This window comes from Prunus persica, chromosome G6 (genome assembly GCF_000346465.2).
Source record: "Prunus persica cultivar Lovell chromosome G6, Prunus_persica_NCBIv2, whole genome shotgun sequence".
NCBI lineage: Eukaryota > Viridiplantae > Streptophyta > Magnoliopsida > Rosales > Rosaceae > Prunus > Prunus persica.
In genome coordinates this window covers 3,588,759-3,860,945 of record NC_034014.1, presented here as the reverse complement: position 1 = coordinate 3,860,945, position 272,187 = coordinate 3,588,759, and the positions used below count along the sequence as shown (strand labels likewise).

Below are 272,187 nucleotides of genomic sequence, written 5' to 3'. Positions count from 1 at the left end.
TTTCAAATTGACAATTCACATTTTACAGAAGTTGAACGACGCTTATTGACGAGAGCTCTGCCACAAGTTGGTATCTAAAAGTTGGTCTCCCTAGGCATGACCCTTTTTCATTTTATAATTTATTACATTTATATATATGACCCAATCAGGACCAAGATTTCAACTTTTATTTCAACTTACATTAGCTCCATTTCTCTCTCTGTCTCTCTCTCTCTATCTGTTTCTTCTTTTTCAGGTTTTGCTTTTATCCATCACCCATTAACACCTCTCTACAATGGCTCTTTTCTGTTCCCAATCTATTGGTTCATGTTTAACTATTCTTTGCCTGGTTTTGGTCCAATGCCGCTCAGCTTTGATACTGAGCATGAAGAAGCACCACCACAGCTACCACCACCACAGAACAGCTCCAATGTTCCAAACCAACCAAAGCAATTGTGCTTTGTTTGCAGGCACTTGGGTCCAAGATGACGATTACCCAATGTACCAATCTTCTGAGTGTCCATTAATCATAGACCCTGAGTTCAACTGTCAAATGTACGGCCGCCCAGACACTGGCTACCTCAAGTACAGATGGAGACCCCTCAATTGTGAGCTCCCAAGGTAAGCAATTACTTCAAAATGTTGTCTTTTGAAATGGGTTTGTGTTTTTTATGTGGTGGTGACTTTTGGTGTAGCTTGTTGTTCTTGGTAGGTTCAATGGGCTTGAGTTTTTGGACAAAATGAGAGGGAAAACAGTGATGTTTGTAGGTGACTCGCTTGGGAGGAATCAATGGGAGTCTTTGGTTTGCTTGATTTACTCTGCAGCTCCTCAAACCCAGACACAAATGGTCAAGGGAGATCCACTCTCAACATTTAGCTTCTTGGTAAGTCTCTGATTTGTTTCCCCCAAAACGTACTTAACTAGGAATTTCTTTGCTTCATTCTGGGTTTTGGTATTTTGGTTTCTTGAAGCAATTGGATTCAATGCCAATGCCCAAATACACACATCAATATGGTTCTGTTCTAAATTTTCAGTAAGCAAAACAGAACAAGAACCACCATAGTTGTGAAAATTAATGGTTATTATTTCTGTGAGAACATATATGGTGTGAGGGTTTACAATTGTTCATACTAATTCCTTTTGTGTGTGGGTTTTGAATTTTATCAAACACTGTTCTGGTCATAGGAACTAAAAAAATTAGAAAATCCAGTTCATAAATGAAGAAGCTTTTCTGTTTTTTGCCCACTTTTTAACAATGCTTTGAAATTCGAGTAGTACAAAAGAATCAAGTAGGGAAACTGTTTTGAGGGACCCTTTGGACCAATTGGTGCTTACAGCAGGACACCACCATCACGTTCTTTGTCCACAAAAAGTCATGAGCTAGGAAATGAGAGCATCATATCAATCCAAACACGGCCTTATTGAGTTTTGCTACTACACTGCAGGACTACGGTGTGACAATACAATTCTATCGAGCTCCATATCTGGTCGACATAGATATGATGCAAGGAAAGAGAGTTCTAAGGCTTGAGGACATTTCCGAGAACAGCAAGGCGTGGCGGAACGCCGATGTGCTGTCATTTAACACCGGTCACTGGTGGAGCCACAATGGAGGTCTCCAGGGGTGAGCAAATCTTGTATTTTGTTTATCTTACGGTACTGTGTGCAATTCTAACGTTAGGGTCAAATTGATTGTTTGCATACTGGTAAAATCATCCGTTATTACTTTTGTCACAAGAATATTGACAGTGCCTTTAGAAGTATTTTTGGTAATGTAGGTTGGGAATAGTGAAAAATGTTTTTCGGATTATAGAAGCACTTTGGGAGGAGTAAAAGTGCTTTTGAACTTCAATTAAAGAATTAATTGCTTCTTACATATTAATCCACGGCTAAAGATGCATCTCTGAGACCAAAAAGTAACCAAAAGTTGTGTGACGTTTCCTTGTTATCTAAAATGATTTTGAAATTGACAAAAGTACTTGCAAATGTATATGACATGATGATAATGATAATGGGATTGAAATCTTTTTTTTTTCTTGGACTTTGGAAACATGTAGGTGGGATTACATGGAATCAGGAGGAAAATATTACCGAGATATGGATCGTTTGGCTGCTTTGGAGAAAGGGATGAGAACATGGGCTAATTGGGTCGACTCAAACATCGACACCACAAGGACCCGAGTTTTCTTCCTTTCCATATCTCCCACACACTACAAGTGGGTCTCTCTCTCTCTCTCTCTCTCTCCAATAATTGATTTGTGAATTTCGATTTCCAGGCTTAATGGCTAATGCGTGTGCTGGGTGCTGCCAGCACCAAGCACCAAAAATTTGCTCCATTTTTAGATGTCTTTTTTGGTTTGCGAGTTGGCAAAGTTGACTCGATCCCTACCCTGAATTTAGGTTGGTCCACGGCCAATTACAATCAATGGTAAAACCTTTTCAAAGGAACAAGTAAGCCCATTTGCTTAGAAAACAATGTATAAATGTTGGAACCAGTAAACAGTGCAGTGTTCGGAGGATTAGGTCAGAGCTTGCACTTGGTTTGTCGGTGGCACTAAACAGGAAACAGTAAACACATGCAATCTTTGAAGAAGACAAAAACTGCTCATCTACATCTCACCAGAGAAAGTGGACCACTTTTCTCAAATCTGGCCCTCCCCTATGTGACTGAACAAGCTATAGCCCATAGCCATTTTAATCATTAGTGCTACAGTTGACATTAGCCCAAGTCACTCTTGTCAAAGGGTAGAGATCAACTAGTATTGGATACCAATTTATAGTACTTACATTTTAATCGATATTTGATATCGATAACCTTAGTGTATCGGGTACTAATTTACAGTACCTAGTTTTTAGTCGATACCCGGTACATTAACGATAAGCGTAGTGCATCAGGTACTACTATAGATTTGTTTTCATATTGTATCAGGAATTGTAAATTGGTTCCTACGATATATTAGAGATTGTAGATTGATATCCAGTATCAACCTATCACTTTGCATAGTTAAATCTCATTAGGCTACATGATATTAGAGTACCAATTTATACCTAGATCCTGAATTTGTGTACATGGTAACTTATACAAGATGCTAAATTGACAGCCCAAATGAATGGAATGGGGGAGCAACTCCTGCAACCACCAAGAACTGCTATGGGGAAACAGCACCAATGACAATAAGTGGAGTAACATATCCAGGGACAACATATCCAGACCAAATGAGAGTGGTGGACAATGTGATCAGGGGCATGAGCAACCCTGCATCTTTGCTAGACATCACAATGCTTTCAGAGCTTAGAAAAGATGGGCACCCTTCAATCTACAGTGGGGATTTGAGCCCTCAGGAGAGAGCCAATCCTGAACGCTCAGCAGATTGTAGCCACTGGTGCCTTCCTGGACTGCCAGACACTTGGAACCAGCTCTTTTACACAGCTTTGCTCTATTAACAAGTTTATATAGGTTTTTTTTTATATTGTGATACGTTTGATGAGAGGGTGCAAAATTGCAGCTCTTTGCCTTAGCTAGTAATCTGTAAAGGTGTTAGTAAGGACAAATAAGGTTCTTGTTTCCTCATTAGTTTTCCAGTTGTGGAAGACTCATTAATTTTTTAGATAATGAAGAGTCTTTAATTGTTCTACACACAGCTTTTCTCTCTAATTTTATGTAAACTCGAACAAGTTATAGGCTTATCTTTGTTTAAAGAAAAAAAAGTTAGCAACAACTTATGGGCTTATAGCTAGCTTTCATCTTGTGATACATTCATGCAATCTGTAAATGCAAATGCGTTGTTAGTTTTTGTGAGGGAAATAAATAAATTTTTTATTTCCTCATTATTTGAGGTTTGCTACCCAACCTTTGTGGTTGGGGGACCCTACCAGCTTTGAGGGCAAGGGTCGTGCTTTGTGCGACTTCACCACTAAGATCAAGGTTTAGGTGAACAGCTCAAGATCACTGCGTCTCACTCGAGAAGGTTTCAATGAAACAACCGATCACTTTAATGTCTTGTTTAGTTACAAGCTCACGTTACTAGGCTCGGCTCATTTCCTTATCATTTAATCATGTAAGATTCCGTTCTTAAAAAAAACATCATGGTAAGAATACTTTTGGTTTTTTTTTTTTTTAAATCAAAAGAAAATTACATTCATAATTCAACAACACGGAGCAACTAGTCACATGAGTCCATACAATCATGAGAGGTACGTCAACAATGTCAAGAAAACAATATTAATAATTTTATTTTTGCTAGTGAACCCTCCTCAATTATCATTGCAATTATTTAAGCTATAAATGAGTTTTCGACCATTTAAAATTTGTCTAAATTAACAAAAGCCATTCAATTACAAGATCCTTCAAGGAAACACTTAATTTTGATGTATTGCAATAACAAAGGGTCATTAGCGTACTTATATATATTTCAAGCACTTACTAACAACAAAGTGGCTGTAGTTTAGTGGTAAGAATTCCACGTTGTGGCCGTGGAGACCTGGGCTCGAATCCCAGCAGCCACACTTTGAACTCTTTTTAGCGACATGTTTTGTTAATTTATGTACGGGGCTGTCGAATTCTAAGGCCTACAGTTTAGGAAGCCGAGACCCTCATCCTTGGGCCAATTCGATCAATCTTCCAAATCAAGCAGCCGCACTTTGTACTCTTTTTGCGACATATTTTGTTAGGGCTGCTTGGGAATACTTTTGAATGACCAAAAGCGATTATACGCAAAAGTATTTCCTACATAAGCCGTCTCGTACGAACCCTTAATTTTTGGATGGGGCTTTCAAATTTTAAGTAAGGCCTACAGTTCAGTAGGCAAAGCCCCTCAGCCCATGGCGAATTGGGTCAATCTTCCTTTGCCCTGTTAGTCTAATTGGGCTATGGTAGTGTCTCTTCAATTGCCAGCCTGAGCCATTGGAGAATCTTTGAAAAGCTATGATCCTTAATACTTGTGTTTATCCAAACAAATTCTTGGCCAGAAATTCACCAGTTTTCTGGATCAACCCTCCAAGTCCTTGGCCAAAAATAAACCCTCTTCAATCTCCTAGAAAAATTATTATAGATGACAAATTTATTGGATGGAACAAGAGAGACACCATATATTAGGCTCATTGTCTCATTTATTCATAGTGAAAAAGGATCATTGAAGACAGAGAAAGAAACTTACAGAGAGATTCTAAACTTAAAAACATCTCCATTATATAGATAGCACACTTCAAAATGTTGTATTGGAAAAGTACAACAGTTTGATGATAAACACAATATCTTTAAAACCAACAGGTGGTCTTCCTTCAACTTTACATAGTGCCCTATTACTTTTTATACACTAAGGCATCGCAAAGTCTCTTAATTCTGTGATTACTACCCTTAGTCTTGCAGAAGTTATTAGATATCCTCCTGCAGCGCATTGTTATTATTAGCTGAGAATCGCGACCCCGGGAGTGCTCACTTTCATCTGAGGTACATTGTCGATGATCTCCGGAGGCACAATGCTGCTAGTCACAGGTGCAGCCTGCTTGTCATAAGCTTGTTGATGCACTTCAAATATAGCCCTACCAGATGGGTCAAGATTTTTGGACCATTCAGCATCCCATGCCACAGCTGTGGCTGTGCTGCAGGCCACACTTGGTCCTCCAGGTACTGTGTTCCGGGCTGAGTTCTGCAATACCAGATAATAAGTGCAGCAAGTTAGGTCTCTATGAACGAGAGTTTGTTGTGCTGTTAAAGGCAAAAAAACATACACGAAAAAAAAGTCATGATGTACTGCTTATGAATCATGAAATTTTGTAGCAGACTACCTGTGGGAAGAACCTCTCGAAAATCATTCGGTAGTAGTAGGCTTCTTTTGTATTGGGAGTGTTGTGCGGGAAGATGCGTGCAGCATTCAGCATCATCTTATCAGTCACCTGAAAGTGTTAAGTTGAGCTTCAATCATCAGCCTTTATGAAAATGAAAAATACCAACAAAAATTGTAAAAAAGGGTTGGATAGATGTGTACATGGAGAGCAGCATGGGATTTCAGGCCATCAATCCAACTATAGCCGACGCCATCACTGAACTGTTCTTTCTGCCTGTACAGAATGTGCTGCAAGGCATTAAACAGGATTTGTTAGCTTTAGAATCGACGTGATACGGATGTTAGGGGCAGTAACTTATCATCAATACTTATTACCAAAGAAAGACACAAGAGCATATACCTTTGGCAGATAAGGATGCTCCTCATCATCAAAGGCCTTCCGGAGGACCCATTTCTCAATTCTTCCTTGGTCCTTTTTGATCTATAATCAATTAAAAATATAGCGAAAAGCCAAGTGATCAGTATTGAACTCTAAAATTTAACTTCTGCTTTAAATCGAAAGCAATCCCAATATCTTAAGAGTCTTATTTCTTACCAGTTTAAACTCAGGATCAATAGCCATTGCAACGTTGATGAAGTCTTTGTCCAGGAAAGGGACACGAGCTTCTAATCCCCAAGCAGATGTTGATTTGTTTGCCCTGAGGCAATCATACTGGTGCAGTGCCTTAATCTACATCAAACAAAAGAACAACTCCTTATTATGCCTTTCCTTCCAACCCCTATATCTATCTTCAATGTAAATAAGCAACTAATCCATTACCTTTCTGCAAGTTTCGCGGTGAAACTCTTCCTTGTTGGGTGCCTTGTGGAAGTACAAGTATCCACCAAAAATCTCATCGGATCCCTCACCAGAAATCACCATCTTAACCCCCAAAGACTTAATCTTACGGGACATAAGAAACATAGGGGTGCTAGCTCGAATAGTCGTAACATCATAAGTTTCAATGTGGTAAATAACATCCTCTATTGCATCAATACCGTCCTGTTACATGCCAAATGCAAATGGTTTACTATTTGGGCTACTAAAAAAGATAGCAGCAAACTCTTTAGCTTAAACAGGTTTATGTATCGATACCTGAACAGTAAAATGAAACTCGTGGTGAACGGTTCCCAAATAGTCTGCAACTTCTTTTGCAGCCTTCAAATCAGGCGAACCCTGCTCAGCATATGAGGACACCAGGTTAGGAATCTATAAGCTCCCATGAGCCATATGTTAAATCTTTGTCGAAAGATTTAAAAACTCACCTCTAGTCCAACACAGAACGAATGGAGCTGTGCTCCCCATTGCTTGGCGGCCTTCGTGCCTGCCAAGTGGCGAGCCGTGATAGAGGCGACCAAAGATGAATCTAGGCCTCCAGAGAGAAGAACTCCAAAGGGCACATCAGTCATTAGCCTTTTGATCACAGCCTGCAGGTATCACACTCAACACATAAGCTACAACTACAAATAAACTCTGATATGTATGTGAAATAAGAGTAATCCATCTGAGTTTGAAAATGATGAAATTTTTACAGTTTCAAAGGCACTTCTGAGAGCAAGCGGATCATATGGCGCAGATGGAATGGCCTCTGAGAACCAAGTAGGATTGTACCATCTCTTGAGTGCACCTTCTTTGCTCGAGTACAGATGACCGGGCGGGAAGCTCTCAAAGTGCTCACAATCATCATTCAATCCTTTCAGTTCTGATGCTATCCAAACTGAGCCTGAAATTAAACCAAATATGCTAACTTAGCATCACATACATATTCAAGTAAAAAACTAAAGCACTAATTGCAGACAAAACAGGGGTTGCTAGAGAAATGTTACCATCAAGACTCCACCCGATGTAGAGGGAAGTGATCCCAATCGCATCGCGAGCAACGATGAAGCTGTTGTCGCGGGTATCCAGTAGCACAAAAGAAAACATTCCATCCAGCATATCCACAAAATTCTCCCCATACTCTTCATACTACTCACAAGAGATTAAAGACAGACAGTTAAGTGCAGGCAAAGTCCATGATCCATCAAATAACATATTCAACATCTCATACTTTGATTGATCAAATTGACTTATAACTCATCCAAAATATTTAATCATCATGCTTAATTCTTATACATACAAAATTTTCTTCTTCTTTTTTTGTTTTCAACCAAGTTGGTAAGTGACATACCAGATGAGCAATGACATCACAATCACTGCCAGTTCTGAACTTGTGATTCGGCAGACGCTTCCTCAACTCTTCATGGTTGTAAATCTCTCCATTCACCTGATGATGTTTAGCAAAACCCTTTCATCAGCAATTGAATTTTTCATTTTCCCACAAAATTAAATTTCTAGTTTACAAAACCAAAACAAAAACAAAAAATTCAAAATTCAGAATTCTGTGAATAATAATAATTGTTAGGCCCTGTCACACGGCTTACCGTGACAACAATTGACTTGTCTTCATTGTACAGAGGTTGATCCCCAGAAGCAGGGTCAATGATGGCCAGCCTCTGATGAGCCAAGAAACAATCTCCATGCTGGTAAAGACCACTCCAATCAGGGCCACGATGCTTCAATCTGAAAACAAACCACCCCCAAAAAAAAAAAAACTATGTTATTTCAATTTTCAGCTCTGTTTTTGTTTTGCTTTCCAAAAATGGCCTCTTATCATGGTACCACTACCACACAAAACGGACCCCAACACCCCATTCATGAAAGGTAACATCATTTATGGGACCACAACGTCACAAGGGTCAGAATCATTAAACAAACACTAGTTTCTTTGCAAACCAAACCACAGTTACCATAATTCATTCATGATCAAAAGCTCAAATTCTTATGATATTTCTTATAAAAATGTTCAAGAACAAGTAAGGACTTATAGCTCAAGTCATTAAAAACAGAGTTTGAGTCTCATTTTCTAATATCGCTTGTATCAGAAAAAAGATACGTACAACAACAAAAAATAAAAATTCTAGAGGTATGCATGTGCTACTTAACTAGAACCAACTAATAATTATGAATTATAATACTCAAAAAATAATTATATAAAATATTGAATTAAATTAGGAGATTAGGAAATTTGCCTGCGAGAAAGCTCAAGGACTCGGACCCTCTTGGCCTGAGAGTCATCAGAGCAACCAAGAACAGCAAGAATTCCACACATTATATATGTTAAATTCGGAAAAAACCCAGAAACCAGAAAAGGGAGCAATAAACAAAACCAAAGAAGAAGGAAAAGTAAATGAGTTCGGTTTTTTGTTTTTTGTTTTTTGTTTTTTGAAACCGAGGGAACCCAGAAATTAGGAGGAGAATGAATGAAGACAGAAGAGAAAGGCTTTGGTGTTTCTGGTGGCGTTGCAGTGGAAGTAGGAGGCAGAAACACGTACGGTTTTTTTTTTTTTTTTTTTTTTGCTAGGACAAAACACGTAAACACAAACGTTGTTTGAAGGAGTAAATACCTCCGCATCCCGGGCCACGTATTTATAGGAAGCTCTCAGTCCGTGGGGCCCACCCAGCACCTAAGCGGCGACGTTTCTATTCATTTCACGCTTCTATAATCTATTAATTTTTCTTTTCTCCTTCTATTTTATCTAGTGTTTACCGTCCTCCATTGGCTCATCCTAGAACTCCCGGACCCACCGGCGCTGTCCGCTCCGTGAGTGCCACGTGGTGCCATGTGGTTCCCTGTTGGTTGTCCCTTCTTATTTATTTTTTGTTTTTCTCTTTTTAATCTCCAATTTTCGCGCTGAGGTTTATCCACTTCCTATTTCTTCCAAGTCTTTGTGGCCGCACCGCACACAGTCAGCTTTTTACCACAAGTCCACATCAATGTACCACCTTTTTCAACCGTCCACGTGTCCATTAGTAGGATGCCTGGCCCCCTAACTGACGTGGCTATGATTGGTGATATTTGGCATAATTTTTATTTTTAAGTTACACACCTTAGATAAATGTTAAGACTCGAATACAGGATCTTATTTGAGAATCACTACACTAATAGGTCATTTATTTTTTTTTTCTTTTCTATAAATTGGTGAGTTTTGGTAGAAATATATAATTGCTCTGACTTATGAGGACCCACCTCAAAAGGAGAGGGAAAAAAAAGTGTAGAATAAGAAAATCCGATAGCTTATCCTTTTGGCCATGCCTCCCATGTCGCCATGTCAAGTACATCATGGTTCATGACCAAAGAAAATAGATAATATGTTGCAACTATTTGTTAAAAATTCCATTATAAAGTTAACTTCATTAAAAAAAAAAAAATTATTTATTCATCATATCCATTTTTAAAAAAAAATATTATAGGCCAACAGCGTTGGCCTCATGCACTTTGTTTTTTGTTATTTTCCATCATATATATAATTTTTAAAGACTTTTTTTGTATATCAATATCTTTTTTCGATAAGGTTTATCAATCGGTTGGCCTATTTGCAAAGAAAAAAAAAAGCAAAGATTGCATTTGTCCCTCTCACTATTTTTGTAATAAATTGATATTCGGTTATGTTTTTTCTAGTCATTCTTGTTGTCTATCTTAATACTCTTTTGTTCTATTAGTATGAGTAGAATAATACGAAATTTATGTACGTGCATAGTATGTGTCATACAATCACGAGCTATTGATAGGCCTAAAGTGGCCTTGATTCTTCTCCATCATCTAAACTCCTTTAGCGTCTATAGACTATGTACGATCATAAAACTCTATTCTTACCACTGTAAACAATTGTCTATATGGTACAAATAAGAGTGACTAATCGATGTGTCATTAGTTTGGGACCAAAACTTTTTGACATAACATAAACCAACAATTTCGTACCAAAAATTGGCCGACCAAAAAGTTGAGCTTAACCTAATTAAGCTAAGCAGGAAAATTTCTTCCTTGTTATAAATCAGGAGGAAATTGTAGAGAGAATTGGGATAGAGAGAAAGTATAGAAATTGATTTCTCTTCTCATCTCTGTGTATATTACAAGTAGGGGGAAGCCTTATTTATAGGCAAGCACCTTCTAATGGAGGTGGGCTCCACCTTATATATTTACAACACTCCCCCTTGGAGACCACAAATGATATGGAATATGCCTCGTTAAAAACCTTGCCAGTAAAAACCCAGTGGGATAAAAACTGGTCAAAAAGAAAAAGAGTACATAATCATGTGTAACATAAAATTCTATGTATATTAACACGCGTGCGACACTGCCTCGTTAAAACCTTGCCAGAAAAAATCCAGTGGGATAAAAACTTGGACGAAGGAAAAAGAGTACAGTGTTTGAAGATCTTTATTGATAGCACGCTCCCCCTGATGCTTGGCAAAATATCTTTAAGTCATACTGTTGATCACCTTTCTGAATATCGTAGTTGACACTGCTTCTATGAGTCAATCTTGAGCGACACTGCCTCGTTAAAACCTTACCAGGAAAAACCCAGTGGGATAAAAACCTGGATGAAGGAAAAAGAGTACAGTGTGTGAAGGTCTTTATTAATACCACGCTCCCCCTGATGAATATCTCCCCCTGAAAACTTCATGACTAACTTTTTCCAGTAAGCGACCATAGAGATTTCCAGAGTCCGCATATCTAATAACACTTGGGCTATTTGTAAGTTCACTCAAAAATATGCCCGTATATGGTGTTATGCTTAGATAGCCTCAAATATGCCTCACATCATCCCAAAATGATAGTGATGGAGTTGAGCTCTATCTGAAAAATACGATGTCCGGTCCAATATACTCCCGGAAAATCCTTAAAACGTCCAACGGATAATCCTCATAAAAATACTTTAATACTTTCTTAGTATAAGTAAGAATCTCGTTGGCATAATGCTCGATCTTTAAGTCGAGACAAATATTTCTTGAACTCTTCAGAAGCTTTGATGTGTTGCAAATACATTATAATCCATGTACTCACTGAGGCAATTTATGCATATTAGTATTGAGTACAGATTTTGTGCTTTAGGCATATGTCCTTTAGGGACTTGCTTCATGCAATTTCAATCCTTTCAAGGATTTTGTTTAAAAGGTTTAAACTTTATGACACATTATATAGCTTTTACCCAGCTATTTATACATCTTTAGGGAATCACTACTGGTGATATGCTTCGTGCATTTAATAACCGTTAAAGATAACATGTTGGTCTCCGTAAATGTGCAATAAGGAGGCACAATTGAATCTGTAAATATGGAGAAAACCCAACATTCCTTGTTTCTGCCAGAAACATTGTGTCATACAAAGTAGGTATATTCCCTTTTATTCTGAACACCCAAGTATAACTTTCAGTATTAACATCTTTTGGGGTTCGTACTGTGGGTTTGTTATTTCACGTTCATTCTCATCTATAATGGAATTGCCTCATTCTATTTTGGCCAATGATATTGTCGATATTTAATAATTGAACGTGGTTCCAATCAACACAGCCCATTGATGATTTGAGTAGCTACTCCAAAACCAAAAATTGTCATTCATCAATTCATGATCCCATCATTCTCATTTGCATGCGCATGCATCAATTATAAGTATTTCTTTGCTTTTGGGTACCCAAGCCACTTCAAGGGGCTTTTAGTATGTGAGAATGTGGATTATAACCTCCAATGGAGTGTTATTTTACATAGGGCGTGGAAAATCTCCATTTAGGGAGTTGGAACATTTAGAACCCATATATCTGTCATGCTGCAGACATGCCACTGATTAGTACATACATGTCAATTAATTTATGGGACTTTAACCCATATAATTTGCTATGCATTAGGTGTGCACAATATCAATATTGACATGTTAAAGGATTGTCCTTTCGGGACTTTAATCCACATCATTTGCTACGCAACAGGCGTGCATCATATTGATCACTGCTATACCCATATTCTGTTCTTATGGGACTTTAATCTGTGCAGTGTATTATCAATGTATCCAACTTGCAATCTGTAAAATTTGCATTAATAATTCATGGATACATACAAGCCATTCTTTTGGAACGGACTTATCTCCCCATTTGGTTACCTTTCAAGATAAAATATCAAATAAGTATATAAGCATAAAACAACACAAGTATTGCTTACATCCTTAGGTGGGAGAAACTTTTCTCAAGTATCATTCAAGCTCGTATCGGCCCAGTAAATATAATGTAGCGCTTGATGATCTAGTTATATCCTGCAATAGCAAAAATCACAACTCTTTTGCCTCTGTCAAAACAAATAACCCTCAGAGTTAGGATCACTTCATGGACTCTTTCTTCAGATGTTCATTCTAAAGAAATAAAGTCTCTTATGAACAGAGAGTTACAAAAAGAGAAAAAATGCAAAAAAAAAATGTGATATTGATTGCAAGGTAAGGTAAGCAATCAGGGAAGGAAGCTGGTCGGAGCAGACAACAAGCTCAGCAATCAAGGAAGGAAGCTGGTGGGAGCAAACAACAAGCTCTCTTTTCTCCTAGTCTAGAAGAACTTCCGGAGATTAGAGCATAAGGTCGCCTTCACAGTTCCCTGATGTGGCGGAAACGTGATCAGGGATAGTCTCGCTTCCTGAATAAATGATCAGAGATAGTCTTGCTTCTCGGGCATATTGAGTGCTCACTGATAAGAAAAATAAGTAGATATCGCATCACTAGGTATGGAGAAAACTGGATGTCTTCTGCAAAGAAAATTTCGTTAGTAACACATTTATACACAAATAAGAGGAATAGGTATAACCGGTGAATTTCAAATTAACCATAGGAAAATTGCGAGATTCTCGGGGTACTTTTGAAAAAGTAGCTCCGTGAAATCCGCAAAGCAAGATCGGCTTTGGCGAAAATAATACTTGAAAACGCCGAAAGTGCTGACAAACATTAATGGAGGCCGCGTGAAATTTTGGAATCTGGAAAAGAAAAAGAGAATATGGGGATCTGAGATAATATTGGGATCCTGGAAACTGTAGCCATATTTCCTCCTATAGATATTGCCTTTGCAAACTTGATTGGAGCAACTGCGTTTCAACTCTACTTCCTTCATTTTCTGAAACTTTAGTTTTTCTAAGACTTTCTTATAAACCTTCTTAAAATGGCTTCCTCTTCTTCCTGCCCAAATTATTTCAATTTAAATGATGCTCCCACAACTACCAATGATGCCAAAGTTTGGCGTCCATCCTTTGTATCCCAAAATCGTCATTTCACAGTTAATGATTCTGTGATGATGAATGATGCTACTGCTGTCATAGTAGCTAGGCATTTCATTATTCCAATGGATGAAATGTTGTTGACAGGGAGATCTGAGGAAGAGGCTATTGATGACTCAATGGCTTTTAGCATTCAGAGTGCTGCTTCTGTTTCTAACATGGCTGATCGTTTGCGTGCCAGAGCAAACGAGGTTGAGAGGCTAACAACTGAAAATTCGTCTCTTCAAAGAATGCTTCATGAGTCTCAACAGGAGGTTGAGAAACTTAAAGGAGAGAATAATTCCTTGTTGAAACTGGTGAGTTCGTACTCCGTTGATACACTGAGAAGGCTAGACATGCTGTAGGTCTCCAATGAAAGAATTTTGGGAGACCACGAGAGGCTCATGGCTAAGCTTAAGAGGCGCCGTCCTCTTCCTTCAGAGGCTTCCAGAACATAATGTAATTTTATATATTTTTACAGGGCCTGCACCTTCATTGCAGATGAAAAAAAAATCTATCTGTTGTATGTTCCTGTTATAATAATTGCGCACATTCTTAAACTTGCACCTGTGGTTTTTACGTCTTTTCAAAATGACGGTTTGGAACCCTGTCCCTTATAGGTTCAAATAACCACATCGACTCTCCCAAATTTCATATTTCAACGTATGGAACTTTTGGCATGGGCTAAACACAAACTCAGAATTTATTCGCCCTTTTTCAAATGGACATGAAATATGAATTGAGTAAAAGCTATGATAATATCGCAATATAGTAGTGAAGAGCATTAACTACTATATACCCACAACCTCAAATTCGGGATTTCTTATATATTTGAATCCATGTGCTTCCGGCCCAAATATATCAAAATATGTGGGGAGCCTCAATTCATCATTTGAGGTTTATATTGATATTATCCATTTCACGGTGTATTCTTAACAACCGGAATTCACAAAATATATTTCTGGACTTCAAGCCCTTACATAATTGTCCATATCTTGAGGAGCTTCTGACATCTCATTTAATTGCTCATCCATGAGTTTAAGGAACTGCAGGTTCCCTTTTTGTATATAGTGACGGTTCACCCAAAATGGTTGATATTTATGTATACGTCACTATTCATATATCCGGTACTATTCATCAAGTCATGAATACGTATCTATTCATGTGTACATAACATTTGCCAGTACAGTTATTATCCATGTGTACGGCACTATGAACCAATACGGTACTGTTACATCATTAAGGAACCCTAGGTCCTTATTTACATGTCAGGGATTAAGGACCCTCAAGTCCAATCACATGTTTACAAATATAGTACCGGAGAGACTGCCAGCTCTCATATTAACATCATCATCAAGGATCTTCAAGTCCTGATGTAATTGTATGATGAGGATCAAGGAACTTCTGGTCCTGATCTGCATACTTTAAAAACTCATCATACAGCACAATTAATCCATAAAATAAATTGCTGGTAAATAAATTACTGGTATGGACGATAAACCCGCACCATACTTTAAATAAATGTAAATGTGCAGTAAAATAAATTCATAAATTAAATTGCTTGCTGTATGGACGTTAATCCCGCACCATACCTTAAATAAAATTAAATGTGCGGTAAAGTAAATTCATAAAGTATGAGGGTTAATTCCACATCATACTTTAAGTAAAAGTAAATTTGCGATAAAGTAAACGTGCTTGTATGAGCATTAATTCTGCTCCATACATTTAAATAAAAGTAAAGGCGTGAACGATAAACCCGCACCACCCTTTTAAATAGATACTGTTGTATGGGTAATAAACCTACACCATATAGTAAATAATGTGCAGTAAAGTAATTTCATAAAGTATGAGGGTTAATTCCACATCATACTTTAAGTAAAAGTAAATTTGCGATAAAGTAAAGGCAATTATCGGTGGGTTCTTATCAACACCACGATCAAATAGTATAATATTATTATACTGATATATTAGTGGAATATCACGCATGTTCCAGGCGAATCCATGCCCCTTCTTTTTCCACTGCTACCACTGTACCTGGCAATATTCCTTTGCTTTCCACTAGGCTGATCAACTTGCTGTGTATCCCACTTTTCAGGTACAGTGGTAGCTGAGGTAGCTGAGGACTTCATTCTTAGCTCCGGCCGAGTCCTCCACCATCACCTCCACCATCACCTGCTCATCTTCGCTTCCACCATCACCTGCTCATCTTCGCTATCATAACATCGTCAATGGTGGCGCAGGCGTAGCTGCTGCCGGGTACTCGAAACTGGGGTCTTCTTGCAGCTCCATTTGCAGCTTCAGAGATGTCGTTCATGGCAACACCAGAGTCGTTCACAGAGCCGACAACTCGCCTGAGAGTAGCTCGCTGGGTGCTGCGTCTTTATGTTACGTTCCGGTGGAGCAGGTTGAGCCTGGACTCGCCGAGGATCTGGCGGGCCCCAGCGGTGACGATGCAGAGGTCGGATCCTTGGGTGACGGCGTAGTCGACGTCGGCGATGATCTTGGTGAGGGGGAGGAAGGCTGCGGCGTGCTGGAGGTAGATCATCTCACCGCGGAGCTTCTCTGGTTTGGCGTCGACGAGGACGAGCTCGTCGGCGAGGTCCTGGGTAAGGATGGTCTGAGCGATGGCCATGCCCACGTTGCCAGCGCCGATGACGGAGATCTTGGTGTGGCGCTAGGTGGAGGAAGGTGAGGCGGCGTGCTGGAGGTCGAGCTCGTTGGAAATCCATGGTCCACTGGCAGTTCCTGATCAAGAACACGCCAGCGTTGAGCCCCGTCCAACTGTGCGTCTCCATGACCAGGTGGGCCCAGTCGTGGACGACGAGGTTGTGGTTCTTGTACCGGTCCAACAAGAGCTTGAACTCCATGTCGGTGGGATGAGGTGGCCCATGCCCGGACTCGGAAGAATTGCGATGTGAGGTGGCCGTGGTTGTGTTTGCGCCATGTTTGGCAGAGTGCTTTTTCTTTTTCCTTTTTTTTTATTTTTTTTTCGGTAGAATTCCCCTCAAAACTGGTTGTTGGACACATGGTTTTGTCTCCCTTTGTTTGTTGTCAAAGATCTTGGGGTTGGGGTCACCTTGCTTGACTCTGGTGGTGGTTCAGTAACACAGGGTGTGGTTGCTTGCTGGATTGGGTGTTTAATTTAAATTTGTTGACTCTGATTGGCGCAGAGAGAGAGAGAGAGAGAGAGAGAGATGGAATGAGAGATCTGGGTTTCATCAGAGAATTCAGCTGGTATTGTTTGAGCGAATTCGTGCTGATAACGTGTTATAAATCAAGAGGAAATTGTAGAGAGAATTGGGATAGAGAGACAGTATAGAAACTGATTTCTCTTCTCATCTCTGTGTATATTACAAGTAGAGGGGAGCCTTATTTATAGGCAAGCACCTTCTAATGGAGGTGGGCTCCACCTTATATATTTACAACATTCCTTTCTTTTTTTATTTATTTTATAAATAAACATGTGTACCATGTGAGGAGAGTAGAGTGACAAGATTGGATATATTTATATCGGTGGCAAAATTGTATGCATGTGTTAGTTCTCTTTAATTCCACGATAAAGAAAGATATCATGAGCAAGCGTGGTTCCTAGCAATTCATCATGGACACCATGGGTATGTTTTTTCTTCTTCTTTCTTTTCTCAATCAACAACATGGGCACCATGATCGGGATTGGAAACTGAGGCCCACGTGTAAAAGTTTGGTAAATAACCAATTTTATACGTAATACAAACCAATAATTCGGAGCTAATTAACTACTAATGACAAAAAAATTCAGGGAAATCTAGAGATAATTGGGCTAGTCAACAAAAACACATCAATCTATACTGATTGACGTTAATTGTTATGATAGTCTTTCTAATTTTTTTATTTAAGTAGTTTATTTTATTTGTATTTTATGTTTATAATCTATATATATAAAGCAAAATGCAAAGAATGGTAAAACATTCAAAATATCAGAAAATGTCATTGGTTAATACAAATATTAAGAATTAAAATTATTAATTAAATGAGAATAATATAGTAAATTTACATTTTTTCATATTAAAAAAATAAAATTAAAAGAAAAATCAGATAATAGATCATATTTTTAAAGAACGCAACTACCCGTTATCTTTTTTAATTCTAAAATAAATTTAAATTTTTTTTTAAAAAAAGCCTCTCGCATGCCTAGAAGCGCGTGCGAAAAAGCTAGTGTTTATAATCGTAGTTTTCTTTCTTTCTCATTTTAATGTATTTATAGGGATATAATGGAGAATACCTCTAATGTGGATCTTTGTGTGTATTCGGAGTAGAAGAAGGTTTGGATTAGGAGTACTAGATGTAGGTTTTGTTAAGGCTATGTATTTACTACTGTTTGGAGAGGATTGTACTATTCAATTACGTACTATCATGTCTTACTTGAATATTTATATTTAATTAATTGATATTTAATGGTGTAAAAACTGTGTGGATTTCCAACTTAGCAACTAATATATTCTTTAATGGTGTTTAACATAACCAACTACTAGTGAATTAGTCGATGATTTTGGTGTTAAAAGAATAAGAAACTAATCAATGCCACCTAACACAATGGTACCTATATTTAAATTCAAGCTTTGGCAAGCATCCCACCAAACCAAAAATTAATTGCTTAAGTCCTTATGCCACCTCAATATCTACGACCAACATGGTTTTGGTAACTGTTTAGTTGCTAAGGCCTTTATTCACCAATTTTGGTTAGTTAGGGGGCTAAGCTAAATACTTAGAAAAAAACTAGTGAATATAGTTCAATATTGTAGTAGTGTGATTTGATTCCCCCACTATTTTTTTAAGTGCTGCAAATATAATAAATAAATGCAATAGAAAGAAATATCCATATTGATTGTGGGGTGATTCGACAAACACTGAAATGCAACATGATAAATCTCTAAGAATTAAGGATCGTTCTCTTTGCTAGCAAGGTCTAAGTTTGAATCTTGTTGCCGATAATCCCTCTTGATAGGTAATCAAAGGGCTAAAACCCCCTAAACTTTTATTCATAAACATAAAATAAAATAAAAAAGAAGACATAATATAATAGTTAGTGGAACGTGGGTACAAAAAAAAAAAAAAAGTCCTTGGCATAATGGAGACAAGGATATAGGATATATTGTATTTCCACTTCGTTAATTTTAATAAATCACATCAAATCAATTAATACATACTTTTTGAGAAGCGAATGGAGATACTTATGGTAGCACAATATACTTTGCATATAGAGAATAATTTGTCATGATCAGATGTGCCCCAATGCATCTGCCTTTTGGAAAATTTATTTGATTGGGATTAAGTTTTACATCCCCATTATACTTATATGCTTAGTTAAATAAAATTTTCCAATGTACCATTGAGGTTTTCTATTAAAAAAAAGAAGTTTCATATATCATGTTTTTCACTCAATTTTATTTTTCCAATTTGGACAAATGCATCATACCCAAAGAAAAATAAACATAACATATCAAAGTTGATATGTGGTTTTCCTTTTATTTATTTATATCTATATATAAAGAAAAAGGCAGAGTTTATATATAAAGCAAAATGCAAAGAATGGTAAAACATTCAAAATACCAAAAAATGCCCTTGGTTAATACAAACATTAAGAATTGAAATTATTAATTAAATAAGGATAATATAGTAAATTCATACTTTTTCATATTAATTTTTTTTAATTTAAAGAAATATCATATAATAGATCCTAATTTTATGGAACAAAACTACCTATTATTATTTTTAATTCTAAATTAAATTAAATTTATTTTTTAAAAAAAACCTCTGCGGAAGTGCATGTAGAGAGGCTAGTATATATTATAGAAAAGAAAATTCTTTCATTTCTTTGGACCATCGGTAAAAATCTTGGCTTTTTTTGTGGAAAAGGAAAAATAACGGAGGATTAGGTATGCGATCGACATGTCATGCTTGCATGGATATATAAGACAGATAACCTATTGCACATTTGTAATGTCCCTTTCTTTGGAAAGTTCAATTTTCCAATTTCTTGGAGGGGTTATTTATTTAAATTTTTTTTTTTGGTGGGTATACAATTTCTTAGAGGCTTCATTGATCCGCATATAAGGGTACATGCATCCCTTGAAATTCCTTTATTCTTCAAAATTTTATATATATATATATATATATATATTACGTACCTGGGTTCTTATAAGAGGGTTTATCGATCCAATTTTAAATATATATAATAACAAAAAAATATTTGGTTGATGACAATATTATATCAACACTTTTTCCTGAAGAATTTGAAGTTAAGATTAAATAAGAACACATTATAGCACTATTTTTTTATTATTTTTTTAAGGTTACTGCACAACAAAATTGAACATGAAAAAGCTATTTGTGTATTTATAGGTAAGTAACTAGCCGTTTTAAAATGGAACTAGCCATTTGTGTTTTTGAAAAGTGAAATAAATTACCTCTGTCTTATTGTCCATGTGTCAATAAGGGAGAGGTTGTAGAGTTATTATGGTGGGCCAGCTTATTAAAATGAATTTCATTTCAAAGTTCATTTTATTGATCTATGAAATGAACTATTGATCCCTGAAATGAAATATCGATCTCTGAAATGAATTGAACTTTACCGATGCAAGTCAAAAATTCAATTTATTGATATAAAATTGAAATGACCCTCACTAATGTTGATGCACTAGTATATAAATGAATGATAATGAAATTTTTAATTAATAATTTTAGCCAGCCTATTCATTAAAAAATTTATAGTTACAGCATTGGTTATATTCTCTTGATTTCAACTTGGAACGAATTTGAAGTGTCCAATTTCTTTGATAAATAAAAATAAAAATTGTTGTTTTTGGTAAAAACAACGTTGTACTTTATGAGAAGCAAAAAAAAAATGTTAAATATGCCAAAATTTCGACTTCTAAAGGGCACTTGAGCTTTCTCTCCGGCTTTTGGATAATGGATAAGCCATGCTTTTCTATGCTGGCTCATTTTAACACCAGACAAATTCTGGTGTGCCTCTTTCACCATCTCCTTCAATTAATGGTGGCCTTTAAAGGGTACTAAAGAATGATACATTTTTCTGCATCCACAAACGGCTTCGGTTTTTTATTTCTCCAAATCATCTCTCACTGGCTTTGGGTAACATACTAACATGGGTAGGTCCTTGATGCTTAAATATTATAATAAATTTTCTTTTTAATTCTACGTTTTTGGGGTTGAAAATTACTTTAATTGTTCCATGCCTTTCATCTATTCATCGACCAATAATTCACAGAAGGTTGGGATAAGATTGACAAGTGGTGGTGGTGGTTGCACATGGGGATAAATAATTAATTCATAATGCTTTTTTTGGTGAATTAAAAAGTATATTTCTGCAGCATGATCTGTTGCCACATTTTAAAAATATTTGTGAACAATTTGGTGCTAAAAAATTAGTTGCATGAGCTTCGTTGATATCGTGTTGGTGATGTTGTTGTTGTTTGTTGTTATTATTATTGGTGTTAATAATATTAATTAACATCATCATCATCAGTCGTCATTAGCATAAACTTACACTTATTTATATTTATTAGGCGTAAACCAATAAAGTTTGATGATCACGATGACACTACAAGTAGCACACTAAATATAAGAGTGGTTATAGAATACTACAGTACGGTAGGTATATTCGTTTTTATTATTATTCTTTTGTTTTTTGTTTTCACTTTCTAGCGGGTTTTGCTGTTGTACCCTTTTTCTATATTTCTCCCTCACCTAATTCTGTTGTCATACTTTACAGTTAAACCCTTTTCCTATATAAACTTGTTTTTAATGTGAATTTTCAAAGAAGTCTTGATATGCTCGGATCTTGATATAGGGTAGCCGACAGTGATGCCAATTATATACTGGCATTACACAGCATATGGATTTAATATCTACCTCACGGGAATCCCATAATGACAAGATGTAAAGATCATTCATCGGTAGACATATATGTATGTGCATAATTAAACAGAGATAAAAGAGAAAAAAGGCCAAAAAGGAAATAGATAATTGCAGGCATAGATGATCACAATCATCCGCTGGATACAGTAATAGGCCTTATCCTGTTCTCAGCGGTAGACAAAAAGGAAAAGGACATATGGCGCACTTGTAAATTCGAAGAACCAAACTGATAATACTGTCGATGTTTATCCTTTTGTTTTCTTCTTCTTTTTGAAGAAATTATTGTTTCTATCTTGTACGCAACATGATATGTTGATGTAGTGTACTGAATTTGCTTAAATTATAGTAAATACATTGTTAGTATGTAAAATTATGAATTCGAGATTCACTATACATGTTATAATGTAAGCGGATATATACGATACACAATTAAATCAAACGGGTCACTTGATGTATGGATAAACTTGTGTGTGTGTTAGCTAGAGCATGAAGATAGAGTAAGCTGTTATAATTTGTATATTCATGGGCAACAACCAGTGGGGTTTGTAGGGTTGGTTCTTCCAACTTTGTTTGCGGGAGACATGCCAGGATAGGAAAAATGGGGCATGTGATTATCAGGAAGTGCAAAGAAAATCCAAAGAGAAATTTGTATGATTTTCATTTTATTACTACTCGACCAGAATGTTACACAGAATAATAATACACTTTTATGTGCCTAAGCAATGGACAATGACGTACGGGTTGTCTTAGTTGCAGCTAAGCTTTAACCATGGTCCAATCCGATATGACCAGCTTGGTTGGCTTGTCGGGTTATCTTTGTTGATCTTTTTCTATCATCAATGAAGTTGAAGTTAAAATTTGAAAACTCTTCTAATCGTTAGGAACAGAAGTATCATCAAATCAATGACTAGTCGGTAAACTTGGTTGACTTGGCTTTCCATTTCAAATTGCCAATTGATGTAGAACAAATTGAGAAAGTAATTGAAGATGAGTTGGAGCGACGTGTGTAAAAGCAAATAAGGTAAATTGTAGATTTGGGGTCCAAGCTCAGAATTGGGTCCATGACTCGTTGATTCGAAGAGAACGGTGTCATGAGTAAAATTCATTGCTTTGCTATGATGTATGGACTTTTTCAAGCATCCAAGATCGTTTACTTGCCCGAAATTCAGTTTTAAAGTTTTTGGGAACTTTGTTATTTTCCTATTTTAATTCTTTTGTTATTCCTAGTGTTTCTAGGAGTATCTAAGCATACTTTACCTGTGGCTAGGGTTATGTTTTGTTATTCCAGTTTATCAAATAAACCTTGAAGTTTCCTCATATCTTCCTGGTGGATTCCAGAGTTACATGTTTTAGACTAAGATTTAGCCAATCAATTGTCAATCAGAGTAGGTCATCATTCAGAGCAAGGATTTACCTTCTCAATTGATGAGCGGCGATGAGAGGTATTCAAACCTCATCGACGATAGTCGTGGGTAAATATCAAATATTGAAGGGGAACGTGCTGGTGGATTTGCCTGAAGCCAACCTCATCAATCCTATGTTGCAGATGTTCTATGCTTTATGGGAAGTGATTGCATTGAATGGTTTCTCAAATGGGTTGCAGATCTAGAGGAAATATTTGATACAATAGCAATTTCAGAAGAGCAAATTGTGAAAATTGTTGTGTCCCATTTAAGAGGCGATGTCACTTCTTGATGGGATCAAATGCTAAAATCTATGAAGAAACAAGGTAAAAATCCTATCGCTTCTTTGCGTAGGATGAAAAGACTTCTTGTGAAAAAATTCTTTCTTTTTGAATATGATATATATTTGTCAAGGAATAGTTACAAAATTGATTAACCAAAATTATGGCGAGCGAAGAAAAGATGGAGGAAGAGGTCAAAGAAGAAGAAATTATTGTAATGGAGGTTGAATTAATTGATGATCTAGTAACCCACAAGACGGAGGGAAAAATTGAAGGTAGGAATAAATCTGAATTTGAGGATGAAACACATTTATTCAAGGAGTTTGATTATCAATTGACATATTCTAATTTTGTTTATGAAATTAATTGTATGATAATTCCATCCAAGTATGAGTAAGTTTGGACTCAAAGAATTGAAAAGTTTATTCACACATCAAATTCTATGTATTTCAATTCAACGAGAACTCGAGGTCGAGTTCTTTACAAGTGAAGGGGTCTGATGTAGGACAAATCATGGGTTTGTTCAAAGGAAATTTGAAAATTGAGAAAATTGGGCTTCAAATATGGAAAATTATGTTTGAGCATCAATTATAGCGCTAGGAAAAGAAGGAAGGCGTATCATTGAGATTTTCGAATTGCTTGATTTCTTTAGAAGATCTATAATATATTTATATTTTTAGAATAAGTTATCAATCAAAATATTATTTTCATGATATAATTTTAATTAGGATTTAAATTATTTTCTTATTAGTTAAGTTTTAGGAATATACTGAAACCTAGAGTTTTCTATTTAACCCAATTCATGGCATTATATTAATAAAATTTAGAGATTTTCTCTATTTTCTTGTGGATTCTAGTCACTGATAGATTTCAAATTATATTTTCGAGTTTAGACATTTTTTAATTCGTAAACCCATGCTTTCGTGTTGCATCACCAATTGCCAAAATCTTTGCTCAAAATAATGTTAGAAAATTTTAAATGTGCGTTTGCTAAAGCTTGATTAGATAGTAATAATTTGCTTATGTTCTTTGGTCGTCTAATTAGCTATATAGTCTTCATGATTGACTTTTTCATCCATTCAAAACTCTTCATGCTAAGTAATATTCTTAATAGATATATCTACCGGATTATTATTAACTTAATAACCAATTAGCGTTTAAACGTTCATGTATTAATTTAATCTAATTTTTTATAATGAAGTCAGAAATGTACAATAATATGACTAATTAATGGTATGCGATGATCCGTGTACAAGATATGTGGCGTGAGGAACCCGTTTATGTGGTTGACAATTTGGCAATAGTAATATCACTGATGTTATTGGGGAGGGGACCCATTGATGAATTATTATAAAACTTTAGAAGTGAAAACGATTGATAATGTAACCAACCACCGCTGCATCATCACCACCATGAATTATTTAGTTTTGTTTGATAGGCAAGCTCGAATCAAATCCTAATGCCAACAAAGATTACTTATTCTAATTCATTATTTAGCTTGCTACTATTGACTATTGACTATTGACCCCTGCAATTATATTTCATCTACAACAATTTGCCATGACGTGGGGCAACACGATTGAGTGAGTGTGTAAGTAATGATTGAGCAGTGTGACACGGCAGTTGGAGACTATATATGCCCAATAATGTTTCAATCTAACTTAAGTATACTCTCGTTATGTGATATTATTAATCAACTCACGTCAGATGACACGTTTATTTATTATAAATTATATAACAGTGTTGCGATTACAAAAAGATAAATTTTTATAACCTCCGTTTAGGGCAGAATTATGAAACTTTCTTATGAAGTAGCTAAGAAGTCTAAATACGTTAATTTGTTAGAAGAAGGGGCGTTAGATGAATCTTTGTTTCAAACTTGTCCACAACGCTACAAATATATTAGAAGGGTACATAGAGCAACATGTAAATTGGGGAGTCAAGGCCATCATGAAAGATGAAAAAAAAGATTTAAAGTCATTTGTTTGTAACATATTTGTCATATTTTTTAAGCTTTGAAACTACCGTTAAGAGATTCTTTAATTATATTAGGAATCGAATCCCAAGAGATAATAAAGCCAAATTGAACGATTCAACAGGTTAATCAAAATCTTATCCTTCGTCTTGAGTGTAAATTGTTATTGCCAAGTGAAAAAGGGCTTTTCCCTTGTTTGTGTTTGGCTTCTACTTTACAAGGATGCAAGAAACGACTTAATTAATTAAATAACAAATAAGTTGATTAAGATTTTATTAATTTACTAATAAGGGTTAGCGTCAGGCACGATTGAGTTTGGCGTTTAGCTTGGATGGAAAAGCACAGCGGACAGTGGGCTAATGTGGAAACAATGACTTGTTAGACATTAAACAAAGGAAAGAAAAATAATATAAGATAAGATCAGCAAAGCATGACCAAATTAGCATCTTTTTAAGCATACTATTACTAACTTCTGCAACCGGAAAATAAGTGACGACAATCATGATAATTTAAATTATTATTGTTGTTGTTGTTGATGGATAAATTATCTTCCTTAAAAAAATATAAATTAAAATTTGCTTTGGTTATCATTCACATTTGGGCTATTTTAATTTTTCACAAATTGGCCGAATGCCAACTTGCGAAATGTTTTTGTCATGTGTCAGTGTTGAGCGATGAAAATATTGTATGTGTCTAAAAAAATTATCATCAAACTTAGACACATGCAATCTTTTCACTGGATTGTTCTCTTACTCAATACTATCATGCGGCAGAAATGCTCTCGTATAAAATGTGTAAGAGCAAGTGGGTAGAAAAGACATTGTACTATTACTATCGGCTCAAGCCCAAGCCACACAAGTAATGGGCCTATGAATTTGAAAGGTCAACTATACTGAGAACCTAAATAGACCACAACAGCCCAGGCATAATGAAAAGTACAATCCAATCCATAGAGATAGCCCAGTCCAAACCTTAATGTTTGACTATTTTCTGGTGGGTGTGGGCAAAAACCCAAAACGTGTGAGATGAGATGGGTTTGCGAATCAAGCAGAGAAGAGGAGAAGTGGGATAGTCAAACTCAAACAAACCTGGTTTGGGCAATTGCCATCTCAAAACCTCTGTGTGTCTCCCCTTCCCTCCGTCGCTTGGCAGTGGCACGGTTCATTGGCTCCAGTCCAATCCAACCAGCTGCTGCGCTGAACTCAGCCTTTACTTCTTTGCCACTGGTAAGTTATTATTTAGCCTCTCTTTCTGTTTGGTTGCCGGGAAAGGTTCGGGAAAAAGGGCAGCAGAGTTGACAAATTTGTAAATTAACCGATCTGTTTAGTTTGCTCGCTTGCTTGTTAATACGAATAAAGTCCGAAAAAATGGTGAAAAAGAAAACTGAAACTTACACTGTATCTACCCAAATAAATCTTGTGATCCTTATAAATCTTAGGGTGCGTTTGGTATTCTTTCACCGGAAAACTGTTTAATTTTCATTTCAATTCTGAGCTCATCGTCGTCTCCATTTTCATTCTCTTCCGTGTTCTTTAAAACCCAATTACCATGGTGTGGGGGTCAATGATTGGCGCTCACATGGGACCACTGTTGACTGGCTGCTTGTCCCTTTAGAAACAGATTACAGTTCTAATCTCGTGAATATAAGCTGGGGGAGGATGACCTTTCTGTATTTGGTTTAATGGCAAGTGGGAAAAGCGGGGCTTTTTTTTTTCAATGCTGGGTATAGCTGTTTGTGGAAATGCCGCAATAGAGTGCTTGGAGTTCGATTGGCCCTGTATTCCATTGGTCTTCCTTGTAAATATTAGTCATGATCTGTATTTGGTATTGAATTGCTGAATAGCTGTATGATGTTTGAGTGTTTTTTTTTCTTTTTTTCTTTTAAACCAAATAGGTTGTAAGAACGGTTTTCAGATTATTATTTTTTGGTGTAAATTCGGAATACAACCCAAATTTTTGGAATGGATCGTAACTTTTGAATCACAAACCAATCAAGCCCTTACTTCTCTTAGATTGTCCGGTTGGTTTGTTCAATATTCAATTGTGTTAGATTTTTCGGTCAAAATATAGATGCATATGTAAATCTCTGTAAGATCTCCGCGAAGCTCAGTCCTACAATCATCTCTTGCTACTGAATTTTTTATTGCTGGAATCTATATTTTGTTTTTTGTTTTTGTGTTTCATTTATATATGGTTTTGTTAAGTTATATTTGTTTGGATGCATCTTAACCTCCAACTTATGCTTACTGTTTGTAGATTCTCGAGCCATGAATTGGGTTCAACGAAAGATTTATCTTTACAATGTCACTTTTGGGCTCTATATGTTGGATTGGTGGGAGCGTTATCTCTTCAGTATCCTATGTTATGCCTTTTTTTCTTCAATATGCTTGACATGTGTCCTTTTTAAGTTTAGAGCGTAAGCTTATATCCATGATCATGTAGAGATGGAGTTTATAATTTCATTTTGCAAGTGGTTGCATGACACTTACATTTATTCAATTAGAAAAAAGAAGCATTTTGCTTGATCTTATTATAAACCTTTCTTGCTTTTATGATTTGAAAAGGTGCCTCTTATTTTGCAATATCTCCGATCACCATATGCTAAAACCTGAAGTTTTTCTTGAGCTTGTTTACTGGTTCCTACCATATTGCCATATATAAGTTTCATTAAAATTTGTATTTTTGGTTATCATGTTTCTGGTGCAGTCTTATGACTTAATGAATAGGAGGGGAAATGCATGTTAAGGAAATGTTATATTTAGGATATAAGATTTTACCTACAGCTCTCACCATTCTCGATCAAATTTAATATGAAGTTCTCTCCCTTCCTCTATGCTGTTACATTGCGCTTGTGAATTCCTAAATCTTGACAGATACTTTGGTCGTTGTATTGATGTGGTTCATTTTTTACAATGGCTCACGATATGTAACGGAGTTTTGCAAGAGGTAACATTCTAACCTTTTTCTCTTGTTGGATATCATAAGTTGTAGCATCTTATCGTTATGTTATATTGGAATTTCGTAATATGTTCTTTGCTATGATGTGTTTGGATGTAATGGTAGGCCAAGGCCAGTAGATAATGTGGAATTCGGCTGCCAAATAAATCAGTTTACAACTCTTGGTTTAGCCTCCGTTCCGTCGGGAAAATAGATGAGTTGTAGCATTAATGTTCTTAAGACTAGTTCAGATGTTGACTACCTATTTTGGCATAACTGAACTGCCTTCTTCAGTGCACCCACTGTACCCTCTTTCATAATGAGTGGTTTCTTGCATGCTTGAATAGTTTGCTATAGCTGTGTTTCATAATGCGAGGTTTCATGTTACAAAAATGAAAGCACTATAAACACAACATACAAACATTTTGAAGGGTTTACATAACCTGTCATCAAATAATTTGGATGCATCCTTGTGGTCTTCACTTACTGTTCTTGAATTGGGGCAATTTAAACTAGACAAACAGTGAGGTTTTCTCTAGCCTTTTTCAGACCTCTTCCCGTTTGTTTTCTTTGGGGCATTTAGAAACATACACAGAACTTTGGAAGGTGAAATTGCTTATGGAACTCCAAAAAGACTTGCCAATTTTGCAGAGGCTCCTTTTGAGTTATTAGAGATACCCAAGTATTTGTCCGGAGTGTCAACTATATCTATGTCCTAGATTATACTCTAAACCTTTGGGATGGATTTTGGACTTTTTTTTATCAGTCAAAGATTTTGGACATAAAAATGGAAAAAACAAAAAACAAAAAATATAACAAATCTTTTGGTGCGATATGTCTTTGTATTGGTATGTTCTTCCCACTGAAGCAATTTAAAATTTACTTTTATGCAATTTAATGTTCTTTCAGCCAGTCTACCAGGTGTTTATGGATTGTCTACAGTTGGACTTCAAGATTAAAATGTAGTTTTAACTTTTCCTTCAAATATAATTTCAGGCATCTATGGTGACGCGTAGAGCTAGCACCAACCCAGAAGGTTCAAATGTAATGATTGAATGAAGATTTGACTTTAGCTGCAGCATTACACGCAGTATTTATATTTGACTTGTGAAAATTGTTGATTTTGTGACAGCAATTGTGTATGTACTGCCCTTTTTGTACACCATCTTCTCATGTTATAGGCTTATGTTTCTCTTAATATATCTGATAGCTTTGGCTTTTTCCCCCCCTCCTTGGTCTCCATATTGTTCTGGTCGATATGTTTAGCGAAAAAATAAAGGAGAAAAGATGAAAACAAAAGTATGTTATAGAGAAACTTATGGGATGCCATTTGGCCCTGGGATTTTAATGGATTTCTCTACCACTCTAACATTTAAAATAAAAACTAAAAAACTTGATGTGTATGTTATTCGGTAAAAATCTTAAAAGACGGTGAAAATTTCAGTTATTATAAAATATTTTAATATTGATTATTTACAAAATTTCATATAATTATTTAATAATATGTGAAAAATATATATAATAAATATGAATGATATATATATATATATATATATATATACAGAGAGCTTCCATTGAGGGATCCCTCAAATAAGCTTATTTGAGGGACACCCCTTGTAGGCCCCACTCCGAATTGTATTTCACTAATTCAAATCGTCTATTTTGTAGATAGTCATTCAAATATCATCTCTACAAAAAATCACTTGAATCCGATATCATGTGACCACTCAATTGAGTTATCGAAATTTTAGTACTTTCTTAAAGTATCGTGTTCAAGCTTATTTGAGGGATCCCTCAATGGAAGCTCTCTGATATATATATATATATATATATATATATATATAGTCATGATCTCTTGGACTATAGGGATTCAAGAGATTTATGGTCACTCACCGTTAGATGTAAATTCAACGGTTCACTCAATCTTGCATTCATTGTAAGAAATTTTTTTGAACCATTGGATTAGTATCCAACGATTGGTGACCACAATCTCTTGGATTTCTGTATGTATGTATGTATGTATGTATATATGTATAGTATGAAATACATAACTGTATAATAACTCATGCACACGTTTCTAACATTTGCTCACTCGAGTTAGGACCTCGAGTGCATGGATAAATATTTTTAATCACTTGAGCTACATACCATTTGTGTTTAATTTTAAAAATGTCTATTTTACTGGATCTTTTAGGAAGTGCAATGTGCATTAAAAGAGGAAAGTATTTTTGAAAAAATACATCCGTGTAATACAGACCTTGGGCTTGGGCTGCCTTGATATGAGCACGAGGCCAATTTCGTAAACCCACACAAGGTTTAGAAAGAAAACTAGGGTTAGGTGTGGTAATAGAGAGAAAAGACTCTGGACCGTAGATCCACAAATGATATAATAACAACCGTCCGATTTTCCCCTCTCGTCCTCTATATATTTAGGCATGAAATCGCCGCTTAGAGCCATTGCTCTCAACCCTTTCTTCCCCTTCTCCGTCCTCAAATCTGGTCTCTGGTTTTTGATTGAAGTTGAAAGTCGTAAAAAGCTTTCTTCAACTTTTAGGGAAGGCTTCTTTATCTGGTCATTGCGGATCAATTCAATTCCCAAATGACTCGTTCCCTTGAAGCAAAATCGATCGTGTTGCTTTTTTTCTTTAATTTCTCCCTCAAATTTTTGCTACTTTGGGCAGATGGAGAAAGAGCAGCTATATTTCTTGAATCATGATTTTCAGTTTTTTTTTTTTTTTTTTTGAAGGCTTTATAAATCGTATTCAACATGCACTTAATTTGATTTTGTGTGTGTTTTTCTCAAGAGAAGCCGAGAAAGATGTTCTCCTCGCTATCTAATGCTGCATTTCTGTGTGGTATTTGGACGTCGGAGAACTAAATTTCTTCCCCTTTTTATCGAACAATTTACTTCCTCTTTTATTTTTTCGTATGTAACAAAAACTGGACTTGAAATAGTCGATGAACTTGTATAAGCTCTGGAACTGTAAAGACCATGAAAACCCAGAATCCTATGAGCAAACCCAATAAATATTTATATAAATTGGAAATAAAGAACAGAAAAAGGCTACGAAGATGCTGGTAATTTTGGGATGAAAAGAGAAGGCTAGAGAGAATGGAGGAAATGACAAAGGACCTTGTTGGTTTGTTTTAGTTTGTTGATTGGGGCTTTGGGTCGCCCATGTACCCAAAAGATGAAATGCTCTGGTTTTGGGCCGCACATGTGCACCTTGGAGCTGATAAGATTTACGAGACAAACCCTAGGTAGGAACTGCCCAAATTATAATTTGGATTTAGAAAGAGTAACCACATTTCCAATCCACTCCTTTGAATATAATCCAAGTAAGTTGTGACACGTATTCTTCTAATTACTCTCCTTTGAATCACTAAATTAGGGTTAATAACCTAAATGGTCTCTTAACTATTGCTCAAATATCATTTTGGTTCACAAACTAAAATTTTCAATTCAAACGTTTTTAAACTTTTTATTTGGTACCAAAATGGCCCCATCGTTAAAAACTATTAATATTACCGTTAAATTGAGGGGGTAAAATTATTCATATAAATTAAAATATTGCCTAAGTAATTAAAAATTAGAAACCTATTATACAACTTAGAAAATCGAAAATTTTGAATCTCATAGGCCACTCACCAGCCACTAAAAAATTAATATAAATATAAGATAAATATAAAAATAAATTAAGAAAAAGAAAAACAACCCACCCCACTCAAATCTAGTCTTCCTCGACCATCCCCAATATGCAACCCCTCTCATTTTCTTACCCAGCAACAGATCCTTAATGACTTGATGGCCTCACAAAGAGGCTGAATTTCAAAGATTTTGGTTCATTAGATCCCAACAAAAACCCTTCTCTTCCTCTGGACTTTCGTCGAGCAACTAGTGGGAACTCAAAGTTGCATCACCAACAAACAAGGACCTTCAAGCCCATTTCCATGGCTGCCATGGGGCCCGCCACTGCCTCCAGCCCCCTCTAATTCCTACGACGCCGTATGCCCTTATCCAAGCAATTTCCTCTAGTCGTTGGATCCAAGCAAAATCGGTCTCTCTGTTTCGGTGTTCCTGACTCGGCTCGCAGCTTCAATTGCTCCTTCTACGGCAAGCGTGAGGTTCACGACCAAGTGGTTGGCTATGATGGCTGTGAGCACGTCTTTCACCTCACCTACCCCGGAATGCGCGGCCGCCAAGCTGTGAATTTGGAGGAATAGGTATGTGAGGAGTGTATAGGCAGTGGTCGTTTTACAGGAAGATACTCACCTAAAAATACGGTTTTGTCCCTCAATTTCACGGAATAATACACAGACTTTGACGGATGGACCATCTTGGTACAAAATAAAAAGTTTAAGGACGTTTGAATTGAAAATTTTAGTTGGTGGACCAAAATGATATTTGAGCAATAGTTAGGGGACCATTTAGGTTATTAACCCACTAAATTAATACATGTTGTTGAAATGACATTTGTATCCAAAAGCCGAAAACTACAAGTTGACCTTTTTGTCTTTCATACCCAACACCTACTATTCACATTCTTCACTCTAAGATATTTTTGATCGTATGCAATAATTCTAGTAGTTCATGTCATTGATTAGTGAGAACCTAAGGCCACTTCCACCGGTTCACACCAACAAAGGCTTGCCTAGCCAAGAATTTATTTTTGCTAAAATTAGCGTGATATCAACAATGACCAATTTAAATATCCAAAAAAATTCCAAAAAATTCAGAAATATTTTTTTATTTTTGCTATTCAAGTTGCAAGGACAGGCAAGGGCTGTTACTATTTAAGTTGGATTTTAACCCATTGCCATGGTAAATGGCAATTACAATTCACTTTAAATTTATTTTATTTTGTATACTTAAAACGATTGATATGAATAAGTTCGGTTGACACATGTCAATATTTATTATAAAATTCACATCTCATATTTCGGAGAAAATTTTTAGTTTTCACGTGTCCATGTTATTATAAAATTCATATATCATATTTCGAATAAGATTTTCAATTGCTACAATTGCGCCACGTGTCATGTCTGTCTTCTAAGTACCTCTATAAAACCACAGCCTCAACTTATAGCAATCATCCATATCCTCTCGATCATTTCATTTCTCAGATTTTACGAAACATATTATACTTTCAATGTCTTACACGAAGAGGTTGTTGGAGAGAGCCGAGCAAGAAAATGAAGAAAGAATGCCCAAATGTAATGAAGAAGAAAGGGAGTGACAAGGAGATGATGATCAAGTTGTCATGGCAGTGAGTATGTTTGATCAATCAAGCCAACACCACCGTGGTTCACAACTCGATCGTGGCCTGAATGTGGACAGATGTAGGCACTCTCGGGGGTAAGAATCTCTTGAAAGATTACTTTATCCCAAATTCGTTGTACTCTAGTTTTGATTTTCGAGACTGATATAGAATGCAGCCCCATTTGTTCAACAAAATCATGCATGATGTTGGCACGTGGTAGTTTTATTAATTTAAATTAGTGAGGTGTTATTTGCCACATCATTTGGGACTAAAATTTAGTGTCTCTAGCATTACCCCGCTTTCGCTTATATATATAGAAAGTAATATTACTAGGGACACCAAATTTTAGTTCCAAATGAGGTGGTGTCTGCCACATCATCAAGTTTTAATTATAATTGACACATGTACTTAGCATTAATTGAATTATTTTAACATAGAAATTAAAAAGCAATTTGTACCCTATGGAATTTGTAAAATGATTTCATACCCAAAAGAGACCGACTTTATGTTGTAATTGAGCTATGTTAGTCGAATTTTAAGATTTATCTAATAGCGTAGATGATCTATATTTTGTATTGTAAGCAATTGGTTATGTTTATAGATGTGCTATGATCTATGAAGCTACAACCAATGATCTTTGTTCAATCTCAACCATCTAAACTCTCATGAATGAGCAGATCTTTTACACGATACAAATATCAAAATAGTTGAGATTGAACAGTTGCAACCATGCATACTGTGAATTCTCAGTGATATGCGGCTGGGTTGTGGAGCGCAGTGGTGTCCTAGTGTTGAGGGCAGTGCGGTTGTGTGGTGGGGGGCACGCCAAAGAGATGTTCGGTGGTGGTAAAACATGGGGGTTATGCGGCGATGACTGTTAACTTAAAAATTATTTTTAAATTTTTATGTTAAAATAAATGAATTATTGTGAAGTGTCCCTAACATTATTGGCGAAAGCAATATAAAAGAATAGGATTCGAAAATAAAACTTTAAATGTATGAGTAATTACTTTTAATCACATAAATTATAAGCCGATTATAACTTTTCAAACAACTATATTGACGAAATTTCAAGTTAGGTTCTCACTAATCAATGACATGACCCACTAGAATGTGAATAGTAGGTGTTGGGCATGAAAGAGAAAAGTGTCAACTTGTAGTTTCTGGCTTTTGGATACAAATGTCATGTCAACAAACATGTATTAATTTAGTGATTCAAAGGAGTGTATTAGAAGAATACGTGTCACAACTTAGCTAGATTATGCAAGGATGGAATGGTTCAACGTATGCGCTGGCAGCAAGAAAAAAAAAAAACCATATGGAAGACGGCATAGATATGAAAAGGCCATCTGGTTTTCACAAAATTTCAGTTCAATTTGTGTATTTTCACCTTCATCGAATTTGCTTCTTGTCCTTGTTTGAAATTGTCACGTCCGCCGCACATGAGACTACCTTGCAAATCTAAGATCCCTTGCTCTTTGCGTTGCCCCGCTCAAAATTCTGCCATTAAAAGCAGCGAAATTACCACATTACTCTCCTACGTGCTGTACATGAGCACAAAAAATAAATTCGACTAGTGCCCTCGAATACTACAAAGAATAAATTTGATGCAATTAGAAATACATGGAAACAAAAGTAAAAAAGTGAAATTATGCAAACAAAAACTGTGTTAAAACAGTAAGGGAGCTGTTATTAGCACTCTATGCTCGTAAACAATACAGTGATTAAATTGCCCTTCAAGATAGGTAATATAGACCTTTTCAGGTATGGCAGTATCAGCTTGATAACTTCATTTTCAAATCCAAAAAATAAAAAGGAGAAGCATAGAAGAGATGAAAAAATCATGCAAGTTTAGATGTTGACGAACTCAGCGCCCAATTTCCAATTTTCCAATCTTCCAATTTTCCAATTTCCCAACGGTCGTCTCAGTCAGAGTCAGTCTCTTCTCTTCTCTAACGTGGGAAATCAATGGACAACGACATACAGCTTCCATCCATCCGATTCCTACGTGTGTTGCGCAGTACGACGATGCGTTTGTCGTTGTCGTGTTCACAACGGTAAGTTCCTGGAAATTCTCAGAAATCCCCAATCAGGGCCTCGTGGGGTCCACTTGGGCGGCATCAAACGACGAAACAACAGCATTTAGATTTAGCTTAGTTACTAAGGGACCAGTCAAACCAAACACTTATTTCGGACAACACTCTATTGAAAATTAAATAACGTGTTTGACCCCAATATTCCCCCATTTTTCTGATTTTCCCACACACGCCCTTATCCGATTTACAACGGAGCACCCCCTTTGGACGCTTTTACCCTCAATGTCGGGGGAGTAAACTTACATAATGGATTATGCAACCAACTCAGAGTCAAAGCACTAGGGGCATATATGACATTCTAGAAGGAGTGCCTTAAATCACTGGTCAAAACCATGTTTAAAATAGCCCACGAGGGGCCCACAAACACGGAAAAGGCGTAGACCCCACTCGAAGCCACCTATATATATTCAAAAAACCTTCTCTCTGTTTTCCTTCATCCAAAAAATCGAGAAGAAAAGGAAGCACAAACGGCACAAAATTGAACACTTCAGGTCTTTGCTTTTCGAAAACTCAGAAAAATTAAACGGAAAAGGAAACACGGCATGTCGTGCTCCGTCGCTGTTTCGAACTCGCCGGTGTTTTCGCCGCCGTCGTCTCTGTTCTGCAACAAATCGTCTATGATCACTCCGTCCCCAGAAACCCTAACCCTAGCGACGTCGTCGTCGTCGTCGGACGCGATGGTTTCATGTTCATCTCCGTCGTCGCCGTTTCGGCTTCGGATCCCGAAGCCTCTGAGCGGGCTTTCAGGTTCGGGTCCGGGTTCTCCGGTGACGCAGTTGAAGAGGAAGAGGCCGGCGAGGCTTTATATTCCGGTGGTGTCATCGAGCTTTGTGGATGCTCCGGCGATGGAGTCTCCGGGGGCGAGGAGAGAGGTTGTTGAGGCAGACAGAGAAGGGCACTATTATGTGTCCTGTAAGAGAGGAAGAAGAGAGGCTTTGGAGGATCGGTACTCTGCTACTCTTAATCTTCAAGGTGATCCCAAACAGGTAATGATAAAGTTGCTATCTTTTGTAATTTTATAAAAATTGGGGTTAACTTGTTTTAGTCATTGAGGTGTGTTGGGAGCTGAATTTGGGGAAATTTGAAAGCTTTGATTGGAATTTTTCAAAATCAAGTTGGGTTTTTTATAATGAAAACTATAACAAATTTTCTGTAGCTTCTATTTTTTTAAAAATAGTTCTATGTTTTAAAACCCTTGTGTGGAAAAGTTTTATAGTATATTGAATTCTACTGAAAGTAATTGATTATACTATGGATGCAAAAATAAATAATAATAATAATAAAATTCCTTCTTTTCCTAGAATGTGCATGGATGAAATCTATGTTAGGCCTCCTCTGTTGATTGTAGTTAGTTGAATGAGTGCTTGGAGAATTGGAATTTGATTTGCTAAAGCTTCATGTTTGCAGGCAATTTTTGGTATATTTGATGGGCATGGAGGTGCAAAAGCTGCTGAGTTTGCAGCAGAGAACTTGGCAAAGAATATTTTAAATGAAGCTGTGAGGAGGGATGATGATGAAATCGAGGAAGCGGTCAAGCATGGTTACCTAAATACAGACTCTGATTTTCTTAAAGAGGATTTGCGTGGTGGATCATGCTGTGTGACTGCTGTGATCAGGAATGGTAACCTTGTTGTGTCTAATGCCGGCGATTGCCGTGCTGTCTTGAGCACAGGAGGTGCTGCTGAGGCTCTCACATGTGATCATCGGCCATCAAGGGAAGACGAGAAAGTCAGAATTGAGAACTTGGTAAGTGCTAAGATTTTGCCCTCTAATTTCTTATAAGTTATGGTTATTTCAGATGAAGCGTCATTTGAATTGAGACTGATGGTTGTTGTGAATTTCTTTTTGTAGGGTGGCTTTGTTGATTTAAGCCATGGTGTTTGGAGAATTAATGGATCTCTAGCTGTATCTAGAGGAATTGGAGATAGGCACCTTAAACAATTTGTAACACCAGAACCAGAGACCACAGTGGTTAGAATCAAACCTGAACACGAGTTCTTAATCATGGCTTCAGACGGATTATGGGATAAGGTATAAATATTCCCATGTCAAAATTTTGTTTCTGAATCTATAAATTTTTCCTATCCTTTGGATCAAATTAGTGCCGCCAAATCACTAAATTAGATTTCTTTTCTTTGGTTTCAGGTTAGCAACCAGGAAGCAGTGGATGTTGTTCGTCCTTCATGGTTGGCCATTGATGGGCAACCTCTGTTGGCTTGTAAAAAGCTGGTAGAACTATCTGCATCACGAGGCTCTTGCGATGATATTAGCGTGATGGTAGTCCCCTTGGGGCTCTACGTATGATTTTCCAATTATTATCGTGACCCGGAAGGCTCAACCTAACACACAAGCTGAGGGGATTGTAGGATTTGCCCGTTGGTGACAGTATTGTTGACAAGGATTTCTGATGATGGGAGGTGTGGTGCATCAGATATCACTTGGGAGCCAGCCAGATCTATGCTTAGATTATTAGGGTATTAAGTTATTAACCATTCTTGCTGCAAATTTTTCGACACCCATAGAAGAGAGATTCAGCCTAGTCATTGATTTATATAATTCTTGCAGCCCTATTCTTTGATTCTTTGTATAACTTAACTTAGTTTGTTGATTAATTTATTTTTTATAATAATTTTTTGTTCTCTAGAATTAGTTGGCTGATATAATATAAGCAATACATAGAATGTTACAAACCCCCTCCCGTCTTGTACCTATCTGACCTCTTCTGTTGGAAGAAGTCTTGGTCTTTTGCTACAACGGTTGAACATTGTACGAAAGACTTGATCTTTGTGTTGGGATTTCAGGTTTGTGATGATGTCGTAAGAAGATAAAATATTACCAAGACAATGACATGGACACATTAGAAATTAGTAATTGAGGAATTTAGTCGGAGAATTAAAGCTAAATTCTATTTATATGAGTTTAGAGAGATTTTCATTTTTAATGTTAGAAGACTCAAGTATGTTGATGAGATTCATAGGTTGTATTTAGATAGAAGCTCATTTGGTTCGAATTTCGCCTTCAAGAATTATCCCAACTATGTTCCTTGTTGTGAGTTGGATGGAATTATAAAATCATATTTAGGACCCATGTATGGCCGATTCTATATGAGAGATTTGATAAACAATAATACTAGAGAAACTAATTTATTATTCAAACTTTTAGTAATTAGTTAATGTGACAATTTCTTATTTATTGTGAATAAATAAGATTCAAAGTGCGACAAATAAAAAACAAATGAAACATTGACACATCAGTTAACATTGATCCTTTAGCTAATTTAGGTCATAATTTGAATCCTTCCCACCCGTGGGAGCGAGGACTTCCTTTAGGTTGCTCGGCTCCATTTTATTTTGATTTAGTTGGGGCTGCGTGCCCGTAGCTTCCGTTTGTAGTTTTTCCGTTTCTCCATAATATTTTTTTTTTTAAGGAAAAAAAAAAGTTTACATATCTAGTATTAAACTTTGAAAAAACTCTTGGCGTGTGTATTATTTATCGTTCTGACATTTGTGTTTTACAAAGTGACTGAACTAGGTGGAAGGGTTTTCACCAAATTTTTTATATAAAGCAGGACAAATAAAAAAGAAACCAGGTGGAAGAGGTATATCCTGGCCCACCCAGCCCACAAGAAATAAAAGTATCCCAAGTATATTCCAAGGACGCATAACTCACAGTCCAAAATCCATGTCCCTTATATAGGCCTTCAGCCCACCTTATTTTGAAAACTGGATTCGTCCATGGTTTATTCACTTTTTTTTTTTTTTTTTTTTGGGGGGGGGGGGGTTAAATCTATGTCCCCTAACTCATGGCTTATCTATCTAGTTAGGGCCAATTTGGCATTGCTGTGCTGTGAAAATAATCGCTGTACGAGAAATTAGTTGTGAGAGAAAGCAGTTTGGCGTTTGGTAAACTTTTTTGTTAAAAGTGTTGTTGGTACTGATTCCCGCATAATCAAAAAATGATTCCCGAATAATCATTAAACTCAGCGCCTCTTTGAAATTGATTCCTGCATAATCAAAAAATGAAAGCACATCATTAGCTGATTTTCCTTATAACTTTCTCTCACAATCATTTTTAACAATAAGTGATTTTCTCATAGTTACCAAACAGGTTGAGCTTCTCAAACTTTTTTAAAAAATCACTTATCACCCCATATAAGCAATGCCAAACTGGAACTTAATATTTAAGAGATCCTTTTTTTTTTCCAATTAAAGAGGGTAAAATGTAAATAATCTTATTTTAAGGTTAAACAAGGGGAATAATATTTTATAATAACATAGATGATAATATATTGTGATGTGCATATATACCTGCCGACTACTTTGCCCCCACACAATATACATATATATATATATGGTTGTCGTTTGATGTATGTATATATTTTCACTTAATTATATATCTTAATCAGAGAAAACAATGAGATAATGAGGAATCACAAACCAACATGATCCGTTGTCAATAAGAACCCCTTTCCCTTAAAATGACCAGAAAAGAGCACATGAACCCGACCAAATTGCCTTTGAGTCTACCCACATCGCATGTTCTTAATCATTAATGCTGTTGCCTGCCTCTCCTGGAATGCCCAACTTTGCTTCGTTGGACTTTTCAGTTATGATGTGCTTCCAATTACCATGTTGTTTTGTCTATTCTACCAGACATATCCCGAATATCCAATTAATCAGATCTTCCTAATTACATGCATTGTATGTGGCTCTAATGTAGCCAGGTCATAGTGGTTACTTCTGATTGGTGGTTCGATGTAAATTGAATTGAAATTGAGTTCGAGCCAATCTTTTTGAGTATCGTCCTTTCAAGACGAGACTTGTAGGTTAGACTGCCGGACATTAGTCCAATTCAAGTTGAGCAACTAAGTAAGGTTAATTCATATCTATAGAATCATGATGGGCTCATTCCTTGTAAACAACTACTCATATCCTTACCAGCATATCACAATCTAACACGTGCACATAAATAACTCTTTAAAATAATAAAAATATAAATTTCTTCACACATGTCAAATCGTAAATTGTATTATGGAATGAGGGGATGAACCAAAACATTTTCTATATCTTGAAAGTAAAAGGAAAAGAATGCATGAACACCAAGAACTCACATAATTAATAAAATTTCATGTACTGATGGTTGTTGTGAAGACTGTGATTCTGTTAACAAATGGTGTGCTGCATTTTGGCAATGCGTGCGTGTAATGCATGAACCTCAAAAGAAATTATCAAATGACGACGAGTTGTGAGTTGTGAGGTTCGCATGTCAGCCGCAGAAGTTGCTACTTCTTGAGTTCATGCATGTTGGATTGTCGGCCCTCCGATCAACGCCTGCTTTTTTGTCTTCGTCTTCAACGACATTCGTCCGAGCCACCGGAACAAACTTAAACCTCGTATGCATCAACCACCCAAAATTATTAAAAATTGCAAACCCACATTTTTTAATCATAATTGTATGATTATCATAGGCTATAAACAATAGGTACCAAACTTCAAGCTGCTAGATTAGGGTACATATTACAAATGGTAAATTATGAGGAAAACTTGTGCGAGGTTATCAAGTATGAAATCATAAATTTTCTTACGGATAAGTTCTTCTTTCGTTTAAGGAACTGTTGAAATGAAGTATACTATTTATTATCTTTTGAAATTGGTTGGTATATTTTCATTGAATATGGTGAATTTCCTAAAAAGAACACTAAATAATTGTTTTTCTAGTTATTTGGATTGGGATGAAGACCACTCTAGTCTAAAGATGGCTTCGCCTTTTAGATATCGTTGAATTCAAGTAAAAGATTAAACCTGTCCAAAGTCAATGAAAGAAACTTTTTATTTTTATACGCATATCGTCTTTTAATTGAGATATTTTGTCTTTCAATTGTCATCCGGCCACATCTCCACACAAAATTTTCTTGTGAAGTAAATTTGGCAAATTTTGTTTCTTGGTTTTACACATTGGTATATATCATCAAAAGGACAATGATATTGACACAAGCATGTTTATCTTTCTCCATAAGGTATGTACCGAATTGAAGTTTATCTACATCTTACCTTCTCCTTTTTGGTTTTTGGCTTTTGCCTAATGGAGGTTCTGTGGACAACCTCAACGCCCTCTCTTTTTTTCCCATCTCTTTCTTCTCCCTTGCGTAAAAGCTTGTCCCAACCAATCCCATTCAAACATGTCACACCCTTTATTCTGTCATGCAGATACCAACCTTTTTAACTTTGAACAAAAACTTGGTGCACTGCACGTGGCAGCAAACCCACAACCCTCAGATGTAAAAGAATCAACTTAACCTCTAAGCTTTGATATATATGCCACGTGTGAGTCTTGACACATAAACAATTGATCACGAAACTTCTTCTCCGTACGGAGATTTCTATTTTTGTTTCATTGCTGGGTTTTTGAAGCTTCCTTCCTCATATGATATTTCTGTTAAATTTTAATTTCATTTGTTGGGCCCCCACCTTATGGTGTTCTCTTCATGACAGCCAGTTAGGAGTTTGGAGTTACGAGTTAGGAGAGTGTCCCCCAGATCTTTCCAATTTGACATGCTTTGCTTTGCACACTCAATTCCTTCCGCATTAATATTATTATTTTTCCCATGGAGCCTAGTGACGACGCGTCATCACTGGACTTCTCACTTGCTAAAGCCACCCACAAGCATCGTGCTGCAGAATGACATGTATCCAAGGCATCTTGGAGTCGACCACCTTCTCTCCTGCCGACGTGCACCTACAGTTTCCCTCCACGTCATCAGGCGTGGACCCCACCACCACCAACTCAAAAACGAAGTCTGTCTGTCTCCTCCATGACCCCATCATGTGGTGTTGCACTCCTCCCCGCCTCAAATATATTTGGCAGCCAATTTTCCACCTCTCTCTTTCTCTCTTTTTTTATCGTTATCCGGTGCTGTACGTCCGCATTAACATCCATGCAACCTCATCCAATTTTAGTGTTTAAATATTACGAATGAGAAGCAACGGCAAGACCATGGGAATATAATTAAGTCAACGAATCTGAGGGTCCGGATCTTGTTGCCCACCTAACTACCATGCTTCCACCACCCCCACAATCAATTTTTTATTTTTTATTTTTATTTTGTGTTCTTGAAAATATTAAAATAAAAAAAACAAAAAATAAGTTGGCAGCAAGGCGTCTGGCAGCTATTTAGCCACTACAACCACATGTCGAAATTAAATATATGGACAAGTGTAAATTATAAAAATGTCAAAACCGACGGTCCGGATCAAAAACGGTGAGCGGATAAGGGTCTTCCCTCGACTCCACCCCACTATCCAATCTCCACGCAAAACGCAATCCAAGAGGCAAGAGGGAAGAGGCAAGGGGCAAGAGGCATAGAGGTGCAGTGACGTCATCACACCTTTTAGCTGATTATCCATTTGGAAATTCCAGGTCAACACTCACAAATTAATAAAATTCGAAAAGCTACGAACTTTCATGGTTCGCGGCACGCATGTGTATATATATATAGCCAATGGCCCATTTGGGTCGACCAAAAACAAAACACACAAAATTTCCGAGATGGGAAAAGTGAACTTTCATGGCTGCTCTCAATCTCTATCTCAATCCCACACGGTTTCTTGGGTAAGAGGGAAGTGTATAGGGAAGGGGTCCTTTGGCACTGTGAGCATCGGGGTCAGCAAATCGGACGGTCAAGTCTTCGCCGTCAAGTCGGTGGATCGCGCCGCGTGTCTTCCCGGTCAGCTGGAGTCACTGGAGAACGAAATTCGGATTCTCCGGTCGCTCTCCTCGCCGCACGTCGTCAAGTACCTCGGAGACGACGTGTCGTGCGAGACAACCAGTTCCACGGCGTCGTTTCGGAATCTCCACATGGAGTACTTGCCAGGTGGCACCGTCGCTGCCGACGTGGACGAAACGACGTTGCGTTCTCGCACCTGGTGTGTCGTTTCTGCGCTGAGGTACGTCCACTCGAGAGGCATTGTTCACTGCGACGTCAAAGGGAAGAATGTCCTGGTGGGCCCCGCTCCGGACCAAGCCAAGCTGGCCGATTTCGGTTCGGCGATGGTGCTTTCCGACCACACGTGTACGGGCCCGATCGTTCCACGCGGAAGCCCGCTGTGGATGGCACCGGAGGTAATTAACCGAGAATATCAGGGGCCGGAGTCCGACGTCTGGTCTCTGGGCTGCACGGTGATCGAGATGGTAACCGGAAAGCCTGCGTGGGAGGATCGCGGGGTGGACACGCTGGCTCGAATCGGGTTGTCGGGCGGGTTGCCCCGTTTCCCGAACCAGTTGTCGGAAACGGGTCGCGATTTTCTCGAGAAGTGTCTTATGAGAGACCCGAAGGAGCGATGGAGCTGCGATCAGTTGCTGCAGCATCCATTCTTGGCTTCCGTGTCGCCCAATGCGGTCGCCGACTCGTCCCCTCGCTGCGTGCTCGACTGGGTTAACTCCGAGTTCGGAGATGATCACGAGGAGGACTGCGAGGCTTCTGCGAGGGAGCGGATTGGTAAATTGGCGACGAATACAGGGGCAAATTGGGAATCGGATGGATGGACTGCGGTGAGGGGCGCGGACTGTTGCAAAGTAGAAGTAGAAGCAGATGGCGCGAGTTCGTGTGAGGAAGGGACAAGTTGGGAATATTCAGATGTAAGAGCGGTAGATTTGGAATGTAAAAAATTCGGTGGCTGTGATTCAGTGGAGCGGGCACGTAATTATTACTGTGACGGTGGGAGGTGCGCGGCGGTTGGCTCCAGCGGTTGGTGTGGGTGGAAAAGGGTATGTTTGGCGGTGGAGAGAGTAGGGATAAGAAGGTCTTGTGGCAGCTTGTGTAATTTGTGTAGAAGCATGTTATTTCTATTTTTATATTCTTTGGTAATATTCATGAATAAATTATTAATTATTTTTATTTGTTATATTGTTTATGTTTCATTATCTTGGCATGGAGAATGCACGTGACTATACAATTGTTGCATTTTTCATGTTGGGTTTGGTTCGTAAGTTTTATTCTCCTTTTGGACCAAAATTTGGATCTACTAAGAATCCCAATTATAGAACATAGTAAAAAATCTAAACAGTTGGCAAGGGACATAATTGAGCATTCAAAATGTCTTCGGACATAAGAAAAGCTTTTAAAAACGGTATATAACGCTTTTAACGCTTCTATAACCACTTTCAAATAAAAATATACTGAATAATTTTAAGTAGATGATATTTAATTTGTGTTAGTAGTGTAAGTGGAAGGTTCAAACACGATGGACTTTTGTTTAGCTGATAGATGAGGGAAGGCATGCGCAACTGGGATCAGTTGAGTTTGCAAGTTGTTGCAAATTGGAGCAAATTGGGTTTTTCATAATCAAATGTGATACGGACAAGAGATTTGATTATACAATTTGCTAAAATATCCTAAATAGAAAAAACAAGTGGGAAAAAATTGTAAGTTCATGTGTGTGTGTGTGTCTCTGCCTTGCTTTCAATGTCATGCGTTGCAATTTGCAAACAAACGACTTGATTTTTAATTCGATCATAACTATAATTGATTGTTGACATATATATTTGATATCTGAGTGGACCTTGTACGATATGAGATAGTGGGCTCTGTTGATAGTTATGTTGGCCATCAAGCTTCACTCAAGTAATACTAAACTAAGTGGACTATAATTCAAGTTGTCTTGCAAGATTTAATATCTCACCAACAAACCCTAATCACCCAAAAATAGTTCTTGGAATTTTTTTTTAAAAATTTTATTGTTTGGGCTGAACAATGATTTACTATGTGAAGACATATGGAACGAACGATGAATGTTCGTTGTGAATGTAAGGATAAATGCTCTAACACCAAATGCTCGGAGTTATAAACTTGTAATTCATACATACTAGAATGAGTAATACATGCTCCTATGCTTTGTTTGAGGCTACGGGCTTAGTTGGGGAGTAAATCAAGAGGCAAACATAAATATATGAAGTGAGTTCAAGTAGTAAGGGAAAATATAAAAAATGTTAAGGCTAAAATGAGTCATATTTCGAACCAAAAAAAAAACAAACAAACGAAAGATCAACTGAACGATCAGCCCAATGAGCTCTTCAAAGGCTCACTCGAAACTAATAAGCCCATGCAAAAGTAGCTGGCATTTGAAAGAGGCCCAATGTCCAGCTCAATAAAGAAAGAAGTAGAAAAGCCTAGTTAGAAAGCTTGTATTTCTTATTGAAATTTTGGTTTTTTGGTCTAAGTTAGGTGCTATTACCACTTAACTATGGCCATGTCGGCCTAATTTTAAAATGAATAATGTTACTCTTATCATATTTGTATATCACATTTTTTTACTATTTTATGTGACAGTTGAGGTGGGCATCTACATCAATTAAAATTATATAATATTTTCTTTTCTTTTATGATTTATTACAATATTTGTTTTTCTAATTGTCTTAATTAAAATACACTTTATTAATTTAATTGACGTGACATATAATATGGACATGTCAGTGTCACATTATGTGGTATAGAAATGCAGAATAAAAATGTAGTAAGTGTAGCATTACTCTTTTACAATATATCTTTTGATAAAATTACTTTAAAAAAAAAAAAAACACTTACCATGTACGTTTCAACCTAACTTCTACTTTATCCCACAATCATATATAAAAATGCTTAGTGTTCCGATTTTATTGAATCCAGTCACAACCTATGTTGGACGAATAATGACAAAATATATGTGAATTAACTCTTAGTTTAATGATATATTTTTTTTTTCAACATTGAAAGAAATACTAAGTTGAAAACTCTCATTTTAATTAAAAAAATAATAATAATGACGAAACATATATGTGATTCTGTTGTCACGTATTCATCCATATATTTGCACTTGAGGAACAAATCAACGTGACACGTTTGCAGCAAGCCCCCTAAAAATTTACCATTTGTATCCCCCATTTTCACCATTTTTAAAAATCAAAGTGAATAAAATTGAAAATAGTTTCCACTTTAATAATAAAACTTGAAAACTTACTCGCAAAGCAATCTGATATTGTAAATTGACAAGTGCATTTCACTTACCCATCGCATTCTCAACGTACAACCCACGCAGCAGTCCATTCACAAATTTTGCGCGAGAAAAACTGCAAACAAACTCGTCGAATAGACCACGCTCCTCCTCCTCTTCTGCATTTACATTCCCATACTACTTAGATCTGCAGACTCTTTCTCTTCTCTCTCTCTCTGCAATCCAAAATCAGAAGGTTTTGCTGTGCCACATTCTTCTCCGCCTATCGGGTCCCTCCTATAGAAGCCCCGACCCAGGCACCATGGCCGCTGCGAGTGCCCCCATGACCATGAAAGAGACACTAACGGTAATGCCACCCTCATCTTGATCCTAATTTCATCTAAATATTTCTGGGTTTTCGTCATTTGATCCAATGCGTCACTGGATCCACCCAGATCCTGTAAAGACTACGTTTTCACTCTGTTTCCCAGTGACCCATTTGCTAATTACGTATGATCATGCATTTATTTGTGTATTTGTGTTTGTTTTTTTGTTGGGTTTTTAGCAATGTGTTTGATGATTGAGTGTGATAATGGTGATGTTGATTTGAATGTGTGTGGTTTGCAGTTGCCTAGTATTGGGATCAATCCCCAATTCATTACGTTTACGCATGTGACTATGGAATCGGACAAGTATATTTGTGTTAGGGAAACATCGCCGCAAAATAGCGTCGTTATCATCGACATGAACATGCCCATGCAGCCATTGCGTCGGCCCATTACGGCTGATTCGGCTTTGATGAACCCCAATTCCAGAATTCTTGCTCTAAAAGGTAACATTTCAATTATTGAAATTACGGAAAATATGCAATTCCAATCTGCAGTACTGAAATTCCAGCTTGAGTTATCACTGTGAATATATATGGGAATTGTGCCATTGCTGTTGATAGATTGGATGCAGCTCCATTTTTTAACAGAAATGATTGGTCATTGGCATGTGTGAAACATTGTTGAAATTTTGTAATCTGGAGTATAGACTGCCATAGTTATTGTTTTTTTTTGTCTTGTTATTTGTTGTTGTGTTTATTGCCTCACTGATTGATGGCTGAATTCAATGTGCAGCTCAAGTTCAAGGAACTACTCAGGACCATTTACAAATATTTAACATTGAAATGAAAGCAAAGATGAAATCACATCAGATGCCCGAGCAGGTGACATCTTGCCCTATTTTAGGGCGTTCCCAATGTTGCATGTCAGATGTTATGAACGTTTACAATATGGTATTATAGGTTTGTTTTTGGTAATTGGTTGTAATCCTACTCTCTTTTCTTCTTTCTAGATTGTCTTTTGGAAGTGGATCACTCCAAAGATGCTGGGCCTGGTAACACAGACCTCAGTATATCATTGGTTAATTGAAGGTAAGGCGTCTTTACATATTCGTGAATCTGATTTCATTTATTTTATTTTCTTCTCATTATCTCATTTCCCCATCTGAGGTTTTCAGTTTTATTCTTATATTGTGCACATGTTTGAAATGTATCTTACTTCTAGGTGATTCCGAGCCTACGAAGGTCTTTGAGCGGACAGCTAATTTGGCAAATAATCAAATAATCAACTACCGTTGTGATCCTTCTGAAAAGTGGTTGGTCTTAATAGGAATTGCTCCTGGTTCACCTGAGGTGAGTGGTTAACTTGGTGTTTGCTGTTTTTTCCTTTGTACTGTTTCTGTTTCTGTAATCCTGTTCATGGATTTCCCAAAATTTGGCAGTGCGTGAGTGACACCCCTATAATTGTACATATCTCTATGAATATAATTTTTGTTTGTATGATGGTTAATATGATTGGATATGACACGTGAACATTATTGCTTTTTTTTTTTTTTTTCATTCTTAATTTGTCATGAAGTTGCTAAAAGATTTAGAAGAGTGGCCAAAATGTTGTGCTGCTTTCAATTAATGGGAGCTGGGCTTGGTTAAGCATTTTATCCTTTTTCGTTCACCAGAAGGTTGCATTGTGCTTCTGCACAGTGTACTTGGAGTATTCCTTCTCTTTTGGTGGCTTAAATATTCTTATTTCCACCCTGTACTCATGAAAAATCCGTGTTGTGTATGTGTGTTTATTTTGTTCAAGGAATATGTCTATTAAAAATCACATTTATTATTTATTTACCTTTAGGTCATGGAAAAATTGTTTCTATCTTGAAAGGACTGAAATCCATGATGGTTTTTCAGATTTGATGACATCTTTAACAATTAACATAGTGATTTTTCTAAAATGACTGTAGAGGCCACAACTGGTCAAGGGAAACATGCAGCTTTTCTCTGTGGAACAGAAACGTAGTCAGGCTCTTGAAGCACATTCTGCATCGTTTGCCACATTTAAAGTGCGGTTTTATATTCCTTACTCAATTTCTCTTGAATCTAAAGGATATACAATTTACTGCTGTACTATTTTAAATCCTCATTAATTTTTATGCCATATGCAGGTTCCAGGGAATGAGAATCCTTCAATTCTTATTTGTTTTGCCTCAAAGTCCTTTAATGCTGGACAAGTTACATCAAAGCTGCATGTAATTGAGCTTGGTGCTCAGCCAGGTCTGCTGTTTTAAATCTTATTTAGTCTTATGCATCTGTTACATGCCTTCTTCTGCTTCAGGATTAATTTCAGGAACTGATTTACTGTGAATTGTCATCAGGAAAACCATCATATACAAAGAAGCAAGCAGATCTATTCTTTCCTCCAGACTTTGCTGATGACTTTCCTGTGTCAATGCAGGTCTTACTATAGTCTCTCATTGCTTTGACTTATCCCATATATTTTCTCTATCAATCAAAGTACATTACTTTTTTTTTTTTCTCAATAAATTTCAGATATCAGAAAAGTATGGGTTGATATACGTTATCACAAAGCTTGGGCTTCTATTTGTATATGACCTAGAGACAGCAACTGCCGTTTATAGAAATCGAATCAGTCCAGATCCTATATTTTTGACAGCTGAAGCTTCATCCATTGGGGGTTTTTATGCAATCAATAGGCGAGGCCAGGTCTTACTTGCCACCATCAATGAACAAACAATTGTACCTTTTGTTAGTGGCCAGGTATGCTTTTGAGCCATTTTGTAGTTTTGGCAACTGGAGAAAAGAAAATGTTATATTTTAAATTTTTGTTTGGTGATTTTGCAGTTAAACAATTTGGGGCTTGCAGTTAGTCTTGCGAAAAGAGGAAACCTTCCTGGTGCTGAAGACCTGGTAATGATTTCAGTTTATTTGTTTTCATTTATTAGAAACTTTCTGAGAATTGGCACGTTAATCTTAGTTGTTGGCAATCCTTCTTTACATGATATCAGGGAAGGAAAAAAGAAGGGGGGGTGGGGGGCAGAGATTGGTGACTGTTTTAATGGAGCTCTATCCATTCAATTGCAGTCTTCCTAAATAGAATGGAATTCAACCTCCAAGAGTATTATAAATAGACTATCACATATAAATATTTAATGCGACGATAGTATTGTGACGCATTACCTACAGTATATATGATTATCTATTTTCTTCTGTGCAACGAGTGTTAAATGTCTCCTTGACAGCCCCCTCATGTATGAGGTGAGTGCAAAGGTTAATATGGTTGTTTTTCTTTTGTTTTTGTTTTTTTGTGTACTTGTGTGTGTCTTTTCCCGTTATGCAGTGGAGATCAGTATGTAGCGATATGTAGAAACTGGATCCCTTTATTCCCTCTGGAAACAATCTTTTCCTGGGAAGTTCAGCGGTGGATTTTATAATTCAAGTCTTTCTAGGTGTTCACAACATATGAGAATATGAGTACAGAATGTTTTGCTGTTTGCACTTTGGTCATATCTTGAAACTGCATTTTATGGTTGTCATACTCAGGTTGTCCAGCGGTTCCAAGAATTGTTTTCTCAGACAAAATATAAGGAGGCTGCAGAGCTTGCCGCAGAATCTCCAATGGGAATACTCCGTACTCCTGATACTGTCGCTAAATTTCAGGTATAGTTGCATTCATATGTTGGTTCATATACATATATATTCCTCATAGTTCTTGTGCTTCCCTTTAAATTACCTTTGGGAACATTTCATTTCTTTTATAGGACCGTGTAATCTTTGTAGCACGAACAAATTTACTCACATTGTTCATTTGTTGCAGAGTGTTCCTGTGCAAGCTGGGCAAACCCCACCATTGTTGCAGTACTTTGGAACTTTGTTAACTAGAGGAAAACTCAATGCTTATGAATCATTGGAATTATCACGTTTGGTTGTAAATCAGAACAAAAAGAATCTTCTGGAGAATTGGCTGGCGGAGGACAAGCTAGAATGTAGTGAAGAGCTTGGAGATCTTGTGAAGGTATGATATGACCCTAGCAAACCAAAAATAAAAATATATAAGAGAATCATGTTAGACAGATCATTTAAACTTTTATTCAACAATTGTGATTTTGGGTATTCTTCTGCTTTATTATTTTTTTATTCATTGTGATATTATGACACATATTTCCAATGCAGACAGTGGACAACGACCTTGCTTTGAAAATATACATCAAAGCCCGGGCAACTCCTAAAGTTGTTGCAGCATTTGCTGAGAGAAGGGAATTTGACAAGATTTTGATATACTCAAAGCAGGTTACATAAATTTGTTTTTCTTTGTACTAAAATCTTTTTGAAATACATTTGTTCAAATCTATCATTTTGAACAGCAATCATTAGCTTCTGAAAACTAATATTGTGTCAGTTTTGTTATTATGATTTTCAATAACATGGCCAATGACTCATACTGGATAATTTTTGTTATAGTGAATTTGTCATTTAAAATTGTCGCAGGTTGGGTATACACCCGATTACTTGTTCCTTCTGCAAACAATTTTGCGGTCAGATCCCCAGGTACATGCATTAATCTGGAATACATTTTCGAGGCATTTTTCTGTTTGCAATTGCTTTGTAACTATGAACTTTGCTTGTCTTACAAGTTGAGCTAAATTGCCTGATTTGGAAACAACTACAATTATCTTGATGGCAGGGGGCTGTTAATTTTGCTCTAATGATGGCTCAAATGGAAGGAGGCTGCCCTGTTGACTACAATACCATTACTGATCTATTCCTTCAGGTTTGAGTTAAATATCTATGTTGTATCAACAATTTTTTTGTGGTCAAAATATGTTCCTTGTTTTGTTGTTCTGAAGTATGCTAAATGATTTTTGGGATTTGAAATTTTACCTTTAAGCAATTTTTGCTCCTTGTTTTACGCTTTCGAGTCTCCTTACGTAGATGTTTCGTATTCCCTTTGTAGCTTTAAACTGATGAATATGAATTTTGGGACTTCTTATCTTTGTGTGTTTTCTCTTATCAGAGGAACTTGATCCGTGAGGCAACTGCCTTTTTGTTGGATGTGCTGAAGCCGAATCTACCTGAGCATGGATACCTTCAGTCAAAGGTTCGTATGTTTTCCCTCAAACACTGATTTCTTGTTATTCTTTCTTTAAAAAAAAATTACATATATAGTGTGTATTTCTTTCTTCACATATCTGCTCCATAATATATTTTGTCTAGGTTTTGGAAATCAATCTCGTGACTTTTCCAAATGTTGCGGATGCTATATTGGCCAATGGTATGTTCAGTCATTATGATCGTCCACGCATTGGTCAACTCTGTGAAAAAGCTGGTTTGTATCTGCGTGCCTTACAGGTATGATTCTTCTTGAATTCTGATGACAAAATTCCTTTTAAAGATGATAATTGGTTTCCTGGACTAATATTATGTCTAATCTGCAGCATTACACTGAGTTGCCTGATATCAAACGTGTCATCGTGAACACACATGCAATTGACCCTCAGGTTGGCACTTATGCCTTTATAACTTGAACCTATGTGAAGTAGTATATCTCTAACTAGAAGGTGTACTTCAGGCTCTCGTTGAGTTCTTTGGAACTCTTTCCGAAGAATGGGCTCTTGAGTGCATGAAAGATCTTCTACTGGTCAATCTTAGGGGAAATCTTCAGATTATTGTGCAGGTAAACTACTTTATTTGTTCATTTTATATTGTTTATAAAGTTGAGGCTTACCTGATTATTCTTTTGCAGACCGCCAAAGAGTATTCCGAACAACTGGGTGTAGATAAATGCATAAAATTATTCGAGCAGTTCAAGTCCTATGAGGGGTTGTACTTTTTCTTAGGCTCATACTTGAGCTCCAGGTATCAGTTTCTTTTCAATGGAAGAGAAGTTAAAAGATGAGATTCATTTGCTCATGAGTGCTGTTGGGCACTTGTTTTTCTTTTTTTTCCCTTTCATTTATTCATCATTTGTGTACAGTGAGGATCCTGATATCCATTTCAAGTACATTGAAGCAGCTGCAAAAACTGGACAGATTAAGGAGGTGGAGCGTGTGACACGGGAATCTAATTTTTATGACCCTGAGAAGGCTAAGAACTTTCTTATGGAAGCAAAGCTTCCAGACGCACGTCCTTTGATTAATGTCTGTGATCGTTTTGGGTTTGTTCCAGATCTCACCCATTACCTATATACAAACAATATGCTTCGTTACATTGAAGGTTATGTCCAAAAGGTATATATATTTTGAGGCTCTATATCAGTTTTGTACTTTCGAGTTGCAGGTTTTCTCCCATTTTTTTGTGATAAATTTTGTACGCTTTGTCAATGTTATTGTTCAAATAGACCATTGATCTTTATAGATCTTATTTTGGTTGATAGGTCAATCCAGGAAATGCTCCTTTAGTTGTAGGGCAGCTATTGGATGATGAATGCCCTGAAGATTTCATCAAAGGTCTTATTCTTTCAGTTCGTTCTCTTCTACCAGTTGAGCCCCTTGTTGATGAATGCGAAAAGAGGTGCATTATCTCTTCATGACCCTGTATGCCCTTCATCTTTCACATTAGTTTCTTATCATTCTGCTGATTTCTATTTTCAGGAATCGTCTTCGCTTGCTCACTCAATTCTTGGAGCATCTCGTGAGTGAGGGAAGCCAAGATGTACATGTTCACAATGCTCTGGGTAAAATCATCATAGATAGCGGCAACAACCCGGAGCATTTTCTCACAACGAACCCATACTATGATTCACGCGTTGTGGGTAAATATTGCGAAAAACGGGATCCCACACTTGCTGTTGTTGCATATCGTAGAGGGCAATGTGATGATGAACTTATTAATGTCACAAATAAAAATTCCTTGTTCAAACTCCAGGCCAGGTTTGTGTGTTTCTGTTTGCTAGTAAGATGTTACTGGGTCGTGATTCAGTATGCAGCTCTCTTATGCTATTTACTTGATATATGTATATCAGATATGTTGTGGAGAGAATGGATGATGACCTCTGGGCTAAGGTCCTTGATCCTGATAATGAATATAGAAGGCAGCTAATCGATCAAGTTGTATCTACTGCCTTGCCAGAAAGCAAGAGCCCTGAGCAAGTTTCAGCAACTGTCAAAGCATTTATGACTGCAGACCTTCCACATGAGTTGATTGAGCTTCTTGAAAAGATAGTGCTCCAAAATTCTGCTTTTAGTGGGAACTTCAATCTGCAGAATCTGTTGATTCTGACTGCCATCAAGGCTGATCCATCCAGAGTCATGGATTATATTAACAGATTAGACAACTTTGATGGACCTGCAGTTGGATTAATGGCCGTAGAAGCTCAATTGTTTGAGGAAGCATTCGCAATCTTCAAGAAATTCAATGCGAATGTTGACGCTGTGAATGTCCTGTTGGATAACATTCAGAGCATTGACCGAGCTGTAGAGTTTGCATTCCGAGTTGAAGAAGATGCTGTTTGGAGCCAGGTGGCCAAGGCCCAACTCCGAGAAGGACTAGTGAGTGATGCAATTGAGTCATTCATCCGTGCAGATGATGCCACTCAGTTTTTGGATGTCATACGTGCTGCTGAGGATGCAAATGTATATCATGACTTGGTAAGGTACCTTCTGATGGTTAGGCAGAAGACCAAGGAGCCCAAGGTCGACAGTGAACTTATTTATGCATATGCTAAGATTGATCGGCTTGGTGAAATTGAAGAGTTCATTCTTATGCCAAATGTTGCCAATCTCCAAAATGTTGGGGATCGCTTGTTTGATGAAGCCCTATATGAAGCGGCCAAAATCATATTTGCATTCATTTCTAACTGGGCTAAGCTGGCATGCACTCTTGTGAAGCTAAATCAGTTTCAAGGTGCTGTTGATGCTGCTCGAAAAGCTAACAGCTCAAAGACGTGGAAGTTTGTTTGCTTCGCATGCGTTGATGCTGAGGAGTACCGACTAGCTCAGATTTGTGGACTCAACATCATCATCCAGGTAGCATTCTTGTATACTGTACTGTTTATGTTACTTCCCCGTTATATCTTTTTTTGTTTATCAAGATGTTTGGCAAAACAGGAGGTGGGTATTCTTTCGATAAGTTGTTGTTAGATGCTTCTAAGTGCTGCAGATTGGTGCTCTAGTCTGTGTTATAGGACACAATTAATTGGTCAAATTATACTTTTGATGATTCCTTAATCCTGCATGTTTTATGATAGGTGGATGATTTGGAAGAGGTCAGTGAATATTACCAGAACAGGGGATGCTTTAATGAGCTCATTAGTCTCATGGAGAGTGGACTGGGATTGGAACGTGCACATATGGGCATTTTTACAGAGTTAGGAGTTCTATATGCAAGATACCGTCCTGAGAAGCTTATGGAGCACATTAAACTGTTTTCTACCCGTCTCAATATTCCCAAGCTAATACGAGCTTGTGATGAACAACAGCACTGGAAAGAATTAACGTATTTATATATCCAATATGATGAGTTCGACAATGCTGCAACCACCATAATGAATCACTCCCCGGAAGCATGGGACCACATGCAATTCAAGGATGTGATAGTCAAAGTTGCGAGTGTTGAACTCTACTACAGGGCTGTGCACTTCTACTTACAAGAACATCCTGATCTTATCAATGATGTTCTTAATGTGATTGCACTTCGTGTTGACCACACCCGAGTGGTGGATATAATGAGAAAGGTTCGGTTCTCTATTACAAAGTCATTAATTTTGGTCTCTGCTGTCACATTTTTCTTCTGGCAGGGTTTGGAAAGAGTTCTGTATTCTACATTTTCAATCGTTTTGGTTTCAGGCTGGTCACATCCGTCTTGTAAAGCCGTACATGGTTGCAGTTCAGAGCAGCAATGTAACTGCTGTAAATGAAGCTCTAAACGAAATATACATAGAGGAGGAAGACTATGACAGACTCCGTGAATCAATAGATTTGCACGACAGCTTTGATCAGATAGGTCTTGCTCAAAAGGTGAGTGAGATTGAATCTTCTCATCCATTGAATGTCTTTGATTGAAACTTGTACTTATTATTTTTTGTTGATGCAAATGAGCAGCTTGAGAAACACGAGCTTCTTGAGATGAGACGTGTTGCTGCATACATTTATAAGAAAGCTGGAAGATGGAAGCAATCCATTGCATTGTCAAAGAAAGACAATCACTACAAAGATTGCATGGAGACATGCTCACAGTCTGGTGATCATGAGCTCTCTGAGGAACTGCTTATCTATTTCATTGAGCAGGTCTGTTTTTTATATGCATTAGTTAAACAAAGCTCATGCTTACCAAATAAATCACGGAGTAATGTACACACTCATTTATTCTTTTCCACATCCCAGCCCATGAGGTTAAGGAGGGAGTTCACTCCATGCTTCTATCTCTTTTTCTTTGTAAAGCATTTTACTAGATGCAGTTTTGTAATCTTCTGTAATGTATATGCAGGGAAAGAAAGAGTGCTTTGCGTCATGCCTCTTTGTTTGTTATGATTTAATCCGGCCAGATGTTGCTCTTGAGCTTGCATGGATGAACAATATAATTGATTTTGCCCTCCCATACCTCCTGCAGGTAATGTTCTTATTTCTTTTTCCCTATTTCTTTTTCCCTTTATCCATTGGTTACCTTTTAATTGCTCCTCACTTACTCGGCCCTTCTCTCTCTCTCTCTCTCTCTCTCTCTCTCTCTCTCTCTCTCTCTCTCTCTCTCTCAGTTTATTCGAGAGTACACAGGTAAGGTGGATGAACTTGTTAAGGACAAAATTGAAGCTCAAAACGAGGTGAAAGCCAAAGAGAAAGAGGAGAAGGAATTGGTCGCTCAGCAGGTATTGCTATTTGCTTTATTTTGTGTCATGGAGAGCCTTTCTTATACATTTCTCCAAGAATGTTTTAATTTTTTTCAAGACTGTTGGTTTTAATTTTTTCCTATGTATCTTAATCAGCAGTTCTTACATTATCGGTTACTTTCCAGTTTGCCTTTGATGGTCGGGAAACAAACACATGCACACACAAATAAAACAAGATAAAATAAGTGTGTTTAGATAGTTTCTTTCCTTTATGCTCGTGGAGTGAACCTACCCACCATAAGCATAAGAGTGTTGTCTTAATTTAAAGCTCACGTTAAACTTGAATTTTTAAGGAATATTAGACTTTTGATTTTGTTATTATTAACACCTATTCATTTGTAGACTTAAACATCAGAAAATTAAAGACAAATAACTTATATTTTTGCACGATCTGCAGAATATGTATGCTCAATTGCTGCCTGCCTTGCCTGCACCACCAGGAATGGGTGGAGGCTATGCTCCGCCAATGCCACCAATGGGTGGTATGGGAATGCCTCCAATGCCACCTTTTGGAATGCCGCAAATGGGCCCGTCCTACTGATCTTTGAGGCATTTGAGGTTTTATGAGTGTTCTAACAGCTTCCACAGGGCGAAAGCTAGAATGTCATGGACTCTCCTGTTATGCTGAATCTGATTCCATTTCAAAGTTCACTTCTGTTTTTGGAAATGAAGGGTTGAGCCAAGTATTCTCCCACTTTCTTGCCACCACAACATCTTCGTATGGAGGTTTATGGTCATCTGTTTTAGAAAAATTTTAAATTCAAGGTATCAATTGTTTTTGCTTGGTTGCCAAGTCTGAGCTGAGTAGGTGTTGGTTTAGTAATCTTTGTGAGACCTAGGATGGCAACCGAGCTTGCACTTGGTCATGGCTGTAGTTGTGGCCATGCTGCTGCTACATGTATAGGTAATTTTTTGAATTTGTTCTTGTTCTTTTTTGGACGTAACTTGGTCTTGTTAGTGTCAAGAAACATTTCAGCGGTGAAGTTTTTGTACTAACATGTTGTCCTCGATACTCAAGAAATTTTTGTCCTTTTAATATTGAAGATTCTTATCCCTAGTGCAATTCAAAAGCAGTTGATTCTCTTCCTTTTTTTTTTTTTTACCTCCTTGTTAGCTGCAAGAATTCAACCCCAATTCAAAACGAAACTAAGAAATTGAAGTTAAACTAAGAAAAATAAGTGAGCATTGGCTCATCTTTGTTTAATCTATTTTACTACAAAAACAGTTGAGCTATGTTGAAAGCTTTTCTGTACCTTCAAAAACAGAAAGGGTCTTATTGTCGATCAATTTTTGTCATATGACAAGCGACAATTTAAATTACTGTAATTAAAAGGGCGTGATTACGCAACTCTTACCAACATGCTTAACCCACATTTATCAATTTTTTCTTTTCTAATAGATTGACATATCTTATTATCACATTGTTAATTCAACAACTTCAAGCAGAAATCTACATGACCAACCAACATTTAAGATGCACGGCATAGGTACCAAATAGAAACAATTTCAGAACATTAAGTTACCATTAATATAGAGACCAAACTAAAATATAAGTTAAGCTATAGGAACGAAAATGTTCCTTTTTATTTGGACCCTGGGGTGTAGGGTACGAATTCTTAATCATTGGAGCTACCAGCTTCCACAACAACAAAAGTGCATTTTCCACATACGCCAACACGACTTCTGCAATCTTCTTTTTCTAAGAATTTGAGAGTTCTAGCATCAGTCACACACTGTCAAAAAAAATCACCCGTATACAATAATTTCTTTATTTTTTCCCTTTAACTTGATTAATCAAATTCTTTCTCAACTCTTTTTCTTTTCTATAAGACTTATTCTCGACTAATTCACAATGATATAACTGCAAAAATCACCCTTTAATCTGCTAAAACCATTTAACAGCTGTTTATTCTCGATTAGTTGCTACACTTCACAGTTGTTTATTTTTACAGCACAGTAAAATTAATTTTTTTTTAAAGCACAGCAATATCAAACTAAGCCTTAATTCTAAATGAGCCAAAATTTATAAGGAAAAAAAAACAATTAAAAAAGAAAGAAGAAAAGACTCGGGTTTAGGGCTTTGGGCCTTGGCGTTCTCTCATTTTGAATCGCGCACGTCTTTTTGAGCGTAAACCTCACGCTCACGCTCACGCTAAGATCACTCACTCCTACAACCACTATAAAAACCATCTAACCCTGAAATCTTCGATACTTTTATAGACCAGAGCCCTTCGTCCCCTAATTTTCTCTTTCATTTCTCATATCCCTCTCTCTCTCTCTCTCTCTCTCTTTCTCTCTCTACTATCTACTCCACTTCTGCTCTCTCTCTAAAGATGTCGAGCGCCGATGCCGAGCACAGAGAAGACGAGGAGGCCCCACTAGCCGGCGACGACGAGGACACCGGAGCTCAGGTCGCTCCGATCGTCAGGCTCGAGGAGGTCGCCGTCACCACCGGTGAGGAAGACGAAGACGCCATCCTCGATCTGTACGTTTCTCTTGCTCCGATTCTTTTTTCATCGAATGCTAGGGTTTTTCTGTGATCTGCAAAAACCTAGGGTTTTGTTTGATTTGCGAACTCACTCTCTCTGTTTGTGTGTTTTCTGGTTTGTTCTTAGGAAAGCGAAGCTATACCGATTTGATAAAGACGGTAACCAATGGAAAGAGCGAGGTGCTGGTACTGTCAAGCTTCTTAAGCACAATAAGACTGGCAAGGTCCGCCTTGTTATGCGACAGTCCAAAACCCTAAAGATCTGCGCCAATCACCTCGGTTAGTCTCTATCATAGTCCGAAATACTAAATAAACGTACACTATTTATTTATTGTTATGATTGTTTGGGTTTAGTGTTTTGAATTTTGAACTTTTTTTGTGTGCTTTGTGCTATTGTTCCTTGCAGTTCTACCGAAGATGACAGTTCAGGAGCATGCCGGTAATGAGAAGTCATCTGTTTGGCACGCAACTGATTTTGCTGATGGGGAATTGAAGGAGGAGCTTTTCTGCATTAGATTCGCTTCAATTGAGAGTGAGTGTAATTTATTTGATCCACTTGATCTTTTCGTAATCAATTCTTGCAATGAACTTGCCGTTAGATGCTGTCATATACAGTGTACACTTGGTACTTTCTATTACATCTGTTTTATGTAAATATGCAAGTCTGTTGCTATGATTTCATGGACAAACTAGGACATTACTGTACGAGACGACCTCATGCTATTTGTACTTATAAAAACCCTAATTTAATACATTTTTAAATCCTTCTAATTACGTTTGTCCATGAAGAGTTAATAAATTTTCAATCGTACTTGAAGAATTAGATCTAATTGCATTTCATCAGCAAGAAAACTAATGGACCTCTTTTTCATTTCAACCTTTTTTCTAGATTGTAAATTGCATACAATCCTGGACTTACTAATAGAGCCCATACCAACTACCTTAAGCTGATTATCCAGTTTCTATGAAAATTTTTGCAACATGAATCGAATTTTTCTTGTTGAAGCACTAGAACTTCTGAAATGTCTCAGATTGTTGATTTATATGCATACACTTTGTTTTGTTTGGTTGGAGCATACACTTTGTCTTTGTTGATTTTTATGGCATTTGTTTGTAAAATTGGGCTCCGTTTGATAAGTAGAGTCATCTTAGATTTAAGGATCATGTGATCCATGTTCCATCTGGATTTATGGTTGAGTTTGAATATTTTGGAATAAGCTACCTGATTTTTGCATTATGCAGTTGTTGACTGCAGAGAACTGCACTATTGATGCCCATCCTACTCAACATCATTTACTGCATTACATAAATATAAAATTTAAACTTTTACTTCAACACAACCTATCATAACCCCATATTTGTATTATTATATTAATTTGAAAGAATGTTGTTGTTGTTGATGTTTAGGTTCTAGTGTGTGTTATAATTTTGAAGACACTTTCTTTCGAATGTGTGAGGTTTAACCCTTTTGCATGAATGTTGGTTTTTTTTTTCTTGTCATCTGTGAGGCAAGAGTCTTTTACTGAATTTGCATGGGTTAATCATATATTTAAAGTTCTTTTTTACCCTTATGTTTCTTCATATATTGTGTAAATTTGTCCAATTCTGTTATACTTTTTTTTTTTCCTTAAAAAAAAAATTACATATCAATTAAGAACAAAACTTATAGATTCTATTTATGTTTTGTGGATTCATTAGGCTCTAGTGTGTAATTCCTTGCCATTCCATACTTGCATCTTGAACCGGTCTAAGAATTTATACCTTTTGGCTTCCTTGTACTTATGTTGCCCTACTTGTTGAAGAGGGATGACATTTATAGCTTCTGAAGTCAGTGTTGGACCAAATTATAATAGGTTAGTTTGAGTTAATACATCTCTCATAATTGTACTTGGTCATGGTGAGTTAGGCTTTGTGGAAATTGTTGGATGAAATAATACATTCTGCAAATTGAATTGAGAGTTTATACAAGGATATTACTTGTTGATACTTCAAGGTCTTAGTTTCTCTTTGCATGTCACTGCTACCTTTCAAGATTGTTACTGTCAAGATATAGTGAAAATCATAAATTAGCTAGTCTGTTTCATGTGGAGTGTTGATTTCAATTATAACACGTGAGGTTTTATTATTTTCTTAAGAATATAATAAAACTAGAGTAATAAGGAAATGAATTCCTTTGTTGAGCATTTGTATCGATTTGAATGTGTCATTTTGCTGTATCATTATTTTCTGTTCACTAGATTTTATCATGTTATAACAAAAAAAATTCTGGTAGCTGGGATGGAGAGTTTGAGGGATGCCTACCTTCTGAATTTTCTAATTTAAATTTGTCTTTTAACCATGCTGCATTTTCGTTGGTGCTTTTGTACACAGCATTATCGATTCAGTTTCATCCTCTGCTAAATGTGTAAACGAACTTTGAAGTACATTGCTTACTTTACAATTCTTAGTCAGGGTATGAAGAATATAGTTGACAGATATGGTTTGGTTTATAGCATGGTGCTACTAGATCAACGCATCATCACAAAGAGCCACATTCAACATTTGGTTGATGTTCTATGTAGGTTATTAAAGTTTGGTTGTTTGTTTGCTGTATCAGATAACAGATTGTTCATGGAAAAGTTTCAAGAAATTGCTGAATCCTTAAGTACAGAAGAAGAAAATGAAGATGCTACAGAGGCTGCTGGGCTTCTCAAGAATTTGAGTGTTGAAGAGAGAAAGACCAAGGAGAAAGCTGAGGAAGAGGCACCTGCTGCCACTAAGAGTGGTACCGTAAAAGAAGATGCACCTGCTGAGGAGAAAGTAGAGGAGAAAGCAGAGGGGAAGGTACCAGCTGCAGCTGAGGAGGAGAAGAAAGACACATAAAGAGTGAAAGTTGGGGGTTTTTGCTGTGGGTCTGTTCTTGCGTCCAATTGGTGTCGTGTTGGTCGTCAAAATTTGGTCAGACTTTTGGGTCATGTTTGAAGGTTGAGGATTGTGTTTTGTTATGAGTTTGGTTTGTTGTCACCAGAGTTTCCCACCCTATTTGATTACTTGGGAGTAAGTTACAGGTCAGTGAAAATTACTTGTTATAAAAACAGAGGACCTTTTGTTTGGATATAATTTCTTGATTTGTTTTAGGGTCTCGAATTTCCCATGCTATTTTGGGTCACATATGTTCTGTTTTGGAAGCCAACATGGTTGTGAAGGAAATTGTTTACCTGGTATCGAATTGTGCCATGTTCAATCTAGCCTCTGTTAACTAATCACAACCTATCCTCGGGCCCATTAGGTTGCCCCTTTGCTCAAGTAAACTTCCATAACTACAGGCCTGTTTGGAAGTGAGCTTTTGCTGAAAGTGCTTTTATTATATGCATGTTGGCATTCTTTTTTTCTTTTTTTTTTTTAACAAAAAACCCAGGTCTTTTAATGGCTGAGCGCTTATCCAAATGATGCTAGAAGTGCTTATTTAAAAGCGGCTTTGGCCGCAGTGGGTGCATATCCCTTCTCACTCCTCTCTTCTCTAGGGGTGAGAACGGGTGCATGTGATTTCTCTGGTAGGATGAAATGTTGTCTAACCCTTTGCAAACTGAGAAATCGAAATAAAAGTCTCTCCTTAACGAGTGGTAGGGTGGTCCAACCCTTTGCAAACGGAAATGGAAAATCGGAAACGAAACCGGATTATCAAGATTGGTGCACGTGGGAAAGGAAAAGGTTGTGGGGCTGATAGTGAAAGATGGGTGTCCCAAGAATCCATTGAAGCACAAATGTGGGGGAGCAAATGGCTCACTTTCTTGTAAGATGGTAGATCAACTTTTTCTCGTATGTGGGTCTCCTTTCAAACCAAGTCAAGTGACCAACCAATCTCCAAAGGGGTGTACGTGCATAATTGAATCAATCAAATTGGGTTGGGGAGGGGGGATGGACAGACAGAATTAAGAGAGCTATAAATACTTGACGTAGAGAGCATACCTAACATATGCTTGTAGCTTTCTCTGTGTTTTTTTTCTCTTGTTTTTAGAATTCTAATATTTTTCCCTCTTCGATCCCATGCAATGTATGTACTGGAAAATCAATAAGAGGACGTACGGTTTGGTCCGGAATCCAATAAGGCTATGAGAAAGAAACAAGATAGGCATGCAGACTATGACTAGATAGATAATCTTACTTCTTCTTAGTCATTCATTCATTCATTCATATTTAGTCCAAAACCATAAACAACCATTTCTGCCCATAATGCAATGTGATGTTGTACGGCTGGCACCCATTTTGTTTTGGCCTTTATATTATGGGAAGAATATGATCCAAGTCGTAGGATTTGGTTGTTATGGTGGACATATCTTAGTTATAGTTCAAATTTATGATTTGCTGCTCTAAGGATAATTATGTTAATTCATTTTGTCCGCTAATGTAACCTTTGGCTGTGCTTGAAGAGTTGATCATCTTCCTAATATTGGATTTTACTTGTGATGTTGGAGAGAGAGAGAGAGAGAGAGAGATGGTTCGCATCAAATCTCTTTCAGTCTATTCTGATAAGTAACATCATGTCTTGGCATCTTATGCTATTGGTAGATAATGTACATCAATAATGAATATAACTTCCCAATTGGCTCGTTGCATCAAATACCAAGTATGAAACCATGTACTTGTGGCTTGGTTGTGTTGAGAGTATCCACCTTACCTCAAAGGATGAAAGTTTTGCAACAGTGATTTAAAAAGCTTTGGGCTTTTCCACCCCCTCTCAAATGATTTCTGTTTGGATTGTTGCTCGCATTCTAATATGGTGTCAAAACTAAGTTACTTAATATGAATTGCCCACATGTTAGGCGCAAAAATATGCCACAAATGAAGGGGTGCCTGCTGCTCTCATTCTAATAGGTTGAACAAAGAAGAAAACTCTGAATACTTTTTGCATGAGATTTTAATATGTTAGAAGGCAGTAGGTATCATTGAGGAGTGGTAAAATGCCCAATTTCGTAACCTAATTCTGCTAGCATCCAGCTTAATTTGATCAGTCAAACTTAGATACAGGAGGGTGATGGTGACACTGTGACTAACAAAATTTAAATAAGGAAAATCCTTTTAAATTTGCCTGAACTCACATCCTTTTCATGGACTAACAAAATTTAAATTAGGAAAATCGACTTTCCACCTAATCTTAATCTCTACACACAATGACACTCTGAAAGTGATGCCCATTTGCCCATTTGTCAGTCAAATCAAGTGTTTATACCTTTGACCACAATCAACCTACTTTCACATAATTGTTAATAAAACTGATATTTAAATATGTAATCCTGATTAGCTTATTTTATTGAGTTTTTCTTTGTTTTGGGTTCTGGGTTTATATTTATGTAATAGTATAATGATGTTAAGATTAAAATAGAGGGGAAGGGGATAAGTACAATATAAAGTTGGAGGATTGAAAATTACAAAAATCTGAAAGAGAGGTAAAAAGAGCATTGAATGCCTTTTGCAACCTGAGTTTGGAAGAACAACACAACACTTGCCTTCTCACTTACTACATTCTCTACTCTCTCTCGTTATATAAACTTGTTCTCAGCCTTTCTTCCCCTTCAGTCACTTGTTTTACTCTGTCCATCTCTCTCTCTCTCTCTCTCTCTCTCTCTCTCTCTCTCTCTACCATGAATCCGTCTGAAGAATTAATGGAGCAGGGAATATCTCCACGGGTATTCTTCTTTCTCACCTCATAATTAAGCACTTTGCATTATTGCATGACAGTGTTAACATTTTTCTCAATATTATTAGTTGCTTGGTTTTATGATGTCATTGCTATGTTATTATTAATATTTTTGCACTTCTTGTGTGCTTAATAGCCTTATGAATGTCATGCATTTTGCAAGGTTTCTTGGACAAAGAGGTTTTAGTGAAATGCTTCTCTTTAAATTTAGTGAGGTTTTGAACGATTTTATGCATATATGAAATGACATCTGGAGCATGCAGCTCCTATGGAACAGGGACATTTGAGAGAGAGAGAGAGAGAGAGAGAGAGCAGGGGTTCCTGTTTTTAAAATTGTTATTTCTGGTTTCTGGGTAAATTGGATCCATTTTAACAAAAATGGGCTCTGAAAGGATAACTAAAGCAGTAATCATTACCGAAGAAGTACATGTTGGTTGGTTTTGCTTCACTAACACAGGGATTTAGAGGCATCTATTTTTCATTTCAAGCATTTGCACAAAGTGTGCATCTTTTATAGTTTTGTCAACAGACTTTATATTTTCTTTGCTTCGAAAGGCGTCTCCTTTTTGTCTCTAGGAAAAGTAGATTGAATGATAGGATTTACCTTAGAATTTAAGCAGCCAGATAAATAAAGATTGAGAACAGAGCATAAAATCTCAATAAAGTAAATTTATTCTTCAATGCAGCTGCTGAACTATGGGTTCATGAACTTTTATTAGCTTTGAGTACTGACAAACCTGCTTAGATCTTTCTAAACCATTGATTTATTGAACTTGTCCACATATGTTTAAAGTTTGTTGTCTTGAATCAGAGTATGCAGAAGGTATCCTATACAACTGTGCTCACACTGGCTTATCAAAGTCTGGGAGTGGTTTATGGTGACCTCAGTACATCCCCTCTCTATGTTTACAAGACGACCTTCTCTGGAAAGTTGAGCCTTCAAGAGGATGATGAAGAGATTTTTGGCGTGCTTTCCTTTATTTTCTGGACGTTTACTCTCATTGCTCTCTGCAAATATGTTTTCATTGTGATGTTGGCTGATGACAATGGTGAAGGTACAGTTTTGTTGATTTCATTTGAGTACTATCTGATTGCTAAATAACCGGATTCATCTAATCACTCAAGCTTCCCATCACTGTCTAATGGTTGGTTTCTGCTTTGCATATATACAACACCCGTTTCAACACTGAAAAAAAGAAAAAATGTTCAGCTCAAGCTTCTTGTAATTTTTTGTTTGATCGTTATCTCATCTAGTTTTGCAATAGACCTTTGCAATAAGCTTTTAAGGTATTGACTATAGATTTGGATATGATAGAAAGACAGTTTCTCAATACCAATGTTGTGCATATGGTGCAGGAGGTACCTTTGCCTTGTACTCCCTTCTCTGCCGTCATGCAAGATTAAGCATTCTACCCAATCAAGAAATCACAGATGAGAAATTGTCTGAGTATGTGACAGAAGGAACCACAGATACATGGCAGAGTTCAGCTCTGAAATTATTCTTCAACAAGCACCCAGGATTTCGCAAAGGGCTACTGGTTTTTGTTCTATTTGGAACCTGTATGGCAATTGGTGATGGTGTACTCACTCCTGCAATATCAGGTGGCTAGTGTAATCAAATCCTCTGTGGTGATGTTTATATTCTGACCCGTACAAGTTCCATTACCTGAAATTTTCAAATTCTAGGCTAGCTCATCTTAACTTCTCAAGATATTGATGTGGTTGTGAATAAGCATCATATCCTTCAGATTACAGGTATAAATTCTGATAATTTTGTGACATGTTAGACACAGAGAAATACACATTATACATATGTGTCCATGAAAAGAATTTGGTTGAATCTGATTTTTAAATGCTACCTGTATTTAAAACATGTACGTAGCCTATTGTGACAGAGCTAAATAAGTACTATGCTGCACTAGTATGGCATATACAGTTTGGAGATTTGTTAGGCAGAACGTGTTTGAAAGAGGAAAATGACTATGTATAACATATATTTATATGATGATTTATTTCCAAACCCCAACAAGCATCTCGTGGTCTTTCGCTATCATATCGAATTTAATTAGAGTCTTTTAGTGCTCAAATTGTCTGTTAATAAGAGACCATAACATAATAGAGATTCTCCTGTATTTCTCCTTTCAGTTCTTTCAGCAGTCTCAGGGATTAAGCTTAAGTTCACAGAACTCCATGACAGTAAGTATACCAATATGTAACCTTTTAAACATTCATGCTTCACTATTCACTAAACTTCTGTTTGGTTTCTTTCTTTCTGTCTCTCAGATTATGTTGTCATAATTTCATGTGTCCTCTTAGTGGGGCTTTTCTCCCTTCAGCATCATGGAACACACAGAGTTGCTTTCATGTTTGCTCCAATTGTTACAGCATGGCTTCTGTGTATTAGTGGCATTGGAATATACAACATATTTCATTGGAATCGACGTATATTTCACGCACTTTCTCCAGTTTACATGTTGAAGTTCCTTAGAAGCACAGGCGTTGAAGGATGGGTTTCGTTAGCAGGAGTTGTTCTTTCAATCACAGGTATCTCTTTGAACTCCTGATGCAGTAATTGTGGTTTACTTGCTGCTAAACAGAGCTACTGGAAACTAGTTTCCTCCGGAATATTATCTCAGGTGTAGAGGCGATGTTTGCTAATTTGGGCCACTTCTCTTCGCTTTCAATAAAGGTAACTTTTCAGTCAGTTGTACTTACAGATTCTGATGCCTTGAATGATTGAAATGGCATCTATAAATTATTTCTATCTTATTTGAATATTAATGTTGAAACACTTGTCATCGAATCCCAGATGGCCTTCACATTACTAGTATATCCCTCTCTGGTTATTTCATACATGGGTGAGGCTGCATTCCTTTCCAAGCATCATGAAGACATTCAGAGAAGTTTCTATAAAGCCATACCAGGTAAGAAGTTATCTATTTATCATAGTACCCAAATAGTTTATATTATTCGTTGTCATCTTCCGTATTTATGCCATTGTTATATGGCCACTGCAGAAGCTGTGTTTTGGCCAGTGTTCATAATTGCCACTTTTGCATCCGTGGTCGGAAGCCAGGCAGTAATTTCAGCTACCTTCTCCATTATAAGCCAGTGCTGTGCACTGAAATGCTTTCCCCGCGTGAAGATAGTTCATACCTCAAGTAAAATATATGGGCAAATATACATTCCAGAGGTCAATTGGATGTTAATGTGCCTTTGTTTAGCTGTGACAATTGGATTGAGGGACACAAACATGATGGGTCATGCATATGGTATAAATCTGAGCATTATTTCTATGGTATACTTACTATTTTCATGAATGAACTCTGATCATGTTGTTGGATTTGGTAGGGCTGGCAGTCACCGCTGTAATGTTTGTGACAACTTGCTTAATGGCTCTGGTAATGATAATTGTCTGGAAGAAAAGGATACTAAATGCAGTAGCATTTTTAATGCTGTTTGGATCAATTGAGCTGATTTACATTGCAGCATCCATCAGCAAGATCCCAGAAGGTGGATGGATCCCGGTTGTGCTGTCTCTGATCTTTATGGGTGTGACGTACATATGGAACTATGGAACAATGATGAAACACCAATTTGATGTTGAAAACAAGGTCTCAATTAATAGAATAGTGTGCTTAGGGCCTAGCCTTGGCATGGTTCGGGTCCCTGGAATTGGACTTGTTTACACTAATTTGGTGACCGGGATACCACCAGTTTTCGGACACTTTGTAACTAATCTACCTGCATTCCATAAGGTCCTAATATTCGTCTCTGTCAAATCTGTTCAAGTACCCCACATTAGTGGAAAGGAAAGGTTGCTCATTAGTAGGGTAGGCCCGAAGGAGTGTGGCATGTTCCGGTGCATTGTGAGGTATGGTTACAAGGATCTTCAACAGGAAACCTGTAATTTTGAGAATATATTGGTGTCTAGTATACTGCAGTTTGTAGAAACAGAGGAAGAATGTCCTTTGGAACCAGTAACTGGATGCTCTAGAGAGTTTGCAGATGCTGAAGCCCGTCATGCTCCAGATCACACTTTAGTTGACTCGAATGATGAAGAAAACATGGAAACTTCTCTTTCTAAAGATGAGTCCCTGCGGATATTAGAAGCCAAAGAATCTGGTGTCACTTATATTCTTGGACATTCACATGCAAAGGCAAAGAAATCATCATCCTTTTTCAAGAAAGTTGCTATAGATATTGTTTATGCTTTTCTGAGAAAGAACTGTAGGGAGCCTGATGTTGTTTTGAACGTGCCTCATACCTCTTTGCTTGAAGTCGGTATGATTTACTATGTCTAACTTCTAGGATGAAGGCATATGGTACTATCCATCGGAAGATCAAGTACGTTTCGTGCTTTGTTCGAAACTTGCAGATATTTCAGGTTTATATGTTACACTACGTATCAGAGAAAGTAAGCCATTGTTAATGGTTGTATCTTAGAGCTAATATAAACAAAATAGTCGAACTAACTAACAAAGTTTTGCATATTCTGATTCTCCATCTTGAAGTCTTGATTCTTTTAATACTCAGTTACAGAGAAGCCATGCCAAAATGTTTTCCACTCTGGAGAAAAGAAAATCTACGTTGTTTATGATATAATGCAATTGTAGCCTCATATATCTATGTTATTTACTTCTCGTTTGAATGAAGACACACAATATGAGCCTTTTAAGAGCAGCAAAAAGCTCATTTCTGTTGACAAGAATAAGAACTGTCAAATGTACAAAACTGGTGGCACAGCTTACGGTTTAGAAATCAGTGGTCTCTATCTATGGCAAAATCTTTTCTGTACTTTCCCTGCATGGAACTGATCAACTGGCACCACCTTTTCTCCTCTCACTCTCTCTCCACGACAAAGCGTTATTGCAAGAGGACTGACACACTGGCTTAACCAATTGGTCTAACTCCCTCTCTCTTTCCCTAAAAACTCAAAAGGAGGGAACCTCTATAGTGCCGTAGAAAGGAAGCCTTAGGTCCCCTTAGACTCCCATGGAAACAATATTTGTGTGATTTTGACAGTCCATAGGAATTTAAGCACATTCCTACCACTGATTTGAACCCTAGGTAAACATGTTTTCTTATTTATCATATGACATTAGCTTTGATTGAAATGTTTTGTCACGAATTCTAACTAATGTTAATTTATTTTATTTTATTTTAATGGAAATATGTTTTCAGATATTGCAAAGATCTAAGGAAGAAAATTCCATTTTCTTTAGGAAATGACTTGGGTATTCGTCAAGAAAAAATATAAGGAAATGAATTGGGTACCAAGGTATTACCTAAATATGTACCCGTAATTACAATTAATTGTGATATTCTTGAAGATTCTACACACATATCATAATCAAATTTCACCATTTATTCTCTAATATATTATACAAGAACAGCTGAGACCCGAGAAATAACTCGATTTGGCAATGAGCGACAGAATATGAATCTTATTTAGATGTACAATTTAGATTGACAGTCCCATTACGTATTTATGTCCGATAGCCAATAAGAGAATATTACCATATATATATGTAAAACAATGATTTATTTTCACAATGCTAAAAACGAACGTTAATACCAAAAAATAATAGGACAGAAATTCAAAAAAAATATTGTAACAGGACACTGGTGTAGCTGTCCTTCTCCTATACTTAGCACTCACTCAATTACCATACATAACGCGAAAGAGTCTTGTCCTCTTCCCCAAGAAACCACACCACCTTATTTCACGTCTACAACCATCCCTATATAAATCCCTCCAACTCTCTCTCCTCCTCCCAACATTCTCTCAAAGATCCAATCTTTTCTCTGATTTTGTTGTCTAGATCCACTAGAAAAACAAAACCCCAATCTTGTTTTCTCTCCATTTCACTTACAAAGCTCTCTGTTTTATAACCATGGCCACCAGCATTGGCTCACTGGACTCATGCAAACCCAGCAACAACAATGTTGTCTGTCCTCCCCAAAACGGCACAGCTTCAGTCCATGACTCTCACCCTCCTTCCACCATTGCCTCCTCCGACGCCACTCTAGGCCGCCACCTGGCCCGCCGCCTCGTGGAGATTGGTGTTCAAGATGTGTTCTCTGTGCCCGGTGATTTTAACCTTACCCTTCTTGACCATCTCATTGCTGAGCCAGGGCTCACGAACATTGGCTGCTGCAATGAGCTCAATGCTGGGTATGCTGCCGATGGCTATGCCAGGGCTCGTGGGGTTGGGGCTTGTGTTGTCACTTTCACAGTGGGTGGGCTTAGTGTTCTCAATGCCATTGCTGGAGCTTACAGTGAGAACCTTCCTGTCATTTGTATTGTTGGAGGGCCTAACACAAATGATTATGGCACCAACAGAATTCTTCACCACACCATTGGTTTGGCCGATTTTAGTCAAGAACTCCGTTGCTTCCAGACCGTCACCTGCTTTCAAGTAAGCCCAACTCTTTATTTTACACCTTTGATTTCTTGAATATATGGAATGGAAGATTCAATCTGATGATATGGTATGTTTTGTCTTAAGGACAGTAAGTTTTCTTTTTTTTGTTTTGTTGAAATTTGGATTTGTGTTCATATAATATGTAGTGTTTGTTTGGGCAAATTGGGATTTGGGTTCTTTTGCCAATATCAAGGATGAAAATATCGGCCGATATATCCTTCTTGGCGATATATCCTGATAACCCCCGATATCGTCGATATTTACCGATATTTCCCAATACCAGATAAATAACTCAGAAATTTGTCTTCAGTTTTGAAAGTAATCATAGGTCCCAGCCACTGAATCAATGTCAAAAACCAAGCTCTAATACTTAGTAGCTTCTCCTTTATTCTCTTCTCAGTCATTTCGGCTATCTTTGACTATTCCCCTCCTCTCTCTGGTTGATCGGTTTCTTGTGTGTTTGATTTTATTTTTCACCTAATCTTCTATCTTTCATTTCCTTTATCATTAAGTCTGATTCTTGTAATATAATGTTCGGTTATATATTAATGGGTTGGGTTGGGTTATGTTTGAATAATGTTGTCTTTGTTGTGTTAAGTCTAACTGTATTTATTTTCAAGATTTTCATCACGCATTATATATATACGTACATTTCATCATATGCATATCTTATACTTTGTATATTCTGAATTTTATTAGTTCAATACATTCATTGATAATGTGCTTAATATCTATAAAAGTTTCACTTCAAAATTCCGTGTTTGTAAGCTATTATCTATGTTTTTTGTATCGCTGATACCTAAAATGACATCAATATATCCCCGAAATATCCCTAAATTGAAGGCCCGATAATATCGATATCGCCAATATTTTCATTCTTGGCCAATATATACACCCAAGTGATTGATCTGGTTTGTGTGATTTGCTATGTCAGGCTGTGGTGAATAACTTGGAAGATGCACATGAACAAATTGATACAGCCATTTCTACTGCTCTCAAAGAAAGCAAGCCAGTCTATATTAGCATTAGTTGCAACATGCCTGGCATTCCACATCCAACTTTTAGCAGAGAGCCCATCAAATTTGCTATCTCACCTAGGTAACTTCTTTGTTAATCCTTGATGGTTTCTTCTGTGAGATGGCAGGTTGACAGTCTGCCAACATAATATTTCCTCAGCAGGGCTTCTTGAGTTTGAGATGTTTGTTTATGTTAATTCGATGATTTCTTGATACAGAATGACTAACAAGATGGGGCTAGAAGTTGCTGTGGAGGCTGCAGCAGCCTTCTTAAACAAGGCGGTGAAGCCAGTGATGGTGGGCGGACCGAAACTCCGAGTGGCAAAGGCCCATGAAGCCTTTGTTGAGTTTGCAGATGCCAGTGGCTATGCAGTTTCTGTGATGCCATCAGCCAAAGGGCATTTCCCAGAAACCCACCCTCACTACATGGGGACATACTGGGGAGCTGTGGGCACTGCCTACTGTGGTGAGATTGTGGAGTCTGCTGATGCATACTTGTTTGCTGGTCCAATCTTCAATGACTACAGCTCTGTTGGGTACTCTCTCCTTCTCAAAAAGGAGAAGGCAATCATTGTGCAGCCCGATCGTGTGGTCATGGGCAATGGCCCTTCTTTTGGCTGTGTTCTAATGAAGGACTTTTTACAAGCACTTGCAAAAAGGGTCAACAAAAACACAACTGCTTATGAAAACTACCACAGAATCTTCGTCCCAGAGGGCCAGCCTGTCAAATGTCAACCTAATGAGCCTTTGAGAGTCAACATTATGTTCCAGCACATTCAGAAGCTTCTTTCAGCTGATACTGCTGTTATTGCTGAGACTGGAGATTCTTGGTTTAACTGCCAGAAACTAAAATTGCCAGAAGGATGTGGGTGAGCATGCAACAAAGAACCTATCAATTTCATTTTGAGGCTTTTTATTGTGACAATATCATTAGAGAGAAAAAGTTGGTGTTGCAGGTATGAATTCCAGATGCAATATGGTTCCATTGGTTGGTCTGTTGGTGCAACTCTTGGGTATGCACAATCGGTACCAAGCAAGCGTGTCATTGCTTGCATTGGTGATGGGAGCTTCCAGGTTAGAACGTTTCAACCATTGTTAATCAAACTTTAGATTTCATAGAAATGTTGTTGAATTGATCTAAACGCTTGTATATATATGACATTTTGGGTGACAGGTGACTGCGCAAGATGTGTCAACCATGATTCGATGTGAACAAAAGAGCATCATTTTCCTTATCAACAATGGTGGATACACCATAGAAGTTGAAATCCATGATGGGCCCTACAATGTGATCAAAAACTGGAACTACACGGGTTTGGTGGATGCAATCCACAATGGTGAAGGAAACTGCTGGACAACCAAGGTTGGTGATACAAAAATATTCTATAGAATAGGCGCATATGCTTTAGGCAGCTGCTATTCCTATTGTCATTTTACACTCTAAAAACAATATTTAATTGTTTTTAACACACTCGGGAATAGAATGCATGATGACAAATTGGAAGTGTGAATAACGTTGTCATAGCTTTATTAGACTAATACTGAATTGGAGATGTTAAATCATGATTACATTTCTGTTTATTTTTGTCTCAGGTTCGTACTGAAGAGGAGCTAACAGAAGCCATTGCAACAGCAACAGGGGAGAAGAAAGACTGCCTGTGCTTCATAGAAGTGATTGTTCACAAGGATGACACAAGCAAAGAGCTGCTTGAATGGGGGTCCAGGGTCTCTTCTGCCAATAGCCGTCTACCAAATCCTCAATAAAAACCATCCTTGGGGATGATTTAAAACAAAAATTACAATAAGAGCGAAATTATGTCTTAGTAGTTTTCTATTTCCTCTGTTTCTGTTTCTACTTGTGAAAGAACCCAATTTTTTAATTTTGACTATGTATGAGTTATTTTCTGCTTCATTCGAATCATTCCTATGCTTTGAACTCTTTAGTGGGTGTGACTTTGGTAGTGAAGTGGATGACTATTGCTAATGCTTATGGATATAGTGGTTGAATTTGAAGGTGTGGGAATGATTTTGAATACGAAAATCATTTCATGATTTCACAAGATGAAAGAGTTCGTAGGAATGTTAATCACACTCGCTTAATTTGACGACATATATTTATCGATGATCTAAAAGTTGTTTTGTACTTAAATAATTTACCTAGAACACTCGTTCATGCTTGTGTGAGTGACTCCCAAAAGTTTCTGCTCACTTACACTATGCTGCTACTACTATTTAGGTTTTGCTACATTGACTAGCTTGACTGAAGAAACCAAATAGGCAATTATGTGACATCTATCTAACCCACCAAGACTAGAGTTTGGTTTTCTAATCCACCTGGATTAAGCCAACTGTGGTCAATCCAATTAACATCCCAATCTGCTAATCCACCAGGATATAAGCCACATCATGTTAACAGCCTGTATGATTTTAACATCCCTACAGCAAAGACTGAGATGCCTCTGGAAAGACAGAATTAAGGGACCTTGTAAGAGCCTTTCAATAAGGGGACCTTGTAAGCAGATGATCACATCTGATTTTTCTGTTTCCCTTTATGTAGGGCCATGCCTGTCTTGCAAATAAATTGTCTACCTACCTGCTTCCCAGTTTCTCAATCTTTTTATGTACTTGTTTTATAAATAAAAAAATCTTCTGGTTAAGCATTTTTCTGTGCTTGCCACAAACCCAAATCAATATATGGGGTCCTGCACATTCATGTTCCCCCATGCTGCTACACTTATTCTGGTTTTGAGTCTTGATCAAGCTGTTTATCTTTGACCCCCCTAAGGTTCCCTTGCTTGTAGGGTATTTTGATCAAGGGTCCCCTAGAAAACTAAAGCTGAATTTGGAGTGGACTTGTGCCAAATCAGTGAGAAGAATAAAAACCCTTTAAAAAGATTTAAAGATGATGATGCCCTAGTAAATACACCTCAAGTCTAGGTGAGCATTTGAGCTACCTTTCAGTTTCAGCCTTATTGCTTTATTGTTCTTCACCATAACACCCTTCTTCATGTTTTTGTAACTTTTTCCTGGGAGCACAGGAAAAAATAAAGCAAAAATGGGAAGATCTCGATCTGGTGGGCTGTAAATATCAAGGCTTTTACTTTTTCTTTAATTTTTTCTCTGTCAGCATCCTTCACTTCTGCCCATTTTCCCTTCACTTTTCCCTGCTTTTGGCTTTGCTTCACAAGCAAAGAATAGAAAATGCTAATTCCATTTTGTCATAATCTCATGAAGGACTAAATCTATTGCCAATATCACTATCAACCAAGAGGTTCACCGACCTTATACTAAGATTTACCTAATGATTTCAACATCCCAGTCAAAGAATGACACCTGGACAACAACGATTGGCCACGTAAGCATAGGCATTACTTTAGGAAGTTGTTAATTAGCAATCAATCATATACCATTTACTGTTTGGAACAAGCTCCACAAGAGTACGTGTAAAATATGAAAGAAATGACATACCTAGTGCATATGATACTGACAACAAATGTGTAAGGTGATGTAAATTGTTGGCTCACTCTCACAACTTAAGCTTTTGAAACCAGTAGTCGTCTAATACGTTATTCGAGTCTACTTTACAAGGGGTCTTGAGTTTGAATCATGTTTCTCACTTCTTTGTTGATTTGTAGTGTGGGGATGCACTTATATGTTTGTCTCGCTTCTCGTATTGATTTTTTGTGTAAGCCTAATATACATTGTTAGCTTATTTTCTAATAGCTTAAAACTTTTATGTTTAATGATTGTCTAGCAAACTACAATACCTTGCTATTGCTATTTTAACATGATTGCAAGATATATTAAAAACTAAAGAAAAAGACTTGGGGTTTGTGGTAAATTTGACGGAAGAATATAATGTTGCACCTAAAACAAGTACTTGCAACAATTATGCTGATCCCTCACCTGCAATGCTACATTGCCCTATGACAGTATAATAAATCTTTGTATAGGACGGATGAGAGAACTTGTAAGAACTATACAAGCACGAGCTGCCTTCCTCCTTGGGCAACTGTAAGCTATTGATGTTTTATGGGACCCACATGCATCAACGGGAGAGACCGATGCTAGCACGGCTCAAATTTGGTAATGTCAAAAGAGTCTACTCTTGAATTCTTAATTACCTTTTTTTAAAATAAAAAAAATCAAAAGAATTCTTAATTACCTAAACAAACATTACCAACATACATAGGGGCATTAACTAGAGCAACACTCGTCAGGCTTACGTGCACACACCAAACCTTACATCAAAAGTAAGACCATAACATAAAAGAGGAACGACCCAGCTACTCATTGTCATATCTAGCCATCTCCTCTTCTGTCATCCTTATAGTGAAAGCAGAGCAAACAACTAACAAGGATGCCAGAAGAAGATGAAAATGCAGAGATCATCACCTTCCTCAAGAAAGAACTCGAAGACTCTCTCGAAAAGAAGGGTTCATTGGAGAAAGAAAATCATGATCTCAGACAAGAAGTTGCCCGTCTCAAAGCTCAAATAACTTCCCTCAAAGCACACAACAGTGAGAGAAAATCTGTTCTCTGGAAGAAGTTTCAGAACTCTATGGAGAACAATTATACTGACGCATCTCAACAGAAACAATCAGCTTTTGTAGATATATCAGAGCAAAGTCCAGCCAAAGAGAAAATGTGTCCAAGACCAGACAACACAGAATCTCAAGCCACAAAGGAAAGGCCAGCAAGATTACCAACCAACGCACCCCCACCACCAAGGCCTCCTCCAATTTCACCCAAGGAGGTGAAAGAGAATAAAGGGCTATCAGCACCAGCACCGCCACCTCCGCCTCCACCCTCAAAATCACTCCTCGGATCAAAAGGAGTCCGCCGTGTGCCAGAAGTAATTGAGCTGTACCGTTCACTTACAAGGAAAGATCCACACATGGAGAACAAAGCCAACCCTGCAGGAGTTCATGTTTTTGCTCTTACCAAGAACATGATCGGAGAAATCGAAAACCGTTCATCTTATCTTTCAGCTGTAAGTATAATGTAGCAGACGCTATTCTTCAAATCTCATAACGAACACCAATTTTCTCAAAAGTTGTAATGTGCATGATTTATGGACAGATAAAGTCAGAGGTCGAAACACAAGCAGAGTTCATCAATTTCCTGATCAGTGAGGTTGAGTCTGCAAAATTTACAAACATTGCTGATGTAGAAGCATTTGTAAACTGGCTGGACCGGCAGCTGTCTTCCTTGGTTGATGAGAGGGCAGTGCTTAAACATTTCCCGCAGTGGCCGGAACGAAAAGCGGACACACTGCGGGAAGCTGCTTGCAACTACAGAGACCTCAGAAATCTGAAATCTGAAGTCACATCATTTGAAGACAACATGAAAGAGCCAATGATCCTTGCTCTAAGAAGAATGGAAGCATTACAAGACAGGCAAGCATTAGAGTACAAAAACTTGTTACTATTTCATTTAATTTCATGCAATATAGTGAATTAAATTTTGAAGGTCACAATTTCAATTTGCAGGTTGGAAAGAAGTGTTAGCAGTGCAGAGAGGACAAGAGAGAGTGCCAGCAAGAAATACAGAGATTTCCAGATCCCATGGGAATGGATGCTAGACACAGGGCTGATGGGGCAGGTAGGTGGAGCAATTAGCAAATTGAATTATTTTTTTCTCTACCTTTATAGCTTTAAGGTCCCTCTGACAATTATGCCTTGCCTACAACTTTATATGTGGTAATTGTTGTTGAGTGAGGTATCTTTTTTTACATTTGACTTCAATTTAAATGTTACTAAATTGCGGTAAATTTGAGCTTAAGGGACTAATTTCAACTAATTACAATGATGTGGAACCAAGAAAATTAGAACACTAATTGACAGCCCTTCTCACTATTCTACAAAACTTTACAAAAGCAAATCCATGAGGATCAGCGTTTAGTGATCACAGATTTCCAAATTTTCAAGCAAGGGATGGAAATAACATTCATTTGAAAGCAACCTCTTTATTTCACCACCAGTAATAACTGAATTTCTTTGTCCAATACTTGCAGATGAAATTAAGTTCACTAAGGCTAGCCAAGGAGTACATGAAAAGGATTATCAAGGAAGTTCAGTCTAGTGACTGCTCAAGAGAAGATAATCTTTTGCTTCAAGGAGTCCGGTTCGCTTTCCGAGTACACCAGGTAACCCTAATTGCTCCTCAAACTCATGATTCTAATTTGTAACCCTAATTGCTATACCGAGTACTGACACATGCAACATTACATTCAGTTTGCAGGTGGTTTCAATTCGGAGACCGTACTTACATTTGAGGAACTGAAGAAGATAGGCACGAATAGTAGCAGAAATGGCACGCTTTAGCGATATACTTGAATCCCAAATTGATCAGTGGGATATAAGCAGACTAGTAGTAGCACAAACTGTGTTTTTGTAAAATGGCTAATGGCATAAAACGAGTTCGAAAATTATTAACTTGGTCAGAATGCCAAATTACCTGAATATAAATTCCCCCTGCTCCTCACTTGTATAAAAAATAATTATGATCATCATAGATCATAAGACTTTGGGAGCCAACTACCATTGGATTATCCATGGGCCAAATTTTACTAGAAAATTTCCCTGACAAACAAATTTGAGGACCCTCGAACATCCAACTTCACTTGGAGGAAAAGTTCAGGGATTTCTCAAACTTGAGAAGATTTTAAGAAAGGGTTTGTGTAGGGATTTAGACGAGTTTTCAGAAACCACAACACAGATATGCAATCTGTATGAAAGCAGCATAAACATGCCCAAAAACATGATTTCAGAAACCACATTCCAATTAGCAACATGTAAATTCATAATTTCATCAAACTAAACCAACTAATTTAAAAAAAAAAAAAACAGTCAAATTTCATTTAAAGATTAGGAAATGTAGCAGAAAGATAGAAACAAGAACACCAAGGGTTTCTCATATTAATTCTAACAAATCACTAAGTCTGACAAAACTCAAAAGCCTAAAGATAGAAACGCCATGCGAAAGAGCTGCACAGCTGAAGCTATCACTTAGATCTCTGCCTCATCTTTCGGCGCTTCCTCTTCAACCTCCTCATGCGCTTCTTCTTCCACTGCAGCACATTTTACCATTTATATCAATTTCAATTTTCAAGGATCGGAAGCTATGGCATTCTTTGATAAGCTTATCAGAAAAAATAAAAAAATTCAACAAAAACACAAGAACGACGATTTATAGACGTAAACAATTTGAAGTTTCTATTAGGGTTCTGATTTTAGTTGTACCTTGGCTCTCATGGCGACGAAGCGAGACTGAAACCTTTGCTCTCCTTCTTCGGAAGTCGTCCGATGAAGATGAAAAATGGGGGGTGCGCTATGTGCGAGAGGCAGTGAGGGGTTGGCAGCGTTTATAAGCAAAAACCCTAGCTCTGTTTGGGCCCTCTATATGTAATCCGAAGGATGTGGGCTCGGTCCAAGTAAAAGTTCAAACCCGATCCGTTTACACTTATTGGGCTTAGTAAATAATAAATGGAAAATGCTAAATATACTCCAAATCTGACATATTCTCAACAACTTGGCCATTTTTTGTATCAATTTACATTGGTTCTACATTATTAGTCTTCCTTTTTTTAATGTCTAACGAGGGGTGTGTCTTATCATGTGTGAAGTAAATTCAGACAAGAGACTTTGGATTATTAATAATTATTGTTAGTATGAAATTGTGTTGGTATTTCTTAAAACTTAGTATAGGTTTGGAAGTGTCATTTAGTTAGAAAGTTGAAGCAAAATTGTTGTCTTTGATTTCCAGAAACTGCAGAATTGAAATAGCTCAACAATCTCCGAATTCCAGAATTGTGACTTAACACGTATGAGCCATTTGATCTGAAAGGTAAGACATGTCATTTTTCATGCATTCATGTTGGGAACATTTTTTTTAAAGTATGATATAATTTTGTTTCATTGATTTTTAAATCAATTAAAATCCCTTTAGGAGTGCATCTTATTTAAACATGTTTGTTTCAAATTGATTTACTTTCCTTTTTCTTCACGCCCTATCAAGCCTCTTCTTTTGGGTTAAGTCTTGAGTGCATGGAAATCAAGTTAACTATCATATACTCTATTAAAAATTAATTGTGATATTCTTGAAACTTGCTTCAATAATATCAAGGGTTCTTTAAAGAGTAATATTGTTACAAAACCTTCTTGCTTTGGCTCATGCCTATTTGATGATTTTGGTTTTGACTAGGAAACATATCTTTGGTTAGCCTTCAATGAAATTGATTGTGTTTTGGACGTGGACTTTTCTTCCTAGATAAGAAAAAGTTATATAAAATAAGGCTTGATGTTTTTCTTCTTGGTACAACTTTTGAACAATAATTTTGTGTGCTTAAACGTTTAAGAAAACTGAAATAAATCATAAAGTGTTCCATGTTTACTTGATGATTTATTAAACACTTTTATCATTCATATTGCATTCATTTGCATGTTCGGTGACTTATACGGTTGTGGGCACCAAGACCGTTGTGGCGGTTTTTCTCTAATGAGCTTGAATTGATCGTGACCAATATCAAATTCAACATAAGGAGAGTTGGAAGAACTCCAGCGAGCTTGAAGCAATCGTGACCAGTATTGCATTCAACATAAGGAGTGTTGAGAGATAATCCCATGATAGAAGTTGAGTTACGAAGATGTCGGTAAACATTATCTAGAATGTATCTAGGATAAGTGTGCTCAGCACGTTTCACCGAAATTTATTTATATTTATTGATTATAATTTTAAATTGGCTTATTCACCCTCTCTAGGCATTTTGGCCATCCTACAGGTAATTTCAATTATTTCAATGATTTTTCAGGAGAAATAGTTCATGAACTTGTACTCGATTCGCATTTTGTTTCTTGAACTCACAAAATGGTTATTGTATTCCCTCAACTCCACTTATGTTAGCATCATTGTTCATGATATTACTTTCTTTCTTTTTTGTCAAATTTAGAGGCAAAATAATATTTTGATGTTCTTTCTAATGAGCAAAACACCAACAGCCCAAACTCCCACCTAGCCACAACCGCCGACCACCCCGTTCTCCAACATATACCCAGCCACCCATCTCATGCAACAAATTTGATCCAAACGCCCACCATTGAAGCCACCCCAAACCCACCCTAAATTGATATCCCCACCCAATCACCCCTAACACACTACACAGACACAACACCCACTCCCCACACCCCAAACGTGCACCAACCCCACCCACCCTTTTCCACTCCCTATCCTCAATGAGAGAAACTCTCATGCAACGAGGATGACACTTTTTGTTATTCTCCGCTAATAACTCAATGACACATAGGATAACTTTTCAATTTATCATTGTGTTATTGGTCGAGGATAACGAAACAGTGATATCCTCGTTACAAGTAAGTTTTTTTTTTGCTCCCCAACGCACCTCCCTCACCCGCCATTTTCCTTGTCTCTATACTATTGGTTCGGAAATAATTTCTCTATCTCTCTCGTGAGATTGTTCTTCATTGATGGTGGTGGGAATGGTGGGTTTTGGTACAAAATAGTGGTAGGAGTGGTAAAGCTAGTGAGTGACGGGGGGTTGAACTTGAAATGACAATTTTACCCCTGAATTTAACAACAAGAAAAATGTAATTGATTTGACGATATGACCAACTGCTAACGAAATAGAATTGATAGACTACAAGAATCATTTTGCAAATTCAAATGTCAAAATGTAAATTGAGTATAAATTTAGGGACTATTACATCTAAAAACTTATATTTTTACGTACTTGTAAAGCATTTCTTATAATAGAATTTATAAGTAAAAAGTGTTTTTTACTTTAACAATTCCAAATATATGGGCTGATTATATATAGTAAAAATGAAGAAGGCTGATTGATGGGTTGAATAAATAAAGAATAAGGAAGGAAATATTGTCCATAAATAAATATCACGTAGGGTGAAATACTTGTTAATTCCAAAGCTAGAGCTTGGAAATAACCCCAAGAGCATGTACAGGTCACATCCCAAAACACGCGTCGAGCACAAAAAGCGAGTTGCATTATACTAGAAAAAGCCAGCGAGTAAAATACGCCAGGAGTTGCAGATATAAAAAGGGTGAGCTGCTAGCCATGGTTGGCCCCATCGTCTAAAAGTTAAAACTATCCAAACACAGACCGGGAACAGCCACAGCGAACAGACAAACCCATTCACGTATATATATATGGAATCCAATCCAAATTTCCAAAATCCCTCATCACTCTGATTCATTCATTCTCCATCTCTCACTCTCCTTCCTCATTCTATCCAATCCCCAAACCACACACCACAAAAACTAACTGAACACACACAGGCTCAGAGAGACAGAGAGAGAGAGGGAATGGGGACTGGTGCGTCCAAGAGGACGGAGGATGGCTCGCATGGAGGTGAGGAGCCGGAGGAGGAGGAGTATTTGGACCAAGGAGGCGGCCAGCTGTACGTGTCGTTGAAGATGGAGAACAATTTCAAGCTCAAGAAAGGCGACCTCTTTCCTCACGTCTTCGGCTCCGTCCCTCTCGTTGGCTCTTGGGATTCTTCCAAAGCTGTAAATTTTTGCAATCACAATTCATTCGTTCACTCACTTTCGCTTGATTAATTCCATTGCCATGTTCTAATTTCTGATTGATTTCATTTCGTTGTTTTGAATCATTCTTAGCTTTCTATGGAGCGTGAGTCGGCCTCTATGTGGGAACTGAGCTTTGTTGTTCCTCCCAACCATGGTAAGTTGTGATTTCTGAATTTCATCACCAGAAAAATATTTTCTTAAAGCCTTAAATGGCTACGGTATCAGTATTTACTTGCTTTTTAGTCTAGTGGAATTTTGGAGGTGTTGGTTTCGAATTTTTAGTATTTATTAAGCCAATTTTCTGATTGGATATGATTGTTTTTTTTGGGTCTGTGTGTTGGAACCAGAAACTTTGGATTTCAAGTTCCTTTTGAGGCCAAAGTATAGCAATGCACCTAGTGTTGTCGAGGAGGGTCCGAACCGCCAACTCATAGGAGGGGCCTTGCAAGGAGATCAGAGGCTGGCTCTATTTAGGATTAGCAGTGACGAGGTTCTTGAGTACCGGGTGTTCATTAAGGCGGATAGGGTATCTCCTTTTGATCTTGCAGCGAGTTGGAGGGCTTATCAGGAGAACCTTAGGCCTTCTGCTGTTCGCGGAATTCCTGATGTCAGTTTAGGTACAGTGCCAGAGATAGGTGCTGAGGTACACTTTCACTCGCAATTCTTTTCATCTGTCTTGTTGCCCATTTATTGTCATTGGCATTTTATCTGTTGTAGTTGTGGTCCTGCGTGGCTCAGAGTGAGGTTCTTATTTTGTTATACATACCTTTTTAAGAAGCCTTTTGTCCATTTTCTTTGGTAATGTACACAGAATGGCTCTTCAACTAGTTTGGAGCTTGATCTCGAACATTATGTTGTTCCAGCTCCTTCGACTTCTGCCAATTCAGGCCTTGTTTATGCAGCTAACATGACAGAGACTCCAAGGTCATTAAGTCTTACTGGGATCTTTACTAATGCTGATGGTTCTACCAGTTTTTCACATTCCTTCAAGGATAGTGGTGCTTCAGTGGATCGACATGTACCTCTAAAGGTTTATCCCGTTACCGCATCTGCTATTATTATAAATTGGAGTTTTCTTATATCCTTTTCCTGCGTTAAGTAGGATTTAGCAGTGTGAGACTGTTATGATTGTTAAATTTATAGTACGAAACTGCAAGCATATTTTGGTTTTGGGACAATATTGACTGTGGAGGACTTTAACAAATTGTTCCATATTACATATAACATACCTATAGTCCACCTAATTCAATGTTTATGCAGGACATGGAGGTTGTTATCCCAGATTCATCGAAGCTGTATTCTTCATCTGGGATGGTTGAATCAAAGTCAATGGGAACATTTTCACCTTTCCAAAGGCAAGACAGTCACAGGGGCCTCTTTGTAGATAGGGGTGTTGGATCTCCTAGGCTAGTGAAATCCTCTAGTACTAGTACTTTCTCTACAGAACCCAGATTGGACAAAGAAAAAAAGGTCTGTGTTGAAGTGCATCTTGCCTGTGAGGATGATCAAGAGTTAAATTATCTTCTATCTGCAGTGGTTGTTTTTCTGAAACTCTGCCCTTCTATGCATATTGTTAGAATTCAATGCCAGAAGCTGCTGGAGCTGTTGCAGCTGCAGCCGTAGCTGATCAAATGCTCGGTCCAAAGGAAGATAGTCATTTGGCAATTGTCCTGGTATTGTTCTGCATGACTGTTTAACCATACAGCTCATAACTTCTGTTAAACTTAATCATCCTTTTCCCATTGTTTCTTAATTGGTTTTCTTTAGTTGTAAACTTAAAGGAATTACAGTTTAATTTGACCCTTGCTAAGTAGGCTGACTTGGAAGGACCTACCAGTATCATCAGTTTTGCATTGGTTGCTTCAAATTTTAATTCATGGAATATAATTGAGAGCAAACAGTTCTAACAAGTTTTGTGTACTTTAGGTTGGTTTGCCAGCTCGTGGAAAAACTTTTACGGCAGCTAAACTTACAAGGTATCTCCGCTGGTTGGGTCATGATACCAAGCACTTCAATGTTGGAAAGGTTACTAGCATTCTTATGATTGACAATTCTTTATTCTCTTCATACCTCTAGTAACTGAAATATATGAAGGTGGACATGAACATGACCTTCTTTTTTGTATTTTTTTTTGTTGCAGTACCGCCGTCTTAAACATGGGGCTAATCAGGTAAAAATTATGTTGTTTAAGGTTTGATTTGGTTGATTAATTGGCGGACATTCTGCTTTAGTAGTCATTAGTGATTATCTGTTGACTGATGAGTGATCCTACAAAAAGCAAACCAGTTTGTTTATCTGCCTCGCTGTTTTATCACTAGATTCTTTGTTATTAGATTTTTCCAACAGACCATGTGGTATTCCTGTGTTGGGTTGGAGACGCATGTCAAATCAAAAGAAACTTAACATAGTTCCACAATAGTGAATATGTGCTCAGCAATATAGATATAAAGTGAAACACTGTTTTGGTTATTAATAAAATAGTTCTTGGGTGACCTGAAAAATCTCACGAGATATTTATTAGTGCAGAATGCTGATTTTTTCCGAGCTGACAACCGTGAAGGCATGGAGGCACGTAACGAGGTGAGTGTCTATGGAGTACTTTTCCTTTAGAGTAGATAAGTCATGACTGATTTTTTTTAGAAGATAAGTTATGACAGATTGATTCTACTGCTATGTATCATCTGGCATTCTTTATCACTATGATGCTAGTAGTTGTTAACAACAAATGATGCCTTGTTTGTGATGAGAAGTTAGTAAGTCCTTTTGAAGAATGCGAATCAACTGAGCCAATTTAAACTTTATTCCTTAGAGCTGCTCAAAATTGCTCTCTTTTGAGAAGAACCCCATGATTATTCAAAGAAATGATGAAAATATATATTTCTGATTCTGTTTCCTAGATGTTATGAAAGACATATCTTGAATGGATGTTTCTAAACTGAAATGGATGTAGCTTTTATAATAAACATGAAGTAGAATATGCAACACAAGTAGTCAATGAAGATATAAAAGAAGCGGAAACACTTTTAGCTTATGTCAGGTCACATGAGTGTATGACAGTTTGTAGGTGCTTATAACTCCATACAAAGTTTATAATAGTGAGAGTTCCTACTAAGAGTACTTGTGCTTGAGAACACTAACATTTATACTAAATTGGATTTCGTGATGCGATTGGAAAAGTTAACACAATATTAATCTTTTTCTTTGTACATAGTTTTAATATATCACGTGCTACTAGGTAGCAGCCCTGGCATTTGATGACATGGTTTCTTGGATGCAAGAAGGTGGCCAGGTAAGTCCTTTTATGCCAGTCATTTTGATCTTTAATGGCTTCTCGATGATCCTTTCTTTTTAACAAATCTAATTTGATTGTAGGTAGGAATATTCGATGCCACAAACAGTACAAGTAAACGCAGGAACATGCTCATGAAATTGGCTGAAGGAAAATGCAAGGTACCATGAGTATTGCATGGAGTGACAGTTCCCACTTCACGTAGTTTAAAACTTGGTCTTAAGCTCTTCTGCTACCCATCTTGTGTATTCATAATTATATCGTTCTTTGCAGATTATTTTTCTGGAAACTTTATGTAATGATGAACGCATTATAGAAAGAAATATACGTCTGAAAATTCAACAAAGTCCTGACTACGCAGAAGAGTATGGTTTGGCCCTGGACCATTAGTTCCTTATCTTTATGGATTGTGAGGTGCATTAATTACTGTTCTTCTGCAGGCCAGATTTTGAGGCTGGATTACAGGACTTTAAAAGCCGACTGGCTTATTATGAAAAAGTAGTTCCCTAAAACATTTCTTATTGATTGTTTGGTGTGGTTTGGCCTTTAACAGTTCTTGTTATCAAATATTGATGTACATTTATGCTCCCATTGCCCAGGTTTATGAGCCAGTAGAAGAAGGATCATACATCAAAATGATTGATATGGTCAGTGGACATGGAGGCCAAATACAAGTAAGTTCAACTCAGTTTTTTTATCGTTCTCTTTGGATGAGTCTTGAGCTGCAGTAAGTATCTCAGAAACATACACCTAGGGCATGGTTGTGTGTTGTTTGTTTTTGGCCTTTCTATGTTTTTTGTAATTATTGTGTTTTTCACTGTTGAACCTCTTATTTATACGTGACTTCAGTTTAATGGCATTAGGTTCTTCCCCCCTATAAAACCCTTGGAATAGATGCTTATGCATCTCCTTAAGCATGTAGCTGTGACTTTTGATTCCTATTCACTCGGAAGCTTTCTATTTTGGTTCAGGTGAATAATATCAGTGGCTATCTTCCTGGACGAATTGTTTTTTTCCTGGTATGTTATCCTATGAAAAATGTAGTTCAATATTGGCATAAATGTATCATCCTTTAGTTTCAAGGCTTTTGTAAAATTGTAATTTTAGATTCTTCAGTTATAGCCAAGAATAGTTCTTTTCCCAGTTGTTCCTTGGCTTTGTAGAAGAAGAATTCTATTTTCTCATGTTTTCTTCATTGGGATGCAAATTTGTTTAATTTCATGGCATTTGTTTTTCTGAACTAATATTTTGATAAGTGTGAGAGGATTATCTTGGGCAAGAATACTGGTGATTACTTAGGTAGACATAAAACTTTGATTCTGTTCTTTCACAAATTAGTCTTGAGCTCAACTGTAAAAGATGGATTTTAAAAGTGGTGCTTTCATATAAATCAAGTATATCTACTCTGCTAGGTCTTTTTGTGCTAATAATTCTCATAATACGAGTGATCTTTTTCCAGAGTAATTCGATCCTGGACTTATAATCCTTATCACTGCTATTGGTTTCAAACATATTGACTTATTTAAGACAGTGGACTCCACATGTCTGTATGGCATAACATTAACCGTCTGTTATGTGGCATAATATACAACAATCTGACCAGAATATTTTAGTGAACTGCATTTGATGAAATAACAACTAATCATCTTGGTAAAAGTTTCCTCATTTAAATTGCCCTTTGAAATACCATATCAAATTTATACAGTAGAACTGAGATCTTTTAGTTGATTCTCCCCCGCGCCCCCTCTGTTAATTCATACTTCTGTCATGTATTCATTTGTTTCTGCTGCACTGTTGTAGGTGAATACACATCTCACACCCCGCCCTATATTACTTACTAGGCATGGAGAGAGTAAGGATAATGTTAGAGGCAGAATTGGGGGAGACAATCCTTTGAGGTTTGCCCTTGCTGTTGATTATCAAGATATAATTTTACTACTTTGCTTTCGTTTCAATATGCATTTAGTACAGTAAATTCTCAAAATTATCTGATCCTAAATTCTGTTCACCTCCATGATATTCATGTATAAAATTCTATGTTTCTCTCATCTGATGAGGTTTTGCCCATCACTGTTTCATTTCTGTACATTATTTGGTCTGGATTTGACTCATTCTCTAAGACCTGTTCCTTTGATCTCTTCAACTCTCTATGATACATTTTAAATTCCACGTAAATTTTGTTATTTCATGAGTCAGTGATGTGTTGTGAGTGGAACTTACCAAAAGATACTATTACTTGTTTCAACAGTGATACTGGAGAAATTTATGCAAAGAAACTTGCTAACTTCGTTGAAAAGCGACTGAAATCAGAGCGGGCTGCTTCTGTAAGCTTCAGCAGTATCCAATTTTCAGTTTTAATTTTTTAGCATTTCATACGAAGTAAATGCTTCTTGTAGGTTGATCCTTGTTTCTTGTGTAGTGTACATATATCTCTTACTCAATCATGTGCTTTGGCCACGGAGTGGTGTGGTTGAAGTATAAGCTAAAGATATGTAACTAATATCAGTTGTTTAACATTATATAACTACGCATCTAAAAAAAACATTATATAACTATGTAATTTACTTTTGAATGTGTAGTTGCAAATTATTGTTTTCGTAAGCTAGAAAAAGTTATTCTAGAATGTAACCAAACATAAATTCAGATGTTCAGGTTGGAAGGTTGCATTTTGCACGAAATTGGTTTTAATGTTTGAATAGAGCAACAAAACTGTAGATAGAGTCTGGCTTTGAACTTAAAAACAAAGATGTTATGCATACTATTGTCTTACCACTAAACATATTGTCACCTCTAGGTTCTTTTCCTACTAGTATGTAGCACATGTGTCTGGGATGGAACCATTTTCATGACATCATTTATTGATATTTTTGTTTGATAAGTATAGTGACTTAATCTGTTTGATTGGTTTCAAACGTCTATTTCCCTTGCCACTTGACTGAATACAGTAATGAGTTAACATTACTATTTTTTTCCGTGGTGTTTAGATTTGGACTAGCACGCTGGAGCGAGCAATTTTGACAGCAAGTCCCATCGTAGGATTTCCCAAGGTTAGTGTACTGTACAACTTTTAGAATTTCATCAACTTTCGAAGTCTCACATGTTCTATACTTAAGCCACACACTGTAAATAATGGATAGACCCAGATATTTGAATATGATTAAGTATAGTTGATTTATAGTTCCTTACAATTTTTCTAGATACAATGGCGTGCACTGGATGAGATATATGTTGGTGTGTGTGATGGAATGACGTATGAAGAGATAAAGAAAAACATGCCAGAGGAGTATGAGTATGTTGCATTATTCTTTGTGTGTGTGCGTATGTCAAATGAAAAAAGATAAAGAAAAGAGAGAAATTGAAAAGTATTCCTTGTTTAAAGACATTTATTGTTTGAAAAGATATGTTTTAACTGCAGGTCACGTATGAAAGACAAACTGAGGTATCGGTATCCTCGTGGAGAATCTTATTTAGATGTTATCCAAAGGTTTGAACTTTGCAATTACAATATACAATCGGTTCTCGCAACAATAACACCTGTTCAATAGAATTTGACTTCCACCACAAATGCAGGTTAGAGCCTGTAATCATTGAACTCGAACGACAGCGTGCACCTGTTGTGGTTATATCTCATCAGGTGATTAATACACATAGTACCAATTTGTGCTTGAGTGTTCTTCTTTTCTTCCTTCATGTTGTGGTTGTAATAATATGAGCTTGTTGATTTCTTTATTCTTGTAGGCTGTTTTGAGAGCATTATATGCGTACTTTGCTGATAGGCCTCTGAAAGAGATTCCACACATTGAGGTAGTTGATGGAAAATTACTAATTACTCCTGTTTCTTGTATTTCTTGTATTCTATATTCCCTACTTCCCTGAACAATCTGAATCACAGAAGACTTTATGATGGAAATTTACAAGTTCTAAATCCTGAATTACGCATGGTTATGGTATTCAAGTTACGATTTGATAAGAATTAAAAGTAGGGTAATTTTTAATACAGATTTGTAGCAGTTTATTTTATCATATCTCATGAAGGTCCTTTCTGACGGCTAGTTTTTCAAATTTCAGATGCCTCTTCATACCATAATAGAGATTCAAATGGGAGTTACAGGTGTCCAGGAGAAAAGATACAAACTCATGGACTGAAAATTCTTACATGCAACTTTTGTTTGTAATTTTGAAGTGCTTGAAAATTTCCATTTTCTAAGTTTCTTAAATTGCCCATTGGTTAACATAATGTAGCAATGTCTCAACTGTATCTACAATAATCAGTAATCCAAAATATGTGCCTAGCTACCAATTCCCCGATTGATTCTAATGAGGTTAACCTCTATGTAATTCTTATTGTCTTAGCATAAAAATGTAATTCTTTTTTATTTGAATATTCTCTATGCAGGTTGAGAAAATCTCAGTTCTGCCCAATTTTCTTGAGTTTCAATCTCATTTTTAACGAGGTTGATTATTTAGAATGACCTTTTAAAGCTTATGCTAAGGTTGAATATTTTTTTTTAATAATACAAACGACTGCCTAATTACAAGAGAGGGAGTTTCTCACACGCACACACTATTAAGATGCTATGTTGATTCGAATTTGAGATCACTAGTTTGCAAATCAAGACTTTTTTCATAGACTAACTCCATTAGAAATTTGTGCTTGTACTTAAAATAAGCGATGACGTTAATAAATGAGATCAAAGTTGAAAAGAATTCGTTGTTTCGTCCGGTCTTTTTTAGGGTTAGCAGGAAAAGGTTTTGCTGGGAAATCGCGGTTTGTCTTGGTGGTTGAATAGATCTTGACCTATTAGCTTATTTGACTCCCAAAACTTTGCGTGAGGTGGGGGTCCTGGTCTAAGTGAAGAATCTCATGAAAGAGAGCCAAGTGTGTCACAGAATCGTCTTGCCGCTGAGACTGACTGGGTCAGGGGAGAAGTCACGAGCCTGAGGCCAGAGTCTATACCTACCGTTTAAAGGTAAAAATCAGCACCAAAAAACATGCATAAAAAAAATAAAATAAATAATAAAAAGGGGTAAGAAGCCATTAAAGATCCACCAGTTTTAATGGAGCAAACAGAAAAAAGTCTGGCTACTTTCACATGGGAACCCTCATCTAAGAATTGACACCTCAGAGGAAGAATCTTACCACAATTTGGAACCCTCCTTTCTCCATAGTTTTCTGCCACGAAGAAAAAGAGAACACAAACACACTCAAAAGAGCATTAAGAAAAGATTATTCTAATGTTTTTGCTTGATCAAACAAATTATTCCATTCTAGTACGTTTCTCAAGACGATTTAATGACAAATTATATGAATGACAATTTCTCCTTATGGGGTTGCAACTTGCAAGCATTCACATTTCTTTTTTGATTTAGAGAAGGTGAAGGGTAAGACTCAAATCCTTATTAGGAATGTGAGGTAAAAATGTTCCAATGATACTAGTGATTGTGTATTCATCAATGAATTCCTGTCAATCGTTGATGTATGTGAATTTCAAGTACGCATTTTGACCAATGCATAATTAAAAGATTCATTTTAAAATTCACACTTATCAATTATTCAAAATGTGTGAGGTCATCATATGTGTACGACTGATACTAACAATAATTCGTTTATATATTATAAAATGAGACAAAGACTGTCAAAGAGCAAACCTCTTTTGAACACTAATATACAATGAGACGATTTAACTATTGTTGATGCGAAAAAGTGGTTTAGTACGTATTTCGTCAACTTAGTTTAGTACGTATTTTGTCAACTTAGTTAAATTATCCCTTCGGTAGGTGACTGTCCTCGGTAAGTGGTTCACTCTGGAGGGGTAAGTACCTACAAAAGGACACGTTCGGTAAATCCTTGGGGTACCGATGCGGTACCGGCCGAAGGCTCTCTGATGCTTAAGTAAGTATGGATTTAGTAAAGTTAACTGACAGATCACACGATAGCGTACCGTTAGTTCTGATCCCTTCCTTTTGGGGATATGGGTCTCCTTATATAGGCATTGGGAGGTGTGCACTGTGCTCATATTTCCGATGTGGGACTCTGGACATGGATTGTGAGCGTGACACGTGTCTGATGGCAAAAAAGGACTAAACTTGATGGCTTCGGTAGGGAGAATGCCGAAGGAGTTCTGTGATCAGTATCGATCTCGTCCACGTGTTCGGTGGTAATAAGCCGTTTATTTACGGTATAAACAACTATAATCCCAATTATAATCATCTCACAAGCAAAAGACAAAGGAACATTACAAAAGGACACGAGCAAAAACAAAAACACTGAAAAAAGAAGGTGAAGGAAAATGCGGTTGATTGGATAGATCTCAAGGTTCTCGGGATTCCAGCACCTTCATTAAAGAAATAGCACATGAATCCAATTCTTCCTCTTCCGCTGCTGCCGTCGCCTTCACGAGTCTACCGTTGCATTATGCATAGAGTCTCCCCATTCCCATTCCCATTCCCCGGCCTTCCCCTTGGATATAGGGATCCTTCCTTTGACTTCCAACCCCTTCCCCCATTACTTTATTTCCCATTTGCATTAATCTACTGAAACTCACAGACCCTTTGGCAACCATTACACGTAAATGTAGGAGCACACCAAGCAAATCGCCCCCCAAAACCCACAATTTAATCCCATTACAACAACCCCTTTTTCTTCATTTTCACGTCAACTCAATTCTCTCTCTCAGCAGCACATGATCACGGAAATACTTTACTAAAAAAAAAACACATCACAGAAATAAAGAACCAAAAAGAAAAAAAAATTTAAATACTTTGGGTTCTTTATATCTCATTCGTTAAACTTATGTTGTCATATCTATCCATCAAATAATGTGTATGTACATTTGAATGAATAAATTACTGTTGCCTTATTAAGTATACGAAAATGAATAAACAAATTGAGTTGGTGAGTGTTTTAAACAGACAATATTAAAAGAAAGAAATCAAACAAAAGACCTCGTATACATAGATAAATGCTACCAACCATTAAAAATTAAAACTATAAGCCCACTACATTGTACTCTTCAACCTTCATTGCTTGTACCTTTGTTTTTTTGGGTATTCTTCATTGTTTTTTAATTTTTATTGTTGGGTAATTGGCAGTTTTACTAACTTACTCATTCATATGACCCCATTATATCTATCTAACCTTTTTCAGTTTTCAATTCTCACTCCCATCATCAGTCCCCTCCACACTTACACCAACTTAGCAAAACACCAATCCCTCATAATGTTCAGTCCCACAGACACACAGCAGCAGCAGCAGCAGCCCAACAACCCACTCAAACAACTCTTTGCCACCATTTTCTCATACGACGGCAATGTCTTGCTTGCTGCCTTGGTCTCTCTTCTTCTCGTCATTCTCTTTGTCCTCCTCCTCCATGTCTACGCAAAATGGTTCTTGGCCCAAGCTCACCACAGGCGCCGCCGCAGCTCCATGACCGTCTCCCGGGTTCTCGGCCCTAACCGATTCCAGCATTTCCACACCTTCACCTTGGACCCAACGTCAACAAACATCAACAGCCTCTCTGGCTCTGCGTCGTCGAAAGGCCTCGACTTGAAAACAATTTCTGCAATTCCTCTGTTCGTGTACAAAACAGAGGAGGAGAAGGAGGAGGAGCGAAATTACGAAAATGGGTTTTTGGAGATGGAGTGTGTGATTTGTTTGAGCCCGTTTGAGGACAACGACGTGGGGAGGAATTTGCCCAAATGTGGTCACTGTTTTCATGTGGAGTGCATCGATATGTGGCTGGGTTCACACATGAACTGCCCAATTTGCAGAGCTCTGATAGTGACCAGCGCTGATGGGATTGGGATGGGGATTGATACGACGTCGGATCAGGCGGTGGGTGAAGAAGAATCGGTTGTAATTGATGTTTTGGATTCTGGGTATGTTGAAAATGATGATCTTGTTCGTGTTGGGGTGATGAGAACTGATTCTGAACCCACATCTTCTTCTTCTTCTTCATCCTCGTCCTCATCTCCATTAACGGTGGGTTGTTCATTGAAGAGAATGCTGAGCAGAAACAGGCCAGAAATCAGCAAGGTTTTCCCAACCACAAATGGGAATGATCACAGCAATCAAATGGATGATTGATTGAAATCAGAGAGAGATTTGGGGTTTGTTTGTAAACCAAATTTGTATAGATTTCTTGCAAGCAAGCAAGCCATACATGGAATCTGTTTTTGTGTGTTGTTTATTTTTGGTGCGTCTCAGGGATGCCTTTTGTTGACGTGAGTTATTGAGTGACTTGTTCATACTTCTATCTTTCCGGTTGTTTATGATTTTCTGATGCGACTTCTGCTCAAAAGTTTTGGTCAGTTTCAGTTTTTGAGATGAAAAGGCAGGAAGATAGATAGTCTCAGATGTGACATTTATAAATAGTGTTGAGTATGGTGGGGGGTTTTTAACAAGTATGCCAGTATGCAGTTTTGTTACACCAAAATGACCACACAGTCTCCAATCTTCTCATCCCAAAAACTCCATTTTCAGGCACAACACAATGCTGCAAAGTTCAGAAACACACAAGGGTGATTGGAGGAGCCTCATCTTCCTTCATTTGGACATTGTTGCACTAAACTAATTGGTCTTATTGGTTGGCATTCTCTCGTCAAGTTTGTAATCTGTTTGAGAAAGTAGTCTTAGATTAGAGCCAAGTTTGTAATCTCTTGTCAATTTGGTATAGGGTTATCAATTGGCATATAAAGAAAAAGTAGGCCATACACACTAATATGGAGCCTTTTTGGCAAAAACTCATGCTTGTTTAGTGCGTCTTAAATTAAAAGAAACATCGACATGTTTAGTGTGTATAAGTTCACGAAAGTTCAGACTATCAATTGGCTTTTTACAACATTAAACTTGGATTATGAATTTGAGGAGTGAATTTGGATAAATTCGAATCAAACTCGAGTGGTTCAACGAAGATGTAATCCAATCTATATATACTTGAATTTGGAGATTAAGCTCAAGCGTTTTTGTGGAGGATATTGATATGGTAGTTGGGTTGTGACCAGTTGATCAATAATAGAATATGTAGTAGGGGGGTGGGGTGGAAGGAAGAGAGGTGCTGTGGGTGACGTGGGTGAGGACGAGGACAAAGGGTGCTGTCAAGTCAAGTCGTCCATGTTTTCTGGTCAATGTTTTGGACCATTGCTTTCGCATATATGTGAAGGAGAATGGTCAAGAAGAAGAAAGAACTCTCTCTCATGATGCCCTTCTATTACATTTAATACATATCCTTGCCTTGACTTCCGGTCCTTCTGCATTAAATTTCCCAAAAAAATATTGCCCTTCTTCTGTGGACGAATCATGGTCTCTACGCCCAAAAAAAAAGAAAAAAAGAAAAAAAAAAGTGTGATATGTGTATTATACAAATCATTCATCTATATATATAAAGCAAAAGACAGAGAATGGTGAAACATTCAAAATACCAGAAAATGCCCTTGGTTAATGCAAACATTAAGAATTGAAATTATTAATTAAATGAGGATAATATGGTAAATTCACAATTTTTCGTATTAAAAAAATTAAAATTAAAAGAAAATTCAGATAATGGGTCCTATTTTTATGGAACACAAATATCCATTATCTTTTTTAATTCTAAAATAAATTTAAATTTTTTTAAAAAAAAACCTCTCGCATGCGCGGAAGCGCGTGCAGAGAGGCTAGTGTGATTATAGGTAAATCTCAAGGTAACCCGTGTGGTCAAAGAAGTGTGAATCATACACGTGTTAGAGTCCGTTATTAATCTTAATCAAAATCAATATGAATTTTGTTTAAAAGTTGCACGAGGAGCGTACATGTATGGATATAATCATATGGATTAGGAACTTCAATGTCAACTTATGAGAAGGAGCCGCCTGAGAAAGGCATATGGGTTGTAGGAAATATATTTTCCTTGAGAAAAACAAATGTTCAAAAAATTATTCTTCAGCATAATTGATCGTACGGGAAATGGATGCCCATCCAACTGCCATATACATGCTGCAATTAACCTGTAGCAATTTGGAAACGCCAACTTTATCTTTTGTTTCTTTCTTTATTTTTTTCTTTCCAATTTGGTGAATAACTTGCATATGCAATTGCCAGAGTTTGTGTCAAAAGACATGTTGACACAATGGGACTTTTTACTCATGGAAGGAAATTAAATATATAGGACCCTCTAAAGTCTAAACCGCAATTTCGGCTTCTTTATTTTTAGATTTATTTGGACAAGTGAAAGAGGATTCATACATGTAAAGTTATATGAGCAACAATATAAATTACTACCTTTAAAAAGTAAAAATAAAAATTATATACGGTATCTTACTAGTTTCATTTCAAGTGGTGATATGTGTTTTTGATCATGTACGGTGTTTACTTTACATTAGATTGAATTGGATAATTCACTAAATTCCTAAACACCAAACGCCAACTATAACCCAATAATCATCACCAGAATAACTCAACTTTCAAAACTATAAATGATTCCCATGTTATTTTTTTGCTCATTTCAATCCTTTTCAATATATATATGTGGTACAGAAAAAAATAGTAAGATAATTAGTAGATGCGGTATATACAAATTCAGGATTGACGAAATTTTGTATAAGTTTTATAGCTATTCTAGTTGTATGATTATTCAAATCATCATATACGTACAAAATCTAAGGAGAGTTAATTATAAATTCAATGAAGAGATAGATGTATATATAAATATATCTAGAGAGAGTTAATGACTCGGAGGGACAATCTACAAAGCGGGCAGCTTGACTGAACGCTGAGCCACTTGTCCACGCACTCAGAATGATATGCATGGTGGCACTTTGGTAACACCTTGACCTTCTCTTCTCCTTCAAATACCCCAAGACAAATACAGCATTCAATTTCAGTGGCTTCAATGTCACCGGCATTAGGGTTAGCGATGACCACCGACCGATGCAAATAAACTGGCAAGCTTTCAATGGTGGCAGCATCAAGCCCATGTGAGTGCATTGATGACGCAGAATTTGCAGCCATGGAGGTTGTTGTTGTTGAGAGACGACCTACACAAGCCCAATAAGCATGAAACGAGAAGATGGTTATGGTGAAGATGAGAGAGAAGAATAGGAGGAGTAGCAAGAGGCCTCGGCTGTAGATGTGGAAGTCAGAGTGGTTGAGGTCGGTGAAATGCCACTCAAAGAGTTTTGAGTCTTGGGAAGCCATGAAAAAGAAGTATAGCTTTTCGATAGGTTCTCTTGGTTTTGAATAAATGGTGTTGATAATTGTGGCAGTGGGGTGCTTAATTTATATGCACTTTATTAGTAGTCTCTAGTGTAGGTATGTTCGGAAGTACTTATGTACAAAGCACTTTCATCAGAAGTCCTTCTATGAAAAATACATTGGAATTAAAGCGTTTTTAGTTATCTGAAAACGCTTTTTCGGTGGAATAACCTTGGAATTCAAGAAAGGGAGACCATATTGATTACAAGTTGGGCTCCCATTTTGAGTAGATGCCCATATACACACGTCTAGTGGGCGTTAGGTAGTTGCGATCATTTGTGTAAGTGTCATTTCTGTGTGCTCTCTCACTTGTGGCTGTTTCTTCTTCTTTTACTTTGGTGAGTGTTGATAGGCTTACCAATTGTATGCTTTTTGATCTTTGTTTAAAGAGATTGTTGTCTAACCAAAGATGAGAAAGAAGAGCTTTTCTAACAGATGTGTTTAATTTGGTCATCCACTTCTTAAGTTTGTTTGTCACTTATATTGGGCCAACTTCACTGTTCGTTAAATTGTCAAAAACAAAAACCAAACTTCATGGGCCTTTTGTTGGTCCAGAATGTTCTCTTTTTAAAATAGACCAAAAATATTTAGAGGATTAAAAATAATCGAATCAAATTGGTCCCGGCGGGGCTCGAACCCGCGACCTTCGGCTCATAAGACCAACGCTCTAACCAACTGAGCTACGGGACCGACTTGCTAATGAGTATCGCTTTAAGTTATTAATGTGAAACTCGGATCCAATTAACCAATTAAATATTTGCTCGATCTCCCTTATAATGCATTTTCTGGGTTCTAAATAAGTAAGCTTATATAATTAAAATGTCGCCTATTTTAAATAAGCAACTTATACTACATTCAATGTCGCGGCGGATCTGAATTGAGTAATGGTTAATAAAATTTAATGACCCCTATTTTAGAAACGCCATTAAAATTACGTCATCAAAAGATAGTTCTGTTGTAGTAGTTACCAGAAATATGCTGAAATGAATTACTTATCCACAGAAGAGTACGGCTCAAAACTGTTTTATCATTCTAAGCGAAAACTTGAAAGGTCAGTGTGAAATATATGAAGAAGTTCATTGGCTCATAAAGACGCTGTCCATTGAACCATTGACTGAACAAACGTATCAATCTGTATAATCTGCAGACTGCATGCACTTTTACTTTTAGTGTTTTTTTAGTTGGAGATGACATAGAAGGCAGAAACTGGAAGAGTGCATGGTACTCAAGCAAAGATAAAGAGAGTGTGGGGGGGCCAACGATGTGGCATGACCCTAAACCACTAACCAAACCGATTATGTCCTTAACTTCTTTCTAAACCATCCATAACCAACAAAAATATGTAATTCTTTTTTATTGTTTTCATTCCCAGATTTAATATTTCAATCCTAATAAGAAAATTCGTGAAGCAACTAAATGTCCCTTCTAATACACTTTTAAAACAAGAAATAACTATATATACGCAGATGTGAATTAAGTCAGTTGGTCATAATTGTGTACCCGCCATGTTTCACTTGAGTTCAAAACCCTTCCTCGTCAAACAAATAAAAGAAATTAAAAGCACAGACTAAGAAGATTCATAAGCTTGCGCAAAGTTCTTTGGTAAGTTGATCATTTCACAATTCACACTCCATCTCTATCAGAAGATTGATTCGTGATCACCAGATAGTACATGTACGTACGTACCACTACTACTCACAAGCTTGCCTAGTCGGTCGCCTAAGCGATTTTGACATTTTTTTCATTTCCTTCCTCTAGTTCTTGTTACAAAGATACAAAGGAGGATGTGATTTCGACAATATGTGCTACCGGGTACCCATCGATGAACAGTTTACATTATACATTTTATTTGCAAAACAGAGCAAATTTTAGGCCCAAAGGGCAAGGATGGACATAGAGATAGAGCCGAGAACAAGAGCAATGAACGATATTTTTCGCAGCCATGAATCAGAGCTCATCATCTTGTTGTGGAAGAAATCAAGGGCTATAAGATCCACGAGAGCCATGTAGATAAGTACACCAGAGGACAAGGAGCCCAACAAGCCCTCCAAGATTAGGGCATTAGGGTTCCTGTCGTCATAACCTGTCACTGAGAATAAGATCATCCCCAACACTATCCCCATTGGTGTTGTCACTGCAAACATGAAGCACATGTAGGCTGTTGTTCCCAACTTAAATCCTGCCTGCAATATCATAACCCATATACGTCAGATACACTATCAAAATTAATCAGTCCCTTTTATTCAAGGATTCCTTGATCAACAGTTCGGATTATTAAAATATAAGATGCAGTTAACCCTACAACGGTGTCTCACAAATAAACTTTAAGGAATTCCACAATTGAAACTCACCTCATCAGAATTATTGATCTCAATTCTGTACCCAAAAGAAAAATGATGATGTTAATGTGAAGTTTTCAAACTGTTCTATTTTTACCCACTTCCATCCCACATACATGTAAAGCACTTTAGTTTGTTAAAGTTAGCAGCATTCATTCCAGGTGGTCTGAGAATTTTTTTAAGCCACGCGTCAATATCTGTCACGAGGGACTCAGATTTTTGCCACTACATCGTTTATTTTAGAATATTCATAGAATCCTACCAATCTGCTTCGTTATTTTTGGCTATTAGTTTCTGATATTGTAAAATATTAGTTTGTGGATTCTTTCTTTCTGTACTTTTTAAAGCTTAAATCAACCACGAAACACTTCTTTATTATTTTACCTCCTTCTTTTCAAAATGGAATGAATTCAAACCCCAAAATGCCTATTCATATTTTATGAAAGCAAAATTTGATATATTTTAATTTTAAAAAATTACTTATTTTAGTATAAGCGATAATTTAAACTAAAAAGAAAAGAAGTATTTCATACATACTACTCAAGTGCTATGTAAATTCGAACTTAACAGCACTCCTCTGCATGTCAAGGACTTTTTTTTACTAGAATAAACTAACTCATTTTAATTATAAAGAGAATATCAGCTGAAAAAAGAAAAATGGTTAGGCCGCGTACTTGTACATCTATGTCATGGCATAATCGTTTCTTTCTTCTTTATCTTCTAATTAATGGATAAAGTTAATGAATTTAATTTACCTGAGCAATGCAGCCCCCAAGACCCATGCCTTCAAAGATCTGGTGAAACGCAAGCGCAGCAACCAAAGGCCTAATGGTGCACTGATTTTGTGACATCCCCAAAGTGACCCCAATAATCACCGAGTGGAAAATAATCCCAATCTCCAACACCTGAGACACAAGCCTCTGCTTCAGCCTCACCAACGTTTCCTCACTTACCCCACCGCTATTGCTCTCCGCACCCCCCGCCACCGACTCCACATCCATCGCCAATTTACTACTACAACAACTCTTCCCCCCCAATTCCTCCTTCGTCCCAATCGGAACGACCTCGTATTGCCCGTGGTGGCCCCCGCTGTGGCCGCCGCCGGGCTGTGATTCCATGTGGGAGGTCGCCGTGAGGTCGACGAGGAGCGCCGTCAGGGCGCCGACCATGGTGACGAGGCCCGAGAAGGGGTAGTCTTTCCAGGGGTGCTGGGAGGACACGCTGCAGTCGGAGAGCGCGCTGAAGGCGTCGGGGAGCACGTGGACGAGGGAGGTTGAGAGGATGACCCCTGCCGCGAAGCACTTGATCAGGAGAGTGGTTTTCTCGTATGCGGGCTTTCCCTGGAAGTAGCGGGATAGGAGGACCGGCGACGAAATTCCGACGACGCTCGTGATGAAGATGACGATGATCGAAATTAGCTTCAGCTGCGAGGCGGCATGCCCGTCTCGGCACGATAGGATCCGAGAAGTGTCCGAGACGCAAGCGGCCATGTCAGATATCCGAAACGCACGACTCGGGCTGACTCGGGGCCGAAATGTGTGGGTAGACTTGCAGTAGTAGTCTTCCGGGGGTGAGGTTGAGAAATTAAGGAGGGAGAGTTGTTTGTCCCCGGGTGTTAAATAGTGTGGGACCAAGTGGTGGGCCCAGCGGTTACGTTGATGACGTGGGTCACTAGACCGTGCTGGGCTATTGCATATCCGTGAGTTTCCACTGTTGTGAAGTGTGAAGTGTGAAGTGTGTGTGTTTTCCACTTCCAAAATTTCTTCTTTTGTAGTAAGAAAAGTAGTCTTCTTTTTATGCAAAAAGATTAAAAAGAATAAAAGGAAAAAAAAAGTTATCTGCTTTTGTTGGAGTGTGGATTGATTAGATGGAGAATTGGGACCTTTGATTTGTGTTAAATGTTAACTTAGCCCTTCGAAAATTTTGTATATTTTAAATTAATCCAAAGTTGAACTTCCATTATTTTTTTTTAAACTCTAAAATATACAGAGATTTTTGTTTTCTTTTGAATTGGGTCATGTACGGATTTCATTTTGTTGAATGAAGACGACTTTGAGAAGAAAAACAATACAACAATTTGTTTTTGGTGGGTTCTATTGCTTTCACCAATTCAAGAGCCATTGGATTCATGACACCTCATCTATTAGAATTGATAAGGCAAACATTTCCTATAAATTCATTAGAAAATGCAACAACTTTTCTATGTTATGCAAAATAGAATACTCCCATTTAAGCGTCATCGTTTGGCCCACGGGCCCTTGGGCTGATGGGGCTTGCTCGGCCCATTGAGAAAAAATCTAGTTAGGCTCGTTGTGGGTCATGGGTCGGCCTGACCCTATATTTAGTGGGCTAGGCTTGGGTTTAGTGTTTAAAGCCCAGCTCGGCCCGTTTGAGTCCATGAAGGCCCGACTCGTAGGCCCATATATTTTATATAAATATAAATTTAGTTTAAAAGTTAAAGGAAATAGAGACACACACAAGGGGTTTCAAACCCCTACCACTTTCATCCCAATCAACAACTTATCCACCATGCCATAGACAACTTAATGATTATATGCTTCACCATTCGATATTTATATATGCTTCATCAAACACCTTGCCACAACTGAATTTAAGACATCTCAATAATGTTGGAGCTACATCAAACTATGTCAACTTAGAAGGCACTTCTTCCATGTCCTCTTTTAGAGTTTTACGGTGAAGAGAATGTCACAAGAGTTCATATGAATTTTTGTTTTAGTTTTCTAAATTTTAATTTATGTATTGTGAATTTATGAAATGAACAAAGAAAAAAATGGAGACATAAACATATAGATAAATATAAATAGAGAACTATATAAAACAAAAAACAAAAAAAACAAAAACGTAGAAACACAACAAAACATAAAAAATAAAGAATTGACAAAAAAAAAATCAATATTAAAAAAAATGCAAATGGTGGGTCACGGAGGATGGCAACCTCCACAAGGAGCCCCTCCCATTCTTGGAGCAGCAGATAAGGAAAAAGAAATACTAACTTGAATACTACTCCTTTATTATGTTTGACTCCTGTAGGGGGAGTTAATAAAGTAGGTCTATTTTGGCCTGGTCCGGTTTAATGGGTTTTTCAAGCTTAATTTATGGGCCGAGTTTGGACTTTGAATTTTTTTTTTAATTCAGCTCGGTCTATTATTTTCTCTCTCTTCTTTAAAGACTGGCCCATTGACGTGACCTACTCTTATTGGCCCAGGAAGCAGAAGAGGCTCTGTATGATTTAGGGCCTCAAGAATAAAGATAACCAGAGAGACAAGCTCTTATACTTTGAGGCCATATTTTTTTTTTTACACACGCCCAAATCAAAATGGAAAACATAGGCCCAGCAACAACTAACCAAGGCCTAACAAATTCAAGCTTAGCCAGCCCTGGCCTATTTGGTGGGTTCGTTCAGAATTTCAACTCAACAAAGTCACAAGAAATATGACGGACCACAAAACCCAACTCTTGATCAAATGTAGAGATTGAAGTTTTCTCAACGGGTAAGGGTTTTTGCAGAGCTTCAATTTAATGGATCGGGTATAAAGGATAAAAAACGGGTATGAAGATAGATACGGAGAATTTTTCGGATATGGTATTCGTAGAGGGGTGGGGATGGTATTCTAATCCCCAACCCAAACCCGCTCCATTTAGAATATATAATTTATTTTCATATAAATATATTATTAAGATGGACGATGTCTTGGACATGTAGTTTTGACATGTATTAATTATTTTTTAAATAATCTTAGAGTTTAGTTAATAAAAATTGAATTGATAGATATGTTGTGTATATGATGCTTTTTTCTCGTTCAACAAAGTAGTTTTTTATTGACTTTTTTTTTTCGTTATGGGGCGGGTCGGGGAACTCATTTCCCAACAAATGTGGGGATTGAGAATCCCCAATTTGAATATTGTTGGTATGAAGGCAAGGATGGAGGAAAAATGCTTAACGGGAATTGGAATGGGAATGGTATACCCACCTTTGATTTGACCCATTGCCATCCATTTTCAAATGTAGTGACAACTCTCTTTGTCCCATCCATGGTTCTTTCATTTCTATTGTACCATATTTGATCGAGCCCTCTCAACAAAGACCTATATGGCTTAAGTTCATGAACATATGGCGGCTTCTAGGACAGAGTTAAGGCATATCAAGACCTCTTTGAGAACTTACAGAGAGAGTCTTAGTCTCTTTTTAGATTTTTACATATTACCCACCAAAAAAGATTGTCAATAGCAAGATTCAAACCTAGGCCTTAATAGCAAAGGAAAAATCTTTACCACTCAACCAACCTTCTTGTTGGCAACTTTAATTTTTATTATTTGTGGTGGAACATGGCATAAAGAAAGCATCCTTTGTCACTGAATGGCCACACAGGGGTCGGGACATGTTTGCTGTGGACAGTGGTAGGCCATTGAACATTCAAAAGAAGCAAACAGATGGGCCAACAAAAGACCCACACCACAAACTCTATGGCTCACCTTTTGGGATTTTTGGAGTCCGTTAAAATTTTCAACAAGCAATTCATTCATACAAATGAAAAACACAGTAATCAACCAGAATTATTGCTCGTCAAGGCACATTTTCCCTCTATAAAAAAAGGAGCACATACCCCTAGGGCCAATCAAACTCCATAAACCATACGCCAGAAGGATTAATACTTTTCTTTTGTGCCTTCAAATGAGACGTTTTGACCAAATTTCTACATCTGTTACACAAATCAGGTGCACAAAATATTTTTGGAGATTCAGATGTACAAATAAGTTGCTTGCCTATTCTCAAAAACAAATCCAAATTTTGTACTCACTCTAGAATATATCTATTAATCTTGCTCCTCCGTGTGCTGTGTCCCTTTATAGCTAAACTTCAAAAGGTTCTTCATTCGGATATGGACCACAAAAACACAAAGATCCATACCTCATACCAAAATAGCACGTGGCAATGGATGTGTCATATAGAACATTGCTTAGCTTCTTATAAGTAAGGAATTAACGCAAACTCCAAGTGGACATGTGCACCTCATTGTTCACGCAGCTGTGTGATTAACTAATATATATTATAAACATGTTATAATCGGAATCGTTTATTTTTTAAATCACTATTTAAAGATTACATATGCAAAAATAAATAAATTAATTAATTAAATTGAAGATCAGTTATTCATTTTGTATGTATCAACTAAATAAACGGCTCATTGTGAGTATTTTAATTGTTATTAAAATTATCGATTTGTTCGACGCATATAGAAAATAAAAAGTTTCGATTATAACATATATGGTAAAAATCCGTTAATCACAACACAACGAGATGCACCTAGATATTGTCCACTACAAACTGTGGTTCATTAAAAGGATAAAAAGTAGATAAAGTTTATGCGCAAATTGCATAAGTGTTTTTCTATCGCATGTGCTCATGATGATCAGTGCTCTTGTACTATGAATACCCACCCATTCATATCACTAATCTAAAATGTGATATGAGCACTGAGGCTTGTTTGGTGTTGATGGCCACCCAAAAAAGAAAAAGAAGAGAAAAATAAAAAAAGAATGGTACGATTGCTTATTATATTTGTGGCTATGTATGGCAGAGATTGCGTACTAAAATTGATCTTTTAATTAGTTTTTTTTTTGAAAAAAAAAAATAACTTTTAATTAGTTACGTGTGCCTCAAATTTTGGTCTTAGTAGCTTCTCCAATGTATTCTGTGCACCAAATGTGGACACGTCCAAGGAACATAAAACTAGGGGCCATGGGGGCACCTGTCTCATTCTTATGTATCCACGTGTCAATGTCTCGATCAAATTTATGGCATCTCATCTAGGGTTGCATCTGGAAGATATGGATAACGATGATTAAAAGGCCAGAAATCCTTTTACAACATACTAAGAAGCAACGCCACACTTTCGCCACCAAAAAAAAAAAAAACAAAGAAGCAACGCCACAGCATGCCCTTGTAGTTAAATATCTGTAAAGGAAGATGATATAGAATCCAATCCATATGGAATATATTTCTACTCTAAAACGTTAACAAAATTGAGGAGAATGATGAGGAAAAAAAAAAGGGTTCCAAAGTCTTTTGTTAATGCGTCAATTGATTATCTTATGCTTATAGTACTAATTCTTACTATAGGCGGGTATATTTTACTCTAATATATATTCTTGTAGATAAAAGTGAATCTGTTAATTTAACGACTATAACTGTGTTCGCATATAATACTAATTTACCAACTGCAATGCCAATATGCACTTGATGTGTAAATTAATAACCGATTATAATAATTAATCTCATAAGGACAAATTAACTTAAAAAACACTCTTTGATTCCTTTATTACTCATTTGATCCATATTGAAGGAGAATCAAGGAATCCACACCCCCAATCATGCATTCCCCTCTCAAGTGAATTTGGGAAAGGACCTACTATATTTCCCAAGACCCACAAAGAAAGTGGATCCCTCCCTACTCATTGGGCATATTATGAATGCTAATTAGCTAGCTTTAAAACATCCAATTATCCATTAAGAAAAGCATATATAAGTATGGGGACAACATAATGCATGCAAAGAAAGACACAAAGCAGAAAAGTTTGTACACTTCTTGGAAGATGCACTTGTTGTGGAGTGTTGAATCATTAAAGAAGGGACCCTCAATTTTCTTGTAAAAGATCACAACCCCCCTTGGTGGTAGTGGGTTGGGCCAAGTGTGATTTTCTGGTGATAGAGCTTGCCTTTACACACACACGTGTACACATTGCCGTTGGTGAATGGAGCATATATTTGGTGTACGTGTCTTTTCTAATTATAATGGAAGGCCATATGATTATGGAAGAAAAGTAAGTAAGTTGGAATGGAACTAAGTAGCTTAGAGGGCCACAAAATTATGAAAAAGGAAGAAGGAAAAAGAGCACAATAGCGATGGTTAGGGTTTAGTGCTTAGTGAAATGAAGGTGAATGTGCTATTTGCTATTGGGGTTTCTGTTGTACCTTTTGTTTTCTTATGAATGATTAGTTATTTATATTACATACCAAACCCTAACCAACACGTGGAGACAAAATTGAGATAATGAAGTTCTCTTTTCGATACCATATGTATTGGTGAATTGGAGAATCGAATATATGATTTCGAGTGTAAAGATAAACTAATATGCTTGCCCAGCAAAAAAAGGATTTATCTTAATGACCACCTAACCCCTCCCAAATTTGTGTTCCCTTTTTCTTATTTTTGTTCCCAATTCCTGTCTTTCATCTATATAAATTTAGTTTCATCTCTTATTTCTTCTTTATTATTATTATTTTTAAAAATTGCCACGCACTAAAGGGGCGTTAGGTAAGTATTATCATTAGTGAAAAGAATTTGCTTAGCAGAAAAGAGGAATGGGACACACACACACAACCGAATCCTAGTTAAAATAGTGCAAAAACAGATTAATTAATTTAATCCCTACACTAATTAATCATATGCTGATTGATATACACCATGCACATACGACATACACGTACCCCCGCAACGCAATCTTATACGGTACCCTCTTTAATTAATTAGGCGAAATTGCATCTTCAAATTTATTAATTACATACAAACATCAAGTTATCCATATGCCCCAAATTCTACAATACCCATGTATCTTATGCCCTGCCGACTGTACGGACGTATGAATGGGGTTGGTGACGTGGCGGGGCAGGTATACCTCTATAATATTAGGCAACAGTGGTACAGTTTTTTTTATAAGGCTAATGAATTTTGGGGTCGGCCAACGACATAATATAAATCTGAGAGTTCTTAGGTGTGTATAGTGTCGTGAGCCTGAGGTTATCCTAACGTAAATGGGTTTAACTGCCTAAGCTTTTTTTTTTTTTTTTTTAATTTAATAAATTTAAATAAAAAAAATGAGACATTTAAGAACGATAACATACTAAACTTACACAGACAACATAAATGCTAGCTCGAATTCGAATCTAGCACATTTTCACTACAATAGTGGACCTTTAAACTTCGTTTAAAGTCAGAGACAAAAAACACATTCCATTATTATATTATATTTATCACCTGTTTTTTTGGGTACAAGTATAATAATAATATTATTCTTCAAGCTATAAGCCTAGTTGATGTTGATGACAGAGAACATTCCCAAGTGCCCCCAAGCTCCATATATAAATGCAGCTCCATGATCATTAAGGAAAATTATTCAAGCCAGTTTTACCTGCACTCCATTTTTATCTACCTCTTAAGCTAATACAGCTTATAGTTTTGCTCTCTCTCCACAAATCCTCTCTTTGTTTCTGTTTCTGCTTGTGATCAAGCTCACAAATCTTGGGTTTAGGGCTAAATTCAAATGGGAATTCAGGAGCCGATAATTCGAAGCTATGATGGGGTGGCTGACAGAGGCAGAGTGGAAGATCTTGAACGAAGATGCGAAGTAGGGCCATCTGAGCGTGTGTTCCTCTTCACAGATACGATGGGTGACCCCATATGTAGAATCCGAAACAGTCCGATGCACAAGATGCTGGTACCTCGCAACATTCCTTTTTTTTTTTCCCAATAGTTTCCAATAGTTTTCTTGTTTAATTTCCATTGACAAGATCGATATGTCCTGTTGAAACAATTTAGTTTTGTGATCATATACTATTCATATAGGTGGCCGAGCTGGACAACCAATTGGTCGGGGTCATCCAAGGCTCTATAAAGTTGGTCACATTTCATCCCAACAAGCCACCACCTAAAGATCAAGCCAAGGTAGGCTACCTCTTAGGCCTGAGGGTCTCGCCGCTGTACAGAAGAAAAGGGATTGGTTCGAGCCTCGTGCGTCGATTAGAAGAATGGTTCGTTTGCAATGATGTAGATTATGCATACATGGCCACGGAGAAAGATAACCAGGCCTCAGCCGGGCTTTTCATGAACAAATTTGGCTACATCAAGTTCAGGACCCCGGCTATTCTTGTGAACCCGGTTCGCTACAGGCCGTGTCGGGTGTCTTCGGGTGTCGAAATTGCAAAGCTGAGGATTGAGGAAGCTGAGTATCTTTACAGAAAGTGTATGGCTTCCACTGAGTTTTTTTCACATGACATAGATAAAGTGCTTGGAAATAAGCTGAGTTTGGGGACTTGGGTGGCTTATCCAAGAGGAGATGGGTTGAGGGTTGGAGATTTTGGGTCAAATGGTGATGAGGTGGTGCCTAGCAATTGGGCCATGCTTAGTGTATGGAACAGTGGGGAGCTTTTTAACCTGAGGCTAGGGAAAGCACCCTTATCTTGCTTCATGTATGCAAAAAGTTGGAAATTGATGGATAGGTTTTTACCCTGCTTTAAATTACTGCCTTCCATGCCTGATTTTTTTGCCCCTTTTGGGTTTTACTTCATGTATGGCTTGCACCATGAAGGACCCTTGTCAGGGAAATTGGTGAGGAATTTGTGCCAGTTTGTCCACAACATGGCTGCTAATAGTAGTTCAGAGTATAGCTCTAAGAATTGCAAGGTTGTAGTGACAGAAGTTGGGGGCTGTGATCCAGTGAAACATTACATACCACATTGGAAATTGCTCTCTTGTTCTGAAGATTTGTGGTGCATAAAACCCTTGAAAAATGATAGCCTCCATGAACTGACAAAAACCCACCCAACAAAATCTCTTTTTGTAGACCCAAGAGAGGTATGAAATGAAATATGAACCCAAAACCTCCTGTCCTGGGTAGTTTTGATGACCTGAATTTCTTTGACCCCTTTGCAGCCTAGCTCTAATTGAGAGAAGAACCCAAACCTTAACCCCACCTCATATTGTTTGCTTTGATAACTCTACCCCAACAATGTTCCAATTCCATGACCACCTCTCTCTCTCTCTCTCTCTCTCTCTCTTAAGGGTTGGGGATTATATTTTCTCTTGTTCCTTTCACATCGGTGACACAAAATCTTGAAAGATTTCCTTAATTAGGTGCCACCATTGGCGTCCTTGTGGTTATTTTGTGATTTTGATCCTGGGTTACGCGATTCAGACGAATCAGTTTGGCCACGGTGGTCCAAGTTTTGTACCCATCCCCCTCTCTTATGAGGTAAAGATTTTAGCTGGACCCTCCAATGCTTTTAGTCCCGTCACATTCAAGATGGACACGCTAACTGTTGGAAATCACAGTCAACGCCAATCAAAGCTTGATTTGTGGATCGAATCTCAGTGAATAAATCAAACTGTAATTGCTGTAATTAGGTCCTAAAGTTTAGATGTTTGTCTGACAGTTTACCTCTTTTAGACTAGACGTACTCCTTTATAACCATGTATATGAGTTGTACAGACACACAAGAAAATACAGAGAAACCTTTCTCATTCTTTTCTCCATTATCAGTTTCTTTATGGTATCAGAGCACCATCCTGGTGCCTGATATTGCTCACTTTGCTTCCGCCAATATCATTGACCACCATGACTGAAACTTTATCAGAGAAGAAGTTGACAGAGGTTATGGATTTCAACGATCCCTATTATATTCACCCTTCAGATCACACTGGGCACGCTATCGTCACTCGACCTTTGGAGGGTGACAACTATGCGACGTGGAGTCGCGCCATGATAATGTCTCTGGAAGCTAAGAATAAGCTTGGCTTTGTCGATGGCACAATCAAAGCACCTTCAGCGAAGGATCCTAAATATGGAGCTTGGAGAAGATGCAATCAAATCGTGAAGTCGTGGATCCTCAATTCAATTAGCCCAACCTTAACCAATACGGTGATCTTTTCCGACACAGCCGCTGAAGTCTGGGCAGATCTCAATGAACGGTTCTCACAAGGGAATTTTTCTCGTATTTTTGAACTCAAACGAGGGATCGTTGAGCACCGTCAACAACAACAGTCCATAGCTGTCTACTATACAACGCTCAAATCCTTTTGGGACGAACTGGGATCGTACAACGATCCACCTTCATGTAACTGCGCAGGTTTGAAGCAGATTGCTGAAAGGGAAGAGCAGGAGCAGATCCTCCAATTCCTCATGGGGTTGAATGACACATATTCTGCCATTCGTGGACAAATCCTTTTGATGCAGCCACTTCCCAATATTAGAAAAATCTACTCACTCTTACTCCAAGAAGAAAAACAGAGGCAGCTTGCTGATGCTCGTGACGGCCCTATTCATGCCATGAACGTGAAGAAAAGCACAAAGAACACAGAGAATAGGCAACCTGCAAAATCACAAGACAACAAAGGGAAATCCTTGTATTGCACACACTGTGAAGGTGATACACACACAGTTGATCGCTGCTACTACATCATCGGCTTTCCTCCAGGGCACAAGTTCCATGGCAAAGCAGTCAAGCCACCAAACAGGAACAAACGCTTCACAGCCAATAATGCTCACGGCACGACCAAACCCACCACTGCAGAGAATGCACATCAGAACTTTCCTCAATTCACAGAGGAGGAGTACAATCAGATAAGGGCCTTACTCGGTAAAACCCAATTTTGTGGAAATGTAACAGGTAAACCCAATCCCAAATGTTATACATCGTCATCTCTTAAATGTTGCTCGTGCTTTACGATTCCAAGCCCACCTACCACTTACTTTTTGGGGGGAAAGCATTCTTACTGCTGCCTACATCATAAACAGACTACCCACACCCGTTCTCTCCAAAAGCACACCATATGAAAAGCTCCACAACACCACACCTCACTACAATCATATGAGAGTTTTTGGCTGTTTATGTTATGCCACCAGCACTAAACCCTCACACAAGTTTGATTCTAGGGCACGTCGATGTATTTTTGTGGGTTACCCTCTTGGCCAAAAGGCTTATCGCCTATATGATCTCTCTACCAAAACTTTCTTTTCCAGTCGAGATGTCACATTCCATGAAACAATATTCCCATTTTCTACTCAAACCCAAGACACACAAACTGATTACCCAGACCCCTCAATCCTACCTTTGCCTTTACCAGATGTCACATATCAACCCACACTCACCAATCCTTTACACATGTCGCATGCACCAACTCACCCAACACCAATACCTCCATCACCAAATATTCCAACATTATCCCACACTCAGCCCAACCAAATCCATGACAACCTCCAGCCCAACCTTACTACTACATCTTCACCAAATAACACCATGTCGTCACCACCCTTCATGCAACTATCACCTCCTGAACCCATACACCCTATAATTGACACACCCATGCCATCCCCAGTAACCACTCCACCTGTAGTTCCTCGGCGTAGTCAACGTGAACGCCACCCACCACCACACCTCCAAGATTACCATTGCTCCAACGCCATCGTGCTCCCCCCCGGGTCGTCGTCTTCTCGTCGAGGTACTCATCACCCTTTATCTAATTTTGTCTCTTATGATCATTTATCTTCATCTCACCGTTGCTTTATCACTAGTCTCTCTGCCCATAGCGAACCAAAATCCTTTGCACAGGCTTATTTAGATCCGCGATGGAAGGAGGCTATGCATGCTGAATTGACAGCTCTGGAACAAAACAGAACATGGACTTTATGCCCCTTACCACAGGGAAAACGAGCCATTGGGAGCAAATGGGTCTATAAGATTAAATATCGCTCTGATGGCACGATCGAAAGATACAAAGCCCGCCTTGTGGCCAAGGGTTATACACAAATGGAAGGTCTTGACTATACCGAAACCTTTTCACCCGTAGCCAAATTGGTCACACTCAAATGCTTACTTGCTGTTGCTGCTGTGCGACATTGGTCTTTGCATCAACTCGACGTCCAAAATGCCTTCCTCCATGGCGATTTGGATGAAGAGGTTTATATGTTGCCTCCTCCAGGCCTTCATCGACAGGGGGCGAATATGGTGTGTCGACTTCAGAAGTCACTCTACGGTTTAAAGCAAGCATCACGCAATTGGTTCTCAAAGTTCTCAACAGCCATCAAACGAGCCGGATTTCAACAATCTAAGGCAGACTATTCCTTATTTACTAAGGTACGAGGTGCTTCTTTTACAGCAGTGTTACTTTATGTAGATGATATGATCATCACAGGAAACGATAACACCGCAATTGAAGAGCTTAAGAGATTTTTACACAACAATTTTCGGATCAAGGACTTAGGCCATCTAAAGTACTTCCTTGGAGTTGAGGTTGCCTACTCAAAGCAAGGTATTGCTATTTCCCAGCGTAAATACACTTTGGATATACTTGAGGATGCAGGTATGATTGGAGCAAAACCAACTAAATTCCCAATGGAACAAAATCAAAGGCTCACACCTTCAGATGGTGAACTACTCAAAGATCCATCACAATATAGACGCCTCATCGGTCGGCTTATATACCTCACCATCACAAGGCCGGACATCACATTCTCGGTCCATGTTCTCAGCCAATTTATGCAACAACCAAGGAAACCTCACCTTGAGGCAGCGTACCGTGTCCTACGTTACTTGAAGAAGGCACCAGGCCAAGGTGTCTTATTCCCATCACATGGTAAGCTGCAATTGAAAGGATACTGTGACGCTGACTGGGCAAGTTGTCCAACAACCAGACGATCCGTTACTGGATTTTGCATCTTCCTTGGAGGAGCACCCATATCTTGGAAAAGCAAGAAACAATCAATCGTGTCACGCTCCTCAGCAGAATCAGAATATAGATCCATGGCATCTCTTACCTGTGAGTTAGTGTGGCTCAAATACCTTTTGCAAGACTTGCAGGTAACACACTTGCAACCAGCCCTCTTATATTGCGACAACCAGGCTGCTCTACACATTGCGGCCAACCCTGTGTTCCATGAACGCACGAAACACATTGAAATTGACTGTCACACTGTGCGTGAGAGAATACAATCAGGTTTAATCAAGACAGCTCATGTTTCTTCATCTCAACAAATAGCCGATATATTCACTAAGCCACTTGGCAGTGCATTATTTCATGCTCTCCTTCGCAAGCTAGGAACTTTGGACATCCACGTTCCAGCTTGAGGGGCCGTGTTGGAAATCACAGTCAACGCCAATCAAAGCTTGATTTGTGGATCGAATCTCAGTGAATAAATCAAACTGTAATTGCTGTAATTAGGTCCTAAAGTTTAGATGTTTGTCTGACAGTTTACCTCTTTTAGACTAGACGTACTCCTTTATAACCATGTATATGAGTTGTACAGACACACAAGAAAATACAGAGAAACCTTTCTCATTCTTTTCTCCATTATCAGTTTCTTTACTAACGTGCCATTGTACAAAATTTGGAGAACTCAATTCAGAACCCCATTTAAATGAAAGAGCTATTTGCACACTCTCTACAATACCAGTACACATGACAAGATGGTTGCATATATGAAACAAAACAATAATACAATACGATCTATACTTGGGTCAGTCCCCTACCTGCTAGTTGGCAACTCCCTATCATTGATGCATGCGCGTGAACGATTCTTCTTAGCGTTTCTCTACAGTTATACAAGACTACTTGAAATTTCGGCTCGTTTTCCATCCTTTCTTTTGGGGCATTGTCTTTAGCCAAATGTGGGACCCTACCAATTCACATCCCTCTCGTTTTTCGTGGGAAAAAAAACAAAGTTTGTTAAGGTTTCAAGTCATTAGTCGTGGTCCTGACTAAGATTAGATAAAACAGCATTAGTTAAGTGTCTTCGTGTTCTTATCTCTTGCCAAACATGGAATTAAAGGCTCTTTGGTTTCTTGTGGTGCTGGTCATTTATTACAGGCTGAGAAAATTGCAATTGAATTAGTCATCTGATGCATGCATGTGTGTGTTAATCATCAACAGGGAATTTGTATTAGCCACTAATTATGGTGGTTAGCATCTTGATAATGCATTATATATACATATGACATGTATATATGGTCACACTGTGACAGTAGGTTTGACAGTGATCGAGAGGCCTCGTTGTCGTCTCTCATCAATTTCTAATGGACATGATGATGACAGAGGAAAAACCGGCCGGCATGGGGAGGTGAATTACAAAGCCAGCTAGATAACATCATGTTTCAGTGGACTTCAGTTCTTCACAAACTTTCTTTGTTTGTTTTCTTTTTGTTTCTTTGGGAGAAAATGACTTTGTATAGGGTGCATGGTGATTAAGTGGTTTACTGCAGTTAAGTTTTTTTAGTAATGATTAAGTGGTATCTTATTGGTATTGGTAGGCGCCTTTGCGCTTAACAAGTGGATAATTATTATTGGATGACGTGAAAGCATAATAGTTTGACAAGATATGATAAGAGAAGATTACCGTCAAGCATAGTCTTAACCAACAAGTGGTTTATAAGAGTTTAAAAGTTTTAATCATGATAATATAATAATTAAGCTAACCATATTCTCACACACACAGAATAATCGGATATCACAAATTCCCGGGTCCTAATAAGAAATCCCATCCCCAAGAGGACTAAACCAATCCAATTTCAAAGTGCAGACCACATCAAGATGCTGATATATATCTAGTTTTTTCTACCTTTTCTTCTAATAACAAAATGATTGACTTAAAGTTGTATTCTCAGTGCAGTTGAGCGAGACAGTCTCTTGGTCTTTGGACCACTATGGCTTCGAACTTTCAACATACAACCAGGCGAACAAAAAATACTTGGCTCCTCACGAGTCACATATAAGAAATTATTTTTCTTGGTTGACAAATCAAAGCCTGACCTGTGTGTGGAAATTTTTAATCTTGTTGTGATTTTAATGAATTAATTTTTATATGTGTTGTCTAACGTGTGTAAGATAAGTCTCAAAAGTATTTCAGATTCTTCCTATACAAGTATATGTGCACGTACTTTTCTTTGAAAAATTTGCCTGCCTTGGAAATTTTGTTAGGAGTATATTCAAAACATTAATTGGACCAAGAACTAAACTTTGCGCCGTCGTGTTAGCTTAGCTATATACTATGAGGAATGTCAGTTTAAAATTGCTATCACTTTTTTTAAAAAAATTGCTTCTATTGTGCTTTGAAAATAATTAGTTGTAAAATAAAGCAGTTCCATGTTTGGTAAACAATATTTTTAAAGTACTGTTAGTATAAAAAGTAGTTTCAAAATCATTTGGTAAATTTTAATATAAAACTGTTGTAACTGTGAATAATAACTAAAATAGATATGATGTTGAAAGTGTTATGCGTTAATCATGTGGTGGTAATGATAGTGGTGACGGTGAAAGAGATGGAAGTGAGGTGGTTGTACAAGAGGTGGTGGTGGTGATGAAGGTGGAGGTGGGATAGCGGTTGTGGAGGTGGAGGTGGTGGAGGTTGAGGAGGAGGAGGTGATGGTGAAAGTGGAGATGGAGGAAGAGGTGGTGGCGGAGGAGGAGGATGTGGTGGCAGTGGAGGTGGAGGGGGGAGAGGACGATGTGGTGGTGGCGATGATGGTGGAGGTGGTGGAGTTGGATGTGGAGGTGGAGATGGTGTCTTTTTTAAAAATTAATGATGTTATTTTGGGAATTAATTGAAAGCAGCTTTGAAAACTAACTCAAAGTCACCTTTTAAAAGTTGCTGTTAGAAGGCCAATGCTTTAAAATAATTAGGATATTTTATTTTTACCAAACACCTTAAACTGCTTAATTTTAAAGTGAAGTAGGTTTTTGACAAAAAAAAATACATAATTAGTTTCACTTTTGGAAAAATCCAAAGCTTTAAAAAAAAAACAGAAAAACCTCTCAACTTTCAAATTAAAGACATGCAAATGTAAAGGATTCCTTAGGAAATTCAAAAATATATAAGGGCAATTTTGTCCATTTTCGCTTCTTTCAAAAAATTTCTCTCTCCTTTGGGTTTTTCCAAAGTCTCCCTTTTTTTTATAGATATACCTACCCCAACGAACTTTTTGTATGTGTCACGATAGATCTTTCCTGGCAAATTCTTTTTGGATTTCTGACAACAAACCACTTGTTAAAATCTACCTCAATGCGTATCTAAACTATTTTAAAAATACTTTTGGAAATTAAAAACAATTTTTGAAGTCCACAAAAGAATTTAAAATAAAAAAATACTATTTATTAAGTAATTTATGAAATTAATTAAAATATTTAATTATTAAGTATTCACTAAAGAAGTAATAACTAAAAGCTAATTACTAATTAAATAATGCTAAGATATTACTTAATTATAATAATTACATAATTAGCTTTCCCGACAAAAATTTTGTCGAGACAAACATATCTTGACAAAAATTCGGGTCCTAAGTGCCCTACAGTAAGTTTAGGGCTAGGGTTCAAGGATTACGAATGGTTTTGGAACAAGTTCGGAAGCTAGAGTGTTTGGTTTGAGACTTGAATTTAGGGTTTGGAAGGTAAAATTTATTTTTGGGATACTAAAATAATTTTTTAGGATTTTTAAATAATTTCGAAAGGCATAATTGTAGACAATTAGACATATTTATGATTGCTTAACTCACCGGATCATACCCAACTCGCCAAAAAAAGTTCAGAGGAGTTTGTCGATGACAATGGGGCGAATGGGCAGTGGGTTGGTGAGTTGGGTGCGACTTGACTGGGCGGGTGATGGGTTTGGTGCTACTATTGGGTGGTGGTGGAGAGAAAGAATGAGAGGGAGGAAGGTAGTGAGAGAGACAGGGGAAATGCGTCAATGACTCAGTGCGAGGTGGGAGGGAGGCTTTTTAAGAAAAATTTATTAATTTTTATTTATACATCAGCACAAAAATAGGTCCGTCATTTCCCACATCATCAATTTAACAGAAGAATAAATGATCAAATTAACGGAGAGTGTAAATTGATCAAATCTTAAAACTTTTACGCCAAGGTGAAAATTTATGAAATTGAAACCATGTGACCTATTTCGAGATTACCCCTAAATCTAGAAGGCCTGAAATGTCGTTAGCCCAAAAAATTATCCATGTTAAAATTCTTTCAGAAGAGCTCATAATCTGAAAGATTTGACAACACTATTTAAATAAGCTTGTAATTGAACATGAAACAAAATAAATGGAGATGGTAAATTGTAAATTCACAAGAGTTGAAATTTTATCCACCTCTAGTTCAAGTTACTTAATAAATTTTTCGAAATTATAAATTCAGCTGCTGTTTTATCAAAACAAGAGTTCAAGTTACTATTTTATGCATATTTTACAGACAAATTTTTTTGTTTTTTTTCTGTTGTACTAAAAATGAAATTTGCCCACGTCAAACCCATGTCCAAATTCTTTCAAACAAGCCCACATCTTAATCTTGATATTTACAATACAAAGCCCACTTAGTTTCTAAGAAACATTCTCAGTCCAGTCGCTCGCACGAGTGCACGTGTGAAGCACTACTCTCTTTCTCTGTATACCAACTTTTGAGTTGTACATACCTACCAACCGCTAGCTCCGAAGAGTCTGTTTCGAGGTCCCTGTCCTCAAGTGCCTTTTCTTTGCTTACTCTACCCTCCAACCCATCACACAGTCACAGACTCATAGACTCACAGACCTCTCACTCTCTCACTCTCTCTCTCTCTCCACCACCGACTCCACCTTTTCCATTTTCTCATAATTCAATTTCCTCTTTATTTTATGTTTCTCAGGTAAATATATTTGGTGGAGGATGAAAAAAAGATCAAAAGTTGGTGTTGAAAATGATGCGTTTGATAGGCAAATAGATTGGGAGCTGAGGCCTGGTGGAATGCTTGTCCAAAAGAGAGACATTGGGGATGCCTCTTCTGGGCCTATGATCAAGATCAAGGTTTCTCATGGTTCTTATTACCATGATGTCATTGTCCATGCTCAATCCACATTTGGTAATCATCTTTTTAATTTCATTTACTTTCTGGGTTCCTCTTATTTTCTTTCTCATTTTCTTGGATACATTCCACATTCTCAATTTGGGTTCTTTTTCCTTCATGGAAAATTTGACAATTGTCATTCAAGCCAATTTCATTATTTTATAATTAAAAGCTGTAAAAAATTTCTGTATGGACAATGCTAGGTCTGGAGTTGTTGTTGGCCTAGATAAATAATCAGTAAAATTGCAGTTTTTCACCTAGTGTTTGTTAGCATTGCTGTCTGATTCTTTTTTAATATTTCAATATTGCCATGAATTATTAAAGGTTGCTTCTTGGTTTTCTCATCTTTTATTTTTATTTTTCATGATTTTCTTTGCTTCTTGCTTCAGAAACATATATTCTGCCACATTATTTATTTTCAAGGGTAGACTGTAGAGCTTTTGGTTTATCGTTCTGCATTTTGGAACTTATTCTTAGTTTTGGTTAAATGCAAGGTGATTTGAAAAGAGTTCTTGCCCATGAGACTGGCTTGGAGCCAAAGGAGCAAAGGTTGTTGTTTACAGGGAAGGAGAAGGAAGATAATGAATGTTTGCACATGGCAGGTGTAAAAGATATGTCTAAGATTATATTACTAGAAGACCCAGCTAGCAAAGAGAAGAAGCTTGAAGAGATGAAGAAAAATCAAGGTGTATTAAAAGCATATGAAGAGGTTGCCAAAGTTAGGGCAGAGGTTGACAAGCTCTCTCAAAAGGTTGGTATCTGCTGTTTGATTAAGTCCTTTTCGTGCATCATCCTATGAACTAATTGGCGCTGTTAGTGGTTGTTAGATTGTTGATTTCGAGGCAACTCTGCTCAGTGGCACCAAGGTTTCAGATAAGGAAATTGGGGTCTTAACAGAGTTGCTCATGGTGGAGTTGCTTAAATTGGATGCAATTGCGGCTGATGGAGAAGCAAAAGTACAGAGGCGGGTTGAGGTTGGTGATACTTTCTTCCTTTCAAAACGTTACCATGATTCATAGGATTTCCATGTGTATGGGAACCTTATCCATATGTCCTGAACAATAGTGTTGCTTTAGGATAAATCATGCTTGAGATTTATGCTCTATAAAGTTAAACAAGAGCTAGACTAGTGTCATACTGTCTTATCGAAGATTCATTGGTGATGTAGAACTAGAAAATTGAGTTTTTTTGGCAGAGACTGAAAACCTGATGTGAATATAATTTGAAGCCCAAGTGTGTGCAAATTGAAACGAAATCTAGTTTTAGTTTGTTGATAATACTTGAGAAAAGGATGGGAGGGTCAGATTCTTCCATTTGAACAAAAGGATGGGTGGGGGTTGGTTCTTTTGCTCCCAGGGTCAGATTCATACCTAATTATTTCACATGTGCATAATTTGAGTGGTCATAGAAAGGAATCCTAGGACTTAAAACCACTACAAACTTTCACCAAAAAAAAAAAACCACTACAAACAAAATGCTGTTGCCTTGCTGTACTGCAGCAAAATAGAGAAATTTCAACCCTGCAGACTGCATTTGTGTGCAACTTTTATGCTTTTTAGTCCATCTGTGCCTTAGAAGTGCCTGCTTGAGATTTTCACTTGAAAAAATTCGTCTGATTTACATATAGCAATGGAGAATCACAATGTTTATAAACTTTATATTCGTGCACAGGTTCGTCGTGTGCAGAGCTTTGTCGACACACTCGACAAACTAAAGGCAAGAAACTCTAATCCATTCAGCAATAAGAGCAGCAATGCAGTCTCAGTCACTACAAAACGGGAGAGGTTTGAGTTGGGGGTTGGAAGCCTAAATGCCCCAACCCCATTGCCATCTTCTACCAAAATAACTCAGGATTGGGAATTGTTTGACTAAGCTTATTATGATAAGCCAATTATACTGGTTTTGTATAAATTTCGAAGGATATATATATATATATATACACACATATAATGTTGTCATAGGACCCAAACCCATTTGGTACAATTTTGCCTGTTGAAAGGGTGTTTTTGGTAGCAACTGAGGGAAGGGTCCTTGAACAAATTATATATCTGTAAATATGGTTTTACCATATATTGCATGCTTCTGATGCCTCTACTATTTCTTGTGTGCAGGTTGAAAAGCAAATTTTTTTTTTTTAAGGACTTTTCTTATTGAGAGGGACAATAATATTCTAAAGGCTTTTTATCACAAAGCGTCCCTAACGTTTACGAAACTATCAGATTGCATCCTTAAAGTTTTTTTGTATCACTCATGATCTATAGCGTTAATATGGGTGCTCTTAAATAGTCCCTCTATCCAAAAAATTGTTAAATTCAGGGATATAATCATCAAATCAATCTAAAATTATAAGGAATTTGGAGGCTTCAACCAGTGAGATTATTTCTTGTGGTTTCCTTGGGTGAATCTGGCAGAACAAGAATAAGCTAATTATTCCAGCTAGAAATTCAAAAGTATAGGTTCCTTATTCTTTTTCTCTTTCATTTACCTTGGCCAGCGACAGGTATAACATGAATCTGTATTATGTTTCTTGATGCAACTTGGATTTGAACGAAGTGCTTTCGCTAGCTTCCTTTTAGGGCCATTCTTAATGCATTTCATTCAATACATTTTCGATTTGACTAGATGGAACTTTAAGGATACATGTACATGTTTTGATTGCAAACGTGTTTTTTCTTTTTGCTTGCAGTCCTTGATGCAGAGGTAAGATGTTGGATTTGGCAGATACGGGAGGTGTCGTGACCCAGTTTGTATCATGAGTATGTCAAGGTCTCCGCTGGGAAACATGAGGTCCAATTTATTTTCATTGTAATATGTTTAAATTGTAAAATTTGGAAGGAAAAATCGTTAGAAACTAATGCAAAATGATATAAACTTGGGTTTGGAGGTAGAAGGCTGCATCTCTTTCCCTTCCTCCTTGTACACTAATGGCTGCTACTTTTGCTGCTATGAATTATTAATCTCTCCGAGACCAAAGAAAAGGTCAGAACAGTCGGTGCTTGCTTATAATGAAATTCAGGGACAGCAAAATAGAGTTGGAAAGAAATTTTCAAGTCGTTTTGTTAACAAAAGATATTCTCAGAGAACGAAGAAAAGGAAGAGAGAAAGAAGAAGAAGAAAGAAAGAAATAGAGAAGGGAAGGAAATAAAATATATATATATATATTATAATTTTGGATTGATTTGACGATTATATTTCTGAATTTAATATTTTTTTTGATAGAGGGACTATTTAAGAACACCTATATTAACATTAGGGACCATTAGTGATACAAAAATTTTTTAATGATGCAATAAACAATTGATACAATAAATAAGTACTTTAACATTTAAAAAAATTATAACTCGAGACCATCTTAAATGAACAAAATTCAGAGGATCCAAATAACTAAAATACTATAATATTATTATTGACAAATTATTCATATTTTGTAAAAATAGGAATTAAGTTGGTGGGCTAGTATCTGAAGATTATATTAATATTAAACAAAGACCGCCCCACTTTCAGCAATAATGATTTTTGGAGGAAGAAAAGAGTGTGAGATGCAAATAGTATAAGTATGCTATTGAGTAAAATTATATCAACTAATCCGTTGTAGTCTAGTTGGTCAGGATATTCGGCTCTCACCCGAAAGACCCGGGTTCAAGTCCCGGCAACGGAACTCCTTTTTGCCATATACAATTCTTCATATCCAATTCAAGGACGAGTGTGTGGCTTCTGGCTTTTGTGCGTTGAAATCTAACAGTTCAGTTTGAACAACTTGTTCTTTTTTAAAATCTTTGAAATAAAATACCGTTTTTAAACAATTTAATGAAGCTGTGGACTCAAATAATGAGTCTGCATGGTTGGAGGAAAAAACAATTTAAGTCCAGTCTATAAATGAATAGTTGTATTTTAGAGGATGAAAATTTGAATTTAGCCCCAACATGTTTAGAGATGGTCTAAGTACATCTAAGAGAGTGAGTGACTCTCGACATTACTAAGTAGGGGGGCAAGCTAGACTGGAAATTCTAATTCCAAGTAGGGGGCAAGTTGGACTGGAAATTCTGATTCAAACCCGAATTTTTTTCGATTTTGGCAAGTCATAATCAATTCCGACATCTGAAAGTTCTGAAATCCGAAAATTCCGAAAAAAAATTGGATTGGAATTGGAATGTATTTCAAGATTATGAAAATTCCAAATTTCGAAATATATTGAGAGTTCAAGCTTAGACTACACATAATGACTAGTTTCATTTTGAATTTGATATGACTTAATGACTAAATACACATAGAGGAGCTATTTTATAAAGGATAACAACATATAATAGGTTTTCAAGCTTTTCCGTATGATTTTTCAAATTTGAGCTAAATTTAACCTTTCAAATCATTAGACATGTTTAAAATTTTCAATGGTTTTCCAAAACTTGCCAAAAAGATTCCAAAATATGTAAGTTCTGAAAATTTCCAATAATTTCGATTATGAGTTTTCCGAATTGTAATGGATGTTGAAATTCCGAAATTTTTTATAATGGAATTGGAAAATAATTTTTATTCCGAACTTTTTTGAAATGGAATTGAATCCCCTAATTCCGTTCCGTCTCAAAATCAGCCATACTAGTAAGCTTTGAACCTTAAGGTCCTGTTTGGTTCATGAAAAAGGAGACTTGGAAATGAGAAATCAATTGTTTTTCCATGTTTGGTTAGTCTAGATATGAGAAATCGTTGTATGGCTCATGGGAAAGTAAGGGGTCCCAACTTGGGTTTTGTTTTCCCTTCTTATGGGAAAGTTTGGGAAAATGGGTTAACATTAAATACATATTTTTTTATGACTATTTTATCCTCATTAACAATTTAGAATTATAATATATCATTAAATGCATTTTTTTTAATTTGATTTAATATGGGTATAATTGAAAATTTATACAAACTTTGTTTTTCATTCCTACTCAAAACAAACATGAGAAAGGAAATAAAGTGATATTTCTCAGTTACTTTTCTAGCATTACCAAACGTGAGAAATGAATCTTCCATTCTCATTCCCTGGTGAATAACATAAAAACATGATCTCCCCTCAAATTCATTCTATGAACCAATCGGGCCAAGAGCTTTGTCTCTCAAAATTGTCATTTCTATTCTCTCTCTTTTCTCTTTCCCCAACCAAGTCGACTCAGAAACCCACAATGTTCTTCCTCCGAGTCCACTCAGTGGACACCAACCACCCCCTCAGCCTCGAAGACGCCGAGTTCACCACTATCACAACTTCCAAGATCACCAGTGCTACTGAATCAAACCCTAACACCAGCCCCAAATTCAGCGAACGAAGAGGCATAGCTCACCTGTTCCGAAGCATAGGACACTCGTCGCTGCCAAACAGTCCTGCCTCTCGATCCACTCTCCTCTTCGTCATTGCTGTTCCCAACTACCTCTCCTTCGACGACTTTATCCGCTTCTGTGGGTCCCGAATCGACCATGCCCTCGAACTCGTCTTCATCAGGTACCGCTTCTAGATTTTCTTTGTTTACCGAGAAATTAAGAAATTTTGAATTGAGGAAATCTTGGGTTGGTTGCTTGATCAAAACCCTGAAATGGGTTTCTGACGAAATTGAGGAAATAGCCAATTTTTTTTTCTTCTTTAAAATAAAAAAAAATGTGGGTAGGATTTTACTTCAATTGAGCCACAGAGTTGTGCCAGGCTTACATTGATAATTTTCATAAATATAATAAGTCACATTTAAAAGATAAACTTGAGCTGAAAATATGAAAAACAATGCTGTGAAGTAAAGGGCAAAAAAGGGTCTATATATCAGTTCAGTGAATATCTTTGTTTGAAATTCAAGTTTCATTTTATCTATGTTTTTGTTTCCTTAGTGATCAAACAAAGTCCAATTTAGTATTTGCTTAATTGAATTAGGAACGATGGGATGGAAGATCGGTACAGTGTTTTAGTTGAGCTGAAGAATCAGATGACCGCTGACGGATTTTATCACACTTTAAATGGGAAGAAGTATTCGCCTGGAGAGGTAATGAGTTTTTCTTATTATTGTTTATATTCATGTATGATGTATTTTGTATATCTTGAGCTTATGTGTGTGATTTTCTTTGTTTGTTTGTTTGTTTTTTTTTTAGGCCGAGGTGTGCCACATTCTGTTTCTGCTTTCTGTGGACTACACAGATTCAGATGAAATAGCTGGGACTCCTCCAGAAGGATGTACTGAATTACCAACTTGCCCAGTTTGCCTTGGTGAGTCACAATTTTCTTTAGTTGGGCGGGGGTTCTTCTGTTTATTTTTTTTTTCAGATATGTGATATTCTTGTGCCCAGTATTTATATTATTTTGGTTTAACTTTTGTTTCAATGTCAGAGAGATTGGATGCAGACACTAGTGGAATAGCGAGTACACTTTGTGACCATTCATTTCAATGTCCATGCATTTCAAAATGGACTTATTTATCTTGTCAGGTGAGTTGGTTTTCTGTTCCAAAATTTTGTCTGATGTGTTTAAGTTTATTAGAGATCTTGGTTGAGAGCATTGTTGACTGCACTGCTGATATCTTTTGCTAGTTGCAGGTACTGAGGGACTCAAAATCCATTAAACTGGACCGACCACTGATGGGTTCAGTAGTTAGAATTTTTTTTTCTTATGTAGATTATAATGAAAGATTTCTATGTAACGATTGTGGTCTTAATTGGGTTTATCAATTTCAGCTTGAGTTTTCCTTGAGTTGCATTGAGCCCTTTGTAACTTTGATATGTATTAGGACTCAAGCAAAGTTTGAGAGTCCAGCTATATAGAAGAAAGTTGCTGATTTAATATTTGTGTGCCACTAGGTTTGCCGATTTTGTCAGCAGCAGGATGAAAAGCCAGCTTGCTCTGTATGTGGAATATCTGTGAATCCCTGGGTTTGCGTAATATGTGGTTTTGTAGGATGTGGAAGGTAAACATGATGCACTCTTTTTTCTTCTTATATCTTTGGTTATTTCTGTCTCCAAAGCAAGAAAACAATATAGCCTACGCATCGTTTACTTGATGAGCTATGGCGTTGTCTTAAATAAATTTGTCCAGCACAGAAAATTATTGATATTATTTGCTCTGTAAAAAGATATACAGAAGGTCATGCTGTTAGGCACTGGAAGGATACACAACATTGCTATTCTCTTGAGTTGAACAGGCAGCAGATCTGGGATTACGTTGGTGATGCTTATGTTCACCGCCTGAACCAATCGAAAATTGATGGCAAGCTAATAACTGATACGGATTCTCAATGTATGTCAGTGGAAGGGGATTGTGACAGGTGTGAATGCAGTGACGATTCTGGAATTAGTGGAGCCCTCTATAGCAGCAAAGTTGAAACTGTATGTGTTTATTTTAAGAAATTTTTTTACTTTTACTCCACCTTGCACTATCCATTATTTGGCGTTTTCTTATTCACATAACTGATCTTTAGATGTTGTGCTACAACAGATTGTAGACGAGTATAACCGACTTCTTGCAAGTCAGCTTGAGACTCAAAGACAAGTAGGTTGTCACCAAACCCACTTCTTCTTTGTGTTCTTATTTTTCCCTCTACCTAATTGGCTGTTGATCAAGTAATATCCTTTTCTTTTTCTTGAAATTCAGTATTATGAATCTCTACTTATGGAGGCCAAAAGTAAAAAGGAAAGTTCAATTTTAGAAGCAGTGGAGAAGGCTGTAAATTCCAAGATGCAGGATATTCAAGCGAAACTAGAGAAATGTCTTGAGGAAAGAAATGCTGTTGCAGATGTGAGTTTGTAATGTGCTCGTCTATATTTTGGGGTTTGGCATTGGAGTACTGTGTTTATGTGAAATCAATTATTTTTTTCTTTCTGAAATTTATTTTATTTGATTGTGCCTATTTTGTGTGTTTGTTTCTTAGATCAACCGTAATCTCATCAAGGACCAAGAAACCTGGCGTGGGAAGTTGAAGGAAATTGAAGTGAGGTACATATTGTTTTCTCTCTTTCATTGATAGATGTCAAGTCTCCCCTTGTTTATACTAACACTTCAGATAGGACCATGAGGGTAATAAGGGGTTGTTCAAAATCTGAAAGTGAAATATCGAGAGCCATTTAGTATTTGCCAAAACTTCTGTTCTTTTCTCTCTTCCCATCCTGTCCCCTTCTCTCCCACGCAACAGATAGTGATCATTTCAGGACCCATGTGCCTGTGCTAGATCTATAGGATATGGCATAGAGGCAAGTCTGTGATTATTAATAGCGGCACTGGATTCTTTGGTTTATATATCCTCCATGATTTAAACTCCTTTTAGGGAAGCTGCATCACTGAGGTTAAGAGAGGAGAAGATGGTTGATCTGGAAGAACAGGTATTGACGTTACGAGTTTCTGCTTGTTAGCCACTATTTAGAAGTTGCTGGTTTCTCATCTTAACAAGTCTAAATGATGATGGTGACAGATTAGAGATCTTACAGTCTACATTGAAGCCCAAAAAACACTTAACGACATGACGGATTCAGATGGCATCAAAGGGGGAACGCTCTTGCCTGTACCTTCTTCAAAGCAATCTTCTCCTGCCAACTCTAGAAGACAAACAAAATCTGGCCGAAGACGGAACTAAAAGATGGGCACTAAACATGTCGTGTATAGTAATAATTGTGTGTCCAGTTGATTTTGGATCATGTAGCGATTTCAGCGAGTCTTAATCAACCAGTTGGCTAGGATATGGGTCCTAGCCATTGTATATTTTTCTTTTCTTCTAGTGAGTTCATTACATTGGAGATACTTCTTCCAACCTCCATAGTTCCTATAAATATTTGTACTAACATATCTTTGGTCAGTTGAACCACCATCAATCTGGCACGATACATCCACAGATTTCCTATACCTAGACAAGATGGATGGATGCATGCATGTCTTTGCATCTCATCATCATCATCATCATCATCATCATCATCATATAAATTATTTTAAATTATTGAGTACAAATATGGATTTTGTGTCTAGTGTCACATCTATTAGATTATAAAAACACTTTTTTTCTGTGTGTGTCTACTTCCACAGTCAATTTAGCTGATTTATTATGTTAGATGCAAAATTGTGTTCCATATCTGACACAATTGTTGGGATGTTGAATTTCACTGAAAGTTATATATATTGGTACAGTTGTGATACAAAATGACGACTCTTGGCGTCGAGACCAAGCAATAAATGGCTAACTACTTCGATAGCAAGTAAGAAACTTGCATTGCGGGTAAAATCCCATAGACTGAAAGGGTATAACCGCTATACTTGGTACTACAAAAATAAAAAAGGAACCCCGTATAGCCGCACGGCTATACTATTGATTAAAAAAATTTAAAAAATGCACCGGCGTGTAGCCGCGCGGCTATCCTATTAACTAAACCGGCGTATAGCCGTGCGGCTATACTATTCGCCGGGAAAAACATATACCGATGAACTTCCGTCGGGACAGGTTTAAAAAAAAAAGAAAGAATATAAACTTAGTATGTTTAGGTTAATTAATTTTTTTAATTAAATAATATCTTTGAATTATTTAATTAGTTAAATTAGTAATTATATTTTAATTATTATTTCTTTAGTGAATAATTAGAATTAAATATTTTAATTAACTTCATGAATTATATTACTTAATAAATAATAATTAAAATTTTCTTATTTTTTTCTTTAATAAAATATTTAAATACTAATTATTCACTAAGTAAATAATAACTAAAACATAACTACTAATTAAAGTAATTAAAAAAGAATTTCATATTATGCTACTTAAAGGGTATAGCCGCTCGGCTATACGTTAAAACATTCTATTTTTGGGGTATATCCGCGCGGCTATACATAATACGGTTAAAATATTCTATTTGTAGAGTACAGCCGGCGGCTATACGATTGAAATATTTTTACCAGCGATACTCGTAAATATTATATTTATAGTATTTTAAATTTATGGAGTATAGCCGGGCGGCTAAACCTTTTAGTATAGCCGAACGGCTATACGGCAAAATCCCATAAAAAAACCATCATGAGTAGTTTCTGCTTCAACAAGTCCTTCAACAATGAACAGCGACTCATTGTCATTCTCCGCACTCGTATTCCCAGAACTCAAAACCACCCACCAACTCGACTGCACCCCCAACTTCCAAACCTAGAGAGACAACAATGTCGCTTACGTCCTCCCGACCTAAAATCCAGAACCCCCACCCCCGACACCCCACTAGACGACGTCGTTCTCTATCAGAAATGGCTGCGCGACGACACTTCACGGCGCGCCACATCATCCTCGGAGCGCTGCACAAGCACGTCCAGATGTCCTACAACCGCCACGAGACCACCAAGTCCCTCATGGACGCGCTCTCGGCCTTCTTCACCCGACCCTCCATGGCTATGCGTGACCAATTTTGTATTTCCGCTATAAAATATTTTCCCAACCTTTTCTTATGGATAGTAAATTCATAGAAATTGGACGCTGCTGCTAGGAAATCCTGTGTTGAGTTGAGTCCATCATATGGACCCCAACAAAATAAACGGAGGGAGAGAGGCGTCAAATTACTTTTGGCAGGGAATCCCAAGAATGTGAGGAATCCGTACACGTTAATATAATTTCAAGCACATATATTATCATCAAATCCGTTGTAGTCTAGTTGGTCAGGATATTCGGCTCTCACCCGAAAGACCCGGGTTCAAGTCCCGGCAACGGAACTTTGTTTTCATTTAACAATTAGTTAAGAAATATAGTTTATTTTTAAAAAGGGTGAAACAAGTCATGTTTTTTAAAAATGAATCACTATTCTTAACGGATGAAATACATCGTGTTCATGTATGATACGTTCCACCCATTAACCCAATAGGTTGTGTTCGTGTCAACTCATTAAGAAATCATATTGACATAAACACAACACAAGTACGACAAATACGACATGTTTGCCAAGTCTAAGGTTATGCATAGAATACCCATTATTACATTTATCAGTTCCGATCCGAGCTATGATTCATTGCACAATATCATACCACATAAAATGTTAATAATATTTCATTGTTTGCTCTATCACTTGTATACATTCCCAATAGGAACATGTTATTATTCAAAGTATAGTAATCCCTACACAAAATTAGTCATGGAAACGATCGAACATTTTAATTTATCCCAATCATCACCCATTTTCTCACACTCTCTTACTACTTAAACAAAACCGAAAAGTAATTAGTCAAAGAAGTTCTAGTTGACATCAAACATTTATACCAACGGTTGGTCCTCGTCAAAAGCTGTGGTTGGAGACACATTGTATTTCAACATGCATTTTTCCACTTATTGGGAAGACGTGGTTCCTTAATCCCTTCAATTCAAGACCTTTATCGCGTTTGTATTGATAGCTCAGGAAATAGTTAGAATTTGAAGCCGAAATCAACTTGTATAAGATTCCAAATTATCATTCGAGACATGGTCAAGAATGTTATATACAAGGGGGCTCTTCTTCATACTGAAAAAAAGAATGTGATCACTATACTCTCCAAGTCAGATTATATCGCAGTGCCTAAACCAACAAAAGCCTACTCAAAATTTGCCTTCACTTTACACAAACATAACAATCTAAGCAACTAACGATATCCATTGCTTCCAAGTAGCTCACCAGTGCTTTTATGGCTCTTCCAATGCACCATTTGAATACTCCTCCCCTGCAACACCGGATGTTCCATTTGATAACCGGCTTGTACTGTTGGAATTGGAATAAGTGGAGTATGTGGAAGCAGGGTTGCCTCGTGACTGCCGGGTCTGCGCAGCTGTACTACTTCTTGTCACTTTGGCACGAGCCTTTCTACCCTGTGGTGGAGGAAACAACCAAAACATTTTTTAGTTTCCACCCTAGCGTTCTCATTCAAGGAACTTTCTATTTTTGTCTTCTTAACCATAAAATATGAACAATTGTCTAACATATGAAGATATCAGAGAATAACCTTTCCCATACACTTCTCCAGATGAGGAGCGAACCTCCCAGCCATGATAGCTCGACCACAATTCATGCACTCAAATACTTCATTGGCTACAGAAGGATGGGTCTGTCCAAATATGTCAACCACATACTTGCTATTTGCTTCACCACTATTACTAGGATCAGCTACCCTTACCCGTGCTTGGGCTGACAGCCTTAGTTCTTCTTCCTCTTCTTCAAAATTACGATCAAGACCCAACTTCGCTATTCGATGACACTCAGATGCAACATCAACAATAATGGAATCAAGGAGATCCCCAAAAATATGTGACGTAATCTGCAACCACAAGCCAGAAGAGAAAGGAACTATGAGAACTATATTGTCAGCTGATTTTTACATGCACAGATGAAATATTCAAATTTTTATCTTCTGAATTACATTACACAAGACCAAGAATAACACTGAATTATCCATATCCTAGCCTTCACATACACAAGAACCATTCCACGATGAACAGAAAAGCCTTATAGTGCATTGAAGTAGCAACTTATGATAATGCCAAAGGGATTGACCTTTGAACATCCCTTATGTAAAACATATATTAGAAATGTTAAATCCACCATTTGCTCCCATTAAGATAAGCAAATTCATATTTTCTTCCATTGTTCTGCTTTGGTAACTACAGAACACAACCCTTGGATCACGGGCATTTGCTCTTTACCCAAAAGCAGTGATCACCAAACCAAGCACATGATGCCTCAGGACCATGTCCACAATCTACAATGAACAATTTGCTAGTACAAACTACTTGGCTATCAAACACTATAGCTAGTGATGTCAAGAACATATAAATTTGATTAATGACTTGAACTGGTGCATCAACTATAACTAAACATAATCAGTCCTTAAATAAGGTTGTTAAACCGTCTATATGTTGATAAGATCCATATCAATGCACTTCAAGACATAACAATTTAAAACCCACAAAAATCACCAAGCCATTCTCATACAGACCCAAAACAAAACTTCAAAATCCACCACCTTCTTCTGGGTCAGAAACCACAAAGCCAAAATTATAAAAAAGGAACAAAGGGCGTTCCTTTGAATGTAAATGAATAAATACCTGAGTATCAGATGAAGAAGACATATCATCTTCATTTGGAAGCGACATGAGGGAGCTAAATGGGATTATAACCTACCCAAATACAGAAAATTTGTTAAAATTAATCATCCAAGGAAAACAAGAAATCATTTTTATGACAGCAACTTTGGTACAACCCAAGAATTTATAAGAACCCAAAGTAGTCCTTTACTTATAATGAAATTTAGTCGAGATTGATATGAACTGATCGATCTAAGCAGCAAAACTCTGCAATACTTGAGAGAGAGAGAGAGGACTCACTAATTGTTCAAAAGGAAAAGGGGAAAGTGCTCAGAAGCTGCTCTGAGACTGAGGCAGAGAGGGAAGTGATCCCAAATCGGTGGAATTGGGATTTTGGGAAGGAGAACAGAGATCATCCACTGCGACGCGCTTTCTTCTGTTTTTTCACTTCAACCTATGGGAGCTTGCCATGCCCCACTTTCTTAGCTTCCTGTAGTAGAAAAAAAAAATTAAACAAAAATAAACAAAAGTAGAAAAAATAAAAAGTTCCGTTGCCGGGAATCGAACCCGGGTCTCCTGGGTGAAAGCCAGATATCCTAACCGCTGGACGACAACGGAATGTTGATTATAAGTTGATTTGAAAAGCTATTTGTTAGGGTTTTGTGTAAAAACATAAAAAAATTAAAATAAAAAGTTCCATTGCCGGGAATCGAACCCGGGTCTCCTGGGTGAAAGCCAGATATCCTAACCGCTGGACGACAATGGATTGTTGTTTAGGTTTAACAAAATCTAATTATATGGACCTAATCAATTACGTGCTGTTTGCTGTTTGCTGTTTGTCTTTTTTATTTTCTCCAAAATTAACTTCAGAATCAGTTTCAATACTAGATTACATGGGAAACTAATGAATAAATGTAAATGTACTAAGATTCATTAATTTACATTAAGATTCTTATGCACCAGTTCATCTTTACTCCTAGAGTTCTATTTCCATCAGATTGTTATGCTTTCTTTTCCTTTATACTGAAGCAACCTTATAAACTAATTATAATAGAATTATCTGTTCAATAACCATTATTTTATGAGATTATTATTTTGTCACTCAAGTCATTGTGGTAAGGTTTGCTTCAGAATCCATACTATATATGAAATAAACTTTAAGTTTGTGGAAGAGTTGAAGAAGAGGATTGGTTTAGATTACAATCGGCTATCCCAGATGTCAATTATTGTATTTCATGGTATATTTGATTGTATTCCTGATAGCCATATGATGGACTTCCAATTGTCGTTGGCGTCTAGTATTATCTTGTAAACTCTACATTTTTTGTTGTTGTATTTATGGGTTTAACCCGTATTATTTGTTATAAATAAAATTCATTTTTTATTCTTGCCCAATGGACTAATAGCTGGAAATTGTTAGAATTGGAAAGAATTTAAATTCTCATTCCCCAATATCGCTTGTATAAATAAAATTTTGAAGAAATAACTTTAGCCTTAAACCCTAAAATGATATGACAAAATTGTATATTTAAAGGGTATAGCCGCGCGGCTATACTGTCTAAATACATTCGAATATCTTAACCGGCTATTCTCTTTAAATCTTAACGTATTTGAAAGGTATAGCCGCGCGGCTATACTCTTTAAATATATTCGCAACAAACACGAAGCTTGCACTCGCAGAGGACGGCCATTTCACTTCTCTATCAACTCAAGCTCCGATTTGTTTTCTTCGGTTTCGGCACCGAAAAAAGACCCAACCCGCCTAGGTGACCCGCCCAGCCTCCTAGCCGCCTAGCCCCTTAGCGCCCGCCTAGCTCCCGCCTAGCCGCCCAGCAGCCCGCCTAGGCGGATTTTTCGAAACAAAGGGCCCTGCTTGGTTTTCCAAACGGAAATACTAGAATTGCTTTGCCTCTATTATCGTATTGCTGGACTAGTAACTAGTTTCCTACTTTTTGTTGTTGGAATGAGGAAAGTGCTTGTTGAATGAACAATTATCCAACACTCCATCAATGAATTCTCCTGTTTGTTCTTATTATATAGGAAAAGGATTGCCATATGATTGTTTTCCCAGGTTTCTTTGTATTCTTTTGAAAATTATGGTTTTTTTTCTTCTTTCAATTTGGTGTTTAATTAATTTATTGTATACAGATGTAGTTATATTAAATCGTTGTTGGAGATGGACGAATGAAGATGGGAGGACTTAGAAATGGACTGCTTGGACAAAGTGTTGGAGAAAGTTGGAATGGAATCTGCTTTTGGATGTTCCTTTTGTGTGCAAGTCAAGGCGACCATCAATCCTTCATGCTGACAATCTCTCATTTTCCCAGACAACGAATGTATTGAAGTCTGCCTTGGGATGTGTCTGAATATCCGGATTTTCAAAATCTTATGGACAGATTTGTGAGTGAGTATCAAATTGATGGGATTCGTTGCTCTGTCACCGCTTTTTTAAAGTTTGTGATCAATCGGAGCAGCGGAAACGCTACTGTCTGTGCTCAAGCTTCCCAAATGCTGCACAGTAGAAGCCTTTGAATTTGCTGCAAATGTGTAAGTTTTATCATTTTCGCTTGTTTAACAAAACAAGTTAATTTTCAAAACCCTCAAGTATACCCAGTTTAATTTTCCTTATAAATGTAAATGTAGCATTTTTGTTGTTGTGGAATGTGTGCAGGTGTCCTGGCCTTGTGACTTTGAGTTTACCAGGAGATTTATTGGATAGCAAACACGCGAACCTAGAGCTGATTGGCAAGTGGAAAACTTTGGAGGTGTTATCATTGGGTTCATGCTTAAATTTGGCGAAAATACTTGCAATTATACAAACACATTGCAAGAATTTTTATGGTTTAGATTTGTCCAGAGGCTCTGTTCATGGACGTGAGGCATTGTCAATAATGAAGTTCGTGCCTAATATCAAGTACTTCAATTTGAAGGGTGCAAAAGTTAATCCGGATGGTCTTGTCACGTTGCTGTGCGGATGCAAAGATCTGGTGATGTTGGATGCTAGAGATTGTTTTGGTTTCAATGAGAACGATGATGAAATATCAAAGCTTGCGTCTCATATTAGTAAATTTATGTGCAAGGGTTTTGAATTTCCTGAATTTCTTTGTGGTATGGACAATTTTGTTCTTCCTGTTGATGGATACTCATTTCATCTGCATGTGGAGGAGACGTGGGATGAAATGCTCAATGATTTGCGCGATGCTTTCAATGATTTGAGTGACGAGGAATGAAGAACTACTTGATTGTACTAAGTGATATCTCATCTTTTTTATATTTACAACACTAATGAGCAATTATGTGTGTTGAGTGTGGTGTGGTGTTCATCTTGTGTTTTTGGACATTGTTACTCTAATGAAAGCTTGTTATAAGTTCCTATCTTGATTTTATTGTAAGATGTTTGCTTAATTTGGAAAATGGCCATTCTAAATTCCTTCGCTACATTTTCTGTAATATCAAATGTGCTCGCGATTGTTCTTCAGCCTTCCTCTGCCTCTATTTCTATCCTAACTTTCCCTTCCCCACAAAAGGTTTTCCTAGGTAAATTTCTTTGAGGTTTAGGAAAAATTTCTTGGTTAAAGAATGTTGGTTGCACCAGCTTAACAACAGGCACAACCAGTAGACAAATTAAATAATATGTTATATGTAAGAATGAGATGCTACTTCTCATCTAACACATGTTATTTAAATTCTCAATTAGAATAGTTCGTATATCAATGTTATATGACCTCTGATACCTTCAATTTATTTCAAAACAAAGCTGCAAACTTCTCTTCGTTGTCTCGTTAGACTATTTTGTATCCAATTTTTCATCTGCATAGAATACAACGCGGATTGATATATCTCATAGAAGAAGAGTAGGGTTGTCAAGTGCAATGAGAAAAAGACTGTAATTGCTTTTAGTAGATAATTACGATGGATACATTTTAGAAAATAAATTCCTATACAAGCAATTTTATACTATGAAATTCAACATTCTTTGATCCACAAAATGTTGGTGGATCCCTATTTTTTGTTGTTGTATTTATGGATTTAACCCCTATTATTTGTTATAAATAAAATTCATTTTTAATTCTTGCCCAAACATAGCTGGAAATTATTAGAATGGAAGGTATCGAAAAGAATTTAAATTCTCATTCCTTAATATCGCTTGTATAAATAAAATAATTGAAGAAATAACTCTAGCCCAATGGGCGAAAGTGGTATTTTAGCCCTAAACCCTAAAATGATATGACAAAATTGTATATTTAAAGAGTATAGCCGGGCGGCTATACGTTCTAAATAAATTTGACTATTTTAACAGTATAGCCGTCAGTATAGCCGTACGGCTATACCCTTTAAATATTAATATATTCGAATATTTTAAAAGTATAGCCGCGCGGCTATACTCTTTAAATATATTCAAAACGAACACGAAGCTTGCACTCGCAGTCACAGCCATTTCGTTTCTCTATCAACTCAAGCTTCAATTCGTTTTCTTCGATTTCGGCTGCTTCGTCTTCGATTTCAGCCGCCTAGGCCGATTTTTCGAACAATGCGATTGCCTGAAAGTCTGAAACCCGAAATTGAAAAAATTTAGCTGCAAATTTGAGCTTGAGATTGAGATTGAGAAGCCGAAGCAGTGAAGCACAAGTCAGTTCCATTCTCTTGGCTCTCACCCAAACGACATGTTCACCTCACCACACCAACGACGACAATTCCTACCTCTGCCAACTCCGCCTTATTCTCTTCTCTCTTCGCATTGACGACATGGCACAGAAGAAAAAAAATACAAAATTTGCTGAGTTGGTGTCTGTCTTCAGTGGAAGGAAATGATGAAGCTATCCTATCATGGAGTTTCTATGGTCTTGCCAATAACAAGGTTCGGTTTTTAGGCTCTAATCTCAAATTCTGACTCTTTATTTCTGGTTTGGTTAAACAAAAGATTTTCATTCTTTTGGATATTGTATTTCTGTTATAGATTTTGACATTTGATCATGCCCTCTTGTTTGCTGAGAGAAAAAAAAAAAAAAAAAAGATTTGTCTCCTCCTCCTCTTGCATAGGAACACAAAACCAACCCACCAAAGAACAGAAAAAAAAAAATTGAAATATTACACCACCTCAAGTGAAAAATCTAATTCATTTAAGCTTTTATATTAGTTCTTGTATCAGCATCTGTGTTTCTGTAGTGTGAACTCCACCTCAACTCCAAAGAATACAAATTAAAAAAAATTAGAGGGTGCATTTGCTAAGGCATGGGTTGGGAATCTCTTAATTATATTTTACTTTTCAAACTGACTTCAAAAGCACCAGATTAACAGACCAACATGAAATATAGTTTATCGAGCCTCCATTAAAGGACTGTGACTTCATTAGCTGAAAATGCTTTAGAAGAAGGATCGACTTCCAGTTCATGGAGATCCCTTTTACACTGCACGCTCAAAAGACCTACATGATGAAGATAGAGGAGCCCCCGAGCAATTCCATTAATAATGTCAAAGCTCTTGGGCCAATCTAGCATCATGCTTTGTCTTGCAATTTCTAGTCGATCTTGTGATTTTATGTTTCCACTTGTAGGTTGAAAGTGAAGTTTTCTTCAGGATCAAAAGAAGTACAAAGCTACAGAAACTGATTGATGCTTTGTGTACCACGTTCCCTAGATACTGAATCATTAATAATTTTGTTTGAGAACGACCACATTCACAAGCACAAGACTGCTGAGTAGGTGAGACTTCATCAAAACCACTGTATATAATGTTACTTATAAAAATAATTTTATTGTTGCTTAAATGATTTGTTACCTTATTTTATTATAGATGAGGGCCCTAAACCTATATATTTCTGTTTCTCATGATCAAAACCAATTCCATCTCTTAATTATATTCCCATATACGATTTTGAAATCTGTGAGTTCTCAATCCCTAATCGTTTCTTATAGTCTTTTTTATTCACGAGCTGTTTGTTTCACGCATTTCTTCATCAATTTGAGATTTTCCAAGAAAGCTTGCTTTATTTCTTGTAAATGCGTGTGTAACTAGCTAGTAGAATTAATCAATTCCTTTGTTTGTTGAGCTTGCTTTAGCTCGTAGGATTGATTCAAAAATGACAATAATCAAACTTCCAGTTCATAGCAATTTGGGAGCACAATGCACAATGGAATCTCTGTCTTGGAACCATTTAGTCATCTGTTTTGAAATTTGATGGCAAAACCTATACCAAAATTAGTTTGCGTAATTTTTGTAGTTTCTGTTTTTTTATTGAATTTTTGTTATGATTGGTTACTAGGTGATGTCATGTAGTTTCTAGGTTTTCTTTTCATTTAAATGTTTCTTATGTGGACAATATATGCTTTGTTGTTTTGCACACACTGCATCGCAGTTACGCACACAGCATCGTAGCTTCCATTTAATCACATTTGGCTAAATTGTTTTATCATTGGATATTGGTAGGATTTTTCAAAGTAATTGGATAGTTTGTTTGTTTGTTTGTTTTTTTTTTTTTTCTAGTTATGTTTTAGTTAGAATGTATGAAGTATATGGAACTTATACAATTCCATACAATCAGTTTTGTGTTCTTAATTAAAAAAAATACAACAGTGATAGATGCTTCTCGGCTTCGATTTTTTCACATTTTGATTTCCACCTGCACATTCATGCCTATTCTTTATACTTATATCAACTGCAACTCTTGATCATAACTCTTGACTATATCTTCGAAGTTGCATTGCAGATTTGCACAAACTGCGTTGGAGATTCCCACAAACTGCACACAAACTGCATTGCAGTTTTCGTTTCCATTTAATTACATTTGGCTATGTTAATTGGATATTGGTATGATTTTTTAAGTTAATTTGATAGTTTATTAATTTATTTACTTATGTTTTAGTTAGATTGTAGATTGGTCATTGTTTTGTCGTCGTTCTTTAGCGTCTTTGTGTTTATGTTATGTTTTGTTATGGAATAATAATTGTATCGTAGTTTCTGTTTTTGAATTCATACAATTCTCTCAGAAATTGATAAATCTCTGTAAATTTGTTGGTTCTGCATTGTACTTTCTGTTTTCTTTTTGTTTTATGTGCTCTTTACATTGCCCTTGGTAGCTTTTTATGTAACTTTCATTTGTGTTGGCTTTTGAGTGTATTTTTTGTGTGGCAACTGACATTTCTTCGGTGTCATTTTTATTTCAAGAAGGAAAGAATGACTAGTGTAGTGTGTCTATGTAGAAACAATAACTATAATGTGTGTATAATGTGCATGCTAGATAGATTGGCAAGATTATAAACGACAATGTTGTGTGTATGTTAGATGATTGTTTAGTGTCTATGTTGAAGGGCACAAAACCCAAAAGAAATAGAATTGTTATGCAGTTTCTGTTTTTGTTGTGTTTTTATTATAGTTGTAAATGATTTTTGTTTTCGTTTTGCTTAATTGATATTTGCATTGTTTTGTTTTAGAGTGTTAGTTTATTGCAATTTATATATAACTCTAGAGTATGATGGATTTGTAAACAAATCGTGCACGAATCGATGTTGAATTGATTTTTGTTTTTTTTTAAAAACCTTTGATTGTGAATATAAATATTAAAAAAGCAAAGTTTGTGTAATGGTTTGTGATTGAGATTTCATACCTTGAGGATTAAGGTTCGAGAGAGAAAAGGAGGCTTGGGGCGATGGGGGCAGAGGTTGTTGCCGTTGGGTTCTAAAGAAGATGGAGAAATCACTTTTGTATCATTATTATATTTAATTTTAATACAAATTAATAGGCTTAACAGAATTAAGGTTCTGTTAAGCTAAATGAAACATGTCAAAAGAATAAGGAGGAAACATGAAAATTGAACTCCATTTATTAGTCATTGAACTCAAGTAAATTAGGTGAAATTAGTTTCCTATCAATCACAATAGGAAACTCTATAGTGACTAAAAATCAAAAAGCAACAAATTTACATCAAGAAACTAATGAGAACTTATTTTAATTAACATTAGTTTACAGTCATTTTTGTATAGTGACTATAAACTAATGAATCTCGGTGCATAAGAATCCGTATACATTTATTTCATTTCATTTAGAATTAGACTTAAGATCTTTATTTTTTATCCACCCATTCCATATCTCGAGTTAAAACTCATGAATAATAATATTGTAAACAGATTAGAGATAAGAGTTAGTCAACTTTTTATTTTCTATTTCGTTGGAAACGTAAATTAAAGCAAAAGATAGACAATACTTCTTCTATTTCCAAATTCCTTCCCATGTTGTATATTTTTGTTTTTGTGAAAATTACTATCAAGTATTTTTTTACTATACATTTCAACATCACACGATTTACTGGAAAATTTCTTAAGGGGAACCATCAACTGAATGCCATGAGAAAAACTCTCTCTCCCAGCTGTTGCTGAGATCAAAACTATAAGTCTCAAGCTTTCCACTCTTCCTACACTTTGAAACCCTCCAATCACCATGGGATGGCCATCACCCACCATCAAAATCGCTTACAAACGTTCATAAAACCAAGCATAGCCAACATCAAGAAAAACACATGTATTCTTATCTGCTAAACTTGTGCGTCTTTAGCTACAACAGTTGACAGTTCATCACTCTCATGCCACTATTTTCCAACTTAACTCATTTATTGAACATCTTTTCCATTGTTAGCTCAAGGAGACATTAAAGACACAACATTCCCTAAGATCTATACTCTCTGGGTTGTTTTGAGCCTAGTGACTTTTAACACCAAAAAATAGGGGATATGAAGGAGAAAAACTTATTTGCAACGGGGAAGATAATACTGATTTTATTATCTCAAACTAATAATACTATGTCATGTAGAAGTGCTATCATGTGTGTCATAGTGTTATTGGTCAGGTGTAATAAAGTAGTATTATTCTCGTTTCATAAAAGTCTTTCTCGATATGAAGGCTTGATGCACCCTCTTTTGGGTGGTCTAACAACTATTGTGTCAGTAAAGCCTATAACCAAAAAAAAAAAAAATATCTCAACAATGAATGAATGACGAGTTTATATTTTAAGCTATAATATTAATTAATAAAATACATTATTTTTTTAATACAAGTGATAATCTAAACTACATGGGAGGAGGAGTTTTTCACACGTATATACAACCAAGATGTTATGGGGTTCAAACCTAAGACCTATGATTCGCAAATCAAGACCATTTTTCATTGAGCTAGACTCCATTCAAGAATTATATAGTGAGAGTCTTAGATGAAGCCCTAACTTTTAACAGTTGATCCAAATTGGTTAACTGTTAAATCAATTTAATTAATTTTTATCTAACGATTAAAAAATATGACCTCATCTAAAAAATCTTATCTAAAACCCTCACTATAGAATGACTCAGACCCGTTAACAAGACATTATTTATATATGAACTTCGACAGCACGTCGAATTGTAACGACCACACCAATAGAATGACTCGGACCCGTTAACAACACATTATTTATATGTGAACTTCGACAGCACGTCGAATTGTAACGACCACACCAAAAAATTTCTACACATGCGATAGATGAAGCCAACACGGAAACGAATACGATAGAGAAGTAATACAGCAAGCATGGCCCCACTGGAGTCAGAATTCCCTATCAGCCTTTCAAAATTGGGCTAAGGTGATGGGACCACTAACCCATTACCCTCCCTGAAAAGACAAAAATTGGAATAACAAAAGCCAAGGTGATGGGCCCACTAACCCATTATCCCTCCCTAAGCCCTACTTGGGCTCAGAAAAACGCATGCTGATTTGATATTACTTATAATTGATTTTCTAAAGAATTTGGAAAGCCTAGTAAGTTTGGTAAATTATGAGAAAATCACTTATTGTTAAAAATTGCTATGAAAGAAAACTATAAAGGAAAGCAGGTAAAGAGGTGCTTTCATTTTCTGATTATGCAAGAATCAGTTTCAAAGATGTGACGATTATGCAGGAATTATTTTATGATTATGCGAAAATTAATACCAACAACACTTTTAACAAAAAGTTTACCAAACGCCAAACTGCTTTCTCTCACAACTAATTTCTCTCACAATAAATCTAACAATGATTATTTTTACAACACAACAATGCCAAACTATTCTTAATGTCACATTCCATAAATGGCAATGAGACACATCTATACGATAGTCAAACATTTCACACTTCTGTTACTGGCAAAACCAAAAAACCCCCGCTTGGAAAATCACAATACCTTAGCAAGTAAGAGATTAGAAATCTGGAGATGACGAAGAAACCGACATCAACAGCAACATGGGCACTTCACAAATTGCTTAGCATGTCACCTGCCATGGCTCCCAACCAAGACCAAGAACAAGATGGGATTCCCTTCTTGAGTGATAGGCACTTTGCCTTGCATGGGGAGGTCATGATGGTTGTTGTGGTTGTTCTCTTTGCTGCTTTCATTCTCTGCCTTGCTGTGCTTCCATGTCTCAAGCGAGCTAAGAGTCCTCAACTGCGATTGAATTCAGTTGATGAAGAAGACTCTGCTGTTGTTGCGAAGCCATTCAATTGTTTCTCACTGTGGTTGAAGAAAAAGAGGACAGATGATGTTGGTGCACAGGAAAATGGTGCAGCAGAGTTGCCATTGACGTCTTCTAGTTCATAACAAGTGATTTTGCTTTTAGAGAGATTTGCATAGTGGGGGACTTGGTAAGTGCAGAGCAATTCTGTTTTGGCCTTGTTTGGCTAACATGTAATCTGGGCTGTGGCTGTGATGAGCCTTCCATGATGTCTGTGTCACGGTTACATGTCCCTTATCTTGTGTTTTTATAATGTTTGAATTCTCAATCACACACCTAATATCTTCTATGTTCCATCATTTTTTTCTTGTATATTTGCTACTTCAGTTAGTTGTCTCTTTTATTTTGAACCGTTAGTTTGGAACGATTGATTTGTTTGGGAAATCAGAAGCTATCACTCTCTCATTAAGGAAGCAATGAAATGAGTAGGATTGGAAGCTTTTTGAGTTGGTAGGCTGACCTAATTAATCATTTGAACGACCAAGCGGCGGATATTCCAAGTTCGTAGGAGACAAGGTAGGAGACGAGCATCTTTGATGCCTCTTGGCTCAAACTAGGAGTGGGCATGGATCCGGCCTATTCAAACTGTAGTGGTCGGTTTGGATTGGTTTTAAACACACACACAAATATAAATTCAAACAGTTCAAAACTGGACGATAATAATTTCTTTAATTGCGTTTTGGGCTTTTGTAAACCCACCTAAACCAAAACAGTTCTTCAGGAGTCCCGATGCCCCTGTAATCATAATTAATGTGTGTGGTTATAACTGTTACCAAATGATAATCATAGTTAATTTATATAACACCTGGCATGGATTAGGTGAAGCGATAATGCTACCTCTTGGTTAATTCTGGTGAACAAATTTGTTACCATCATCCTGCATGTCGTTTCGTCACTAGGACTGAAAATACAGCCCTTACTTCAGTCTTGTGTGCTCCTGCTATCTATGATTTGAGTGTTTTCTGGGACTCAAAACATGCTAAAATCGTAGAAGGTGTGTAGCAAACATTTTCACTTGGTTAATTGTGGGTAAAGACTGAAATAAACATAAAACACGTGCATTGATGCACGCAGAATGCCTCCGATTACAAGAAGAAACACAGTTGTCTTATTCATGCGGGGCTGGTGAGTCACCTGCATTGTCATGAATTTTCACAAAAGAGCATCAAGGTTAAATCATTTATGGGTACGATATTATCCATTACAGATCGTCAAGCTAAGAAACAATACTATAGTACACATATTACAACACCCAATCAAGTTGGCCAAATGCAGTTGATTCTTTCGCCATTATTTACAAGGATTACCCAAATCAGAAAACCAAACCGCCGACTAATATAGAAGTAAGTGGAACTGTTAGGTTGTCATCAACGTCAGTGCTTATCGGGAGTGATTCTACCAGTGCTGAGGCAAGAGACACAACCAAGAAACCCAAAACCATATCCCAACTCTCCTGAACAAATCCAAATCTGGAGAAATAGTGCATATACCTGTCAACATTGCCAACCAGTAAGAAACATGATAGATTCTAAGGTTCAATCCAGTTCTAAAACAGCAACAAAATAAGCAAGCAAAAGTTACCCGATAGATGTTAAAAAACCAGCAGATGCCATTGCAACACTACCAACTATGGATTTGTTTCTGTTGTATGGAATTTTCCGAGTACCAAAACGCCTACCAACAATGTCTGCTAAACCTGAAGGAAGTAAGTAAAATCAATTATAATCCTTCAATAGAAGTTTGATAAAAGTCCTGAGCAGCTTAACCATGAAATCAAGTGTTTTACTAGAAAGCTAAAAGTCAACTTAAATCAAGACAACAGAATGGACAAACTGAATCAATTAGATGTACCATCTCCAGCACACAGATTGCATATAAGAGCAATTGCAATGGGGGAAGTTCTCCAATAGATTATACAAGCCAAAGTTATTGTCGTGGCATAGTACAGTGGCCCCTTAAGAAGTTCCCTGATGCATGAAGTAAAGGGAAAATAAGAAATCATGTATGAAACTTATTAGGTAATCAACAAATTGAAATAAGCATAAAGCAAACATTGTTTGTAGTCTTCGCTCATACATGGCTTACTTCTAGAAATTTGGTTCCCACTAGCAGGCATCAAAATTTCAAGGGCCAACAAATTGGTAAATAACCATAACCTATTCCTCTGCTGACCAATGAGAGGAAGTAGTTTCCTTTTGGAAGGATCTAGATGGGGTTATGTGTTGGGGAGTTGGGTAATGAGACAATTGGGTCTTCCATCATGTGGTAATCTCCAGCGTTAATTTTTGGGATCCAGTTGTGAAGAAAGTAGAGAAGAGATTGAAATGCAGCAAAAGAAAGTTCTTATCTAGAGAAGGTAGTCTTACATTATTTTGATCGGTTTTCACTTTGAGAAGTTTGTTGACTCATCATCTATCTCTTTACAATCCCGAGAAAAGTGACAAACAGATTTGAAAAACTAATGAGAGATTATTCGGGAATGTTTCGGAGAGGAGAAAGTAGGTCATTTGGTAAGGTGGGAAATTGGATTCTTGCCAACGCGTTTGTACTTGTTTTTATCTTATATTGATAAAATTATTTTGTATCTCATTAAACAAAAAAAAAAGGTCAAACAGCTGTGTAGCTTCATAGGAAATTAGCAATGAACTCTCTAGGTGGGAGTGGGACCAAGTCCAAGGACAGAATCACTCCTATATGGGTTTATAGCAGAAAAGTCTTTCAAAATCACTACCTGTAGTCTCCAGATCTGCTTATTGATTTCACTGTTGCTTCATCTTTCCATATACCGAGTCCCAATAGAAGCATACGGAAAATATTGATGCCTGGAGTAAGAGATGCTAAAAATGCTCCTTGAAGGCCAGAACTGTAATTATACATAGTACCTATTATCAGTCAGATGCATGGTAAAGTTATTAAAACGACATATTTAGTCATGCGATTACCTGAATAGCGGCCAGCAAAGCATGAAAACTAGGCCAATGCTTACATGCACAAACTTTCTATTGAGTTTCTACAAAAGAAAAGATAACATACTCTTAGATGCACAGGCTTTTAGGACAGTAAGTTATGCTAAGAAGGAGAACCTATCTGTCACAATATAGAAATTGAAGCAGAACCCGTGATAGGATCAGATTTCCCTTCTCCTACATGTTGTGAAGGCAAAAGGCATGCAAAAGTCTAAAAGCAATAAATTTACAAGAGCAAGCATGTCCCTATTTAGGCTAAGAATTAGAAGGATGAGATGTTGCATACGACAAAACTGTAAATACTGATACAACTCCTCGATTGTAAAACCATCTATCACACTCCATCTCAATTGATCGCTCCCTTGTTTGAGGTTTAATGAGACCTAATGACAGTGGATCCCCTTGCTGTAGCTTAAGTTCCCTAGCAGACAGACAATCTAGCAAACCCGCTAAAATCAGCTATCAAAACATGGTAAAAGATAAATAATCTGAAAGCACTTTCAGCAGGGATGACTACTACAGGCACACAGACAGTGAACCACCAAACAACACTCACTGGTTAGGTTCATACAAGCTCACTCTTCAGCTATTACTTGCAGAGGAAAATACTAGCAGCCCCTTTTAACAAAAAAGAAACAACATTCAATCCTGCTACATGTGGCATGCTTTTGCTCCCCATTCTTCACATCAGCAGCAGCTTTAGTGGTACAACCAATTATATTTCCAGCATACTTAAGCATAAAGAGTCTCTTTTGGAAGTTGTCAGTACACTAATTGAGGTGAGGTTTACAGTTGCAATTTTTAACCAATTTTGTAAACTCTTTTAGCTATGGTTCTTAATTATCAACAAAATCAGTGCTTTCCCACAAATCAATCAGAACCCAACACAACCCACCAAAGATTAGGCGAAAAATTGTATATCGAAACAGAAAACGTATCCAGACACGTACAAATACGCGTTATACTGGGTACCCAAAAGAGAAGAGAAACATGGGATTTTGACCTGGTCGAAGAACCCACGTTTGGCGGTCTCTTCCCACAACAAAAGGAAGAACAGAGCAACACCACCGGCAATGAAGGTGGCGCAAATATCAGCGACGACCGGGTTTTGAGGAAGCATAGTGGCGGGAGCTGACGTGACTTGGTGGCGACGAATCCGATGCTTGATGGTGGTTGTTGTTAGTGGGTATCTGAGTGTGCCAGCGAGAAGAGAGTAGGAGGTAATGTCTGAGATTGATTTGGGACTGAGAAGAAGAAAACCAAGTCCAAAGGTAGAAGACGGTCGTGGTCGGTGTCCTACATGGCACGGAAACGAACATGGTGTGCCTATGCCTATTGGATCTAAGGCGCGGCAAGAGTGCATTTTTGCTCCTATCAAATGCTCTGAACCAACTTACCCTTCCCTTATTTGCACTTTTTGTGTAAATTCCACTAGTACTGTGTAAAATTAGTGTAAGACCGTTATGCCGGGTAAAATTAGTCATTTCCACCTTCAGTAAAGTTATCTACTTGAATGGGAGTACTATATGTTGATGTGGTTGTATTTGATACGTGACTGTATTTGGATAGGAGTATTATACACTGCTGTAATATTACTGTATCATTTTATAATTTCTCTCGAGGTGAGCTGGCTATTATTTAATTTTTCTGAATTATGCTTATACAACTAAGCCTAATTTATCTCCCTCTGATCAATACTGGGCTAGAACCCGCTATAGCCCAAACGTGGATCCACCCCTGCACACGAACAACCCACGTAAGGAACAACTATTTGATTGTGAATTGGATGCTCTAATTCTTAGCAACATGTCGAGAGGTGATTTCTTTTTTCATGGAATATATTAAGTACTTTACTTATATATGTCTTTAAAAAAAAAAAATCTAAATGCTTATATATGTCTAGGGTAAGAGAATGCTATCTACTTTGTCCTTTATACATTTTTATATTCTGTTTTTATCCTACAACGTGGTTTGATGATCAAAATTATCTATCTTCTAGGTCACTGATAAAGTTCTTCTATACAAAACATTAAACAAATAAAAAATCGTTTAGCCATCGAACTATTTTCGGATAAATAGACGAACCCTGGTGTTTGGATTAGACAATGACTTATCACACTATTAATCAAATGGCAAAAATGATTTTCATTTCGACGGATCTTTTTCAAGAATGACCTTAAAAATGAACAATTTCGATTATCATACAAATTGCATAATAAGAAGGAGAAGGGGGAAGACATAAAGCAATGTAGCTAGTGTTTTCTATCTAAGATAATGCCCTTTTGATAGACAGTTTGGTAGTATGGAATGTTCATCTTGCTAGATACTGAATAAGAATCAAATATTCAAAAAGTATTGATCTAAGTAATGGTCTAAATTCACAGTATGACAATATATAAGTATTTTACGTCGCCAGACTGTCTATTGTGAATCTGGATCATTGATCATATTAATTATTGCAAGAATGTGTGTGTGGTATAAACTGGCAATATGAAAATATAAGCATTTGTCTGGCGGCACAAGAATATTGAAATTATTCATGAATCTAATATACATAGTAAGTGTGAACTATTCTACATGGCTCATGAACCGATACTCTGCACGAACTTATACTTAGCATGTATGCAGAGAAATTATTGTATGCGCCCGTTGTATATAATTTTTACAAGGTAATCGAATTAAGTATATAATTTTTTTTACAAGGTAATCATAGTTATTGAGAATACAAAAATTTCTACCCTGTAATTAAAATATTTGATACTAAACACAAATTTACAAATGCTTTTAGGAACCAGATTTGTATTTCTAGACATGTTTTTAGGGGCGTCATGATACATACTCTCATTTTACCCCCGTAGTTTAACATACCCTTGTGATTGGAAACTCTAGCAGTCTATGGGGCATCACCTTAATGCTCACCTTACTAGTCCAATTGTGACAAATACTAAACCATTGAGAAAAATGTATTTGAACCAAATACTTCATTAGTATTTGTAGTGTTTCATATACCATGTGTAGAAATTATATTAGAAAACATATATATACTCCAAGAAATGAAAATAAAGATAAAGATGTAGCCCTAGTAAGTGATTTTCTGTGTAGGACGTTTGTTCTTTAATAAAGAACGGAGACGCATCAATAATTGTACGTCCGTTTCATAATCTAATGATCCGGATTAGAATTAATTGTCAAAACTATTCAATTAAAACAAATAAGTCATTTTGACAAAACTATAGTTGCCAAATTTCTGTTGTTTACTTACGATCGTACGTGTTTCAAAAGTCACTATAATTTTGATTTTATTTCAGCTTATACGATCCCATGTTACTTCAATATAGGAATTAAGAAATATAATTATATGGAGCCAAGAGAGTAAAAATGGTAATTTTGATTAAAAGGAAAGTAAAAACAAGACAACTAGAGAAACTATAGCTTGTTCCTATCCAAGATGCTCTTGTTATTTTCTCTTTGTTTAGTATCTATAAAAAGGGACATATAGATAACCCTAATACTCACTTGCTCTAATCATTTTTCTTTTGTGATGTTAGTATCGTATGAGTAAGATTCTAAGCTTTGGTTTTCTAGGTTATAATTAATGTCATTTTGGCTAACATCTGTTTGGCTGCTTGGCTTTTTCAGGTTACAAACATACAAATGGAGAGCTTCAACGAGAACACAAACTCCCAGCTTCTGCCACCCTCTCATCTAGGGTGGCAGAGCTCAAGCGCCAACTCTCCCATTATCCCATTGGCACCACCATCCTATGATATCAGTGGTAACGCAGCTGACAAGGCCAAAGGACTTGCACTAGCACCAGAAACTACTCATGAGCCCAACTCTGAGATCCAGGTTGTTGATCTAGAGGATGATGACCTTGAAGAGATGGACGCCAAGCAGCAGAAAAAGTTTATTATCTAGCCTTCTTACCATAGATCTCCTTTCCCTAAATATTTAAGAAATTAAAACCACGGTTGGAAATTTGATTTTTGATTTTTTTGTTAAAATTATAAGATTCAACCCGAAAGTAATTGGTAATAGGTGAAGAGGCCCAATATCTTGTACTTAGGTACAGGACAGGCTTTGACATTCCATAAAACTTAAAACATGAAGAATCTAATTATACTGTAAAGATCCGCTCAAGAAACATGCATTTTCCTTCTGTCTTTTCTAGATCTAATAATTTTTAAAAATGTTTGATCTGTTTTCTCTAGGGTTTTGGCTAGCAGAGAGTATTCACTCAGGTATCGGGTCAAGCAGGCTGCATATGTTACGAAACTCGAAAACGAAGTGAAAGTACTTCAGGTAACTTGCATCTCGTCCCCACATAAATTCTCCTTAATTATATGTGTTGTTCCGTTGTTCCACTTCATTTATATATGCATGTAAGTGTTGATCCTTTGCACACACAAAAAAAAAGTTTGCTACATGGATGTGGGATTTTATATATACATCATGTGTGCAGACTGAAATAGCTGTCAACACTCCGAGAGTCAAATATGCGGGTCATCGTAATAAGTTGCTGAGGGCGGAAAACCATGCAATGAGACAAAAGCTTTCTGCATATACGGACGAACTTAAGTTCAAACAAGGTTTCTCTTCTCTCTCTCTCTCTCTCTCTCTCTCTCTCTCTCTCTCTCTCTCTCTCTCTCTCTCTCTCTCTCTAAATATAAACACCATTTTTGTTATTTGTATCATCTCAATTGATCATTTGTGAAACAAAAACATCGGCATATTATTTCAAATTTTCTTGATACATACATGAATGAACTGAACAAAGGGTTAAACTTAAATATTTGGGTATATGCAGCTCAGCATGAGGCACTGGTGAAGGAGAGAGACTCTCTGAGGCAGCTCCATCAAGCTCTTCTACAACAAGGAGCAGCCGAGGCCTTCAACCCTCCACCAGATTGTCCATTGGTCAATTTGGGTCTGGACCAGCCTGGCTTTGGGCTTGGACTTGCTGATCAATTCACCGGGCCGGCTGGCCTGGTTGACACCCTGATGCTGAACCAACCTGCTGATGATCTGAACCAATATGGCTGGCCAGGACAGTCGTTTGTGGAGATGAATGATTTGGACATGCCTAATATGGGCACATTCATCGACCCTTTTGAAATGAATCATTTGGGTATGGACATGGATGATCACATGGCCATGAATCCGCTTAACATGATCAATAATGATGGTGATGATGATGCTGATCTGCATGACCCAGCTGGGCCCTCCTTCAGGTTCATGTGAAATTTCATATAGAAGTCCTCCAGCTAGCTTGGTTTATTAGTAGTATTTTGTTGGAATTTTCCGGACACATATCCATGTTTTTGTGCATGGGATTTTAATTTTCTTTATGTTTCTTGCTTAAATTAATGAACTCAGTTTGGTGTTTGTTAAAGAGACACATGATCTTAATAATATTATGGAGGGCTTTTGTTTTGGTTTATGTTTCGACTCGTTTACATTACTTGAATTTGAATTCTTTACTTAGTTACGATCCATTAATTCTTCAAGTAGATTTTTTTAATTACCCACGACTTTAAGAAGAAAATTTTGAATTGGTTGACATAACAAAATGACTTTATTTTTGTATAAATTTCAGGTTGTTTCATTGTCAAGTATAATTTGTTGTATTATAAATGAAATTGATCAATGAAGTATATACTAGTCCTTTGTTTGTGGATTTATTTCTTATGTGAACACATAAAACATTGTTTTACACTAGGGTATTTTGAGTAAATTAAAGGGAGCTGATTTTCTCACTCCTCTTTTGTCCACTTACACTGCCCTTGATGAAAATTATATGTCCTCACGCCTCTTTTGTCCACTTTCACTCTCTTTTATGTTATAGTAAAAAATATTAAAAAACAAAAAGGAGTGTAAGCAGACAAAATGAGAGTGAGAAAATAATCACCCAAATTAAATTAATATAAGTAAATTTAATCATTTATTCTCTTTCTTTTTTGGATTTCTAGCATCCATTGTACCAAAACCAAAAAATAATAATTTCTGATTAAAACAATGACCCAAAACATAGTACCATCTAAGTATAATAGGAAATATACAAATACACAAAGAAATGTTGGCTTGCTTGACAGATTGACAAATTGTAATATTAAGACTGTCAATATGAACCTTTGGTTAGGTAGATTCAAGATTCGATTGATTAGGTAAATTTCTTATTTAAAATGACAAACTGTCTAACAAAAAAATATTTTATATGCACTGCATCCAGACAAAGCCTTAAATCTTCCTTTCTCGTTTTTTCCTTCTTTGCTGGGTATCCCAAGGGCATTTTTTCCAGGACATATGCCTATTGTGTCTACGATGCCATGTAAAGGAGATCCCGAAATTTCTAGCTGGCATATATATTTTGGGAGGGGGCTTGTACCAAAGAGATTTTTAAGGTGCATTTTATGTTTCCTAATATGAATTTCGGCTAAAATCAAATGAGTTCTTATTTTATCCGGTTATATTTGAAGCTTTCACCTATCCTAATTCTAACTCATTAAAATTTGAATTAATTTACGTACGTATATTGTAGGATGCTAAGGGTATAGCTTAGCTCAACCCTAAGGCAAAACATTTCCCAAGTATGATTCTATAATTAGTCCCCTCCTCCAAGGCCCAGCACCCGCTCCCACCCTAACAAACTTTTTAAGTTCTGCTTCAAATAAGATTATCTATGAAAATAAAAATGATTCGTGAATATATAAACAGTTGATGAAACATTAGTTGCCATGTATATGATAGGAACTAAAGCCCTGGAAGTACTCTAGTTTTTCTATGAAACAAATGGTGCATGTTGATATAAGGGTTGGTGCTCCAATTAATATGCATAACATATATAGAGTTATTTGCACTAACACCCTTTTATATTTTTGGCTGTTTCACAAAACCCCTTAAGGTTTTGGAAATTACCCAAACACCTCATAAGGTTTTAAATTATTTTCACAAAACCCCTTTTCATTAATTTTTCATCCAAAGATTGATGTTTTTATATAAAAAAATTTCTCCAAATGACAAAGTCAGCCTTTGAGATTAGATTGCACATACATTCATTGAGGTTGATTTTGTCATTTGCACATGTTTTATTAGATGAAATCATCAAGTTTCGAATGAACAATCAACGAACAATTTGAAACTTCAAGGAGTGTTCATGTTAAATTTGAAACCTCGGGGATTTAGTGAAAAAGTGGAAAACCTATGAGGGTATTAGTGTAAATAACTCTTTAAACCTTGCATACATATACACTACATATTAGCAAATTATAATTAAAGACACTTGTCATTTACCTCTAAGTAAGTTGTTGGATGAAAATGTCACTACAAAAAAAAAAAAAAAAAAAAAAAAGTGGTAACAGTCACCATTATTTGATGATATTTGCTGGGGTGACTAAAGGCTTTAGTCACCCAAGGAAATGTCACCAAATAATGTTGACTGTTGCCGCTTTTTTTTTTGGTAGTGTGTGATGGTTTAAGAACTATATCATTTAGTTACATGCTTTTAAATCTTTACCCTACATATCAACCGTTCAATTTTAATGAAACGCTAGCATAAACTTATATATGTCTCGTTAAATTAGGTATATGTGAGTCCGGACTCAACATTTGATATAAAACATATAGCTGAGGCAAAACTAGCAAGTTACAAGTTTGGGCCTCAAGCTCCAATTAGGGCTATGACCCACCGTTTTGAAGGAAATGGCGCTGCGAGTAAAACTCGTTGCTTTGCTATGATGTATGGGCTTTTTTGGGTGTTCGAGATTGTTTAGCAACCCAAATGAGCCTTTTAATATTTTACTAGTTTTTGGAAACTTTTGTTATTTTTCCTTTTTGATTACTAAGATTTCTATGAATATTTAAACTAACTTTAGCCCGTGGCTAGGGGATGATATTATCATTCTGAATTCAATAAACGAGAGGTTTTCTCATATCTCTGGTGAATTCCATACTTTGATTCTCTCAAACTAATCGTTTGATTACCTTGTTACGTTGTGTCAACATTTGTGGCTAATTAATAACTTATACTATAATTAAGAGATAACTCAATATGCGGAGACAAATATAACCGTCTAACCTTTAATTTCTACCCACTTATTAATTCTTTATCTCGCACAACTTTATTCATCCCTCTGATTCCATTGTAACTTCCATATGAAAATCGACCTTGGATTTGAATGCGGCCTTGGAGTCATATGAGAATATGCATTTTTCATCGATGCTTTTCTATTGGTAAAAGGGTAACAAGAGATTTTCTTTAGATATCTTTCTTTGTTGTAGATTAATGCATGCCTCATTTGCATTTAAAGACTTAATTTTTTGTTTGCTTTCTATTTTTAATTGTGTTTCCTTAGCTTCTTGTAAGATTTACTTCGAACCAAGTTTTTGTGCAGGAATTAATCTAGAGTTAGAAAAGTCTTCATATGGAGGAGCTAGAATTGTAAAATTGAAGAGGCCGAAATAGAAAATAAAGTATATCAAATATATATGATTTAAAACTTACATGTTAAAGTTAAATATTTCAAACTTAATCATGTATAATTTATTTTAGAGAGTCCATTAACTTAAATTACAAATTATCGATTATTAAGTGTATATAGTGTTATATATTATATATAATATAGTGGAGGAGGGAGGTAAAAAATTGAGGGGGCGAAGGCCACTCTTGTCCTAGGAATGGCTTCGCCCTGGACTACTATGAATTACATGAGAGCATACATATATATATATATATATGCGTTACTTTATATACCTGGATTTTTGTTTTATTTTGTCAATCAAGCCATTTCTATATATAAAAACGATTGAAAATCCTTTAATTTTTCTTGATCCTCAGACCAGCAAGATTGAAAGCTAGTAACCTTAAGTGCATGTACTTCACTAGTATTAGGATCTTATTGTTGAAAATTTATTCGGTGTGAGACAGTCCACATGGCACAATGTGGCTGATGATCATATTGGTGTACTGTAATGATTAGGGCTAATCCATACCTTGCGTCAATTCATCAGTTTTTTCCATATCAATTGTCTTCATTACAATTAGGAAGAATGTTTAAATTGAAACTTTTCATACAACGTCCTTCTCACAACACGTAAAGGGTTGACGCAGAACAAACCTAATCGAGATGAGGTTATATACATGGAAGAAATTTTGAGGAAACCCCTTTAAGAGATGAGCACAAAGATAAAAAGGGAAAACCAAGTTCAAATATGTTAAGCACCATCAGCACTTGTCTAATGATGCTCTGCAAAATGACCAAACTACCCAACCCTACCTCAATCCAACATGATTTGTAAATACTAGTTTTGTAATTTGATCTATTAGATTTTTCAAATTGAGACCAAATGACAGCTTTGTAGGCGCCAATCAATAATGTGGGGGGAATGGTAATATATGGTAATTTTTCTGTATCTTGTCTGTATAAACATAGGTTAAGTGTACACATTGATTTCTGAGTGCTTTGTTCTCCATCACAAATTCCTCCTCTCCCCTTTATAAGGACATTATTTCTATACTCCTAGTGTGTGTCTCTGTTTTCTAGCATTTCTTGTTTTCTTTACAAAGAAAGAGAAAAAGGAGAGAGTGAGAGCAAAACTATGGATCCAAACAAGAAGCTTAGCTTTAGCGAGGGATTTGGATCATGGGCTAATAGACCCATCGACCCGAGGCAATTCTCAATGATGCCTCCACCCAACCTTCCTTTACCCCCAACTGGTTCATTTCAAGGGTGGAGACAACAACCCTACTGGATGAGCCATGCTGAAGGTATGGGTGGTGCAAGCAGCAGTAGTGCCAACCATGGCCAGCTTTTGGAGCTTAATCCCGGGATTAATGCCCTTAATCCTGGGATTAATGCCGGCATTGCCAATAGGCTCAACAATATTAATACCACTCCTGCTATTGCAGCAGCTGGTAATAATGGTGGAAAAAATCCAAGCTCTGATAGTGATGATGACCATGCTATTGGCAAAGCCAAAACTGTAACTGTGGATGGTGTTCAGGTTAAACTGGGCAAAAACGCGGACGCTGAGGCCATGGATCCAAAAAAGCTCAAACGGTAACCATCAACTATATACATTAGTTTGTTGTTCATAGAATAATTTTGTTTGTACCGCTTTACATTTGTTGACCACCTCTTTAATAGAGTCAAGTCATTTATGTATATTCTATTAATGTGGGTCCCAATTCTACTTCCTTTAGAGCAGAAAAATTTATATGAAATACGGATAACATTGTTTTGCTATCTCTGGCCAATCACAGAATGTCATGTGAAAAAGTTATCACACGTGACATATCGTAATTAGTCAAAAATAACAAAATAGTACTATCCCTATTTCATGTAAGTGTTTTTCCTACTAGAGGGTTTGGTCAATAAATTACGTAGTGAGAATATGTGGTCCAAATATATAACAGTAATTTTAGGTAACGTATTATATCTAACATTTTCATGCGGATATTTGATGGTTTTTTTAGAATCATTTCAAACCGGGCTTCGGCGCAGAAATCTAGACTGAAGAAACTACAATATATCGCGGAGATGGAAAGGAAGGCGAAGGCTCTAGAGGTAACCATTGGGAGCTCTCACAGAAACCATACGATTCAGATATTTCCCTCAAACATATATATGAATTAACTCAACTTCAAAATACATTGTATTTACTACTTAATTTGAGTATGAAAAAATATCTTAAATATAATTATTTGATATCTCATTTAATGTTTGTGTACATAGGCTCAAATAGCTTTTTTAGCTCCTCAAGTTGAGTTCTACACACACCACAAGCATTATCTACAAATGGAGCAAAAGGCCTTGAACCAACAGATAGCTGCTTACGCCAAGGACAAGTTAATGAAAGATGGTAAAACCCTAGCCGGTACCCCTATATATATATATATATATATATATATATCTTTACCATTTGAGGGACACCCTTTAAGGTTTTTTACGAAATTTTTTTCAATGATGCAAACTATCTATTTTTCACGTCTTCATTCACATATCATCCTTGCAAAAAATCATGCAAATTGAAAATTATTAGGACATCTAATTGAGATCAACAAAATCAATAAACAAGGTGTTTCAAGAAAGTATATAAATTTAATTGAGTTGTCAAATGATATCGAATTCAAGTGATTTTTTGTAGAGGTGGTCTTTGAATGAATATCTACAAAATAGACGTTTGGATTAATGAAATACAATGCGGAACGTGCCCTACAAGAGTGTCTCTCAAATAAGCTTATTTGAAGGATCCTTCAACAGTAGCTCTCTCTATAAATATATGTGTGCGTGTAGTTTGTGTGTTGGATAATGAAAAATGTGTTTTAATTTGGCAGCTGAAATCGAAGCGAACAAAAAAGAGGTGGCCAGGCTGAGGGAACTGCAGTTGAGCCAACAGAAGGCCCGCTTGCAGGCCAACGCAAATGAAAGCAGCAGGTTGATGAATTGGGAACAGGCAAGGTTAATGGAGCAGATGGCAAATTCAGGCCTTATTCAGTCTGGTCGACAGATGGAACCTTCAAACTCAAGGAAAGGTAAAATGAAAATAAAAATTATATCAACTTATATAACCTTGCTTGCTATATATATACTAGCAAATTAAGTCCTTGATTTGAACCTTGTACAATTTATCTCTCGTCTTACATTTGCGATGGTCTACTTTAGGCACTAACATAATTTTACCAATTTTGGGATATTATATGATATGTATGGTAGTAACTTATTTGTTAAAATAAATAGTGTATATACACAAATCACCGCATCAGTAGATATTAAAGAACATATATATTAAGTTAATTAATAAACATAGTAAGAGATGATTAGATGTTTTTCCTTTTAATTTATCTCTCATTTTGTATACAGAACAAGCTGGAGAAAGAGCCACAGAAGTGAAAGTGCAGAAGCAACTCAATGTGACAAAAGAGAAGGAGAAGCAAGAAAACCAGCTAGGGCAGGCCTCGATGGCGGGTCCGGATCCCGGGGCGGGGCAAACTGAAAATGCGAGCTCAAGTCAACCCAAGCCAGAGCCGAAGGGGGATGTTGATGATGATATGAAGTCAGAGGATGGTGTGAAGGAGATGGAAGGTGTGGTGACCTTTAAGACCGAGCCGAACCAGAAGGAGCATACCTTCATATGAAATTTTATTAATTACATGGATTTATGTTGCTTTGTCTTTGGTTTGTTTGTTGCATTGTTTCCCTAGTTTGGTGTGACTTTTTGTTTTGTTCAAATACATGTTGTTGGACTTTCATTTCTTTGGTTATTTTGAATGGATCTTGGACTCTTCTAATAATAATTATTTAAAAAGGATCTTGGCCATTTATTTTGTTTTTAATGCATTTTATCTGTGGTGGGTTTGAATTTTTATTTTGGAAGTTGCTTGGGCTTGCCAGACATTCGGGCTAGTACAATGATTAATAAAGTGGGTTTCAAATCGCTACCAAAAATAAAATTATTTTCATTGATACTCATACCCTTGTTTTTTCCATTTTCACAAAATTTATGAGCTTTGTAATTATATATGAGTTTTTTTTTTTTAATACAAGCGATAATATAAATTATCGCACAATACTAAAGTGTTATAAGTGTTTAAATTTGAAATCAATTATCTGTAAGTTAATATCCTATTAACCATGTCCTCAGGTTTTAAATTATTTTTATAAGATTCTTTCAATAATGTTTTGTTTAAAAACTATTGATGTCATGCAAAAATTCTTCAAAATTAACATCAAAATTACACCTCGGAATGTACGTGCAATTCAATGTTTGAGGTTAACTTTGCATTTCGAGAAATTCTTGTAATGACACAGTAAAACACATGTGAGAGTGGGGGTGGTCAATGGAAACAACTCACCAAAATAGCCATCCACAGTTGTCCACGTGTCCACAACTGAATCAGGTATGACGCGCAGCAGAGGAGCATTTCTCCTATTCACACGTGGCCGTTCCGCGCCAGATTCCGCCGAGTAGTCTGACTTGAGCCACGTCACCAGGCGCAACGGCGAAAAAAATCAGAGAAAGGTTTGGGTGTCAATGTCACACAGGACAGTGGTGCAAAGGCTCTCTCGGCCATTGCAGGAGCACCTCACAAATCACAATCAATCCAAACCCTCATAAATTCCCAATTTTAACTTTTCCAGGGTTTTTGATGATCACACATCCGGCACATGTCTTTGGGCTCCTCTCTCATTCTCTTTGCGTTCCTCGTCAATTCTCTCTTCTGTTTCAGCTTTTCGAGCTGAAAATCCTAATACCCAGTTTGGTGGCCGAGAAATTTTAGGAATGAGAGAAAGAAAGTTAAGAACTTTGAATATTTGTTCTGGGTTTTCTTGAAAATTAAATTCCAGAGCGAGGCAAGGGTAGGCTTTACTTCACGGATGAATATTTGATAGCTGATATACCACTCTTTTGACTCGGTTGACGTGAGGTATACTTTACAGCACGAAGCTTAAGATTCAAAATTTTTGTTTTCTTTCTAACTTTCCTTGATTTTCTCGGCAGCCAAACGCAGGGGATATCGTTTGGGTTTTACCAATTGAAGAAAAATGGCATCTGCTCAAGGGCTTGCTTCGTTGACCCATTCGTTATTTGCAGTTAAACGGCAGCGTTTTATGGGTCTCCGTGGTTTCTCAGCGCAATCCTGTGGTAGGGTTTTTCCTAGAATCTGCAAGCACCAGAAACCCAACTTCATCGTTGCGAAGTCGAGTAAAGTTCGAGACTTTAGGCTGTTCAAATCTGTTGAATTGGACCAGTTCCTGACTAGCGACGACGAGGATGAAATGGGTGAAGGTTTCTTTGAGGCGATTGAAGAATTGGAGCGAATGACAAGGGAACCCTCCGATGTTCTTGAGGAAATGAACGACCGGTTATCGGCCAGAGAGTTACAGCTTGTGTTAGTCTACTTTTCTCAGGAGGGTAGGGACTCATGGTGTGCGCTTGAGGTGTTTGAGTGGCTCCGAAAGGAGAACCGGGTCGATAAGGAGACGATGGATCTTATGGTTTCCATAATGTGTAGTTGGGTCAAGAAATTGATTCAGAGGGAACACGACATTGGGGATGTGGTTGACCTTCTTGTGGACATGGATTGTGTGGGTTTGAAGCCGAGTTTTAGCATGATGGAGAAGGTGATTTCTTTGTATTGGGAGATGGGTGAGAAGGAAAAGGCGGTTCTGTTTGTAAAAGAGGTGTTGAAACGTGGAATTGTGTATTCGGAGGAAGACGATACAGATGGGCATAAAGGAGGGCCAACTGGCTATCTTGCTTGGAAGATGATGGTAAGTGCTGGTTTAGTACTGTTCTCAATATTATGCTATTGAATTGTCAAATGTATTAATCTTCCCTTACTAATTTAAATGCTGCTTAATTTGCGTTGTCCACGCATAATTTTTAGTGATGGAATTTTCGGGTTGGGATCACTTTGGCTTTGAGTTGAATTTACCTTGTCTGCACTGAATTTTTAGGACGGTGTGTCCAGTTTTGAAGAATTTGGCGGCTCTTTTCACTCACAGTGCTAATGTTGTTAATAGATTATATAGATCAAAAGGATAATAGTTCGATTCTCCAACCCGTTATATGTCATCGGATTATACCCAATGGTTACAAGTTGTCAATGATTACTGCTGCTATTGGTTAGTTATCCGAACATATCTAGGTAGAAAGGACAACTGTTGGCACTAGTTTGGGTTTGTAAAGTTGGTTCTGAAATCTTTAGAGTTTCCTAAGTTTATGTGAATGAAACTATTGAATTTGTTTCTGCAGGTTGAGGGCAACTATAGGGATTCAGTGAAGTTGGTGATTCATCTAAGAGAATCTGGGTTGAAGCCAGAGGTCTACAGCTACCTCATTGCAATGACAGCTGTGGTTAAGGAACTAAATGAACTTGCTAAAGCTTTGCGCAAGTTGAAGGGTTTTACAAGGGCTGGGCTGATAGCTGAATTTGATACAGAAAATGTTGGGCTTATCGAGAAGTATCAGTCAGATCTTCTATCTGATGGAGTACAGTTGTCCAATTGGGTGATTCAGGAGGGAAGTTCTTCACTCCATGGGGTGGTTCATGAGAGGCTCCTGGCAATGTATATCTGCTCTGGGCATGGACTTGAGGCCGAGAGGCAGTTGTGGGAAATGAAACTTGTTGGTAAAGAGGCTGATGCGGACCTTTATGACATTGTGTTAGCCATCTGTGCTTCCCAAAAGGAGGCCAGTGCTATAGGACGGTTGCTTACGAGAACAGAGGTTACCAGTTCTCTGCGTAAAAAGAAAAGCCTATCATGGTTGCTAAGAGGGTACATTAAAGGGGGACATTTTGATGATGCTGCAGAAACAGTAATAAAAATGCTTGATTTGGGTTTGTGCCCGGAGTTTTTGGACAGGGCAGCTGTGCTGCAAGGGCTAAGGAAAAGCATCCAAGAATCTGGTGGTGTAGATACTTACCTCAAACTTTGCAAGCGCCTCTCAGATGCCAGTTTGATCGGACCTTGTCTTGTATATCTGTTCATAAGGAAATATAAGCTTTGGATCACAAAAATGCTTTAAAGCACTTTGGGGGATAGTTCTGAGAATTTAGAAGTATAGTTTTGTTGGTCAACATTTCATAGCACAGGAACCTAAATCCTGCTTGCTTTTTACATGTTAATTTTGTATAGTTATGGATGGCTACAAGATTTGGCACGACCAAATCCTAGAGGCAGGTTAACTGTGTTGTGCAAAAATTGTTCTTGAATGTTTTGTTCTGGGGATCTTTCACTTGTGTATATGGTGGCTGCTGTGAAACATAATAATGAAGTTTCAACACTATGTAATCAAGTAGACTTCATATAAATGCAACAGGTATGTTTCTGCGGTTTCTCGATTTGTTCTGGATTTTTAAGTTCAAACTTCTCATGCATCTGTGTCCTTGATTTGCAGTTTTATCATGAAATTGATTTATCGATAATGTGTTTAACAGTTCTTACATCTGCGCCTACATCTGTTGTATGCTTGTGTGCATGACTAAAGACAACTATGCTCTCTCCAGGGGCCAAATTTATGACTAACCATTTAAACATTCCCAATAACTACCAATATTCTTCCTCGTTCTACTGATTTCATCTAATCCTTTTGATTCCAACTCCTCCTTGAACTTTATTATGCTTTCGATGGTCGCATCACGAAACCGAGCAGGAATGGTTGGTTTGCTTCTTCAGTCGGCTGGCCTTTTGTTTCTTTCATAGCAGCACATATCCTGGGGTGCATACTGGAGCTGGTATTGTTTTTTTTTTAATTTCCTCTAATTATTGTCTTTATAGCCAGTCATTTTAATGCTTAATTATATAAGTATAAAATTTGTAAGGAACCATTATCGAGTGGGTACCATCTATCTTCTTCGCGTGTGAATTCTGTGATGAGTTATGAAGTTGATAATTGTATGTCGTTTGTAATGCCTGCTGATATGGGAGCCGTATAGCTGGAAATCCATTCATGCTGTTCGCTAATTATCTCAAATATGTCCGATGCATTTATGCCCTTCTCCTTTCAGCCACATCTATTTTTCAATCTAATCTGAATTCATTTATTTGTATCCGGCGCCATCTTGTTTGACCTTATTCCTTTGAACTTGTGATAACATGACCGAAAATATTGTTGAACTTGTGATGACTGTCCTAAACATTTGACTAACATGAGCTAAACATTTGACTAACCACATCGATATTGTCCCCAACTTAAACACCTGTTTAGCAGGTGTGGGGTTTTATACAAAAGTTCTTGATGTTATTAGGAGTGAAACCATTTATTATATGAGACTTTCTATTTTGTTAAATTTTCGATGTGGGAGTCGTGTATTCTTCAACAGACAATACTATCACTTACACAAGTTAGTGCAAACTGGCCTGCTGTCAAAAACTGGTGAGAAACAATGGCACTTTCAGAACACTCACATGGGTCTTTTAGACACTTAGCCTTGTAAGCACGTGATCATATTTCTTGGCTCTTTTCTATACCCTGCTTGTGATCTGGTTGGCCTATATTATTTGTTTTCCCTTCTGCCTTCTTATTATTTGTTGTTCTAGCATAATTCTTGTTTTTTTATTTTAATTTTAGATAGGCTTGCAAGTTGCTGTGTTGTCGTAGACACAGATGCTCAACTAACTTCCAATAATTTTTTGCCACTCAATATTTAAAGGTATGAGTAAGCTAGTGGCAGGAGAAAGACCACATAGTTTAAATTATATGATTTATGAAAAGCAAAAAAAAAAAAAAAGTGTATTTAGATCTAATGTCTTCCTAACCCATTAATAATTTATTAATTTGGTCTATTCTCCCCTGCTTTATTTATTAATATTGATAAGTATTAGCTCCTTATTGTGATAATTCATGCATAATATAAACAAGCTAAGAGTTGGGATTTTTGTAGGGTGGTGCCTTATGGTCCTTCAAAACCAACTTGTAGGACCATGTTTGATTTTGACATTTCACCATGGCACCAAACTATTCATTTTATTTGAGGGTTTTCTCATCCCTACAACTTGAAAGTGAAGCTTTTAAAACAGAAACTATGCACAAAATGCTTTTGCAGTCTGCTTCTGCAAGTAGTCCTCAACTAAAAGAAACCATCAAATTGCGTTGTTCGTGATAGGATCAAATTCGTACTGGATCGGACTTTAATAACAATTACGCGAGATTTATGTTCATTAAAGCTGGATGCATTAATCGTGTCTAAGGAAAAGATTTCCCATGATAGAAATCAGAATTTAGTAAGTGTAACTAATTCACTTCTAATGTTGGTAAAGAAAGAAGTTTGCCTATTATAAGAATCTATTTGGTGCGGATGTGACGCATGAACTTTTGTAACTACATTTCTTTACAAGCTTACTCAATGCCAAGGACCTTTGCTTAACATGCAATTTCTCCTTAATCTTCATTTTGTCGTTAATTAATTAGCAGTCAAGCTCAAGATAAGCTTAAATTGAAAATTAACCAGTTGACCAACTCATCTGGGCAGGCTATTGGTAGATGACGTGGCAAGATTGGAGTGGTTAACAATGGTGGGTGATGAACTGACTCCGATAAACTCCTTGCTTTGGAGCTAGCCACCTAAACAACTAAACTTTCCGGTTAACCAAAACCCTTTGGAGCAGAGTGACAAAGACAGAGACAAAAGAGAAGGCTTTGCTGCTTTGCATAAAGAATATATCCACCCATGAAAGAAAAAAGAAAACCCAAAAGCAGAGACCATTTTCTTCCATTTTTATTCTCGAGAAACTAACCCCACCTTGGCCTGTAGCCTGCTTCACAGCCTCTCTCTCTCTCTCTCTCTCTCTCTCTCTCTCTCTCTCTCTGTGTTTCTCTGGGTGGTTTTTGTACGCCAGAGGTAAAGGCTCAACATTATTCTCTCTCTCTTGGTGGTGGTAAAGCTTGAAACTTTATAATCTTATTCTCTGTTTGTTCATATATGCAGAAGATTTATTGTCATTTAGATATGCGTGGTCTAAAGCTTTTAGACCGATTCACAAGTACCCAAGTCCACGCTCTCAATCCTACAGACACCTCCAATGGTAAAACCCATGTTGGTGTTTCAAGAGCTAAGCTTAACAGTCACCTGATTAAATCTTTTGGGTCAAATTCAAAGCCCAAAAGTTTCAACTCACTCTCTGTGACTGAAGCTCTTCTGCTGCCTTATGGACTTCCTGCAACTGACCTGCTTGAACCCTCCATAGAGCCTCACCTCAAGCCCACTGAATTTGTTGAAATCTTAGCTGACCTCTATCACCGCTTAGAGAATTGCTCGTCTCAATCTGATAAATCTTTGTTATCTATTGAGCAGTATTCTCTCTTGCGCAATCTTGGTGACCCCAAGCTGCTTCGCCGGTGTCTTCGTGCTGCTCGTCAAAATGCTGTTGATGTAAACTCTAAGGTTGTGCTTTCGGCTTGGTTGAGGTTTGAGAGGAGAGAGGATGAGCTTGTGGGTATGTCAGCTATGGCTTGTAGTGGGCAAGTTCTTGAGTGTCCTAAGGTTGCTTTGGTAAGTGGGTTTGATCCAAATTTGGTTTCTGGTCATTGCCAATGTGATCATGACCCCAGTAAAGCAGTCAATATGCTTATTTTTGAGGGCAATGAGTGTGTGAGTTTGGAGGAGGAGGAGGAGGAAAGTGATGTTTCATTTTGTATTGGCAATGTAGAAATCAATTGTGCAAGGTGTAAAATTGCATCGCTTTCTAGTCCTTTTGAGGCTATGTTGTATGGATGTTTCAAAGAATCAAAAAAGGGTAAGATTGATTTTTCGGAAAATGGGATATCTGTGAAGGGAATGAGAGCTGTGGAAATGTATAGTAGGACTAGGAGATTGGACTTGTTTAGTCCTGAGATTGTTGTGGAGTTACTTTCTTTTGCAAATAGGTTCTGTTGTGAGGAGATGAAGTCTGCTTGTGATGCTTATTTAGCTTCACTGGTTGATAACATTGATGATGCATTGGTTCTTATTGAGTATGGTTTGGAGGAGATGGCATATCTTCTTGTAGCTGCCTGCTTGCAGGTATTGCTGAGAGGGCTTCCCAGTTCTCTGTATAATCCGAAGGTGATGAAATTTCTTTGTAGCTCCAAGGTCGGGGAGAGATTGGCCATGGCAGGGCATGGATTCTTGTTGTATTATTTTCTAAGCCATGTGGCTATGGAGGAAAGTATGGTATCTAAGACAACTGTGATGCTATTGGAGAGATTGGAAGAATGTACAACCGAGAGGTGGCAGAAAACACTTGTGTTGCATCAATTGGGTTGTGTTTTGCTTGAGAGAAGAGAGTTTAAGGATGCCCAGTTTCGTTTTCTGGCTGCAGCTAAGGCAGGACATGTTTATTCAGTGGCTGGTGTTGCAAGGACCAAATACAAACAGGGGCAGCAGTATTCAGCATATACATTGATGAGCTCTATTATCTCTGAGTATAAACCCGCTGGGTGGATGTACCAGGAACGTGCCCTCTATAACATTGGGAAGGAGAAGATTTTGGATTTGAGCACTGCAACTGAATTAGATCCCACTCTTTTATTTCCATATAAATATAGAGCTGTCGCAAAGGCGGAGGAGAAGCAAATTAGAGCAGCTATTTTGGAGATTGATAGAACTGTTAGGTTTAAGCTCTCACCTGACTGCATTGAATTACGGGCTTGGTTCTTCATCGCACTTGAAGATTATGAAAGTGCTCTCCGAGATATCCGTGTGTTACTAACTTTAGAACCCAATTACATGATGTTTCATGGAAAGGTTAGTGGGGATTACTTGGTTGAGCTTCTCAGCCATCGGGTTAAGCAATTGAGTCAAGCTGATTGCTGGATGCACCTATATGATCAGTGGTCGTCTGTTGATGACATTGGATCTCTGGCAATCATACATCAGATGTTGGGACATAACCCTGGAAAGAGTCTCATTCAGTTTCGGCAATCTTTGCTTCTTTTACGGTATGTTTTCTGATCTAGCTATAATTTTCTATGTTATCCAGCTACAATCTTTGTGTAGTAAACTTTCCATTATCTTGCACTTACAACATTTCATCACATAGTCATGATATCTGGATTCTTTGGGAGCCTAATTTGATTGAAATGTTTACAATTTTCCTTAAGACATGATATCAGACCACCTACCCCACATTTGAATCACTTCATATCAAACAGCAGTTGGTTTAATGAAATGTTTATGCTGCTTTGTCAATAATAATTGAAATGTGCTGGCCATGTAGAACTGTGGCTTCTGGCATCTTTTCTCACACGAAAGCTTCCTAATAAATACGACTATTTTAGGTTAAATTGTCAGAAGGCTGCAATGCGCAGTTTGCGGTTGGCAAGAAATAATTCTGGATCTGAGCATGAGAGGCTGGTCTATGAAGGATGGATTTTATATGACACTGGAAATCGTGAAGAAGCTCTCTCAAAGGCAGAAAAGTCAATTCACATTCAGAGGTCATTTGAAGCTTTTTTCCTTAAAGCATATGCATTGGCAGATACTAGCCTGGACTCTGAATCATCATCTTATGTTATTCAACTGCTGGAGGAAGCTCTTAAATGTCCTTCAGATGGTCTTCGTAAAGGACAGGTGAGAATCATGAGTTATTCTTGCATTCTTCATCATTGTACCTTCATGTTCTTGTTTGATAGGGTATTCTGATATTTTGCAGGCACTAAATAACTTGGGGAGTATATATGTGGATTGTGGTAAGCTGGATAAGGCTGTGGACTGCTACATGAGTGCTCTTGACATCAAACATACAAGAGCTCATCAAGGGTTGGCACGTGTTTATCATCTTAAAAATCAACGAAAAGCCGCATATGATGAGATGACCAAGCTAATAGAGAAAGCACAAAACAATGCATCAGCTTACGAAAAACGGTCAGAGTACTGTGATCCCGAGATGGCAAAGACTGATCTCAATATGGCAACACAATTGGATCCGTTGAGGACATACCCATACAGATACCGGGCAGCAGGTAATCTTTCTGATCCCTTACTTTAATTTCCTTTTTCCCCCAATTTTCTGCCCGTCTGTTCTAAAAGAAATGGTTGAAACTCCAGTATTTTTAGTGTAAACACACATCCATTCACTCATCTAGCTCTCTAAGTACCGAGAACAAGAAGCATTTTTCATTCTCCTTTAGGTTAGAATTCAACTGCATTGGTTTCACATGACTTAGAATCTGTTAGAGTGATGGAGAAAAAAGGGAAAGCTTTTTATAGAAAACCAAACGGATATATAATGCTGAAGAAGAGAATTGCAGTTGTCCCTTAGTAAAGGTAGTAGGAAGAGTTCTTTTACTTTTGTGAAACCGAAACAATGTACTAATGTATGGAATCGCATGAAACCAGTTCTGATGGATGAACAAAAGGAGTCTGAAGCTGTAGAAGAGCTTACAAAGGCCATTGCTTTCAAGCCTGACTTGCAAATACTTCATCTTCGAGCTGCATTTCATGAGTCAATTGGAGATGTAAGCTCTGCTCTCCAAGATTGTCAAGCAGCTCTCTGCATGGACCCCAACCACACAGACACTCTTGATTTGTATAATCGGGCACGGGACTGAGATGATATTTAACTTGTATATATGCTGCTCATGACTCCAGTGTGTCGGAGACTTCATGGTTAGCGTTGAAGAGAGAAAATTACCTTGGTTTCATTGTTCGAAAAAGTTTCCCAAAAATCACAATCTCTGACTGAAACCCGTCTGGCAACGGTCAAGACGAAAAGATGACCAAGGAAATGCTATGTACATATGGCACACATGATGATGATTGTTGAACTGCAAGCGGCAAGCAGTCTTTTTGACCACACTAGTCAAAGGTGGTTATGCAAGAAAGAATGAAAGCAAATGTTCTTATAACTAGATAGGAGCATAGGTTGAAGATTAGAATTTTCTGTTGTAACTTTATTTTTTTCCAATCATAGTACCTTGAGAATTGTATGATGTCAATTGGTGAGGAAAGAGATCTCTACAGTCCCAGTGTACATTAACAGAGTCATTGAGGACATCCAAATATCTCAATTATTGTATATTTCAGATTTTCTTTTACATATGGAGGGAGTGCTTCTCCTACCTACCAAATAAAGGAGGTTTCTTTGTTTTTTTTCTTTCAGCACCTTTCATTCTTTCTTTCGATTTGTTTCTGTTTAATTTCACGGGCAAAACCATGCAGAAAATCTGCCGACTGATTGTTGCCCTTGAAAGGTTAAGGTAACTTTTAGGTTCTTGAATTCTAGGAAATGGAGGAAAAAGTTAGGTGTTAGGTGTTGCAGGGGTTGTAAGGTTCAACTTGAAGATGAAACTATAAAACACTAAACAAAGAGACAACCAAACAGGAACCTTTACTGCTCAAAGCTCAGAAAGTAAAAATTGTATTGATCTCAGAAGTATATTTCCATGTAAAAACGCTTAAAATTTCACTTTCATAAGTTATTTACAACATCATTCCTCTTCGATTAGAGACAGACAACACAATCATATCTATCCTACTTGCATCCTGCTGCTATAAATCAATAACAGAATCAGGTAAAAGAATAACGCACACAAATTATAATGAACGGACAAGACAATTAAATAGACTTCTATGATCAACTTCCTTCTGTTGACATAATTTCAAGTTCTGCCCACCAAAGAGGTGACAATTTTGGTATGGCTCCATCAGGGCCCATGGCTGTGATTTCTTTTAACCTGCCTGTGATCTCCGTCATTTTCGGTCTTTGTTTCGGTTCAGGATGGACACAATCTTTTATCACTTGAAACAATTCTCCTAGCTCTTCTTCTTGGAAAGATTTTAAGGTAGGATCAACTATTTCTCGTAAAGATTTATCCCCTTTCATATAGTGTGCTGCCCAGTCTACAAGAGAACCATTTTCCACAGAGTATGGGGTCCTACCAGTAATCATTTCGAACAATATAACCCCGAAGCTGTAGACATTGCTTTCTGGATCTGCAGACATATTTTCACGGAGCTTCTTGTCAGCAGATCCCATCTTTGCTGCAGTCACTTCATTCAAGAAGGTAAAATCTGATATTTTGGCTGCATAGTCTTCAGTCAGGTATACAGAGGATGATAGCAAGTTCTTCTGAGCTATTGGTGGAGTCAGTTGGTGCATATACTCTAGACAGTATGCCATTCCCATGGCTATCCGTAGTCTCATTCCCCAGTCCAAGTGCTCCGCTTCTTTTACTGCGAGACACAGAATTTTGACATTATCAAAACTGTTGAAAATGCATCAGTTACTGCAAATTTGATGCCCCATTATCTTAAATCATATGTTCCATTAGCTTTTTTTTTTTCTCCTGGAAAATAATGTGAGAACTATCTGTACTTTGAATTTATTTGAAATGTATGACTGCATGCAACAGAAGTAAGATATGATCCTTCAACATTGCATATGCTTAAAGTGAAGTATCCAACTCATTTTGAGCTTTGGCAAGAACCCTGGATCTCAGTGCGAGCACGCACACACTTAGCCATTCCTTTTGAGCACATATAAGTTGGTCTCTGGTAATGCAACTTGATTATAGAAATGCTATATGAAGTTAGATTGATCAATTCATAAATTAACTTTCTTCACAACATAAAGAAGAAAGTACTCACTATGTAGATGCTCAAAGAGTGTTCCATTTGGAGCATATTCAAACACCATCATTCTTGTGAATGGTTTCTCTTCTTCACAATACCCAATAAGGTTTACAAAGTTCTTGTGGTTCACTTTGGACAATGTTTCTATCTGCAAAAACAAAAATGCATATTATTATTATAAATATAATATACATCAATACAGGTAACTAGTAGGGACTTTTGGACGCATCAAATCAGATGGGAATTATTTCCTATGTACCTTCTTTCTGAACTGAGCCTCCAAGTTTTTAGACCAGTCTACAGCAGATGTCATAGTGATACATGTCACCGCTATTTCAACCCCACTTGAAAGAGTTCCCTTATACACGTTGCCATCTGAAAAGGATCCAATTATGTTACTGAAATCTTCACAAGCTGCCTCAAGTTCTGATCGGTTGAGCTTTGGTACACCTGAAACACGGTTCATCAAGCTGAGTACTTGAAACATGTATGGAATAAGAATCGAAGTTCCTACTTCTTTTCCTTTCTTATTTTCTTGTATATATGCAATCCATGCAGAATGGGATTGAAAACTTTGCCCATGATTTTATCCAGGAGGGAAACCAATAAGCTAGACTCTAGAGGACAAAGAAAATAACCGTTAAGCTATTTAGATATGAGAAGAAGAGGAAACCTAAGACTCAATTTGTCCCAAGCCTACATCAATATCAGGGTCAACCTATAGTCTTGGAATGCTCTAAGTGGTGAGTAGTGAAAAAGTGGACCAAGGGTCTAACCACATTTCATATTTATTGCCTAAACATGCCATAAATTTTCTGAATATAAACATGCATAAGAGTTTATATTTATTTGTGCAGGGGCCTGAGAATTCTCACGAATCTGACCTGATACAAATGCTTTCTGCAACTGCCCACTTAACCCTGTGACCCAGGGTTTCACGGTAACAACTTTACTGCTGCGGACGAGAATAATGCCAATAACTGACATTAAAATGAACAAAGAACAGCCAACAATGCCTGCACAAATCATAACTACGCGATGCCTTGACTTGGAAGAACTAGTCTTAACCCCTTGACTTGGACTTGAAGCAGGGGAAGGCATTGGTTCTTGATTGGACAGTGGTGCTGGAGAAACAGTAGTTGGTGGATTTATTGGGACTGGAGAGGCTGGAGTTGGTGCTACCAAAGACGAGGGTGAAGGGGTCAGAAAGCTGCTTGAGGGAGATGCTGAAGGGGAATTTGACGATGGTGATGGTAAAGGGGAATTTGACGATGGTGATGAAAATAGTGAGGGTGGCATTGAGACTGAAAATGGTAATGGAGATGGTGAAGAAGGCTGATTAAGTGGTGGTGAGGAAGATGGTGAAGCTGATGTTGATAACAAACCGTGTTCATTTCCTTTAGCCCTTCTGACTCTGGATGGCTCTTTCTCATCTGCCACCTGCTGCAGCCTGCGGTAAGCTGTATCTTCAGGTTGGGCAGTGTTCCTAACAAACAAAAAAAGGTCATCATGAACTGAATGAAGGAAATAATATGGTACAAGCTTACAAGGTATGAGAAAATTTATTGTTCCTAAAGTTGCTTTCCATAGAAAAGTTGAACAATGCCGGAACATAAAGAACTTGTCTGAGCTTACTGAACAGAATCATGGGCATTATTGGAAATAAGGTGAGAATTAGAAATGAACTAATTATTACTAAGTTGGGTCTAAGCATATAATATTAGATCAGTTTCACTTTCTTACCAGCTGGTAGATCTGCTCATAGACAGTGTCAGGCAAGTAGCATCTGTTAGCTGATCCTGATCTTCCTGGCATTCAGAAAGCATCTTCAGCTCATGGAGTTGAGGAGATATGCAACCGAGAAATCTGTTATTGTCAAGTAAACTGCAAAAAGAATCGCAATATGAGTTTAGTAAAACTGTAAAAGCCATTAAAGGATAAGACCTCCGAGTGCAACCAGTTTGAAATGATCAACATACAGGGTAGTTAGAGACGGATTGTTGCTGAAGTCAGATGGAAATGGTCCACTAAAGTTATTATATCCCAAGTCCAAAACCTCCAGCTCCATTAACTCTGCAATCTCTTTTGGAATGTTTCCAGAAAAAGAATTATTGCGCAAAATACTGCATTAAAGAAGCACTGGATTCAGATTCAGAGTAATGCCTTGAAGCAAAAGGTTTAAAAAAATGAGAGATTAAAATAAACCATTGGAGTGCTTTTGTTGGACTAGCAACCAGTTTTGTTCTTACATAGATTTTATGTAAGCCAGCTTCCCTAGTTCAGGGGCCAATGCTCCTCCAAGACAAAGATCTTTCAAATTCCTGCAAGTTGATGAAATCTGACTTTAGGCTATTGAAACCGTGATTTAATATAAGAAATGGAAGAGTCTCTACATTGATAGGATGAAATCCATAGCACATCCACATTAACTTTAAGGCTAATAATACCATATATATGATATTCAAATATATAGAAATTCAAAGTTGACATAGAAAAATTTGCAAAAATTCATGCTTTCCAAACAATTTTCAAGCTTCAAGCTAAAACCATGTTGAAAAAAATCTTATTAGATGATCTTCACATGAAACCCCCACTTCAAATCAACTTGGTAATTCAATGCAGAAGTACTTCTTCACAGTGTAGAATGAACCCACATTTATTAATCAGCCAATCACCAATAAACACTAACAAATTTAGAAAAACCATTTTTCTAGTTTGGCACAGAAGAACTTATGATTTAAGAGTTGTCTGGTTCAATTCAACCAAAACAAGATGCAGAAGCAAAAAGCACACATAAATGATTTAAGAAAACATGAGACTTAGCAGCAAATGCCACTCACAAAATGACCACTTTTCCATCCGAGCACTCGACCCCAAACCAAGAACAAGGGTCGTCTTCTCCACCATCCTTGTTCCAATTTGACAAAGCCCCGTAAGGGTCTCTGACCACTCTGTCCCTGAACCTCAGCAAGGCCAAACCTGCACCCAAAAACAAAAACCATCAAGCAGCTGATTGAGAACTGTACGGACGTGCAGAAGAAGTAAATATACGAACCTTCAACGTTGAGAGACCAACATGGGCTGAGAAGATGATGAAACAGTAGAAGAAACACCATCACCACCACCACACCCATCCGGTGCTCCTCTAACCCATCAAATCTCCACCTTCGATTCATTTCCTACGAGAACCAAGATCAAAATTTCCAAACTTGAATATTTATATATTTACACATTTATATACAGAGAAACAGAGGTTGTGGGAGTCTCTGCACTGCAAGGTAATTTGGACAGACGAAGAAGAAACCGCGTGTATCAGAGACTTTTTAAAATTATTTAGAATTTTAGAAAGTTCCTTTTTTTATTTAATGTCGGACCGAAAACGTACCGAACGGGAACCGAAATTTCGGGGAAGTTGAATGTTTCGGTCCGCGGCAATTCAGCAACGTTGGATTTGCTTCTTGTCTTGTAGCGGGTAGCCAGCGACCTGGCTCCGAACATATTTATAGCGCCGTCCCATCAGACCCCACGTGCCGGTCACGTGCTTTTTTTGGTGACTTTGCCCTTTCTTTCTATTTTCCTGGGGTCGCCACTTGCTGGTATATGCTACACTGCTTCTCAATTTGCATTTTCTCAGCAACATCATGACCGCCAGTTTGATATAATCAAAGATACCTTTTTCTTAATTATGATAATGCTCAAATTAATGAGTTTGATGATCATCCAATGATCATTTAGTCTAATACCACCCGTTTTTATTTTGGTGAAAGAGATTTGAATCTTATAAACGATATATACTTATTGAATTTATAAAATAAAAAATAGAATTTAGTTGGTGATCATACAATTATATGTCTCATTGTATATGATTTGACTTGGTTTGAGCTACATTCTCATTGTACGTAATTTGACTTGATTTGAGCTACATTATGATTTTTGAGAAGAAAAAAATTACCATCGCAAAGAGGAAAATGATAAACCCTAAATTCTACCCTCTTAGAATATCAGACCAATTTAACATGTGTATCCCCAAAACTAAGACCAATTCTATCTTATTTTTTAAAAAAGAATTAAGATGGTGATGAAACAATTATATGTGTTAGATGTTCTCATTGTATATGATTTGACTTGGTGTGAGCTTACATTCTCAGTGTACGTAATTTGACTTGATTTGAGCAAAATTATGATTTTTGTGAAAGAAAAAAAAAATACCATGTTTAGCAGCCACATCTCCCACAAAGATAAAACTGATAAACCCTACTTCTACTCTTTTAGAATATAAGATCAATTTAATATGTACATCCCAAAACTAGACCAACTCTCTTTGTATAAAAATTTGAGATAGATTTAAATTTAATCACACAAATTGCCATGAATTGTGTGTATAAATTACACAACAAAGCAATCAATGGAAATCATCCATTTTCATACTTACTTGAATGCCTTGAACACTTTCATCTCCATTTTTGCCTAAATTTATTTCCCCATGATGTGTAATTTCCTTTTCTGTAATCCTATTCATTCTGCATAGTTTCAGTTTCAGCCACTTTCTTTTTCTTTTTTTCTTTCTTTTCTGACATAAAATTTAGAGCCACTTCCATTGACTATGTACACAAGACTCAGACTCAATCATAAAGGACCATGGTATGGCATCATGCAATTGGTCACAGAAGATGAAAACTTCTCTTCTTCTTCTTCTTCTTCTTCTTCTTCTTCTTCTTCTGCTTCTTGTTTATTTTAGGGTGTTGGGGTGAATCTGTTCTGTAACTTGTGAACTGGTCCACATCCCATATGACACGTATATAACTTGATGAAGTGAGTGTTGGTTTAGTTCCGGCCTGCACAAGGCAAACCATTTAACAATTAGTAGCTCATAATTGGTTGTATTATTTTGTCTGTACACTACAATGATTTCACACCAGTTTGTCAAGTTTTCGGAAAGTGGGCTCTCAATCATCAACATATAATCTTGCCCCTGTATCCACTTGGATGTGCTTCACATGTGGACCTACATTTAATTTAGTTTTCTTTTTCATTGAAGATGAAACATGAACAAAAACTATATAGCTCGAGCAGATAATGTGTGTTTGGTCAGTATTTTTATAATTCTTAAGAGTTAGGGGAAAAGAGATGATGAAAATATTATCTTCCCAAAAGTATGAGTGGCTCAGAGTGCCCCCACTGCAGTAGTTTTCAAGTATTCAGGCGGTGAAGTGAGTTAGAGTCTTCTTCATCCAGCAACATGTTTTGCAAGTTACAATGACCTTAGTGGGCTCAGTTCCAAAGAAGCTCATAAAACTTGCAAATTTATTTTGTGTTTTTATTTTTTGGATACAAGCGCTATGATGGAGAAGGAGGAATCGAACTTAAGAGATCGGGTGAAGCGAAAAATTCTCTTAACTACTTGAGTTATAAGCTCCATGCAAATTAATTTCATGTTTTAAAGGCATTTTTGTTGTGAAAATTGCAAATTCTAACTTGGCCTAGAGGACAAGCCACTTGGAGTGTGTATGGATGTGCCAGATTTTTTTTTATTTTTTTTTATTTTTATATGTGTGGATTTTTACTATGGCTTTTGTAAGCTAATATGTTGTTATTAGAGGCCTTGGGGACTGGACCACATTAACTTGGTGTAGAATTTTTCTAGGGTTTGTGTTTGATTGAGTGGAGTTAGACCCATTACCCGAAGTGGGGCTTTTTTGGTCTCCTGATTGCTTCAGAAAATAGACAACACAACCTCCTGTTTTTATTAGAAAGTGTTGCACAACCGATATTGCAAGTGACATTGGATCAGCAATTTATGACTTTTGAGTCTCTCAGAAGTGCTTTTGAAAAGCTAGTTGGGTTTGTGATCATAATATCAAGGCAACTTGAAGTTTTGATATGGACCTAACAAAGCAGATCACTTGAAGTTTTGATACAAAGTACGGAAATGATAACTTGAACTTCGGTGCAAGGATGCAGACTCATTATTTTGGTCCCCTTACACCCAAGTTTAGATTTACATTTGAGAAAAACAAGTTTATAATGAAATATTTCTCGCTCAAATCTGGTTCAATACTAAGAAACAGGTTTTAATTACTTAAAGAACTGCATTACAAAATAATAATACTAGAATAATTAAAAGCATTAAAAAAACAAAGAACAAATGTATGTTATTTATTTATTTATTTATTTTTTGGGGTCAAACAAATGTATGTTTTTTTAACATGGAAATTTTGCACATAATCCGGTCCGGTGTACAGCTTCGTTTTGAAAATAATGGCAGCCCATCCTTGTCAAAAGTAAAGCCCTAATCCCCTGTGATTGAAGAGGCGTAGGTACCACCATATTACATGCATGTGAGGTGGACCCAAATTCTCTTGCCAGTTTCGCAAAGTTCACCTTTGTTTTGTGAAATGGCAACCATGTCACATGTGCTTTGGTCAGCCTGCCCTAGCTCATGGTACCTTCAACCTTGTGGTCATTTCAAGGGATGTATTTTGTAAATTCATATGTATAGTTTGATTTCGTAGAATTTGTTTCTAGCTTCTTCGAGTAGGATTCATTGGAAAAATAACCCGAGCTTGAGCTTTGGTATCATCGCGAGTTCAAAATGAAGATTGAGTGTCATTAGTTGAAATGAAATAGTCGTGGATGATGAATAAACGCCTATTAATTTTCAAGAGAAAGTAGTATGGGAAGGGATTAAATGGGCCATGGGCTTCGCATCTTTGGGCCTTATGTTTCGGCTTATAATGGATTTCCAAATGGGTTTTCTATAAGCTTTATAATTGAAACTCATATTGGGACCTTCTTCATGAGCCAAAATTTAGAGCTATCCGCATCTTTTCTCCACAATTTTATTTTTGTTCTTCTTTTTCTTACACAATATTTGGTTGGTTGGCTTATTATTCTAATAGGTTTATTATGCATATGGTAAAATGGTCCAAAATTTGTAATAAAATTAAAAATATTTGATTGGAAAAATCTCTCGAAATAGGAGGGAGACATGGATGCATCATGTAATCACTTCACTTTATTTATAGATCAAACTTTTGATATTAAACACAAAGATTTAAAGCCTAGTATGGTTGGTTACCAAAAAACAGGCTTGTAAGTTTTAAGCTTTTCCGTTACGAAATTTAAGTCTAGTGTAATCTCTCTCTTCTCAATTTTAGTGTAAGGTTAATCAACTAACTCTTTGTCTAGTAATATTTATCTTCACGGTGTTAGAAGAAGTATCAAGTTCGAATTTCTCCTCCTTAATGATAAATTAGAAGAATCTTAGAAGTCCGGCGTTCATATTCTCTTATCATAAAGTAAATGTTACAAGTTTATTTATTACTTGTATTCCCAAGGGAGCAAACTTGGATTTCTATTTTTCTCCACGCTTTAATCTTAGGAAAATGCTAGGGAGACCAACTTTAAATACCAACTTGTGTACCAACTCTCTAATAGAGTGTGGGACCCATTGTATTGGTGGGCTCCACCTCTATTAGAGAGTTGGTACACAAGTTGGTATCTAAAGTTGGTCTCCCTAGCATGACCCTTAATCTTAATCTCAATCTAATTTTTATTTGTTGACAAGCACTTCAGAGTTTGGAATACAAGACCTCTCAGATATTTAAAACCTTCAATCTCTTCATTCTCAACTTATATGAGATTGCACACGAAAAATAGAATGTTAGCTTGATATACATCGTTGGTCCATTTCCTAGTTGTTGAAGTACATTCTTATAGCATCGACTCTTCCATTTAAAACTACAAGATTAGCTACCTATTGATTGACTCAAGGTAATGTTTCAACCTCCGTTTGAGTTTTTTGCCTTTCCATCAACATTTGGAGTTTTGTTACGATTGCCGTACAAATTCGTACTCAATACGAACACTTTAAAAATACCACACCAATTGATTCCAACTCGCTGTTTAAAGAGCCATCATGTCCTATACGATTTGATTGATCATTTGTCACCAATTTGCATTCACTGCAAATTCGTACCATAGAAAAATCGCAACATTTGAGCTTATACAACCAACCCCCCCACCACCTGTTTGTGTTGTCTATTCTATTCACTGTTTTTAGTCAAATTGGTTAGAGGGAATGTACTCTCCACTTTGCACTCGAGTTCAAATTCCCTAACTAGAAAAAACTTCATTTTCACAAATAAAAAATTGTTGGCACCAAAAGTTACCTTTTTCTTTTTGGTCTAAGTAATCATGCACCTTAAACTTGACTGGAAAAAAAGAAAAAAATAAAAAAAGAAAGATAAAACTCAAAAGATGGAAAGTAAAATGTACTTAAACTAAGTTGAAAAATCATAAACAAAGTTTGCAAAAAATCATAAACAAAGTTAGCTGACATTAATCTTTATAAGCCATATAATCCATTGGGTGACATTAACACAGCACATCCCATATGTGCTGGGCCTACACATTCTTACACACCCACCAACATTTTTTTAATAACAAAAAACTACAAAACTCCTGCCACTCAAAAATTTCAAAAATCAAAAAGGAAAATGGGGATTTTTTTTTTTTTTTTTTGGGTTATTTCTAAATTAGAGGGAAAATTAGAGTGGTGCGCATGAACAAGAAGGGCACCTGATGAGGCCGTTCTCGTTGCAGGAGGTACAACTCTTGAAGCCATTCTTCTCAGTGTACAACTTGTGGCTGCCACTACACTCGACACACAGAATAAATCTGTACCCTCCGCACGTGTCACAGACGCCCGGTTCCTGTGCGGGCAAGCCTTCCACGAACTTCTTGAGCTCGCCGGTTTCGTGCAGCGTTCTCACCTCGTCGGCCCCACCTATGTACCTCCCACCAATGAAAACCCGCGGCAAAGTCAACTTAGTGTGTTGACCCAGAATCTGCTGCAGCTCGGTTAAGAACCCGTGGTCCATCGCCAGATCTCGTTCGTCCAACGAGACACGAAACCCTCGGAGAATTGATCGGACGGTCCTGCAGTCCTCGAAAGTCGGCCTCACAACGCGCAGGCTCGTGAAGTAAACAACAATGCGCTTCTCCGCACCCGGGATGGAGCTGATGGACGGCTCAGATTGTTTTGCGGAATTTTCATCTTGGGGTTGGGTGGGTGGGCGAGTTGACCAGGCGCGGAGGAGTGAGTTGGCGACTCGGACGCGGTGAAAAATAGCAGAGGTTCTTCTGGCGGCGGCGTTTGTGGGTTGTTGAGAGTGTTCGTTTTCGTCGGCGCAGAGATTCTGGATGTCTTTGAAGGAGGAGAAGGAGAAGGGTGAGGATGGAGATGACGTGTTGTGAATCTGAACCGTTGATTTGCCCCACGGCCGCCACATTTGAGGGTTGGGATCAGAAGAAGTTGGATTGTAGGAAGACCCAGATGAAGAGGTGAGAGAAAATTGAAATTTTATGACTTGGGTTGAAGAAAGAGGGAGGGATATGAACTGGGTTCTCTCTGTTTTTTTATTTTATTTTTTGGGGGATTTATTTTGGTTTCAGGGTTTTGCTTGCTTAAAGCGAAGGCCTTCGTGATTGAAATTTGAAAGCTCTACAAAGCTTTGGGGAGCTTTCCAGAAAGAGAGAGAGAGAGAGAGAGAGATGGATGGGATGTGGATAGATAAGTAAAATTGAATTGATGGGGTAGGGGTGGGGGGGTTAGGCGGTTGGTTAAGGTAGTTGAGAGAGGTGGTGTGTTTGTTTTGTTATTGCCTTAATGGGGGTTTAAGAGAGAATGGGGGGATGAGAGGTTCTAATTAGTAGATAGGGTAATTGGGATTTAAAGCCTAATTATAGATGAGAGGTCCTGTTTAGTAGATGGGTAACTTTTGCCTAATTCCATAGATTTTTCTGTGGACCTGGTTCAAGTCTTTTCCTTGTTATGTAACTTGTAATTGTCTACAACTCTGGCCTATATTTGGGGAACTTTTAATTTATCTTGGCTTGGCTTAAAAAATGAGATTTGGAGGGAGAAACCTACTTGAGTACGAGAGTTGGTGATGACTGATGATTGATGGTAATTGGTATCTGGTTAAACTTTGAGTCTAACTTACCCCCATAGGCCACTTTTGACTGAATATGCAAGTGAATTAAGTTATTGCAAATGTAGGTGAATTCTATCTTGATACTTACATGCATCAATTATCTTATCGAGATTTATATATATTGGTGAAGAATTAAAATAATTATAATTGTGTAAGCGACTTGTAAAAAATAATTAAGAGTATTTATTCTTATTAGATTCGTTTCACTCATCTCCCAATATTGCTTGTATAATTAAAAAACAATTATAACTGTGTGTTTGAATGGGATTCACAATGCATAAACAAGGAGCAACATGGAGGATGGCTACCACTAGCATACGCATTCTAAGCAGTTATGAATCTAAATGAGTACAAGCTCCTGCAATGTAACAGCTTATCTTTGATTATTCTAAGTATAAAAGGTTGGGGGTTCACATTCATAACAAATATACAATGCACACAATGCAGGAGTATGGGGAGCGTGCTGATTTCTTGCCAGCCCATTAATAGCAAGCAAGCACATTAGCTTCTGTGTCTCAAAGTCAGAAAATCTTCACCTGCTCACACCTGCTCACATTTGATTTCTCCTTTCTCTTATTATTTTGACAATGCACTTACTTGCGCGCTTGAAATGTTAAGTTCGATTTCTCCCTCCTTTATTATTGAACTGTTCACAATTGATTTTTCGCTCTCTTAATATCGCTTTTTAATTAAGAAAAACCATTTACGGAATAATAAGAGAGGAGAGGGTGAATGTAATGATATATCCAACAAGTGTGATGGGGGACCATGTATAATTAACTGCAGAGTGGTGGAGGAGACAATGCATGTTTGGTAGTTCTGAAAGTCTGAATCTGCTTCTTCCAAAAGCAAAAGTTAAAAGTAGAAAGCCCACTCCACCCAGTGGGTGCGTTCTGAAAAGTTCACATGGGGGGTAGAAGAAGAGTAAGAAAGTAGGGTGGAAGCCACATGCCTGATTGATTGAACATAGAAGTTATAGAAGAGAGCCTAGAGATCCTCTTTCATTTCATGTGAACCAGTTAAGGTACGTATGTATTTGTTTGTTCATTTCTTTCTTTTGCTCAAACCCAGAGGCACAGAGAGCTGGCAAAAATCCCTGGCTTGGTCCAAGTTCTACAGCTTCAAATATGACAAGATCTAGTTGACCTACACCTGGCAAAACACTGTAATAGAACTTTCATTATTATTGTTAATGCAACTGTTTTAATAATAAATTTAGTAATGAGTTTGTTGATTGCATGTTCTTGTGCAGAGCTTAACACCCATTTTCTATTTATATTTATACATAATTATCTGAAGCCATTAAAAACATGAATAAATGAACTCTCTAAATCAGTATGTATCGGGTAGATGCAGCGTGTAGGGAGAAGACACAAACATTTGGTATAATAGGTGTTCTATAAATGTCGCTCCCTCACCATAAGAATCAAGCATCCATCAAATCAAGTAACACATGCATACAGATAGATCATGTAGTTTTGAGATGTTCCAAAAGTCCTACGATCCATCCAATGTAAAAAAGGATTTGTGTTTGAGAAACTAAAATTTTCCCTTGCGACGACGACTATGATGATAATGAAGTGGTACAACAGTCCCGTACAATTTTTTGGGCTTAAAATTCTCATTCACATGATGACGCACAACACATGCACATGTTACAGCTTTAACAGATGCAGAAAAACAAAAGCAGTAAATACGTAAAATAGCGGTGGGATTACAGATTTAAACAGATGCTGGAAAACAAAAGAAGTATATATGTAAAATAGCGGGAGATGCATATATCTAACCTCAAATATACATGCATGTTGCATGTAGAAGAGCGGCAGAGCCCGACAGATTTGTGAAAGGAAATAGGGTAAGTACCAAAGGCGGTAAAAATTTTCACATTAGAAAGTTAAAAAATTTTGCAAGGGCTTATAAAGACTTGGGCTACTCCCCTCATTGACAATTGATTTTGGAGTGAAACCTCAAACGTTCTCCACATCACCCAAAATGTGTTGTGCACGTGTTAGGCTTGAAAATTTGCCAGACATACGGGGGCGTGTGAGAATATGAAGGTAAAAAGTCTCAAATTAAAAAGTTTTGTTTGATGTATAGACCAATAGAGGGACATCGTTGAGATGGATTTGGGTTGCTATTGGAAACCTTTTTTTAGGGTAGGTCTAGACCAGCTCGGCCCATGGAATTTCGCCAAGAGCCATGTCAAGATAGTCTGCAATGGAAAGGTCACCACGAGTAGTCCGCATAAGATCACTGCGAAGCTGCAAAATACGATTGTGCGACTGAGAAGCGTAGCGGTTTTCCAACGAAACCCAAGTTGTACGAGCAGAACTTGACAGAGCAACAGTAGACAAAACAGTGGAAGAAAGAGAAGAATTCAACCAAGAAAGAACTTGTTGGTCTTGCTAGATCCAATCTTCATACGCAGGATTAACATATTTAGTGAGTTTGCCTTCAGCATCAGTCAGAAAGGCAGCAGGACAGATGCTAGAACCATCAACAAAAGAGAGAAGATTGTGACTGCGAAGTAAAGGAACGATCTTTGCAAGCCAGAGAGGGAAATTGGTGCGATCAAGTTTGATAGTCAAAAAATTGGAGATGTTAGAGGAGGACACAATGAGGACAGAAGAGCTCGAAGCAGCAGAAGAAGACATGAAGAGAGGAGAAAAAAAAAAAAAAACAACGAAGCCGTTAGACTCTGTGTTGCTCTGATACCATAAAAGAATCTTAGTTTTCTTATATTCCAAAAACAGATATTACAATCTATTTGTGCACAAGGTATATGAATGTAAACCTTTCAGTTACAACATAACGGAAATGTATTTACAACCTAATAATATCATAACAGCATAAACAATTACATGCTAGCATTCATTGGCTTTAAACCACCCGTTACTAGTCAGGACTATGGTAACTGCCTAACAAGGTTTATCAGTTTTCAGCGATTTTACACCTTCTTGGACTTGATCTCGTCTTTTTTCTTTTTTTTTTTTAATAAATTTAATTTTTTATTTTCTCTCTCAAATGAGTGGGCCTGTGCATTTGCAGCTTCTAATTTTTGACTTAAGTCCTTGATTTCAAGCTTCACCGATGATATTTCAGCATCATAACTATCTACTTTCGACTTAAGAAATTTGTGTTCAGAGTTGTTCCAGAGTCAGTTTCTTATTCACCCTCTATTCCGTATGAAGTCTGAGATCCAAAAGGGTTATTTTATTATTGTATTCTCCATTGTTTTAGTTTAAAATGAAAACAGAACATCCACTTCAACATCTACTCTCTTCAGATAAGACACAGGGCAACATATATTATTTATGTAACCTCAATGAAACAGCACAAAGAAGCTAACCAAGACCAAAATTTATACAGCACACATCTAATTCCAGTTGGTTGGTCAACTGCATTAGAAAAACTTAGCCTTCAAGTTCAACACAAACAAATATCAATAAAGAGAGTAACAGATTTGAGTACATGACCTACAAGAGAGAGATCAAAGACAACAGTCACTGACCTGAATTTCGTTAATTCTCTGTAGATCATGTTCGTTGTTCAACGGCCGTACAAGCATTCTCTATCTGAAAATAGAGCTCGAATGGAGGCTCGTATCTGTATTGGCCATTCATACTGTACAATTAGCACCTCCAAGCCGCGGCTATACTCGGTTTTTCCAATTTTTTCAAAAAGAAATAGTATAGCCGGCCGGCTATCCTTGGTTTATTAGAATTTTTTTAAGAAGAAATAGTATCGCCGAGCAGCTATACTTGGTTTTTAAATGTTTTTAACTTTTTAAAAAGAAATAGTATAGCCGATCGGCTATACCGTGCTTTCCCAATTTTTTAAAAACAAGCTGCAAATATTTTTGAGTTTTTTAATAGTATAGCCGCGCGGCTATACTCTACTTTAAATGTATAGCCGTTCGGCTGGAATAATTTATTTATTTTTTCCGGGAGGCAACACATAGATTCTACGAACTTTGGGCTGAATTAACAATACAAAGAAAGTCACTTGAAGCGTTTTAGGTACAATTGTTACCTCGAAAGTTAAGTCACATAAATGAAACACACACATAATCTAAATCTGAACAAAATCTCAGTTGCCAAGAGACTTCACCAGTAGTACATAGCATAATTATTGACATTATGGTAACATTCCCTGCAAAACAATGTTCAACAACAGTAAGAAACTCAGAGTATAAACTTCAAGGGGTAAAAGACTTATATATAAAAACTCATTCTGATTCTCAACAGGAAAAGAGAAAATCGAACCCAAAATTAAAACAACCTAACAGCTAGAATCATATATTTGACCACAATATGTTTCATAGGGGGTTTACATGGTATCAAAGTTTTGAAATCACTGCAAGTAGGTTTTGATGCTATAGGGGAACAGATTTGAGTTCATGACCAACAAGAGAGAGATCAAAGACAACAGTAAGTCACTGACCTGAATTTCGAAAATTCTCTGTAGAACATGTTTACTCCTTTCATTGAAAGCTCTTGCTCGGCTTGCAATACTATCATGCATAAGCTTGTGTCTCAATACTGACGATAAATGGCTCGAGGAAGATTGGAGTGCTGCATCTCGGATAAATTCTCTGGTTTCAATGACAGAGTTCAAGAAGGGAAATGCACTGAAGCAGGTATTGGTTGCACATCCTGCAGTTAAAGGGTTTACTGATAAGGATAGACCGAGTAACAGAAGAGATTCTTGTTCTGGTTGATTATTTTTGCCTCCGAACTGAAGAATTTCTTCTTTGTCCTGAAGCTATAGAAGCTGCCGCCACAGGCTGTGTTGTCACTGGTTTTTTCTTCTGAAAATAGCTGGAATCAATTCCAAACATGAAAAGTAAAATAAGATTAGTTGACAGCCAAATCATCCCCAAAACTTCAAACAACAAGAATTACAAACCTCACCTGCATACACTGGTTTTTTGGTGTAATTTCCTTGGAAAATAGAGGACTAACTTTATCATCATCTTTGCAGCTGTCACCAACTTCTAAACATTCAAATGCATCTTTGTGTAACCATGAAGCATGAGTTTCTACTCTTTCAATTCACACAGCGGACATTTCTGGAGGAGACAGTTCATGCAATACAGTGGCATTATTTCTGCTAGTATAATCCAAGGAGTCCCACATAGTTTTTGGCGCAGCCAGGTCAGGTTGCTTCTGAGAACTCAAGTTTAAGTCAACATTGCATTCCACAGTGCCACATGAATCTGCTACTAAGAATTCTTTTAGATAAAGTATTGTAAGTTAAACACAATGTGAATTGATAATGTTACTGGTTCAAAGGCATTCCTAGAAATTAATGAAGTCCTACCAGTGGGGATAACAGACAAGTCCAATTAAGGAAGTGATCTGCCTAAATGAGGGGTTTCTGTTGCTTTAGGATCAGCACTTGATAAAACTTGAGCTTCATCTCTTATCAATGTATGGGTTTTTCCTGGTTTACATAGAGTTGCAGCTTCAGAAGAGGAGTCTCTAGTATCACAACTTTTTCTTAAATGATCCATGCGAAGAACTTCAACATCCATTGCACTTTGAGCACTCTGGCCAAGTACTTCTCCAGCCAGTTGTAAGGCGTCACTGCCTGTCTTTTCGTCATCTTGAAGTTGTTCTTCTTTATGCATCAAACTGTCCCGATGAATGAAGTAAGCAATTCAAATATAAGAAACCAATAAGTTCTGAAGTTAATGTGAACCTACATTTTAGTTCCAGCGGCAGCAGATCCAGCACGAGCATATGTAAAATCAATGATCCGTAACAAAGAAATTAGATCGGTGATTACAAATTACATATACAGAAATGAAGTATCAGGTTAAGAATGCACATAATAGTGGAGTCAGTCAGCCACTCGAGGGCAACTAAGCACTAACAATGATGCACCTTTTATTCTGACCTTGTTTTTATACATATATGTATTATTATAGAATACATGTAAATGAGAATGTATTTTCCATGTCGCATCTTATTTTCTATTTCTCATTTCACATGATTGTGTTTGTGCTCATAGGCAGATACATTATTTCCAAATTGACAAAAGATAGGCTTCAAATTACATACCTCTCTGGAGTGCTTCAAATCTGCTTCATGATCTACTGAGCAGTTTTCAGGGGAAGTTTCTTCATAAGAACTGGTATTAGTACAAACAGAATTATTCAATTTGGTTATCAATGAGCAGCTATTTTCCACGGGCAGTGATTTCCTTTGTATATTAGACTCATCCATATCCTTTTTTCTTTTATTCCTTCGGCAGAAAGTAATCAATGAGGTGGTCAACTAGTTTCACGCAAGCTGAATCCCCACCTAATTTATCTAACTTATTTCTACAAAATGAATCAGTGTCTTCTAAGTTTGATGTATTCAATCTTGGCGAGCTACCATCACATTCAGAGCTGCTTTTTCTTTCAAATGCTGCTGCTGCTGATGATGATTTTTGTCTTACAAAATCAGCAGTAATTATAGCGGAATTCATCACCAATTGAGAAACTAACCTCCCTCCAACATTATTATCATCAACCAATGCTCCAGCATTAGCATTTGAAGATGAGCCAACTTTCTTGCCACTAGGCTTATTCCCATATGCATCCCTTTGGGAAGGAACCTCATCAAGACTTGTCAGAACGGTTTTAATTGGTATTTGTCTTGTGCCAGATACTTCAATGTGTTTCTTTTCCTTATGGGGCTTATCTAGGCATTGGAGATTGTAGGACTGAAGGCATTTTCCACAGTGCTTCAGGTTACCCCCGACACAGCACACAAAACATACATGGCATACCTGAAAGAAAAAGAGGCAGGCGAGACAGAATATAGCAATGACCTTAAAAATAAATTATAGGTCTAAGACAGCTAAGAGAAGATCTTCATAGAAACCTAAATTAAAGAACCAAATCTAAATGTTCATCTCAACTGGATACGCTTTCAAGGGTGGGTTGAATAGGGCACATTCTGGTGGTATCTGGTAATCCCTTAAAAACCTTTTTCTTTTCAGTATTTTTTTCAAGAACAAAATTATTAGAGGACAAATAGGGAAGGATGGATTATAAAATTATCTACATAAAGATGATTGACATACAACATATATCCCTATGAAACAAACTAAAAAATTTGAACAGGTTCCAACTTTCTAAAATCTCACCGCAGAATTCCTTTTGTAATGTTCTGATGAACGCTTATCAATCAAATGAACTTGCAAGTCTGGTGGTTTGCGTAAAGAAGTATCATCGGGAGCAACAAAAAGTGAATTACGGCACTCATGTCCCTGTACAGGATCTGTTCTTGATTGCCGCTTTCGCTTATACGTTAGCAACACTTTGCTTCCTGACATTTAAGCTTTCAAAAAGAAATCTTGCTGCAATTCCAAACACTTGGACCGCATTTTTCACATGAAATTTGTATTTATTCCACTATGTTCAGTCTCATTTCAACACAGAAAAACCTGCATATGTTAAGGAAGAATATCCAATTAACTAAACAGCAAGTCATGACTCATATAGTTAATACAGTTATGAGTAGCAACACAATGATAGCTGAAGGGCAAAAGACGGATTTTGACTACTCTGAAATAGTGAATCACTATTACGAGGAATGCGGCAAACAAAAATTGTACGAACTTTCTCTACCTAAAACACAGGCAGTGAGGTACAAGCATAAATGTCCTTCGCATATTAAAGAATAAGCAAAGCAAGAGAAGCTAAACGCATGCCATTCACAGAAATGTTTAAACTTCAGAATCAATTTGAATTCAAGTAGCCTAACGCATGCCATTCACAGAACCTTGTTATTGGCAACACCATAGAAACTCCATGATAGGACACTTCATCATTTCCTTCCACAGAAGACAGACACCAAGTCAGCAAATTATGTATTTTTTTCTTCTGCGCCATGTCGTCAGTGTGAAGAGAGAAGAATATAAGGCGCGAAACAGGGAGAGGAATGGAATTAGATGAATTAAGAGTCTCATGATCTCTTCTTCTATGGACCTGACTTGTGCTTCACTGCTTCGGCTTCCCAATCTCAAATTTGCAGATAAATTTTTTCAATTTCGGGTTTCAGACTTTGAGTCAATCGCAGTGTTCGAAAAGTCGGCCTAGGCGGGCGGCTAGGCGGCTAGGCTGGCGCTAGGCTGCTAGGCGGTGGCTAGGCTGCTAGGCGGTGGCTAGGCTGCTAGGCGGTGGCTAGGCGGGCGCTAGGCGGTGGCTAGGCGGCTAGGCGGGCGCTAGGCGGCTAGGCGGTGGCTAGGCGGTCGCTAGGCGGCTAGGTAGTAGCTAGGCGGGTGCCTTGGCGGATTGGGTCTTTTTTCGGTGCCGAACCCGGAGGACGAAGCAGTGACTGCGAGAGAAAGTTCCGTCCTCTGCGAGTGCAAGCTTCGTGTTCGTATGAAAATATTTAAAGAGTATAGCCGTTCGGCTGTACTTTTAAAATATTCGAATGTAATTAGAAAGTATAGCCGTGCGGCTGTACGTTTATAATTTCTATTTATAGAGTCGAGCCTTGCGGCTATAATGGAAACGTATCATACAAAAGAAGACGTATCATCCAAAGGAAACGTATCGTACATGGTCATTTCAGAATCCTCATGGTGGTTTTGGATTATTAAGCATATCTTATTACGTGGGCTTCTTCTTGTTCTAGCAATAGTATGCTGATAAAATTGCAGAAGCCTCAGGAATATGATTTGATGTGGTAGAAATAGACCAGCTTGACCAAATGAGAATACGGTATGCTGATTATTTGCTGATATGCTCTACGTTTTACTTGTTTGGCAGATTGGGGACCGAAGGTTGATGTTGTTGTTTTTTGTTTTCTTGACCTTGCTTCAAATTATGAACCCCCAGATTCACTTGCGGAGTTGCTTGAAGCTGGTGAACAGCCTGTCTATATTGGGGAAACAACATCTCCATTGTAAGTTAGCTCGTCCAGAATTATCTCCACCACAGGAGTTCTGCACCAAATCCAAAAATGCATGTATTTTCAACAAATAGAATATGGTACATGAGAGAGAGAGAGAGAGAGAAATAACTTTAACTCTCACCATCAGCTCTGGTAGTAGAACCTTGCATATCTGCACTCGTCTTGGACACATCAAGCTCCATTATCTGAAAAGGACCGAAATCAGTGCCAGTGCATAAACTGATTCTACAAATATTAGGGTCTCACCACTATTAGAAACTCCTGCATGGCTATGCAGGTATGCTTTCCTACCTCAAGAAAAGAAATTGCAGCAGCAGCATCAAAATTTTCAGCTGGTTATTGTTCCGTAGGATTCTTTGAACATATCAGTTAATCGGTGCACATCCAGCATAGGTTTGATACAGTTTACACATAATGGTCAAAAGAAATCCTTCATCAAGCTGTAGTAGTTTACTTTTCTCGACACCTACAAAAGGTAACTTAGAAATTAAGCATTTGCTTAACTATTTTATTAAAAAATTAAAAAATACACATTCGGGCAGGTATGGTTTTTTCACTACAAGAACCGAAACTAGAACCAGACTAAATCAGTCCGATCTGATTTTTGGTCAACCCAATTCGCATGAAGAAGTAGCATCTCCTTATCGGTAAAGAGGCAAGTAGTGTCCTTTGTTTTTTTGGACAGATTCGAGCTGACTTTTGTTGGGTTGGTTCTTCACAAACCAACACCAAGAACTCATTGCAAAGATAGAATATGGAGAGCAGTGTCACCACTAGTCCCTGTTGGAAATTTAATATTAATTAATATTAATTTTCCTATTTGAATGGAAATTAATAAAATTCATTGGGTTAAAAGACATGACCCTTGGATTAAAGACATCTTCACATGGGAGGTGACAACTCTTCAAACCAAGGGATGCATTGTTTAGGATGACAACTCTTTAGACCAAGGGATGCATTGTTTGCCTTTTCAGATTAGGATACCTTTTTGGAAAGGGTATTTCATCATATATAAATAGAGCAATCCTCTTGCAGTTTTATTCATTCAATTTAATTCTCTACATATAGACTTTCATATATAGAGAGCATTAGAGTTTTCATAAAGAGAGGTTCCTGCATAATTTGGTTCTAAGTTCCTTGTGAATTGCAGTGCTTCTTTCATAAGAAGGAGAGTTGTTGTATCCTGGAAGGCAAACGCTAGTGAACCATAAGCACCAGTGTGGGGAGTAATTAGTCTTAAGGTCAGAGTGTCCAACACTTGCCTCGACTCAATTAAGGTTCTTCTAATTCAATTATCCTTTGTAAAAATCTGTTCTATTTGCAGTATTTATATTGTTTATTTTATAGCAATTTAGCACTCTTTTTTCCAACAGTTCCTTATGCAATCTCTCTCACAATTTTACCCCTTGGTGCAAGACATTGGTGAGAGAGGTTTGCAGAGTTATTACTAGAGTCTCTATTGTCCCTTTTTTATTTTTTACTCTGGTTATTACTCGTAAAAAGAATTTAGCACTTTATGTTTAATACTCTATTATACACATACGTATGTATTTTTCAATAATACATCCATGTTCTGTACATACGTCTTAAAGGCTCTTCAATATCTACTTCGGATATGTTGAAACTTACAATTTAATATCTATAAAGTATAAAATAATTCAACTAGGAGGGTCCTTTTCTTTTAATTTTTTTTATTAACTCGTATAGCCTTGTGGCTATACCTTTAAATACAATGTATTTAAAGAGTCTAGCCAGGCGGCTATAACAGAGGTTTCTTTTTAAAAAAAAAATAGTATAACCGCGCATCGATACTTATTTTGACACATTTTTATTTTAAATAAATAGTATATCTGCGCGGCTATACGTATTTTGACACGTGAGCAACTCATCGATGGGGTCTTTTTAAATTAAAAAATAGTATACCCGATCGGCTATACTTGGTTTTTTATTTTTTATTTTTTTAAATAGTATAGCCGCCCGGCTATACTGAACCACCATCTTCTGATTGGGTGTGCTTTAGAGGGCTCGTAGTACTTCTAGACCCCTTGAGCGTTTCCCGTGGGAAGCAGTCTTTAGCTTGATATGCATTGCTGTTTCATTCAGCCCAACAGAAGTCAACTCGCTGGAGTGGAGTGAATCAAGTTTTGCCTGTGCAGCTTGTAGCTGAAGAGTCAGGGAGTCTGCCCTATTGTTTGCATCTGCATGTGCTGCACGCTCACTGTCCAGAAGGCCTTGAAGGACGACAGTACTAGACTAGTTCTCTGCTCTGCTCATTATTTGATTTTAATAGTGATTCTGTTTCCTTCTCTCTTTCTTCAACTCTTGCCTTCAGAAGAGCAACTTTCGAATGAGCCCCCATCTCTGATACACGAATTCTCTCTAACTCATCATCTAAGTTTCTTTTTTCCCTTGGCAAACTTCCAATACGCCTCTCAGCCCTCTCAATTTGGGCCAATCTTTCCATTTTCCAATAACTTCTGCATCTCACTAGTTTCCTTTTGAGCGACATCCGATCGAGCTCGTGCTTTATATCGGCAAATATCAGTCGCTCTTGTGACTTGTTTTTCAGCGATTTTACACCTTTCTTGGACTTGATCATGTCTTTTTTTTTCTCTCTCAAATGAGTGGGCCTGTGCATTTGCAGCTTCTAATTTGTGACTTAAGTCCTTGATTTCAAGCTTCATTGATGATATTTCAGCATCATAACTATCTACTTTCGATTTGGCAGTCTGCAAAGAATGTGTAATAGTCAAGTACCACATCATTGATACATATATTGAAAAGAAAAGCAAACATTTGCAAAATAAGGATTCTTCTTCATCCCTAAACATTTTCAATGATTTCCATAGGGTTCTATTTCCGATAACTGAGTTCTTACATAATGCCTATGAGCTTGTAGATAATCAGATATACACATCCATATATACTGCAACAAACTATTTGTTATCACAAAGAATTCAATTATATATGAGGCAAGAACAAGGTTCTTATCTTTTTCTTCAGGATTTTTTGGACTGTGAAAAGCGGACTTACCTCAAGAGCATAATCATATGCTGTTCAGGCAACCATCTTCTTCGACACTCTGCAGAGTAAGATTAACACAATCAAATGATGCCTAAGAAATTTGTGTTCAGAGTTGTTCCAGAGTGAGTTTCTTATTCACCCTCTATTCCGTATGAAGTCTGAGATCCAAAAGGGTTATTTTATTATTGTATTCTCCATTGTTGTAGTTTAAAATGAAAACAGAACATCCACTTCAACATCTACTCTCTTCAGACAAGACACAGGGCAACATATATTATTTATGTAACCTCAAAACAGCACAAAGAAGCTAACCAAGACCAAAATTTATATAGCACACATCTAATTCCAGTTGGTTGGTCAATCGTTTATTACACATTCACTACTTCCACTTTTTTCCGATTAGAAACTAAGATTCTGCTAAACTTTTATACACAAGGAAAATCATGAATAAAAACTAATAATTCAGAGCCCGTTGCAAAATACCACCCAATAAAGAGAGCTCAAGGAGTACATAAACCTGCCATGAAGAGGATATGGTGCGGGACCCGTCATCATAGTTGCCTCAACTTGCTTCGGCCTTGTTCTTTGAAAAACAAACCTTGTCAATGCGTCTAGCCCAGATCTGAATTCAGACCGTAATTTGTCCAACTGCATTAGAAAAACTTAGCCTTCAAGTTCAACACAAACCAATATCAATAAAGAGAGTAACAGATTTGAATTCATGACCTACAAGAGAGAGATCAAATACAACAGTGGGTCACTGACCTGAATTTCGTTAATTCTCTGTAGATCATGTTCGTTGTTCAACGGCCGTACTAGCATTCTCTATCTGAAAATAGAGCTCGAATGGAGGCTCGTGTCTATATTGGCCATTCATACTGTACAATTAGCGCCTCCAAGTCCAACATACATTATACATAGATAACATGATTCAAAAGTACTCTTTTGGAATAAATAGTAGTGCTCAATGTGCCTAGAATGTCATAAATAGCTAACAAGCGTAACCTAAAAGCAGAAAATGCCAGTTTAACAGTACATGTATGAATTGGCAAGCAAATTCTTGAAAACAAAAGGTCAAGATTGCTCTCTCTCTCTCTCTCTACTACTACTACTACTACTACTACTACTACAAAAATGCAGAAAGACGGATTTCGACTAGTCTGAAATAGTGAATCACTATTACGAGGAATGCGGCAAACAAAAATTGTACTAACATTCTCCACCTAAAACACAGGCAGTGAGGTACAAGCATAAATGCCATTTGCATATTAAAGATTAAGCAAAGCAAGAGAAGCTAAACTCATGCCATTCACAGAAATGTTTGAACTTCAGAATCAATTTGAATTCAAGTAGCCTAACGCATGCCATTCACAGAACCTTGTTATTGGCAACACCATAGAAACTCCATGATAGGACAACTTCATCATTTCCTTCCACAGAAGACAGACACCAAGTCAGCAAATTTTGTATTTTTTTCTTCTGCGCCATGTCGTCAGTGCGAAGAGAGAAGAATATAAGGCGCGAAACAGGGAGAGGAATGGAATTAGATGAATTAAGAGTCTCATGATCTCTTCTTCTATGGACCAGACTTGTGCTTCACTGCTTCGGCTTCCCAATCTCAAATTTGCAGATAAATTTTTTCAATTTCGGGTTTCAGACTTTGAGTCAATCGCAGTGTTCGAAAAGTCGGCCTAGGCTGGCGCTAGGAGGCTAGGCTGCTAGGCGGTAGCTAGGTGGTCGCTAGGCGGCTAGGCGGTGGCTAGGCGGGCGCCTAGGCGGCTAGGCGGCTAGGTAGTAGCTAGGCGGGCGCCTAGGCGGATTGCGTCTTTTTCCGGTGCCGAACCTGGAGGACGAAGCAGTGACTGCGAGAGAAAGTTCCGTCCTCTGCGAGTGCAAGCTTCGTGGAGTATAGCCGTTCGGCTGTGCTTTTAAAATATTCGGATGTAATTAGAACGTATAGCCGTGCGGCTGTACGTTTATAATTTCTATTTATAGAGTCGAGCCTTGCGGCTATAATGGAAACGTATCATACAAAAGAAGACGTATCATCCAAAGGAAACGTATCGTACATGGTCATTTCAGAATCCTCGTGGTGGTTTTGGATTATTAAGCATATCTTATTACGTGGGCTTCTTCTTGTTCTAGCAATAGTATGCAGAAGCCTCAGGAATATGATTTGATGTGGTAGAAATAGACCAGCTTGACCAAATGAGAATACAATATACTGATTATTTGCTGATATGCTCTACGTTTTACTTGTTTGGCAGATTGGGGACCAAAGGTTGATGTTGCTTCAAATTATGAACTCCCACATTCACTTGCGAAGTGGCTTGAAGCTGGTGAACAGCCTCGAAACCATTAAATTAAGCAGCCTTGAGATCTGCAGAGAGGATAGGATTTCCATCAAGGTCTTCTGAGACAGAAATCTTAATGTATTTAAAGAGTATCTCCGCGCGGCTATACCAATTTTGACACTTGGGAGCCAAATCGCAAATTTTTTAATGGTATAGCCGACCGGCTATACTCGGTTAAAAAAAAATTACAAATTCTATGCCCGCGCGGCTCTACTTGGGTTTTAAATGTTTGTTAAATAGTACAGCCCCACGGCTATACTTATGCTGACACGTGGCGCCTAATTGAAGGGTCTTCTTTTTAAAAATAGTATAGCCGGGCAGCTATAACCAGTATTTATTTTTAAAATATTACTTATTTTGACACGTGATTTCTAACTGTCCTGTCTCTGGACTAAAACCATTGAGTATCTTTTGTGGCTTACGATGTAACTAACTAAAAACACTAATCACATCGTTGAGTCTAGAGTCTTCCGAGTTAGTTTGCTGACTGCGGGTATCCTCATCTCACTTGATTACTGAACCACCATCTGATTGTATGTGCTTTAGAGGGCTCGTAGTATTTCTAGACCCCTTATTTACTCTTGCTTGCCTCCAGAAGAGCAACTTTCGAATGAGCTCCAGATATAGATAAATTTAATCCCTCCAAAGCTGCTCCATCATGCAAGAGCAGTTTCCCATGCCAAATATATATATATATATAGGTTTACGCCTCCTAATTCAAGGTTTTATATAGGTTTCCCATCCCTAATTAGGTTTTATGCTTTCCTTCTGTTCTCCTCCTAATTCAAGGTTGCTAGTCCCTGCGTAGGTCTCTTCAACGCCTTACGCCTTTCTAGCAACGGCCAACGAGCCTATCCGACAGCTAGACAACTCGATGACTAGTGAGTAAAGAAAACTTGACAGAAAACCAGAAAATTAGACTTGCAAAACCTAATTAAAACCTTCAGACTATCAACTCTTCCAGGGACTTTTGGCTCTGATACCAGGTACTGGCCCGGCCTCTTAAGAGCAAAATTTTAAAATTTTAAATCAATTTTTAGCTTTAGCTTTAGCTTATGCGCAGCAGGTAGTGTAGAGACGTAGAGAATAAATAGAATAATTATCATAAATTCAAACATACAAAGCCAAAACCAGGGATAAGAATATAACGAAATTAAAAATGATATAAACGATAGCATTAATATTTAGCAAACTTACATAAAAGTAAAAGGGCAGTAGTGCTTAACAGAAGCATCGCAGAAGCAGCACTTTGAATATAAAAACAATCAAACACTCACTTAAACACTCAACAGTACAAAGTTTATTTTGAGGCGATGGTTTTTCGATGATGTGCAACTGAAGAGAGGTCCTCTTTTTAAAGCCTCGAAGCTGCTGACGTGTCAAATAAAGACAGTAAGTCACAAAGCAGCCTACAGTATAGCGGCATCTTCACTTTGAGGATTCTTGCTGAACTTTCCCGAAACAGTCAAAAGAAAAGCAAACTTTTACAAAAGTGAAAGCAGAGTTAATGCAGAAGAATCTTGCTTTAACCAGAGGAAAAATAAAGCTAAAATAACAGGAAAGCATAAAATTACAATTTACAAATTGTCTTCTTATTAGACAGAATATCACTGAGGCCCACCATAAAGATCCGGATGATAATTATCCAGCATGTCTCCATTAGCAAAAAGGTCCACCTCATCTTCAGACTGAGTGGCAGATGCTGATGCCATGGATTCGTCATCCAGATCCAGAATCTTGAGGACTTTCTTTTTCAAGTCTTCTTTAGAAGATGATGATCCTGGCTGGTCTATCAACAGTTGCAGTCTTGGAAAACACTTAGGGGGGGTGTATTCAATTAAGATTTTAAAAGATTTAAATGGAATTATAAAGTTTATAGAGTTAAACATATTTCAATTGATTTCTATAAACTCCACATAGAGTTTGATTGAATTCCTAGATTGATTTTAATGGTGTTTGTTGGAGTTTTATCATAGATTTTAAAAGAGTTGATTGGAGTTCTAAAATGTATTTTTCTTTTTTCTTTTTTCTTTTTCTTTTGGGGTTATTTATCACTTTTCTAGATTTTCAGAAGAGAAAAGTATGGAATGAAAAAACTATGGTACAACACTCATACATTCCACTACTATGTATTATTTAAAGAAATGTGGAATGAAATGAGTGAAATTTTTTGAAGAAATTTATAGACATATTTTAGGTTTCTTTAAATTTTTTTTAAAAAAATCACACAACGGCTAATTTGAAAAAATTGATGCATTTCAAAACAATTATATATATATATAATTATAACAATAGGACCAATGCGCCGATTAATAAAGAGTTGATGAATCATTTGAACGAATAATTTAGTTGAGGGACCAAAATGCAACTCGAGTATAAATTTAAGGACCAATTGAGTAAATAACCCATCTTTAAATATATTCGAATATTTTCTCATTTCTAAATGATCCCACCTAACACTTTGACTCCACATGGTTAACAACATTCAACTTCAATTTATGTATGGTTGCACCAAGACAGACTACAAAGACCAACCATCTATAGGTAGTTATGTGGCACAGATAAGATATTTAATTAAGGAATAAAATTATATGGCGATTCCTGTTCATCAATTATCACTTTTTGTAGTTTTATGGTCTAATGGAATCAAATTTAGAGGGTGCACCCACTAACACATACATAAATAAATGTGTTTTTTTTTTTTTGGATAAATACTATGAGATGTCCCCACACCCGAAGAGTGAGATTAATCTCCGCTCGGAGTTCGGCTTGCCCCTTTAACACATATATAAATAAATGTACATCTTTGTATATGCATAAACATTGGAATGCAAATATACAACTTGTCTTTCCAGTTCTTGCAAGTTGTTTGATACCAAACCTGCTCAAGTTTCTTTGAACAGTAACTACCTTCCCAGGGTCTTCAGGAACCTGAGACATCCACATGGAGTGAACTAAGTTTAAAAGCATAGAAGGAATTGGAACCAGTAAGACTATAAGAGGCAAATGAAAGTTTGCACACACTGAACATAGTATATTAGCTAGCTAGAACAATTTATAAAAGTTCCAGGACCTGCAAATATAGTCTGGCTGAGTGAACTGACATTAAGCCTATATGTGCTAAAACGAGCACATTCAATTCAAGCCATAGGAAACGAAACTGTTTTACATCCCTCAAATCTCTCATAATCAGTGAGTAATGCAATCTTGAAAGAGAGAACATGCTAGCTATATAAACTTCATGTTCTACAACAGTAGCTCTCATGGCAACAATCAAATAACACATGTGCAGACAGATATATCATGTAGTTTTCCATTAACTCGTGCACGCAGATATATCACTATTCATTTGATCCATCCATTTGATGTGGAAAACAACCGTGTTAGAGAAACTAATATTTGCCCTTACGACGACGCTGACTATAAGGACGGTTTGGTACGATGACCCCACAAAATTTTCTAGGCTTAAAATTCTCCTTCACATGATGGCACACAACACAGGCAGAGGAAATTTCGCACCAATAATTGAAACCATAATATTCTGCAGCCTCGAGATCTGCAGAGAGGACTGGATTACCAACAGGATCTTTTGAGATGGATACTGTAAACACTGCTACACGGACGTAACCCCCTTCGGGTTAGCCATCATATCTCGTACGCACATTTGCATAATAAACGAACCACATAGCCCAAGTAACAATGTTCAGGAATTAAGAAAGGAGAAAAGATATCGCCAAGTTCATGTAGCACCCGATGCCGCTGGGGCAACCCATCGCCGTTCAACTTCTAAGCAACAAGCTCTTTACGGTCCCGAAGCATGCCAATGAGAAAACCCTGCAACTCTGCAACAACCCAAAAGCTCTCAAACCTCTCACTATTCAGGACTTTGCTTTTTATTTCCGACCATTTCTCTTTGTGAGGGCCAAAAGCGTATGCAACATTATATCTCATAAAAAAGACCTTGTGGTCCCAAGTAAAGTGATCACCAGCACCATGTGGTTTGAAGAAAGGGGGATAAGGGAGATCCTTCCAGGATTGTTGACAGGAATCGAAAACCTTAAAAAGGGGTGGCTCAACAATTAGGACCATCATCTTGACATGCAAGAACATAGGTTTTGTCCTCCAGATTGAACATGATTTTGTTCCCAAGTATGATCCTAGGATCAATCAAACTGGGAATGGTATGCCTCTGACAAATGCTCATCGATGGGCCTTGCTCATCTGTACTGTCATGAGTGAGATCATAGGATTCAACATTTGACCTAAAACCCGTGCTTTCATAGTCAATGAAATTACCATTGTTAAAAAATCTGGTGTTGAATTCACCCCACACCTTATAGAATTTGGAACCCACGATTCTCTGTCTCCCTGCCTCCTTTATGTGGGGTGTTTCGGAGAACATATTCTTGTTCCAACGACGGGAGTCCCGCCAATCAGTCGATCCTACTCAATTAGCATTGACAGACTCCCCATCACAAGATCAGCTTCATCCCAGCTAGGAATTAGTTTACAATTGATTCTGTAATATATGAGATTAATTACACTTACCTTATATTACTTGCCTTCTGTAAATAGACTTGAGAAAGTCTAACCCGTGTACACCATATATACAGCTGATAATACAAGAACAGATCATCTTGGTCTGTGCAATCATTCTTCACCTCTGTCTCTCATCTCTCTTCCCCTTCAGTTTATTATTCTTATATGGTATCAGAGCTCTTTAGAGCTAACCCTCAAAATATCGATCCTACCCAAAACAATGGCCACCACACCTAAATCTGGAGAATCAAGCAATATTGATATGTCAAAACTGATTTCTGAAATGTCAAAACTTTCCTCACCTCCATTCTCATCCCATCCTTTGCCCATCTCTTTCAATATCTCATCGTTGTTTCCAGTTCCTATGGATCGCACCAACTACTTGAGTTGGAAATCCCAATTTGAAGATGTATTGGAGATGCACGGCCTTGCAGCAGTCGTCAAGAACAACACAGACCCACCCAAAGTGCAAGAAGATGGATCTGTGCACCCAGAGTTAGCCAAGGATAAACTGGTCCTGAGTTGGATCAAAGCAACTTCCTCATCTTCCATCAAGACACTTCTCATCCCTTGTACCACTGCTCATCAAGCCTGGACCATGCTAGCCAAGCGCCTCTCACCTCTTGCTAGTACCCGTGTACGGATTCTTCGAGACCAAATTCGCACTCTCAGAAAGGACAACAACACAACAGTGATTGATTATCTCAATTATGCCAAATCACTCTTTGATTCCCTCACACAAGCTGGTGCAACAATGGATGACGATGAACTCATCAGTTATGTTCTGGATGGTCTTGGTCTTGAATACAAAGAGTTAGCCACAACACTTCACATGCATCCAGATATTGATTTCGATAAATTCTATGATCTAGCTTTAAGAGAGGAACATTTACAGAAAAGAATGTCTCTCACTGCTGCTTCAGGGGTTGCTATGGCTGCTGATCGAAGGTCCACTGAGCGCAACTTCAGTCCAAACTCCACTGGTCACAATCCAACTCATTCCTATGGTTCTGGGAGAGGACGCGGGCGCGGCAGAAACTGGAATCAAGGACACAATGGACGTGGATCAGGGAGAGCAAATCCTTGGGAATCAACCCAAGGGAATTGGGTTCCATATCCACGTACTCAGTCTCGCGACCAGCAGCATACTTCTGTTGCTCCTTCTCATGCAACTCTTACTGATGGACGCCCTCCACTTCTTCCAACACCACATGGAAATTCCCCAAATACCCAGCGGGCTGATGTCATATGTTTTAGATGTGATAAGCCAGGCCACATAGCCCGTTTCTGCCCAGACCGTAGGCCTCATGCATACATGGCAGAAAGTACCTCAAATCCATCTCAATCAACTCATGATGTGGCGAATCTCAATTGGTGCTTTGATTCTGGTGCTACCCACCACATGACAGCAGACCCAACTTCTCTACCACATGCCCAACCTTACACAGGTACTGATACAATTGTTGTTGGAAATGGGAATCAGTTAGCAATCACACATATTGGCCATACACAATTAACTGGGTTGCATAAGTCCTTAGAACTTAATGAAGTATTGTGTGTGCCTGCAATTCGAAAAAATTTGATATCTATTCGACGTGTCTGTCGTGATAATGATTGTTTCTTTGAGTTGGCTGCTAATGGTTTTTGTGTCAAGGACAACAAGACGGGGACGGTACTCCTTACTGGCAGTAGTTCTGATGGCCTTTATCATATTCAGACAACCTCACATATTGCTTGTAAGATGGCATTCTATGGAGAGCGCACAACACAGGACGTGTGGCATGCACGACTTGGACATCCATCTCATTCCGTTTTTTCTACATTGTTGAATAAGTACCATTTACCACTTGATGGTACACTTCTATCAAATAAACATTGCCATATTTGTCCATTGGGAAAATCATGTCGATTGCCTTTTGAATGCAGAAAGTTTCATGCTCAATCTCTATTAGCACTTTTACACCTTGACTTGTGGGGCCCTGAACCTGTTTCCTCAAATTTTGGATATCGTTATTATTTGTCCATTGTCGATGATAACACTCGATTCACTTGGTTATATCCTTTGGCAAAGAAATCAGATGTTCTTACAACATTTATTCCCTTCAAAAAAATGGTGGAAAATCGGTTTAGCTCCAAAATTCAACAGTTACAGATTGATGGTGGCGGTGAATTTACTAGCAGATTATTCATGAATTTTTTAAGTGATCATGGCATCTCGCATCAGATCTCCTATCCATACACTCCCCAACAAAATGGGGTGGTGGAAAGGAAACATCGCCACATTGTTGCAATGGGCCTCTGCTTGCTAGCCCAATCTCATTTGCCCTCTAGCTTTTGGGTTGAAGCCTTCTCAACTGCGGTTTTTCTGATTAATCGCTTACCAACTCCTCAGCTTGACAACTTATCTCCTTATGAGAAATTACTTCATCGTCCACCGGATTATAAATTTCTCAAAAGTTTTGGGTGTGCCTGCTTTCCTCACATGGTGCCATACAACAAGCATAAGTTATCCTTTAAATCTATTCCATGTGTGTTTATTGGCTATGATGATCACTATAAAGGTTATCGTTGTCTTGGTCCCTTTTCAGGTTGTATTTATATATCCCGGAACGTGACTTTTGATGAGACTAGTTTTCCTTACAAGCAGCCCCAGAATACATCTACATTGCACTCTGGTGGACTTTATTCTATCCCTCCACCCGATCAGGCCACACTTACAACCCAATCTGATCTAGGGCCTAGCACCTACTCCCCACAAATTCAAATTCCAGATTCCCTACCAAACAATACTCCCCAAAGCCCATCACTGTCCACTACCTCATCTAGCCCGCCTGGCTCGTTCTCACACAATACAACACCCCAAGCGATTTCCTCTCTATCTGACCCACGCACCCTTTCACCTACGAGTCCTTCCTCATCGCCATCACCAAAATCCACGCACCCGCCCTGTGAATCGGCTTCTCCATCACCAAAATCTACAACCCCTCAATCACCAAACTCCACGACCCCATCATCGTACACTACCTCATCCCACATGCTTTTCACGAACCCACCCTCTGAATCAACTCCTCATTCTTCACCTATTGACCCATCTATTTTTCCCAATTCTCCAGATACACCAAATCCTCCCCAAAATTTCAAGTCTCTCAACTCCATCATTCCTTTCGGTACTGAAACAAAACCGCTCTACTCTAAGACTAGCCCTCATCCCTTACCTCATGCTCCACTTGCCGAGTATTCTGATCCCATGTTCATTGAACCAACAAGTTTCACCCAGGCTTCCCAATCCTCCCACTGGCGAGCTGCAATGAAGGATAAATATGATGCCCTCATGAGGAATCAGACATGGTCCTTAGTTCCTGCAACCTCATGTATGAATATTGTGGGATGCAAGTGGGTCTTCAAAGTTAAACGGAAAGCAGATGGCTCGATTGACCGATATAAGGCTCGCCTTGTTGCCAAGGGATTCAATCAAAAAGAAGGCTTTGATTATGAAGAAATATTTAGTCCGGTAGTCAAACCAGCCACTATTCGCACTATTTTATCTCTAGCTGTTTCTTATAATTGGTCACTTCAGCAACTTGATGTTCGCAATGCTTTCTTGAATGGGTACTTGCACATGAAACAACCCTCTGGCTTTCATGATTCCTCTCGATCTCAATATGTTTGTCGCCTTCATAAGGCTCTCTATGGCCTCAAACAGGCACCTCGGGCTTGGTTCCAACACCTTAGTACCTTTCTTCTTGCTCAGCGATTTGTTCACAGCCACTCTGATGCTTCCCTCTTTATTCGCCGCTCTTCTTCTTGCACGATGTATGTTCTCGTGTATGTGGACGATATCATTGTTACTGGGTCTGAACCCCAGAGTGTCCATCAGTTTATTGATACATTATGTTCCACTTTCGACAGTAGAAGAATGGGTGAGCTCAATTTTTTCCTAGGCATGGAAATTACTCGGTTTTCTAACAATTTGTTTCTCTCTCAGACAAGGTATGCGTTTGATTTATTGAAACGGTTTAATATGACTGAGTGCAAATCATGTCTTACACCATTGCCCTCTGACACTCGATTGTCTTGTATGGATGGTGATCCCTTGCCTGATCCATCCAACTATCGAAGTATGGTGGGTGGCCTACAGTATCTTACCTTGTCACGGCCTGATATTTCTTTTGCCGTCAACCAGGTGTGTCAGTTTATGCACAACCCTCGCACTTCCCATCTTCAAGTTGTCAAGCGCATTTTCCGGTATATTAAAGGCACGCTTGAGCAATGGCTCATCTTTCACAAGTCTAATGATTTCACTTTACGGAGCTTCTCGGATGCTGATTGGGCTGGTTCAGTTGATGATCGACGCTCTACCACTGGTGCTTGTATCTTTCTCGGTCCTAATCTTCTCACTAAAGAGAATCATGATGCATATCATGATTCCACACAATCAGCCCATTCCATGAAATCAGTCGATCCCACTCAATTAGCATTGACAGACTCCCCATCACAAGATCAGCTTCATCCCAGCTAGGAATTAGTTTACAATTGATTCTGTAATATATGAGATTAATTACACTTACCTTATATTACTTGCCTTCTGTAAATAGACTTGAGAAAGTCTAACCCGTGTACACCATATATACAGCTGATAATACAAGAACAGATCATCTTGGTCTGTGCAATCATTCTTCACCTCTGTCTCTCATCTCTCTTCCCCTTCAGTTTATTATTCTTATATGGTATCAGAGCGGGTTGCCCACGTGTGAAAACTCAACGGCCACACGTGCTCCACGTCACCCAAAATGTGTTGTCCACGTGTTAGGCTTGAAAATTCGCCACACGTGCGGAGGCGTGTGAGAATGTGAAGGTAAAGAGTCCCACATTAGAAAGTTGAGAAACCTAGCAAGGGCTTATAAGGAGTTGGGTTACTCCCCCCATTGCCAATTGGTTTTGGGGTGGAACCTCAACTTCCTTCAATTCTCTGTCTCCCTGCCTCCTTTACGTGGGGTGTTTCGGAGAACATATTCTTGTTCCAACGACGGGAGTCCCGCCAAAGGCTGTCCCAACCATGGAGGTCCGAACAATGGCCGTCCCAACCACGGTCATCGTTGACAGGATCATCATGATGCGAAATTTCAAATAGAGTCTCAAACCTAGGAGGCTTGCGAGAGCTACTTTTGCACAAGTTACTAATATTTAGACGGCATAGTTGTCTCCCGGTGGATACAAGTTTCAGGTACAAGTACCAATTCTTATCCGTGGGCGGTGGTTTGATTATAGCCTTCAAATTTTCACTTTCTTCAGCTTTAACGACCAAAAATTCACGCACCGGAAAGAAACGACAACATAATTGTTGACTAATATTTAGACGACATGGCCGACGACCCCACATCTTAACGTACGAAAGCAACTCATTCTTCAGCATCGTCTTCGATATATTACTGCTCCTTTTGACAGACGGGGTACATTTCGATACTGACTTTAAACTTTTAGGTACTAAAATGTAGTTAATTCTATAATCAAATTTAGGGTCTTCAAATGTGAAACTATTAAAATTATTCTCCTCTATTATCATTATAGTTTTCAACTTGGTATATATATATATATAATATATAAAATTTGAGGCCCAACAAATGCGAGGCCCATGGATGTTGCCCTCCGTGTCCATGCTAAGGGCCTAAGGGCCAACACTAATAGCCTTAGCCGGAAGTTCATTGGCAGAACATAGGGTTGATTTTCGGACAAATCGGATCAAAATCAGGGGATTTCAATTTCATTTCAAAATTTTCAGAATTTCAATCTCTATTCCAATTTGGAAAACTCAGCATTTTTGAAAAATTTCGGAAGTTACATATTTCGGAACTTTTTTGGAAAATCATTTTAATTTTAAATACTTCTAACTATTTAAAAGGTTAAAATTGGCTCAAAATTGAAAAATCATTCGAAAAAGCTCGAAAAACTATTATATGCTATTACTTAGATGTTGTTGCCCTAGACTCATATATGTCTATTTGGTCATTAAATTATATCAAGTTCAACATGAAATTAGTTATTATATGTAGTTTAAGCTTGAACCCTTAATATATTTCGGAATTCGAAATTTTCGGAATCTTGAAATACATTCCAATTCCAATCCTCTGTTTTTTTTTTCGGAATTTTTACATTTTGAAACTTTCGTATGTTGGAATTGATTTGGACTCACCAAAATTGGAAATTCTCTAATTGGATTTTCCAATCCAACTTGCACTCTTAGTAGAACCATACCCATCACAGATTTTTCTCCGGACTTACTGACGTGGCTTTTTATTGAACAGTAGATTATTTATAGGGTCAATATGTTTCAAAATTCACAAAAATTAACATTGTTTAATTGCAGTGGGCCACAATCATCAATTGGACTCAGACATAAACTATGCAAGAGCCAGATGGGCAAGTCATACTTATTAGGCAAGTCAGTCATTAGACCATCTCCAATCTTGAGTGTACCAAGCTTTAATTTTGGCATTCTAAATACAACTAAGCATCTGTACAAAAAGTTGTAAACAATTTTTCCTTCCAATCATGCAGTCTTAAAATTTCAGACCCTAGTAAGGTTAGCTTTTTCTGATTTAATTTTAGTTTTAAAAAAAAGTTTTAATCTTAATGTTTTATGGTTAGCTTTTTCTGATTTAATTTTAGTTCATGTCATCGTAATTTATTTTAACAAACATTTTAACCTAAAAAATGAGGGTGAGAATGACAATGAAAGGAACTTTGTGGTGTTTCCAATTGGCACCTCTTCTCTTTGGGATAGTTTTGGGGCCATCTTAGGAAGAAAAAAAACAGTGAGAATGAAATTGAAAGGAACTTGTAAGAAACTTTGGTAGTGAATTTATAATGCCATACATGTTGAAGTATGTGTTGAACTTCTGCAATAGTTATTGAATTCATCAATAATGCTATTCAGGAGGTACCTGCCAAGATTGGCTGTGTAATTCCTTGCAGGTATACAAACCACTTGTTTCCATAATTCATTCTCAAATTTTGGTAGAAAGAATTGTTCCTTGCTGCAAATGATAAATTGGACAATTCTATTAACTGGGAAGAAATAGCATCTTTGAACCAAAACAGGTGACTCTTTAGGTTTTGGTTCCCCAATTAAGGTACATGTATTTGTTGTTGTTTGTTCAATTTCTTCTGTTCAAACCCCAGAGTCTCAGAGCTGTCAAAAATCACTGTCAAAAAACAACTCCTTAATGGCATGTTCTTGGGATCAATATTACAAACATGGAAACTGGGCAAGACCCCAAGAAAAAGTAAAGAAAAAAAAAACATCCAAGCGCCAGCAAACAAGACACGGAAAAGAAGCACAAAGGGCTACAGAAATAAGCTACAGAATTCATTCATTCAAATGAAAGGAAGCCATTGCCATTTTGGTTTGTGTATCTTTCTTTCTTCAAAAAAAGACCTGGAAGCACATAAGCAGCCTCCAGGTGCTCTGTATATGCCACCAATAAAAGCTTCTGCAGAACAACCTAGACAACACTTTCTGGTACTGGCAGAGCATGGTTTCCATTCTGATCAGCAAAGGAGGATATCGAGATGAATGCAAAACGAAAAAACAAATCCGCACATTAAGAAAGTACGGACATCCGCACTAGAGAATCTGAAGCAATTAAGTTCAGCATTCTTCTCAGACTCATGAAACGTCATAAAAGCTTAAAAACATGAACAAAATGAACTCTTTAAATCAATGTCTATCACATAAATGCATCATGTTGAGAGAAGAAACAAACATTTGATATAATTGTTAAAATCTTCGTGTTCTACAAAGTCGCTCTCGTCATAAGAATCAACCATCCATCAAATAACACAAGCATGCAGATATTTTTCCCCTACGTACCATGATGATGACTATGATGATAATATGGTGCGATAGTCCATTCAAGTTTTTTGGCTTAAAATTGTCATTTACATGATGACACAGAACAAAAGCAGAGCAGATTCTTAATTCACAACAACCCTTGATATTATAATACTCTGCAGTCTCCAGATCTGCAGAGATGGCTAGATTTCCAACAGAATCTTCCGAGACGGAAACCCGAAACACCGCTACGCGGAGATGCACATTTGAAGAATAAACGAACCACATACGACCATCACTGTCAAGATGGCCAAGGTAACAAAATCCAGGATATAAGAAAGGACAAAAAACATCACGAAGCTCATGTAACACCAGATACTTATGGGGGACCCCATTTCCGTCCAACTTCCAAGCAACAAACTCTTTGCGGTGGCGAGACATGGCAATGAGAAAACCCTGAAACTCTGCAACAGCCTCAAACATCTCAGGATTCAGGACTTCGCTTTCTAATTCCGACCATTTCTGTTTTTGAGTGTCAAAAATGTATGTGTCACCATGACGGTTTAAAAAAAAGAGCTTGTGGGCGCAAGCAAAATAAAAATCAATAAGAGGAGAGCAATAAGAAGGGGGATCATGAAGATCTTTCCAGGATTGGTGAAGGGGATCAAAAACCTTAAAAAAGTGTCGCTTATCATAGTTTTGAAATGCAAGACCATAGATTTTGTGCTCCAGATTGAGCATGATTTTGCTCCCAAGTATGATCCTAGGATCAATCAAATTGGGAATGGCATCCTTGTCACAAACGCGCACGAATGGAAATTCTTCGTCTGTGCTGTCGTGCGTGAGATCATAGCATTCAACAGTTGACTTAAAACCCATGCTTTCATAGTCAATGATTTTATGAGTCTCAGAAAATCTGCTGTCAAATTCACCCCGCACCCTATATATACAATTTGGAACCCACAATCATTTGCCTCCCCAGCCTCTTGCCCTTCGACAGCCCAAGTTCCATCCAATCATTGTCGTCCGAAACCATAATATCGTCAAATACAGCTTCAAACCTAGGAGCCTTGCCAGAGCTCCTTTTGCACAAGTTACTAATATTTAGACGGCATAGGTTTTCCTCCGCTGCTTTAAGTTTCAGGCACAAATACCAATCCTTGTCCGGGGGCGGTGGTTTGGTTGTAGTTTTCAAAATGTCACTTTCTTCAGTTTTAAGGACAAAAATCTCACGCTCCGAAAAGAAATAACAACATAGTTGTTGACTAATACTTAGACGACATGGCTGACGACCCCACATGTTGACGTACGAAAGCAACTCATTCTTCAGCATTGTCTTCAATATATTACAGCTCCCTTTGACAGACACAGTTGCATAACTTTTGTAAGGATCAAAATATCAAAATGAAAGCAACCAAAGAAAACAAAAACGAAAACAGTACATATAGGCATAGGCAGAAAGAATAGGGATGTTCAAAACATACAAACAAATAAAACAACAAAACAACAACAAATAGGCAGAGAGAATAGGGATAATGGAAATCTTTTGGTTAGAATTTAGTGCTTACTAATCAACCCTTGTAGTCGTCACTCGTCAGAGAGGAGGAAGCCGAGAGAGTATGATGCACAGAGTTAAAAGAAGAAGAGAGCCCTAACCAATACCAAAACTTTGTCTTCTTAATGAACATCATTTGTGTCAAAGGACCGAAATGCCCCTAACTTTTTGTTTAGATAGACTCCTACATTGTTGAAATGGGATTTGGGTTGCATTTCGGGCTGGCCCAGGCCTCTCGGCCCATAAAATTTGTACTGTGCTTGGAAGTTGGAGCTGACTTTTGTATTATTCATTTTTTGGGTGTGTATATAAATACGGACGTAAAATGAATAATCTGCAAATTATTCACCACAGAGAATTACCAAGAAGACGACCAACACCAAGAACTCACTGCAATTTGCAAAGAGAGGAAATGGAGAGTAGTGTCACCGGCGGTGAGGATAGCGGAGGCAACATAAGCCTCAGCGTGAAGTTCAGTGGCAGAACCATACCCATCACAAATCTTTCTCCGGACTCAACCATCAAAGACCTCAAGTCCCTTCTGCAACCTCTCACCAATGTCCTCCCTCGTGGCCAAAAGCTCATTTGCAAAGGTGTCTCCTTTTTCTCCTCTGTAAAATTTGATTGAATTTCTCTGAGCTGTAATGAATTATGAATGGCAAGTTTTTCATTTTCAGTTTCATTTTAATTTTTGGATTCTGGGTATTTTGTGATAGGGAAGCTTTTGGTGGATGGAATGACACTGAAGGAGTCTGAGGTCGCTAATGGCTCCAGGATCATGCTCATGGCTTCTCAGGGCTTGCATCAAGGGGTATTGTAGATAAAACTCAATTCTTTTCTATCTTTTTGCTTTCTTGAAATCTGAACTTGAATTGGGAATTTGATTTTGATGGAGATGGAAGGACCCACTTGTTTGGTAGTTGAGAAAATAAATAAGAAGAAAGCAATTTTATCAAACAAAGATCTTTAATTTATTTTTTCTCGAGTAAAAATGTTGGTCATAAATTTCATGAAACTTTGGATCATAGTAACTGTGGAGATTTATGTGTTTTTGGAAGTGTTGAGTTATAGAAAATGCGTTATTGATAATGTAGTACTTCTGGAATTTTTGTTTGAATAGGACGGGCCCATCCTAAAACAAGCTCCCACACGCCCCATTTCCAGAGCCAACAATGCTAATACATTGGGAAAAGAAAAGACAGAAGTTTCTGTTGATAAGAACCGGTTGGATCGATGGAAAGCTACTGGGGTTATTGGACTCCGTGACTACAACTTGAGGGTATAAGAAACTAGTCTTTGGTGATTGTCCCTTTTTGGACTGTTTGCATTTTTCTAATCACATTTTACATTACGGATATCTATATGTAACATCTGTTTGGCTTGGTAGACAAGTTTTGCGGTTGTTAACAGAAGTAGTATGCCTTTCAGAATTGTTTTTCCTTCAGACAATTAATTGGGACTTAGAATCATAACACATGGGAATCTCTTAGCAGGGGAATGTCGATTTTGATAATTGTTTCCAAGTAATATTTTAGAGGACCTAACGTTTTCCAATGTTGAAAATTTGTGTTGGTTTAATTTGAAAAGGCTATACCCGATGAAGTGTGGGCTTGTGGAGCTTCTGCAAGAGTCATTGAACTCAGCAATAATGCTATTCCAGTGGTACCTGCCAAGATTGGCTGTCTAAGTTCCTTGCAGGTATACAAAGCTCTGTTTCTTTCTTGCATTTCTGCTCCAGCTTCTTCAAATTCTTTCCATAACTTATGCGTAGTTTCACTTCATTCTCTACATTTTGTAGAAATTGTTCCTCTCTGCAAATGATATTTTGGACAATTCTATTAACTGGGAAGCTCTAGTATCTTTGAAGCTTCTAACTGTTCTGTCTCTGGACCAAAACCAGTGAGTATCTTTTGTGCTTTACGATGTCACATTAAATTGGGGTGGCTTTCATTTTCTACTTCTTGACATTATGTTAAATGCTTGATGAATTGGACAATTTATGCAGTTTAACGACTTTGCCACCTGCATTCGGCTTGTTGACATCACTGAGGCAATTTCACGTTGCAAACAACAAATTGTCTAGCCTCCCAAATGAAATAGGACTTTTGACTAAGCTTGAAGTTCTGAAAGTCAACAATAACAGGTGATTTTGAAAGTACTTTAAGCAAGCTTTTTCTTATTGGGAATTACAGAATCAAAATCTGCTTTTTTTTCTTCCCTTGCATGTCTTTTCTTCTTAATGTGGTATGATCATTTTAAATTTTATATATTTCACATTGTGGACGTGCAGCTGCACTTAATATTTCACATCTACTTTCCTTTCCTCTAAATGCTTTTATGTCTTAAATACAGAAACTAAAATATTTAGTTTCAGTGGAAATTTTGGTTTTTTTAAAAACATGTTTTGTAGGTTGTTTAGTTTTTCCCCTTTATGCATTAATGCTATGTTGATGAAGTAACTACTTCTTAAATATGCAAATTTTGTTTGATAACCAATGGCTTGTGTCTTGATTAAACTTACCTGTCTGTCTCTGTGTCCAGGATAAGCACCATGCCTACATGCATAGGGGACTGTATTGGTCTTATTGAGGTAGTAATGTTTTCCTTTTCTTCATTTCTTATGGGAGGGGTGGGTTTTTTTTTTCTTTTTCAATTTGGGTAGATTTGTCCATTTATCTGACTTGCTTTTGGCATGGTGCAGATTGATGTTTCATCAAATCTTCTATCCGAGTTGCCCGAGACATTTGGCAATTTGCATAATCTAAAGGTCTATACTAATTCCTAGTATTTTGAACTTATTATCCCTATTTCTTTCTTGTTTTCCTTAAAAAACTCAAATTCTCTTTAAACGTTTAAGAGCTTCCCTTCTTGACCCCCACAGAGAGAGAGAGAGAGAGAAAGAGAGAGAGAGAGAGAGAGAGAGAGAGAGAGCTTCCTTTGTTTTGATATGGAACTGTAATTTGTAGGGTGGTTCTGGAGAGGTTACACAGTTTACGATTCCCGTATTAAAATATATTTTCCATTTTTTTTCAAAGATTAATTTTCATTGTGTTGTTAGGGTTGTCTTATCCATGTAGGAAATAAGAGTTTATTCATATTGCACCTGCTTTCACTGCTCATCCTGTTGATGTCTGCCATTGTCTCTGTACCCCAAGCATCCACCTATTCCTTTTCCCTGTACCTGGCCTAAACCCTAATGGTTACTGTATCGTGCCATCCTAAACTTTGACTCTTTCTACTGCCTATTATGCCAATTAATCACACACAAAAAAGTTTTGAAATTTAGTAAACTTTTACTTGAAGGTAGTAAAAATATCATTTTAGTCTAATTTTCTTGAGCTCTTTTAGAGTAATTGCAGCAACCTCATCTATTTTGTGCTTCATCTCCAGGCTGATATTCATTCCAAAACTTTTACTTTTGTGCAGTCTTTGTGTCTCAGCAACAATGGGTTGAAATCCCTTCCTTCTACGCTATTCAAAAAGTGCCTACAGCTCACAACACTTGATTTGCACAACACAGAGATAACCATGGATGTTCTTCGTCAGGTGTGTACATTAGCATCAAATGTCATTGTGCCAGGTAGTCTAATTTGTTAATTTTAATGATATAACAGCAATATCTTCACAGACGGAAGGATGGGAAAGTTTTGATGAACGCCGTCGCTTGAAGCATCAGAAGCAACTGGACTTCCGAGTTGTGAACTCCGGTGCATTTGATGAAGGTGCTGATAAGAGCTGATGCCACACATTTCTGGATTACATGAGGCAGTTGGGCCAATTTGTGGTCCATGCTGACATTTGTATGTAGAAGAACCAATGTAAAGCTTTGATGTCTCTGGTACTTTAATTGTTAATAGGATTTTATATAAATCAAAGAAATTGGTGTCATTGATACATGAGAAGTTACTGTGAGAACAATTATGGAGCAAGAGATGACCAGTTCTAATTGTCCTGTGATTATAATGCTGATGTGTATGTTTCTGAACAACCATGTTCCTTCCAAGCGAGACTGGCTTTGGGACCTTACAATGAAAAGGCAGCAGTGTAATAAGTATATATGAAAGAAATGGTGAAGGTGAAAGACTTTGTTTAGCTGTTGTGTGGTGTGGGCCTCCTTTTATTTTTTTGAGTACGTGGTTTACAGCTGAGAGTCTAAATTACTTCAACAACTGATGATTTTTTATTTTTTTATTTTTTGAAGTAAGAAAGAGGATGAATGATGAAATCGGAAAAATAAATGCGAGGTAGGTAAAAAATATATTAAAAAGTGTCAACAATCAAAATGATCTACAAGCAGTTATACCACCATCGTTTTACAGAAGTAGACAAAATTACCTGCACCGGGTTCACCACAATGGTATTCTATTGCATGAAAATTTCATTTATTGACAGTTTTTAGTTTTTACTGTTTAAATTGGTGGCAAGGATACAGGCAAAAACCCAAGAAGGTGACACTCAAACATCAATTGTCGCAAAAGATTATCTGGAAATCCGGCCAGCAAATTACAAGCAAATTTATTATTAAATGGGATTTACTTTTAGAGATTATACATGTAGAACATGAGACAGTTGGGATAAAAATGTTCAACTGTGTGCTCATCATCGATTAACACAGGAATGAAAGTCTGAGGTCAAATATCCTAAACTCTTATGAGTTCTCTTCCTAAAATCACAGACCGACAATCTCGGCGGATTCAAGAACACAACCTAACGGAAGTAAATGGATACCAGAGGGATGTCAATATCGTTATCCTCTTCATCCTCACAAGCCACAACAACATCAAAGTGGCGACGATAAGGAGGCAGTTCCGCCCCTGCCACTTCCCTAACCAGATCAACCATCTTCCTGTCCATTCGGTCTTGGTGTCGAGAAAACATGGTATTATAAAGCAGGCAACTTTCAAATGAGATGCTATAAGCCTTCAGTCCTTTGTCCTTTAGCCACTGAATAAGTTCCCTCAGAGTTGGATTGCCTCTCAGGATCCACCTATCCCAGATGGTCCAGCTCATGTCACGGTGCTTGATGACCTTGGGTGGAACTGGCTCGGCCATGGAGAACAAAGGTAGAGCTAGATTTGCAAATGTGTTTCTATAGTCTTCTAGCTTGTGGCCTCCATCCAAAACCTTGTAAAGCTCCAAGCACACAAGTCCTGTGGCCATTGCCGTGGTCGTTGCAATTGCAGGGATAATCCTACCGGCAATAAACTTGGCTTTCAGCTTGTCAACCTCAGGAATGCTGTAATTCCTAGCCCGCATATTGGCAAGCCCGGCTATCAGATCCATATGGTAATTTGTATCATCATCCTGCAAATTCCCCAAGCTAAGTGTAAAAAACCTACTGTGATTGGCAACTTGTAGGACACAACGAAACAATGAACTCCAAGTGAAGGCATGAATTAGAATTAAAATTTGAAGAATGATACATCCCACATCTAAGTTTAGCCCATCCCCACTCTAGGTCACATAAAGAAACTTCCCCATGCATCACTCAAAACCATCAACCACCATTAACACTTATTACCTCAACCAATTATCAGAGTGATCGAAATCAATCAACTTAACCATAGAATATATGAGTGTCTAAATGAAGGATAGGTCAGAAAAGATATGTACAGAGAGAGAGAGAGAGAGAGAGAGAGAGAGAGAGAGAGATTGACCTTCTCAAATTGAATTGGTTTCATTCTGAACCCTGGTGGGAGTTTCTCTCGACAATGCTCTAACTTGATAATCAATTCATTAATGACCTGTGCATCATCTAATGATTGAGGAGTTAAATTGGTAGCCTCATCATCAGTAACTATTTTCGCATCTTTCTTAGGCTGAAATTCTGAGACTTCCACTTTCTCAACAGCTTCAGCCACCTTCTTAGTGTTTCTAACCCAATCAGGGATTGGAATCCCAAATGTCTCTGCCCTTAGTATGGCAGCTGCTATAACAAAATGAAGGTGACCAGGATCAGCAGCTGAGAACTGCAGTGGATGGGGGAATCGCTTAGGGGCGGACCAGAATGGAGCCCCAGTACTAGTTGTTGCATCTTCAGGAAAAGTATAAATAAGTTGTTTCACGCGGTTGGAAAAATAATCTTCAAACCTGTGTACATCAAAAGCAGGCATCATGAATTACCGAAACAAACCATCACAATAATTAATGATTACAGAGAGGAGGGGCAAAAGGAAAAAATGTATAATCAAGTCTATTATCTAAGGGCTTACTTCAGGCGTGCCCAGCCAATGCAATCTTGGAATGTCTCACATCTTTCTCTATCAAGGCACTCAAGAACACGCTCCAAGGTATCCCTGGCCTGTGCGTCGCCAGCATTCCTCATGGTAGTGACATATTCACTTGGCTTGGATAAATATGCATTCACTTCAGCTGGAGTTTTCTCAAGCAAACCCTCAAACTCAGATCGAGCCCATGTCAAGCAGTGGTCAATGTTGTGGGGAAATGAGTGCACAGTGCACATGGGTGCTTGTTTCTCCGGCGGGTCCCTTGATGCACCATAGTTTTCTGTTAGGTGAGGAATAACCATCTGAGTGTTGCATTTTGCGCCAAGAGTACCCGACTCAAGAAGTGCTTTCTGAAAATATAAGCACCTCTGATCAACATACAGCCTCGCATTGACATTGTCTAGCGCATTAATAACAACACTTAAATTCTCCCAGAAGGTATCATCAAACACATTCTCAGTTTCAGGGCCAACTCTATTCTGCAAGGCTTCAACATTAAGACGCGGATTTATTGATGCAGCCGCAGAAGCAGCAACTGTTGATTTGGCCTGCCCAATGTTCCAATCACGGAAGAGGAACTGCCTACTGAGGTTACTCTTCTCAATTACATCATCATCAGTGACTGTTAGCTTCCCATGGTTGCTACATGAAACTCCCATCAGGGCCAAATTTTTTAATAACTCACATCCTAGTGCCCCTGATCCAACAAGAAATACTTTGGAATCTTCCAGTTTCTTCTGTAGCTTAGACCCAAAAACTGAAATCTGTGCATCATAACGGCTATTTAATGGTTTCAAATCACTGGGCTGCAGTGGCTCTGTAGGAAGTGATTCTACTGAGTCAAAGTAGAAGAACTGTTGGAACAAGTTAAACATTAGGTTACTACCAGCAGTGAAAAATAACATGGCACTAAATAATTCTTAGCTCCTAAAGAATGGTTAACTTCTACGTGAAACCAAGAATGTGTACTGACCTGGAAGAGTGGATGAAACTTCCCAGAGCAAGCTTTTACAACCTCTTGACCCACAATACCACCAAACATGGCAGCCATGGGGTTTAGTACCGCCTTTGCACCGAAAGCAAAGTGCCGCAAAAGTTTTGGATTAATATCTTCCAGTCTCCCATCTCCCAGTTTCTCATTAATGTTACTAGCAATAGATATAAGCTTCTGAGCATCCTCTTCTGAACCAGGAATAGGGAAGCACCCCGACTCTGACACGAATTTGTCCAGCGCTTGAAATGCCAAGTGTAGGAGAGGTGGGCGATCAAACTTGGAGAAATCACTGAAAAGAATATCGCCAGGATCATTGAGTGCTTCTCTCAACGGCTTAAAGTTCAAGACTTTGGGCTGCTTCACCTGTGTGACAATACCCCCCTTCTCATAGGTACCAAAACCCGTGGTATCCTCCTCGAGAGTAAATGAATAAGCCCTAGCATTCTTTATCTTCCTTGGCTTTCCATCATTTAGTTCTTTCATTCCATGAACTTCTGAGAACACAACAAGATCCCCATCCTGAAACTCAAGTCTTTCATCGTCAACACATGACACTAGAGCAGGGTTGTCATTGCTTATGGATGCAATAATACCAGTGTGTGGATCCTCCCCATCAACATCAAAAACAGTGAACTCAGGTCCGAAGTCACAGAACACAGAACCAAAGAGGCCTCTAGCTTCGGTTTTAATAAAGGCAATTGGAGGTTGATGATTATGACAATAATCATTGAATTCAATGGCTTTCTCAAGACTGATGTCAGTGAATACAACAGCCTACAACAACAGAAAATAAGTATATGCCTGTACAAACCCAAATAAAACTACCAAACTAGAAAAAATACACTCGTGAATTTTGAATCCTTCTGCAAAATAGATAATTACTTAAGGGATTCACAATTTTGAATATCTAACACTTGTTTGATAACTCGAACATAAATTGCAATTTCTACAGAGCTAATACAACCATTTTTAATAGATATTTAGGAAAATCATCATAACTAGATTACTTTAAATGCTACCAACAGAAGCAAAAATAGTTCACTATCAAAACCCAACAGAAGCAAGATATTGAAACCAACAGACACAGGATAAATAGATGCAGTACAAAATTAGAAAGTCACCTTCAGGAGACTAGTTCAGCTAGCTATAGCTAAAATACCTTCCCCCCTCCCTTTCTCCAAATAAAAAATGAATACCCTTCTAGTTCTAGGTAATGGAAGTTTCATATATAGCCTATGAAAATACCATTCCTTGCATGTATCAGTCTTTAGATGTGCTAAAATTACATTATTATTCACTATCTATGTACCCTCCCTCATTCATTAATGAAGGCATTTAGTCATCATAATCAAACATTAAGTAATTAAATAAAACCTAGTCCAGCAATTGTGATTCAAATAGACCCCCAAACATGCCTCAAAAGTATAAACTTGATAACTTGCATAACACTAAACAACCAGTAAATAACTACAGAAAAATGTACCTGGAAATCAGCAAGCTGTTCTTTGGCCAATTTGGTTGTCAAGGTATGAACAACCACAGCATTGTTGAGTTCCTGCAAGTTTTGAACAGCAACAAGTGCTCTGTTCTTGCCAACATCATCCTCAGAAAATACAAAATTACTGGATAAATCCCATAGCTCCACTTTCCCTTCATCATGCAACATCACAGACTTGACACCAGCAAGAATGAGGTTCTTTGCTGCAGGAAGCAAAAGTCCACATTGGAGAAGAAAAAAAAACCACCAGCAAAAGAAAATAAATACACACACATACATACACAACACTGCTTACTATGGTAAGTGAAAAAATTTAAACAGCAGAATCCAAAAACAATATATGCAACATTATAACAGATGAGCACTTCCAGAATTCAACATTGTCTTTTCATTTATCTCTCATTAACTACAAACCCAATTGAAAACGATAACTTCTTGGAAAAAAAAAGTTGAAAACGATAACTCAAACAAGCAGAGAGTTGCCGAAATTCATACCAATCTCAGCGCCGAGGCCTTGAATCCCCGAGATGAGGACATTCGACGCAAAGAGCCTCCGCATAGTCTCGCGGCCATAGACCGCGAGCTGCCGGCTGTGCAGATCCTCGTCGATATCGGAGGGGTTGGAATGGCCCAAAGCCATGATTGGCACGTCCCTTTCAACTATGCCGTGGTTGTTGCTGATGAGGCTGTTGCTGTTGACAGTCGATTCGGCGACGAAGTGGCCGATCCGATGCTTCTTAACAGACGATGCTGCGGCTGAGCTGGAGCTGGTGCTGTTGTTCTTGCTCACAATGGCGTCTTCTTCTTCTTCTACAACCACTCCTTCGCTAGGTCTCTTTCTTGGAAGCATATAGTGCAGTAAGCTGCGGAAAACGCCAGAAAACGCCATGATCACCGAAACGACCAAACTCAAAACCACAAAAATAATCGAGAAACGCGAATTGGCGTCACCGCCGCCGAAGTAGGTTCGAAACGCCAATCCGAGAAGGATCGGCGCCGAAGCTACCATGAAAAATCCAAACTTGAACCCTAACTTCAGCATGATTGATTCTAAAGCAACAAAAACCAAAGAAAGAGAGTAATTAAAAAAGGGAGAGGCAGAGAGAGAGAGAGAGGTATAATTAACGTACCGATTAGGACTGTGAGAAGAAGAAGATTGGAATCTGAGAGAGAGATGTGGGATTGGTTGATTGGTTGATTAAGCTGGTTTTTGCTGTGTGGGTTTTATGCTTTTCTTGAGATTTTGGGTTTGATTTTCGGAGAGGGGGAGAGATCGAGAAGTTTGGTTTGGGTTTTATACGAGGAGGTGGTCAGGTGGTGCAGAGAAGGGTATTTATGGAACTTCACTTCTTTTTCATTTTCAAATTTCGAGGGGTTTTGGTTTGGCTTTTGGAGAGCTGAGGACAGGTGCTGTTTACGGAGGCTACCGGTGTACTGTATACTCTTTCTGTTTAGAGAGGAAGAGGGAAATGCCGAATGGGCATATCGAACATTTATTCCTTTTGGCTCGTTTCCTGAAAAGAGCCGTTGCAAATTATCATAGTTTTGTTCCTTTTTTGGAATGAGCCATTCCTCTTCTTTATGCAAATCATCAGCTTGTTTTCTGCCTTCTTTCGTGTAAATCATCATACTTTGTTATGTATACGGAAACTCTGCGTGTTTTTAAATAAGCCATCTTACACGTACGATTGTCACACTTTCATATTTACCATTAGGTTCTATTTGGTTCATGGAATGGATTTGAGGGAAAATTATTTTCCATGTTATTTTCCAAGGAATGAAAATAAAAGATTCATTTCCCATGTTTGGTAATGTTGAAAAAATAACTGGGAGATTTCACTTTTTTTCCTTTCCCATGTTTGTTTTGAGTATGAATGAAAAACAAAGTTTGTATAATTTCTCAATTATACCCATATTAAATCAAATAAAAAAATGCATTTAATAATACGTTGTAATTATAAATTTTTCATAGGGATAAAATAGTCATGAAAATTGTGCATTGAATGTTGGCTCATTTTCTCAAACTTTCCCATGATGAGGGAAAACAAAACCCAAGTAAAGAGGAGGGCTTCATTTTTCCCCTTATTTTCCCATGTATCAAGGAACCATTTCTCATGCCTTACCAAACATGGGAAAGCAATTAAATTCTCATTCTCAAGCCTCCTTTCCCATTAATCAAACGGGGCCTTACAGTAATCGACATGTGTAATGCATAATAATTATGGTTAATTATAGCTTAGGCATAATGAAATAAATATAAATAATTGTTAAATGTAATAAATATGATTATTATTGAAAATTTGAATATCTTCTATTATTTTGTAAATGGTTATTTTCACAAATGATCGTTGAGGTTTACAAAATTATCACCATTAGTCATTTATGTTTTTTTTTTACATGGTACTTTTTTTTTAGTACAAGCAATAGTCTAAACTACAAGGGACACACACAAAACTATGATGTCGTGGGGATTTGAACCGGAGACCTCTGATATGCAAATCAAGGTCATTTTTTATTGGGTTAGACCTTGTTGGCGACATGGTTGGTACTTAAGGTTACTCTGCATACATAAATTAGTCTATGTTGTTAGGTTTCGTCCAAAATTTTCTTAAATTGATTTTGTAACACATAAGTGGAGCACATATGACCAATGACACCACACCACGTCGATTAAGCAACCATAACTAATTTTTCCCCAATAACTAGTTATGGGCTTAGAAATTAAACATTTGCTTAACTATTTTATTTAAAAAAATTAAAAAAAGTCGGGCATGTATTGTTTTTTCACTACAAGAACCGAAACTAGAACCATACCAAATCAGTCCGATCTGATTTTTGGTCAACCCAATTTTTCCCATTTTTTCGGCCCAATTCAGCTTGGTTTTCCAGTTTGAGCGCTCATCCCTACTTAGGACCAACATGTCACAAGAAAACATAAAAGACCAAAAGTGATAATTTTGTAAACCTCATGAACCATTTGTGAAAATAACTTTTCCGAAATTAAGCATAGAAAACCAATTGAAAATATTGTTTGATTATCATAACTAGCATTTACAAACATTGTGATGAGAATAGTTTATCACCGTTTCTGGAATAAATTTGAGACTTGACATTCTCAAAAAAAAAAAAAAAAAAACATATTCTAAAATTTGGTGTAACAACTTCCATAAATAGTGCGTTCACCTCTCATTTTATAACTGCGATGTAAAAGTTCGCTTATTCCAACCTCAAGACACTTCTTACAATATATACTAGAAAGATCCCATGGGCCTTGAATCGAAGCATAAATATTGTTTTTGTCTAATACTCGCGTTCCCTGAGCATACAACAGTCCACCAGAAGCTTTAAAACTTAATCGGGTAAGCAACTTCTGAACGTTAGATTTAATCAACTCAAGTTGATCATTGAGTTTGGGATTTGTCTTATAAACCCCATTATTCGTGTCAATTACACCAAAGAAATTTGCATCTGGATATTCTACAGGATTGAAGCATTTATGCTAAAAAAAACGTTGTTCCAAATACCTCTTCGAGAAAAATGAAGAAAGATAGAAGACACATCATGATTAATGCCTTTGAGTAAAACATGTTAATTATACAAGGATTCAATTTGCTTATTAAAACGAACACGTGTCAAAATTATTCTGCTTTTATATATACTAGCCCCTTGACACATGCTCACGCATGTGCCAATTGGTTTTCTTTTTCTTTTTTATTTTATTTTTAGAATTAATAAAAGATAATAGGGTAGTTATGTTCCATAAAAGTAGGACCTATTATCTTATTTTGTTTTTAATTTTAATTTTTTTGATATTAAAAAATGTGAATTTACCATATTATCCTCATTTAATTAATAATTTCAATTCTTAATGTTTGAATTAACAAAGGGCATTTTCTGGTATTTTGAATGTTTCACCATTCTCTGCCTTTTGCTTTATATATATAGATAATTCGTACAGTATACTATGTTCTATTATGATAAAACACTTGATATATTAATTCATGTTTTGGCTAATTCGTTTCAGAAGTCATACTTGATGTGTGTATATATAGCATAACATGTAAGAATTTTAATTTTAATTTTAATTTATTTTGTTTGAGAAACTACATTATTAAAATTTTGTAACTCTTTGCGTAGCTGAAATCTCACTTTGATGTATCTTGTCTTTTTAAAGCAGGTAGTTTCTCCACCTCAGTTGACCTTTCAACGTCTAGTTTGTCAATAAGGTCATCTTCAATTATGGGCTATAGGCAAAATGAATGGCTACAATTTAGCACTCTAAAATATTGTTATTTTAAAGTATAGTGTATGGTTAAATTTTTATATCTCCAGCCATGCATGGAGTGGCAATTTCGGGCACAACACATTACACAATTCAAAACTCGTACAAGAATTTAGAGGGTTCAACCCGCAAGATTAAAATTCGGGTCATTTTCGGGTCAACCCATCATGACCTGTTTAATAAACGGGTGAATTTTAGGTCAACCCGCCAACCCGCTAAAATACATGTGTAACCCACCAACCCACTAACCCGTTTATTTGTTTGTTCTTCATTTTTCTATTTTTTTTTTAAATGTCTTTTAGTTGCTATCACTTAGCGGGTCAACTCGACACGACTCGAAATCCGCACGAAAACTTAACGGGTCAACCCGTGCATGATACGTTTATTAAACAGGTCGAGTTTAGGTTGAGCATTCCTAACACGTATATAATCTTGACACGACACGACCCATTGTCAACCCTAATGATGCAGAATTGTCCTATATATTTTATTATTTTGAGAAAAACTATGATACTACAACACTCATACATTCCACTACTATGTATTGTTTAAGGAAATGTGGAAAGAAATGAGTGTGAAATTTTTTGAAGAAATTTATAGATATTTTAGATTTTTTGAAGAAATTTATATATATATAATTTTGTTTAAAAAAACAAATTTAAATACATTTAAAACATTACATGAAAAAAAAAAATTTGAAACAGCTAGTTAACATCAGGTGCTTCGTATTGGATGTGAGGAGTGCTCTAAACCTCATGCCTCGATCCTTGAAACTTCCACCCCAAAATCAATTGGTAATGGGAGAATAGTCCAACTTCTTATAAGCCCTTTTAAAGTTTGTTAGTTTTTCAATGCAGGATATTCTCACAACATAAAACATATCCTTAAATTTCTTTATAAATTTGCAAATTTTTCTATTAATTTCCTTCATTTCTTTCCAAAAAAAAAAAATTTCAATATATGAATACTTAATTGATATTTCCCCTGATGATTCTTTTTTCATGGGACCAAAAAAACAAGATGTCCATACTTTAATTGATATTTCCCCTAAACCCTAAAACAAGATGTCCATACACCCCCCTTGGGACCCTCGGCTAGTTCATAAAAGAGAAGACAACCTTTTCTTTTCTTTTGGGACATAACATGAATAACGTTACAGACAAAAAAAAAAACAAAAACAAAAAAGATAGCGTCTAAGTTCCATCACCTTCTCACACAGCTCTTAGGCCCGACAGACAATCTCGTGCCCCTCATACTTTCTCAAGTTCTATTATTAAACATAAAGTTAATCGTAAATGAATTCAATATTCCCACCACCGAAATCATAACACACACACATCCTAAAGGAACACAAGAAAATATACAATTTTTTTTTTTCCTTTTTTTCTTTTCTTTTATAGAATCAGAGAGAGATCTCTTTCCGTTGGAAGATGAAAGAAGATTTTTCTTCATTTCAGCTACACAATTAAGCTTTTCTGCATCTACATTGAGCGTGGATTACTTCCCTAAGTAGGGGTAGTTTTAACTTTTACATGAGTAGTATTGATATACTAGAAGTAGCCGAGGATGCTCACCTATTACTGTTGTTGTTGGTTCGCAGCAGTGTCGATAAAATTTCAGAGAATTGAGGGCGCTTTGATGGGCTATTGTTCCAGCACTTGGTCATCAGGGACTTCAGCATTTGTGGACAGTCCTTTGGGATCTCAGGTCTAAGGCCACAAGCGGCTATGCCAACGGCTGCTTGGACCGGTGAACATGTGGCATAGGCTGCCTCACCAGTCACCATCTCCCAAATTACCATCCCAAAACTATACACATTACTCATCCATGTCTCACTAACACTCTCTGGATCACCAGCAATGATCTGTGTGCAACCAAAAAGATGAAAGAAAATAGTAAATACCATATCTGTTATTTTAAGTCTTCAGATAACAAATAATGAGATAAACAAAGAACTGGCATAACTTAGGTGAATAAAAGATGCCACCTAGTATGCTGAACAGCTTGAATACAATTACTTCAAATCACAGACGAGCCACAATATATTATAAGGAAGAACAACTTCAAGTTTAAGTTCTATTTTAATGTACAGTGATACCACATTTCTCAAGCATTTTGGAGTTATTCAGATCTGTATATAATATATAAAAGTGAAAGTGACAAAAGGTGGTCCCAAGAGGCCAAACTTGCCGAAAGAGAAAAAAAAGAATCATTCTGTTCTAAGTGATTTGCATCCGCATTTCCCCTGACCTAAGTCAAAGCATTTTAAACAAACAACCTTAAAATAATTTATTTTCATCATCAAGTATCTTATACACAGAGTGTGTAGCAGCATCCAATTATTATCAGAAGCTAATAAAAGTTAGATAAAACATGGGTTTATAGAATGGCATCAAAAAATTGATCTGGAAAGGCTATAATCCTTGAATTATGATCATGCTAAAAAACTTAAAAGCTCCATTTTGTGGGCTCCGCACATAATACCTGTATTGCTGAAAATAGCACTACTATAAGGTTGCAGCTAAGCTGATTTATTTAGTGGAATGCATAAAAGTGGTTAGGCAAAGTTTTATGGGAGAGGAGTGCTAAGATAAAGGTAAACAGTATATTGAAATGTAAAGTATCAACAATTATGAAGACATGTTAGGCATGCTCAATCAATAATGTCGGGATAAGTGACATAAAGTGTCTTTAGTGAAAATGCAAAATGGACTGATCCTGAAAAGTTGAATTAGATACATTGAATCTACTATGAGTGCTAGTGAACCTAACACACATTTTATCCATAGAAACGAAATCAGATCTTGCATGCTGGGAAGCTCTATGCAGGTAAAGTTGCAGTAGCAAAATAATGTCTATATTATCTGCAATTCGATCCTATCAGCAAGTCCTTGGAACAACAGCAACAGAAGTGAATTTAGTTTATGGCACAATTGGGTATGCAATGTATATGGAAATGGAGCAATGTAAATTTGTCCCCAAAGCTTTTGAAGATGCAATTTGACAGGATTAAAGGTTTGTAGCCATGGAAGAACTCATTCTAACTGGTTTGAAGTAGAAAATGCATGGAATGACACTATAGCTATAGTTGTGCAAAATGTGGTCTAAAGGGCTAGCTCAACTTCTGAAATAAAAATACCAGGATCCTTGATGAGTCCTAGCTCTATTATCTATTAGTTCATTGCATCGTACTAACCTCGGGAGCTAGCCACCTGTATCCATCAGTCTCATACTCCGTAGCCTCACCAACACTTTTGCAAGCAGCTACTATACCCATGTCACCTAAGCAAGCATTCCCGTGTCGATCTAATAAGATACGCTGTGTATTGAGGTCTCTATATGCAACGCCGTGGTCATTCATGAACTTGATCCCCTCTGCTACATCAACCGCAATCCTTAATATGTCCTTAATCTGAAGCTTCTTGCTTTTAAGCATCATGTCATATACTGATCCACCTTCCATCAACTTTGTCACAACGCACAACCCATGATTTTCATCAATGCAAACGCCATAAAACTGCAGAATGTTCTTGTTCCCACATGTCATGAGCTCCAAAAGATCTCTTCGGAGCTCAAAGTCATAAGAATTTCCCTTGTCACACCCTTTAAGCTTCTCAATTCCAACCTTTTTCCCCTTGTAAACTCCCTTATATGAAGTGGGTCCAATCTGATCAACAAAGTCAAGATTATCAGAGTTCAACAGCCACTTCCCCATCTCATCCCCACCAGATTGTATTGTCTGCCATTCATCTACGGATACAACGAATGACGAAGTGGGTAGAGGGTTGGGAAGTTGAATCTTTTGGCTAGAAATATCAACTCCGTTCCTATAATTTTGCTCACCAATGTCCTCTTCAATATCTCCCACCTCTCTCCCCTTAGTATTCTCTTCTTGACAACCACATAGTCCAAATGGGAGCTTCACTGTGCTAGGTTTGGGCTTCTTTATGGCTGACTTCAAAGCAATTTCAATCCGATTTCTGAACAACTTCTCTTCCCCGCCTTCGACCAGAAGAAGAACAACTCCAATCGTACACCCTTTCTTCTCAAAGATCTGTATCTTCTTGTAGCAAATCGACTCACTATCAAGTGCACTGGACATCACCGGCCATGAAATCGAAGAATTACAAGCAAATGTGAGCTTGAATACAGAGCCCTGAGTCTCATTTTCAGACACCTCTTGAATCAACATGGCAGGATGGCCCTCCACTGATGCCTGCTCTATCAATTTTATATGAAGAAACACTTCTTTCATCTCGAATCCCGCCTGAGCATAACTGTTCAACACATATAGAAAAACCATCATCACCAAATAAGTAAAATAAGCAATAACACAGCCCAAATCGTATGTTTGGCTGCTCAAAAAATGTTGCAAAACCAAACAAGAAAAACTCACAACTAACTATAGATTCAAAAACGATTCAATATAAACTAAAAGCTTTCAAAACCTGAGGGGCAAAGAATCGTAATGCTTGCGAATGTTGGAGACGAGCTTCTCCGGGAGCTGACTGCCAGGGTAGAGCTGCGTGAGGTTCCGAACAACACTGCCCCACACTAACTTCCTAGAGCTCTCGATTTTGTTAAACGGCGCCGTCGCCGAGTCACTTGTCGAGTCGAGATTCAGCGAGTTCTTGAGCGACGCGATAGCCTCGGATACGTTCCGGCTCAGCTTCTGCAGCCTCTTCTGCATCGCCGACGACTCCTTCACTCCGGCACCTGCCGAGCTCTCCGGCTCCGACGTCGCCCCCTCCGATCTGTCCTGCGTCCGCATCAGTACCTGCTCCACCATGTCCTCATCCGTACTCGCTCGGCTCGACCAGCACTCCAGCGCTGCAGCCATGGCTACTTAGGCAGGTAGCTAACTCAATGCGGCTCGGCTCAGCTCGGCTCACTCAGTAACTCGCCCTTCCTACTAACTTAGCGACACACAGAGTACAGAGAGAGCGGTCTCGTTCAGATTTCTGAGTCTCATTTTTTCTGACAAATAAAATGAGAGAGAGAGAGGGGGGGTGGTGGATTTGTTATTTTGTTTGGGAGCGTGAATATATTAGTTAATGAAAACAAAAAAGGAGATTTTGGAGCCTAAATTATAAAAATACTTTATATGAAATAGACTTTAAAATACACTCAAAGTTCATTTATTATATAACAAAAAAAGCTTTTAACTTCTTATAAATTACAAAACTGCCATTAATTTCTTAAAACAAACTCAACTCTAAAGTCTCATAAAAATACCCAAAACACTTAATAGGGCATCAAGTAATTTAATAATTAATATTAAATTTAATAAAGTCAGCTGTCATTTTTGGGATTTTTTTGGGTTTGTTTATAGAAATTCAATTGTGTATGATTTATTTATAATATTAGTGTTAGAAATAGGTATATCACTAAATATTTCAAAAAAAATTGATTAATGAATTTATAACTGCCTGTGTGTGATCAGCATTGAGGGCGATGCTTTCTGATTTGATCCAACGGTGGCCACCGATGGGAAGGGTGTGGGACTGCGATGGGCCCCATGCTAGTACCTTGGTCCCCCGTTGTGTTGCGTCATTTTAAATTTCGACATCTTACCGTTGATTCGGGAGGAAATTTTTGGACATTGCTGTCTGGGAGTTCATTGCGGTTGGGACTTGGACTGGGTGGGAGCTACTTTCCTTTGGGTGGGTCCGCCTTTCTGTTTGCAAACTAAATTAAGTGGGTCCCGTCTCCTTTTCTTCTTTTATTAAATCATATGGCATCTTATGTCAAATTGGTGGCAATCATCCAAATGCATTGTATAATAATGAATTCTTGTGGCTGAAATAAATTAATTAAACTTTGAAAATATTGGTTAAAATATCCAGAAAACATTCATATCGATAAAACTGTTAAAGAAATTATGAGAATTTAAAAAATGTTCGGAAATTTATAATGAAATTTTCGGTGTGATCAATTTATCTACTTTTTTTTTTTAAAAATAGAAAAATTGATAGAGGTTAAAAAATTCAAACAATAGTTTGGATCTAGTCCTCGAATTATTGCTTATTTATATAAGTTCTTTAACTAATTTGTCACGTAGATTACATTCCATTTTTGACATATTGATTCAAACTTTTGTATTTAATTGATTTCAATTAAAATTTTATGTTCCTATTATACCTCCATTGTCTAAATCGGGTAAGATGACGATTTATAGGCCATTAATGATTAGAGTTCTTCATGTACAATTAAAGGAATAATTACATTTTGAATGTAACGGTCGGACCTTCAATTTTTTTTTCCTTGACTTCTACAAATTCCTATTTAACGTGGATTTTATTATCGCACATACTTTTAGGATTATTTATTATTTTGGAGATATAATTTCTCCTTGAATTTAGCTTATTAGGGGGCGTTTGGTATTCTATTCAAATAGGGAACTCAAAAATTTTGATTTTTTTTTTTAAAAAAGAGTTCTTAAATCTATTTTTAAAATTCAAAAACTTGTTTGGTATGCAACTTGAAAACTATTTTCAAATCTTAAACATTTGAGAACTTATGGATTGTTAGAAGAAGAAAAAAACTGGAAAAAAATAATACTTTTAGAGAAAGAAAAAAAGATATTTTTTTGTTTTTAATAATTGAGGTGTTTTTTTAGTTGTTCTTGAGTTTGAGTTTTTAAAAATAGGGCTACCAAACAAGTTTTCTTGACTCAAATTATGTTTTTGAGTTTAAAAAGTTGTATTCAAATTAAATACCAAACAGACCCTACATGCACGTTTTTCTTTTTTGTTCTTCATCTTTATCTTCTTCTTTCTCAATTTATTCTTAATTCTTCTTCTTTTCTTCATTTATATATACCCTATGGTAGAGAATGTTGATCTTGTACGGTCAATTGACAATCTGCACATTGCAACATATAGTTCCAAAGCCTCCTCATACTAATGATTTTGAATATGACCCAAGATCATGGCATTCCATGTTACAAGATTCCTTTTCCTTTTCCTTTTCCTTTTCTTTGAAAAGTTGTAGGTAATTATTTTTATTTCACCTTGTGATAGAGGTATAGTATATACTCTCATAAATATATTATCGTATGATGTAGGTATATTGTCCTATTACTTAGGTATATATATATGTGTGTGTGTGTGTTTTTTTTTTTTTTTTTTTTTCATATTTTAGACAATGAATAATACTATTTTTTTAATGTATTTTTATAGGTAACATACAATTTTATTTGTCTTTTTTTGTATCTGACTTATAGGTAGTCTTCTAATTTATGTTCCTAACTTATAGATGGTATTCTAATTTATGTTCATGACTGATGAGTAACACGATTTATCACCAATTTTTTTCGTTGTTAATAAGAACACTATTTACCTATATGTTAGGTACGTAATTTTATGTGGGTGCTTGCCTACTCGATTAATATAATATGTGGGTATTTACTTTCATTGATTAATTTGTATTTCACCCATATATTAGGTAAATATTATGAATGAAAGAATTCAAAATTTAAATTCTGAAATTCAATTACAAGTAAATAATTCATTAAATTTAGATTTTCAATGTTTTCCTTATTTACCTTAAGGGGTAAAATCGACACAATAAAAAGAGTAATAAAAGTCAAAAGACCTACATCTAAAACAAAAAACACATGAACTATATTTGTGGACCTTTTTTTAATTTTTTTTTATATAAAATAATAATCAAAACATAATATTTGAATATTTTTTTTGTCAAAAAATAAATAAATAAATATAGTCGAATATTATGTTTTGATTATTATTTGATATGAAAAAAAAATTATCCGAATATATTTAGGAAATATGACAAGGGGCACCTAAAAAGATAAGCAACGTCATTATATCACTTCTCATACTCATGCAACACACGTAAATACATACCATGTCTAATTGATTCATTATCTCAAGGCTCAGCTTGCTACAGTGAAATCCATATTTTTATTGTTATATTTAAAGAGTATACTCGTAAAATAGAATATTTTAAAAGAGAGTATAGCTGGCTATACTCCATAAAAAGAATATTTTAACAGTATAGCCGTTCGGCTATACTCCATAATTTGAAAGGTATCGCACGCGGCTATACGCTATAAAAAAAATATTTAAAAGGTATAGCCGCGCGGCTATACTTTAGAGTACAGCCGTACGCGGCAACATAAATGTTCAATGTTTACCTTGTAAAAATTGTGCTGGGGGCGTGAAAGAACTGGTTTGTCATTATATGCATGTACAAGCTTTTTCTCAGCATAACTCCGACTGAGATCGTCAAGATTTACCACCCCAGCCAAGATCTTTAGTCTTTCTCTAAAAGGTGCAGTGGAGCCCTTTGCAAATCCTTGAACTTTTTTCGTCTCATTGTCGACCATTTTCTAAAAGCATCATTCAAATATATCAACAGACTGAGTGTTCCAATAGAACATAAGATCACATTTCCATCAGGGAGAGTACGTCAGAATAAAGTACATGCCTATCCAAATGGATGAATTCAAATGGATGAATTTGCATAGAAAATGAAGTTACCTTGATGCTGTCCTGGAATTGAGGAGAGACGTCTTTATCAAAATTCTCAGAAACTTTGAAATACATTACAAGACTCATCCCCTCTCCATCACTATCACCAAGAAACATTGCAGCATGATAAGTAGGTAACTGCAACAAGGCGCATAGCAATATCATTAGATATTGCCAAAATATAATAAACAAAACATAACAAGATAAATCAATTCTGAAAAAAGTCGGCTTCTCTACTCTACAACATGGAATGATATATCCTGGTCTAGGCCAATACAGAAACCTTTTTGATTGACCTGTGGATATATCATTGAAATGTTCAATAATATACATGTACATCAATCCCAATATTCTAAGTTTTCTATCTGTACAAAGAAAAGTGAATTATTTGAATACTTACATTGTTCAATGGTTTCTTCTGCATCACAGGATCTCCTTTTAAAAGAAAGTCTGAAAACGGCTTTCTCTGGGACTGCGAACCAAACTCTCCGCACTTAGAATCTTATCGTTGGAACTTACAGAAGGTACGAATCGAGATAAGCCGGATTTCAGGGCATTGTCTTGAATTTTTTTTCTTTAGAATCACGTCCATACAAAGCTTCCATAAGAGTGATCTAATATATTCTTCCTCTTACTGCAAACTTCATCAGCCTTCCCTAAGCGAGAAAGCTCATAGCCCTGGGCTCATCTTTGCCAGTGATTTTATCTGATTTGCCTCCATCTATTTTCATATAGCTTTGGTATTCTTCATACTTACACCCATTTTCAACAAAGCGAACAGATCTTTCGTACTGAAGTACTTGGCCACTTGAGATATTCCCAACTTGGATTGCTTGCTAATGGAAAACCATCTGTAGAACAAGAGAAGAAAATTAAGAAAACAAAACAAAATCCTTTTCCAATAAGTAGCTCAAGAAAAACTACTTCAGTAGTAATGACGTTTTGCAATCAAACAAGACAACAAGGCTTTCATTCTGGCGGATGCCCAATACCTCCATCTATACTGATAAAGTCATCATCCGAGTCAGACCCCAGAATACTCAACGAGTCAAACTAAACTTCCCACTTGGCAAATTACTGCAAATGATTATAAACCAAGCTTCCTCTTTAAGGTGTGCTTTGTGAAAATCCCACATCGAAATTACACTCTCCTATAAAGTTGTTTATAAACAAAGCACTATGATGGTTTGGTAAGTGCGGTTAACATTAGAGAGTTGGGTTAATGGGCTTTGCTATAGGCTCGGCTTTGGATTTGGCTTTCATTAATAACAATTATATCAATCAAAGACTTGGGGCTCTTGGGCTCTGGAGAAATATATTATGTTATTATACTAAGTAAATAATAACTAAAACATAACTACTAATTAAAGTAACTAAAAAAGACAAATCCATATTATGCTACTTAAGGGGTATACTACTATTTAAAAAACAAATTCGGTAGTATAGCCGGGCGGCTGTACTATTTTTAAAAAAATTAGGCGAGAACATAGTATAGCCGTGCCGCTATACTTTTTTTAGAAACATTAAAACCTGGTATAGCCGCCCGGCTATACTATATAAGAGGCCGGGCCAATACCTAGTATCAGAGCCAAAAGTCCTTAGAAGAGTTGTTAGTTTGAAGGTTCTAACTAGGTTTTGCAGGTCTAATCTTCTAGTTTTTCTGTCAAGTTTCATTCACTCACTAGTTATCGAGTTGTCTAGCTGTCGAATAGGCTCGTTAGCTGTTGCCAGGGGAGCGTAAGGCGTTAAGAGACCTAGGCAAGGACTAGCAACCTTCAATTAGGAGGAGAATATAAGGAAAGCACAAAACCCAAAATATTAAAATGGCAAGCCTTAGGAGAATCTTGTCGACCCATTCTTCTGGAGAAGCAAGCTCTAGTAGTAGTTCTAGCCATAGATCCTAAGGGGGAAAAACTCTCAAGAAATAACCATGCGGGACGTAGAAAAGGAGTTATGTAACTGGGATATACCTAGAGTACCTATCACTGATATATACTATAAAGGATCTTTCAAGTTTAGATCTGATTATGCAATAAAAACTGTTGAAAAAACTATATCTATCATAGATAAAAATGATAGTTTCCAGCTATTTACTCAGCGTCAAATCGACCATTGGAGAGTTGGCCTAATGGGCTTTGCTCTAGGCTTGACTTTGGATTTGGTTTTGATTAATAATAATTATATTAATCAAAGACTTGGGCCTTGGGGATCTGGAGATATATATTATGCGGCTGCACTATTTTTAAATAAAATTTAAAAAAATCGAGTATTGTCGGGGGGCTGTACTATTTAAATTAGGAAATAACTGGGTATAGCCGTGCGGCTATACGATTTTTTAGAAACATTAAAGTATAGCCGCCCGGCTATACTACATATATATATTTTAAAAAGACCCGCCTAGGTGCTAGGCTTCACGTGTAAAACAATGGTAAAGCCGATCGGCTATACTAATTTTTTTTAAAAAAATAAGAAAATTAGTATGTTTAAGTCAATTAATTTTTTAAAATTTTATTTTTAGTAATTAAATCATATATTTGCCTCATTTAATTAGTTAAATTAGTAAATATATTTTAATTATTATTTATTTACTGAATATTTTAATTAACTTCATGAATTATGTTACTTAATAAATAGTAATTAAAATATTATATTTTTTCTTAAACAAAATATTTAAATACTAATAATTCACTAAGTAAAATAACTAAAACATAATTACTAATTAAAGTAATTAAAAAAGACAAATCCATATTATGCTAGTTAAGGGGTATACTATTTTTAAAAAAACAAATTTCAGAAAAAAAGAATATAGCAGTGAGGCTATACAATTTTTAAATAAAATTAAAAAAAGGATTATAGCGGGGCGGCGGTACTATTTTTAAAACAAATTAGGAAAGAACAGAGTATAGCCGTTCAGCTATACTATCTTGTAGAAACATAAACTAGACCCAGTATAGCCGCCCAGCTATACTATTTTTAAGAAACAAAAACAGGGGTATAGCCGCCGGCTATACAATATATATACTCGTCAAACAGTGGTAACGCCGAGCGGCTATACTATTTTTTTTTAAGAGTATAGTCGGCCGGCTATACGATTTTTTTTATAAAAAAAAATCAGAAAATTAGTATGTTTAGGTTAATTAATTTTTAAAAATTTATTTTTAGAAATTAAATAATATCTTTGCCTCATTTAATTAGTTAAATTAGTTTATATTATTATGTTTAAATTACTAAATATATTTTAATTATTATTTCTTTAGTGAATATTTAATTAACTTCATGAATTATGTTACTAAATAAATAGTAATTAAAATTTTATATTTTTTTCTTAAATAAAAATTTTAAATACTAATAATTCACTAAGTAAAATAACTAAAACATAATTACTAATTAAAGTAATTAAAAAAGACATATCCATATTATGCTACTTAAGGGATACACTATTTTTTTAAAACAAATTCGAGAAAAACGAGTATAGATTAGGCAAGAACAGTATACTCTTTTTTGGAAACATAAAAAACCCTGTATAGCCGTCCGGCTATACTATATATTAAAAAGAAGACCCGCCTAGCTCATTGGTGCCTAAGCGCCACGTGTCAAACAATGGTAAAGCCGTCGGCTATAATATTTTTTAGGCTTATTATCACAAAACGTCCCTAAGGTTTACGAAACTATCAGATTGCATCCTTAATATTTTTTTGTGTTACTTATGGTCCTCAAGGTTAGTATGTGCAATCACAAATGGTCTATGCCGTTAGGTTCTGTCAAAAACTCTGTTAGTTTGCAGACGTGGCATACATATATATCACAAAACATCCCTGAGGTTTACAAACTTATCACAAATGATCCCTATGAATTTTTATTTTTATTTTTTAATTTAAAAATTCATAAATGAAAAAATCATTTATAGACGGATTCTAATCTTGAGGACCATTTATGAACCCTAAACCTTTAGTTTTTTTCATTTTTAAATTTTATGAATTTTAAATTATTTTTTAAAAAACTTCATTAGTTTGTTGATGTGGCATATATATGGAGCCAACATCTACAATAATATAGTGTCACATGTATTTAAAATTTAATATATATTTTTAAATGATTATAATTCATAAAATTTTAAAAAAGAAAACAAAAACTTTATGAATTTTAAATTAAAAAAATTAAAAAATTTCATAAGGACCATTTGTGATAGGTGTGTGAACCTCAAGGACGTTTTGTGATATACATATATGTCATGTCAGCAAACTAACAGAATTTTTGACGGAATCTAACGGCAGAGACCATTTGTGATCATGCATACTAACCTTGAGGATCACGAATGACAAAAAAAAAAACATTAAGGATGCAATCTGATAGTTTCGTAAACCTTAGGGACGTTTTGTGATAATAAGCCTATTTTTTATAAAAAAAAATTCAAAGAATATAGCCATCCGACTTTACTATTTTTAAATAAATAGCAATTAAAATTTTCTATTTTTTTCTTAAATAATACGAATAATAACTAAAACATAACTACTAATTAAAGTAATTAAAAAAGACAATTCCATATTGGGAAAAAGAGTGTAGCCGAACGGCTATACTATTTTAAAATAAAATAAAAAACCGAGTCTAACCGGTCAGCTTTACTATTTTTCAAAAAATTAGGACAGAACAGAGTATAGCCGCGCGGCTGTACTATTTTTAACAAACATTTACAAACCAGAGGATAGCCTTACAGAAAATTTATAAAACCGGATATACCCTTTTCATAGATACTATGATTTTTTTTAATTATTCATTTAGATAATCAGTCAGCATTTTTTTGAACTTCGAGGGGACAAATTGCAAAATTCAGAACAGTTAGGGCTTTGTTACGATTTATCATAAACTTTGGAGTGGAAACTGCAATTTGCATAAAGGTACAACAGTGAGAAGCAGGAGAAGTCCCTTTGATTCCCGCACTTTACAGATCTTAATCGTATTTCTTCATCTACAGAACAGATCTAAATCCAATTGATCGTCGATTTCGTTAAACCAAACGACGTCGTATATTCAATCCGAATTACACATTTTCTTCTACTTTCTGTACATGGCGTCTTCCAGCAGGATGGAATCTGACGGAGACGATGAAGCTGAAGCTGAAGAGGAAGAGGTTTCTCCTCCATTGCTTCGAAATTTTCAATTTTCATTTATAATTGTAAATTTTAATTCGTAGTGAATTGAGCTTCAAGTCGCAATTTGCCTGAATTTTTATTTTTATTTTTTGAACTTGAATTTCACCTCAACGCCACTAATGATGGCTAAGCAAGAAAAGTTTCAAGCTCGATATCAACAGAAATAATATTTGTTGCAGGTTGAACATTTTGATGATTTCACTCTGGCCTCTTCATGGGAAAGGTAATTCATTTAGATCTTTTTTTTTTTTTTACACCCTGATATTTTTTACCAAGTAAATTCACATGCAACTAATTTGGATTTATAAATTTCATGTTTTACAGGTTCATTTCTGACATAGAAGCTGTTTGTCGGCAATGGATGGCAGACGGTCCAAAAAATCTGTTGGTATGCTTAAAGAAGCTTGTTCTATTAATCAAATAATGTAATTGAATCATTCACCACACATACAAGCATTTTGATTGCTACTGCTATTTTGCATTGATAAGTTTGATATTGTTGAGAGCTGAAGCATGTAAGTTATTATTGTCCCTTTATTTCGGGTTTGCATTGTGGATTTCGTGTATTCTTTCTGTCTGTAGAAAAAGGATGCCAGGGAAGTTTCAGAGGATTTATATAAGGTCAAGTCGGAGTTGAAGTTTTCAGCAAAGAATTATTGTATGGAATACTACTTCGGAAACAAAAATGAAGGTAACAATGAATTTCGGTCATAAATTTGTAATTACAATATTAATGTGGGAGGCTAATTTATTATGTCGTGGTTGTACAGGCAAAGTTATTGATTGGAATTCCACATTGCATGATTTGCAGTTGTGTTTTGGGGTCAAAGAATTTTTGGTATGTTTTAACTTGACACCTTTAGTTCTTTATTTAGTTCTTTAGTGATTTTTTCTTTTGGCTTCAAACTTGTTGAGTATTTATCATCAGGTAATTGCTCCTCAAAGTGCCAGCGGCGTGGTTCTTGACGCACCTGAGGCTAGCAAGCTTTTAAGTGCAGTTGCAATTGCTTTATCGAATTGTTCATGGTGGGTGGGCGGGATACCAAGTTGAAACTCTTTTTTTGTAACTTTTGATTATTCTTTGACATATGCCTAGATCAGTTCTAATGTCTGGTATTAGATCAATATCCACATAGTGTTCCTTTACAATCAGTAGCCCGCAGTTTATTAACTTTTTATCATGGTATTAGATAATTTTTGCAGTTCATTATCTGAGTATATTTTATCAACTTGAGATCTTGTTTAAAATTTGGCTATGCAGTTTGTGGCCAGCGTTTGTTCCAGTACATGTACCTTCTAGGAAAGCTTACATTGGAATCCAAAATATGGGAACAGTTTTTACAAGAAGATTTGAGGCTGATCATATTGGTAGCCAGGTTCCGGTAAAACTCATGCATTTGGAAGGATTGTATGAGTTGTTTGTTTCAAAATTTGTAAGTTTCTACCATAAGTTGTATGCTGTTTTTTTCTTTTCTTTTTTATATACTCTTACTGTCTCATGTTGGTGATTCATTTACCTGCTGAGCTGGCATCACCACTATAGTTTGAAGCTGATATGATGTTTTATGTATTATTTCTTCTAGGTTTCTTTTTATTCTCTACTTTGAAGCTGTAAGTTTTTTTTTTTTTGTTTTTTGCAATCTGATTTATGCAATACTTGATTTTTATGTTTTCCTCAGGAGAGACAAAACCCTTTTTCTTTCGTTATTCCAAAGGTCTATTTTTTCTCAAGTAATAATAGCGGCTTTTCTCTATTTTTATTCTTGGAATTATATGTTCTTTGTGTACCTATCTTGTTCTGTATATTTTGCTATGATCTCAGTGATTGTGTCATATGTTCATACCAAGTTTGTAGTGGGGGAATTTGAAGTTCTATTGTCTTTAAGGTTAGCTTTTAGTTCCCTGTTTCTCCAAATTCTAATTATTTTCCATTTGTTGTTGAAGGCCTACTCCACATTGGACTTTTCTATGCATCTTTTCAAAGTCCATTTTACTATGAAGCTAACCTACAGATCCCTTCCTCATGATGATGATGTTCAAGGAGATGATCCAAATGTTACTGAATCTGAAATAGATCTTGGTGGTGACACTCACAATAGAACACAGTGGGATGATGATTGTCCATGGAGTGAGTGGTATTCTGCTGAAGACCCTATAAAAGGTAATCTTATCCTGAACTATTCATTGTAATGCTTCCTGTTTTTGGTTTTTCCATAGTCATGTTTTTTCTTTAATTATGAATGTCTGGGCTAATGTCATCGGTTTTCCTTCAAATCACGTGCATGTTGTTTACTGATATTATCCTTGGCATGCTCGATAACTCAATATGGAGTTGATATTCTCTTTTTGTTCCTAAATTTATTTATTCTTTTATCATCTCCTTTCTGAGGGGACCTAATAAATTACACTAATTGTGGTTAATAAAAAAATTATTAAGATTCATCCTACTTTTTGCCTGTTCAGTGTGGACGATATGTCTTCCATTTAGTTTGATGTATGTATCGTCTGCATACAGGATTTGAATTGGTTGCCATATGGTCAGAAAAGGTGGTTGAGAGCTCCCTGGAAATGGCTGAACTGGAAAATTATTCGCCCCATGAAGCTCAAAATTGGATATTATCTCCAGATATGTCTTCAAGTTTGTGAGTATTTCTTTCCATGATATTTGCCAATTTTTATCAAGTAAAAGCTATGCCTGTCATAATTGTTGTCCATGCAATATTGTGAATATTGGGCAAGATTTTGGTTCTTATCGTTCATTTCTAGCACAATAAACGTGACAAGAGAATTTACTCATAGCGTCTAGCCCCCAAATTGTATAATTTGGGTGGCTAAATTATATCATTGTGACCTCTAATCTCCTCAAGTAAAATTTATGTAAAGCTGAACTTTATCTTTAAAAGCAATATCCAATGATCCGCATGTTCAAAGTGCCAGTACATCGTTTTTATTAATTGGTGCACATATGAAGCACCTAAAATGGGGTATTATTTTGTATTGTGCTTAATTTATTAAGCTTTCTGATGAATATTTTTCTCTCAGAACTGATTCTTCCAAAGGAAACAGAATTGGATTTGCTTCTCAACTGTGCCTTTTGCTTGAGGCATTGAATATGTCCTTTGAGGCTCAGTTTATGGAAGATTTTGTGTCAGGTTTGAATTTGACTTCTTATACCAACTTTGATTTATGAGCTATTTTCATTAAGTTTCATGTTTCTGTTTCATGAGTTGGAGATGGCATTTTGATTTTGTGAGATACCCACTTTCTCTTTTTCTTAATTTGTTTTTCTGTGGGTAGTTGAAAATCCAGGCTCCGATAATTTGAAATCCTCATTGGTTATACCCCCACCTACAGTTATTGATCGTGTGCTTAAGGAACTCTTTCATGATGGTATGCTCCCTTCCTGCAATACATGTTCATGTAGTTAATTAAAATACACCCTTGACAATATATTACCATGGTTGCTGAGTATCATTGTTATATCTGCAGGTGCACGATTCCCAGATGTGGCTGCTGCTGAGAATAAGACCGCTCGAGCTATTAAAGGCGCACCTCTTGAATCCCTTTTTGCACAGTTTTGTTTACATTCTCTTTGGTTTGGAAACTGCAACATTCGTGGTATGCGTAAGAAACAGATTTCTAATATTTCGGATGTTAAAACCATTTAAAGAAGTTATTTATTGTGTATCCCATTCAGCTTATTGGATTCATTCCCTAGTGATGTTATTTTCTAAATTATGACCAGCTGTTGGTTTTTCTATATGTTTGATCAGCTATTGCTGTTATCTGGATAGAGTTCGTTCGAGAAGTTAGGTGGTGTTGGGAAGAATCACAACCATTGCCCCTAATGCCAACCACTGGTCCAATTGACCTGTCCACTTGCTTGATTAACCAGAAACTTCACATGGTAATTATCTGTAGATATCTTCCATGAGTTTGATGGAATTCGTTTGTACCCAAAAAATAAATAAATAAATAAGTAAAAATTATCTCTGAATAAAGTTTCTACACACTGGTTAACAGATGGATTAAAAAATTTAGAACCTTTGCATATCTGCCTTCTATAACAACACTGATCTAAGCTTATGATTTTTGCTGTATGGCGCCATGACTCCTTGTCAATGTACAGACAGCGATGAACACACAAAGTATACCATTATGTGGATCAAATTGTGATTGAAGTAATATGCCTGACATGTTAATTTTAATTTTAAGATATGATGTGCAAATTTTGGCATTTGACCTTATCACATGATAATTCCTTTGAAGCACATGAAACCAAGCCAAAAACATTTTCAGCTTTCTGCTTTTCTCTTCAGCTTGCAATATGCATTGAGAGGAAGCGCCAATTGAATGAAGACTTTCAAGATTGTATTGGAAGCCAGGATCATTCATCTCCTCAAATCGAGGTGAAAATGGTTTTTTAAATTCCTTTTTTGTAATATGATCTTACTGCTTATGTTCTAATTCTACCTAAATCACAGTTCCTCTTGACTTCAGCATGACCATCTTATTTGGCCTAAAAATGCAGGAAGATGGTCTAGATGAGGACAGCTCAAGTATAATGCAAACACCTGGTGAAAACTTTGATGGGAAACGTGACAGGTGAACTAAGCAAGTGAGATCTCCTTGGTTTTCTTCATTAAATACTAACTAATTGTGTTGGATTATCTTTTCGTTTTTCTTTCAAACTAGATAAAATTTTGTTTTGGAGTATAATTATATTTTGGGCAAAGGAAAAGTATAGTGGTCTGTTACGAAGTGCAGTTATTTAAATTTCTTATGTGCTCCATGATTTACTTATGTAGCGTTTTAAGTCAATGTACAGTCAGCGACTAGGGAAGATGATTATCAATTTACAAAGAAAGATAAGTTTTCATGTGATTTATGCACTTTACCTTGATCATGCAGCAGCCCTGCAACATCTGATGATTCTCAACACTCTGAAAACAGTGTATCTATAGTTAGTACTAAGTCTGAAGATGCAGAACCTACTAATCTAAAACCTTCAGATTGTATCCGGAGGGGTTCAGCTGGAGTGGCAGGGCCTATGATGCTCCTGAAGTCATATCAGAGCATGCATGCACCATTCACGCAGGTTGATGTAACACTACTACCAATTAACTACCAATCATAGTTTGTGCTCTTACCAAGCCTGGAGAATATAAAGTTGATATTTTTCCACTTCATCATTGTAGGAGGCACCACTTATGACAGAAGACATGCATGAAGAGCGGCTCCATGCTGTTGAAGCCTTTGGCGACTCATATGTAAGATTCAGACATTCATTATGTTTGTCTTAAGTTTCACAAGGTTCTTTGTATTAGTATGGGATCAGATGGTTCTCCATGTGTTAAGTATCTTGTTTACTGTGATAATCTTATTAATTATTCTATTGCAGAACTTTTCTGCTCAGTTGGAGAAAGAGATCTTAGCTTCAGGTAATAAGCTTTAAATTCTCTTTATTTTGTGACGCGACTTGCACATTGGCATTAACAATTAGTGGGTAACATATTGAGATGCTGTTTAAATTTAACATGTCACTTATGAGCTGTTAAATTTTGATTAGACATGTCAGCATTTAAAGCAGCAAATCCAGATTCTGTTTTTGAAGATTTTATTCGATGGCATTCTCCTGGAGATTGGGAGAGTGATGACACAAAAGAGACTGGATCATCCAAGAGCCCTGCAATAGAGGGTTCAAAAGCTGACTGGCCTCCTCAAGGACGGCTTTCAAAGAGAATGTCTGAGCATGGCAATTTATGGCGAAAAATTTGGAATGATGCACCGGCGTTGCCAGCTTCTGAGCAAAAGCCAGTTATGGATCCAAACAGAGAAGGAGAAAAGGTAAACTGACTTAAGAACAGTTATGCTGTAGAAAATCATTGCTGCATGTCTGTTGTCTAAATGGTCCATGAGAGTCAGAGTGTCCATGGATCGGGTGGGGTCAGTTTTGGGGCATTTTACCACCTAAACCTGAAACAGAACCAACCCAATCCAGCAATGGATTGTGTTTTGTTGGTCAGGTGATTGGTTGGGCACTTGGGCATTAACCAATTAATTTAACTTGCTCAATGGGCCAACAGAAATGGAATAGGCCCATATACATGAAATTGGATGAAACCAGATGAAGGAATTCCCATGGCCTTGTGTTGAAGGCATAAACTCCTGTAAGAAAAGGGAAGCAGATTTTCTTACTTCCAGGTGGGGGACTCATGGCACTAAGTATTCACATCAAAATATGATCAAATGAAAAGAAGAAGAAAAAACATAGATTGCCCTTGAGCCTTGGTTTAAGTGTCATGGGATGGGTGGTGTGAGACAGTAGATCCTAGGTTCAAAACTATATGTAACAAAAATAATAGATTACATATAACAACAAACAAATGATGTGCTGCTCAATGGTTAGCGTTGTGTTAGTCCATAAAAATCAAGTTGGTTCCCTTTTGCAATAGTTTTTCTTTAGTTGGCTCCTGTGTCTTTATGGTATGTGCAGTATCTCCTTAATGATTTGCTAATGTTGCATTCCGTAGATCCTTCATTACCTGGAAACGGTACGGCCGCATCAGTTGCTCGAGCAAATGGTTTGTACTGCCTTCAGAGCATCAGCAAGTACTTTAAACCAGACTAGTTATGGAGGCTTGAAGCAGATGGCAACCAAAATGGATCAACTTTACATTACTATGACATCTGCATTGAGGCCTTTGCAAGGTTGCCTAGTGTGTTTCTTTTAGAAAAGAAAAAACAAATACTAATATGTATGTGTGAGTGTATATGTACTTTGACTCTAATATTGGAGTGAGTATTTACAATTTTGGTTTCTGTTCCAGCAAATCCTCTATCGCCTGGCAGTGAGACTATTGAAGACATAAGACGGCTGTGTGGTGTTTTTGAACATGTTGAGAAGCTACTTGCTATTGCAGCTTCTCTTCATCGTAAGTTCTTGCAAGCCCCACGCCTCTCCGAAGCAATATTTTCTGACTGCTGCAGCTTTTATTTTCCTAGAATGGGAACAAGCTCCTCAGGAGACAACGCTCAAAAGGTAAAAGGCCTGTATTCATGACAACCTTCTTATTATAGCAGTCCAGCAGATAATGCCCTCATGTCTATAGGGTGTTAATCAGGAAGCATAAGTCTTACCGAGGGATCAGAACTTTTCGTTGCTTGAGGAATTGAAAATTTGTATCACAGCGTTTATGTGAGCCATACTTTTTAGCTGGAAGCCCCAGTAATTGTTAATCATATGCCTCTCTTATCTTTGCAGGAGTTTGACAAGAAGCAACCAGTAAGGGCGCACGAAAGACTGGTTGTGTCAAATATGTTTACACCTCCCACTGCTAACCAGTCATGGAGAAAAGTTTTGAGCTTGGGTAATCTTCTCAACGGCCACGAACCAATCTTGAGGGAGATAATATTTTCCAAGCGTGATAAAATCAGTGGGAATCACTATGCCGCCCGTACTCCCACAATTTATCAAGAAGAAGTAGAAACATATAGAATGTATACATGTGGAACCTCAAATGACCTTCGTGTAGCTCTTTCCGTCGTTTCATGTGATTAATAATGTTTTCAGGATATTGTACAGTAGTTAATAATATTCATTCTTTATGAAATTTTATTCCAGTCATTTCTTCATAGAGATGGTTTTGGCTTCTTGATTTGGAAATCCCGTAGAAATGAAACTCTTTTTTAATCTTTGCTTTGGAATTGGAAATGGATCCCTGTTGTGTTGCCGATGGCATATGGTAAGATTTTGAATTTTTGAGAATCAATAATATTCCAGGCTTCAAAGCTTCTAAAAAGTAATTCCAAATCGATAATCTTAATTGTTTCACCAATTTTCCTATGTGAATTTGGTAAATGTTCATGCAGAAGTTATTGCGCAAATCAGTCCGAACTGTTTGTTTTAATAATGCTGAAGAAAGTCAAAACACATCCAGGGCATTTGGTCTAGTGGTATGATTCTCGCTTAGGGTGCGAGAGGTCCCGAGTTCAATTCTCGGAATGCCCCTTAACATGTACTTTCAGGATTTTCTTTTCTTTTTTCTTTTTTTTCTTCCCAAACACACTGAAAATATCAAGCCATCCGGGTAATGCTCCTCTAACCATGTGCTTCTAGGATTTTTTTCTATATTGCAATTTGCATTGCATGTGAACATACTAATAATATCAAGCTATTGGATTATAATACCACACTATCTAGGGCATTTGGTCTAGTGGTATGATTCTCGCTTTGGGTGTGAGAGGTCCCGAGTTCAATTTTCGGAATGCCCCTTAACATGTACTTTCAGGACTTCTTTTTTTTTTTTTTTTTTTCCAAACACACTAAAAATATCAAGCCATCCGGGTAATGCTCCTCTAACCATGTGCTTCTAGGATTTTATTATTATTATTTTTTTCTAAATTGCAATTTGCATTGTATGTGAACATACTTATAATATCAAGCTATTAGATTATAATACCACACTATCTAGGGCATTTGGTCTAGTGGTATGATTCTCGCTTAGGGTGCGAGAGGTCCCGAGTTCAATTCTCGGAATGCCCCTTAACATGTACTTTCAGGACTTCTTTTTTTTTTTTTTTTTTCCAAACACACTAAAAATATCAAGCCATCCGGGTAATGCTCCTCTAACCATGTGCTTCTAGGATTTTATTATTATTTTTTTTTTCTAAATTGCAATTTGCATTGTATGTGAACATACTTATAATATCAAGCTATTAGATTATAATACCACACTATCTAGGGCATTTGGTCTAGTGGTATGATTCTCGCTTAGGGTGCGAGAGGTCCCGAGTTCAATTCTCGGAATGCCCCTTTCTTGAGCTGACTTTTAGCATATTTTTTCTATGATGCAATTTGCATTGCATTGTGAACACACTTATATTATCAAGCCATATTAGATTATGTTTTCATTCAACCAATTCGAACCGGTATTTTTAATATTAATAATAGGTAGCATGTCTCTGAATGTAAAACTTGTTTGGAGGTAAAAGCTTTCACAGAAGATTTTTACAGTACATGTACATGTTCCACGAAGCATATGGGTAATTTATGGACATCATTGAGTGCCTGGGTTTTTTTGTATCACTCACTGGAGCCCCATCAAAAGATCATAGGTCCAGAAACTACCTTAAAGTCTCCTACCCCCATATGTACGGCTGAGAATGAGTGGGGCCAGCATTTCGATTAAGATTAGACTGCTTTTATAGTCAAGAAGTGGACAAATGAAAAAGTGAGGCCTATGCACTGCACTCATGAAAAAAGAAATAAAAAAAACTGTACCTAGGATAAGTTTTGATTCCTCCAAGTCTATGACCCAAATACACAACAAAATTACACAAATGAAGATACGAGAAGAGACCCGTAATTTTCCTAATAAAATCTCTCTTACTACTTGAAACCCTTGATTGTGAAAATGCTTGAGTATTGATCCATGGGCACAATCTGATTTGAATAGCTAGAATAGTTTTCGTTCAAACACTATGATATACTTATATATAAGCAATATTAAAGAAAGAAGAACCGAACACAAGACCTCTATACATCAATAACCGAACTTCTTAAATTACAAGTCTCTTGCCACTGTGATTATAACACATACTTGGGTATTTTTTGTTTCATTTCTTATCTCTCTTTTTATTTTATTTTTATTTTGGGGTCTATGCAAGTAGTCCTGGAATTTTCATGGCTTTTAAGTCAACATCAGAAGAAAATAGACCCTACATGAGAATGGGAACAGCGGGCATGAATGGTGGGTGGAGAGTAATAAATAAAACAAGGACATGTGTACTACACGTATAATAAGATGCCTATATGCAACATCAATGCTTTCAATAAAGATCATGCACCACCAATATAATTTCTCCAATTGAAGTCTGTGAGCCCAGATCAAATAGAAATTTGAGGATTTTTTATTTTTTTATTTTTGGTTTAAAGTTTATTTTATGTGATCAATTGTACATTTGTCTTAGCTCATTTGAAGGTCTCAATCTAAAAATAAATCTCTTACTTAATTAAGCAAATCATAGTATTTCATCTATTAAACTTGTCTATGTAAATCTCTGCTGATTTTGACCCTTCAATCCGTGGATTTTTATCCTTTTCCCTGTTCAATTATTGCTTTCCTGATCCACATCTTGACTAGATGGGATGGATAGCTTCATTTCATAGCTCAGTTTTCCAATGGGGAGCTTCAAAATTCAATACGTTTTCATTTCATTTCATGTGTTATGCAGGACATATGATGTTTGTGGATTGATATTATAAATTTTTTTTTTTTTTTAAATTTAAGTGTTTAGAAAGTAACTCCTCAGATGTTTGAAAGTTAAAATTTAATTTGATCAAGAGGACAACAAGATGAGATATGTTTTCTCCCTTTGCTTTAATTATGCTTGTCCAAACCGAAATTAAACAATAGGAGTTCATGACATAACATGTATGAGCTTCTTGAGGTCGACAAACGTTTTTTTTATATATCAATGTACCATGTATTTCAAATTTATATATATTAACGGTTCACAATCGTCTGCGTGTTAATATTAGTTTGCACTAAATTTTAGACTTTCAACCACGAAAACAGTAATAAAAAAATTTTCTTTTTCTTTTTCTCTTTTGTAATAATGACAGAGAATGATTTAAGCAATAAGAGAGTGCAATGATAATGTATAATTTTGGGTCGGGCATAGGGATATCCTGCTATCTACATGGGGCATCATTTTCTTAGCCATCCTTGATTGCTTGAAATGATGAATGATTAAGAGGAATCGTTTGTGGTGGGGCAAGGCTTTCTACCTTTGAAAACACATAAATCTTGTATTTAAATACTGCACAAAAATAAATTGTGGGGTTTTGAAATTGACATGTCTTGTCTTAAGTTTAGGGCCTAAGAAGAAAATGGGGGAGAAGGCATTGGATGCGTTTTCCCTTTGCATAAAATAAACAAAAAAGAAGTGCATAGACCACACGATTTAAGTTATAACCATCATCTTCTTCTCCTACGCTACTCATTCTTAATTAATTATTGTTTTAAGTGCCATCATTAAATTAAATTAAATTTGTTGATAGTTTTATGTTCCATTATGTAATGCCTATGTCCCTAGGTTGCAAGTCATCTTAAGATTAGTACCTTTCACTAGGAGGTTGCGTGCATCAATGTTGCTTGAATTGCTAACCATTAGTCAAATTTGGAAATGGCTTTTAGCAAATCAAATGGTGAAATCCTTCACGTAACTTATCATTGCGTTGATTTCCAATAATATGTGTACTGATGTAGGACTAATAATTGGCCATCTTAAGCTTATCATTAACTAAGTGTTAACACTTAATTATGAAAACACGATATGATGTGTGGTAGAGAACTAATCCCATATTCAAGAGTTGGTTAACCGCTTTCTCTCTTTCCTCGGATTTATATTTTTTTTAAGAAGAAGATTATACTAGAGACATTTATATTAAATATCTTGCTATGTTGTTCTAAACTTTTTCAACATTCAACATATCGGATTAGATTATATTGCATGCTATATATGTACTTATAACAAGTTTTGAGTTACTCAATAATATAACCCGTTTTGAACGAAAATTCATATCAAATTATCAATTATCAGATTTAAAACTAGACTTCGTCTATTCAAATGAATGCTAAATACTACTAACCGTATAACATTTTCTCATTCCATAAGCCTCCATTTAAAAGACCTTAATGTATTTGAGGGAGAAAAACCCTAGTCTTGCTAAAGGCCAAGCGTTGATCATACCCTAAAATTTATAACACAACACCAAAAACCTTACCAACCTTCAACCATTTTCACATGAAATTCGTCATTCCCATTTCCCAAATTCCCCCCACCTTCACACAAATTTGTCATCTTCAGCCTTTTCTGTTTTTTTGTTTATTTATATATATCCTTACAATTATTACTATTTGCTTTTGCTAGATTTCTTCTGACTTATGGAATCCCACTGCTGAAAGCCAAATGGTACGACTGGTCCCCCATTTGAAATCTCTGGCCAATAATCAGGCAGATGTGTTATTCCTACCAGGCCCTCGCCATCTTAAGGATCCAGTAAGGACGTATGTTGCTTTAAAGTAGAAGAACCGTATGTGTACGTATTATGTTTTTTAGGGCAAAAACACAAATTTCAGCATCTTTGCGTAACTAAATTGCAAAACTAGCAGCACATAATTTATTTATTTTTCAGAAATAATACTTATTGTATATTTCGGCATTCAATTTACCGTCAACTTTTCTACTAACGTGAGTTATAACGACGTTCAAATTAGAGATTTTAAGTTTGATTCTCCTTATAACGACGTAACAATGTTTTGTTTTTTCTTATTTGTCATTTGTGGATGATTGAAGAATTTGAATTAGGACTGGAGACAGTTGTTTATACGTATGAATAACTTGTTTTGATATACGTAAAGCCAAAATGCATCAACGAATGGTGGTCACATTTCAAGAAGTTTTTCATGCCATACATTAGTGAGTCACTGCACAATCAGTCCAAATATGACATGGATATAGCATGCTGCCGATGAATTACTACACATACCATTGACACCAAGCTGGTCAGAATTTTGTTTCCTGAAACTTAATAGGGTTTGTAGACACGAGGCCAGCACTGCAGAATGTCCTTGTGATTTTTTTAAAGTCCAACTGTTTTTTTCTTTTTTCCACCAAAAATAAAAGTATTCTTTTTTAAAACAACCTTGTGATTGCAGATTGCCAATGAAGGAGAAATTAAATAAAATAATAAAAAAAGAAGAATCAAAGTGATCAAATTGCATCTGATAATTGATATGATTCTGGACAATGCGTCACGGGGTCATCCGTAAATGATACCCACCATCAACATATTATGATAAATAATCAGAATTATCTTAACTTGTAATCACATTTAAGAATCTTAAGTCAAATTGGTCTCCTAAAAGAAATGGATTTTCAACCTTTTCATGCTTAATACCTAGATTAATTACGATGCCCTGCATATGATCCTTTGAGCCCTTTTCTTCATCTGTGATCCAGTTCACGGATTAAACCCAAAATGCACAAGGATCAGATTTTTTGCCGATCTTATTCTGCCATTCTTTTTCCTTTCTTTATTGTGCCTTGATTTTTCATATATTTTTCTTCTATGGAAGAATCTAGCATTTGAAATGCAAGTCCTGATTTTATTCAAAAGACGTAGCTGTTTACCATTCACCTGAAATCGAGTACATATTTGGTTCTGTAACTTTTGTACATCAACATTAATGATGTTGTTGCATCCTTATTTTTTTTAACTCGAAATGTACAACAAGAGCGTTAAACGGCCGACCTTTAATATATTTGTCAAATTGTGATTTGTAGGAAGTAGGGAATGATGAAAATTTTCATCATGAACGTAGTGTTTTCAATTAAACATTACAACTTTGTTGTTGTTGCTGTTTTCTTTTAAAACAGATGGTAATCATCATTCATTTATTATAACCATGATGTAAATGATTATTGTCCCTAATGCTAATGATGCATGACACACTGAAAGCAATGACATGATTGATTGGGGAGTGTGAATTACAAGTATCTTCCAATTTCTTAAGTTTAAAAGAAAATTCTTATAATCATAAAATAAAAAAATTATTAAATGAACCTTGGAGAGATTTTAAGATACTCATTAACCATTAGTTTTGGAGGATGGTAAGTGAGTAAACACAAATGTACACAGGCTACCTGTTTGAAAGAAGAAAAAAACAACTGGTTTTTTCTTGTACGAGAGAGTATTTGTCACGTTTCGTACAACCCACGAATGCGTTTCACCCCTGAAAAAAGAAAAAGATAAAAGAGGAGCTCATGTGATTGATTGTCCGGCGCTATATTCGGGGAGAGAGAGAGAGAGAGAGAGAGAGAGAGGGATTAGATTGGAGATGAAATCTTGTCAATCGGGTCGTCTCAGCAGGTCATATAATGTCAATTTACCAGTGGGGTTATATATTAGGGACATTAATTCTGAAGCAAGACTTCCCTAATTTAGCAAGCACCCACTCAGGGTTTATCTCTGATGTGTTCCACTGATATTGCTTGTTGATGTTGCTTTGTTTGTATTATGAGTTGTCTTCTAGTGAGCTTCTTTTATTGTTTGATTTCTTAGGTTCATTGTTTCTAGCCTTTGTGAGGTGCTGTTGTGGATTGGCACTGCATTTGTTGCCTGGAACTCTCCTTCTTTAGGGGCTGTTGTGTATTGCAAATTCTGTAATTTACCCCAGTTCTGCAATAGAAATCTTATTTATCGCAAAATAAAATAAAATAAACTTCTTCACAACATGAAAATCTAGATGTCAAAGGGATTGCTTTCTAATAAATAAGCACTTTATTATCTTTAAAAAAATGAATTATAAGTATTGATTTCTAACAATAATGGCATCTCCAATAACTCCATTCAATATTAGTGGCAATTTTTTTTTTCTAAAAATAGAAATATACAAATCCATGTCCTGCTGAATCGTGAGCATTTTCAAAGTGGCCACCCATTTCCTCTAGAGCTTGAACACATTCATGTTATATATCAACACTAATGAGGTCGCAACCATGGAGTATGCATATTTACACTTCTGAATGAAGCAAAGATTAAGCACTAATGAGGACCTTAACTTAAAATGGGTTTTCAATTTTTCCCTAGTCCTTAATTGGCCTGAAGATTTTTCACCTCCTTTAAGAAAAAAAACTTAATTACAACGGTAATAACACTATTTTACCATCCACTTCAAGCCAATACTTATTCCACGCACCAACCCTTCAATGTTGCAGACACGCAATCTTATTTGGCCCTAGCTATGGTTTTCCACATATATGCATATTGTCTTTTTCCCCCTGAGAATAGCATTCAGAGTGTTTTTTTTAAAAATGTTATAATCATGACGTTACTAGGTGAATTATATGTTTTTGTAACTTTGGTATGACGTTCCCAACCATGCATATTAAATAGGTAAATATATAATATATGTAATAATTATATTAACTTATAGACACATAGGGTTTGATAGGTTCTTTCAGCTTAAAAATTAATATTTCTAACAGATAAATACATACAAAAAAGTACTTGTACCATTACAAATACATATAATCAATTATCTAAGAAGTATTAGCAAAAGCCATTAGTGCTATAAATTGTTCTTTTAAAAGGTAGAGTATACATAGATTTTATATGAATCTTATACCAACCGAATGCTATTCTTCAACGAGTTTTGTGTTTGTTACACAATTTGGTAATTCTAAATTAAGAAATATATCTCATAATTTACTCGGATCTTAAAATTTAACCATTGAATATCATCTTTGATTATCGACGAACTTCCCACCATTTAAAATTGTATTGTTCAAGTACACATAAAATATAACTGACTCCATCTAAGCTCTAAGATTACTAAACTGTCATAAAATTTCAAACTTCATTTTACCCTTTTGAACAAATTTTTGCTCTTTGAGGAAAGAATTTTAAAAAAAGGAGAGAAAAAAAGGTGTTGATTCACAAACGCCTTATGGGTGCGTATAAATGGTAAATGGGGGTGTCTTGGATTGGTGGAAAAATAGAGATTTAAGGGGGAGTGGAGAGAGCAGCAGAGGCAGAGGCAGCAGCAGCAGCAGCAGCAAGAGGAGGGTTGAATAGTAAACATGTCACTTCCAAAGGGGCCACCATGTGAAATTTTGTGAATTCTCTCTTCTTCTCTCTTCTTCTATCTACATCTCTCTCTCTCTCTCTCATTTTTTTCCTTGGGTGAGAGAGTGAGTGAGCGAGAGTCTCATTCATATTCATTCATCCATCCATACTTTTTTACGTCCCATCACCAAACGCTCCTCCTCTCTCTCTCTCTCTCTCTCCTAAAACCCTCCCCCTTTCTCACTCACCCAAGAGGAAGAAAAAAAAAAAAAAAAAAAAAAAACCCAAGAGGCGATCGAGAACCTTTCCCGTGAAAAGGATCCACAGTACTAACATCCCCCTCCTCTGAAACCTCACCATCTCCAAATATTCAACCCTCACATGGAGGAAGGGAGAGAGAGAGACAGAAATAACCCACAATTCAAAGCCTCAGCTTAGGGACCAGAAAGAGAAAAAAAAAACCCATATATATTATATACCCAGTTGAAAATATTTTAGCTTAAGTGCCAAAACAAAGAGACAATGGATTCAGCTTCAGGGGGAACCGGACCACCCGACCCGAATACCAGCGGAGGAGAGGGCCCATCATCGGCAGCAACCGGGTCGATAGCCGCGGCTGCTGGTGGTGCCGTTGTTCCAGCAGCAGCAGCCGAGGCCTCATCGTCTCCAGCCCCGCCGAGCCGCTACGAGTCGCAGAAGCGGCGGGACTGGAACACCTTCCTGCAGTACCTCAAGAACCACAAGCCGCCGCTGACGCTGGCACGGTGCAGTGGGGCCCACGTGATCGAGTTCCTCAAGTACCTCGACCAGTTCGGGAAGACCAAGGTCCACGCCGCCGGCTGCCCCTACTTCGGGCACCCCAACCCCCCTGCCCCGTGCGCCTGCCCGCTCAAGCAGGCCTGGGGCAGCCTCGACGCGCTCATCGGACGACTCAGAGCCGCCTACGAGGAGAACGGTGGACGGCCCGAGTCGAATCCGTTCGGGGCTCGGGCCGTCAGGATTTACTTGAGGGAGGTGAGAGAAGGTCAGGCCAAGGCTAGGGGGATCCCGTACGAGAAAAAGAAACGGAAACGGCCGACCGTTACGGCCACCGCGGTTGTCGGGAATGTGTCGGCGGGTCCCTCTCAAGGAGGAGGTGATGGCGATGTCGGTGGTGGTGATGGCGGCGGTGGTTCAAGTACCACTGCTGCTGATGCTGCTACTACTAGTACGGCAGTATAGGAGGTTCTCTCATCACCAATTTTCACCCTTCACCCCTCTTTTTTCTTTTTTAATTTTTAATTTTTTATCTTTTATAATTATATCTTCTCTCTGTTTTTAATTGTGATTATGAGGTATGTATATCAGGCGATTCTCTTATATAATTGAATCGACCAACCCATGAACAAATTTTTTAGAAATTTCCCACCATCTCGTGCTAGTTAATTTCCAACTTAATATCATATGGATCATCATCTTTACTCATTTTACTTTGATTTTATGATACTGTGCAAATGATCATAGTGATACCGCTAAACAATGAATATAAATCCGAAATTACTTCCTCATTTTCGTCTAGTTTAGACTATCACTTCTACTTAAAACGACAATTCATTTAAATCCAATAAATAACAATATTATTCATTTGGGGTTCATTTATTCTTCTCTATTATTTAGGTTTTCTGCAACCAGCAGGACTGTTGACTGTGGAGGTCACAGCAAGTCACCTGTGGCTTACTGGCAAAAATAGGGCAAAGCTGCCAAACCATACTAAAAACAGACAGTTAGCAAAACCAGCTCTATATATAGCTGATAGCTTTCCCAATTGATCTCTCTGGTCCCCCGGCTTCTTTGCATTCATCCACCAGCTATATCTATGTATCTATAGCTGGGCTCAAACTCAATCTATAGATATATATCTATAAATCTATGTGTCATCATGCCCACGTGCGCTTCTGATTCACTCATATTTTGCACTTTCAGTTTCAGGTGTTGTTTTCCCCCCCTTTATAAATTATATCCACACCTCTCTTCAATCTAATAAGAATTTGTTTTTAGGATTTATTGGGGGTCTTTTTTTCTTGGTATTTGAATTGGGATTTAACAACTTACAAGCATATCAATGAGTAGAAGAAGGAAAAAAGAAAAGAAAGAGAACGGGTTGGTTTAGTTGGTAAGGTTCATGTACTGTGTGTAGTTTTATTAGTGTTTTAGTAGTTCTCGTTGGTGCACGATCTGTAATTTTTTACATAAATCTATACTAATATTAGTTGGTAGTTAGGTGCCACGCATAAATACTTCCCACTCGAGATTATGGATTTGTCCTAAAGATGGTAATGAGAGTAACAATCTTCTCCTAAATTTTTTATTCAAAAATAAAAAAAGAAAAGAAATAATAAATAATCCCTTGTGATTGTTGTTGCTCTTATTTTTATTTGGAGTAACCTTCCACCTCAGTATGAAAACGACCACCAGCCAACCCTCTTGCTTCCCATTTTATTATATATCTCTTGCAAATTATATTATTTATGTTATTTTATATTTTGTTATAATGGCGTAGACCCCACCACTGGTCACTCAAAAACAAAACCCATTTCTGGGTTTCAAAATTAGACTCCCTCCCCCATATCCAATGGAAGTGTCATCATGCTTACATTTATTGTCCTACTATAATGTGCTAAAATTATTTATATTATTTTGTGTGCTCTTTTTTTTTTTTTTTAATCTTATTATAAACAATACTGATCCTTATGCACTCGGCAGGTGCTTTTCACTTTCTGGCTTTTTGAAGAATCGCAATTGAGATTGTCCCTCTTTTTTCACTTTCTGCTTGCCCTTTTCCTTTGCTCCTCTTCTATTCATCTTCACATATTGGAAATACCACTTTGATCCATTTCTCTCAAGGGAAAAGAACATAAATCTTGCAAAAAGTAATATAGATTTTCTTACAATGAAACAAATTGTATTTAAAATAATTTTGGAGGAATTAACTAATTTTCGAGTACACAAATCCGTTACATAATGTGATCACAAAACGTAATCCTTTTGATACTACTCTTATATTTAAAGTGCGCCGTATTCATCCACCTAACTTTTCCGTCGCAACAACTTTCTTTTACTATTGAACCATTTCTTGTTCCAAAAGTAATTTTACCCTTACATAGTAACTCTTTTTTTCATGGCTATGGATAGTCGGAGAGTTCACACGGTTAATTTGGGACCTGTCATGGCAGCACCCTTTACTTTAGCACGACTTTCTGGCTAGTCAAAATCTATTTCGCCCTTTAAAGATTATGTTACAAAAAGATAACTTTAGGATTAAAAATTGTGGAATTACAGTAGAAGTAAAAAAAAAAAATTTTAAAAATATGTTTTTGGCAAAAGAAAAAAGAAAGAATATGTTTTGTTTGATATTAGTCTGTCTGTCATGTTCATATGCTACAGTAGGTGGGGCAGAGAATTCAGAGCGGAATTTAAGTGCAAAAGGAGCAAAGTTCACAAGAATTTGATTGTGGGAAGAGAAAAGCCCTTGGCGTATGTAAGCAAGCTGCCTCTGATGCATTTTTTTTTCCTTATTGTGTCGTTATATATCTTGGCATTCATATCATTCATGGTCCTTTCTTTCTTCTAGCCCATGTCTTCGTTTATTTTATTTTTATGAGAGAGAGAGAGAGAGAGAGAGAGAGAGGAGGGGGTGGGCTTAATTGGCATGGCATGGCATGGGCATGGGGTGATTAGGTTTCTTTAAGCACCTGCACCGAATGGTCTTGTCCATCACCACTGAGGCAGTCGGCAGTCGGCAGTGATATAATTCACGCATATACATTAGAGAGCTTCATGCATATCTTAAATAAACTTATTTGAGGAATATTTTATTTTAATAATTTAAATTATTTATTTTTTAGATAATTATTCAAAGATTATTTTTATAAAAAATTATTTGAAATTTGATATTATTTAATCACTCAATTGAGTTATTGAAATTTTAATACTTTTTTGAAGCACTGTGTTTATTGATTTTATAGGACATAATTGGATGTCGAAACAATTTTCGATTTGTGTACTTTTTTGCAATGATGATTCATGAATGTAGACTTAACAAATAGATGGTTTGGATTGTTGAAAAAAAAAAATCATAAGTAATCATAAAGAGTTTCTCTCAAATAAAATAATTCAAAAAATTCCTCAAAAAAAATGAGATTATATATAAGATTATAATGCAAGGAATATATTTAAGCCTTTAGTGATTTCTTTATTGATGATCATGTAAATATCTATATTTTGCATATTTATAAGCATTGGGGTCCCAAGCAAACGCACCCCCACCCCACATGCCCTTGTTTTAAAGGGTAGGCACAAAAACTATACGGACAAAATACGGAAACACGTGAGGAGTTGTCCAATTTGCAGCACCATGGATTTATGAACTTTATTTTTGGTGGGTGTACATATTCACATCGCATGCAGTACTTTGCTATTATATATGGTACACTTCTTCATCACAATATCAGTACATAGGCTGTCCTTGTTGGAATGATGTAGGAGCCAGAACATGAGAAAAACAAAGGGAAAATTCAATTTAGGGGCCATATGTTTATGTTATATACAAGAAGTTAGGAGTGGCAATTGTAAAATGAAAAAAAACGACTCATTTGAGGAGTTATGAGATAAGTTGTAAATTTAAGGATGCGAGAACACTCTTGAGTTTATCTTAAGTGGGTGATTTTTCGAATGATTGCAATTTACACATATTTGGGGTTTACCTTCTCTTTTTTTTTTTTTTTTTTGAGAGCCTTTCCTATTGAGAGGGACGATAGCATACTAAACTGACACACACTACACGGATGCTAAGATTCGAACCTAGGACCTTACCTGATGGAGTAAATACTCCAAACCACTACATTAGTGGGGTTTACCTTCTCATATAGTTGTGTGTTGCGAGGGTTTTTCATCAATGTATCCAAGATTTATCCTAAGACTTTGTACCTAATGAGTTAGTAGTGAGTTGTGAGGGTTTCTGAAGTTAGGGGCCATATGTTTATGTTATATACAAGAAATTAGGAGTGGCTATTGTAAAATGAAAAAAAATGACCGAGACAAGTTATGAGACAAGTTGTAAATTCAAGGATGCGAGAGCACTCTTGATTTTATCTTAAGTGGGTGGTTTTTCGAATGATTACAATATACACATATTCAGGGTTTATCTAGTCATATAGTTGTGAGTTGCAAGGGTTTTTCTTCAATGTATCTGAGATTTATCTTAAAACTTTATACCTAAGTTAGTAGTGAGTTGTGAAGGTTTCTGAATGATTGCAATTTTCACATATTCGAGGTTTACCTTAAAACTTTGTACCTAATGAGTAGTAGTGAGTTGTGAGGGTTTTCCTTTTTACCAAAAAAAAAAAAAAAAAGGACTAAACAATAAGGTGTGAATTGTAAAGATTATATAATTTATTACTTGACATTTGTGGTTTACATGTGATTGTAAATTGTACTCTTATATATTGTTCATGATAACTAATTGGATCGTAAAACATTTCATCGTTTTGAAAAACAATTTAAAGTTACATAAATTTGGCGAACCCCAACCAGAATTGCAAATCAATTTTCAGAAGGGCCACCAGTCCAAATCAAATCTCAACTTGAGGCCATCTTGAAGACGACGGGTCAAATTGAGAGGTGATCTGGATTAATGCTCTCATTCTGCAATTTCTTTGCCCAGTCCTTCCTATCTCAGCTCAGCTATACATGCTTGTAATGCCAAGCCTCCTGGCAAATATATATGCTTTTGGCCGTGTAATAAGATCTTGAACTAATTTGGGGATTGAAGGACAGCCAGATCGTATTTTTTTTTCACTTGAAAACAAAGCGAACCAATACTCGATCACTTCCTTTTGGTCTATATGAAAATGACATATCTGCAATCACAACACCACAAAAAAAATATACGTAATTGACCAAAATTGGAATTTGTTTAGAGAAATGTTATATTTAATAAGTAATTGACAAGAGGTAGGTAGGTACAAAGAATTTGCGTAGTTGACCTTTCTGTAATATGTATTAGTGATGATAAAATCTCACATAAGTTATTAATGCGGAACTGGTGGGTCACAATAACGCTACGTCAATTTTTAACGGAGATTCCAACGAAATGACTAACAAACATATTAAATTGGTATGATACATTTGTATGAATTTCATTATGCCCATGAGACTCAACCTTTTTTCTTTAGTTAAAGAATTTTAATCGCAATGGTCTTTAAACTAAAACTACCAAGTATATTATACAATATTATAATATTGTAGAATATACTTGTATCGCTCTTCTCAATTTTAAAAAAAAATCCTTTAAAAAAAATGTAAAATAGTGATTACAAGTTTGTGAGGAATTTCTTAGCTACGTATGCATGACGGCAAACCCATTAGATGAGGAGAACCAACCAATAAAATTAGAGGATGAGGCTTGAAAAGAAAACATCACTAAATTTATTGTTTAACGTAGTAGGTAGAAGATAAACCAAAACTTGTGCAGGGGGGATGGGGACATAATCAACAAGTATTTGATTAATGTTATGTGACCCAAAAAAAAAAAAAAAAAATTTAGAGCTAGCTGTGCTTTTTACAGGTAGCAAAATTGGATGACGTTCTTGTGATGTTCTAGAAGGGAATCGGCATATGGAATTATTTATTGGATTTAGTGTGGTAGCTTTAAGCCTTTAAATTCCCACTTCCCTTTATTTTTGTTGGTGTTTTAATATTTTATCCCTTCAAATTTCAACAATGATTAAGATGGGATTATCAAATAATTATGTTTAATGATTCCGACACAAATGATCTTTGAATGAGACTTAGAAAGTAAATCATTTTAACCAACCAACCACAATGAGATATCCTCAAATTAATCCTCAACTTACACCTTCTAGAAGTGAGTGCTTAACATTAGTGTGTCTGAATTTTTTTAAATTTAAATGATTCCATATCGTTTTATGATATTTAAATAACAAAAGTTTCATTTGCATTTTCAAATGTATTTTTGCACTTATTTAGCACAATACACAATATAAATTAGTTTTTTATCTAATGGTATATCTTCTTTTTAAGGAACTTCGACATTATGAGGGAAATTTATTGAGAAATCCAAGGAATACAATGGAGAGGGCATACTCAGTGATATACTTTTTCTTAATGTTGAAAGATGCTCTAAATTTCAGGAAACGCACATAGCGCTTCTCATGTGTATAATATATGCATAAAATTATTGAATAATACATTTGTATATCACATTCCTATACCACCTTACAACCACATCAATTAAATTTATTTAATATGAGTAATGCTACACTTACCATATTTTTATCCCACATTTCTATACCACATAATGTGGCATGTCCATATTATATGTCACATCAATTAAATCAATGAGGTGTATTTTAATTAAGGCAATTAGAAAAACAAATACTGAAATAAATCATAAAAGAAAAGAAAATATTAAATAATTTTAATTCATGTGGCTGTCTACCTCACTTGCCACATAAGATGGTATAAAGATGTGGTATACAAATGTGATAAGAGTAGCATTATTCATTTAATATTTTCTTTTTTTATATGATTTATTAACACTTTAAAAAACACTGTTAATTATTATTTTTATATTAAAATATATTTCATTGATTTAATTGATGTGACATATAATTTAGACATACCACATTATGTGTATAGAAATGTGAAATAAAAATATAGTAAGTGTAGCATTACTCAAAATTATTTGGGTAAATATTATATAACTGTAAAATAAATAGGTATATGTAAACAATATTTGTATTAAATTAGAAAAGTTAGTCTGCAACTGATTCAATATCGTAATGCACACGGTGGAATTAGATATATAATTATATATATAGATGATCTTACACTCTATGCTAAGGGAATTTGTTTGATCATTACACTCCACATGCAATTTTATCGAATTTTATTACCATTTGTTTGTCTATTATGGCGTAATCTCTGTCTTGTTTGTGACTCCAGTTTCATACATAACAGGATTTTACTTTTTTATTTTATTAATCTGAATTTATTGTCCTCTTGTATTGTTCAGGGCTTTTCATTTATTTTTATTTTCAATAATAATAAAATATTACACTTAATCTTTAAGATGCCAGTTAACCATTGGTGGTAGTAACAAGAATTTTGACACGATTTGACTTAAATGGTTTTCTTTTACTTTTTTTTAAAGAGTTTTTTTTTTTTTTTTTAAACCCCGTACTTCTATTTGTTTACCCTATATTCTAAGTTCACCCCAACTTTTAATTCAAATTTTCACAATTTTTAGGAAAATCCCACTATCTTCCTAAACTACCCCTAAATAGACACATAGCATAAAAAAAAACAAAAAAAACTCATCAACATCATACCCCACATCCCACTATCTTGCCCCTTACCATTCTAAGTTCACCTCAATCTCACATTACTGTAAAAACACAGTTAAATTGATATATAAGTTGAGTTCAATATTGTAACAAAATATATATATATATATATATTAAAAATGAAAATTAAAAACTTGCCTATTCATCTTCTTCCTCTATCCATTCGAGAGGAGCCGCTGCCACCATTGGGAAGTTGAGAAGTAGCCGTAAATCGTTTGTTGATGGTTGTTGAACTCTTGTTTGGGTCTTTCAACTTCATTCACATTAAAATCATGGCCAATTATTTATTTGGCAATTGGGTCTGTTTCTATTCTTCCTATTCTCCGAAATTCTAATTATCTTTGACTTGTTTTATTATTAAGACAGTGAAAAAGTGCCAATCTGGGCTTTATCATTGTTTCAAGTTCTGAAAGGATTGTGAGCCATTTGAACTATGATCGACGGATTTTTCTCATTTGGTGATTAGAAAGCCGGAGGAAGAAGATGAAGAGTCCATAAAAATAAAAAAGTTTCCGTTGATCAATATTTGTTTTATCATTCAATCGGAGTTAACGGATGTTATCTATCTGTTAAGTATGAGGACATGTGGCGAAATATTAACAAAGAAACATGAAGGCATAGGAAAATTGCTCTCATATAAGTTACCATGATCAAATATGAAGAGTGGGAGTGTGGGGTGTGTGTATAGATGTATTAGGGTTAAGTATTAAGTTGGATGACCTTTTTATCTTTTTACACAATAATAAAACTTAAGAGCTTAATAATTTACGTATTGGGGTGAATAAAAAGAAGTGTAAGGTTTAAATAGAAAAACTCTTTTTTTAATCTTTAAGGATGATGCCATGCGCATATTGACTTTCACAATTAATTAATTAATTAATTTGGAATTACTTTTTGGCTCCGATTCTATGCATTACATGTGCTGAACTTACTAATCAAACAAATTACACAATTAGCGATTGTGAGAGAAACATTCCATGCATAATTGAATTTACAGATAGCACGAAAAAAGAAAAAGAATAAAAATGGGGTTGGTTGTAGGTTCTAGGTTCTAGGAAGGGAAAGATTGAATGATGGACACTAGCTTTGTCAAATGCTGGTGATTTATTTTCTACAGTTAGGCAGTGGTGGTGGCCCTTTGCATCGACGCATAGGATTAGGAGGGTGCCAAAGCCAAAGACAGAAAAGCCAAGAGTTGTGGTAGAGAATAATAAGCTTGTGCAAAGATACGACCCATTTCAGTGATATATACTGATAAAGATGGGTCCCTTCTACCTTGTTTGACAAACTGTAGTTTGAGTCTCCGACAGGATATATGAAGCGTAGATTTCTTCACAGACACTGTCCACTCCACTGCTCTTTCTTCAGCCTTGGATACTTCCCTAGACAAAAGAATTATAGAAGTTCAAAATTTCTAAAGAGTTGTGGTAACAACAGTCATCATGTATAATGTGTATTGGCGGTTTTTGACCCATCGTCTACGGTTATGTCGGTGATTAATCTTAGCAAAATTGTTTGTACATAGCTAATTCACGAAGCAAATTTTGAATTGCACTGTTGCTGTAACATAGAGAACAAGGAAATTAAAATTGGTAGCTAGGGCAGGAAGTCATGGACCTACTTATTACTTAAGGGTTTGACCCGTGTAGTAGAAGACAAATTAAGGAAGCAAATTGGAGTGGTAAGTTTGTGGCTTCATTTGATTGGATGAAGAGATATATCATCATTGACCATTCATTCACTTGATGGGTAATTATTTGATGTCTATTGATTTGATAGCGACTCTGTGGAGCCCTAATTGGAATTTTAACTCGATGGTCATTGGAAGAATCATTTTGTTATGTAGACCCGAAACAAAAGAGTCGTTTCTCCTTTCACTTCCTTTTCCTTCTAATCTGCAGCCCAATCAATCAGCTAACACCCAATCAGTCTCTCTAAATGAATTATTATTTTTTTTTTTTTTGGGTAGCCATTTTGTTGATTTATGTGGAAGTGACAACTTGTTCAAATTTGAGGGGGTTTTTATAGTGTAAACCATTGTGTGGTGGAGGCCCACCATACAATGTTTTTGCTATGGAAAGATTCATTGGGTTCATGGAATGTGTGAATTTGCAAACCACCTACTATTGTAGTTTTTTTTTTTTTTTGGTTCAGAAGTGGACTTTATTAAAAACCCACAAAAGGGCATAACAATACACCAAAAAGAGAGACCCAACCAACTGAGCTCAACAACAAAGCGAAAATGCTAGAGACCCAGATAAAATGCAAAAGAACCGACAAGAAGTTAAAAACCCAGAAGGCATTATTAAGCCCACACAAGCCCATACCAAGGCCAAGAAAGCTAACAAACCCTAACCAAAATTCAACAAAGCCGCCGCCTCAAACAACATCACCGGGACAAATTGAAGGGAAGAGCTGCCACACCCAAGGGGCACAAAGCGAAAAAATCGCACGTGTAATGTTTGGAGTATTTATTTTTTCAAGTAAAGTTCTGAATTCGAGTCTTAACATCCGTATAGTGTGTGTTTTTAGTATGTTATTGCGCCTTTCAAAAAAGCTGTGTGTGAATTGACAACCATTTTCCCATTGTGTTTCTCATAAGGAAGGCATAGTTGGGAAGACTCTGGGGATTACATAGCACCTGTGAATCCAATCCAATCCAGTTTTCAAGTGAGTTGGGATTGTTTACGAACGCTATCACGGTTAGCCCATGAAACCCAATGGGCCCCGAGAAGCACACCTCGTTTTATATGACAGGGTCACCTTGTTTTAATTGGAATTGGAAATGGAATAGGCAAGGTTTATGCAAGCCCTACCAACCATAACAAAGTCTTTCAATTTATTAAAATCTACCAGCTACTACATTTTAATTTATATAAACTAAATAAACAAGATCCATTTACACCACATATACTACTGCTCCTGTATATAGTAAAGATAAAGACACATTACCAGCACATTAAGTCTCTTTGTTCGGTACCAACTCACAAGTAACTGCAATCTACTGGAAACGGGAAATACGAGCAAAAGCTGCACCATACCATTGATGATTGGATTAAAATGGATATGGAATTGCGTGACATCTATATCCAAATTGCCATGTTCATCTGTCGCATCCACGATATTAGGGTTGATCTTATCCTTCCAAATAACGCTGGCATCTTTCCCTCGTTACAACCAACGGAAAGGGTAGATTTAGTGCTTGCCTTTTGGATGGTATTAAGGGATAGTTTGCTGCAAGCCTTGAGGGCAGCGGTGCCATTATAAGCATTGCAGACATAGGTCAGAAAGTTTTCGTAGTCCTGCAACGGGAGAAGAAATGTCATTTCTTGAATATCCCAATAATAAAACAATAAACTCACTACTATGAGTCAAACAAGTTGGGGAAAACATCATAGAAGATTGTTTTTCTTAAAATATATAAAGAACAGATAGAATTAAAAACTTGACAATACTCTACTCTATTGAAGCAAAAAAGAACCATCAGTAGTCCAGATACTTAAAAAAGTATATGCATAACCCAACCTTGGTGGCAATCGAAATGGAATTAGGAAATCTAATCATGAGAAGGAAACAAACCTCATAAATTGGCAGTCCATCCACAACTACCCATGGCACATACTGATGTGGAGGCTGGAGAGCACTGGTTTCAGCTGCATATTGTAGTTCAAGCTGCCAAAGAATAATTCCACTTATATTGTGTTCCTTTTTTCCTTTCATTAAAAATCACAAAAACCAAACAAGGAAAAGAGAAAAGGGGTTTGTATTGTCCCTCTCAACAGAATAACAGAGGTTTCAAAAAATGGCATGATTAACAATCAGTGAAATGTCAAAAAAGTTTTACAACAAGGTTTGATTCTTGTTAAGATACAATAAAATAAATAGATGCATTACAAGAGCGTGTTTGAATTCTATGAATGATTAATAAGCTTAAAAAACTAACCTCTTTGCCAAGTCCACTACTGTAGCATTCAGCAATAGGTTTTGAATCCAGACCCAGTTTCTCATAACATGACTCCCACTGGGGATACTTGTGCTCGTAAACCAAACTCTCAATGCAATAAATGAAAGGAAAATGATCATTCTGCATCAAGGTGACAGTGAACCAAATGTTAGCATTTCAGCTTGAGCATTACTTTCTATAGTTCCAACAACACTCCATAACTGGCATTTGACTTGGAATACGTTTCTGTGAAACCAACCAACAACCCTATCCTATATACGTAAGGACACTGAACTATCCAAGAAGACTGAAAACTAATTACATAATGAATACAAACAAATTTCACGAAGAATTTATTAAACAAATCTAGAAGGATAAACCACCAACGCCTAGTGCATAGCGTATTTTATTATAAGACTAGCTGTCAACCAGAAAATTTCGATAACTAACATCATTGCATCATGACATACTTTGCAGGAATGCCAAAAATTTTGTGTACTTGGGAAGTTTATATCTAGCTAGATCAAGTCTTACCAGTGCAGGCCAGATCTTGATGGCACAGGCTTCCACGGTGTTTAATAAGCATTCTGATGGACCATGCTGCAACCATCACAAACAAGTCAACCAGTCTGAATGCAATTGAAATTCATATCAATTACGTCTACAACTCTCAGAAACTATAAATTAAGCAAGAATAGACAAAACCCACATGCAAGAAGTGAAGGACAATCACTCGGGTTGAACTACAATGGTTAAGAAATTTATTATCTTCCATCACCAATTTACGGGCAATCATTTATGGGCAATCATTTAGAGGACCAGTCCATGAAATGGCATCCTTTCATAAAACCCAGATACAAAATTTAAAAGAAAAAAAAAACACGGAAAGAATAAAAGGACCTGGCAACTGAAGGTGTCATTGCTTCTGAGCTTGGCATTACCCCAAGGAGAAAGCTTCAGATCAACAATGGAGATGAGGTCATCTTCAAAGAGCTTGACCAGGTAATTGACAATAAAGTTGGCGCTGTAAGGGCAAAGGGACTCATAGTACAAAGCCAACGAGACTTTTCCAGAATCAGAAGGCAGAGTTCTCGCAGAAGAAGAAGTGGGTGTGAACAGAGCAAACAACAAGAGGCAGGGGAGAAGAGAAAAACAAAGGGTTCTACTTTCTGTGCGAGAGGAAGCCATTGAAGCAATAAGAAAACTGCGAAAGAACAGAAGAGCTAATCGGGTTTTATGATTATGAGGTTGTCAGTGAAGCGTTAATGTCGCCATTTGTGAATCCTGTTAAACAGAGCAAGAGCCAAAGATCAAGTCAGAGATTTTGCCTTTGCCCAAAATTGGTGGATTACAAGTGGCAATTTAGACAAAACAGTTGGCAGGTTATTTTTTTCTTTCTCTTTTTAACAGTTGGGTGGCTGTTTATAGTTACCTAAATACACGTACATTTCAAAATTCATGGTCTTAAAAATTCATTATTATCCCTTTTTTTTTTTTTAATTAGATACAATATTTTCCCCATCTCTTCCTTCAGTGCATTTTAACCAAAATGCTCATATACAAAATGGGTTTCCCTCTCTTTTTTCTTTTTAATTAAGTTTATAGAGAAAAATGACATTACTGACGGAAAAGTGGCTCAAAGGTCACCCTAGGAGCCAAGAACTAGAATTAGTTACGGTCAATGAGCATGAATGTTGCCATTAGGCCAATAATATTAATTAAAATTATTGTTAATAGAAACAGAAAGCAATAAGAGAGAGAGAGAGAGAGAGAGAGAGAGAGAGAGAGAGAGAGAGAGAGAGAGAGAGAGAGAAAGACCTGGCAATAGATGGTGTTGTTGGATCCAAGCTTGGCGTTGCCGTAGGGATAGAGCTTGAGATCCACTATGGAGATGAGCCCACTTTCAAAGAGCTTGATCAGATCCTTCACGATGAAATCTTCACTGTCGGGACACAGGGTTTCATAGTAGACATCAACTCTGACTTTGTTGCTCTCAGAAGAAATTGTGGTTGTTGGAAACAGTAAGACGGAACAGAGCAACAAGAGCAGAGGATGAACACAAGTAGATGAGGCCATTGGGACTTCTTTCTTTCTCTGTTTTTGGGGATGGTGTCTTTTGGGCCACGACTTACAGGCACCGCTCAAAAATATTAATATTAATATTTATTTAATTAAATGCTGAAACTCCAAAAATGTATGTGACCTGAAAAATAGTCAAAATTCGAATGTAGGTAAGCTGACAGAGTGTGACGATGAATTGGGATTGAAAAACTTGGGATCTGGGTCTTAATCTTGGAATCTTTTTCCAAATGAGAATAAGTTTTGCTCAAAAATTCATATTTATGCTCATAATCGCTTGAGTTACAAATACGATGAATTTAATGTCTTTGCCTTACTAGCTTAATGTTTGTGAATACGAAAATAAATAAAAATTGTAGCTTTTCACCATCCGCTGCACCTTGAGCCAGTAAATGAGAATTGAGTTTGGGACTATGTAAACTTTTAATTTTAAGCAAATACCACAGTATAATAGATTATGAACATTCAAATGTTGCTTATTTGTTCATGTACAGATTGCTTGGAGGCATGACTGGTACATAATATTAAACACAATCCATTAACTATATCATTTAGGTTGCATGTCCTCACCACTTCTACAATAACTAGGTTCCTCATAAGTTTCATATCCTTCAGTTTCGTTTATGAAATAAATCCCTTGCTCTTTAGGCTCTCAACAGCATCCTTGATGATTTGATCCATGGGAATGAATTCTAAACCCAAGTTCATTAGCTTCATCGCTCCATTTTTTTCCCTCAGCAATCCAGGTTGGGTATCCTTCGGCAAACTGCACAATAATAAACGTATTAATAGCTTGGGCAATTTCAAAGCCATGTGTTCATGGAATGACTGTAAAAGGAGTGCTGGCAGTAAAAGAAGTTGCAATGAAGCATTTGATGTCTTGACAGTAATTATTGTAAAATAACATATTTTTTCTCATTAATTTTTGGAGAAGGATTTACAAGTACTTATAGTAAGCTTTAGCAATACAGTTACAGACTAATCCCCAAAACCACTCAACCTGTCTAAGTAAATACAATCAGTTAGAACCATTTGTGAGAACATAATTCAGTACATTGAGCTCTAGCTGTGTTATGATGAGGTTGAGCTTGATCATCTGTTGTTTTGCTATCAATTATAACATAGGGTATCAGTTTCACGATACTGCATATTTGACATTCTGACGCTTATTGTTGTTATCAGGAAACCAAACTCCTAAACATAAGATATGCACATAGTTATGACCCAAAAAATATATATGCACATAGTTATGGCAAAAAATATATATATATATATATATATGCACATAGTTTCAGTTGCAAAACCACTTTACAGGAGTCTAAGGACTGGAATTTACCTCGGAACCTTGTACTCGGGGTAAAGTTCAGCTACCTTGGCCACGAAGTCACCATAATGTGATATAGCTTCAACGCACAGGTGCCTACCAGTGGCCGATTTGTTCTCATACACTAAAATGTGTGCAAGAGCTACATCTTTAAAATGCACAGATCCCATAAAGAAGTTCTCGTATGTTTCAGTGCAGCCTGCAGCAAAGATTGACAAGGATATTGTCAATTCTTTTTCTTTTTAAGGTTGATCGATTTTCCTTGTTACTTCAGTCATGATGTTTCTAGGGCCATTACCCTTCTGTCCAGTCCTCCACTAACCAGGATAAGAGATAAGGTGACATGGATAGACAATTTAAGGAAACCAAAAACCGACCCTTTATTGACATAAACTATCAAACTTAAAGAGAAACATATGCTAGCAGGAACTCTGCTTGGCTCCTTATCTGGAAGGAGCCAGTCCTCTGTACTTGCAAATCACAGCTTCATACGTGTGCAAAGATAACTCATTAAACGCTCAAAAGAAAGAAAAAAATAAATAAATTCTGCACACATGTGAAAGGGTGATTTGCAGGAAAGAAGGAGCCAAGTATTTGCTTGCTAGCAAAGAGGTGCAAAAGGATTCCTCTATTGCCACACACACTCATTCTCATACAATCCACCTTCTCCAAACTTGGGGACTAACTAGGCAAAAAACTTCAAACAAACTCAAGTATTATAAATGAAGAAATACTTCAAGATTTTAAAAACCAAACTCAAACCTTTCTTTAGCAGAAATGTCTTTTCAGAAGATCTAATGTCCACCTGCTTTCTGGTTCATCTACCAACTACAGCCTCAATAAGAACTTGGTCGCCTAGTCTCATGTTACCACAAATAATAAATGGGAAATGTTCTCTTACTACAGAGATGTTATGTTATCAAACAAACTGTCAATCAAATGCAAAACTATGTCTGATCTGAATTTATGATTTCGATTGACAATTTGGCAACATAACATGGCAAACTATCAGGCCACAGAACATTACACAATAATAGAGTATTCAAATAAGACTGCCCATATGAGAATTGGATGGAGTCAACAATCTACTTCTAGGTGCAACGCTAGAAGATATTCAAACACAAATGCGCAGAGATCAATACCCTCAAGAAGGCGGACTAGCATCACCATGCTAGCATTGAGCCTGGGCGAAATGACATCGCCCATCACGGTGCCAGGATTCACTACAACCACATCCAATCCCTTCTCCTTGGCAAATTCCCACGCAGCTTTCTCTGCCAAAGTTTTCGACAATGGATACCACAACTAACCAAACACCAAACACAATCAGCATCACATCACAATCCCCAATTTTAAAAATTTCAAACTATAATAACAAAGAACTTAGGCACTCAGTAACTCACTCCCTTCTGCGTGCAGTAGTCAATGTCGGTCCAGCAATCCTCACCCTTGATCTTATCGGACGGCCAGCGAGGGCTGGGAGTGATGGCGGAGATGGAGGATGTCAGCACCACTCGAATGACCCCAGCCTGCTTCGCTGCCGTCAGAACATTAAGCGTTCCTTTGATCGCCGGGTCCAGAAGCTCCTTCTGTATAACAAAAAGCACAACAATTTCATCTAAATATAATCATAATTACAAAGAATTGAGCTTCTTTTATGGCCTTTTTGTGAAGATGAAGCAACCTCGGGGTCTTGGACTTGATCGACGATGCAAGGAGAGGCGAGGTGGAAGACGCCGGAGCAGCCATTGATGGCGGCGAAGATGGAGTTGTAGTCGAGGAGGTCGATCTGGAAGAGACGGAGACGCGTCGCTGCTCCTTCTAGGGCTTCTAGATGCTTCGTCTCACCCTCGTCCTCTGCAACAAAAACGACACGACGACGTTTCAGACTGAACAGCAAGGAAATGGCAGTTGTGTAGATAAATAGAAAAGGCAAAGGGTAAACTAACTGAGATCTTTGACAGTGGCATGGACGGTGTAATTACGGTCGAGGAGGAGACGGACGAGCCATGATCCAATGCACCCACTTCCACCGGTAACGCATACGACCTCACCTGTCTTCGACATATTATCGTTCCTAGTTAGTACCTCTTCCGAGAGGAGAGCTTTGCTTGGTTACAGTTACTTCAGCTACTTGTTGCTGGTGACCAGTTGGATTTGGGCCACGTCGGAGAACCTTCTAAAACAAGCCGAAAAGAACTTCGATACCCATGTCTAATTTTTTATTTTGAAGAATGGATAATATTCTAAACTACTCTAATTTACAGGGAGAGAGATTTAAACTCGAATGCCAAAAGGAAGATACAATATCATGATCTACTATTGCACCTAAAATTTAATTTGCCACTGATATTTTTTTAGAATAAGTTATAATAAATTTTAAAAAAAATTTACTTTCATGGTAGAAATTTAATTACTTGTGCATTCTAGTGACTCTCAATTTTTGATAGGGTGGATCTTCCTTGTCACGTGCTATAGCGTGTGTTATAAACACATGTTATGTTAGAACTGGTCAATGTTTGACATTCATCCTGCCATGTGATAAGGAAATTCTCACCCGAGTTTTTCCAATCAAAGACACAAATTTTCTCTCGCAATAACTACTTAAAGAGTATTATCCTCCAATGGAAAGAAGAAATCTCAAGTTCGAATCCCCTCTTTCGTCAATCAGAGAAAAAAAAAAAATTCATTACCATTTCTAGTCTAGTATTGTATTGTGGTATTAATACAACAATGGAACAAGAAATTCCCTTCTACGTACTTACTTGAATCTTGCAGCAAACATTCTCTATAATCCATTCAATTTCCTCAGTTACATATCCTCTGTTGAAATTATGAAACTGGAACTGCAGTCAACAGAATAACATAATACAAAATGATTGGCTTTGTAATTTAGCTGGTACATCCCTTTATAAAAGGGGATAAATAATAATAACAAGGGCTGAAGTTGAATCTAAGCAAAACATCTGTATTACTGCAGGCCAAGATGCTATTTCTCTCCTACTGATCTGTGCACTTTTAGTCTGCAAAAATGGGGCAACATAGAAATGCCCTCAAATTCAATCATGTCTATCCAAAAACTTCTCTATCAGCACTGAAAATGCAGCAAAACCAGCACAGCCAACACAGGCTGCTTGTAGACCGCCTAAAACAGCACAATAAGAAAATTGCAAGAACCTGAGATTGATATGCATCGAAGGAAATTTCACAGATAGCAGAACCATAATGAGAACAATTCCAACAAGGGTCAAATTCTTAACCACTCGGGCCGGTACTTGTATTGTTTACTCATCCTTTCACCCATGTTATACCACATCATAAAAGATTATGAACATTCAAATGTTGCTTATTTATTCATATACAGATTGCACGGAGGCATGACTGGTACATAATATTAAACACAATCCATTAACTATATCATTTAGGTTGCATGTCCTCACCACTTCTACAATAACTAGGTTCCTCATAAGTTTCATATCCTTCAGTTTCGTTTATGAAATAAATCCCTTGCTCTTTAGGCTCTCAACAGCATCCTTGATGATTTGATCCATGGGAATGAATTCTAAACCCAAGTTCATTAGCTTCTTCGCTCCATTTTTTTCCCTCAGCAACCCAGGTTGGGTATCCTTCGGCAAACTGCACAATAATAAACATATTAATAGCTTGAGCAATTTCAAAGCCATATGTTCATGAAATGACTGTAAAAGGAGTACTGGCAGTTAAAGAAGTTGCAAGGAAGCATTTGATGTCTTGACAATAATTATTGTAAAATAACAGATTTTCTCTCATTAATTTATGGAGAAGGATTTACAAGTATTTATAGTAAGCTTTAGCAATACAGTTACAGACTAATCCCTAAAATCACTCAACCTGTCTAACTAAATACAATCAGTTAGAACCATTTGTGAGAACATAATTTCAGTACATTGAGCTGTAGCTGTGTTATGATGAGGTCGAGCTTGATCATCTGTTGTTTTGCTATCAATTATAACATAGGGTATCAGTTTCACAATACTGCATATTTGACGTTCTGATGCTTATTGTTGTTATCAGGAAACCAAACTCCTAAACTTAAGATATGCACATAGTTATGGCAAAAAAATATATATATATATGCACATAGTTATGGAAAAATATATATATGCACATAGATTCAGTTGCAAAACCACTTTACAGGTGTCCAAGGACTGGAATTTACCTCGGCACCTTGTACTCAGGGTAAAGTTCAGCTACCTTGGCCACGAAGTCACCATAATGTGATATAGCTTCAACGCACAGGTGTCTACCAGTGGCCGATTTGTTCTCATACACTAAAATGTGTGCAAGAGCTACATCTTTAAAATGCACAGATCCCATAAAGATGTTCTCGTATGTTTCAGTGCAGCCTGCAGCAAAGATTGACAAGGATATTGTCAATTATTTTTCTTTTTAAGGTTGATCGATTTTCCTTTTTACTTCAGCCATGATGTCTCTAGGGCCATTACCCTCCTGTCCAGTCCTCCACTAACCAGAAGAAGAGATAAGGTGACATGGATAAACAATTTAAGGAAACCAAAAACCGACCCTTTAATGACATAAACTATCAAACTTAAAGAGAAACATATGCTAGCAGGGACTCTGCATGGCTTCGTATCTGGACGAAGCCAGTCCTATGTACTTGCGAATCACAGCTTCACACGTGTGCAAAGATAACTCATTAAACGCTCGAAAGAAAGAAAAATAAAAATAAATTCTGCACACATGTGAAAGGGTGATTTGCAGGAAAGGAGCCAAGTATTTGCTTGCTAGCAAAGAGGTGCAAAAGGATTCCTCTATTGCCACACACACTTATTCTCATGCAATACACCTTCTCCAAACTTGGGGGTTAACTAAGCAAAAAACTTCAAACAAACTCAAGTATTATAAATGAAGAAATACTTCAAGATTTTAAACACCAAACACAAACCTTTCTTTAGCAGAAATGTCTTTTCAGAAAATATCTAATGTCCACCTGATTCCTGGTTCATCTACCAACTACAGCCTCAATAAGAACGTGGTCACCTTAGTCTCATGTTACCACAAATAATAAATGGGAAATGTTCTCTTACTATAGAGATGTTATGTTATCAAACAAACTGTCAATCAAATGCAAAACTATGTCTGATCTGAATGTATGATTTCGATCAACAATTTGGCAACATAACATGGCAAACTATCAGGAAACAGAACATTACACAATAATAGAGTATTCAAATAAGACTGCACATATGAGAATTGGATGGAGTCAACAATCTACTTCCAGGTGTAATCCTAGAAGATATTCAAACACAAATGTGCAGAGAACAATACCCTCAAGAAGGCGCACTAGCGTCACCATGCTAGAATTGAGCCTGGGCGAAATGACATCGCCCAACACGGTGCCAGGATTCACCACAACCACATCCAATCCCTTCTCCTTGGCAAATTCCCACGCAGCTTTCTCCGCCAAAGTTTTCGACAATGAATACCACAACTAACCGAACACCATACACAATCAGCATCACATCACAGTCCCCAATTTTCAAAATTTCAAACTATAATAACAAAGAACTTAGGCACTCAGTAACTCACTCCCTTCTGCTTGCAGTAGTCAATATCGGTCCAGCAATCCTCACCCTTGATCTTATCGGACGGCCAGCAAGGGCTGGGAATGATGGCGGCGTTGGAGGATGTCAGCACCACTCGCCTGACCCCAGCCTGCTTCGCTGCCGTCAGAACATTAAGCGTTCCTTTGATCGCCGGGTCCAGAAGCTCCTTCTGTATAACAAAAAGCACAACAATTTCATCTAAATATAATCATAATTACAAAGAATTGAGCTTCTTTTATGGCCTTTTTGTGAAGATGAAGCAACCTCGGGGTCTTGGACTTGATCGACGATGCAAGGAGAGGCGAGGTGGAAGACGCCGGAGCAGCCATTGATGGCGGCGAAGATGGAGTTGTAGTCGAGGAGGTCGATCTGGAAGAGACGGAGACGCGTCGATGCTCCTTCTAGGGCTTCTAGATGCTTCGTCTCACCCTCGTCATCTGCAACAAAAACGACACGACGACGTTTCAGACTGAACAGCAAGGAAATGGCAGTTGTGTAGATAAATAGAAAAGGCAAAGGGTAAACTAACTGAGATCTTTGACAGTGGCATGGACGGTGTAATTACGGTCGAGGAGGAGACGGACGAGCCATGATCCAATGCACCCACTTCCACCGGTAACGCATACGACCTCATCTGTCTTCGACATATTATCCTTCCTAGTTAGTACCTCTTCCGAGAGGAGAGGTTTACTTGGTTACAGTTACTTCAGCTACTTGTTGCTGGTGACCAGTTGGATTTGGGCCACGTCGGAGAACCTTCTAAAACAAGCCGAAAAGAACTTCGATACCCATGTCTAATTTTTTATTTTGAAGAATGGATAATATTCTAAACTACTCTAATTTATAGGGAGAGAGATTTAAACTCGAATGCCAAAAGGAAGATACAATTTCATGATCTACCATTGCACCTAAAATTTAATTTGACACTCATATTTTTTTAGAATAAGTTATAATAAATTTTTAAAAAATATTTACTTTCACGGTAGAAATTCAATTACTTGTGCATATCAGTGACTCTCAACTATTGATAGGGTGCATCTTCCTTGTCACGTGCCATAGGGTGTGTTAAACATATGTTATGTTATAACTGGTCAGTGCTTGACATTCATCTTGCCATGTAATAAGGAAATTTTCACCCGAGTTTTCCCTATGAAAGACATAAATATTCTCTCGCAATAACTACTTATCTAGTATTATCCTCCAATGGAA

The 272,187-nt window shown here is 37.0% G+C and overlaps 32 protein-coding genes, 3 long non-coding RNA genes and 10 other non-coding genes across 56 annotated transcripts; 28 read left to right on the top strand and 17 right to left on the bottom strand.

Annotated features, from left to right (window-relative positions):
- LOC18773911 (protein PMR5) lies at positions 161 to 3,699 on the top strand. The gene is made up of 5 exons (XM_007207271.2): positions 161 to 600; positions 692 to 863; positions 1,426 to 1,604; positions 2,038 to 2,196; positions 3,082 to 3,699. The coding sequence occupies exons 1-5, from the start codon at positions 275 to 277 to the stop codon at positions 3,422 to 3,424; spliced, it is 1,179 nt and encodes a 392-aa protein (XP_007207333.1). The 5' UTR covers positions 161 to 274; the 3' UTR covers positions 3,425 to 3,699.
- On the top strand, positions 4,415 to 4,486 carry TRNAH-GUG. Its single transcript has one exon. It is a non-coding gene; the product is annotated as a tRNA-His (tRNA).
- LOC18774233 (asparagine synthetase [glutamine-hydrolyzing]) lies at positions 5,061 to 9,234 on the bottom strand. The gene is made up of 13 exons (XM_007207951.2): positions 8,878 to 9,234; positions 8,230 to 8,368; positions 7,977 to 8,072; positions 7,633 to 7,774; positions 7,339 to 7,529; positions 7,072 to 7,233; positions 6,902 to 6,982; positions 6,587 to 6,808; positions 6,362 to 6,496; positions 6,167 to 6,247; positions 5,968 to 6,054; positions 5,768 to 5,875; positions 5,061 to 5,628 (listed from the first exon to the last, which is right to left on the bottom strand). Exons 1-13 carry the CDS (start codon positions 8,955 to 8,957, stop codon positions 5,386 to 5,388), a joined length of 1,767 nt encoding a protein of 588 aa, XP_007208013.1. The 5' UTR covers positions 8,958 to 9,234; the 3' UTR covers positions 5,061 to 5,385.
- LOC18773877 lies at positions 26,505 to 29,650 on the top strand. Its single transcript, XM_007207346.2, has 4 exons — positions 26,505 to 26,711; positions 27,742 to 27,837; positions 28,359 to 28,431; positions 29,419 to 29,650. The coding sequence occupies exons 2-4, from the start codon at positions 27,753 to 27,755 to the stop codon at positions 29,429 to 29,431; spliced, it is 171 nt and encodes a 56-aa protein (XP_007207408.2). The 5' UTR covers positions 26,505 to 26,711; positions 27,742 to 27,752; the 3' UTR covers positions 29,432 to 29,650.
- Positions 36,203 to 38,646, top strand: LOC18774304 (probable protein phosphatase 2C 25). The gene is made up of 4 exons (XM_007205313.2): positions 36,203 to 36,765; positions 37,187 to 37,525; positions 37,631 to 37,810; positions 37,925 to 38,646. Exons 1-4 carry the CDS (start codon positions 36,322 to 36,324, stop codon positions 38,081 to 38,083), a joined length of 1,122 nt encoding a protein of 373 aa, XP_007205375.1. The 5' UTR covers positions 36,203 to 36,321; the 3' UTR covers positions 38,084 to 38,646.
- Positions 42,878 to 44,783, top strand: LOC18772358 (mitogen-activated protein kinase kinase kinase NPK1). Its single transcript, XM_007208189.2, has one exon. The coding sequence runs from the start codon at positions 43,241 to 43,243 to the stop codon at positions 44,720 to 44,722; it is 1,482 nt and encodes a 493-aa protein (XP_007208251.2). The 5' UTR covers positions 42,878 to 43,240; the 3' UTR covers positions 44,723 to 44,783.
- Positions 46,813 to 57,986, top strand: LOC18775133 (clathrin heavy chain 1). Its single transcript, XM_007208334.2, has 30 exons — positions 46,813 to 47,110; positions 47,371 to 47,575; positions 47,865 to 47,953; positions 48,082 to 48,160; positions 48,294 to 48,421; positions 49,027 to 49,125; positions 49,228 to 49,336; positions 49,438 to 49,517; positions 49,613 to 49,840; positions 49,925 to 49,990; positions 50,624 to 50,740; positions 50,898 to 51,095; positions 51,254 to 51,370; positions 51,569 to 51,628; positions 51,765 to 51,851; positions 52,095 to 52,178; positions 52,295 to 52,429; positions 52,516 to 52,578; positions 52,650 to 52,754; positions 52,824 to 52,936; positions 53,055 to 53,307; positions 53,454 to 53,590; positions 53,671 to 53,949; positions 54,042 to 55,044; positions 55,266 to 55,751; positions 55,864 to 56,034; positions 56,119 to 56,304; positions 56,504 to 56,626; positions 56,769 to 56,879; positions 57,298 to 57,986. The coding sequence occupies exons 1-30, from the start codon at positions 47,066 to 47,068 to the stop codon at positions 57,439 to 57,441; spliced, it is 5,100 nt and encodes a 1,699-aa protein (XP_007208396.1). The 5' UTR covers positions 46,813 to 47,065; the 3' UTR covers positions 57,442 to 57,986.
- Positions 58,971 to 62,611, top strand: LOC18775277 (ran-binding protein 1 homolog c). The gene is made up of 4 exons (XM_020566315.1): positions 58,971 to 59,385; positions 59,516 to 59,667; positions 59,795 to 59,920; positions 61,985 to 62,611. The coding sequence occupies exons 1-4, from the start codon at positions 59,234 to 59,236 to the stop codon at positions 62,248 to 62,250; spliced, it is 696 nt and encodes a 231-aa protein (XP_020421904.1). The 5' UTR covers positions 58,971 to 59,233; the 3' UTR covers positions 62,251 to 62,611.
- LOC18772652 (potassium transporter 1) lies at positions 64,827 to 69,569 on the top strand. Its single transcript, XM_007207650.2, has 9 exons — positions 64,827 to 65,054; positions 65,877 to 66,120; positions 66,422 to 66,667; positions 67,211 to 67,261; positions 67,349 to 67,609; positions 67,702 to 67,754; positions 67,875 to 67,989; positions 68,083 to 68,337; positions 68,417 to 69,569. The coding sequence occupies exons 1-9, from the start codon at positions 65,010 to 65,012 to the stop codon at positions 69,367 to 69,369; spliced, it is 2,223 nt and encodes a 740-aa protein (XP_007207712.1). The 5' UTR covers positions 64,827 to 65,009; the 3' UTR covers positions 69,370 to 69,569.
- Positions 70,857 to 74,368, top strand: LOC18774601 (pyruvate decarboxylase 1). Its single transcript, XM_007207066.2, has 6 exons — positions 70,857 to 71,487; positions 72,428 to 72,591; positions 72,728 to 73,378; positions 73,466 to 73,583; positions 73,684 to 73,872; positions 74,103 to 74,368. The coding sequence occupies exons 1-6, from the start codon at positions 70,963 to 70,965 to the stop codon at positions 74,271 to 74,273; spliced, it is 1,818 nt and encodes a 605-aa protein (XP_007207128.1). The 5' UTR covers positions 70,857 to 70,962; the 3' UTR covers positions 74,274 to 74,368.
- LOC18774041 (protein CHUP1, chloroplastic) lies at positions 76,683 to 79,048 on the top strand. The gene is made up of 5 exons (XM_007207476.2): positions 76,683 to 77,502; positions 77,592 to 77,908; positions 78,002 to 78,113; positions 78,526 to 78,657; positions 78,746 to 79,048. Exons 1-5 carry the CDS (start codon positions 76,870 to 76,872, stop codon positions 78,833 to 78,835), a joined length of 1,284 nt encoding a protein of 427 aa, XP_007207538.1. The 5' UTR covers positions 76,683 to 76,869; the 3' UTR covers positions 78,836 to 79,048.
- Positions 79,345 to 79,877, bottom strand: LOC18774427. Its single transcript, XR_002272396.1, has 2 exons — positions 79,754 to 79,877; positions 79,345 to 79,581 (listed from the first exon to the last, which is right to left on the bottom strand). It is a non-coding gene; the product is annotated as an uncharacterized LOC18774427 (long non-coding RNA).
- Positions 82,602 to 90,762, top strand: LOC18773576 (6-phosphofructo-2-kinase/fructose-2,6-bisphosphatase). Its single transcript, XM_007208286.2, has 23 exons — positions 82,602 to 83,051; positions 83,163 to 83,226; positions 83,420 to 83,715; positions 83,884 to 84,102; positions 84,333 to 84,542; positions 84,650 to 84,745; positions 84,999 to 85,097; positions 85,213 to 85,242; positions 85,599 to 85,652; positions 86,308 to 86,361; positions 86,445 to 86,522; positions 86,635 to 86,726; positions 86,802 to 86,859; positions 86,961 to 87,035; positions 87,333 to 87,380; positions 88,162 to 88,259; positions 88,610 to 88,685; positions 89,346 to 89,408; positions 89,559 to 89,650; positions 89,777 to 89,845; positions 89,932 to 89,995; positions 90,100 to 90,165; positions 90,430 to 90,762. The coding sequence occupies exons 1-23, from the start codon at positions 82,848 to 82,850 to the stop codon at positions 90,505 to 90,507; spliced, it is 2,283 nt and encodes a 760-aa protein (XP_007208348.1). The 5' UTR covers positions 82,602 to 82,847; the 3' UTR covers positions 90,508 to 90,762.
- Positions 92,564 to 95,007, top strand: LOC18775230 (RING-H2 finger protein ATL63). The gene has a single exon (XM_020565432.1). The coding sequence runs from the start codon at positions 93,476 to 93,478 to the stop codon at positions 94,445 to 94,447; it is 972 nt and encodes a 323-aa protein (XP_020421021.1). The 5' UTR covers positions 92,564 to 93,475; the 3' UTR covers positions 94,448 to 95,007.
- TRNAI-UAU lies at positions 98,208 to 98,281 on the bottom strand. Its single transcript has one exon. It is a non-coding gene; the product is annotated as a tRNA-Ile (tRNA).
- On the bottom strand, positions 99,149 to 101,618 carry LOC18774202 (zinc transporter 6, chloroplastic). The gene is made up of 2 exons (XM_007205405.2): positions 100,686 to 101,618; positions 99,149 to 99,774 (listed from the first exon to the last, which is right to left on the bottom strand). Exons 1-2 carry the CDS (start codon positions 101,418 to 101,420, stop codon positions 99,460 to 99,462), a joined length of 1,050 nt encoding a protein of 349 aa, XP_007205467.1. The 5' UTR covers positions 101,421 to 101,618; the 3' UTR covers positions 99,149 to 99,459.
- LOC18772441 (probable N-acetyltransferase HLS1) lies at positions 107,951 to 109,892 on the top strand. The gene is made up of 2 exons (XM_007205240.2): positions 107,951 to 108,450; positions 108,579 to 109,892. Exons 1-2 carry the CDS (start codon positions 108,277 to 108,279, stop codon positions 109,590 to 109,592), a joined length of 1,188 nt encoding a protein of 395 aa, XP_007205302.1. The 5' UTR covers positions 107,951 to 108,276; the 3' UTR covers positions 109,593 to 109,892.
- LOC18772292 (BAG family molecular chaperone regulator 4) lies at positions 118,210 to 121,589 on the top strand. 2 transcript variants are annotated; one of them, XM_020564976.1, is made up of 5 exons: positions 118,210 to 118,608; positions 119,088 to 119,344; positions 119,421 to 119,567; positions 120,265 to 120,309; positions 121,280 to 121,589. In XM_020564976.1, exons 1-5 carry the CDS (start codon positions 118,416 to 118,418, stop codon positions 121,295 to 121,297), a joined length of 660 nt encoding a protein of 219 aa, XP_020420565.1. In that variant the 5' UTR covers positions 118,210 to 118,415; the 3' UTR covers positions 121,298 to 121,589. The 2 variants fall into 2 exon arrangements, with proteins under 2 accessions (XP_020420565.1, XP_007205730.1); XM_007205668.2 differs by lacking the exon at positions 121,280 to 121,589 and having other exon boundaries at positions 118,211 to 118,608; positions 120,265 to 120,690.
- TRNAE-CUC lies at positions 122,179 to 122,251 on the top strand. The gene has a single exon. It is a non-coding gene; the product is annotated as a tRNA-Glu (tRNA).
- On the top strand, positions 123,649 to 127,419 carry LOC18772683 (BRCA1-associated protein). Its single transcript, XM_007207257.2, has 11 exons — positions 123,649 to 124,066; positions 124,484 to 124,592; positions 124,699 to 124,813; positions 124,934 to 125,031; positions 125,401 to 125,507; positions 125,673 to 125,925; positions 126,035 to 126,088; positions 126,191 to 126,334; positions 126,468 to 126,532; positions 126,861 to 126,915; positions 127,005 to 127,419. Exons 1-11 carry the CDS (start codon positions 123,657 to 123,659, stop codon positions 127,164 to 127,166), a joined length of 1,572 nt encoding a protein of 523 aa, XP_007207319.2. The 5' UTR covers positions 123,649 to 123,656; the 3' UTR covers positions 127,167 to 127,419.
- Positions 129,190 to 129,262, top strand: TRNAE-CUC. Its single transcript has one exon. It is a non-coding gene; the product is annotated as a tRNA-Glu (tRNA).
- Positions 129,953 to 132,093, bottom strand: LOC18774219 (SAGA-associated factor 11 homolog). Its single transcript, XM_007205923.2, has 4 exons — positions 131,895 to 132,093; positions 131,616 to 131,687; positions 130,517 to 130,828; positions 129,953 to 130,382 (listed from the first exon to the last, which is right to left on the bottom strand). The coding sequence occupies exons 2-4, from the start codon at positions 131,661 to 131,663 to the stop codon at positions 130,200 to 130,202; spliced, it is 543 nt and encodes a 180-aa protein (XP_007205985.1). The 5' UTR covers positions 131,664 to 131,687; positions 131,895 to 132,093; the 3' UTR covers positions 129,953 to 130,199.
- Positions 132,141 to 132,212, bottom strand: TRNAE-UUC. Its single transcript has one exon. It is a non-coding gene; the product is annotated as a tRNA-Glu (tRNA).
- TRNAE-UUC lies at positions 132,289 to 132,360 on the bottom strand. The gene has a single exon. It is a non-coding gene; the product is annotated as a tRNA-Glu (tRNA).
- On the top strand, positions 136,050 to 138,637 carry LOC109949907. Its single transcript, XR_002272230.1, has 3 exons — positions 136,050 to 136,452; positions 137,149 to 137,296; positions 138,301 to 138,637. It is a non-coding gene; the product is annotated as an uncharacterized LOC109949907 (long non-coding RNA).
- Positions 141,528 to 142,413, top strand: LOC18775548. The gene has a single exon (XM_007206079.2). It carries the CDS (start codon positions 141,804 to 141,806, stop codon positions 142,185 to 142,187), a length of 384 nt encoding a protein of 127 aa, XP_007206141.1. The 5' UTR covers positions 141,528 to 141,803; the 3' UTR covers positions 142,188 to 142,413.
- LOC18773060 (probable phytol kinase 3, chloroplastic) lies at positions 143,149 to 146,477 on the bottom strand. The gene is made up of 6 exons (XM_007205740.2): positions 146,071 to 146,477; positions 145,044 to 145,111; positions 144,833 to 144,964; positions 143,953 to 144,068; positions 143,683 to 143,797; positions 143,149 to 143,591 (listed from the first exon to the last, which is right to left on the bottom strand). Exons 1-6 carry the CDS (start codon positions 146,428 to 146,430, stop codon positions 143,414 to 143,416), a joined length of 969 nt encoding a protein of 322 aa, XP_007205802.2. The 5' UTR covers positions 146,431 to 146,477; the 3' UTR covers positions 143,149 to 143,413.
- LOC18772749 (pentatricopeptide repeat-containing protein At2g30100, chloroplastic) lies at positions 158,093 to 160,911 on the top strand. The gene is made up of 3 exons (XM_007204986.2): positions 158,093 to 158,490; positions 158,565 to 159,337; positions 159,822 to 160,911. The coding sequence occupies exons 2-3, from the start codon at positions 158,609 to 158,611 to the stop codon at positions 160,593 to 160,595; spliced, it is 1,503 nt and encodes a 500-aa protein (XP_007205048.1). The 5' UTR covers positions 158,093 to 158,490; positions 158,565 to 158,608; the 3' UTR covers positions 160,596 to 160,911.
- LOC18772048 (ethylene-overproduction protein 1) lies at positions 163,032 to 167,649 on the top strand. 2 transcript variants are annotated; one of them, XM_020566776.1, is made up of 5 exons: positions 163,032 to 163,410; positions 163,498 to 165,488; positions 165,828 to 166,119; positions 166,202 to 166,511; positions 166,888 to 167,649. In XM_020566776.1, exons 2-5 carry the CDS (start codon positions 163,519 to 163,521, stop codon positions 167,097 to 167,099), a joined length of 2,784 nt encoding a protein of 927 aa, XP_020422365.1. In that variant the 5' UTR covers positions 163,032 to 163,410; positions 163,498 to 163,518; the 3' UTR covers positions 167,100 to 167,649. The 2 variants fall into 2 exon arrangements, with proteins under 2 accessions (XP_020422365.1, XP_007208715.2); XM_007208653.2 differs by having other exon boundaries at positions 163,032 to 165,488.
- LOC18775591 (probable inactive receptor-like protein kinase At3g56050) lies at positions 167,895 to 172,435 on the bottom strand. Its single transcript, XM_007204921.2, has 9 exons — positions 172,178 to 172,435; positions 171,963 to 172,101; positions 171,372 to 171,443; positions 171,102 to 171,245; positions 170,866 to 171,006; positions 170,007 to 170,608; positions 169,382 to 169,572; positions 169,138 to 169,270; positions 167,895 to 168,723 (listed from the first exon to the last, which is right to left on the bottom strand). The coding sequence occupies exons 1-9, from the start codon at positions 172,296 to 172,298 to the stop codon at positions 168,125 to 168,127; spliced, it is 2,142 nt and encodes a 713-aa protein (XP_007204983.2). The 5' UTR covers positions 172,299 to 172,435; the 3' UTR covers positions 167,895 to 168,124.
- LOC18771984 (uncharacterized protein At5g39865) lies at positions 177,385 to 179,111 on the bottom strand. The gene has a single exon (XM_007208634.2). It carries the CDS (start codon positions 178,413 to 178,415, stop codon positions 177,672 to 177,674), a length of 744 nt encoding a protein of 247 aa, XP_007208696.1. The 5' UTR covers positions 178,416 to 179,111; the 3' UTR covers positions 177,385 to 177,671.
- LOC109949892 lies at positions 183,086 to 187,249 on the bottom strand. 6 transcript variants are annotated; one of them, XR_002272211.1, is made up of 7 exons: positions 186,899 to 187,249; positions 186,261 to 186,560; positions 184,828 to 185,900; positions 184,443 to 184,756; positions 184,034 to 184,338; positions 183,564 to 183,940; positions 183,086 to 183,272 (listed from the first exon to the last, which is right to left on the bottom strand). It is a non-coding gene; the product is annotated as an uncharacterized LOC109949892 (long non-coding RNA). The 6 variants fall into 6 exon arrangements; XR_002272212.1 differs by having other exon boundaries at positions 184,443 to 184,823; positions 185,186 to 185,900; XR_002272213.1 differs by having other exon boundaries at positions 185,186 to 185,900.
- LOC18773767 (LRR repeats and ubiquitin-like domain-containing protein At2g30105) lies at positions 207,639 to 211,430 on the top strand. Its single transcript, XM_007205307.2, has 10 exons — positions 207,639 to 207,931; positions 208,055 to 208,149; positions 208,459 to 208,617; positions 208,926 to 209,036; positions 209,137 to 209,237; positions 209,344 to 209,481; positions 209,880 to 209,928; positions 210,040 to 210,105; positions 210,765 to 210,884; positions 210,967 to 211,430. The coding sequence occupies exons 1-10, from the start codon at positions 207,664 to 207,666 to the stop codon at positions 211,075 to 211,077; spliced, it is 1,218 nt and encodes a 405-aa protein (XP_007205369.2). The 5' UTR covers positions 207,639 to 207,663; the 3' UTR covers positions 211,078 to 211,430.
- LOC18772352 (ubiquitin-activating enzyme E1 1) lies at positions 211,805 to 217,571 on the bottom strand. Of its 2 annotated transcripts, XM_020566775.1 has the most exons (7): positions 217,188 to 217,571; positions 216,553 to 216,920; positions 216,043 to 216,260; positions 214,539 to 215,333; positions 213,551 to 214,419; positions 212,996 to 213,428; positions 211,805 to 212,642 (listed from the first exon to the last, which is right to left on the bottom strand). In XM_020566775.1, the coding sequence occupies exons 2-7, from the start codon at positions 216,905 to 216,907 to the stop codon at positions 212,046 to 212,048; spliced, it is 3,267 nt and encodes a 1,088-aa protein (XP_020422364.1). In that variant the 5' UTR covers positions 216,908 to 216,920; positions 217,188 to 217,571; the 3' UTR covers positions 211,805 to 212,045. The 2 variants fall into 2 exon arrangements, with proteins under 2 accessions (XP_020422364.1, XP_007208384.2); XM_007208322.2 differs by lacking the exon at positions 217,188 to 217,571 and having other exon boundaries at positions 216,553 to 217,168.
- LOC18775265 (probable LIM domain-containing serine/threonine-protein kinase DDB_G0287001) lies at positions 221,438 to 225,391 on the bottom strand. The gene is made up of 3 exons (XM_007207950.2): positions 224,788 to 225,391; positions 223,536 to 224,616; positions 221,438 to 222,203 (listed from the first exon to the last, which is right to left on the bottom strand). Exons 1-3 carry the CDS (start codon positions 225,177 to 225,179, stop codon positions 221,910 to 221,912), a joined length of 1,767 nt encoding a protein of 588 aa, XP_007208012.1. The 5' UTR covers positions 225,180 to 225,391; the 3' UTR covers positions 221,438 to 221,909.
- LOC109949463 lies at positions 228,230 to 229,832 on the bottom strand. Its single transcript, XM_020565074.1, has 5 exons — positions 229,789 to 229,832; positions 229,592 to 229,685; positions 228,844 to 228,972; positions 228,498 to 228,692; positions 228,230 to 228,244 (listed from the first exon to the last, which is right to left on the bottom strand). The coding sequence occupies exons 1-5, from the start codon at positions 229,830 to 229,832 to the stop codon at positions 228,230 to 228,232; spliced, it is 477 nt and encodes a 158-aa protein (XP_020420663.1).
- LOC18774901 (rab3 GTPase-activating protein catalytic subunit) lies at positions 233,718 to 241,675 on the top strand. Of its 2 annotated transcripts, none has more exons than XM_007207169.2 (22): positions 233,718 to 233,962; positions 234,164 to 234,207; positions 234,309 to 234,372; positions 234,567 to 234,675; positions 234,755 to 234,822; positions 234,913 to 235,010; positions 235,246 to 235,417; positions 235,929 to 236,145; positions 236,500 to 236,626; positions 237,027 to 237,136; positions 237,282 to 237,374; positions 237,474 to 237,602; positions 237,758 to 237,891; positions 238,304 to 238,393; positions 238,516 to 238,589; positions 238,899 to 239,082; positions 239,183 to 239,254; positions 239,386 to 239,425; positions 239,554 to 239,831; positions 240,518 to 240,695; positions 240,815 to 241,026; positions 241,249 to 241,675. In XM_007207169.2, exons 1-22 carry the CDS (start codon positions 233,900 to 233,902, stop codon positions 241,543 to 241,545), a joined length of 2,853 nt encoding a protein of 950 aa, XP_007207231.1. In that variant the 5' UTR covers positions 233,718 to 233,899; the 3' UTR covers positions 241,546 to 241,675. The 2 variants fall into 2 exon arrangements, with proteins under 2 accessions (XP_007207231.1, XP_020422305.1); XM_020566716.1 differs by having other exon boundaries at positions 233,719 to 233,962; positions 238,896 to 239,082.
- TRNAP-AGG lies at positions 241,924 to 241,995 on the top strand. Its single transcript has one exon. It is a non-coding gene; the product is annotated as a tRNA-Pro (tRNA).
- On the top strand, positions 242,187 to 242,258 carry TRNAP-UGG. Its single transcript has one exon. It is a non-coding gene; the product is annotated as a tRNA-Pro (tRNA).
- On the top strand, positions 242,458 to 242,529 carry TRNAP-AGG. Its single transcript has one exon. It is a non-coding gene; the product is annotated as a tRNA-Pro (tRNA).
- Positions 242,728 to 242,799, top strand: TRNAP-AGG. The gene has a single exon. It is a non-coding gene; the product is annotated as a tRNA-Pro (tRNA).
- Positions 249,540 to 251,090, top strand: LOC18774140 (protein LIGHT-DEPENDENT SHORT HYPOCOTYLS 5). The gene has a single exon (XM_007205760.2). The coding sequence runs from the start codon at positions 250,144 to 250,146 to the stop codon at positions 250,840 to 250,842; it is 699 nt and encodes a 232-aa protein (XP_007205822.1). The 5' UTR covers positions 249,540 to 250,143; the 3' UTR covers positions 250,843 to 251,090.
- Positions 260,840 to 264,111, bottom strand: LOC18772767 (GILT-like protein F37H8.5). Of its 2 annotated transcripts, XM_020565619.1 has the most exons (6): positions 263,788 to 264,108; positions 262,870 to 263,253; positions 262,504 to 262,569; positions 261,970 to 262,110; positions 261,606 to 261,698; positions 260,840 to 261,328 (listed from the first exon to the last, which is right to left on the bottom strand). In XM_020565619.1, exons 2-6 carry the CDS (start codon positions 263,155 to 263,157, stop codon positions 261,110 to 261,112), a joined length of 807 nt encoding a protein of 268 aa, XP_020421208.1. In that variant the 5' UTR covers positions 263,158 to 263,253; positions 263,788 to 264,108; the 3' UTR covers positions 260,840 to 261,109. The 2 variants fall into 2 exon arrangements, with proteins under 2 accessions (XP_020421208.1, XP_007205747.1); XM_007205685.2 differs by lacking the exon at positions 262,870 to 263,253 and having other exon boundaries at positions 263,788 to 264,111.
- LOC18772699 (cinnamoyl-CoA reductase 1) lies at positions 264,453 to 267,587 on the bottom strand. Of its 2 annotated transcripts, none has more exons than XM_007205498.2 (6): positions 267,322 to 267,584; positions 267,057 to 267,229; positions 266,776 to 266,961; positions 266,515 to 266,677; positions 265,385 to 265,571; positions 264,453 to 264,814 (listed from the first exon to the last, which is right to left on the bottom strand). In XM_007205498.2, exons 1-6 carry the CDS (start codon positions 267,437 to 267,439, stop codon positions 264,670 to 264,672), a joined length of 972 nt encoding a protein of 323 aa, XP_007205560.1. In that variant the 5' UTR covers positions 267,440 to 267,584; the 3' UTR covers positions 264,453 to 264,669. The 2 variants fall into 2 exon arrangements, with proteins under 2 accessions (XP_007205560.1, XP_020421207.1); XM_020565618.1 differs by lacking the exon at positions 264,453 to 264,814 and adding an exon at positions 264,847 to 265,242 and having other exon boundaries at positions 267,322 to 267,587.
- LOC109949575 (cinnamoyl-CoA reductase 1-like) lies at positions 268,149 to 271,769 on the bottom strand. Its single transcript, XM_020565617.1, has 6 exons — positions 271,508 to 271,769; positions 271,243 to 271,415; positions 270,962 to 271,147; positions 270,701 to 270,863; positions 269,571 to 269,757; positions 268,149 to 269,008 (listed from the first exon to the last, which is right to left on the bottom strand). Exons 1-6 carry the CDS (start codon positions 271,623 to 271,625, stop codon positions 268,864 to 268,866), a joined length of 972 nt encoding a protein of 323 aa, XP_020421206.1. The 5' UTR covers positions 271,626 to 271,769; the 3' UTR covers positions 268,149 to 268,863.

Bases quoted from the DNA above. Each gene is read 5' to 3' on its own strand.
- LOC18773911 (XM_007207271.2), top strand. From the start codon at position 275: ATGGCTCTTTTCTGTTCCCAATCTATTGGTTCATGTTTAACTATTCTT. The intron at 601-691 runs GTAAGCAATTAC...TGTTCTTGGTAG, and splicing joins CTCAATTGTGAGCTCCCAAG to GTTCAATGGGCTTGAGTTTT. The intron at 1,605-2,037 runs GTGAGCAAATCT...GGAAACATGTAG, and splicing joins CACAATGGAGGTCTCCAGGG to GTGGGATTACATGGAATCAG.
- LOC18774233 (XM_007207951.2), bottom strand. From the start codon at position 8,957: ATGTGTGGAATTCTTGCTGTTCTTGGTTGCTCTGATGACTCTCAGGCC. The intron at 8,369-8,877 runs GCAAATTTCCTA...GTTTGTTTTCAG, and splicing joins GTCCTTGAGCTTTCTCGCAG to ATTGAAGCATCGTGGCCCTG. The intron at 7,234-7,338 runs GTAAAAATTTCA...TGATACCTGCAG, and splicing joins TCAGAAGTGCCTTTGAAACT to GCTGTGATCAAAAGGCTAAT.
- LOC18773877 (XM_007207346.2), top strand. From the start codon at position 27,753: ATGAATTGGGTTCAACGAAAGATTTATCTTTACAATGTCACTTTTGGG. The intron at 27,838-28,358 runs GTATCCTATGTT...AAATCTTGACAG, and splicing joins GTGGGAGCGTTATCTCTTCA to ATACTTTGGTCGTTGTATTG.
- LOC18774304 (XM_007205313.2), top strand. From the start codon at position 36,322: ATGTCGTGCTCCGTCGCTGTTTCGAACTCGCCGGTGTTTTCGCCGCCG. The intron at 36,766-37,186 runs GTAATGATAAAG...TCATGTTTGCAG, and splicing joins TTCAAGGTGATCCCAAACAG to GCAATTTTTGGTATATTTGA. The intron at 37,526-37,630 runs GTAAGTGCTAAG...TTCTTTTTGTAG, and splicing joins AAGTCAGAATTGAGAACTTG to GGTGGCTTTGTTGATTTAAG.
- LOC18772358 (XM_007208189.2), top strand. From the start codon at position 43,241: ATGGTTCGCGGCACGCATGTGTATATATATATAGCCAATGGCCCATTT.
- LOC18775133 (XM_007208334.2), top strand. From the start codon at position 47,066: ATGGCCGCTGCGAGTGCCCCCATGACCATGAAAGAGACACTAACG. The intron at 56,305-56,503 runs GTCTGTTTTTTA...ATGTATATGCAG, and splicing joins TTATCTATTTCATTGAGCAG to GGAAAGAAAGAGTGCTTTGC. The intron at 56,627-56,768 runs GTAATGTTCTTA...TCTCTCTCTCAG, and splicing joins CCCTCCCATACCTCCTGCAG to TTTATTCGAGAGTACACAGG.
- LOC18775277 (XM_020566315.1), top strand. From the start codon at position 59,234: ATGTCGAGCGCCGATGCCGAGCACAGAGAAGACGAGGAGGCCCCACTA. The intron at 59,668-59,794 runs GTTAGTCTCTAT...TGTTCCTTGCAG, and splicing joins GATCTGCGCCAATCACCTCG to TTCTACCGAAGATGACAGTT. The intron at 59,921-61,984 runs GTGAGTGTAATT...TTGCTGTATCAG, and splicing joins TAGATTCGCTTCAATTGAGA to ATAACAGATTGTTCATGGAA.
- LOC18772652 (XM_007207650.2), top strand. From the start codon at position 65,010: ATGAATCCGTCTGAAGAATTAATGGAGCAGGGAATATCTCCACGG. The intron at 65,055-65,876 runs GTATTCTTCTTT...GTCTTGAATCAG, and splicing joins AGCAGGGAATATCTCCACGG to AGTATGCAGAAGGTATCCTA. The intron at 66,121-66,421 runs GTACAGTTTTGT...CATATGGTGCAG, and splicing joins GGCTGATGACAATGGTGAAG to GAGGTACCTTTGCCTTGTAC.
- LOC18774601 (XM_007207066.2), top strand. From the start codon at position 70,963: ATGGCCACCAGCATTGGCTCACTGGACTCATGCAAACCCAGCAACAAC. The intron at 71,488-72,427 runs GTAAGCCCAACT...TTGCTATGTCAG, and splicing joins AGACCGTCACCTGCTTTCAA to GCTGTGGTGAATAACTTGGA. The intron at 73,584-73,683 runs GTTAGAACGTTT...TTTGGGTGACAG, and splicing joins TTGGTGATGGGAGCTTCCAG to GTGACTGCGCAAGATGTGTC.
- LOC18774041 (XM_007207476.2), top strand. From the start codon at position 76,870: ATGCCAGAAGAAGATGAAAATGCAGAGATCATCACCTTCCTCAAGAAA. The intron at 77,909-78,001 runs GCAAGCATTAGA...TTCAATTTGCAG, and splicing joins ATGGAAGCATTACAAGACAG to GTTGGAAAGAAGTGTTAGCA. The intron at 78,658-78,745 runs GTAACCCTAATT...CATTACATTCAG, and splicing joins TCGCTTTCCGAGTACACCAG to TTTGCAGGTGGTTTCAATTC.
- LOC18773576 (XM_007208286.2), top strand. From the start codon at position 82,848: ATGGGGACTGGTGCGTCCAAGAGGACGGAGGATGGCTCGCATGGAGGT. The intron at 86,523-86,634 runs GTACCATGAGTA...CGTTCTTTGCAG, and splicing joins TGGCTGAAGGAAAATGCAAG to ATTATTTTTCTGGAAACTTT. The intron at 89,996-90,099 runs GTGATTAATACA...TTATTCTTGTAG, and splicing joins TTGTGGTTATATCTCATCAG to GCTGTTTTGAGAGCATTATA.
- LOC18775230 (XM_020565432.1), top strand. From the start codon at position 93,476: ATGACCCCATTATATCTATCTAACCTTTTTCAGTTTTCAATTCTCACT.
- LOC18774202 (XM_007205405.2), bottom strand. From the start codon at position 101,420: ATGGCCGCTTGCGTCTCGGACACTTCTCGGATCCTATCGTGCCGAGAC. The intron at 99,775-100,685 runs GTAAATTAAATT...ATGATATTGCAG, and splicing joins TTGGGGGCTGCATTGCTCAG to GCAGGATTTAAGTTGGGAAC.
- LOC18772441 (XM_007205240.2), top strand. From the start codon at position 108,277: ATGGGAATTCAGGAGCCGATAATTCGAAGCTATGATGGGGTGGCTGAC. The intron at 108,451-108,578 runs GTACCTCGCAAC...CTATTCATATAG, and splicing joins GTCCGATGCACAAGATGCTG to GTGGCCGAGCTGGACAACCA.
- LOC18772292 (XM_007205668.2), top strand. From the start codon at position 118,416: ATGAAAAAAAGATCAAAAGTTGGTGTTGAAAATGATGCGTTTGATAGG. The intron at 118,609-119,087 runs GTAATCATCTTT...GTTAAATGCAAG, and splicing joins CCATGCTCAATCCACATTTG to GTGATTTGAAAAGAGTTCTT. The intron at 119,345-119,420 runs GTTGGTATCTGC...AGTGGTTGTTAG, and splicing joins TTGACAAGCTCTCTCAAAAG to ATTGTTGATTTCGAGGCAAC.
- LOC18772683 (XM_007207257.2), top strand. From the start codon at position 123,657: ATGAACCAATCGGGCCAAGAGCTTTGTCTCTCAAAATTGTCATTTCTA. The intron at 124,593-124,698 runs GTAATGAGTTTT...TTTTTTTTTTAG, and splicing joins AGAAGTATTCGCCTGGAGAG to GCCGAGGTGTGCCACATTCT. The intron at 126,916-127,004 runs GTATTGACGTTA...TGATGGTGACAG, and splicing joins TGGTTGATCTGGAAGAACAG to ATTAGAGATCTTACAGTCTA.
- LOC18774219 (XM_007205923.2), bottom strand. From the start codon at position 131,663: ATGTCGCTTCCAAATGAAGATGATATGTCTTCTTCATCTGATACTCAG. The intron at 130,829-131,615 runs GTATTTATTCAT...TTGTGGTTGCAG, and splicing joins CTTCTTCATCTGATACTCAG to ATTACGTCACATATTTTTGG. The intron at 130,383-130,516 runs GTTATTCTCTGA...CCTCCACCACAG, and splicing joins TGGAGAAGTGTATGGGAAAG to GGTAGAAAGGCTCGTGCCAA.
- LOC18775548 (XM_007206079.2), top strand. From the start codon at position 141,804: ATGACGAAGAAACCGACATCAACAGCAACATGGGCACTTCACAAATTG.
- LOC18773060 (XM_007205740.2), bottom strand. From the start codon at position 146,430: ATGCACTCTTGCCGCGCCTTAGATCCAATAGGCATAGGCACACCATGT. The intron at 143,798-143,952 runs GTACATCTAATT...TACTTCCTTCAG, and splicing joins CAATCTGTGTGCTGGAGATG to GTTTAGCAGACATTGTTGGT. The intron at 143,592-143,682 runs GTAACTTTTGCT...CAATGTTGACAG, and splicing joins GGTTTTTTAACATCTATCGG to GTATATGCACTATTTCTCCA.
- LOC18772749 (XM_007204986.2), top strand. From the start codon at position 158,609: ATGGCATCTGCTCAAGGGCTTGCTTCGTTGACCCATTCGTTATTTGCA. The intron at 159,338-159,821 runs GTAAGTGCTGGT...TTGTTTCTGCAG, and splicing joins ATCTTGCTTGGAAGATGATG to GTTGAGGGCAACTATAGGGA.
- LOC18772048 (XM_007208653.2), top strand. From the start codon at position 163,492: ATGCAGAAGATTTATTGTCATTTAGATATGCGTGGTCTAAAGCTTTTA. The intron at 166,120-166,201 runs GTGAGAATCATG...GATATTTTGCAG, and splicing joins ATGGTCTTCGTAAAGGACAG to GCACTAAATAACTTGGGGAG. The intron at 166,512-166,887 runs GTAATCTTTCTG...GCATGAAACCAG, and splicing joins ATACAGATACCGGGCAGCAG to TTCTGATGGATGAACAAAAG.
- LOC18775591 (XM_007204921.2), bottom strand. From the start codon at position 172,298: ATGAATCGAAGGTGGAGATTTGATGGGTTAGAGGAGCACCGGATGGGT. The intron at 172,102-172,177 runs GTTCGTATATTT...TTTTGGGTGCAG, and splicing joins TTGGTCTCTCAACGTTGAAG to GTTTGGCCTTGCTGAGGTTC. The intron at 169,573-170,006 runs GTCAGATTCGTG...ACCGTGTTTCAG, and splicing joins GCAGAAAGCATTTGTATCAG to GTGTACCAAAGCTCAACCGA.
- LOC18771984 (XM_007208634.2), bottom strand. From the start codon at position 178,415: ATGTGGCGGCCGTGGGGCAAATCAACGGTTCAGATTCACAACACGTCA.
- LOC18773767 (XM_007205307.2), top strand. From the start codon at position 207,664: ATGAATAATCTGCAAATTATTCACCACAGAGAATTACCAAGAAGACGA. The intron at 207,932-208,054 runs GTGTCTCCTTTT...ATTTTGTGATAG, and splicing joins CCAAAAGCTCATTTGCAAAG to GGAAGCTTTTGGTGGATGGA. The intron at 208,150-208,458 runs GTATTGTAGATA...TTGTTTGAATAG, and splicing joins CTCAGGGCTTGCATCAAGGG to GACGGGCCCATCCTAAAACA.
- LOC18772352 (XM_007208322.2), bottom strand. From the start codon at position 217,099: ATGCTGAAGTTAGGGTTCAAGTTTGGATTTTTCATGGTAGCTTCGGCG. The intron at 215,334-216,042 runs GTACATTTTTCT...CTGTTGTTGTAG, and splicing joins AACAGCTTGCTGATTTCCAG to GCTGTTGTATTCACTGACAT. The intron at 212,643-212,995 runs GTCAATCTCTCT...GGGAATTTGCAG, and splicing joins AACCAATTCAATTTGAGAAG to GATGATGATACAAATTACCA.
- LOC18775265 (XM_007207950.2), bottom strand. From the start codon at position 225,179: ATGGCTGCAGCGCTGGAGTGCTGGTCGAGCCGAGCGAGTACGGATGAG. The intron at 224,617-224,787 runs GTTTTGAAAGCT...TGTGTTGAACAG, and splicing joins TACGATTCTTTGCCCCTCAG to TTATGCTCAGGCGGGATTCG. The intron at 222,204-223,535 runs GTTAGTACGATG...GGTTGCACACAG, and splicing joins ACAGGTGGCTAGCTCCCGAG to ATCATTGCTGGTGATCCAGA.
- LOC109949463 (XM_020565074.1), bottom strand. From the start codon at position 229,832: ATGGAGGTATTGGGCATCCGCCAGAATGAAAGCCTTGTTGTCTT. The intron at 228,973-229,591 runs GTAAGTATGAAG...GCCTTGTTGCAG, and splicing joins TCGCTTTGTTGAAAATGGGT to TTACCTACTTATCATGCTGC. The intron at 228,693-228,843 runs GTAACTTCATTT...TGATGCTTTTAG, and splicing joins AATTCCAGGACAGCATCAAG to AAAATGGTCGACAATGAGAC.
- LOC18774901 (XM_020566716.1), top strand. From the start codon at position 233,900: ATGGCGTCTTCCAGCAGGATGGAATCTGACGGAGACGATGAAGCTGAA. The intron at 234,208-234,308 runs GTAATTCATTTA...CATGTTTTACAG, and splicing joins CTGGCCTCTTCATGGGAAAG to GTTCATTTCTGACATAGAAG. The intron at 237,375-237,473 runs GTATGCTCCCTT...TTATATCTGCAG, and splicing joins TAAGGAACTCTTTCATGATG to GTGCACGATTCCCAGATGTG.
- LOC18774140 (XM_007205760.2), top strand. From the start codon at position 250,144: ATGGATTCAGCTTCAGGGGGAACCGGACCACCCGACCCGAATACCAGC.
- LOC18772767 (XM_020565619.1), bottom strand. From the start codon at position 263,157: ATGGCTTCCTCTCGCACAGAAAGTAGAACCCTTTGTTTTTCTCTTCTC. The intron at 262,570-262,869 runs GTCCTTTTATTC...TGATGGTTGCAG, and splicing joins ATGACACCTTCAGTTGCCAG to CATGGTCCATCAGAATGCTT. The intron at 261,699-261,969 runs GTTAGTTTTTTA...ATTCTTTGGCAG, and splicing joins GTAGTGGACTTGGCAAAGAG to CTTGAACTACAATATGCAGC.
- LOC18772699 (XM_007205498.2), bottom strand. From the start codon at position 267,439: ATGTCGAAGACAGGTGAGGTCGTATGCGTTACCGGTGGAAGTGGGTGC. The intron at 267,230-267,321 runs GTTAGTTTACCC...TTTTTGTTGCAG, and splicing joins TGCCACTGTCAAAGATCTCA to AGGACGAGGGTGAGACGAAG. The intron at 265,572-266,514 runs GTATTGATCTCT...TCTTTGCTGCAG, and splicing joins GCTAGTCCGCCTTCTTGAGG to GCTGCACTGAAACATACGAG.
- LOC109949575 (XM_020565617.1), bottom strand. From the start codon at position 271,625: ATGTCGAAGACAGATGAGGTCGTATGCGTTACCGGTGGAAGTGGGTGC. The intron at 271,416-271,507 runs GTTAGTTTACCC...TTTTTGTTGCAG, and splicing joins TGCCACTGTCAAAGATCTCA to ATGACGAGGGTGAGACGAAG. The intron at 271,148-271,242 runs GTTGCTTCATCT...TTTGTTATACAG, and splicing joins ATCAAGTCCAAGACCCCGAG to AAGGAGCTTCTGGACCCGGC.